Source organism: Monodelphis domestica, chromosome 4, assembly GCF_027887165.1.
Source record: "Monodelphis domestica isolate mMonDom1 chromosome 4, mMonDom1.pri, whole genome shotgun sequence".
In the NCBI taxonomy this organism is placed as follows: Eukaryota; Metazoa; Chordata; class Mammalia; order Didelphimorphia; family Didelphidae; genus Monodelphis; species Monodelphis domestica.
In genome coordinates, this window is record NC_077230.1 from 196,168,686 (window position 1) to 196,457,043 (window position 288,358).

General features: G+C 35.5%; 2 protein-coding genes across 7 annotated transcripts in view; one reads left to right on the top strand and one right to left on the bottom strand.

Annotated features, from left to right (window-relative positions):
- The first annotated feature begins 7,828 nt into the window (after window positions 1–7,828).
- Window positions 7,829–237,447, top strand: PPP1R1C (protein phosphatase 1 regulatory inhibitor subunit 1C). Of its 2 annotated transcripts, none has more exons than XM_007494469.3 (5): window positions 7,829–8,176; window positions 10,078–10,138; window positions 116,466–116,503; window positions 119,870–119,941; window positions 236,967–237,447. In XM_007494469.3, the coding sequence occupies exons 1-5, from the start codon at window positions 8,096–8,098 to the stop codon at window positions 236,979–236,981; spliced, it is 267 nt and encodes an 88-aa protein (XP_007494531.1). In that variant the 5' UTR covers window positions 7,829–8,095; the 3' UTR covers window positions 236,982–237,447. The 2 variants fall into 2 exon arrangements, with proteins under 2 accessions (XP_007494531.1, XP_001369023.1); XM_001368986.4 differs by having other exon boundaries at window positions 7,831–8,176; window positions 119,870–119,930.
- Window positions 237,448–262,407: 24,960 nt separating this feature from the next.
- Window positions 262,408–288,358, bottom strand: part of PDE1A (phosphodiesterase 1A) — a 455,171-nt gene continuing 429,220 nt past the window's right edge. For 3 of the 5 annotated variants that reach the window (XM_016433729.2, XM_007494474.3, XM_007494475.3), the window contains one exon: window positions 280,322–280,808. In XM_016433729.2, the coding sequence (XP_016289215.1) occupies window positions 280,435–280,808 (374 nt within the window). In that variant the 3' untranslated portion in view covers window positions 280,322–280,434. Of the gene's footprint in view, window positions 266,007–267,870; window positions 267,994–280,321; window positions 280,809–288,358 lie in introns of those variants that run through there. The other 2 variants (XM_007494476.3, XM_007494477.3) reach the window with 2 other exon arrangements.

Genomic DNA, 288,358 nt, shown 5'->3' on the forward strand with positions numbered 1-288,358 from the left:
AGGGAGACATGTTTAAACTTGCTCTTTAGAAATATCTCTTTGGCAGCTAAGGAGAGAATGAAGTGGGGAGAAGCTTGTGACAGGGAGCCCAACCAGAAGACTTTTGTAATCATCGAGAAGTGAGGCTACCTGAGTATAGTAGAATATTGTTTTCTTGAACTCAGGACACATGAATTCAGTTATAAGGGATTGGTGATAGAAAAAAATACAAAAAATAAAAACATTTTTAATCATGTGCTAAATCTACACTATTTCCTCAAGCATTAGTATGACTGATTACACTATTTTGTACCAAACATAAGCATTCTAGTAACATCATGTCCATGGCAGAGCTATGCTTTTCTTTGTTTCATTATAGTAGTTACCAATAATGGCCCCAGATTACAAGAAGAGTGATTCTGGTAGCTCTGATAAGCCTCAGAAAAGCTGTGAAGGGCCTCGGTATATTTGTGTAAAAATTACATATTTAACAATGGGATTCAATATTATGTATAATTTTCAACTTACTCAAAGGGTCTGGGAACATGCTGGAGTAAAATAAGGCCCTACTGTATAGGGAGGAGAGAATTCAAGACAAAAGCTGTGAAGTTACAAAAATAAAGAGTTTAGACTCAATCATGGTGGAAGAGTAATACACTTATGCCAGGTTGACTATGTTTTAAAAATGGAATTAAAATCGATCTCAATTTTAGAACAAGGAGATGGAAGTGATCCGATGTCTTGCCCTTGCCATGAGGTTTCCTCCTCCTTCTTCCAACATCTCTTTCTCACAATGCTTTATTATGGCCTACTGGGAGAGACATAGGTTCTAGAAGGAAAGTTCTACAATTAACTAGATATATGATCTTGGACAAGTCCTTGAGATTCTCTATACCTCAGTTGCTTCCTCTCTAAAAATGAGGATAATAATCTCATTTTTTGCTAACTTCAAAAGGTTATTATGAGAAAAATATTGTAAAAATGCTCTAAAAAGCAAAAAAGAACTATGTAAATCTAAAATACTATCATCATCATTATTATCATGTGAAGCTTTCCACAGAACTGGTTGTGTAAAGAGTTATAAGAAAGACAAAGAAATATGTACCTTCTTACGCTATGACATAATATTTTTGATGTTAGCTTTTGGCTTAAAATAGAATGCATATAATGACTGAAGATTTCTATAATCCATGTTGTAGTATATCCTGGCCAACTTGCCTCCAGTTTCCATATATAATCTAATTACTTATCCTAATAAGTATTATCTAACTTACTTATTCAATTCCTTTTTTAAAAACCCTTCTCTCTCATCCTAGAATCAATACTGTGCATTGGTTCCAAGGCAGAGGGAGAGGTCAGGTCTTGATGATGACTTAAATGACTTTCTAGAGTCACAGCTAGGAAGTGTCTGAGGCCAGATTTGAGCCAATGACCTTGTGTCTCTGGGCCTGCTTCCCAATCCACTGAGCTACCTAGCTGCCTCTTTTAATCCCTTTAAAATAAAGGTATTCTAAATACCTCTCTTCTGAATCTCTGACCCTGTTGTTCGGTTATTTTAATTGTATCTGACTCTTCTTGACCTCCTTTGGGGTTTTCTTAGCAAAGAAACTGAAGTGGTTTGCCATGTCCTTCTCCAGTGGATTAAGAAGGCAAACAGAAGTTAAATGACTTGCCCAGGGTCACATATAGTAAGTTTCTGAGGCCAAATTTGAACTCAGGTCTTTCTGACTCCAGGTCCAGTGCTCCATCCATTGAGGCATTAGCTGCCTCTTGGCATATTGCATAATGATTCAACTAATAAATACTCTCTAAAAGTCTGTGCTAGATGGTGGGAATATACATCTAGGTGTAATGCAGACTTTCTCTCCAGAAGTTTATAATCAAATGGGGACACAAATTTACCAATAAAAATGACTATGAAATAAGAAGTAAAATAAAAAAGAGACAAAATTAAAAAAAAAAAGTCCAGGCACTTTTTCTAGAGGAGGGGAATAAGAATTTATTAAGCATCTGCTACGTACAGGCAACAAGCCAAATTCTTTCCAAATATGATTTCAGTTGATCCTTACTATGGTCTTGGAAGGTAGCTGCTATTATTATCCAAGTTTTGCTGAAGAGAAACCTGAGGCAGGCATTGGCTTGTCCAGGGTAACACAACTGGTAAGCATCTGAAGTTGGAATCAGGAGTCAGGTTTTCACAGCTCTAGGCCCATTCTTCTACTCATGGTTCCACCTAGCTGCCTCTAGGGTGTCAGGGAAGAATGTATGGATTTGGGAGAACTTGATTTGGACCTTAAAAAAGTAAAGAGGATTTAAAAAAATATGAAGATAATATGCAGCTGTGGGGAATCAGAACCTATTCAAGCATTAGGTCCTTTGTGAGCAAAAGTACAGAACCTGAGGAAGAAAGAATGAGAATGAGAATGAGGGATGGAATGATAGAGTCCAAATTTGCTGGAATGTAACTTATATGAAAGCCCAAGATAAGGCTGAAAAGTGCAATTGGAGCCAGGTTGTAGGGCTTTGAATGCTAGGGACAAGAATTTATCATTCAGTTCATAGATGATTGGGAGACCACTGAAAGTTTCTGAATGGAGAGATGTGATAATTCTGAGTCCTTTTGATGTCTTTTGTGCTTAAGATTGGAGTATAAATTGAAGATGGGAAAGAGTAGAGGCAGAAAAAGTTAAAAGATTATTACAGTGATTTAGCTGGGACGAGATGAAGAAAGAATTAGAGTAGAATAGTAGAAACTAACTAATAAAGTAATAGTTTCTTTTAAGGAAGCATAAATTATGTCACAGCTTGTTTAGGGTCAAAATATGTGACATCACTGATAGAATAAAGCTAAAGGACAACTACCTATTTTTTTAAGTTTTGAAATTTTTAATTTAATTAATTAATTTAGAATATTTTTCCATGGTTAAAAGATTCTTGTTCTTTTTCTCCCCTACCCCCACCTCCCTTCCATAGCCGATGCACAATTCTTCTGGGTTTTATGTGTGTCATTGATCAAGAACTATTTCTATATTATTGATATTTGCATTAGTGTGATCATTTAGAGGCTATATCCCCAATCATATCCCCATCAAGCCATGTGATTGAGCAGTTGTTTTTCTTCTCTGAATGTGGATGGTAGGTTTCTCACAATTGTCCTGGATCATTGCAGTGCTGCTGCATTCGATTGTACCACACTGTATTGGTCTCTGTGTATAATTTTTTCCTGGTTCTGCTCCTTTCACTCTGTATCAATTCCTGGAGTTTGTTCCAGTTCGCAAGGAATTTCTCCAGTTCATTATTCCTTTGAGCATAATAGTATTCCATCACCAACATCTACCACAATTTGTTCAGCCATTTCCCAATTGAAGGGCATCCCCTCATTTTCCAATTTTTTGCCACCACAAAGAACACAGCTATGAATATTCTTGTACAAGTTTTTTCCTTATTATCTCTTTGGTGTACAAACCCAGCAGTGCTATGGCTGGATCAAAGGGTAGGCAGTCTTTTAGTGCCCTTTGGGCATAGTTCCAAATTGCCATCCAGAATGGTTAGATCAATTCACAACTCTACCAGTTAATGTCCCAATTTTGCCACACCCCCTCCAGCATTCATAACTTTCCTTTGATGTCATGTTGGCCAATCTACTAGGTGCGAGGTGGTACCTCAGAGTTGTTTTGATTTACATCTCTCTGATTATAAGAGATTTAGAACACTTTTTCATGTGCTTATTAATAGTTTTGACTTCTTTATCTGAAAATTGACTATTCATGTCCCTTGCTCATTTATCAATTGGGGAATGACTTGATTTTTTTGTAAAATTGATTTAGCTCCTTTTAAATTTGAGTGATTAGACCTTTGTCAGAATTTTTTGTTATAAAGATTTCCCTCCCCAATTTGTTGCTTCCCTTCTAATTTTGGTTGTATTGATTTTGTTTGTACAAAAGCTTTTTAATTTGATGTAGTCAAAATTATTTATTTTACATTTTGTAATTTTTTTCTAACTCTTGCTTGGTTTTAAAATCTTTCCTTTCCCAAAGATCTGACATGTATTATCCTATGTTCACCCAATTTACTTATAGTTTCCTTCTTTATATTTAAGTCTTTCACCCATTCTGAGTTTATCTTGGTGTAGGGTGTGAGATGGTGATCTAAACCTAATTTCTCAACTACTTATTTTTTGTTTGTACATAATACAATAAAGGAAGAAGTTGACAAACATTTTATAGTGAAAATTACCATCACCACCAATGAACAAATGTATAGAGAGTAATTCACTAAATTCTTTTGGTTACAAACCATTCTTTTACACTCATATTTTTTAAATAAACAAAATCAATGGTGTTTATAATCAATTTAATAATACATAACATGAAATGTTAGTATCTATCTCCTCTTTGTTTTCTGATATTAGAAACACTTAATTTTTTTTGTCTTCCTGAAGCCTCCATTTTTACATCATTCTTTCATTATTCTCCAGACTCCACTCCTGACTCTGATCTTTTTCCCTCACCATCTCCCAACAGCCTCCTCACTGAGGAAGTTATTCTTTCCACCATTCTTCACCAGTCTCCCTTGAACTTCCTTTTCTGTGTGGAATTTTCTCCCACTGGAATATAAATTCCTTGAGGGCAGGATTTGTATTTTTATTCCCAGGCTTAGTATTGTACCTGACTCATAGTAAGCACTTAATAAATGTTTGCTGACTTGATTTAAGTTGTTAATTTTGTCCAGTCTATGCCAATGTGTTCAAAAGTCAACAAAAGGAACTGGTGACTCAGGGTGGAAAAAGATATATAGCTGAAGTTACAAATAGCTTCTTTTTGAATTGGCCAGATCTCTAGGTTGGTTGTTACACAGAACCAGTGACCTCTGGTTCACTGCTCAGTGAATGCAGCTCCAGAAAGCTGTGCCAGTACCTGACTTGGGCCTTTCAAATGTTCCTTTAGTGATTTATTGCCACAGTTTCATGCCCAGTCTATGAAAAATCTTTTAAAGTCAATTCTAAGCTCTGCTGAATGAAATTCTATGACTAAACCCCAGCCTGTGATGGGACTATGAGGGGGTGTATGTGTGTGTGTGTGTGTGTATGTAAATTCCTGAGTGGAATTTCCCATTAACTGAATTAAATATCTGAATGTTTCAATTATAACCATATTGGAATATATGTGAAATCAGTGAGTGTCACAAACAAATTTATCTGTGCAATACAGGGAAGAGATTATAAATACAAATATTTCATTTGATCCTCATAACCACACTGGAAGATGGGTGCCATTATTATCTCCATTTCACATTGGAGGAAACTAAGGCAAACTGAGGTTAAGAGGCTTTCCCAAGATTTCCTAGCTAGTGTCTGAGGTTGGATTTGAATTCAGGTCTTTCTGATTCCAGGTTCAGATCTTTATCCACTATATCACTTAGCTGTTTCTAGTTAAATGATTAGATTCAAAGAGTAGTCATTAATGGTTCCTCACAAACTTGGCAGAAGGTCTCCAGTGGAGTGCCCTAGGGATCCATCCCTGATGGTGATTTAAAATCTTTATCAATGTCTGATAAAGGTATAGATAGCATGCTAATCGAATTTTTTAGCTAATACAAACCTTGGAAAGATAGTTAGCAAACTGTATCCCACAGATCTCTATAGTCTAGAACTTCAGGCTAAATTTAATAAAATAAAACTCAATAGGAATAAATATACATTCTTACATGTTTTCAAAAAATTCAATTTTGAAATTTTCTGCAAAATATCCTGAAGTTTTCATGGAAGGCAAGCTCAAAAGGAGTCAATGAATAGATGTGGCACTTAGGAAGGCAGACAAGGCAAAGAGACCAACACCTCTGATGTAAGGGTTTGCCAAGCCTTTTCCAGGGCTGCTCATACACTTTTGGTGTCCACCTTTCCCCCAACTTTCATTTGTGACTCTAAGAAACTTTAGCTTGAGCAGTAACCACACCCCAATAAGCCCTTCTTGACAGATGGACTAAACCAGAATGAGGATAACCAACAGGTCTCAGACTCATCAGTGACTTCAGGGGGTACCTAGTCTCACATGTGAAGGTTCTGCCTTTGGAATGTGCAGATGAGATTAATTTGTTCCAGTGGCCATGAAGGCAGTTGAAGCATGGCCGGTGGGGAGCTGAGAGCTTGGTCAGACAAGAGTTATGCCAAGGTCATCCGCTGGGTGCTGGGCCATCACCATTTGCCCTGACTTTAGTCTCACCAGTGGACTTAGATGAATCTGGAAGAGAGAGTAAGACTGAGGACTCTGTGCTACTCTGCCTCACTTAAATCCAAATCACGGGCAAGGCAAGACATCACCCAGTGAGGTCACTGGCTCTCTTCAAAATGAAGGAAGAAAAACTATGTGTCAGGCATTGTGGTAAGTGCTAGAGATACAAACACAAGCAAAAAGAAAGTCCCTGCCCCAAAGTTGCTTCTATTCTAAAAGGGGAAGACAAGACCCAGAAGCTTGCTAAGAAATGTGGGCAGAGGCTCTTAGGCTCAGTTGTCATTTAGATTTCTTCCTCCAAGACTGGAGGACCAGCCTCAGTCTTGGTCTGGGGTACAAGAAGCCTGCCTCCTGGGCCTTAAGATGCTTCTTTGCTGGTCAGCATTCCTCTCTACAGATAGTGCTTTCAACTACTATCTACTTTTGCCTCATGGGCATTGAAAACTTTCAATAATGCATGTTGCTTTCCATATTCTTAGAACAGAACAGCACATATTGAAATAGATGAGATGGATTGCTGGTCTGAGATCAAAGTAAATCAGATAAATTTTCAACCCCTACAATCACCCTCCTCACCAACCCTCCAGCATCCTTTCAATGTCTTGTGTTCCAGGAACACACAAAGAGAATTCATAGTGATGTAGGGTGTATGCCCCAACATAAAGATCAAACATCCCTTAACTGACATCAATTTTCAGATCAGGAAGCAAAAGACCACAGCTTTTCCTTTCTTGATAAAGGCTTCATTTTCTTTTCCCAGGTCTAGATTTTGTGGATCATTGCTCTGGAGAAGGTCCCTTTCATGCCTTCTCTCTCTCATTTGTCCTTCCTTTCTCTCTTTTCCTGTTGGTGGCAACATCCCCTAGGCATCCACTAATCTTTGCCAGGGGTTTCACCCCTTCCTTTAGTTGAGCCAGAGTCCAGAGAAAATAACTTGTGTTAGCTAGAACCCCCCCCCCCCCACTAGGAGATGCATTGTGATTTGAAATCAGAGGATATTGATTACCTGATTTTTTTTTTTTGAGATTACCTGATTACCTGCCTTTCATTTTAGAAGGGAAGAAAAGGAAGCTTGGATCTCTGGGACTCAGTTTCTTTCTCTGCAAAATGAGAGGTTCCAGGATCTCAGGAAAAGAATTACCCAAGGGAATTTTTGGGAAGCACAGAACTCTTGACTTCTAATCGAGTGAGCCCCTCCACATTGCCTCCTCTGTTGAGGCTTAGTTAACTATGTACCTGGAATGAAAAGGCGGCAAAGATGATCGATTGCATGTTAGCCTCTGCCACCATTTGTCTTCATGGGGGTAGGCAGCAAAAAACCAAACTGGTGAAGGTGTCTGACTTAGCAGGAGAACTGAAATGATTGCAAACCCAACCCCTGCCCTCATCTCTGAAAACTTCCTGGTTTGGCATCATCAATAATGAATGGCCCATCACTGCAATACTCAGAGGGAGCTTACGTTGCACATCTGAGCAGCCGGTTAGTAATGTACACTGGATAGATCTTTTTCAAATCCCAGGGCAGCAGGCCATTCAGGGCTAGTATTGCATTTTCAATGAGCTGCTGAGTGAATGCTTGGCATGTGTATTAGTGAGCAGGCACACAATTAGCTTATTGTTCCTTTCAGCATTGTGCTGAGAGGATCTAAGGGATTGGGGGTGGGGGTAGGGGAGGCAAGGGAGGCATCACTGTGGATATTGAAGAAAAGAGTTACTCAGCCCAGCCCGCTTCACTTGCTTACTCTGGAGTCATTGCAGCTGGGTATTAAGAAGCTGTCTGTGTGGCTCGGAGGGGTGGCTGTGCCTAAGGAAAGTCAGGATCCCAGACATCACTCTGATTAAGCCCTTCTGAACTCTGTGCACTTCCGATCACCCCCATCGCTATTATGGAGCCCAACAGTCCCAAAAAGATCCAGTTTGCTGTGCCCTTATTTCAGAGTCAGATAGCACCTGAGGCAGCCGAGCAGGTAAGGGAAGGGGGGCACTAACTGGGGACAGAGGCATGCAGGAGCCTTGCTAAAATTGTTAATAGACATGCCTTCTCCTCCAAAACCAAACAGACCATGCCGAGCCACTTAAGTGCCTTTCTGTCTATGTGACTTTCAGGATCTGGGCACCTGAACTCCCAGATTTCTGGCTTCTCAGATTTAGGTTGCATGGGGGGAGAAACAGAGTTTGTTAAAATGGAATACTTCATTTGTTATTAAAATAGAATCGCACTTGAAAAAATAGACCTTCATTGAAGCTGAAGTATTTGTGTACCTGTGTGTATGTGCCTTTGTGTGTGTGTGCTTAGGGATGGAACAGGTGCAACTCTTGGGGCACAATTTCTGAAGCAATCTCTAAATTAGAGAATAGTCACAATGATTTTGGGAACAAAGGAGATTTTTAATACATTCTGGAAAAATGCACAATTTATTATTTCTATATGTGTATCACATTTTAATTTGTGTTTAGCATAGAAAAACATTAGTGGATGTGGAGTGATATAATTGTAAACTGAGGCAATGCAAATGTAATTACTGATTCACTTAGTAATTCAAAGAAAAGAGTTTAAATCTCACCGTCTTTTTCTTGATTCTCTTCAGTGCCTATATATAGGCGAACATACCAATTTAAAGAAAACAAGTGAGTGTGTGTATAGAATTCACTGACATCTACATCATTCAGAGTTTATATATCACCTTTAATGGGCAGTATTATTTACTCTACTGATACAAATGTTTGTCCAGTTAAAGGAAGATTTTAAAGCTATAATTAGGATTGAAGTAAAAGCAAAGAATTAGATAGGGACTCTTACTCAATCTATTTCCTTATAAAGGTTTAAAACTGAATTTACTCTAAACTGCTTCCCCAAAGCTTAACATACAACATTATGTCATTTACTTTACAATAGTAAGTGATTTAAGCAGGCTCACTGACCTTGGAATTCAGTTTCCCCTCAAACTTGAAAAATCTTGAGTAGATCACTCAGACTAGATGAAATACATCCATGGATTTGCATGTGTGTTGAATCAGACAGGAACCCTGCCCAGATCAAATGTCATTGGTTAAGCTTTCTGTCTGTGTTCTTTTGACATATCTACACAAAATTTACCTGGATAAGCTAAATATTTAATTGTAAGGGAAGATGCAATGAATAATATAAAAAATTCTACCTTAAGGATCCCTAGGAACCCTTGATTTGCCAAACCACTGAGAAAAAATGATAATTTTGACTGGAGTCTATATTCACTGAAGGACTAGTCTTTTAAAGTCATTTCTGTTAAGTATAGTGTTATATAGGGGAAGCTTAAGAATGTCAATTAAAAAACGATTATTTCTAGCAAACTATAGAAATCTGATTTTAACAAGCTCAGTCATAGCATTTCTTAGCTGTAAAGAGAGTAGGTCTTGAGAATAACAATCAGAATTGTGTCTTACAAAAGAATGCACAACCTCCATATTTGGATTTTTTTCAGTTGGAGTTATTGATACATTCACCATTTTTATTTTAGAGCAAGGATGCTTAACTTTTTTGTACAAGTGTGTGTGTGTGTGTGTGTGTGTGTGCCACAGACACATGTATCAGTCTTGTGAAGCCTACAGATCTCTTCTCAGAAGAATATTTTAAAATGCATAAAAATATACGTAATAATAAGGAAATGATAAAGAAATTAATAATAAGGGAAAATCTGTGCATTAGAGACATAGTGGTATGCTATGGCATGTGACTTTTCAGGGGGAGAATCTGCTGTTAAAGACATCTTAAGCCTGACCTCCTTTGCAAGAAGACTTATGTATGAAATTATAACAATTATTTGGACTGTAGTAAACAGGGGCAGAAGTCTCTTTTCATTGACCTTGCTTTGGTCTTTGCTGTTCTCAGATCAGGAAAAGAAGACCCACACCAGCATCTCTTGTGATTCTCAATGAGCACAACTCACCAGGTAAAACAAATCCAGCATCTCTTATACTCAAGAAACTTAGTGAAATTGTTTCTGGGCAACTGAAAACATTCCACTGTCAAAAGCTTTAACTTATAGAAATGGAACTCGTGTTTCACATAAAATTGAGAAATAATTTTGATCCATCAAGTAGATTATAAAGAGAACTAATGGGAAAAAGACTCATTTGGATTGTATCTGAAATGATATGCTGGCGACTCTTGGCTGTGAATTATTGTGTCAATCAGTATTTTTCCGGGTGTCTCTGTGGCATTTGGTTCAGTACTCATTAACTAGGTTGGTGGAAAATTGTTTAATTAGGTTTTAAAGCTCAGATTTCAGCCCTAGAGATGCGTCTATCTTTACAGAGTAGGCTCTTTACTTATCCACGCCTTATTGGAAGGGTGGGCTGTGAGCCAAGTTTAGATGCAGTTAGCCTATTGCTGATGTCACATCTACACATAATGCAATTGACAAGTAACCAGATCAATTTGTAGCCCTGCTCCTTTGAATGCCATTTCCAAGAACTGTATCCATTGGTGAGGTTTTATTTTCCATTTCCTGTACAAAAGTAAAGCATTATTCTTTCTGATAAATCATTGGGCTCTGTAGGATGGTGCAAAATGTTCTTTTTGTGTGTATGTATTGAATAGGAGTGAATTTATGCTCTCATTGAACTGAGATGTAAAGGCCCATTTTCTCCTGGAAACTCTAATTTAAAAAATGAAACCATGCTTTTTAGAGATCAGAATATGATGGGAAAAAAATACTCCAGTGCTATGGTAGGATCAATGCTGAAAAAAAATATAGCTGAAAAGAAAGCATGAAAAACATCAGAATTTAATTCCATACAAATGGTGTGTCTAAAAGAGGTTGTCAAATGGCATTTGTAGACGCAGCATCAAGGGTTACCTAAGATGTGGCATCAATTAGGTAACTTGGCAAAGATGGGCGGTGGAGTTGTTCAATTTGAAATATTGAGGAGCAGAGTCAATGGGGAGTTTGAATAGTGAAGAAAGCAAAGAATGTAGACACACTACTAGAGCATTGAAAGTTCTCTTGAAACCTCTTTTCCATCTTCACTGAAATAATAAAAAAAGAAAAATGAGGATGATGTTCTTATTTCTATTGTGCTTCTTCATTATAAAAAGTGATTAAGATGATTTAGGAAAATAAAAGTAAAATCTTTATTTCTACTAAAAGAAAATAACCTGCGTTCTTTCCAGAGGTTAGCTATTTCAGGCAATATCTCTAGGGATCCAGGGTCTGGTGATTTTTGCTTTTGTGTGTTGAACATTGGGTCTCATAGATACACGTAGCAAGATTCTAGTTGTTATGGCTGATAGGCTTCTAGAATCAAAGAATCTTAGAGCTGAAAAAGACCTCAGACATCATTTAGTTTAACTTCTCATCTGAAACATGAATCTCTTTTTACCACATTTCTAAAGAGTGGCTGGATATTACTAGTTTCCACTTGAATAATGCTAATGCTTCATTTTCCACATACCTTTAAGAAGTTGTTTTAAAAATGGATAAAATTCATTCTGCTTCTCTGTAGTTTCTATTCATTTATTAAAGTTTTCCTGATGGTACCAGAGTATTTCTCTAAGGCGTTTCCAGTTCTAATCCTTTGATTCCAACATTATTCATAGGAACACTACTTCATCTTTCATATTCCACAAATATAATTGTCCAAGCCAAATCTCAAGTTATTCAACATCCTATATGAAGAAAAACCACTTAAATGGGCCAGTTGGCTCAATAGATTAGAATTTATGACAACAGGGTCAGAGGATTTGGGCTTGAATCTCTGACTCTGCCACTTTCATACCTGTGTGGTTTTGATTAAATCACTTAATATCTTTGGGCCTCACTCCACTCATTTAAAAAATGAAAGGGTTAGGCTAGTGCCTCTGAAATTCTGTCAGGTTCTAAATCTAAAAATCTCAGGTTACTGCTTTGTTTTTAATTTTAAAAGTTCTGCATTTAATTATCAATAAGCATGAAGATTTCTATATACAACAGGAGAATTAAATATGACATTATGAGTGTATTCTGGTTGGCACATAAAAAGTTCTTAATAAAATTCTGTTAATGATGATTTTTGGAACAGTTTGTTGGTGAAAAAAAGTGTACAGCAAATTATATAACAGAATAATAACAAAATTACCCTATTTGTGTCTCTGAAATTTTTGTTTTCTTCTGGGTTTTAAAAAATGCTTATTGATGCTATTTTCTTTCTTTTAAAAATATCTCTATTATTACTTATTCTTAAGCCCTTTCCTGTCTCCCACAAAACAAAATTCCTCCTAGGTAACAAATAAACGTTATCAAGCAATGCAAATCAACACAATGCCTATCTCTGAAACTCTGTGCTTCATTCCTTATTCATTGTGCTTTGGCAAGAGGCAAGTGGCATGTTTCAGCAACCATTTTTTAAAGATGTGATTGGTTGCTGTATTATGCAGTTCTATAGTCTTTCAAAGTTGTATTCCTTTAATTAAAAAAAAAATCCTTTACTTTCTGCCCTAGTAACAACTCAAAGACAGAAGAGCTAGGGCTAGCCAAATGGGGTTAAATGATTTGCCCAGGATCACAACCATTAAGTGTCTGAGGTTAAATTTGAACCTAGGTCCTCCCAAATCCAATCTTGGTGCTCTATCCACTGTATCACTTCATTGCCCCTTTTCACTAAATTATTGTGGTCATAGTTTAAGTCATACTACTGATCCAATTGATTTGAATCTGTGTCAGTTTATACAAATCATAATAAGTTTCTTTTAATCTCTTGCATTTGTGTCCAGTCATTCCCCAAATGATGGGCACTTGCTTTGTTTTCAAGTCTTTGCTACAACACAAAGTGCTACTATAAATATTTTTGTACGAATGAATCTTTAACCTTTTTGGTCCTCTATAATTATTTATTTTAAAAGATATTTTATTTTCCCAATTACATGTAATAACAATTTCCCACATATATTTACCAAAGTTATAAGATCCAAATTGTCTCCCTCTCTGTCTTCCCTCATCCCTCCCAGAGATGGGAAGGTATTTGATCTGGGTTATATATGTGTTATCCTGCAAAACTCTAATTTTTTGATTCTAGAACCCCTGTGCCCAGTAGTTCCATTGCTGGATCAAAAAACAGATAGTTTATAGACTTTCAGGATTTAGTTCCATTTTGCTTTCTAGTTTATAGATCCACCAATATATTTTCATATTTCATCATCAATCTGATATATATGACATATAATTTCAGAATTATTTTAATTTTCATTTCCCTTATTATTAATGACTTGGAATCTTTCCCCCTATCATTGTTGATGGTTTACCTTTTTCATTTTAGAATGGCCTGTTTATGTTCTTTGACTCTTCCACTGGGGGAATGTTTCTTATTCTTATATATTGGATCAGTTCCCTTTACATCTTGAATATTAGATTTTCATCAGAGAAATTTGCTACAAAAACTTTTCTCCAATTAGTTTTCTTATTTAATTCTAACTATACTATGTTTGTATTTCACTTTTCCAGTAGGGAAATTAGGTATTTAATTCCAATCTCTGGGTGGCATAGGGACATTTCCCTAATTTTTGACAATTCTGTTTTTTTCTGTTTTTAAGCACCATTTAAAATATTTAAATAACATTTCTGAAGGACATTTTATTGTCCAAAAAGCTCAGTGATTACTGAGTTTCCAGTGCTTCCTTTGTGGGAAGAGAAAAGCAGAGAATGTAAAGACCATTGACCATCAGCTATGCTAAATTCTTGCATTGCCATTAAGTAGGAGATGATGGATTTTGTAGCCTTCCATGCTATAAATCTGTTATATTCTAAGGTAAGATTTATTTACACACTGTGCTTTAAGTGTTCAGAAATTACAAGGCAAGAAAGGAAGTTGAAATTCTCCAGTGCAGCATCTTTTGTGGTAGGAAGAACTTTGAATTGTTTATCACAACATCTGTTTCTCAACCAGCTAGCTGACCTTGGGAAAACCCTTTTATGTTATTGGGGTCCACTTGTATTCCTCATTTATAAAATAAGGGGCTAGGTTAATTTTTGCTAACCATGAACTGAAAATCTCTGAATATCTTCCCCTGTACCTTAAATAAATTCTCCCTAAAATAGTCCCTCCTTTATAGTCCCAGGGAACTATGTGATCTATGGTGTGCACAGAATAATCCATCTTACATAAATCTTTCTTTATTGACAATGAATGTCAAAGAAAATAAAAATTTCTACTGTAGACAAGTAATTATTGAACTTTTTCAAATTTGTCTTAGATATCATTGGCTGGTAAATCATTCATTTTTTTATGCCTCAGCAATATGAAGAACTAAGTTCAATTTTTTAAAGCTTGTAAATGATTAACTTGAAGTTACACTTATAAAATATGCAACTTTCATTTGGATATTTACTCTATAAACATAAAAACCATTTTAAATAGGAAGTAGCATGATACAATATAGTGGAAACAGCAATGGATTTGGAGTCACAGAGCCCAAGGTCAGATCCTGGCTCTTGCATATAATACCTTTTTGAACATAAGTAAGGATCTCTCCAGATTTGGTTGATTTATATGAAAAAAAATGAGGATATTTGATTAGGCCACTTCTGAGGTTCCTTCTACCCCTGAATCTGTGGTTCTGCCTAATTTCTGATTCTGCTCCTGGCCATATAACCAGAGCTAACTAGGGCTGAGACCACACATGGCAAGAGGTAGCCACCTGTATGCATGATTCCACAAGTTCCCCACAAGAATTACTCCTAATGTTCTGCTGCAGGCCTGAAATCCCTCAAATTGGAATGACTACACTGGGGAGAAGGTTTGGTCTCTAAAGGATATTATACAGTGCAAATATTGCCAGAAAGGATGAAATATTAGCCCATGTATACTTGCTGCCAAAAGAGATCCAAAAGAGATCAGAGTTCAGAGAATAAGAAAAATCTGAGATATTTTATAAGGAAGAAACATGGTTCAGAAAATTCTGGAATTTGAGGATAGCAAACCAAGTTAGAGGGAAATGTACCACAGACAATGATCTGAGATAGTTAGTGTCAGCATGAAGATGCTAGCTATCATCTTTTTTTTTTAGGGCTTGTCCTGTGTCTGACTTAGTACAAAACACTTACCTTTTAGCACATCAAGGTTTTCTTCCAAAGAGATCATTTAATGATAATAAATATTTTGAAAATATTTTGTTATGTATTTACATGTGTATGCAGTAAAGAAAATAGGATTTATTATGGTAAAGAAAATATAATATAGTCCTCATCCTTGAGCATATTTTTGATCCAATGTTATCTATGGAGTAGTTCTATACTTGCATGTAGAAGGAAAATCACATATCAACTAAGGCCAGAAACACATGTTAAAAATAAAATAATGATCTCTTCTCATGATCTACTGAAATGAATTAAAGATTTAACAATAAAAAGGACTTGTTTCTAAGAAGAAATATGAGAAGACAGTGTACATCTGGAACTGATGATAGAATCATAGGTCTGGAAAAGAAATTGAGAAATCATCCAGCACATCCCTTTATCTTTGAAGCAGGACCACACCTACACCAATCAAGACAGCTGAGGATTTATTTTGTTTTTAAAGCCCTGCATAGCAGACGATTCCATAACTTTCATCAGGCTCCTCTTCCAGTATTAAACAATCTTCATTGTTGAAAAATCCTTTGCTATTATTCCACCTAAAGCCTTTTCTTCTCTTCTCCGCAGCAACTAGCATCTTTCTTTTTAAGATTACTTTGAATTTTCTTGGAATGTGTTTTGTAATTAACTATCCATAGGTATGTTGTTGCCCCTATTAGAATATATACTTCTTGAGGACAGGGACTATTTTGCTTGTCTTTGTAATAGTGGATCTGAGCATAGTGCCTATATAAGTACAAAGAGGTACATGAAAGATGCTTAATAAATGCTTTTTTGATTAATTGATTATTTGTAATCCTTTATGATGTTCAAAAATAGCTGTCTTTGTTCTGTCCTCCAAAGAAAAAAGGATAAAATCAGAACCATAAAATGTTAGAGCAAAAAAGTACCTATACGATCACTTGCTCTAAGCTCTTCCTTTCATTATAAGAGGAGGCAGCTGAGACTCAGAGAGGTGTAGTGACTTGCTCAATGTTTCATAGCTCTGCAGTGACAGAACAAGGCTGCATCCCAGTTTGTCTGACCATCAGGCAGGACTGGGACTGGAATTTAGGTCTCTTGGCTCAGCATTCAGTGGTTTTCCCAGTACACCACACCGTCTATATTTGTGAGTCTTAAAATATTTGAAAACAACAAGAAATCATTCTTAAATCTTCTCTTTTGGGGGGCTAAACAGCCAGCTTTTCTGCTAAGTATAATTCTTCTTCAAGCCATCAGATGACCATTAGGGGTCCTTGCTAAGCACTCTCCAAATTCTGCTGCCTGTCTTTGTGGCTCTCAGAGCTGGCCATCATGCTTCAGTGAGGAGCCAGCCTCCGCAATGTCTTCTGAATAATAAAGTTTGTGGCATCCATTCTTTTCTACTTACTACTGAGCAAAGACAGTCTGGTTTCAATTAAATTTAATGGGTCTGAGACCTATTAAAGATAAGTGAACAGTAAGAGGCCTGGAGCTAATTGAAGGTTAGGATATGCGTCCAGAACACTGGGAGCCTTCTTAATAGTTCATCATATATCTGTGGGGGAAATGAGCTCTGGAAATTAATGTGCAAAGTTTTCTTGTGATCTTTACTGGAGTCCTTTTCATGTATGAATTTTCTATGACACTGACTTTCCCTTTGACCCTTTTAGCACCATCCTGGACCATAGGGGTGAAAGCCAAGGCAATTCTCACTCAGATCCTTAAATGGAACCAATGATAAAACACATGCTTATCTCCCAGTCATTTTAGACTTGGCAGGAAGTGATCCTGAACCCAGTCAGAGCTTTCCAAAGCATGGGATTGCTCTAGAAATCCTTGGCGATGTTTTTACTGTCCTGAGATTCTATAGTTTCCCTGAAGAGCTATGTAAGATCTGTAAAGGCAGAGATTTGTATGTGTCATGATTAGTACATTTCAAATTCCTCACCGAATTATCCCTGAGATATTCAATGATCTTGATGATATCAAGAGATGCCGCTGTTGAGGACTGGATGATTGGATTGAGATGGAATGGCATAGAAGATGGAGACAGGATGTATGGGGAGGGGTGGGGAGATTACATGGAAGATTTGTTTAGTTCTCCTGTGAGGTGTCTAGGAAAGGACTCTGGGTAAGCAGCCAATGGTTCCTACTCTTAGGGATTCCTGATTGGGGACTTCAGTCCTTGGAGTAGAAGACACACAGGACACCTTTCTTGTATTTAAGTTTGTTTATGACTATACTATTGTTCAGAGGGCAGATATAGATTTTTTTCTGTCCCATTTCAATTTTTACAGATTATCCAGCCTTTTATTTCTAAGATTCATAACCCGTAGTCTATAATACTGCACCCTCCCTAACCCTCCCAGTCAAAGAATTTGGTTGGGGGAAAATTTACACTTTTTTTGTTTTCCTTTGTAATTCCATCTATTTTCTTTCTTTCTTTCTTTTAAAAATATTATTTTAAGGAGTTTGTAGCTTTCAGTAGGCTGCCAAAGGGTTCTGTAACAGGAACAGAGAGGATTCATGTACGAAAGTATTAACACTGACTTTGGCATTAGAGGACTTGAGTTTAAATCTTTCCTCTGTCACTAACTACCAGTGTGAACCGAAATAAGTTATTTAACCTCACTGGTGACTCAGTTTCCTAAACTGTTAAAAATTGGATTTGGAGATTGGACTGGATATCTTTTTTAGCACCCTTTCAGCTCTAAAACTATGATCTCTTAAGAAATGTATTTCATATTTTATTAATGATATGTTTCTGAGAAATTGTGAGAAAGGCCTATTTCCTTAGTTTTCATTTCCAATGAGACAAAGGATGCCAAACCACACTGAAAATTGATTTAAAGACCAGACAATGCAAATGCATTGCAGAAATGCTTCATATATTTTAGAATAGATCTGCTCACTTTCCCCCCATAACTCTTTAGTTTGTGCAGCTAATAGCTACTTTCTGCATCTCCATCTTCTGGCTTCTTCTCTGACTTCCTTTAAGTTCTAGCTAAAGTCCCATGTCTTATGGGATTTTACTGGGGGAAAAAAAGTACGCAGTAGCTAGGGAGAGTGGGCACTAGCAGATGGAGGGAGTTTTCAGGAGGAGATGCTTCCTTTATGCATTCTTCATCTGCATTCTTGAAAAACCCTTACCTTCTGTGTTAGAATCAGTACTATGTATTAGTTCCAAGGTAGAGGAGCAGTAAGGGTTAAGCAATGGGGATTAAATGACTCGGCCAGGGTTACACAGTGGGAAGTGACTGAGGTCACATTTGAATCCAGAACCTCCTGTTTCTGAGCCTCATTCTTAATCCACTGAGCCACCTATCTGCCCTCTGGAACTGCATTCTCAAGAGATTTCTATGACCTGCAGGGATAGAGGAAAGATTTCAGGATTGGTGAATGGTCAAGGCAAAGATATTGAAATGGGACGAGCAGTGCCATGCTTGAAGAGCAAGGAAAAGGCTTGGTGAGACTGTGGAATATAGAAAATGGAGTAATATACAATGAGGCTGAACATGAAGTTTGACCAGATCATGAAGGTCTTTGAAAATCAGAGAAATTTGTATTTAATTCTAGAAGCAACTGGGAACCATTGCAGTTTATTGAATAGGGGAGTGACTTAGTCATATTTCATATGATGGATACAGTTCAAAACACCTCTACTATTCAGGTATTGGCATTGCTAGAGCTTGCTCAAAAGGCTTCTACTCCCATAGTACACAATCTCTGTTTAAGGTAAATTATGAGTCCAAAGCAGCTTATTTATTTTCTGTGGTTTAGGAATATCAAACTTTTTGAATTACCAGTTTTCCTTATTTAAAAAAAATCACTGAGGCAGCTACACAGGTGAATTAGGCTGGGGAGACATTTTGGATGGGAAGATTAATTAGAAGGTGATTGCAAAGTTAAAATGCTGGGAAAGTGCAGGTTATGTTTTCAAGCCTGAGTAGACTGCTCTGGCTGAAGTACAGGGTTCATGGAAGGAAGTATCAGGCAAGAAGACTAGCAGCTTTATCGAGGATCAAATAGTGGGTGTGCTTGTGTATCTTGGAGGTAGGAGATTTTGAATACTGGAATTAAAAATTTAGGCTTTACCTTGTAAATAGCAAAATGCCATTGAAGATTTTTCCTTCAGGACAGTGACAGTCTGAATCATATTATAGGGAGGACTTTCTAATCACAAAGATTATCAGGTACTAGAATACAATATCTAGAGAAGAAATAAATATTTCAGCATTTTATTTTAAAAAGGACTAGTTAGCTATTATAGGGGTCTTTGTTGTGTTACCCTAAAATAACTTTAGCTAATTATTTTTATAGACATTAATACTTTTGTGAATAATTGGGAGGCATTATTGTAAAATGGATAGACAGCCTTGGAGTCAGGAAGTCCTGGGTGTAAGTCCAACCACTGATTCATACAGGTATCCTATCCACATCTCGGAGGTTAGGGGCATGGTGCCCCTCGCAATTTGGAAAATAAACATGGAAATTTTTTTGCCTTCCCTTCCTACCAGAAAAAAATCTGATTTTCTTTTTCTTTTATGAGATGTTTACAGTACCTTATTATAAATTTTGCATTAAGTATTTGGTCATATATGTAGGGCAATTTTAATATTTCTAGCCTTTGTGTATCCTTTGCTGGCTTTCATCCTTTTGTTTTGTTTTGTTTTGTTTTTTGTAAACTTTTAACTTTTTAACTTATTTTCACTTTAAAAGAACAAATTGTATATATTTGTGGTCTTAAAAAATAAAACAATTGATATTTTATAATACCTTACATATATTTTCTGCATTTCTGAGTTTCTAGACTGTTGTCAGTGACGTCTGCAAAACTGGTCAAAAATTCCCTTTTAATTTCTTACACTGACCAACAATATATTGAAACTGTGATTGGGAAAGTCATGATTTGAAAGGAAAACCTGTATATGTAACTGAGTTAATACAGGAAAGTAAATTAAATTTTCAGTAACACAGACATGTTCCCCGAATTAATGAAACCACAGGTCCAGACCCCCCAAAAGGGGATATATTATAATATCCAAAATTACATAATTTAATTCTAATGAATTTTAAGTAGTTTTGTTCTTTTGATAACATTGCATTTCTTCTATACCATATTAGTTATTTGATATCACACCTTTTCATATTATTTTATATTATTGTTCTTATCCCTTTCTTGCATTCTTCCCCCTACCCCATCCCACCCCACCCCACTCTGCAATGGATGGGATTCATAGCCATTCAAGTGAAAGTGAGAACATGGCTAAAGCTACATCAAATTTAATTGATGCCATTTCCTGGAAAACTGTATATCAGAATTACTTGCAAATTTCTCCCAAATTGTTTTCCTAAGATATTTATACTTGCCAACATAATACCCCGTCTTCATTTTATGTCCTCCTAAGGAAAACATCTTAGTAGACTCAAAAGCATCTAGCAGTCTAGACCTGTGATTTGATCAGATCGGTCAACTCTTTGGAAGTATTGAAAGATACTGACTTTACTATGCAATAGCAGTATCTGTACATAAGTCTTCATGACTCCAAAGCTGACTCTCTATGTACTATATACCATTATCTCTCATTTTTTACTAAGTATAAAAACATTATCATAGTGTATATTAAGACAAATTATTATGATATATTTTGAAAATATTTAACAAAAAAATTGACAACAAAACAAAGAACCCCCTCAAATAGTTAGCTATTTTTTTCTTATTAAATCTCCAAAGAAAAATAATTCTTACTGTAAAGGAGACAAAAGACAAAAATGAGCCAATTCCTGCTCTCAAGGAGCTTTCAAATTTATGGGGGAGGGGAGAAAGAGAAACAACATGTGACTCATAACTAAATTATGCAGAATGTTTTTCTTTCTTGCATTCCTTCCTTCCTTCCTTCCTTCCTTCCTTCCTTCCTTCCTTCCTTCCTTCCTTCCTTCCTTCCTTCCTTCCTTCCTTCTTCCCTTCCTCCCTTCCTCCCTTCCTTCCTTCCTTCCTCCCTTCCTCCCTTTCCATGCATTTCCATGCATTATTCATTAAAGACAAAGATCATTTTCTTTTCCTCCCTCCCCCCCCCCCCCCCCCCGTAGCCGACGCGTGATTCCACTGGGTATCACATGTGTTCTTGATTCGAACCCATTGCCATGTTGTTAGTATTTGCATTAGAGTGTTTGTTTAGAGTCTCTCCTCTGTCATGTCCCCTCAGCCATTGTAGTCAGGCAGTTGCTTTTCCTCGGTGTTTCTACTCCCTCAGTTTGTCCTCTGCTTATGGATAGCGTTCTTTCTCCTAGATCCCTGCAGATTGTTCAGGGACATTACACTGCCACTAATGGAGACGTCCATTACGTTGGATTATACCACAGTGTATTAGTTTCTGTGTACAATGTTCTCCTGGTTCTGCTCCTCTCACTCTGCATCACTTCCTGGAGGTCGTTCCAGTCTCCATGGAATTCCTTCACTTTATTATTCCTTTTTGCACAATAATATTCCATCACCAACATATACCACAATTTGTTCAGCCATTCCCCAATTGATGGGCATCCCCTCGTTTTCCAATTTTTGGCCACCACAAAGAGCGCAGCTATGAATATTTTTGTACAAGTCTTTTTGTCCATTATCTCTTTGGGGTACAGACCCAGCAGTGCTATGGCTGGATCAAAGGGTAGACATTCTTTTATCGCCCTTTGTGCATAGTTCCAAATTGCCCTCCAGAATGGCTGGATCAGTTCACAACTCCACCAGCAATGAATTAATGTCCCTACTTTGCCACATCCCCTCCAGCATTCATTACTTTCCATAACTGTCATGTTAGGCAATCTGCTAGGTGTGAGGTGATACCTCAGAGTTGTTTTGATTTGCATCTCTCTGATTATGAGAGATTTAGAACACTTCTTCATGTGCTTATTAATAGTTTTGATTTCTTTTTCTGAAAACTGCCTATCCATGTCCCTTGCCCATTTATCAATTGGGGAATGGCTTGATTTTTTGTACAATTGATTTAGCTCTTTATAAATTTGAGTAATTAAACCTTTGTCAGAGGTTTTTATGAAGATTTTTTCCCAATTTGTTGTTTTCCTTCTGATTTTAGTTACATTGGTTTTGTTTGTACAAAAGCTTTTTAATTTGATGTAGTCGAAATTATTTATTTTACATTTTGTGATTCTTTCTATGTCTTGCTTGGTTTTAATGTCTTTCCCCTCCCAAAGCTCTGACATGTATACTATTCTGTGTTTACCCAATTTACTTATGGTTTCCTTCTTTATGTTTAAGTCTTTCACCCATTTTGAATTTATCTTGGTGTAGGGTGTCAGGTGTTGATCAATTCCTAATCTCTCCCACACTGTCTTCCAATTTTCCCAGCAGTTCTTATCGAATAGTGGATTTTTGTCCCAAGACCTGGGATCTTTGGGTTTATCGTATACTGTCTGGCTGAGGTCACTTGCCCCCAGTCTATTCCACTGATCCTCCTTTCTGTATCTTAGCCAGTACCAAATTGTTTTGATGACTGCTGCTTTGTAATATAGTTTGAGGTCTGGGACTGCTAGGCCCCCCCTCATTTGTGTTTTTTTTCATTATTTCCCTGGATATCCTTGATCTTTTGTTATTCCAAATGAACTTTGTTATGGTTTTTTCCAAATCAGCAAAGAAATTTTTTGGGAGTTCCATGGGTATGGCACTAAATAGATAAATAAGTTTGGGTAGGATGGTCATTTTTATTATATTGTCTCGTCCTACCCATGAGCAGTTAATGTTTTTCCAATTGCTCAAGTCTAGTTTTAGTTGTGTGGCGAGTGTTTTGTAGTTATGTTCATATAGTTCCTGTGTTTGTCTCAGGAGGTAGATTCCTAGGTATTTTATTTTGTCTAAGGTGATTTTGAATGGGATTTCTCTTTCTAGTTTTTGCTGCTGAGCTGTGTTGGAGATATATAGAAAAGCTGATGACTTATGTGGGTTTATTTTGTATCCTGCAACTTTGCTAAAGTTGTTGATTATTTCAATTAGCTTTTTGGTTGAATCTCAGGATTCTTTAAGTAGACCATCATGTCATCCGCAAAGAGTGATAACTTGGTCTCCTCCTTGCCTATTTTTATGCCTTCAATTTCTTTTTCTTCTCTAATTGCTACTGCTAGTGTTTCTAGTACAATGTCAAATAATAGAGGTGATAATGGGCATCCTTGTTTCACTCCTGATCTTATTGGGAATGCATCTAGTTTATCCCCATTGCAAATGATATTAGCTGATGGTTTTAGATATATACTGTTTATTATTTTTAGGAATGACCCTCCTATTCCTATGCTTTCTAGTGTTTTTATTAGGAATGGGTGTTGTATTTTATCAAAGGTTTTTTCTGCATCTATTGAGATAATCATGTGGTTCTTGCTAGTTTGCTTGTTGATGTGGTCAATTATGTGGATCGTTTTCCTAATATTGAACCAGCCCTGCATCCCTGGTATAAATCCTACTTGATCATGGTGGATGACCCTTCTGATCACTTGCTGGAGTCTTTTTGCTAGTATCCTATTTAAGATTTTTGCATCTATATTCATTAGGGAGATTGGTCTATAGTTTTCTTTCTCTGTTTTTGACCTGCCTGGTTTTGGAATCAGTACCATATTTGTGTCATAAAACGAGTTTGGTAGAACTCCCTCTTTGCTTATTATGTCAAATAGTTTATATAGTATTGGGATTAACTGTTTTCTGAATGTTTGATAGAATTCACTGGTGAATCCATCAGGCCCTGGGGATTTTTTCTTAGGAAGTTCTTTGATGGCCTGTTGGATTTCATTTTCTGATATGGGATTATTTAAGAATTCTATTTCCTCTTCTGTTAGTCTAGGCAGTTTGTATTTTTGTATATATTCATCCATATCACTTAAATTGGTATATTTATTGCCATATAATTGGGCAAAGTAATTTTTAATGATTGCCTTAATTTCCTCTTCCTCAGAGGTGATGTCCCCCTTTTCATCTTTGATGCTGTTAATTTGCTTTTCTTCCTTCCTTTTTTAAATTAGATTGACCAGTACTTTGTCTATTTTGTTTGTTTTTTCAAAGTACCAGCTTCTTGTCTTATTTATTAAATCAATAGTTCTATCACTTTCTTTCGATTTTATTAATTTCTCCCTTAATTTTTAGGAAAATATCTTTAATTTTTAAAGGAAATTTAAACATTTATATCTAAACATTGTTGGTTACAGGAATGAGTTCAGTGATGAGGGCCATAGGTTCAATCAATTAATCAATGTTTATTAAGCAACTACTCTGTTCCAGCCCTGTTTTGAGGTATGGGTTTACATGACTTCATTAGGTCAATCAATAATCACGTATTTATTTAGCAACTTCTTTGTTAGGTGCTATATGAGATCCTCAAAATGTCCATTATCACCAATATTATTTAACAGAATATTAGAAATGCTGGCAATAGAAATAAGAGAAGAGAGAGAAATTAAAGGAATCACAACGGGCAAAGAAATAACAAAACTATTTCTGTTTGCAGATGATATGATGGTTTATGTGGAAAACCCTACAGATTCAATTAAAAGGTTACTTGACACTGTCAACAATTTTAGTAAAGTAGCATGATATAAAATAAACTCATATAATTCATTGGCATTTTTATATCTTACTAGCAAAGTTCTGCACAAAGAGATAGAAAGAGATACTCCATTTCAAATAGCAAAAAATAGAATAAAATAACTAGTAGTATACCTGCCAAAACAAACCCAGGAACTATAGGAATATAATTATAAAACACTTTTTATTCAAATAAAGTCAGATCTAAATAATAGGAGAAATATTGTTTATGGATGGGCAGGTGCCAATCTTCATAAGAAGAGAAAAATGATATGGCATATTTACTTCAAAGATTGAATTTTTAGGAACAAATACACATTAGTCTATATAGCTAGAAAAGAACCAAATGATTATAAGCATCTTGAGGACTAGGACCAACTATTTAATTTTTTTTCTTCATATCCCTTTAAAAAAAAAGTGTACCCACATGTGTTCCAGTCCCTCCTGACCCTACACATCACTAATGGAATCATCTGGGAAATAGACCCGTTCATACAAATTAAGTCTATGAGTGTGGGTGTTAAACTAAGTGTCTAAGACTTAGATCCTTTCATCTCTAAGTCTATGCAAAGGTGTTAAATATTTTCCTTTAATATGCTCATTCAGTGTTAGGATATTGAAGTGAAAAATTCAACAATAGCTATTGCCAATGGTTCTTATTTCCAATCATAGTCAAGAAAACAATAAGTCAATAGTGCTCATCTGAAGACTTCCAAGAAAGGAATCTATATAGTATGGGCACTTGCAATGGTGCTCATATTTCTCTCTTCCAAGATCTCTTTTAGTTCAAGTGTCTTGGGCAATTTTACTTCTTTTTTTTGTTCACTAAAAAAAAAAAACACCACCACCAACAACAAAAAAACCATTAACCAACTAATATACAAAACCCTACCCCAGTTTTACCAACCATTGGTCTGAAGCTCTGCTCTTTACCTCCAGCCTCCCCATTCACCCAACACCCTCCCTCCTCATTTCAACATTAATGATTCTATGAGTGTGATGAATAATACAAAGGGGGTGATTTATGAAGGTCAGACAACCTTATCCTTATCCTTAGCCTTGTTAAGGCTAGTGATAGGAAGATGTTCCTTATCTTAAATGCCTCCCCTCCCCTAGAAGCCATAGTAAATCAGATACTGCCCTTTTTATTCAGTACTTTTGCTTTTGAAATCTTTTGTAAAGAATATTTATTTTAAAAATCTTTTCTTTTAATCATTTTATTAAACATTTACTTCTCAGAATTTTCTAAAACTGATCTAATACTCTTCTTGGAAATGGAAGTGTCGGTCCAGTTGCTATTGCAAATATCCTTTCTTATAGATCTTCTGGAAATTATTCTAAATCTTCTTTTACCCTAAAACACAGGTTCTTAATCTTTTTACGTGTTACTTTGATGGTACCCTTAGAGGAAGCTAAATGACTTCCTAGATAGAGTACTGGACATGGAGTTAGGAAGCTCTGCATTGAATTGAATTGAAATATTCCCTCAAACAATTGCTGTGTGACCCTGGATAAATAACCTTTCAAACTCAATTTCCTTATTTGCAAAATAGGGATAATAATAGTCCTTGCCTTCCTAAGTTATGATGAGGAGCAAATGATATATACATTTGTATGTATATAAAGGGATTTTCACATCTTAAAGTGTTATATAAATGCTAACTATTGTTATCAGTCTGGGAAAGCCTATGGATCCATTCTTAGAATAATATTTTAAATGCATAAAATAAAAGAATATGATTACAAAGCAAGCTTATTATATGGAAATACATTTATGGAAAACATAAAAAAACCCACAGGTTCACTTAACAAAGGTAAAGTTCCTGTCAAGTGGTCTTAGTCAAAAGTATTATAGTCATTTCTTTGGTTTGTTCATGTCTTCAGGTTCTTTGCTGATTTTTCCTATTTTGGATTTCTTCAATTTCTCTTCTTTTTGTTTTGTTTTTTTTTTACTTTATTCTTCAAATGCCTTGTTTTTTTTTTAAAAGTAATATTATTTTAAGGTAATAATATTATCATTATGACTCATTTAGTACTACTACTTATTAGTCATCTTGCTAGAAATCTCTTTTTTTTAAATAAAAAGCAAATTATTTTGAGAGGTATATTGTAGTACAGTAACCAGATCCTTAGTATAAATTATCTTATTGATCAGTTTCTTTCTACATAGGATAGGTGGGAGATGAAATAGAGTGAGCGTGTATCTTAATTTGTCTGCCTGGCTTCTGGGTCTGATCTTTCAATTTAATTTGCTTTCCATTGAAGCAGGGAAGAAATACAACTCTCAGTCTTTAGGGATTCAGAGGTCCTTGCAAGACAGCTAGGTCAGGCTTTGCCAGAAAGACTGTAGCATTAATATTCTCAAAAGTATTATAATGGCAAAGAATGAAAAATTGATAGTGTATAGAATCTATTTGGAATCCAATTGCTTGAAAAGTTTGCTTCAATGGAGTTAAAGTCATTTTGATCCTGTCCTTCTGCCTGATGATGGCAAAGAGGTTATTAGGAAAACCAAGAACGAGACATATGTATGAGCTTACTTTTCAGTTACTTGACTATTTGAGGAGGGATATACAAGATATATTCACATGTCTTCATGATAATATTTACATACAGAAAGGTTTATAAGATAACTTTAAAATGAGTAAATTTTCTCAAATAATAGCAATGAATTAAACATATTTAAAATATTATAAGCTAAAATTATGTTGAGGAAATAAACTTTCACTGAGCTTGAATTGTGAGACTTCTCTTACCTTTATTTTGAAACTCATGGTCTTTTGTTTTGAAACTTCTTTAAAAAATTTTTTTTGTTTTCCTTAATTTTTCATAAGGGTTCTATCAATAATTTTTCACATTTAACCATTTAAATATATGTAATACATGTCATAATATTAGATATAGGAATTTATCATGCAGGACTTTTGCCAAGGGCAAAATAAGGGGGATTAATAACATTTTCATGTGTTGTAAAACCATGCCTAACCATATGAAGACCGTGGGTAGTACTTAGTGGCTGTATTCCATGCTGCTGGTGGAAGTTGATCTTTGCAAATTGTATTGTGTTCATTTCACTCTAATTGAAGTAGAAACAGCCTGGAAAGTCTTGCCAGCACCCCAAGAGGCAAGGAAAAATAGTAGTGGCATCTGACTCATGATCAAAGGCTGTTATTGCAGGAAGGATGATTTCTCGTTTAGGGCTGACCTCTGGTTTACTTCAGTTTCAAACAAAATGAATTCATTGCTCTCCATAAATAGATTTACTGCACAGTGTTGGATTATAACTTTGTCCTTCCTCTAAAATGTTTGTCACTGGCCTTTATGCCAAATGGATAGTTTCAATTATTACATCTCTATGGATGATTTCCATACTTAAAGCTCTTGACATGACCTCCCGTTTTAGTTCCAGTTCTATATTTACAACTGCCTGCTAGGCATTTTTACCTGGATGTTTGGCTAGCATCTCAAATTCAACATGGTAAAAACCAAACATCATTTCCCACCAAAACATCTCCTCCTCCTGACTTCCTAATTTCTATAAATGGAACCATTATTTTTCCAGTGCAGTGGATCAATTTTTATTTCTATTTTTTCCATCTGTTACAAAATTCTACTGATGCTTATTTTGAAATTTCAAATACATTCCTTCTTTTCTGTTCCTATGGCTACTACTCTAATTCAAGCCTTTATAATTTAAAATGTTGATTTTTTTGATAACTTTCTAACTGTTACCCATCTCTTCCTTCTCTAATCCATCACTACCTGATTAATTTTTCTTAAACTACCACTAGGATCATATAATTTCCCTGACCCAAAGCTTCTATTAGTTTCCTACTGCCTAGAGAATAACTCTCACATTATTAAGCTTGGCACTTAAAATCCTCCATCATTTGGCCTCAACTTCCCTTTTCTGATTTGGTTTTCACTCCTTATAAAAACCTTTTGCATCCCATTGTCCCATTAAAAACTCTTTGTAGATGCTTCCCCTTGTCCCATTAAATGCCCTTCCAATTTTCATTTCATCTCCCATTCCACTTAGTTCCATTTATGAAACACTACTCGTCCTTTAATGCCCTTTCCAAGTGTCATTTAGTCCATAAAATCTTTCCTAATGGTCCCAAGAAGAAAGGATGTGCCCCTTCACTGAGTTCTTTATAGCACTTATTGCCCATTTCTCTGGCTTGACCTTCATAATTTATTACTTTTTATTGTTATTTGTGGTCATTTCTTAGTCCCTTTTGGGCTATAACTTTTATAGAGCAAGGGTCATGCCTCATGTGTATTTATATAACTCATTATGTCTGGCACGTTGCTGCACATAGACCAGTCATTTAATAAAGTATTGAATGTATGAGTTCAGTTTGGGAATGAGAAGAGGAAGTGGGACCAATGGGTTGTACACTTCTAGCTACTCTTGTGCTTTGCCTTGTCTTGCTACATATGGTTTTGCAATAGGCAAAGATAAGTGGATGATTGAATGTGGCAGATATATTGCATCTAATTGATTTATCTTGAGTCCAAATTTGCTTCCTATAATTTGTTTGCCCTATTTTTTATTAAGATAAGATAAATTAATAGGAAGTCTCCCTCTAAAGACGTCATCAGCTGGGTCATAAGATGCATATCCACAAGATCCATCATTTCAGGGTCTATCAGAAAACAAGTTAGTAATTTCCTGGTTAACCTCAATACAGTGAAAGAGTATTGTAATTGCTCTAAAGTCAGAATGGGAGTAAAAGAAGTAAAAGAGGAAGAGAAAAAAATATCTAAAATAAGATAGAATCAAAATGACCATTGCCCTTCTCCTTTGCATTAGGAGCTCATATGATTTGATAATGATAACAATAATAATAACTATAGTTAGCATTCATATAATGTGAATTTTTGCTCCATTAATATAAATTGGAATCCGTTCAGGAGTGTGATTATAAATATTTAGGAACTGGTTCTCCACAGGCAAAAAAAAAAGCGCAACACAATTTAAAGTTTAATTTACATAGTTTATATTTTCTCCATTATTTCCTTAAGTTTAGCTAATTAACAAAGCCGTAATCTAATCCCTAATTTGTATGTAGCACTTGCAGTTTGCTGAGGTATAAATGCTCACACTCAAAATTTATCTATTGGTTCTTCCTAGCCTCTTCCACCTTAGTTCTAATGCTCTCTCCTGAACTCTGTCTTATCAAATAGATGTCTTACAACATCCTCTTCTGAATCCTCCACAGGGGTTGCTTGAGCTCTTTTGCTATTCTGTGGATACTAATAAGGCATGTGAGCTATCTATTGACATAATGATACTCAAATCAGTGCATGTTTAATTCTTATAGGCTGACAGAAAAAATACATTATTTTCATATTAAAATATCTCTAGTTTTTGAGAAATGTAAGGTATGTTAAATTGGACTTAAACACAAATGTCCTCTGGGGCAGCGAGGTAGCACAGTGAATAAAATTCTAGGTTTAGAGTCAGGAAGATTCATTTTTCCTGAGTTCAAATCTGGCCTCAGATACTAACTGTGTGACCCTGGGTAAGTCATTTAGTCTTACTGCCACATTTTCTCACCTATAAAATGAGCTGGAGAAGAAAATGGCAAACCACAAACACCCCAAAAGGGATCATGAAGAGTCAGACAAAACTGAAAAACTACTGAACAACAAATGACACAAATATTCTACTCCCAATGTCTCATTCTGCCATGGAAATGATCCAAGGATTTTAGGATGACATTAATAATTAGAAGGGTCCTTATAGATTTTCTGGTTCAACTCCCTCATTTTATAGATAAAGAAACTAAGTGTAAGGCATGCTTAGTCATTCAATAAATCAATCAACAATAATTTATTAAGCACCTACTATGTACTGGACACTAATAGGCACAAAGAAAGAAAATGTGATCATCTCTATTTGCAAGGACTTTACATTTTAATGGGGCATAGGAGGAACAAGCACATACAGAAGTATGTACAGGACAGCCTAAAAAAGAATCAACATAAATAAATTTTAAGTAGAAAGCTATAAGATCAGAAAAAAATTGACTAGCAGTTGAGAGGATCAGGAAAAACTTTATGAAGAAGGTCATTCTCATGGGTCAGCTTGAAATCAGAGAAGGGGGATGGACAATGAGAAATCAGAGAAGGGAGATAGGATATGGAGCACCATGTGTGAGGAATAGAGGAAAGGTCAGTTTGGTTAGGTCACAGAAGACAGAATGCACAAAGATACTGGAAAGATAGTTGAAACCAGGTTGAGAAGGACTTTAAAAGTCAAACAGAATTTATATTTTATTCTAGAGGAAATAGAAACCCACTGGTATTTACTGAGAAGGAGCATGATATAATTACATCCACTTTTAAGGAAAATCCCTTTGGCAGCTTTGTGGAGGATGTATTAAATAGAGAGAGACTAAGGGTAGGGAGATCTATTAAGAAGTCATTAGCATAATGTAATTGAGAAGTGATGAAAGTATAAACAAAGGTAGTATTTGTGGGGAAAGAGCCATCCATTTTGCCTAGATAATAGAAGTCCAAGAGGGGCAGAATGTGAGAGAAGACTAGATAGATAGCTATAAGGTAACAACAAATTAAGGAGCCTCTTGAATGACAAGAAAAGGATTTTTTTAACCTGAGTTTTACCTGAGAATCAATAGGCAGTGGAAGTCTAGATTGATGATGATTAGATCTACATACTAGAAAGATTAGCCTGGTAGCAGTATGTAGGACAGCAAAGTAAGGAAAGAGGCAGGACTATTAGAAGACAAAACAGTATCCTAATACACCTGCCAGTAGCTAGGTGAGTAGTTAGGTAGGTAATAATGAGAGCTTATTTTCTGATGGTGACAGTGAAAATATGAAGGAAAGGAAAAATGTAAGAGATGTTACAAAGGTAGAATTAAAAAGACTTGACAACTGATTTGATATGAGAGTTCAGGGAAAGAAGATCCAGAGGTCACTTTAAGATTTTAAGCACAGGAAACTAGCAGAAATAGTGAAGTCAAAGGAAGGAGTAGGTGTAGGGAAAACACAGAAAGATCCATTTTAGACATGCTGGTTTTAAAGTTCTGGTGAATTTGAAGTGATGAAGGGTGTTTTTTTTTTTTAAATCCTAATGACAGTAGTTGAAATAACCAAAGGAGGGAGGGGAGAAATGAAAGGAGGTCAAAGGACAGAATTTTGGGGAATATGTTTTTTGTGGGTCCAGGGGAGGATGAGGACATGGTAAAGGAGATGGAGAAGGATTAATTAGAATTAGGAGAAAAATCAGGGGAGAGGAATGTCTCTGAAGTCAAGGAAGAAATGGATAACAAATATTAAATGCTAATGGAGGAGAGGTCAATGAGAATGAGGATAAAAATACTTTTGGATATGGTCATTGGTAACTATTGAGATAATTTTGCTAAAGTGGAGAGGGGAGTAGATAATAAATTTCACACAATTGAGAATATGTAGTTAGAAAGTGAAAGTCTGTTGTAGATGACTTTTTCAAGAAGTTTGGTGGAGAAAAGGACAAGTTAGCTAGAAAGGGAGTTTGACAAAATAAAAGTCAATGGAATATATTTATCTATGAAATGTATTAAATTTTTTGAAGATGGACATATGTATATCCACTTCCAGAGAGAGAACTGATGAATAGAAATAGGTAAGACATAGTTTTAAATATATAAATGTATCTTTTAAATGATGCCCTTTCTAATGGAAAGGAGGAAAAAGAGGGAATTAACTGGGTATTTTAATGTAACAAACAAATTAATTTAAAGTTTAAAAAAGTCAATGAAAGTTTTTTTTTAATTTTTAAGAATTGGAATAATATATTTGCAGGTGGATAAGAGGCTGTCAATAAAGGAGAGACTGAAGATGGACAAGGTGAAAAAGATTGATAAAATTGCACTTGAACAAACTCAGTTGGTAGAGCACCAGACCATTAGGGGTACCTAGGGGAGAGTGCTGGGCTTGGAGTAAAAAAAATCTGAGTTAAAATCCTGATTTAGATATTTACTGTGTCATCCTGAGCAAGTGACTTCATCTGTCTGTGCCTCAATTTACTTATTTGAAAATAAGGGGGTTGGTCTTGATGACCCTAAAATTCCTTTCAATTCAAAATTCATGTTCCTATGAATTCTGTAGGATTAGCAAATTGGGAATGGTTGTAGAATTCATGAAGGTGAGGGATTTTAGAGTGGTGGTTAGTGAAATATTCAAGTGGCAGATAATTGGATGAGTAAGAAGGTAAGTGATGCAAGTGAGAAGTGGCCAATTGTGTTGAAGGGCAAAGACTGTTGGTTTATTCTTTAAGGAGAACTGAGCTTGTATCTCGCCTTTGATGCTTGCTATGTAAACCTGGGCAAACTATTCTCCTTGAGCTCCATTTCCTCATCTGTAAGATCATTATACCTGTAGTATTTTTGTCATGGGATCAAATAAGATAACATAAGTAAAGTGTTTTACAAATTTTTAAAGTACTATACAAATGTCAGCTATTATTCTCCTCTTAGCTCTTCCAGTCTGGAGAAGGAAATAGCTTCCTCTCTAGCTCTAAGTAAGCTGCCTTATTAACTTTCTGCAAGCAAAGTAATTATTTTTCTTGAAGGAAGGGAATTTACTTAGATATAGTCTCTGAAGTAGTTTTGACATTCAGAAATCTTTGGTTTCTTTCCTCGCCCACTTTAATGAAATCATTTTTTTGCTCATTCCCTACTTTTCTTTGCCTTGACATTTGAAGGTGAATGGGGTCATATTTTTTTGTGTTTTCTTTTGACATTTTTTTGCTTCTCTGGAGCTGTTTTTGACTTTTTTTTTTCTTTTGGGGCAAACAGGAACTAGAAAGATGCCTCTACCTCTGCATCTCAAAATCCTACTCGTTCTTTGAGGCTCTGCTTTAATGCTGTCCCCTCCTCTGAGATGTTCACTGATTCCCATTTCTTCTTCCTTTTCTACATTTTCATCTCTACCATAAACCTTTTTTTGATCTTATAAAGTTATTATTATTATTGATATTCAAGTTTTGTCTCCTCTTCCACATAGCTATCAATTGTTCATTTTTAAATTCAGACCTTCAGTTTTATTGGTTTAGAGGTTTTGCAAGTGAGAGAAATTAAAGCCTGCAACTTATTTTTTAATGATCCTAGTCCTTTCTGATTCTTTAATTAAAAAAATGAAGATCCAAAAAGTGTTCTAAATCTCTTATAATCAGAGAGATGCAAATCAAAACAACTCTGAGGTATTACCTCACACCTAGTAGATCGTTCAACATGACAGCAAAGGAAAATAATGAATGCTGGAGGGGATGTGGCAAAGTGGGGACATTAATGCATTGCTGGTGGAGTTGTGAATTGATCCAGCCATTCTGGAGGTCAATTTGGAACTAAAAGACTGTCTGCCCTTTGATCCAGCTATAGCACTGCTGGGTTTGTACCCCAAAGAGATAATAAGGAAAAAGACTTGTACGAGAACATTCATAGCTGCACTCTTTGGGGTAGCAAAAAATGGAAAATGAGGGGATGACCATCAATTGGAGAATGGCTGGACAAATTGTGGTATATGTTGGTGATGGAATACTATTGTGCTAAAAGGAATAATACAGTGGAGGAATTCCATGGAGACTGGAACAACCTCCAGGAAGTGATGTAGAGCGAGAGGAGCAGAACCAGGAAAACATTGTACACAGAGACTGACACATTGTGGTACAAGAGAACGTAATGGACTTCTCCAGTAATGGCTTTACAATGTTCCTGAACAACCTGCAGTGATCTACGTGGAAAAAAAAACAACAAAAAAAAAAACCTATCCTCAAGCAGAGGACAAACCGAGGGAGTAAAAACACCGAGGAAAAGCAACTGCTTGACTACAGGGGTTGAGGGGACATGATCGAGGAGAGATGCTAAAAGAGCGCCCTAATGCAAATACCAACAACAAGGAAATGGGTTCTGAGCAAGGACACATGTGATACCCAGACGAATCGCCCGTCTGCTAGGGAAGGGGTGGGGGATGGGGGGAGGAAAAGAAAATGATCTGTTTCCAATGAACAGTGTATGAAAATGACCAAATAAAATAATGTTTTAAAAACTAAAAAAAAAAAGAAGATCCAGTTAATACCCACGTAGCCTTTTGTTTCTTAGTCTTGTTGTTTTAAATTACATAAAGAGATACAGCTAAGTGAGAGACTGCAACTTCTATGCAGTGTAGTTTTGGGGAAGTTGCCTGTGCAATGAGAAGTTAAAGGTCATCCTGTCACTCAATGAATATGTGTCAGTGACATAATTTGAATCCAAGTGATTTCAGAGTCAAATCTCTCTCTGTCTCCATCACTTGGGCCATGTTGCTTCTATAATATCTTTTGAGAATGAGGATACTATCTCATGCATCTTTTTATTCCCTATCATATACCTGGATGCTCTAGATGGTATAGAAGAGTCTGGAGTCAAGAAAACCTGAATTCAAATTTAGCCTTGGATACTTGCTAATTGTATGGCCCTGGGCAAATCACTTACCCTTTCTTTACCTCAGTTTTCCTAACTGCAAAATGGAGATAATAATTGCATCTACCTCCCAGTGTTATTGTAAGGATCAAATGAGATAATGTTTGTAAAGTACTTTGCACAGCCCTTGGCAAAAAGTAAGTACTTAACAAATGCTGGATTCCTTTCTTTCTTTAGTCGCTTGACCATACAATACAGGTAGAATAAGGTTTGTAAAATGAATAAATGGGGACAAATTACAGACTTGAAACTTCCTTCCCTGACAAAAATTAATCCCTGACTCACCTGGTAGAATCATCAGGTTCCCATTTGGATTAAGGGGCTTAAAATGTTCAGATATAAATGTGCTATTCTACAAAGATTGTAATGAAAAGAATCCTGAATTTGGAGTCAAGACCTGAGTTTGAATCTCTATTTTGATACTAATGAGCTCTGAGACCAGTAGTAACTTAAAATCTCTCTGGGTCTTAGCTCTTTGTCTTTAAAGTGGGGCTTAATGGTGTTTTCACCAGGTCTCTCAAAGGTTGTTATGGGAGAAAGTGCTTTATAAATCTTAGAACTCTGGGGACCTGAACCTCCTGACTTCATGGTTTCTGTCCATTGTGCCAATGTTCACATATTCTCCCATGTCTGAAATATTGGCAAAACGTTTGATTTTTTTCTCTTCCTTAACCATCACATCTGGTCAGTTACCAAATTCTATTTACAGCTAGACCTTTGCATGTCTTTCTTACTCCTCATTTCCCTTGCCACTACTCAGGAATAAGTTCCCACCACCAAACATCTGGACTATTATAATATCATCCTAAAGGTCTTTCTACACCCAAATTTTCCTTTCTCCTGGTAATAGTACATAGTGATACCAGATTATCTGATCATCTTTAAGACCACTCGTTTAGACAATAGGTGCAGTAGAGAGAACATTGGGCTTGGGATAAGGAAGATTTATCTTCATGAGCTCAAATCCAGCTTTAGACACTTATGAATTATGTGACCTTAGGCAAGTCACTAAACCCTGTTTGTCTGTTTCCTCATTTCTTAAATGAGCTGGAAAATGAAATGGCAAACCATTCTAGTACCTTTGCCAAGAAAACTCCAAATGGGATCAGAGACTTGGACTTGGCTGAAAAACAACTAAATAACAACAATCCAACCATATCATTTTATAGAGGAAGAAACTGAAGTTCCATGATTTGTCCATAGTCATTGAGGCAATAAGTAGCAGGACTAGGCTTTGAACCCATTTCTTCTTACTCCAAATCCAGTTGCCATTTGCCTTCATGTTACTACCATATGTCATTCCTGTTTTCAAAAATATATCTAAATGTATTGCAAGGTCATTTGGCCTGTCATTTGAAGTCTTTAGCAATCTAGTACTTAACTTTCTAGCCTTACCTCATCTTACTTTCATCCTTGAGCTCTACTATATTTCTAAAATGCAAATGGTACCACCACAAGGTCCACTCTCCCTGAATGGCAATAACGTCTCTAGTCCCTTTGTTGCTCTGAAGTTCTAGACCCAGAATTTTTTGTAATTTCTCCCTGTTTAGTGACTTCGTTCACATTCCCCTTTGCACAGAATGGCCTTTTTCTTCTCATCTTTATTAAAATCCTATCCATTCTTCAAAGCCAAGTTCAGATGATGTCTTCTCCAGAAGTCTGTTCTAATTTCTACCCTCACAAATGGCCTCCTCCTAGGCTTCACCAGTACTTTATTCTGAAATTTGCTAATGTGCTTGGATTATCACAAATTACTGTTTGTTATAATGATAGTATATGTGTCTTATTATGGCATTATGGAAAGATCACTAGATTTGGAGTCAAACAAATTCAATGTTCAAATCCTCTTTCTGACACTTCCTACTTATATGACCACAGATAAGTCACAACTTATCTGAACCTCAGTTTTCTCATCTATAAAATGGCAACAATACTTAAGAGTGCCTACTTCCTAAGGTTGCTGAATGGGATAATGTGTATTAAGTGCTAAATAAATATCAGCAATTACTCTTGACTGTGAATACCACAATAGCTGGGACCACTTTTTAACTAAATGTTATATTTTCTCCAGGGATTAAAAGTGCTATTTGCATAGTAAATACTAAATGCATGGATCTTGAATTAATGAACATGTTAATCAATGAAGAATTTATCTAAGTTTATTGAATTAGCTTTTGCGATATAACAAGACCTTAACAGAATTGGAAGAAAAAATGGGGAAATTTCATTATCATTTTTACTTTATTTCCAATAACAAAAACGCACATTGCTAGACTCTCTATAGTTTACAAAATGCCTTGCTCATATCAAGACTATGAGGTAGGCTAATATTACCAGTATTATTATCACTGTTTTAACTGATTATTCCAAATCCACTTTGCCATTTGACTCTCTTCCACTGGAACATGTCATTCCTGCCCTCAAAAATATAACTAAATATAATGCAAGATCTTTTGGTCTGTCATTTGAGGCCTTCAACAATCTAGTACTTTACCTTTCTAGCCTCAGCTGAGTTTACTTTCCTCCAGGAATTCTACTATATATCTAAAGTGCAAATGGTACCACTACCAGATTCAACCCCCCTCAAAGGTAATTGATGATGAAATTAAGGGGCAGAGAATTAAATGATTTGCCTAAGGTTAGAAAAATTGTTATGAATTGTTATGATATTTATCATAGCTGACATTTATGTAGCACTTTAAAAAACCAATGTGAAATTTCTTTGGCATAGATAAGGTATTTGTTTTTGATGTAGACTGGTACCTTCTCTGCAATGTATTAAGATTTGCCTGAGGCTAGAAGGTGTGGGGCCAAAAGGTTTGGTGAATGGCTCAGCCAGTAGGTACTGGAGCATGGACCTGGACCCCCAAATCTTACTCCCACACCTGCTCCTTATCCATTGCTCCAAATGACCTCTAGAGCCCTTTAAGGATGATATAGTGATTACTTTTGCTGTTTCACTGGTGTTTTGCTCAAACTCTATGAATTATTAGCCTCATTTTACAATATGAGGAAATAGAGTCAGTGAGTTAAGTAACTCGCCTAGAGTCACAGAGCTAGTAAAAATGCCTAATGTAGGATATAAACTCATGTCTTCATGACCCCGAGTCCAATATTCTTTCTATGTGCCACTGTTTACACACTTTTGAGGGATAGAGAGAAGGAAAAGTCTAGACCTGACTAAGATGCTACAAAAAAAAATTGAGGAAGCACTGTGAGTCTTGAAGGACTGAATATGTCCCTTAAAACAGAAGAGTGGGAATGCCAATGGAGTGGTAAAATTCATTCCATCATAAGAATTTTGCTGTTGTTCAGTCATTTCAGTCATGTCCAACTCTTCATGACCCCATCAAAAGAAAAGTTGGAGTGGTTTGCCATTTCCTTCTCCAGTTCATTTTACAGATGAGGAAACTGAGGTAAATAGGATTAAGTGACTTGCCCAGGATCACACAACTAATAAGTGTCTGAGGCCAGATTTGAACTCAGGAATATGAGTCTTCCTGACTTCAAGTCCAGCACTCTATCCAGTATACCACTTAGCTTCTGATGATCAGAATGGGAACACAGATTCACCTGTTTCACAATTTTATTGAGAACCATCAGCTTACATGTGCATATTCCAATAGAGAATGCTTTATGACTTCCATGGATCTCCCATATCACAGACCAAGCCCCTACAGGGACTATTCTTGAATCTGGTTGAAGATGAAGATTGCTGAGTACTAGGGAAAAAGAGGCAGAATTCTGTTTTCTTCCTGAACCTCTCAGTAGTAGACTTTAGCACCAGAGATTTTGATCCAAAAATTTCATTATTTTAATATGGAAATGCTCTGAATACATCTGTGAATCAATTTTTTTCAATTGGAGTTGCAATTTGGGATTGAAATCTTAAAGTTATTTTTGTTTAACTGGGTTGAACTTGAGTCATTCCATATTCTAGATGACATACAGTCTGGACTTTGTCTGGTAGGTAATATTTTGGGCTAATTTGACTTGTTTTCTTTTTTCAATTACCCTAATCTAGTTGTAAAATATCAGGAAATTGGACTTGATAAGAAGAAGAACTAGATGATGGGAAGCAGCATTGGTATAATGAGGAAAAAAAAAAACTAGTTTCAGAACCAGAGGACTTGGTCTTTAAAGGCTGGATGTGCTGTTTAATACTTATGTGACCTTGGGCAAGTCTCTTTATTCTTTGGATCTCAGTTTCCTTCTTTGCAAAATGAGGGTGTTATAGAAAATGTCCTCCATAGTCCCTTCCAGCCCTAAATTTATGATCCTTTGCATTTAGTTTCATTTTTATTGCAGAATAAAGATTTAATACTTCCATTCAGGATTATAAAGCAATAACTCTATGTCACATGTGAATACTAAGATTTCTTTAAGATCTCATTATGGAAGTGTGTATGTGACTGTGTGTGCCTCTTTGAGCACATGAATACACATGCTGAGGCATACAATGGTAATCATCATAGTAGGCAAACAGGAGCTCAGGTTTATTTTAATTTCTTCACATTTTTAAAGAATCTTTTCCAGAGTAACTAACTCTTTTGAACTTCTATTATCGTCAAAACTCTTGAATCAAGTAATTTACCAGGTACCCCAAACATTTACTGATTGCCAAGGCTTTCCTTCCTCTGAAAGCTCGGATTGGATTGACTGGTATAAATGCACGATCAATGTCAACAAAACAAAATGAGCCTAAGGAAAGTAATTTCCAATGTAGACCTTGCACTTTCCCCCTTCCTTGCCTCACTCTTTACACAGGAACACCATAGAAACAACTGACTTTGACCCCAGTGGATTATTTGCAGGCCATTTAAAAACTACAGATCTGGCTTCACATTACAACACTCCAGCTGCTTTATTATTTTGGGACAGAGTCAGATAAAGTCCTCGTTCTATTTATTTTTCATTTTTTTAATCATCTGGGTGATTATTAACACAAAGAATGTCTTTTCATTGTGGGCCGATAACAACATCCTGAATGCCTACTGTAGTTGTATAATAATTCAAGCGTGACCATGGGATTAGATTCTCAGTTGAATAACTTAGTTTTTGACTTCAATTCTACTTTCAGGTCTTTATTCCATGGCTAGAACTCTTGTTTCATATTATACTGGGCAGAATCTAGAATTTAGAATTGATTTTATAGCTTGGAAGTCTTTTACATTTATATATTACTTTATTTACATGCACAAGAAATCATGAATATTTCAATGATGATGGAATTACCTCCTCAAAAAGCATCTTCTACCATTGCTGGAAGGCTCCAATAGATGGAAAGATCTTTCTTATACTAATTAAGATCTACCTTCCTAGAAATTGCTATGGATTGGCCCATATTCAAGGGTTTATTGAGAATATCCACAAGTACCACATAGAGAAGTCATATATATAGTTCAACACATAATTTGCAATTAATTTCATTATTTTCCCTGGAAGTTACATGATGGTTGACATCTATAGTTGGGGAAGAGTAATTGTAAATACATTTTCATACTCATTTCTACAAGACAATTATTTAAATATCTGAAGATGGTGATTATGTCACAATCTTGTCTCCCAGAAGCCTTTTCTTTTTCAGGATATAAAATATATATATATATATATATATATATATATATATATATATATATATCCCAAGTTTCTTCAACTATTCTTTTTGCAGTATGGTTTCCAGATCCTCATCATGTTGATCATTTTCTTCTGTGGATACCCTATTTTGCCAGGGGTGACTTTTTCAAAGGGTAGCACTCAGAATTAATTGATAAGAAGTGGTATGACCAGCTCTGAATGCAATGTGATGATTATTTCCAAGATTAGGACATTATAGTTCTATTAATGTAGAGACAAAGAATTCAAATTTTTATGTAAATGTGTTGATTGAGTGAGGTCCAAGGCAAAGAGAAGAATCAGAAGATCTGGTTTCAAACTTTGTCCCTGACGTTTACTAACCTAATAGATCCTGGGCAAGTCATTTAATCTCCCTGAGCCTCAATATTTTCAGTTAAAAAAATAAAGGATTAGACTACATGACCACTGAGGTTCCCTTCAGCTCTGGAGCCATTATTTGAATTCTCAAGCTACAGTATCCCTAATGTTTCTGGAAGTAAATCATCTCTCATGAAAATTAATTTGCCAGTGCTTATCTGTGGACAAACATAATTTGTTAATAAATGATGAGTTGGTTACCTGGTAATTATTACTTTAATTGCATTGCTGTTTGTTTCTACACAATTCAAGACTGCCAAATGAATATCCATTACTGTTGCTAATCTTTGTTTCCTTAAACCCTTACCTTCCATCTTAGAATCAATGCCATGTATTGGTTCTAAGGCCATAGAGCAATAAAGACTAGGCAATGGGAGTTAAATGACTAGTCTAGGGTACCATAGCTAGGAGGTAACTGAGGCTAGATTTGAACCCATGGTCTCTTGTCTCTAGTCCTGGCTCTTTACCCATTGAAACACTTACCTGCCCCTACTGACTCAATAAATTGCCTCTGTTGCATGGGTTGGTTCTCTGAAATAACTGGTAATAATGAGTTTAAAACAGCATATATAAATGAAATGTAGAAAGAAAGGAGGTTGAATTGGATCATTGAAAAAGAACTGTAGGGCCTGAGTTTGGATCATTATTCTGTCAGTTACTACCTACATGGCCTCAGTCAAATAACTTCTCTAGACTTCAATTTCCTCAATTGTAAAATGAAAGTATTGGACTAGATGACCTCTAAGGGTCTTTAGACCTCTAGTTCAATATATATATATGTATGTATGTATATATAAATATAAATATATATATATATATATATATATATATATATAAATTTTCCTGCATCAATCTTCCAAACTTTTGATGTCATCCTTATTTTCTCTTTGGAATAAAGAAATGCTAATGAGGTTGAGCAACTTGCCTGAGGATAAGAACTTGGCACACTTGAATGAATAAGCAGGTATCATGTATTTCTCTGTGCTTTAATGGAAATGAATAGGAAAAAAAGGATAGATTTTGAGAGAATTGTATAAATACTTAAGAGCTAGGAATAATGAGTTCTGTCCCCAGCTGACAGTTCCTACAGACCACAGCATACTTCTTAAATCATTTATTTATTGTTTGTTCCATCATTTTCAGTTATGTTCAACTTTTTGTGATCCCAATTCTTCATGACCCCATTTATAGTTTTCTTGGCATAGATATCAAAATGATTTCCCCTTTCCTTTTTCTAGTTCATTTTACAGATGAAGAAACTGAAGTCAACAGGGTTAAGTGACTTGCTCAGGATTACACAGCTGGTTAGTGTCTGAGGTTGGATTTGAACTCAGGAAAATTAGTTTTCCTGGTTCCCAAGCTACCTATATCATTTATGATATCATTTTTCTGTCTGTCTCTGTCTCTGTCTGACTGCCTGTCTGTCTGTCTCTCATTGAGATTTGAACCCAAGTCCTCTGATTCTAGAATCAATGCTATTTCCTGTGTATTGTGCTGTCAACATATATAGAAGGGAGGAGAAGAAAGGGCATTTTGTGAAGTAGAAAGAAGACTGTGAGCAATGCAAAAAGGACTGAAGAATGTGAAGCCTGTTTAGTGGATAAGATTCAAATGGAATACATAGAATATGAGAGGGGGTAGTGTGAAACAAGTTTGAAATACATGGTTAGAGTCAGACTGAGGAGCATTGAAGGCTTTGCTAAGGAATTGGTCAGTCTTCAGTCAGGAGTTTTCGTGAAGGGTGTAGGTCAAGAATTTGGCACTTTTCCATGATGTCTCTCCATCTAGCTGTCTAAAGGAAAAAGGCTTACCTTTCCTCACCATCTAGCAGATATTCTAGATCAAATTTGTCAAATTCAAATGAAATGTGAGCCACAAATCAGTGCACAAGCAGCTTATGTGTCTTTGTGGATAAATCACTAGGCTTAGAGTACAGAAGATTCATCTTGCTGAATTCAAAAAATGGTCTCAGACACTGACTGTAGGCAAGTCGCTCAACCCTGCTTGCCTCAGTTTCCTAATCTGTAAAACTATCTGGAGAAGGAAATGATAAACAACTCTAGTATCTTTGCCAAGGAAACACTAAATGAGCTCATGAAGATGATTAAAAATGCCTGAACAACAACAATTTGTACATAAGCGTTCCTTCAAGAGCTCATAGTGACAGTTTTAAAATGTAATATGATCTATGTTTTATTGCATTTTTCCTTATTTTATTAAATACTTCCCAATTACGGTTAAATATGATTCTAACTCATTTTCTATTATTGTTGGACATGCAGCCCTCTAATACCTCTGTTTTCAACAACTGTTACTGTAATGATTGAAATTCTTGAAAGACAGTATTTCTTAATTTTAAATTAATTCATTAATTAACCACTCAAGATAATCTAAACTGGCTAATTGACTCCTTTCAAAATTTAAACTGGTGCCAAAGAAAGGGAGCAGGACAAAAGAATGGGGCGAGAGAGAGAGAGAGAGAGAGAGAGAGAGAGAGAGAGAGAGAGAGAGAGAGAGAGAGAGAGAGAGCATTCTTCTCAAGAAGACCAAAATATTCTTCTTGTGACCTTACCTAGGACATTCCAAGAAGTCTGATCCCTAAATAGTCACTAAGGAGGTAGAGTTAGAGACCCCAACTCCTCCCTCATCATTTCATCACAGAAAGAGGCTCCCCTTTGTTCCTAGGAGGAAGGACATTGATACACCCTTTCCTTCTTTAAAATGAGGCTGTGTCACTGTGGTCCATCATGGCTAGAACTTGCTGACTTTTCCTAACTGAGACAGTTCTTACTTACAGATAAATGAGGAGCAGGTCTCCATCCTGCCTGTAATAAAAGTCAACCCAGAGATGCCTTGAATCCTGGAAAGAAATGATTTTATCTTGGAAATTGGCTGACCTTCAAAACCTGAGGTTAAAGAAGGGTTTCATAGAAACATGATTATAATTTGATATTAATGTCCCACATCACCTTCTTCATTAAAGGGACTCGGTGGTGTCAGATATTAATACTCATATTCTAGGATTTTTAAATACCAAATATAACTGGTCGTTGACCTTTAACAGACTTGCAATGATGAAGTAGATAGGATACAATGCCACTTTAAACTGTTACCCCTTCATTATCTTGAAAAAATAGTTTTCAAATAAAAAGATGTTTGAGATGAAAATCATAGTGAGTGGGTGAAAATTGTTGAATAATAAAGATAAGGAAGTGAGAACTGACAACTTCAGAGAAAAGTTGTGCTTTCAGGCAGCTAAGCTAAGCTGGATGTCCAGGGAACATCATTCCTGTTGCTGAATAGAGGCAGTTATATATGTAATATTTGGAAAATAAAAAGCTACTCCCAGATGACTTACTTTCTTTGCCTTTTTCTTTGCACTCTATGTAGATGTGCACTTTGAAACATGCAACAAACATCAAAAAATATTTTGGGTGGAATAGCACACAGTAGTTGGAAAAATGTTACCTTTGTTACGATAGAATTGAAGTAGCCAAGGGCCATTTTCATTACACTTTTTATAGTACTTCTGGACTAGTAGTTATAACTTCTGAAATATAATTTTCCTGTGGCTTAGGGCCAAAATGAAAATGTTGTGCCTATCTAGCTCAAGATTTAAGAAAGAAATTCCCACAGTAGTTCCATTTTTTCATGTGCAAAGTGTTGATCTCTCTAAAAACAAGTGCCTCAAAGTAACAACTTCTAGTCATAGTTTGCTTCTTGAATCTGCAAAATGAGAAGGAAGCTGGCAGGCCATCTGGGCATTATAAATTGCTGGCACAAATGTGTGGGGGCCAAATGTGTATGGACAATCAAAAAGGCAATGTTAAAAATTTGACTCAACGCTTAGAAATTTCATGAAAGACCTCCTACTTTTTTTCTTTTTCTTTGATTACCAGTGTCTTTAAACTTAGAGTGGATTACTAGTTTTAGCCAAATGTGTTGAAACATGCATGTAAGGCCATGTGCCATAAAAAGTGAGACATAAGCTGGCAAGGAGCTCGAAGCCCCACCCTGCACATGAGCTCTTCCTGAAATATTTGAAGTATTATAAGAAGGAAAGAAACTTAATGATTTGAGCAAAGAACAAAGCCCAAAACATAGGTAAAAAAAAAAAAGTGGTAATGTCAGAATTTCTTCAGGATTCTGATGTTCATTGGGGCATACCTATTTCACTTTAATAATTTGTATCCTTTGTAAGCCTGAATTTGGACAGCTAGGTAATACAATCGATAAAATGCTGGTCCTAGAGTAGAAAAGACCCAAGTTTAAGTCCAGTCTCAGGTATTTAATCAACATATGACTATGGGCAAGTAAATTTCCTCATCTGAAAAATGGGGATAATAATAGCATTTACCTTCCCAAAATTGTGGTGAGGTTCAAATATGTTATTTGTAAAGCACTTAGCATAGTATCTGGCACATAGTAGGTGCTTAATAAATGGCTATTCCTTTTTCATCCCTCTTCTGAACTTGAAAAACACCAATCAGCACAGAAGTTCCCACATACAAAAACAGAAAAAGAGGCTTATATAGGAAACCATAAGTATCTATTGGGTACAGCCTGAATAAAATATATGTTGTTGTTGATGAAAATAGTAATGATAATAGCACTACCCTATGCCAGGCACTGTGCTAAGAAGGGTTTTACATGTATTATTTAATTCGATCTTCACAACATCCCTGGAAAGCAGGTGCATATCCTCATTTTATAGTTGAGGGAACTTCTGAAGCAAATGGTTTGAGTCTTGCCCAAAATCACATAACTAGTAAATCTCTGAGACCAAATTTGAACTCATTTTCCTGATTATATCTATTATACCAATTAGCTGCCTCCTTGTTATGTATCTATACAATGCAACATATATTTACAATATTATACATAAAAATAATGTCCAATATGTGCACATACATGTATGCATATGCATATTCAATACATTGGTTTCAGATGTCTTGCTAATATCTGCCTCTGAACTTTCCTCTGTTATTACCTATGTATTTAAAAAAATTCAATATTCCTTTATGCCATTACCTGGCTTACCTTAGTTTAACAAATTGAACTCTCTTTTGAGGCATCAGGAACATAAGGATATGGACTAGCTGATCTTGATGGTACCATTTTGTTTTTCTATTATTTTATAACGTGAATTTTGTGAGTACTTTTATGTTTGAGAGTCTTTGGTGAGAAAGAGAGAGAGAGACATTGGATTTAAAAACATAGGTTGGTATATTAATTGAGATTTCTCTTCTATTATTGGATGGACTTTATTGTCTGTTTAACATGTAAGGATCATCCTTTTTGGGAAGTATAGCAAATCAGGTTCATACTGTAGCAGGATGATAAGATTCTTATTTACTTAAACTTCACAGGTGACTAAAATAATTAATACTAAATATTTCATTTCATTTTTGTGATTCTTTCATCTTATTGCATTGGTTTTGGCAATGTGTGGAAGGGATTGATATCTTGAGTCTAAGGAGAAAAAGAAAAGCTTAGAAAGATTCATTACCAGAAGGGTTGGTTACTAGATGATCTATCTGTCTTATGAGTCTGTGCATGTATCCCTTTATTTATGCTTCATATGTATATATATATATATATGTATATATATATGTATGTATTTATTTATCTGTCTCCTCTACGATGATATGCAAGAGTATCCTGTATGTTTGAAAAGAAGATGCCCTGCTCTCTTTCCATCATGCCATCTGACAAAATTATAGATCCTTGAAGTTGAAATCAGAGTTGTGAGATTTTATAATATTCTTTTGTACCATAACAGGATGAATGCTGGATGCTGAAAACAGAGTTCAGATTCCAGTTGTGACATTTACTAGCTTTCTGATCTTAAGCAAAGCTTGAATTTTCTAGGTCTATTTGCTTATTTGTAAAAAAGGAGAATAATAATACTTCTACTAACCCATCTTGCTGTATTGTTGAAGTGAATGTTATAGTAAAATGAGTTGTTATTCTTGCCTTATTAGGGTCTGTTAATTTTTATCTCATCATTATTTAGGGTTAGGCTGTCATACAAGAAAACTCTGTGATTCATAGCCAAGCTTCCCATTTCAGAACTACCATTCTAATCCTACTTTCATCCCTCCTACAAACAGAGTCATCTCTTTGAATCAAAGAAGAATCCAGGAGAATTGGAGGCTTAGCCATCTTTGAAATCTTTGCCAATGACTCGATAGGCCAACTGGTTTTTTTAAGCTTCCATTGAAGTTAGCTATTCCAAAGAGATTAACTAAAGTCTTAAGAATTATTTTCCTTTTTGTAATGAAGGAAGTTAGAAGCAATTCAAGGGAGAAAAACCCAAATGATCTTAAACTTTGGAAAGAACGTAAATGAACCACATGAGCAAGCAGATGAGAATTAATTTCTGGAGTAAGTTTTTATAAAATGTGATAACAATAGATTGAAGGAAAAGCTGTGATTCAAGGAGATTTAAAAGTCTACCCTATTGCTTTTTGTTCTTTATGCTTTTATGACTTGAATCAACAGTGCATTAAATTGATTTAAAGGATCAATTTGGGGCATTGTTAAAGTTTCTCTAGGATATTTTACTTGGGAACAGTAACAAATTGTGAGAAATTAATACACTAGAATATTGATATTATTATCAGAAACCAGGGTCCTTTGGATCATAACCCTGAAAAGATCTGATGATAGGTATCACAAAGGGCCTGTCTCTAAAAGGCAATGGTTAATAACCAAAAAAATTATATTCATATAATGCCTCAAATTTTGCAAAATACTTTCTATTTCTTACCTTGTTTGAGTCTCATAATTACCCTGTGAGTTTGGCACTATATATATATATATATTCATACATACATACATATTATTATCACATATTACAGATGAGTAAAATGAGTCAGAGAAGATAAATGACATGGCCACAATTAGTGCCCCCCCCCAGTACACACACAAACACATGAACACACAAACATACAGAGTCTGGGGGTCAGAAAAAAGGATCAGGTGACTGCATGACAGGATGCTAAAATAGAGAAGACTCGTTTATCCCACTGGAAAATGAAACACATGATAAACTTCATAGTTTCCTTTAGGCTGGCCTTGACTGTTAGTCTATTTATCAGTCGGTTGAGACAGAGGTTCAACAATTGAACTAATTGTGAACTAAGTGTGAAGCACTGTATTAGGCACTGAGGACAGAAAATATGAAATAAAATAGTCCACTTATTTAAGGAATAGGCAACATATTTGAAAAAAGTGCAGTGTAAATTCTATTATTCCTAGAAGCTTTTATTTCCAGATAAAATCGGCGATTCCTTGTTACTTGTGACTCTGTTGTCTTTTGGCAATCGATGCTGCTGCTAGCATTATGCTGTAGCTTAATGAATGAATTAATAAACTTAGAATTGGGTACAAAATCAGGGTTACACAGGGAAAATCTTTGAGCAGGACCATTTAGCAAACAGATGTAACCGGTGTGGAATTTCCTCACAATAACTATTATTAGCATCTCTTCAATTCTCTAAGGCTACAAAGTTCTTTCAACAATCTTTTCACAGAGGTAGCACAAGTATTATTACCCACCACTTTATAGATGAAGAAACTGAGGCTGAGACTATTTCTATAACATACTCAGTATAAGTAACAGTAGATAGTATCAGAAAGATGATTCAGGCTTAAGTCTCCAGATTCCAAGTCCATTGCTCTTTTCAATACAACATGATGCCCTCAATGTATATGGATGATGGTCAGGGCAGAGAGGGAAAAGGCATTAGATTCAGGTCAGGAGCAGGCTGATTTAGGCCCATAGATGCATCTAGCTCTAGTCTTGAGGTAGAAGGAATCCCAGAAGTCATCTAGTCCAGGCACCTCAATCAGTCAGTCAGCAGGCATTTATTAAGCCATTATTTAATGAAAAGCAAGGTTCTGATGAATTAAATGGATTTGCCCAAGGTCATTGAGTAAATATCAGAGGGAGCATTTGGATTTTGGTCTTAGGATCTTAAAACCATAGAACACAGAGCTAGAGAGGGAATTTAGAAGCCTCGGAAAACAAACATTTCGATTTGTAGAAGAAGAATCAAGAGTGTAGAGAGGGACTTGCCCTAGTTCATAAAGTAGCAACTATCAGGAGTGGGATTAGAACTTGGGTACTCTGATTCGAGTGCCAGTGCCAGTGCTCCAGTTCCTTGTGACCACAATTGGGGTTTTCTTGACAAATACACTAGAATGGTTTGCCATTTTCTTCTCCACCTCATTTAATAGATGAGGAAACTGAGGCAAATACAGTTAAGTGACTTGCCCATGGTCATGCAACTAATAAGTCTCTGACCAGATTTGAAACCCATGAAGGTGAGTCCTCTTAACTCCAGGACTGGCACTATCCACTGCACCTCCTAGCTACCCCATTTTCATAATGTTAAATTATAACTTGATTGGAGTAAACAGCTCAAGGAATATAGTTCTACACTGAAAGAAATTCTTATGTCGGAAGTAATATTTCATCTGTATCTGATTCATCACCATCGAAGATCATTTGGATTTTGAGGTCTAAGGGTAATGAAAGCAAAATATATATAGTCTTACAGGTTTGAAGATCATTAACCTAAGATCATATTTGAAGTGGGAATTAGAAACTTTGATTTGTGCCACTTTTGAGCAGCTATAGAGCCCTTCCTAACATTCTTCTGACCATTTCTTCCCACCTCTCCTTTCCTTTCTCTTTTTCTCATAACTGCTTTCTAGGGTCTTAAGTGGCAAATAAAGTTGTAGTTTGTGATCTGCCAATTTGGGCTCTGTATGCGAATGTGCATATGTGTGCTTATGGTGGTTAGGGAGATATTAGGGTTCAACAGTGAAGGTGGAATACCAGTCCTGACTATGTCACAGTAAGCAACATACCAGAAATTCCATTTCAATTTAATAGTTTTGAATTATTATAAGCTATTATAAAAGCAAAGTTTTATTATTTACCAGAGCCATGTTTATATACAAATTCTATGATATCATTCATTGGCTGTCAACCTCAACACAGAAAAAAAATTCTAGAACTAAGCATAGTTCTTCATACCCAGTAAGAGATCAATAAATATTTGTTGACTTAATATTATTAAAATCTTCTTCAATTCTTTCATCAAACCAAGCAGAAAAGGACTAAGTTCTGTGTAAAAGAGAGAGCAAACTTTATAATTAATGTCTTCAGTGGTACATTAATCTTAGAACAGCCAGTTTGACATGTTATCCATTTTAAGTAGAGTCTCATGTAATAAAAACACTATCCTGAGACTCAGCTCTTGTAGTCTGTTGGATCAAGTGCTAAATCTAGAGATAGTGACTAGGTTTGAAGGCCTTCACCACCATCTACTTAACTTGTGTGATCTAAGGCAAGATTTATCATCTGCCTCATTTAGCTCTTCATTAAAAGAAGTTTCTTTCTAGCTCTAAATCTATGACCAAGATCTCTAACGTTCTTTCTAGCTCCAAATCTATGGCTTATGTAGAATCCCAGCTCTACTATTTATTCTTGGTAAGAGAGAAGTCAAAACAATTAACCTCACAGAATTCAGTTTCCTGATCTTGTAAAATGGGAGTGGCAATACTTAAATTGACTATTTTAAAGGTTTGTTTTGAGGGAAGTGATTTTTATTTTTTATTTTGTTTTTTTTTTAACTTAGTAACCATTGTCACCAACTAAAATATTGAAATAAATATATGCATAAAAAGATTATGTGCAAAATCACAGACTCCATTTTTAAATAATTTCTTTAAAAATGTACAAATTCTCTATGTATACTTAAACAAACATCCTCTGTTTTTGAGTTCTCTTTGGATTTGTTTTATTTCGCTACTTTTTTTCTCTTGACTTTGTGACTATTATTTTTATTTTTAATTTTTTTAAAACCCTTACCTCCTGTCTTGGAATCAATACTGTGTACTGGTTCCAAGGCAGAAGAGTGGTAAGGGCTAGGCAAGGGGGGTCAAGTGACCTGCCCAGGATCACACAGCTGGGAAGTGTCTGAGGCCAAATTTGAATCCAGGACCTCCCATCTCTAGGCCTAACTCTCAATCCACTGAGATACCCAGCTTCCCCCTATTATTTTTAAATATAATAATGGTATATTTTATTTTTATTCTCTTTTTTTCATCTATTTCCCTTAGTTTATTTATATTTCCAATATTCATCATTTCAATAACATAATACAATCCATTACATTCAAATATCACAATCTATTCAACCATTTCTCTCATTCATTGCATTTGTATTATTTCCAGTTATTTTGTCATAATGAACAAAGCTTTCATGAATATTTTTATACTTACACAGCTTTTTACCCTCTCAACAATGCCCTTAGGACCTAACCTTAGTAATGAGATCTCTAGATCAATGAGCAAGAACAGCTTTATAGCTCTTCATGTACATTTCCATTTTGTTTTCTTTAAAAAAATGATCAGCTGCTCTAAAGTGCTTTGTATTTGTAAAATATTATAAAAATTATTTAAATCTCTACCATGTACTTTACCTGATTGAAATGGGTGATTGAAAATTTTAACATTGCTATTTTGGTGCTGCCTGAAATTAATCATTCATTCACATCTAGAATTTAAGACAATGGAATCAACAAGAGACCAAAAAGATAGAAATATACTATTAAAGATGAAGCACAACTTTATTCTAGAGATCTCTATTTCCTAGGCACATAGCAGAGCAGCTAAATGGTTCAGTTAGAAAGTATGGGGAGTTACTGACCATTTCTGTAAATGTCAAGTGATGAAATTATGGGACAGCTAGACTGACCATTCTCACAATTTTATCAAGGATGCCTCTTAAACAACACAACTCCCAAATGACACTGACTATCAAGATGACTCATCATTTGGATTGAGATGTTTCATTCATTAAAAAAAAATTTTAGATCATTGTTTGCTCAGAGTAGCTATTTCTTTTATAGTTGATTATCCTTACAATGTTGCTGTTACTATGTATGCTTTTTTCTGGTTCTGCTCACTTCACTTTGAATCAGTTTGTATTTCTTCCCAGGTTTTTCTGACATCATTCTGATTTTCATTTATATTCACAATTATATTGCATCACAATAATATGCCAAAACTTATTCATTCATTGATTAATTGGTGGGCATCCTCTTGATTTTAATTATTTGCTACCACAAAAAGATCTGCTATAATATTTTTGTACATAGAGATCCTTTTCCTTGATCTCTTTGGGATACAGATGTAGCATTAATATGGCTCCATCAAAGAGCATGCATAATTTTTAACCATTTGCACAAAGTTTTTAATTTCACCAGCAGTGTATTAATATAACTATTTTTCCATATCATCTTAAGCATTGTAATTTTTTTCTGTTATGTTATCAATTTAATAAATGTTAGGTGAAAGCTATAGTTCATTTAATTTGCATTTCTCTATTAGTGACTGAGAGCACTTTTTATATCACTGTTGAGAATCTTATTTTTCTGAAAACTGTTCATTGAATTTTGATCCTTCCATGTGACTAGTTTCAGGGATAATATAATACATGGCTGGTGTCCATATTTCAGGTCAGCTGATCCAATAAACTCTCTCTTTCCAAATACATATGCATACACATACACATACACATAAACAACCATATACATATGTATATATATATGCATATATATATATATATATATGCTACTATTCTTTCCTGTGGAGTTCATCAGAAAGTGATTTTTAGTCTCAAAGAATATGTTGATTTTTAAATGAGAATTTCCATTTTTTTTTTACTTGGAATGACTCCACACTATAGAGTGCTTACATAGGGCCTTCTTCAAAACAGCTAAGAGACAGAGAGCCAAAGAGAGAAGGAGTATAAGTACTATTTTCTCCAGTTTTCCATAGAGGAAATTGAGGCTGAGTATGTAAGCAACTTGCTCAAGGTTATACTTCTAACAAATCTCAGAACTGAGGTTCAGACCCAGGTGTTCTGAGTTTATGTCTCGTGTTCTTTCCATCACACTATGCTATCTCAGAAAAGACAAATGGGCGTCCTTTTCTGTCAACAACTAAGGAAATTGGTTAAAAATTTAGAAACACTGACTCTACTTAGCAAAAGACATTCTTCCACCTCCATGTATTATGTAGTATTTGGGCTTACTATAGAAACTTTATTTGTTTTTTTTAATAAGAATCAAATTATTGTAAAAAACAACAACAAACTCCAACAAAGCCCTTTTGTGCACTCAGAATAGAGCTATGAATCTGATGTTCTAGATTTCCAGAAGAGGACAAACAACACTATAAAATTAAGTTTCCTTACTTCACTTTACAATATATTGTGTCCTTTGAAGCTAAGGAATCTTCATTATCCTAAATTAGTGCCTGTGAAAAGAATAGAGGAGGTCAGAGTGTCATAGTATGAATTATAGGACTTTGTATGCCCTACACAGCCTGGGAAATGGGATATAAACTAATTGATGAGAGTAATTTTTTATAAAATTCTTAACTGAAAATTTTATTTGTAATTTATTCTCAAAACCTTTATTTTTAAGATTCAATTAAGTTCAACAAGCATTTACTAGCTACTTCCAAAGTACAGAATGATGTGCTAAAGGCTTAGGAGGTAGGGAGGACTGGTATACAACCTTTATCTCTGACTAGTCTGGTCCTTATGGAGCTTATAGTCCAATAGGGAGAGAGGACACAGAAATAACCCATCCTGCAAAATGAGAGATAATTCAGTGCTTTATTAGAGAAATTAGAAACAAAGTGCTTTGTGTCATCTAAAGGTAATGATTTCATCTGAACACCTTATAACCTTGAAAAAATTTACTGAAATTAGCCTTAATGTGAAAAAATCTTGTTTTTGCGTTATTATTTTCATTTTAATGAAATATTAAAAATCAAGTCAATAGATGTTTATTAAACACCTACTCCAGTAATGTATTATGAGAGATGCTAAGAAAAATAAAGTTTTTGCCTTAATGTAGCTTATAACCAACCGGAGGGGATTAGATAGATAAATGGAAAAGCATTTCTAAGCATTATATGCTAAGTACTGTGCTAAGCTATGGGTATACATATAGGGAACTGAAACCATCCATTTTCTCATTGAGGTCATATACTAAGTGGGTAAGACAACATATGTTAAGAGTGTTCTGCTACAAGCCAGATGGAATGACCTGGTGTTCCTAATGGCCAGATATAGAGTTCCATTGATAAGGTTCAGTGATCTTCAGGGTGCTTTGGCAGATGAGAATTCCTCCTGACTTGATACTTAACCCTCTTTCCCTTCCCCCAAGATCCTACTCATTGTGGGAGGGAAGCTCGAGTCCTAAATTAGCAAGAAGGTTAGTGGGAAGAAGAGTCCACAGGTGAATTGGACCACTGGACAGCAGCCTCAGTGGTTGCTTCCCTCTGAACCTGACAGGATAGAGATCTGGGTTTGTCAACTGGGCAGATATTCTGGGAAAGGGGAAGGTGAAAAAGAGGGGGAAGAAGAAAGGAATGGGATTGGAAAGGGGAATGGGAATGGGAAAAGGAAGGGGAATGGGAAGGGAAATGAAATTGGGAAAGGGAAGGGGAATGGGAATAGGAAAGGAGAAGGGAAAGGAGAAAAAAAAGTAGCTCATGGGACTTAATTTCTTTTTTTTCCTTTTTTTTTTAAACCCTTACCTTCCGTCTTGGAGTCAATACTGTGTATTGGCTCCAAGGCAGAAGAGTGGTAAGGGCTAGGCAATGGGGGTCAAGTGACTTGCCCAGGGTGACAACAGCTGGGAAGTGTCTGAGGCCAGATTTGAACCTAGGACCTCCCGTCTCTAGGCCTGGTTCTCAATCCACTGAGCTACCCAGCTGCCCCCATGGGACTTAATTTCTAATGAGCCCTTGAAATCTATCTTCTGGGTAAGCTAGGGCAGGGGAGGTAGAGACTTTGGACATAAAAATGAAGAATAAAAATCAGAGATAATAATAGCAGTGCATATTCATATAATTTTCCCCTGTCCTCAAAGCAACCTCTGTAAAAAATCGTTCAATTGCAATGTTCATTTGACCAGTTTGGAAGTCAAAAGTAAAGAGAAGTTAAATGACTTGTTCAAGGTCATGCTTCTTAAACCATGCTGACCCAGCACTTGAAATGTGGTTGCTTGGCTTTATAGCCAGTGCAATTTCCAGGAGATTATGCTTCCTGTCCCCATGAAGGATACCTGATTTCATCACTTTTCAGGAGTCTCTCTTTGTGGGAACTCCTTTTACCACTAAAAACCATCCTGTATATGACTTAATGGACAGTAAACAGATAAATTAATAGAGGACTGAGGTCCTCTCAGCTGAAGTCCTTTACCTCATTCTCTACCAAGAAAAACAAGCTCATTCATTCACTTCCAACTACTTCTTTTCTCCTGCTCATATCACAACCCAAAAGAACAATGTCACTGTCTCCTTTTCTTCCCAATAAAAATTCTTAGTTCCCTCAGCTGATTATCATTGGTGGACTTTCTAGGCATTTCCCACCCTGACACCCCAACATCCAAGCACATCAATGACAGTTTCCAATTCATGGTACGATGAAGGGATGGAATCTGAAGGTATAAGGCAGGATCAGCAAACCATGAGGATCTACTGAAGGACAGCAGAAAGGATTAAGGTGAGTTAGTGAGGGAAGTAGGTAAATCAGCCAGGACATATTCATGAGAAAGAGTTAGGAAGTTTATGGTTAATCCAGAGGCAGATACATCTCTAAGAAAGTAAAAGAGTCAGAGAAAGGAACCAAAGCCAATTGCAAAAGTCAGACTAAATACTAGACTTAGATTCCTGTTTCAGGACAAAAATGTTGGAAAGTTACTTTGACAAGATATGCATGACTTTGACCTCTTTTTGAAGAGGTGCCATGCTTACTTAAATGGCCATGGACAGCCAGCAGTTAGAGGATCTTTCATTGGGAGCAATGCAAAGTATGATGGGGGTATATATTTAGAGGACTTGAAGGACAGATAGGATTTAGAAAAGTAGAGAGGACAAGGGAAGAGATCTTATTCAAGTATAATAGCATGGGCTAAATAATGGAGGTGGGAAAATGAATGGTAAAGACCAAATAGATTTCCCAAAGTACAGAAGAGTCTTTAAGTAGAAGTTGGATATGTGGGTTCTGCAATCCCTTTCACATTAGAGCATAAAGGGCAGTTAGACTGAAGTGTATAGTTGTATATCAGAAAGCCATGAATGCCAAGCTAAAGAATTTGGACTTTTAAATCATGGGAGGTCACTGAAAGTTTTTGAGAGGAGTTTAATGAACAAAGTTTAAGGAAAATAGATCTATTAGTTGTGTGGAAGATAAACTGGAGGAGAGAAACACTTTGGGGTAGGAGACTGTGCAGAAATCAAACAAAATTCAAGATAATAAGACCTCATGAAGACCTGGTGTCTATGAGAATATATTGGAAGGGATTTGACATTTAGAAGGATGAATATGCAGAACTGACTCATTTATTAAATGGGGGACAAGTGGGTATCAACAATGGCTCTAAGAATTCAAACTTGGGTCTCTAAGAAAATGTTGTACCATTTATACAAATAGAAAAATTTAATTAATTTATTATAATTGTGGGTTCTGTATTTCAAAACTTCATTGTTCTGTGATTTCTTTGGTAGGGGTATTCCTTTTAGCTACCCAGACCTTTGCAGTTTGTTAGACGGTATCTGAGAGTAACTACAGCCAAAAAAAAAGACTTGTTAGCCTTCTCCCAACAGTTCACTCTTTTAAACTCAAGTAGACTGGTCTTGTGATGACTGATGGACCATTTAGTCTCTAGGACTGATTCTTTTCCAACTTTGTTGAACTTGACAGAGCTTATACTTTGCTGACAAAGAATTTTAGTCCTTTATCACCATATGTCTTTTTAGCATTTATATAGTGCTTTAAGATTTGCAAAATGCTTAATAAAAATGATCTCATTTTCTTTTTCAAGCAAACCTGGAAAGCAGAAACTATTATTATCCCCATTCTACATAAGAGGATATTGAGGCAGATAGAGGTTGCCCAGTTACAAAGCTAGTAAGCAAATTGGAGGCTGGATTTGAATTTAGGTGTCCCTGGCTAGAAGTCTAGTTCTCTATCCACTGTTCTGGTAGCTACCTCTAGGATTTTGGTAGGAGACATTTCTCTGAAGTATCATTAGATATACTATTATTGTTATATGTTATCAATGTAGTTACATGCAGACATGTAAATTTTTTAATATTCTTCTTAATCCACTATTTTGGGCAGTTAGGTAGCACAGTGGATAGAGTGCCTAATCTGGAGTCAGGAAGACCTGAGATCAAATCCAGCATCAGACACTTAAAGGCTGCATGATCCTGGGAAAGTCACTCATCTCTGTTTGCCTCAGTTTCCTCATTTGTAAAATGAGCTGGAGAAGGAAATAGCAAACCACTCCAGTATCTTTGTCAAGAAAACCCTGAAAATATATCACGAAGAGTCAGATAAAACTAAAAAATGACTGAATAACACATGCACTGTTTTAGCCTATCTTGACTATTTTGTGTTCCCTAAATACTTACTATGTTCCTCTCTCTCCATGCTGGATTGGGCTCCCCATCATCATTTTTGTCAAAGTCCTTTCTTTTAATGGTATTTCAATGTATCTATACTCATATTGATGTGAGTATTCCTTCCTATGTATATGTATATGTACATATACATAAATGTATCCTGATACATTTATGCCTTATCAGTCTATGAGACTCATGGTCCATATTCTCTCAAAATTTGCCACAGGGCTTTGTGGTGGTAAAAAATTGGAAAATGAGGGGATGCCCTTCAATTGGGGAATGGCTGAACAAATTGTGGTATATGTTGGTGATGGAATATTATTGTGCTAAAAGGAATAATAAAGTGGAGAAATTCCATGGAGACTGGAACAACCTCCAGGAAGTGATGCAGAGTGAGAGGAGCAAAACCAGTAGAACATTGTACACAGAGACTGATACACTGTGATACAATTGAATATAATGGACTTCTCTATTAGCAGCAATGCAACGATCCAGGACAATCCAGAGGAACTTGGGAGAAAGAATGCTATCCACATCCAGAGAAAGAATTGTGGGATTAGAAACACAGAAGGAAAACAACTGCTTGATCACATGGTTCAATAGGGATATGGTTGGGGATGTAGACTGTAAACAATCACCCTAGTGCAAATATCAATAACATGGAAATGGGTCTTAGTCATTGACATATGTAAAATCCAGTGGAATTGCATGTTGGCTATTGGAAGGGGGGTGGGAGGAGGGGAGGGAAAGAACAGGAATCATATAACCTAGAAAATATTCTAAATTAATTAATTAAATAAATAAATTTTAAGACTAAAAAAAATTTGCCACATGGGATTGGTCCCTCAAGTGTGCTGGGGACCTTCCCCTGTGTGGTCCTCACAAGGTGTCCTGATGTCAATTGACTTTTTCCCTTAAAACCCAACTCAAATGTCATTTCTTCCAGGATATCTTTCCTGATCTCCTGGGAGGTCAAACTTTATTTTTAAATGTTCTAATAAGCTCATGCCAGGCAGTAGGTGGGTGGCACAGTGGGTGCCCTACCAAGGGTCAGGAAGACCTGAGTTCCAAACTGGCTTTAGGCACTTATTAGCTATGTGACTGTGAGTGAGTCACTTTCTCTCTGCTTTCGTTTTCTCATCTGTACAGAGGATAATAACGGCATCTACTTCTCATGGTTATTGTGAGGACAAAGAGAGATATTTATTAAGTACTTTACAGCCTTTAAAATATGATCATAGTGGTACATCACAACTACTTTCTGTGAACCCTGTGCTGAAATGAGAGTTCTATGAAGATAGAGACCTTGTCATGCCTAAAATCTGTCTCCCTTAACATCTATCTTGATAGTTTTTTGTGTCTTTAAATTTAAATTTGTCTTGATTTTTTAAAAAAAAAGTGTCTTCAACTTTAAATCATAATGAAAACTATATTTTTAAATTTGGTCATTATAAGTAATAGAAAAGTATGAGGGTAGTATATACAGAGCAAAGGCTGTAAGGATTTATTACTAAGAGAGAGAAGCTGAGTTCAGATTCTACGTTCGATGCTTATTGACAGTATGGCCCTGGACAAGGCACTTCTCTGGTTCTCAGTTTGCTGACCCATATGATGGGAATAATAGTAGCAGCTGCCTCAGAAAATTCTTCTGAGAGTCAGAGATAATATCCGTAAAGCAATTTTATAAAGTTGTAAAAGTGCCCTCTCCTCTTAAGACTCTACAGTCAAGCACTGGCTGCTAGTGCAGCAGCATCTCATCATGCCCTGTTACACAAGGCAGTTTTGCAATGGCTTGGCTCAGGCAAAGGGAGAGCCTTGCCCTTTCAGATGAATCTATGCATAGATGTCTCTGCATCTGAAGCCAAGCTTATTAGCTTCTTTAGAATAATTTTCTTCAGAGAAGACTGTGGCATAAAAATCTCTCTGGTGGCCAGGTGAGATCACCTGATAGAAATGTCATTAATTGGAATGTTTAAGAAATCAGTTCCCTGAAAATCGGGACAAGCTGAAACTAGCTTAAATGAGTTAGATGCTTGTTTGACATTTCATGTTGAAACCTCATTAGAAGCCTGATGAGTTGTCAAACTATAATATGCTTGTGAAAAGAAACAGAGAGCAGATTTAAAAGCAATAAAGGAAAATGCCCAAGAATGATTTAAAGTAATAGCACATGGCTTTGAGGTCTGAGAATTATCTTAAAGAACCTTGAAATGCTTACATGAAATCTCTGAGGTAAGTGGAAGAAAATATTTATAGTGAGGTGAAATTAGAGAAAAGAGAGAGAAATGGCATAAGCAACCAAAGGTACACGTTGACGCTTTCTCAAATCCTGAGCTTTAGAGATTTGGAAAAGCAACATTACAAGGAAGTAGTTGTACACTCTGGAAAGAGTGAGCTGAAATTTAAAGGGCATCAACAAATTTCTTCTCTTCTGCATCCCTTTCAGCGACCATATCTAAAGAATTCCTTTCTGCCTGCTTTCAACCCTGATCATAGCAATCTTGACTTAGCGCATCTGCCCCAGGCACAACCTGATCCCTTCCCAGGCCCAACTCTTCAATAGTGACCAGTCCTCAGCAGCCTAAAAGCCTCAAAGATCTTGGATCTACTCCCCTGCACCTCCCTCTCCATTATAAAAAAAATACTCAGGCAAGTCCTCTTTCCTTTTCTTCCTTTTCCTTCTTCTCTCACAATACAAAAAATCCTGATTATGACCTTCAGAGGAGTGGAGGAAAGGAAATAATGTCCAGTGAGGCTACAAAGGTAGCTTAGGGCGATGTTTAGAGGACTTTAAAAGATAAACCAAGGAGTTAACAGTAAGGCACTGGCACCAGTGGAGTGGAATAGGGGAGTGACATGATCAGATCTGCATTTAAGGAGAAAAGACTTTGGCAGAGTGTGCAGGATGGAGTAATGGGAGACTTGAGGCTGGAAAACCATTGGGGAGTCTGTTGCAAAAGTCTAGATGAGACAAGATGAACTCTTAGGTTTCCTACTTGGAATTTATCCCCTTTCTTTCAAAAGGAGGAACTCATGCTTCAGTATTTTTTCTCTAAAGTCAAGATGGAGGGGCAGCTGGGTGGCTCAGTGGATTGAGAACCAGGCCCAGACACTAGAGATCCTGGGTTCAAATGTGACCTCAGATTCTTACCAGCTGTGTGACCCTGGGCAAATCACTTAACCCCCATTGGCTAGCACTTAGCATTCTTCTGCCTTAGAACTAATACCCAGTATTGATTCTAAGATGGAAGGTAAGGGTTTAAAAAAAAAAAGAATGGCCATTGTGTTGATTTGTCTTCTCCCATTCCATTGGCATATTTTCTTCTCATTAGTGTTTGCACATGAAATTTTATTGTTCTGGTCAACTCTCAGTGTGGGAACACTGTCCACCTATGCAGATCTTTTTTTGTTCAAAATGAAGTCATAAAGAATTATCCAGAACTCTGAAGGGTTGAATGATACATGAGTAGAGGCAGGGCTTGAACCTAGATTTTTTTTTTTACTAGGGTCAGTTTTCTCTGTAATATATGTACTGCCTCTCCTCTTTCTCTTTCAAACATACTTAGTTCTCCTTTATGTTGAGAACTTGAATCATTGATCATACATTCCTTCCATCTATGGTACAAAGTCTTATTTAGATCTTTCTTATAATTTAATAATAATAACTAATATTTGCATAGCATTTACTATGTACCGTGTATTATTCTGTGTGCTTTATAAATATTATCTCATTTGATCCTTGTATCATTTATATTATGAATTTACATTATCAATAACGTAATTTACATTAGAAATGTTAGCTCATTTGATCCCCACCTGTGAGATAGGTATTATTCTTATTCCCATTTTAAAGTTGAGGGAACTGAGGCAAACAGAAGTTAATGACTTGCCCAGGGACACATAGCTAGTAAGTGATAGGACAGGTTTCAGTTTTTGACTCAGGGTCCAGAACTCAATTCACTGCCTCACCTAGCTGCCTCCCCCCCTACCCCCAATCCTTGCCTCCTTACTTTGATTTTTCTCAAAAATAGTCATCAAGGTTATTACTGGTCTCCTCTTAAAATAATGCTCATATCCTCCTTTAATGTGCCTCCTTTTGTTTCTTATCTTTCAGCCTCACATGATACTTAGGATAATTCCTTTCTCCTTGAAATTGTTTTCCTGTCTTGGCAACAATAATTCTGTTGTCCTTTTCTCCTGGTGGATTTGTGGCCTCCTGTGCTGGCTCATTAGACAATTCTCCTTCCAACTGCCCTCAAAATGTGGCTCTCTTCCAAGACTCATTTACTGAAACTCAGCTCTTTTCTTCATTGACAAGTATTTTAACTATTGTCAAGAAACAGATCCTAGGTTCCTAGATTGAGGCCAGAAGGGATCTTAGTAGTTATTCAGTCTAGGCTCTTCATTTTCACATGAGGGAACAGAAACCCAGGGAGGTTCAGTGACCCTCGGGTTCTTCAAAATTAGAACCCAGGGAAGCTAACTCCAGACCCAGTGGTCTTTCTTCTGCATCATAAGATCATATATCTAGTCTTCTATAGTGACAGATGCATATGGTTCTGTACTGTTTGGTGGCTAGAATGTTTCCAATACTGGTGCAAGCACAGTAAGAGCAGAACAAAGCTCAGTCATTTCCTATCCATCCAAGTTTACATCTGCTTGAACTGCATGATATTCCCAGAATTTTACATCTTTAACATCAGCATCAGCTTTTACACTGCTATTATTGGTCCTTATATTCTCTACCTTGGTATCATTGCTCTCATTTACAATGACTTCATCATTATCCAGTTTATATTCTTCACAGTTTTCTATTATTTTACAATCATTTGAATTTTCTACTAATATTACATTACAATTTCCTTTTTCCTTACAATTATGAACACTAATTACATTATCCTTTGATTCAATCACATCTATATCTTCCTTAACTTATTACCATTACAATCACTTTCATTTAATCTCAATTAATTTTCCCTTGATTCAAATACAGAAGAACATTGGGTAAACCTTCATAAGGAACAAGCTCCTTTATTCTGATCACCCTTAACAACTTGACTGTATTTAGGCCTTGCTCCAGACTTAATCCAGTCCTGCATAGTGTCTAGATCTGGTGCTTGAGCTCCCTGAGAACAAACATTCTGACATATATTTATATTATTCCTTCTTTGGTAGTTATTCCAGCTAGTATTGTTATTCATTATTGTTCCAATTATTATTTTTGCTATTCTAATAATTATTGTTATAATCATTTTGTCCAATAAATCCTCAATTTCTGTTCAATTGTCTGGAAAAGTGACATCTATATCTGCATTCCCTGACAAAATGACCAACCCTATTGCTTAAAAAGCACCTTTGAGGACCAGATCTTCTGTTCCTAGATGTGTAATAGCTGTTATTAAATTTAATGAATCTTAATGCTGCTACTGCCTTAATTTCTTTGCCCTCTGCTTCCTTCAATTTTCTTTTTAGATATTCTATAACTGTATCCCTTTCCTCATATTTGTCCTCAGTATCTGTAAACAGGTATGTTGCCTCTCTTCTCAGATCCTCTAATTCTGTCTCCTCCCAATCTGGATAATAATTTTTTTAAATAGTTTTATTTTAGGGATAGCATTTTTCACAAAGATTCTTTTATATATGCAGTTGTTCCCTCTTCCAGAACATCCATGTTTAGATATATTTCAGCAGCTTCAGTAATGTGATCAAGGAATGTAGTAGGTGTTTCATTAGCCTTTTGTTTAATTCCCTCAAACTTAGACCAAGCATTTGGCCTTTTTGTGTATCTACCCAGATGTACAGTCCTTAGAAGCTCCAGAGAGAGAAATCTTCCAAATCACTCTGTCCACCAGAATGAAATGGGCAACTTCCTCTTCACCATGTAACAGTTAAAATTTAGGAATATGAGGAGACTGAGGCATCTGAGGCAGGTAGAAATTAGTTTCTCTCTGCAAGAAATATTATATTTTTTAGAGGTTTATTAAAGGTTAAAGATTAAAGAATATACAAGTAAGAAACATGTGCCTAGGCCAGAGGCCTAGACAAAATAACCTCACATCACGCAAGAGACGCGCCTGCTCCAAAACGGAAGTCCAAAAGAGCCAAGAGCCCCTCAAAAGCCTTTGAATCAGCTTAAATACCCTCTCGATCTCGGCCCAGGTGAGATTACAAGGCATTCTGGGGAAGTGGAGCAAAGGCTCATGGGGATTGTAGTCCTGTATTCGAGTCTATTTTTTTACAACCATTGCTTGAAATTAATATAAGGCAGAAAGCTTGATAGAGGAGTTTGTCCAGGAAGAGTCCAGAGCCACACCTTCAGGCTTGAACTCCAGGTCCAACCTGACTGAGAGTCTGTTGAAAAACTGCTTTCTCTAAGTCCTTAGAACTTGAACCCAATCAACTCTTGTAGAATCCTTGGCTTGAGGGCTGTCAATCAATCCTTTGCAACTTCCTTTGCTACAGTTCCAAGGCTGAAGAGTAATAAGGGTTAGTAATAAAGGTTAACCCCAAATGGGCTTAAATGTCTTGCCCAGTGTCACACAGTTAGGAAGTATCTGAGGCCAGATTTGAACTTGAGACCTCCAGACCTGGCTCTCTGTCCCTTGAGCCACCTAGTTGCCCCCTTTTTATTCTTTACCTCCTAAGAATTACCTCATCCTACTCTGATTATTCATCTTTCTTCCTATCCTCAGTACATACCACAGTGCCTCCTGGCATATTTATTAAGTGTTTGATAAATATTTATTAATTGATTACTTATAAACACTGAAAGGACATAGGAGGCAGTATGTGAGAATGAAGAGGGCCCAAGATCTGAAGGCAGAAGGCTTTGATTTGAATGCTGGCTTAACTGTTTAATTACTATATCTAAGGCCCTAGATAAATTGGTTTATCTCTTGGGGGTATATTTCCCCATAGGAAAAGGAAGTTAGATTATGTTATCTCTAACGGTTTTCCAGATCTGGAGTCTATGATATTATATTACTCATATTATTTCATCTCTTTTTTTGCCTACATAATGAGATTGAAAAGTTCAAGGCAAAATCTAAGTTTTCTATTCCTCTACAATATTCAGTATGATGCTTAAGTAAAACATCAATTTACTTTTTGCTTAAAAATGTTTTAAGTCATTAGAAATCATCGAGAAATCTAAATTCTACAAAAAATTCAAGAATATTCTGATGTATTTATAATTCAAAGATCACTTAACTTGAGTAGAGCATAAAGAAACTCTGAACTAACCTTTGAAACTCTGAATTAAGCTTTACTAATTAATGAGCCAACATATCCTTAGTTCCTTTTGGGGATAAGATATGAAGAGATATTAACCCACACCAAGGGATTGAAGTTATAGGGAATTTCATTTTTACCCAGAATAAAGAAGAACTTTATTACTACATTCATCAAATCATGGTTTGGATTGCTTAAAGAAGCAGTGAGCTCCTTGTCACTGAAAGAGTATAAATAGAAATTGCTTGACCATCTGTCAGGGAAGTTAAAAAGGGAATTGCATTCATTGGCTAGGAATTTATGCTAGATTACTGGTACTAAAGTAATTTCTAGTTCTAAGATTCTATGAATATTATTCTAATCTACTAATGATTTGCAAAACTGTTCAGTTTCTAACTTCCTCACAATATTTTAAGATGACCACCACTTTCCATTATCTCTTCTCAACTTATTCCCTAATGTTTATTGTAGATGCATCACTTGACAAAGACAAGCAGATACATAATTTGAAAAAGAAGACCAGTATTGAATGTTACCCTGGACAGGCCTGTAATTTTCTGACTTGGATTGGTAAAAAAAGCTTCAACACTATTAGAATTCTGAATTTGAACAAAAGGCAGAAAGGACAAATATTTATTAAATACTTGCTATGTGTCAGGTACTATGCTAAACTCTTTAAAAATCATATTCTGTTTAATTACTACAATATACCTATGAGATTGTTGCTATCATTTTCCCCATTTTACAGTTGAGGAAACAAATAGAAAGTAAGTGATTTGTCCAAGGTCATACAGCTAGTAAATAAATATCTGGGGCTGAATTTGAACTTAGTTCTTCTTTTCTCCAGACTCGGTACTTTTATCATTGTACCACTTGGCTGCCTCAAGAATTTATTGTATGCAAGGTACAGGGCTAGATGCTAAGCACAGAAAGATGAAAACCAATATATTCCTTGTCTTCAATGCTATCAATGGGGTTGACATGTTCAAAGAGAGGCATAATACAAAGGAGAGTTTTATAAGAGCATAGGAAGCATCCCAGTGATATGCAAAATAGCCAGTGGAAGATCATAATCACTTTCAATTGGGGGAATTCTGATAAGGGTTCATGAAGGAGTAGGAACCAGAGTAGGATCTTAAAGGAAGGGAAAGATTTCAACAGATGGTGATAAGAAGGGAGTATGATCCAGTGAGCAGGAATGGTTTGAATGAATTCATATGGCTGTGAGAAGAAAAGAAAAGCCCGGGGAATCATTCTGTGTAATGAGATTGCAAAATGCAGGAAAAGGGGTAGACTTAAAAAGTCCTGGAAAGAGTAAACTGGAGCTGGATTATGGGCAGTTTTAACATCGACAGACTAAGGAAGTTGTATTTATCTCTTACAAGTATAGGGATCACTGATCATTTTTGAGGAGGGGAGTGATAAGGCTGGAATACTGCTGTAGGAAGATTACCATGACTAATGTGGATAGAATGGAATGGAGATTATAGAGATGGAAGGCAGGGAGACAAGTGTGTAATGGAAGAAATCCAGGAAAAGATAACTTCAGTTTTAAACCCAAATCATTAGGAAATGGTAACCAACCAACATGAACCAAGACAGGAATTTTTGAAAGAGGAGCAGGGTTTTATTCATCATTCATTTATTTGTGGGGAGGCTTAGATAAGAAGTTTATTTTTAGATATGTTGAATTTGAGATGCTGGCATGATATCTAGGCAAAAATGACTGGCAGACAGTTGCATATAGAGTCCTGCAGTTCAGAGTCTGGGGTGTATGTTTGGAAGTCTTCTGAATAGAGAGAATGAGTGGAGGCATGGGAGAGGATGAGATCACCAAGGGAAAGACTTTTTAGAGAAAAGAAGGCTAAGGCAGACCTTGGGGATTACCCATACTTAGAGGGTGGAAGATGAGCCAGAAATGGTTATAGTAAAAGTTGTTACACATATAGGGGGAGAACCAGGAAAGAACAGAGCCACAGGAACTAAGCTATCCCGTAACATTGTTTAGCACCCCCCCCCCAGATATCAAATCTTTTTTATTGTTTGTCTATATTGACAATAGAAAGGGAAGAATTACATAACCCTAGAAAATTTACTATATTCGGAAAAGGATTAGTAGGCATGGGAATAGTCATTGTCCTTTATAGGTTTTACTTTAAAGCAAAATTTAGTTTTTAGAAAATATTATAATAACTCAGTGGATAAGCCAAACAACTTTCTGTGGTCTTATTTCATGTGCATGGGTGTTGCTGTTTTTCTTGTTTTCATGCTAATTATATGTTATTTAGTCCTTTGCCAACACATAGACAATGATGACTACAAAAACTAAGGATCTCAGGACATTGGTAGCAAGAAATTAAAAGTTTATTCATTTCTCTCTAATCTGCTGACCCACTTTCCCTAGGAGGCATAAAAAAGCACTTGTGTATCCTTGCAAAGCTTGACTGTGAAGCACATTAGGCTGCTTAATTGTCCCAGAATCTTCACTGATAATTGCTCCAGTTGGAAATTGGAAATTCCAGTTAACACACTTGATGAAAACCCTCCAGTGACAAGAAAGACTATATGACAAGTTTGAGAAAGGACTTTTTTTTTTTCATTCCAGTAAAAACCATTTGGACACACTTGCATAGTCACAACAGTAATAATAAATGAAAAGTTCTATTTAGTAATACATGCTCATTCCATGAAAGATCAAACAAATGTGAAAGAAATAAGCATATTTATTAGAACAGCCAAAGGAAACAGAGATAGAATGCCTCCCCCACCAAACAGAAAGAAAATCATGTGGTTTAGAATTTATAAGATTATATATAGATATCTAAAGATGGCTATATAAATCTTTCTCAGTCTCTCTCTGTCTTCCTCTCTCTCTCTCTCCACCTCCCCCCTCCCCCACCCCCCACTCCCACTTCTCCATCATATAGGTATGATGCTTTGCAAAGAGCACTGGATAACTTTTAGGCTGAGACTCAATTTCACTGTTAACTTTCTGTATCTGAAACAAATGATTTTAATTACTTTGGGCCTCAGTTTTTTCATTACATAATGAGTGACTGGTCTTTAGTTCTAAATATTCTACTCTATATATCTTTAATAATGGATATGAAGAGGGACAGCTGGATAGCTCAATGGATTGAGAGCCAGGCCTAGAAATGAGAGGTCCTAGGTTCAAATGTGGCTTCAGACACTTCCCAGCTGTGTGACCCTGGTCAAGTCACTTAACCCCCATTGCCTAGCCCTTACCACTCTTCTGCCTTAGAACCAATACACAGTATTGATTCCAAGATGGAAGGTAAGGGTTTATAAAATAGTGGATATGAAGATATCTGTATTTATGTTATGTAGTGATTTATATTGAAACAGATATCTAGATATCTATGTCTATATCTATATACAGAGATATACGAATAAATATTTATTAAAAACCTACCATACCAGGCACCATGCCAGGCTAAGTCTTAGGGATAAAAAGAAGAGTCAGATGGTCCTAATTCTCAAAAAGATAATGGTGGAGACAACATGCAAACCACTATTTTCAACCAAAAAAATCCATGTTTGATCCAAGATAAATTGGATTCAATCTCAAAGAGAAAGCACTGATATTAAGATTTCCTGAAGAAAATGGGATTCTGTCTGAGACTTGAAGAGAGCCAGAGAAGTTAGGGAACACAGGATGAGTACAAATGGCTGGAGTCAGGAAATAGTATGTCTAAAGTGAGGAACAGGAAGGAGATCAATGTCATTGAATCACAGAGTATGAGTGAAGGGGTGTAAGGATCAAGAAGACTGGAAAGATAGCAAGGGACTAAGTTATGAAAGACTTTAGAAATCAGAGGATTTTATGTTTTCTTCTCTTCCTCCAGATAATTTACAACTAAATTCTCTCTCTCTCTCTCTCTCTCTCTCTCTCTCTCTCTCTCTCTCTCTCTCTCTCTCTCTCTCTCTCTCTCTCTCTTTCTCTCACTCTCTCTTTCTCTCTCTCTTCTATCTCTCTGTCTCTCTCCCCTCCTCCCTCTCTCCCATCCCCCTCTATTCCCTCCTCCCCCTGCCCCCCTCTGTTCCTCTCCCCTTCTCTTTTTCTCCCCTTTTCTTTCTCCCCTCCCCCTCTATTCTCCCCACCTCCATCAATATAGATAAATTTACAGGTATATGGAGAGGGATTTTAGAGCCAGAAAGTATTTTAGTGATCAACCACTCATTCAATAAATGAGGCAACTGAAATTCAGAGAAGTCCAGTTATTTCCTTGAATTATAAAGCTCAAATAATGAACCCTGAAGGAGGATTCAGGCATCTATTTATTTATTTGCTATATTATGCCATCTTTAGGTAACAAAATTATGGTTGAAAATTTCAATTTCATCACTTTTGATTCACATATTCACTGCTAGTTAGCTTAGTTCTTAAGAGGTCCTAGTGTGAATGGGAAAAACATATCAACTTCATAAAAATGAGATTGTGGTGGAGTGGAAAGAACACTCCATTAGCAATCAAGATATTTGCTTTTTAATGATGGCACTGTTATTAACTTGTGAGCCATTAAGTCAGCCACTGTCATTTTTCTATGCTGCTCCACTGGCTGCAGCCAGATGATGTTCTTATTGATGCTCTCCCTAGGTACTTAACTGTATCTAGCTTCTGGCTTTGTAGAAATGCTTTGCCTCACTTTGTGTTCCAATGAAGATACGATATAAGAGCCTTGAGGACTGTTATCTGCCTTGTCTGAGAAGCAAGACAATTTGGGCAATAAATCTCTCTAGAAGATCCTGTGACTGAGAACAACTCTTTAAACCCTTTCCTTCCACCTTAGAATTAATGCCGTGTATTGGATCCAAGGCTAAAGAACAGTAAGGGCTAGGTAATGGGGAATAAGTGACTTGCCCAGGGTCACATAGCTGAATCCAGATTTGAACCCAGGACCTTCTTCTGTCCCTGCATGACTCTCAAACCACTTAGCCACCTAGCTGCCCCAACATATCAACTCTTGAACCTGGAATTACCCTCAAGAAAGTTCTTAAAATTAGGATTTCCCCAGAAATCTCCTTTTTTTCTATTAGGAGGCTAGCAGTATGAGGATACTGTTTGAGGAATTTATAATCCACTCTCCTATACCCTAGTAGGTTGAGGTTTAGGAAATAATGTTTGCAAATCCCTCTCCCAGTCTGCATGCAAATACATATCTTCCAAGGCATGTGTATGGGCCACCAATAATAGCAGCATTCAACCTTCCCCTAGTTGCCTCCTTGGAAGAGTTGCAAGGGGAACCATGAAGAGTGAGTTCTGATGGTACCCTCAAGAGATTGGTTCCTGCTCCAGAGCTGATTGAACGAGTAGGGCCAGCTTGCTTTTTAAAGGCCAATAGACATATGTTTGATCCCTAATTAGTTCATCACTAATGATTCCTTTTGTGGAAATAGAACTTACAAGACTTTATAATTGGTTACCATAGAGTGTAAAGGAGGGAACCAAGGAAAAGATTACTTCAGTTTGAAATCTGGGTCACTGGGGCAATGGTGATCAACCAAGATCAGCCAAGATAGGCATGTCTGGAGGAGGGACAGGATTTTTTTTTTGGAAGAGTGGGAGTGAAGGAGAGATTATAGGCTAAACTGTTTTTTTTTAGATATATAGCTGTTCATAGAATGTTTAGATGAAATCTCCAGCCAGCAATTGGATAGGGGTTACTAGAGCTCAGAGAAAGGAAATTTTGTAAGGATCAGTGCCCTGCTACATTACAGGGAGCTCATTTTTATCCTGCCATCAGGTTGTTTAGGAAAACTTTCCAGTTTGATAAAAAAAAAAATTTCCCTGATTAATTTCCTTTACTGATTTGTGAAGCTGATAATTTATGAGTGGATAATTATCTGTTGTCTATACCGAGTAAGACATTCATGAATATGGGTCAACAGTTTCTTCTTTTTCCAATACTAAGATGCCATGACTGGGTGACCATTGAAATTTCACATTTCTACAGTTATATATTTTTTATCATGATGAATGATATTTCTGTCTTATTCCTAATTAATAAGAATTAACATGAAATTAAATTAAAGCCGATTATTGTTATTGAGAGCAAACATTTATTAAGTTCATGTCTCCATGCTGGACACTGGGCTATATGACCTGGAAATGTTAAACTACTACTGGCTTACCTGGGACTTTGGTTTTGGTTGGACACTGCTATTTATTACATAATTTGATGGGGAATAGGAGTAGGGAGAGACTGAATAAAACAGCAAAGTTGGTTCAACATTGAGATGAGATGATAAAAGGATTTTGCCAATATCACCTTTTGGTCAGAGATTTCTCTTGAGGATCTGATTAATCCAAAACTTTCGTAACATTTGTAGAGCTCATTACTTTTCAAATAATTAGATATAGGTCTATTGTAGAAATTTTTGTAGCAACTGCAATTATTTCCAGATGAAAGAAATAATGACATATTGACAACTTGAAAAAGAAATGAGCAATTCATTTTTTCCTCAGCAAAGTAATTACTAGTCTACTGAAAAAATTGTTCCCTTCTCCATTATTTACAAAAGCAACAATAATATGAAGTAATAGTGAATAAACACTTTCTGCAAAAGTTATTTTTATTTATTAATTTTTAAAACCTTTATTTTCCATCTCAGAATCAATACTGTGTATTAGTTCCAAGGCAGAAGAGTGGGAGGGACTAGACAATGGGGGTTAAGTAACTTGCCCAAGATAGGAAGTGTCTGAGGCTAGATTAGAACCTAATACTTCCCCATATCTAGGCCTGGCTCTCAGTCCATTGAGACACCAACTGCCCCTTTTCATATTATTTTCTTTTTTTTCATATTATTTTCTATAAAAGAAACTAGTTCTGCCCACTTAAAAAAAACCCTCCTCTTTTAGAAAATTGTGTCTAATTATGCAATTTTAAAACAAAGATCCATGGACAAATAAAGACAATATATAGGGGAATGAATTCTGCAGACAAAACAGACATAATGAGAGTATGAAAGCAAAGATGGAAATAAAACTATAGACATGTATATGGTGGAAGGCACACTTGTAGGTTTACTATTCACACATGACTAAGTGCTGGACCACAGTAATTGGATATGTTAAACTCTTTCTCATCTATAAGTGTATATATAAAATTATATGTTAGAGATAATGGGCTACAACTGCTGATCTGCCTCAACAGAGGGAATTTCCAAGCTGAGTTTCCTATATTGATAAAATCAAACTAAAAATGGCAATGACATTGTGTGTGTGTGCGCGTGTGTGTGATGTGCATGTCTCTGATTATTTGTTCCCTCTTCACCTTCTCTTTTACTCCATGATTTCCCTTACTTCAAAAACCAGGTGAAAAGTGAATACATCCAAGAAGCCCTGCAGGACTGGTTGTTATAGTTACTTCTCTTCATTACTGTACAACTCCTCAGTCTTTGAAGATTTCAGTTATATTAGCAGATTGAACTTGATAGATGAGCTTTGTTTTAAAAACAAACAAACTCCTTCAACTGTTTCATATGTTCCTCTGCTGTTTCCTCAATTATGTTGTCATAATTTTAAAGGCGAGGCCTCTGATAACCTTTCCTTTCCCATCTTTTTCTCAGTTCCAGTTTCTAAACATACACAATAAAAGTGTAGAACAGCACACATATTAGAATCTTTGCTTAACGTTGATAGTGCTTTAGGGTAAGAAATTGTTACTCCCTTATTTCAATCAGTTTTGTGAAAACAGTTCATAAATGGGCATGTTTTAGTCTTGGTTCAATTACTGAACCTCTAATTAAACACTATTTGCCATGACGTAGTTAATATAAGTCCAAATTCAAGAGAGACAAATTCAGGAGTATATATAAGAGAAGCTGCTATTTTTCCAAGTTAAAAAAAAATCCAAAGCAACCATCCAGTAGTAAAATAGCATAAAAACTTTTTGAATATTCAGGAATGACTCTCCTTTTGCTAGTAATCATCTCTGCTTAGTTCTAATCTGCTCCGGGATAATATCCAGTTAATAGAAAAGGAAAACAATGTGTAAATCAGCACTTTCAAATCTATGATACATTTCAAATCTGTTTTCAGAAGTTTGTATTTGGCCATTTATAAGAAGTACTTGCTCAACCACTTCATGTTCAAAGTCATCTTTGGAAGAGAAACAATCTCTATTTGATTCTAAAATATTTACTCAAACCACTGTTTTATCTTATAAGAATCAATTTCCAAGAAGTATTATGATGTGCTCTCCTCATTCTTCCTGCCTATTGTACAAAAATATCTCAGAAAAGGAGCTAATATTCAATAAGTTATGAAATTGTAGTTTAATTTTAAATGGAATAAAAAAATTTTTACAAATTGAAATAAGTCAGCAGAAGGGGTATAAAAACACCAGTGCAAAAAAGAGTAACACTTGCACCCACAATGTGTTATTCCAATATTCTTCATGGCAATGTATCTGGACCTTCTCTTCTCACAAAAAAGTGTGCCATTGGCTATTGGTGAAGACGTTTTGGAAAACAATTTTGAATTATGTGAGAAATGCCACTAAACTCTTAAAGATAATGATACCCATATTTAGGATATGTTACAAGGAAGGCAAAGACAAAAAAGATTCAATATATGCAAAAATATTCATATGCAGATTTTTTGGAAACAAAAAATAACAAAAACAAAGCAAACATCCATTGCTGAGGAATGATTGAACAAAATTGTGGTATATAACATAATGGAATATTTTTAGATCATAACAAAAGAAGATGAAGAATTCTGAGAAATAAGAAAAGATATGTATTAACTGGTAGAGTGAAATAAGTAGATATAATAGAAAAATATACACAATTTATTAACAAGCATTTATTAAGCATCTACAATGTTCCAAAAACTGCAGGGACTGTGGATGAAATAAAAAACTCCAAGCCAAGGAAAATTGTTGTTATTGTTGTTAAGTCATTTTTCTGTCATTTCTGACTCTTTGTGACTCCATTTGTAGGTTTTTGTTGTTGTTTTTTGGCAAAGATACTGGAGTGGTTTTCCATTTCCTTCTTAAGACAATTTTACAGATGAAGAAACTGAGGCAAATAGGATTCAGTGACTTGCCTAGGGTCACACAGCTATTACATGTCTAAGGCTGGATTTGAAAGAAGATAAGTCCCTCTGACTCCAGGCTCAGTACTTTATTCACTGTGCCACCTAGAGGCTCACCTCAGGGAGCTTAAACTCCAAAGAGCTGATACCCTATCACAGTGACAAAAGTAAGATACATAATGACTATAATAATCTAGATAAAAAGATTTATATGGAGCCAAATTCAGATTACCTGCAATGATAAATCTTAGACTTGGATAAGAAATAATTAATAATTATTATTTATATAATATTATATATCATTAAATTAATGATTATTTATTAAGTGGCTAGAGTGTATTAGATGTTCAGGGAGGACTAGCACCTGCGATGTGAAGGCTTCTTTAAGGTCTGTTCATCTACCTTTGATATATACCTTTCTTCTAGCTCTTGTCTGTGTCTCTAAGAAGCTGTCCATTGCCCAGCAACCACTCCCTGAAAAATGATCTTGGTAAGCAAGCTAAATGGGGTTGAGGGTAACTGACCTCCAACCCATGAGTGATTTAGGCAGAGGTCTATCCCAAGCATGTGAAGACCCCTTGGGGGAAGGGGTGGGTGAGGGTAATTTGTTGCAGTAGCCAGGAAGGAAGCTAAAGCAGGCACTGTGGAGTGCCTAGAGCTTGGTCAGATGTTAAAGATGTCAATGTCATCCATTGGATCTGGGGCCATTGGCAGTCATCCTGACTTCTGTCTTACCACCAGATTTCAGTGATTCTAGAAGGCAGAGTGTGGTTGAGGACTTAGTGCAATTCTGCCTTTAAATCCAATTCACTTGCAAGTAAATACATCACCCCAGAATGCCATCTTCAAAATGAAGGATAAACAGCCTTATGTGGCTACTATGTGCCATCCAGTAATGCTAATCAATGCCAAAATTGCAAAGACAATGATGAAACAATCCCTACTCACAAAGAACCTACTTTCTAAAAATGGAGATAAGTACATTTGCAAATATATACAGAATTATTATAAAGACAATAAATACAATTAAATATAATGAAGTTAAGAAACTGGAAATTGCAGGAAATCAGGAAAGACTTCTTGCAGAAGAAAGGGATTCTCTGAGTCAGAGGCAGGGGGGCATAAGAAAGCCCAATGAGGTTAGAGGTTAGAGTCAGGATGTTAAGGGGTTTAAAATGGAAAAGGAACTGATATTTGATAGAGTTCCCTGAGTTATTTGAAGGGAGTTGGATGGTCAGAATCATGTTTAAGAAAAATTACTGTGACAGGAGTGCAGAGGATGCTCTGAAGTGAGGATAGACTTCATTTAGGGAGAACAATCAGGAGACCGTTGCAATAATCTAGGCAAGAAGTGATGAGGTCCAGAACTAAAGTGGTAACCGAGTGGAGAGAGAGAGTTGATTTTCAACTGATGTAGACTCAGTGTTGAGCTTGTTTCTCATAGTAATGCTTTGTTCTTAAATGGCACTTATCTAAAGCACTATAAATAGCAGAGACCTTTTAGAACACTGTGTGCCATAGACAGGGATTGACAGATTGTATTTGTAGACAAGACAATTGAGAAACTACATAATGGCTAACACACTAAAGCTATCAAGGGCTTGGAAAAGAACCCAATTACTCTGATATTTAATGCTGGATTTATCTTTATCTTTATCTTTTGATATTCTTGTACAAGAACCATCATTTAGATTGCATGTGTTTGTTTTAAATTATTAATCGTTAATAACGATGAAATAAAATTGAATAGCTTTTGAGATCATGGTTCGGTTGACCTTTTCTTTCTGGTAAGTATAGGAAAAATATTTTGATTGCAAATGATAGGATAACAAGAGTCAGCGGTAGCAATAAAACAATTACCACCTTTCCACAGCCAGCAAGTATATTTACTGCAGAGGGTGACACCTTGTGGTTTTTATGTATTCTCATCCCTTTTCCAATTAGTGGGCAGAGGGACTCACACTCCGTTTGAGAGGAACTTGAAAGGCAATTTTTGCTTTATTGTTTCTATTATCACAATGATTTACTCACAATGTGCAATTCAAATAAGAAGACTATGAAATCCACAGTGGTTGTTGATTTCTATAAGAATAATGCTAGAAGCTATAAGAATAATGAATTCATAATGATCTAATTAATTTATTCAATGAGGTGAGCCAAACAGGCTGAAACAGAAGTATAGCACGAACTGTGCATCATGCAAATTGGCAATTAGATCAAAGTGCGGCAACCTAATATTTGTCAAGTGACTACTGCACTTTGGGCTATGTCTACATCACATATATTCCTGACTGTGGTTCCTAGCCAGAAGTGGGGAGGGAGAAAGGATCAGCTTCTTATTTTTGAAACAGCCCCTTTCTTTTGGCAGCATTCCTAACAGATTTTCCCCTGTATTGGGTCAAAATTTGTAGATGTGCAACTTATCAGTAAAAATAATGATAATTTCTACTTATATAAGATTTTAATTTTGTAAAATGCTTTATGAATATCTCATTTGAGCCTTTAAAAAGTCTTCTGAGGTAGTTACCACTGGTATTATTATCCCCATGTTATAGATAAGAAAACTGAAGTTCATTAAAGTTAATCAAGGTTTGACTTTTTGATTCTTCCTATTTTTTTCTTCCCCTTTTTTACAACTTTGATTTTTTTTCTCTCATCCTGGCTTCTTTTCATATGGTTCCTGTGTGGGAGAATATGAATTTCTACATCTCCCTTGTTGTACTATTTCTGAAATAAATATACTCATTTTTTCAGTAGTTTAAAAAAATTTATGTTGTTAATCATCACAGAGAAGTCAAATCATAGAATCATGGAATTTCAGAGTTTGTAGGTGATATAGTTCAATGAGGGTATTCTGCCTCTACCTAAAGACTTTCAGTGATGGGAAACTCACTACTCCCTGAAATATCCTACACCGTTTTTTTCTCCAGTACCCTAAAAGTGCTTATACTGAATCAAAATATACATAATGGAATTTAGGCAAAACAGAAATTCAAAAAGAGAGATCTGTGATAGGGGGTGGAGAATGGCCTAGAGCCCATGTAGATATATCAGTTGAGGGACTAAGTAGTGGTAACAGAAGCAGCAGCTTAAGGAACTCCAAGCCAGAGATGGTAAAAGGACTTGACAATTGGTTAGAAAAAGACTACAGGGCACCCCTGTATTAGCACTGGCTATAGGACCAGATAGAGTCTGGCAGCTCCCTTGTATCTAACAAATTCTGGGTCATAGTTCAAAGATAGGAGCATCTTTGTTGAGAGAGATTGGGAGCCCTGAAGGATGTTTGGCAACTCTATTGCTAATAGATCTGGGAAGGAAGGATCTCAAGTAGCATTGATGGTAATCTCATGGAATGAGGGTCACTTCTCAGGTAAGGACAAGAGTGCAGACCAGGGAGCAGTGACCACACCTCTCCCTAGATCATGGCACCTAAGAAGCATTGAAAATTTCCAAAATTCTAGAACTAGCTCTAAAAACAGTAATGTGAAAAAGTTAGAAGTCTGAGACAGAGCAGTCCCCCAAACCCCAATCCAGAACAATGCCCAACATTAGCATAAAGTTCCAAATCAAGAAATAAAGTAGAAAAATGATCAAACAATTAGAAAAAGAACCTGACTATAAAAAGTACTTTGGTGACAAAGAATATCAAGTCACAAAGACAGAAAAAGAAAATGAAGTCAAAACAGCAATAATCAAAGCTTCAAAGGAAAAATGTGAATTGGATACAAATCCAATAAGAATTCCCAAAAATGCTAAAATATTCAAAATCAAACAAAAGTAGTAGAGGAAAAATATATATAAAGAAATGAAAATAAAGGAAAAATTATGAAAAGACAATGAAAAGTCAAAGAGACAAAAAAAAACCTGAAGAAAATGAAACCTTAGAAAACAAAATTGGTCAAGTTAAGAGGTATAAAAATTCATTGATGAAAATAATTTTCTAAAAAGCAGAATTGGCCAAATGGAAAAAAAAAGATGCACAAAAGCTCACTGAAGAATATAATGCCTAAATTATTATGATCAGGAGAAGTTAGGTGACTCAGTGGATGGGAAGTCCTTCATTCAGATCTGGCCTCAGATACTTCCTAGCTGTGTGACCCTGGCTAAGTCACTTAATTTCAATTGTCTAGCCCTCATTGCCTTAGAATTGATGCACAATATTGATTCTAAGATGGAAAATAAGAATTAAAAAAAAATTACTATGTTCACCACTCTAGAGCAACTGGAACTGTGCTCAAAAGATTCTAAAACTGTGCATACCTTCTGATGCACCAATTCTCTCATTGGATCTGTATCCCAAAGACAAAAAGAAGTGGGAGTGGGAAGGATCTATTTGTACAAAAATATTTACTGTAGCTCTTCTTGTGTTAGCTAGGATTTGGGCATTGAGAAATTGTCTAGCAATTGAGGAATGGCTAAACAAGTTGTGGTGTATGATTGTGTTAGGATACTATTGTGCTATGAGAAATGACAAGGGGAATGATTTTGGAAAAATGTTGGAAGGCTTAAGTGAATTGATGTAAAATGAAATGAGCAAAACTAGAGGAACATGACACTCAGAGACAGCAGTACTTTTTGATGAACTACTGTGAATTATCTAGTTAGTCTCAGCAATGCAGTGATCTAAAATGATCTCAGAGACTAATGATGAAAAAGGCATCTGCCTTCTGAGAAAGGAATGATGGAGTCTAAATACAATCTGAAAGATACCATGTTTTACTTTCTTTCTCCTTTTTTCCCTTTGAGGTCTATTTCAAAAAAATAAGTAATTTGGAAAAAAAAACATTTTGCATAATTGCACATGTAAAATCTATATCAGATTGATTACCATCTCAGGGATGGAGGAAGGGTGGGAGACAGTGAGGGAGGAAAGTGGGAAGCAAGGAGAGATTTTGAATCTCAAAACTTGAAAAAAGAGTATAAAATTATTTTAACATGTAATTGGGGAAAAATAAAATATTATTTCTAACAAGGAAGATCATTCCTTAAAAATAAGAATTGGGCAAGTGGAAGCTAATGGCTCTATAAAACAGCAAGAAACAATCAATGTCAAAAGAGTGAAAAATATAGAATAATTTTGTGAAATATCTTATTTCTCACTGGAAAAGCTCACCTGGAAAATGATTGAGGGGAAATAATTTGATAATTATGGACTATCTAAAAACTGTGGTCAAAGAAAAAGCCTGGAAATCACATTTCAAGAAGTTATCAAGGAAAATTGCCCAAAGGCCTTAATAAATTTCAATTATATACCTTTCAACTATGTACATTTTCTATGTAAAGATGATTTATATATCTTCTTAGTACTTTATCATTATGAGGGCAATTATAAGGATTCTACATAAAAAAGAGGATACAGGAGTGGATTGATTATATTGGGATGATGCAAAATAATTGATATGAAAGAAATAGGGATGGAAGAGGAAGAATGGGGGAAATTATTTCACATAAAAGTGATGAACAAGGAAAAACTTTTACAGTGGAGGGGAGGAAATATAAATCTAAATTGGCAATAGAAATCTGTGTTACCAAACAGACAAGTAGGAGGCAGAGAGGAAAAGAGAAGGTGAGGGATGATAAAAGAGAGGACAAATAAAAGAAGACATTAGTCAGAAGCAAAACAGATTTTAGAGGAGGGATATGATAAAAAGAGGGAGAGAAGGATAATTAGAAGAAAATAGGATGGTAGGAAATAAATAGTTAAGTGATTATAACTTTAAATGTAAATAAGATGAATTCACCCATAAAACAGAAGCAGATCACAGAATGGATTATCAGCAATATGTGGTTTACAAGAAACACTTGAAACAGACACACACACACACACACACACACACACATACACACAGACTAGAGCAGAATCTATTATACTTCAGCTAAAGTAAAAAAAAAGGCAGGGGCAAAAATTATGATTTTAGATGAAGGAAAAGAAAAAATAGACCTAATTAAAAGGGATAAACAGGGAAATTACATCTTGCTAAAAGGAACCATAGACAATGAAGTGCAATCAATACTAATATGTATGTACCAGATGCTATATCATGCAAATTCTTAAAGGAAATATTAAATTAATTAAAGGAGGAAATAGTAAAACTACATTCATAGGGTGTCTCAACTTTCCCTTCTCAGAACTAGATAAATTTAGCTACGAAATAAATAATGAAGAAATCAAGATGAATAGAATCTTAGAAAAATTGGATATGACAGATCTTTGGAGAACTTTAAATGGGAATAGAAAGAAATATAACTTTTTTTTTAACTGCACATGACTCCTTCACAAAAACTGACCATATTATAAAGCACAAAAATTCACAACCAACTGCAGAAAAGTAAAAATATTAAATGGATTCTTTTTGGACTATACTGTTATACAAAATACATTTAATAAAGGCCCTTTGTCAATATTTCATTAAAGAGAATGACAATGAGACAAAATGTCAACATCTGTGGGATATAGCCAAAGTAGTACTTAAAAGAAAATTTATATCTCTAAATGCTTAAAATAGAGAAAGATGGGGACAGCTGGGTAGCTCAGTGGATTGAGAGCTAGGCCTAGAGACGGGAGGTCCTAGGTTCAAATCTGACCTCAGACACTTCCCAGCTGTATGACCCTGGTCAAGCCACTTGACCCCCATTGCCTAGCCCTTACCACTCTTCTGCCTTGGAACCAATACACAGTATTGATTCCAAGATGGAAGGTAAGGGTTTAAAAAAAATAGAGAAAGATAAAAAAACTAAAACTAAAAAAAGAACCAATTAAAAATTTCCAATTAAACAACCAGTTGGAATCTTAAAAATCAAAGAGAGATCAATAAAATTGAAAGTAAGAAAGCCATTGAACTAATAAATAAAATTAGAATCTAGTTTTTATGAAAAAAGCAATAAAATAGATATTGCAGTGGTTTTTGGTTAAAAAAGAAAGATGAAAATCAAAGGACCAGTTTAAAAAATGAAAATGATACATCATAAATGAAGATGAAGATAAAGCAATTATTAGGACTTCTTTTGCCCAATTATATGAGAGAAAAATTGACTATCCAAGTGAAATTAATAAATATTTATGAAAATATAGACTACCCAGATAAACAAAGTAGGAAATAGAATACTTAACCCTACCCTAGAAAAAGAAATTGAACAAGCCTTCAATGACCCCCCTAAGAAAAACCTTAAAAGAAACCTAAGAACCCCCTTAGAAGTGAATGGATTCAAAATAAATTCTACCAAACACTTAAGGAACAATTAATCCCAGTACTTTATAAACTATTTGAAAAAAAGGTAAAAATGGGTCCCATAAACTTTATTTTATAATACAAATATGTTTTTATACCTAATTCAGGGAGAGCAAAAACAGAGAAAAATATATATATACACACAAATACCCTTAATTAATATTAGTGTAAAACATTTAAATAAAATCCTAGCAAAGAGATTACAACAATATATCACAAAGCTCAAACCCTATGTTCAAGTAAGATTTATGTCAGAAATGCAGAGCTGGCTGAGTATTAGGAAAACTATTAATTTAATTGACCATATCAATAAAAATAACAAAAACTATGTGATTATATCCAAAGATTCAGAAAAAGTCTTTGATAAATGTGATATTCATTACCATTAAAAACACTTGAAAGCATAGGAATCAATGGAATATTTTCTAAAAAAGTAGTTTTTATCTAAAATGAAACCATGGGCAAGAATTATCTCTAATAGAAATAAATTTGAAGCCTTTCCAGTAAGATCAGGAGTGAACCAAGGATGTCAATTATTACCATTTCTTTGCAAATGATCTGATGGTATACTTAGAGAACCCTAAAGAATGAACTAAAAAACTAGTGAAACAAACAAAAAAGTTCAGAAAAGTTGCAGCATATGAAATAAACCAACATAAATAATCAGCATTTCTATATACTAACAATAAAACACAGCAGGAAGAGATAGAAATACAAATTCTGTTTAAAGTAACTGCAGACAATTTAAGCTGCCTAGATAAACCAAAGGACTACATGAAAATAATTATAATACATTTCCATGCAAATAATGACAGTTCTAAACAACTGGAATCAATATTAATTGTTCATGGTTAGGCCAAGCAAATATAATAAAATGATGATTCTGCTTAACTTAATTTATTTACTAAGTGTCATACAAATCAAACTACCAAAGGATTAGTTTATCATAGTAGAAAAAATTATTAACACAATTCATCTAAAAGAACAAAAGGTCAAGAGTATCAAAGAATTTTTTTTTAAGTTAAAAAAAGCAGTTGCAGATTTCAAACTATATTACAAAGCGCTAATCATGAACATGATCTGGTACTACTTAAGAAATAAATTAGTGAAGCAGTGGAATAAATTCGGCACAGAATACATGTTAATAAGTAATCTTAATAATCTGATATTTGATAAATCCAAAGATCTAAGACTTTGAGGTAAGAACTCAATATTTGAAAACAATTGCTGGGAAAATGGAAAAGCAGATTGGCAGAAACTAGGTATAGCCCAACATCTCATAACATATACCAAGATAAGGTCAAAATGTACAAATGATTTAGACAGAAATGGCGCTATCATAAGTAAATTAGGGGAGCCTGGAAAAATGTACATATCAGATCTATGCATAAGAGAAGAGTTTATTAAAAAAAGATAAAATAGACCACTGATTACATGACATTTAAAAAAATATTTGCATAAACAAAATCAATGCAGCCAAACTTAAAAGGAATATTAGGAAATGTGGGGAAATTTTTGCAACAAGTTTCTCTGATAATAGCCTTATTTCTCAAATATGTAAGGTACTAAGCAAAATTTGTAAAACTCAGAGTCATTCTCTAGTTGATAAATGGTCACAGGATATGAACAGATAGTTGTCAGAAGAAGAAATCAAAGGTATCGATAGTAACATAAAAAGTTATAAATCACTATTGTTTAGAGAAATGAAAACTAAAAGGACTCTGAGATACTGTCTCACACCTATTAGATTGGCTAAAATGACAAAGCAGGAAAATCACAAATGCCAGAGGAGAAGTGGAAAAATGGAGATAAATAAACTGTTGGTAGAGTTGTAAACTTGTCCAATCATTCAGGAGAACAATTCAGAACTATGTCCAAAGGGCTACAAAAATGTGTGGACCCCTTTGCCCAAAAAATCATTACAAGGTCTGTCTGTATCCCAAAAAGAACAAAGAAAGGGGGAAAAAATTATTTACACAAACATATTTTAGTAGTTCTCTTTGTGGTGGCAAAGAATTGGTAGTTGAAGAGCCCATCAATTGGGGAATGGCTGCTCAAGTTGTGGTATATGATTATGATGGAATACTCATAACTATAAGTGATGTTTTTTTTGGGGGGGAAACCTGAAAGGGCTTATATGAACTCATGCAAAGTGAAGTGAGCAGAACTAGCAGAATATTGTACACCATTACAGTAATATTATAAGAATGATCAACTGTGAAAGACTTAGGTATTCTGATCAGGAAGACAATAAGGATCCAAGACAATTCCAAAAGATCTATGTTAAAAAATGCTGTTCACTTTCAGAAAGAGAACTGATTATTCTGGCTGTTAATTGAAGTGTACTTTTTACAATTTCTTCATTTTTATTGTTTTATTTTGTTTGTGTTTTCTTTTTCAACATGGTTAGTATGGAAATGTTTGACATGATTATATCTATCTATCTATATATATAAAATTGAAATCAAAGTGCTTTCTCATTGAGGGGAAAGAGGCAGGTAGATTTAGAGAATTTGGATTAAAAATTTTTTTAAATGATTGCTAATATTATTTTACATGTAATTAAAAATATATATAATGAAATCTAAAAGAAAAGAAAAAAGAAAGGCCTATATAGCCACCAAGATATTTATAGAAGCATTTTTTTGTAGCAGCATCTAGAAATAATATCCATCAATGGAGGAATGGCTCAACAAATTGTGATGATCAATATGATGGAATATTACAGTTTTGTAAGTATTGATGAAAATGATTAATATAGAGAAACTTGATATATATATATGTTGATAGGAAGTAAGAATATTTAGGAAAAATAATGTGCACAATGATAATATCAACATAAAAAGGAAGAACAATAACAGAACAACTGGAAATCAATATAGAGAAAGCATAATGACAAAGCTTGACCTCAAAAAAGTGATATAAAAAGACAACTTCTCCTGCTCCTTTGCAGAGGAGGAAACCTATGTGGGTGAAATACTGACTATAGCATTTGGCTATTTTGATAGATTTATTAGTTTTACTGAACTTTTTTCTCTACCTCTTTTTAATTTTTTTTTAAAGTAAGGAATATCTCTCTGGGAGGGATGGGGAGAGGAGCTATAGAGAAATATAGACGATGTAAAAGCAAAGGATGCTATAAAAATATATTAAAGAGCAAATTACTGTCATGTCTTGCCACTTTCTCCAAAGACCTTCCTCCCCACCCTCAAACTTCCCACAAATTCTTCTCTCTCCTTGGATAAATATACTCAGTTCTTTTAGCCATCCTAAATTGGCATGGTCTCATCTTCCTTGATATTCTGGTCTGTTATTCTTCTAAATTGTGACCTCTAGTTCTAGACATAGCAGAGTACAATAGGACTATCATATCCCTCATTTTGGACACTATTATTAATGCATCCAAAAATAACATTAGATGAACTTTGTAATAATTAAAATGGTTGATGTTATAAACTGTAGTGAGTTTAAATGGTGGAAGATATAAATTGTGATAGATATAAGAGAAGGTGAGTAAATTGTGACCACAGAAAATATGTTTCTCTACAGTGTATTGGTTTTAAATCAAATATAAGGTGGTCTCCAGGGAAATATTCCCAATTATTCAATATGCCCAAGTCAACTGGGTTTTATAGAGAATTTAATTAATAATACAATGAGTAATCAAAGAAAGAGAGAGAGAGAGAGAAAGGAAATAAGTATGAAGGGCCTTAAGCCAACATGGCCTAGACCTGAGTCTTAAGAGAGAGATCAGTCAGTTAGTCTTTTATCACTCACCACAAGGTCTGTCTAAGCAAGGATTCTAGGGACACCAGGCCAGCTCCATCTCAGCTGATTTCACCAGAGAGAGTTCCAGCCAGAGTCCCCTCAAAGAGAGATCCAGCCAGAGACTGTTTCAAAGGGCCTCTCTCCAGAGCCTCCAGAGGGACAGAGTCCCCTCAGGGGAGCTCCAGCGAGACCTCCTTAGAGATTGTCCTCCAAGAGCTTCCCTTCTCCAGAGCCTCTCTCAAGAGATTCTTCCCAAGCAATCCTCATAAGAGCTTTCTCCAAAAGGATTGTCTCCCTCAAGAGATTCTGCTTTTTCTTATATAGGGGTTTTAATCCCATGTCACCTCCCCTAAGTCCTTACATCTACCAATCACTGTAGACGTTTTCCAAAGGACTGCCCATCTGAATTCCTGCTAAGTCGACTAATCTCCTCATTAAGTCTGAAGCAGAGAAAACACAGCTGAGTCGACTAATCTCATTAAGAGAAAACCTGCCCGACCTTTATAGGTACCTAGCATCCCATTGTATCAATTCTAAAAAACAGGCATGGCTCAAAGAACTCCCTGCCTCATCATAAGCATGGATCCAAGTACTTTCATTGTTTAGCAAGGAGTTTTCTCCCCTAAAGCAGTCTTAAGTACAGGTGGAGTAGAAGTCCTCCCATAGCAAGGATTTTTCTCCCCTAAAGCAATCTTAAGTACGGGTGGAGTAGAGGTCCTCCCATTTCTGATCCTGGGGAGTTCTCACATCAAAATGGGGAATGTTTCCAGTAGGGAATTTGTTCCAATGGAGGATTTCTCAATGTGGAAATTTTTAACATTCACAAGTCTGAGAAATTTCAAGATTTACAACTTGCAGTGCACTGAAATAACTAGGCTTTTTTTTTTCTTTGCATGAATAACTTTTAGATAAGTCTTTTCTACCTTGTGTCTTTATAATTGTCTTTTTTTAACCCTTACCTTCCATACTGTGTATTGGTTTCAAGGCAGAAGAGTGGTAAGGGCTAGGCAATGGAGGTTAAGTGACTTGCCCAGGGTCACACAGCTGGGATGTGTCTGAATTTACATTTGAAACTAGGATCTCCCATCTCTAGGTCTGGTTCTCAATCCACTGATTCACATAGTTGTCCCAAATTGTTTTTTTGTTTTTTTAAGCCAAAGGCACAGCTTCATGTTTGTCCCTTTTAAGTTTCATCTTTTAGCTTTGGTACTCATATAGATGCCAAGATCTTTATGGATTCTGAATTTCTCACCTAGCATGTTAGCTATTCCCTCTACCTTTATGTCATCTACAGATTGAAAACATGCCTTTTAATGACTTCACTCATCCATATCACATAAGAATGTAGACTAGAACAGTGGCTTACAATTATCAATGGAAAAGGAAAATTAGAGTTATTGATATCTTACTTTGATGCTAGTGAAGAAGAAGACATTTACTTGATTTTGATTTTTTTTCACTTCAACTAATGCTCTTTCTATTGTCATGCTTGATCTTATCTAATAGTAAAGAAAAACTCAATCTCTCCTTTGGCATTGCTTGATATTTAGTTTGGGGTAATCAGGAGTGTGCTGGTAAATGTTTAACAACCAGGCCTCTGGAAAAAAAATGTATACACAACATATTTTTACATTGAAACTACATTGTGAACATTTTTCCCCATTCCTTTTTTGCCTAGACAATCATCAAAACAACCAATCAAACCTTGATTGTAGTATTGGTCAATTTCCAAGGTATAAATACTCTCATTGAAAATTTAACAATTGGCTCTTTTAAGTTTTTGTGAACTGACCTTGGCACACCCCTAATATCCTTTCAGTTCCCTGTTAGGACTACACCCTTGCAGATAAGCCTAGAATTTCACTCAGTATTATTTTAGATATTGTATAGAGCTAGAGACATTTGTCCTGTTTTCTTATATGTTTACCCAAATTACATTTCCTCTTACAAAAAACTTATAATCATAGATTTGGGAGGAATTTTAGAGGTTACTTCAACAAAATTCTACCTGGAAAAGGAATAGCTCCTTTCATTTTTCTGATAAGTGGTTTTCCCACCACTCGATTGATAAACAACTATTTGATGAATTCAATAATGTGGATTGGTTAACTTTAGAAAACTTAAAAAATATATAGTTCCATTTTCATTTCTGAACTAGATTCAGGTCAATAAAAAGGCAGCTTAGGCTCCTTGGTTTGAAATAATTGGAATTGTTGACAACTTAGATGTCACCCAAGAGAAAAAACCAAAATATGCATTTTAAAAAGTATTTATTCTCCAGGAGGAAAAGTGACAAATTCAGACAAATTCAGCAGAAAAAGTATTACAATAAAAATCAAAACTGATTTAGGAACATGGCATTTTCATTTAAACCCAAATAAACTAGAGCTGCTCATAAGATGGTAGAAAGGAAGGAATAAAATAAATAATAGATGAGCCATTAAGAAAAATGAGAAACAACCAAAACATCATTTCCCAACTTTTAAAATACAAATGTTAGGCTGACTTTGAAGCACAATCTGCTTTTCTTTTGCAACCTTTGGAAGAAGAAGCAAAAGTAATGATATTGCATCTGAATCATAGACAGTGATTGGGTGGGAATTTCTATTTAATAGGCAAATATCTGTCTTGAGAAAGTAAGGTCACCTTTTTAATTATTTCCACATAGGTTGTCTCAAACCGGGCATCAGTTGACTTTAAGATCAACAATTTTTAATTAAGTAAGGAGGATAATGTCATCCAAATTTATCCACTGAAAATCTAAGCCTTTAAACATACAGTTATTCAAGTTTCTGACAATCAAATGATACGTTTTTCTCTTTCTTTGGTTATATAAATTCACCACTTTTCTTTTGGCCTTGAGTTTTGACTGAATATAAAAGTCCAAAATAAAATACAACTAAAATCACTGTCTGTTGGCCACATCTCTAGCCTAGTATTACAGGCTAATAACAAAACCTGGCAGGGTTTTACCTACAAGGCATTTAATGAAACTCTTTTGTGGAATGACAGAGCTTTTGTATTTGAAACAAAGAGACTTGACCGAAACTCTGCTTTCCTAGGAGCATTTACATGGCTATATATAAGTAAATACAAAATATGTAAGGAGTAAATCACAGTAATTTCAATACTCTGGGAAGGAGAATAAGGAAAAGCTTCATGTAAAAGGTTTCACGTGACTTTGATGCTTTAAGGGAAGCTAGGGATACTGTAAGGTAGAGAGTACATTCCAGAAAAATTAATTCACTTGATAGGGAAGTAGATAAATTGATTACAGTGTATCAGGACTAGCTAAAAGACCAACAGCAAGTTTAAGAAACATTTTTTTAAATGCCCATTAAGTACAGAACATAATACTAAGAAGGGGGGGAGAAAGGAACTTTAGATAAGTTAAATCTCTTCCCACATAGCAGGCATTTAAGCACTTAATGTTGTCATTGTTGTTCATCCTTTTTTCTTCCCAAAGAAGACCAATGACAACATGATGAAATTACTTGACTTGCTTGTGAATTGGATTTAATGAGACAGAAGTTAGCTAGATTGTGCAGTGGATGGAGTATTGGACTGGAAGTCAGGAAAATCTAAGTTCAAATCTGGTGTCAGACACTTAACTAGTGTAAGAAATTAAATTTAGGTTTTATGCTAAATATGTGAATTCTAAAATAATATTGTGGTTGCTGATTTAAAAATATTACAGCTTAAGTCAAAATGACTTTTAGCAGCTTTATTTACAAAGAGGTAGAAAAGAATGGAACTGGAAAAATGTAGATAAAGAGATGGATTCTGAGAAGCCTCTCCTGAGAAGCCAGGCTCAGGCCCAGCAGGGCTTCCCCAAGACTGTCTTTGTATGGATTTTCCTGGTAATCTTCAGCCAGAAGTCCCGGTGGTATCTTCAGCCATGGTTCTACCAATGCAGCCTCCTCCAAAGCCAAGGCAGGAATCTCCAGAACCAATCTCCTCAGAAGCCAGGAAGAAAGACCAGTTACTTACCCAGCAAGCCAACACAGGATCTAGGGAAAGTATCTCCTCCTTCAGTCCAGCTCAACAATGCAGAGTCCCCAAAGACAAACTCCAAAGGAGAAGAAGTTCAAAGGAGAAGTCCCTTGGACAGGAGGTTCAGGACTTTTTATAGTCCCTTTTCCACATCACTTCCTGTCCCTTCCCTACTTTATGGGAGCCAGTCTCATTCTTTCAATTTGCCTAGCACTACGCAGGGGCAGGGCAGTAGCCTCTGGAATTGTCACTCACTCTAGCAAGTGACTTGTGAACTCTTATACCTAGTGACTGGTAAGGTACTAAGTAGGGGTTCTTAAGTTTTTGATTGATTGACTTAAAAGTAGATGATTGATAGACAAAAAGAGTTTAATTCACTCTTCACACTAGATATGTGACTTTGGGCAAGTCACTTAACTCTGGTCCAGTTTTCTCATCAGCTAAATTTGGAGAAGGAAATGACAAACCAATTTAGGATTTTTGCCAAGAAAACCCAAAATGAAGAATCAGACGTGAGTGAACAACAAAAAAACCTGAGAATGATCTCCGGAGAATTGGATAAAATGAGTCTTAGAGGCTCATTTATGACACTCTTTCCCCATGTAGATATGAAGTCTTACATTTCACCTAATGTATAATAAAAAATGGAGGTCCTTGGTATGGTGGTGAATCTGGAACCCATGGCAAATACTAAGGAAAGAATTCTGGTATAGGGGTGAGATGGTTAAAAGAATATTGAATTTGAAATGTAAGATCTAGATTTGAATTCCAGCTCCATCACTTTCTACCAGTATGATCTTAAGGGATCAAATCAATTAAACTTTACTGGCCTCAGGTTTCTGATTTGTTAAGTGAGCAAGTTGAATTAGATGAATTCTAAAGTCTATCTTTAAATCACTGATCTTATGACCCTAAGATGCAAACTGTTTGGGCTTATTTTCCTCATCTGTAAAATGAGTTTGAACTAGGAGACTTCTGAGACCATTTCTAACTCTTAACCAACCTATTATCTTTTCATCTTAAACCATTTAGATAGGCCATTTCTGGGTCTATAAAATGATAAATTTGGATTAAATGACCTCTAAACTCCCTTTTATAAATTTATGATTCCATAAAGAGACATAGTCATTGCCATGTCTGAAGAATTAAAGCAACAATGGAAATCTGGATAGTTCTTGTTTTTATTTCTATAAGGGTTTTTCTCTGAGTGAATTTTTTGATCAGAAGAAAAAGAAAACAGAATCTGTTTCTGATATGAGATTTGGATTAGATTCTGATCATGTTAATGAAGGTCACAGAGAAAGAGCCTACTAACCTATTATCTTCTGAAGGAAAGATTTTTTGACTCTGCTATGGAAACTAGTCTTTGCAAAGGATAACCCCTATTCTATTTTCCACTTCTTTTCCTAAAGGAGCAGAGCATCAGGTTCTGCAGGCCTATATTTTAAGTAGCTGTGAAAAGAGTATAAATAATTCATATTTTGTCAAGAACTGCTTGACTTCTATAAACTTCACCTCTGGTAAAGTATACCCATGTGCCCAACCTGAGACTCAGGACGAATTATGTACAATATTATAACTCTCTCTAGTCCTTAGCAGGAAACACATGATTTCCTTCAGCTCAGAAATAAGGTCAGTCTTACTATTTGTCCTCCCTACTCATCACTTAGTACCTTAGAGCTTAATTTCTACAACCCCCATTCTTTAACTTCAGTGGCCAGTTCCTGGATGGCCATGAAGTCTCTCTGTGTCTCGACTTCTTTATTTCATTCCTGATGAGCCTCGCACCTGGATGCCAGATTCTACTGACTTATCACTTATCACCCTGTCTGCCTATGTTGTACATTAAATTATTATTCTCAGTCATAGATGTAGGTAAAGGTACCTTGGTGATTATTCAGTCCTTCTGACCTCCTTCTTTTAGCAAGAAACAAAATCAATCCTAGGAAAGTTAAAAGACTTGCCCCAAGTGCCACAGTAGGAAGTGGAAAAATCAGTATTTGAAGCCAGGTAGGTTGGTTACTCATTTTAGTATGTTACTGTGTTCCTGGTACTATATACTATATTCCTGGGTCTTGTACTATGTAGTTATAGAAATTTATATTCCCTTCCTCCACCTCTCTCATTATATTTGTCTCAGGTAGGAACTCTAGTTTTAGACTCTTGGTTCATGCATGTTGATCGTGCCTCTATTTGTGTCTCTTGCCTAGATTATAGATGTGGTTCAGAGGTATACCTGCAGCTAGTCTATTCATGCTCCAAACCACCATATTTCCTAATTCTTCAGAATCTGTCCTTTGATTGATAAAATCCCACAATTTTAGACTAAGAAGATCTAATATTGAAGAAGCAGAGGCCCAGAAGTGTTTGCAAAGTGACCCAGAAATATTAACTCCCAAGTAACCTAAGTCTTTTGACTCTTCTCTGTTTGTCCTCTCTGTTGTGTTCCCTTGCTTAGAGTCTTACTTTGCTTCTGACTTCATTTTTGTAAGTCCTCATTGGCTTAATTTAATGACTAGCCCGAGTTTCTTCATACACTTCTGGTTTTTCTGCTACCAGTGACTGAATCCTGACAGATGATTTCAAAAGATCGATGGTTTTTATCAGTGTGGATATTGTCTCTACCAGTGCAAGGAGTAGGCTTCCCTCCAAGGCCAAGTTCCTTGAGTTGCTATGGCTACCAGATGAAATCAACCTTCTGGTGACAAGCTTGTTCACATTTCGCTAGGCTGGTCCTCTGTTAACAGGCATGCAGCTGATTATCCAGGCTGTAGCTGAAGCCTTTCCAGCTCAGTAGGGTCTGTCTGAGCCTGTGTTCTGCTGGCTAGCCACGGTGACCTCTGGGCCATGATGAAACACGCACACCAAATGAAACATGAAGGATGAGTACGTACCTAAAAGGCGCCTGGGAATATTTTAATGGGCGAATATTTAAAGGAGGAGATGCTTCGCTTGATTTTTGGACTTTGGAGAGTCTAATCATTCAGCCCAGACTAGGTCGTTTTGTGTTGCTCACACATTTTCCACTGCCTGGAGACCACAAGCAGTCACTTGATATGTTTTAGAGAAGCTTCCTGGAGAGAGAAAAGTACATTCTTCTCTCACAAAATGCAGAAAACAACAGCAACTTAGCTATTTATGTGGGCTGGGCAATGAAATGATCTATTCCAGGCCCCACATTCAGAACTTTCCTGGGGAAGTAGCTCCTGAAGGTTTTGCCCTAAAAGTGCAGGAGAGGAGGAAGTGCCCAGACTAGATCACTAAACCACTTTTTTTCTTTTTTAAAGGAACTATTTCCCATATCAAGCCTTCTATTTAGGGAGCCCTATAGGATGGAGCAATAATTTAGATGCTGATTAATACATGAGATTCCACAGAACTGCAAAGCATTTACTTTCATCTCAATGCTAAGGCCATTGGAGAAGGAGGAGCCTCAAGCCATCCTCAGCATGGCAGCTGGAACATAGTTTAATGAGCTACTTTTTCAGTGAAATGGAATATTGGCAGACCTATGAATAATGCCCAACAGGATTTACCGCAATATCTCTTGGTAATTAAACATAATTACATACACGTCAGTAGTAGGGTTTTCACTGCTGGATGTAAAAAAGTAACAACCAGACAAGGACGTATTTTTGTCAGTGTGTTTTGTATCCTTGCTTGGTTTCTGGAGCCTTTCCCGCGATTGCCTCCATGCAGGGAACGCTGCTGCTCCTCATCTCAATCCCCCGGTTCTTCTCCCTGCCTTTAGGCCAGCTTAAATTCTCCCTTGCACAGGAGGTTTATTCGATCCCCTCAACTGCCTTTCCTCAATTTGAGATGACCTTCCATTCATCCTATACATATAGAAACACACACACACATACATGCATATATAAAAGTAAAATATGTACAATATCTGTCCTATATATCTAGAAACACACACATACATATGTATATATACAAATCATACATACAATTTGTCACATATGATTAGAAACACACACATGTACACAATGCAAAAATATAACTACATTTGTCATATATGTCTAAACATGCATACACACATCTATACATAATGTAAAACACATGCATGTTTCCATGTATGTATGTATAGAAACATACATACATGGAAAAATATGTGTATATATAATGCTAAATATATAGACATACTTGTCCTATATGTATAGAAACACATATATACACCTATATTTTCATGATGCAAAATATATGAATATAAATACATAAACAAATTTATAAAATGAAATTTATGTGTATTTGTCCTATAAGTATCACCCTATGTGTATATCTAATACAAATATATGCATATATTTTTCTATATGTATAAAACTACACACACATGTATATGTTTATATAAAATGGAAAATATAGACATATTTAAATGAAAACTATATATGTATCTATCTTTACATATGCAGGTGGGTACATATCTGTGTATACTCTTCATTGTTCTTTTATTTTTAAAAAACAACTCTTCTGTCTTAGAACTTATACTTTAAGTTCCAAGGCAGAAGAATGATGAGGACTAGGCAGCTGTGGTAAAGTGACTTGCCCATGGTCGCACAGCTAGGCAGTGTCTGAGGTCAGATCAAAAATCACAGCCTCCTCTCTACCAGCCTGGTTCTCTATCCCTGGAGCCACCCAGCTTCCCCTGAAGTTATTATTATTATTATTATTTTTTATTATGGCTATCCTATTGGGATGTGAAGTTCTTGAGAGCAGGGATCTTCTATCAGCATTTTATCAGAGCTTTTTGGCTGATGACTGCTATATTTTTTCCTCTTTTGATCATTTTCAACTTTACTATGGAAACATTGAAATTGATTAGGAGAGGGGCAGTTAGTTGACTCAGTGGCTACAGATGGGAGATCCTGGGTTCAAATTTGACCTCAGATACTTCCTAATTCTGTGACTCTGGGCAAGTTTCTTATCCCCAGTTACCTCACCCTTGCCACTCTTCTGCCTTAGAACCAATAGTTGGTATCAATTCTGACACATAAGATAAAGGTTTGGTAAAAAAAAAAGAAGAAATTGATAAGGAGGGTAAAAATAATTTTCACCACATAAAATCATATATTTAGAGCTTGAAGTGACCATAAAAGCCATTCAGCTCCTTGATATTACAGACAATCAAACAAAAGTCCCAAGTTTTTATGTGATTTGACTAAGGTTGCACATATTTAATCCTATCTGAGGCAGGATTCCAATTATTCAATGACAAATTTCAGTGAAGTAAGGGACCTAAGAGGCAACCAAAGGTAAACCTCTAATTTTAAAAATAAGGAAACAGAAACACAGAAAAGCTAAGTTCTTTGCCCCTAGTTATATAGCTAATAAGTGTGGAAAACCAGGATTCAGACTCAGGCATTCCTGTTTTCAAGTTGACTTCTCTATCCAGTAAGCCACAGTGCCCCTTTGGGAGCTCTTGAGAGCATGCTAGAGCCAATAGCATGCTGGATTTGTTGGTAGGAAGATCATGTTCAAATGCAGTATCTTGGATTTATTTGTCATGTGACCATGAGCAAGTTAATCTGTCTAAGTCTCAGCTTCCCCATTTTATAAAAGGGGATGATAATAGGTAACAATATTTAATGGGGTATGGGAAACAGACAAAATAATATAGAGAACGTGCTTTCAATCACTATATAAATGTTAACCACAATTAGAACAAGAATTAAGGCAAAACTAGGCAGTAATGGGAGAGATGCGAAATGTAGGTGACTAGGAAACCGAATATATGCTTTTGAGCTCTTTTTAAGCGTGGATTTGGAATCTGCATAAATTATTGGAAATTTTACATGGATCAGTAAATACTATGTGGGGATAGAGAAAGCTCAAATTTGATCAAGAATATGATAAAACCCGCATCTTTTCACCACCAAGATACGAACCTTACCCATTGAGAAAATGAAAAATATTCACTTGGAGATTGTTGATAAGAGTTTTAAATGTTAAACAATGTGCTTAACATAGAAACATTTATCATTTTTATTTAATAAAAGGCACTATCAACTAAAGTAAGTAAACAATTGGTACTATCAACTTCCCCTTTTAGACATTATTCTTCTTATATGAATAAACTTGGCATGATTTTTATAGTAATTTTCCTAGGATAGCTTTTTTGAAATGGTATTTTAAAATTTGGGATGGTTTCAGTATAAAAACACCATCTCTCTTCATGTGGCTCTTGGGGAAAGGAGTCAACAACTGGTATCCAGAAAAGACTTTGGGATGCTTATTTCCTTATAATACATTCATGATCACAGGATCAATCAATCAATTTTTTTTTAACCCTTGCCTTCTGTCTTAGAATCAAAACTGTGTATTGATTCCAGGGCAGAAGAGTGATGAGGGCTAGGCAATGGGTGTTAAGTGACTTGCCCAGGGTCACACAGCTAGTAAGTGTCTGAGGCCAGATTTGAACCTAAGATCTCTCTTCTCTAGGCCCAGCTCTCAATCCACTGAGCCAACCAGCTGCTTCCAATCAATCTTTCTTTAAAACATTTTTTATTAAAATAATTTTTAAGTATCTCAGCCCTTCTCTCCCCTCTCTACCTCATAGAAATCATTTTCTGGCAAACATAAGCATACATAGTTTGATTTTTCATATATATATATATACATATATATACACACAATATCTTTCATATTTCCATTTTTCAGTTCATGAATGAATCATTCTTTCAATGAGTATATATTAAATATATACTATTTACCAGGAATTGGGAATAAAAATACAGACGTGAGACAGTCTTTGCCATTGTGGAATGTAGTACTGTGGAAAGAGCTTTGGCTTTTGCAGTTAAGGGATATAGGTTCAAATTATGCCTTAGTTACACTTAAACTTTCCCTGTGTGACTTTGGGCAAGTCATTTAACATCTCTTGTCCTCCATATATTTGTTCAACTGTAAAATGAGAAAGTTGGACTAGATGACCTCTAAGATCCCCTGTTTCTAAATTTATTAGTCAGCTAGCTAAAAAGGAGAATGATTTTTGGAATTAGGAAAAAAAAATTAAATACTCAAAGGTATCTAAAGATTCCAGAATTACCCCCAATAATATAGCTTCCAACTCATCCATACTTACTCATCTTATGCAATAATTATCCTTATTTTCCTAAACATTTTGCTCAGGAGGACTATTCAGTATTTTGAAGGAGGCCTTCTTTGCTTTCTCCCAATATCAAGAAGGTATTAATGGAACATTCTGGGGATCCACCTGTCATCCCTTATTCTTGCCAAATGACTAGCCCTTTATCCTGTCATAATTTCCTTGATAATACAATTTCTTCCTGTTATTTTTTGAAATTCCTTATTGTTTATGACTTGTAACCTGTTCATATCTACCATGAACTTTTCAATATCCTCTGTATGATAGTTATCTTTAGATCTTCAAAGGACATGTTCTTTATCTCGCTGCCATATAGCAAAAAAACCAGTAAAATATTAATATCTAAAAGAGGACTCTGCTCTTTTTGAGATATAGCAGGTCATTAAAAGACCTTTGCAATTTCCTGAAAGCTATTCAACTCTCCTTCCTTCTCCTTTCCCTATTCTGGACTCAATTTATTGTCATTATATTATCTGTCCAGTTTATATTCTGTTGACAGTTCTCTATAGGGTATCCATTCAGATGCAAGTATAAACTTGGGAAATTTCAGGAAATTTATATGACCCCCCCAAAAAAGCTTAGCCATTAGTCAAGCCACTTCAGACAAGCAATCAACAAGCATTTCAAAACCATCCATTATAGTGGGACTGATTAGGCACTGGAGACACAGTGTCAAAAGTGAAGCATCCCCTGCCCTCCAGGAGCTTATATTCTGAGACAATAAGTACAAATATGTCTACAAAATACATAAAGGTAACTAGGGTTGGGACATTAAGCAACTGGGAGGATTACAAAAGGTGTACATAATTTATTGTGTTTTTTAGTATGTTTATAAGGTGCAAACAAAAATCATGAGAGGAAGCAGGGCAGATTGGATTTTGAACTGGGCTTTGCAGTTAGCCCCACCTCTGGCTGGCCCAGTTTCCTTCAAGCCTGAGCTAAGGTCCAGCCTTCTTCAAGAAGCCTTTCCCAGACCTCTTTACTCTTAGTGCGGCCCCTCTGAGACTCTCCCTGATTCATCCTGTAAACATCTTGTTTGTCTTCTTATGATTATAATCCTCAGGGGACTGTATCTTAATTTATAAATTTTTATTAAATTATAAAAAGTGAGCCAGGCTGGCTGTTCCTTTAGCAGGCTCCTCAGAGAGCCAGGCTGAAAAGAAAACCTACTCACTCTAGATTCCCAGGACAAAGGCCCCCACTTCCTCCTTGGGTTCTAATTTCTGCTCTTCTTCAAGTCTTTTTTCCAAAGTCCCTCCTCCTGGAGAACTCTGACTTCCCTCTAGGCTAGAGGCAGGTCTGTCATACACACCAGGGAGTCACAGCAGCATCCAGGGTCTTCCCCATCCCAGCCAGAAGTCACTAGGCAGTTAGAATGGCTGCATATTGCCCTGCCTACTCTTTCCCATTATCTGAAAGAGCTTGTTAACAGATAAACAAAAGCCTCTGTCTGCCTTCTTATTCCATCAGAGGGTGAGGTAGAAGCAGAATTTTAACTTCAATCAATATTAAACCATCCTCCCTTTTTAAAATCTACTTTGTCAGGGGCAGCTGGGTGGCTCAGTGGATGGAGAGCCAGGCCTAGAGACAGGAGGTTCTTCCAGGTTCAAATCTGGCCTCAGACACTTGCTAGCTGTGTGACCCTGGGCCGGTTACTTAGCCCCCATGCCTAGGCCTTACCACTCTTCTGCCTTGGAACCAGTACACAATATTGATTCCAAGATGGAAGATAAGGGTTTAAAAAAAGAAAGAAAGAAAATCTAGTTTGTCTTGGGGTGCCAAAGAAAGGAGTACAAGTTAGTGAAGTTTTCAAATTATATAGGTGTTTGTATATTATCTCTCCCCATTAGAATGTGAGCTCATATTATATATTTTTCCACATATATATATATATATATATATATATATATATATATATTTCCCCTTTCTTATATCCCCAGCACTTAGCACAGTGCCTGGCACATAGTAGGGGCTTAATAAATGATAGCTGACTGACTAGCATACACTGATTGATTGATTGATCTTGGGTAACTCTCTAAGACAAAATTTTGCAAAACAGGTGCCAGTCACACACACACACACACACACACACACACACACACACACATCAAACACACACAAAAACCAACGGAACTACTCCCATTTCTGTCTCTTTCTGTTTCTCAGCCCCTACATTTTACTTGATATACCATTGTTAACGGTTGCTTCATGCTTACTGAAAAGGCTTTAAAATGTGCCTGTCAGAGGGTGAGGCCGGTGGATGACAAACTCATGGAATTTATTTGTGGAGAGTGTTTCTGTGAAAGGTCCCATCAGTGATGTCAGGGCTGAAGTCCTTTTGAAAGTCCCATCCCACTGCCAATGCATGAACTCCCGCCCATGGGTGGTGATAGTGTGGCTAAGCCACTGTTATATTTCCTACTCTGACAAAAACCACATGACAGTGAGCAGAATGATATCATGTTTCTTTATCAGCCACCACAGGGAAGACGTTCTGGGAAAACTGGGAAAGCTTCTGGCTGTTACAGTCACCCTAGGAAAGGACAAGCCAATTCATGCGAGGGCTCCAGATCAGGAAAGCAATAAAGAATGTTACTTGGAGATAAAGATAACACCCACAGAGCATATGCACACGAAGTGCAATTTTTGTTTTTATATCTTTGGGTGGTCAGGTCAGGAACTCCAAAGCAAAGGGAGCAGTTAAGGCAAAATCCCCATCTGTCTTTCAGGCACAGACATAATTCTGAGAAGAGATAAATACCTGATTTCTTCCTTCTGCTTTGGATATAGACACCTGGCTGATGTTAGCCTAACTGCTAACATTCTAGTAATCATTAAAAACTGGCAGACTTTATGCTTTTCTCTATACACTTTTGTGGTTCAAAAATGTCCACAGTTGAAAACAAATGAGCCTGAACATGCCATGTTCTCAATTTTTCTTCCCTAAGTTACGAGGGTCTCAGGAAGACCTAAATTTAAGTCCTGCCTCTCATTTATTCTGGCTTTGTGGTCACAGTCATGCCTCAGCTCCTTCAGGCCATTGCCTAAGGTTCTAAATTATAGACAAGTGGCTGACCTGTACAGAGGAAGGTGTTTCCGCAAAAATGAAATCATAGCTACAGATCATAAAGAAGGAAAAAAGAGCAAGGAAGGAAGGAAGGAAGGAAGGAAGGAAGGACGGAAGGGAGTCAGAGAAGCAAAAAGGGTTATTGAAGGTCTTTGTTTGAAACTTGCCTTAACTCCTAGATTAATGGCTACTCTCACATAGAATGCTAAAGCAATTGACTGAAAAATTAAATATTCAGTGAAACTGAGTTCTTAGGGTCATATAAACATAGTTGTTTTTTTTATCCAGAGTTATTATTTCATAAAAATTCTTTTGAGGAAATATTTTACCAATGCAAGACAGCTACTACTAGGCAATTTAAAATCTTAGAAAGCTGCCTAGGGCTCTAAGAAATTAAGCAACTTTCCTAGGATTGTACAGCCATTCCAAGTCAAAGGCATGATTTGAACACAAACATTTAAAAAAAAAATTCCAGACACACTTGCCTCTTATATTCATTTGTATTTAGACATCACCAGTATCTACCCTGACAACCTTTATGTGAATTTCACTGACTTTTTGAATCACTAAGATACCAGTATTTCATATGATAAGGATAAGATACTTTCTGGCTTCCATTTAGGCAGTTATAGGAATAAATTCTGAGGGAAGCAAGTTGGTGGGGGTGGGATAGTGTGAGTAGTTGGCAAGAATTTTTAATATGAGTTGTTCTTAGTATAGAATTATTTGAATTTTCTTTTTTATACAGTTTTTCTCACTATGCTGCACATGTTCACTGTCATTTTCAGGGCATTATAATGATCACAATTTCTTGATAGATTACCAAAATTGACACAGAATCCTAAGGTAGAGGTCAGCTGAATCATTCAATCCATAACCCTATCTGACTTAAGAAAGCATCACATTCTGATACCTTAACTTTGTGAGAATATTTAATCAAATCAGTAATAGATTTTAGACTAAATATTTTGAAAAAGTCCCTGGCTAGTCTAGATGTCTTAGAAATTTATTGGATGACCTAGAGTGATATTGCACTGCAATTGTGTTCAGACTGGTAGAGAACACTTGTTCATGACCTTTTTTGATCTGTAAGTCACCAAGGTAGTTTAGAACCAGAGATTTAAACACTTGGGAGTTAGTGTTGGGAGCCACTAGTCAAGCCTCTGAGAAGGAATTGCTTGGGGTATGTGGGGTAATATGTCAGCCTCCTCTTTTCCCTTGACCATTGGAGGAACTGGTAAACTTTAGAGGACTAGACTATTTGGTCTTTTCATCATCCTACTTGCAGCTTCACCAGAACAGATATGATTGGTAAGAATGTTTGCATTAGGAGCCAAAGACAGACCAGAGTTGAAGGGGAAAGACCCTGCAATGTTCTATAAAGAACTCAACAGAATAGCCAGACTATACCTAAGGGAAACTTCATGAGTATATTTCATAAGGGGCATAAAAGTCCTTCTCCCATCCATCAACCAGAATCTCTTGCCTCCTTTATTACATGTGCATTCAGCTTGAGTTTATTGTCCCCGGACTCTATATAATTTATGGGAGACTGTCGCCTATCTATCAAAAGTGACTCAGAAGAAAAAAAATAGCTTCTTAGGGGGCATAGTATCAACTAAACTACCAAAGTAAATACCCATTTTTTGTCTCCTTGACAATTTCTTCTTCTAAGCAAATTGATTTATTAAGCAATACATAACAATTGTCCAGTGAATCAGCTTAAGACTGGACCATTTTTATTGCTCTCTTGAATTTTGTATTTGAACATAAAATTTTCTAAGTCTAGTCTTTTCTTTAGGGGTGCTTGGAAATCTGTTTTATTAAATGACCATATTTTTCCCTAAGAGAATCATCATTTTTGATAGGTAGATGATTCGTGGATATAAACCCAGCTCCTTTCTCTTCTGGAATATCATATTCTAAGACTTCTGTTCCTTCAGTATGGAAGTTGCCAGATCCTGTGTAATCCTGATTGGGACTCCATGATATTTGAATTGTTTCTTGCTGGCTGCTTACAGCAGTAAATATTCATTTATAAATGTTGGTTAAGTCTGGCTAACTTAATGAGCATTGGAGAAGTACACTGGTCAGGTTGTGAAAAAAGAACACTAGAAAAACTATCCCAACTCCACAGGACTAATTCTGGAACCCAAAGGGGGAGGTGAAAGGTAATGGCTTCTCTCTGTGGGCTCACCTTGTTAGTGTGAATGTGAGTTGGGAGAATAGCTGTACAGAGTATGATATTATGATTTCTTACCAGCAAACTAAGATACTTCCAAAATAAGTTAACTGGAAAAATGGCATTTGCTTGGATCCCAAATAAAGTTTAACAAAATGCTTTTCTTTGTTAAGAAACAATAACAGATGATATCATGAAAATACACATTAATTGGGGCCAAAAAGAGAGATTTCATGATACTGTAACATAATATAAAATAAATTTAACCACTTGAGTGATTTGGGAAATTCAAGAAAACTGTTCACTCAGCTATAACAAAATGCTTATTTTTTTAAATCTCTCTCAAGGTAAGAAAAGAGAAAGCAGAATTTTATAAAAACTTATCTGAATGTTTGCCTCATTTCTTCTCTCCACTGTGTTGTCTATAGAGCTGTTTATAATGTAAGAAATTATAGGATTCATCTATATACCATAGTGAGTGGAGCACTAGATTTAGAGTTAGGGCAACCTATGTGCAAATCCCACCTCAGAAGCTTACTAAGCTATATGACCCTGGAAAAATCACTTAACTTCTTTATGCTGTAGTTTTCTCATCTGTAAAATGAGAGGGTTGGACTTGATAATCTTAATGTTCTCTGAATTCTCTTTTATGAAAGTCAAAGTCTCTAAAAGTATTTAACAACTGGCTTTTTGGAAATATACAACAGGTTTTGAAGGTTCATTTGCAATATTAACAATTTCTCCATCACTTTTTTTTTGATGTCTAGACAATCAACAAAAAAATAAAGCATATCTTGATTAGTAGTATTTGTTGATTTCTGATGTATAAATATTCACATTAAAATTTAATCATTGGTTTTTGTGAAATCATAGGAACTGATTTTAGTGAATTCCTGGTCTCCAATGACCTTCTAGCAGGTTATTCAAAAGTTTTGTCTCCATGGTGTAAAGGGTGAAATTATGGCTGAGACTGAATGTGTAATTAATTTAGGTCACCAAGAATTTTATTTATAAAAATCCTAATGAAAAACCCAAATAATAAAATACCCAAGTCAGCTGCCAAATTTTATGGTGATTTAATTGATATAGTGGAGAAGATTAAGAAGAAGGGAGAAGGAAAGGGTGAAGGATTTCTCCCCCGACTTGACTGATATGTAAAGATCTAGAAGATCTAGAAAGTAAGAATTTAGAGTGTAAAGGAGGAAGGAATCAACCTGAACTCCAAAAGGGGCTCAGCTGAGATGACTGAACCTGAATCAGGTCAAGGACAAAATTCACCACCAAAACCCAGACAAATAACTGCCACCATTCCCAAGATGTCAGAATGCCTAGCACACTGCCAGCCAGAGCCGCCTCTCCAGGGAAAGAGGAAGGGACAGGAAGTGATACTCTTTATATGGACGTTTCTACATCACTTTTCTGCATCTCATCTATACCAATGAGGACTTAGCTTGTATTAGGACAGCCCAGAGGTCTGCCCTTTTTTCTGCACATGTCTGTTGAAGGCCATTTCCTCAGATACTTAAATCTTGAGTTTGATGCAGACCTTCAAAATCTTGTTAAACTAAGAAGGGAGGAGAAATGTAGAGTTTCCAAGATCTGATTCTGGTGTTCCATGTATCTCTGTTGCTATTGATCAGGAAATAGCTAAATCAAATCTTCTAAAGAATGGTTTGATTAGGGTGGAATAGTTTTAAAATTCACAATGGTAACATTTTTTTTTTTAGTTCATCATAGTATACAAAATTGACAGTCTTTCCTCAAAGACTTGTATCTTTCAGTTTTTAGTCCCAACTAAGTAGATTACTCCTTCTTATCAATCTGCTGTGTCTGTTCATCCTAGATAACAGCTCTGTGCCTACATCCATCAATGAAACCTGTCTTTCACTTTCATACTTTACCAGTATCTGTCTGTCAGAGCTATTTCTCTACTGTTGAGGAATCAGCAGACTGTTGAACCTTTATTCAGAGTCTGTCATGAACATTTGTCTACCTCTATACAGGATTCATGTATTTGAATACTTTATCACCATCTAAAACTTAATAAGATAAGGACATAATTTTTTTCCTCCAAAATTCTTTATCTCACCCAATGAGGGTACTGAGAGCTAGAAGGAACATTAGACTTTTTATTACCATCTCAGCAAATGGAAGCTCTAGAAACTGAGGCACAGAACAATGAAAATAAGTAGCAGAGATGAGATGGTGCTATGTTTATTCCAACATGTCATTGATAATCAAAAATAGCTTAATTTTATTGCCTATAATCTTGAGGTAGGCTCAATGGGGAGATATAAAAGAAATAAAAATCAGGACTATAAAATGAAGGTGTTGGGCTTATTTAACTTACAAGGACTCTTCCAGCACTATAGCTATGATTCTGAGAGTCTTAGAAACATACTTTACATCCAGAGAGTTTGGTTGAGGAGATAAAAGAGAAATCTATATTATACCTAGAGAAAAACATTAAATGTGAAATCAGAGAGTATAAATTAGATATGTAAATACTGAAGCAGCAAGAAGAAGGGAATTATCAAGGTATTTTAGGATAAGCCAATACAGTAAGGTATAGGAGGTCAGTTGTGAACTGAAATTTGAGGAAAGGGATAGAAAAATACTGGGAAAAAAAAGCAGGCCTAGGATTCCACAAAAGAGGGAATAATAATAATATGTTTACAGAAAAATATATTCTTAAGAATTATTTTAATATAAATTACTCATGTGATTCTCTGAGACAAACAGTGCCAATATTATTCCCATTGTACAATGAGGAAACTAGAAAAGTTGTTTGACTTGTCCAAGATCCTACAGCTCATAAATGACAGAACTTGATTCAAATCTTTTGACTTCAAATCTAATATTCTTTCCACAACTCTAAGGTCAGTGTCTAATAATGAAAAATAACACAAGCAAAGATTGAAGTAGATACTGAAGTGTTAGGAAGTAGTAAAAACAGAATTTGAAAAGAATTGGTGGGAGAAGTTGGTATCAAAATTTTGATTTCAAATTTGAGTTTCTAATTAGAAAATAGAAAAATGGGAGCTATTGTGTGATTTAAACTATGTTTGAAAAATTGTATTCTGATAGCACTATCTAGGGCAGATTGGAATGGGAAGGATGTTGAATGGGAGATATGCTTAGGAAGCTTCTGGGCTAATATGGATTTAAAGGGATCACTTCCTTAAGTGATTTGTTGTTGCTTGTCCTTTGTTTTCAAAGAAGACCAGTGACATGATGGATTGATGTCCTTACTTGCTTGTGAATTGGATTTAAGTGAGGCTAGGTTACACAAAGTCCTCAGCCTCATGCTGCCTTCCAGAGTCATCAAAGTCCAGTGACAGACAATGGCCCAGGATGCAGTGGATGACCTTGTGAGCTTCAGTCCAACTGCTGGTGCAAAGTGCCTGTTTCAGCTACCTTTATAGTTGTTTATTGTTCTCATCCTCCAATTCCACTGGGGGAAGCCTTCACATGCTTGGGGTAGACTATTCTCTAACTCACTGATGGGTTTGAGGCTTCTCTGTTAACCTTCAGACTGGTTTAGTCTATCTGCTGAGATGGTTTTACTGAGATGAAGCCACTGCAAATGCTAAAGTTTCTAAGAGCAACAGTTGAGAGTTTGGAGAAAGGTGGACACGAAAGGTGGAGAATCTACCCTGAATAGGGTTCAGCAAGTTCCCTCTGGAAACCCATGGCACTGGAAAGATTTCTGGAAAGGTTAGTTATACTGCTGATGGCTCCAAAATTGTTTCAGTTCTGAAACACAAGTGGTTTTTTAAATTGTTGTTGCATTTTGTTATTCTTTCCCCCATATCTAGACAGTTATTTATTAATTCTGAATTATTTAAGAGTTAAAGCTTTCTTGGCTAGCCAATCTTTATCTTCACTATGAAACCACTTCAAAAATTGTGTCATATATTTAGAAATGAGTCTATAGAGATCAAGAGAAACATCTTATTTTATAGATGAGGAAATTGAGGCTCAGAAGCATTATATAACTTGCTCAAAACCACACAAATAAGTTTATTGCAGATATGGAACTTGAACTCAAGTTGTTGCTTTAAACTCTTACCTTCCATCTTAGACATAATACTGTGTATTTGTTTCAAGGCAGAAAAGTGGTAAGGACTAGTGACTTAAAAGTGACCTAGCTAGGAAGTGTCTGAAGTCAGATTTAAACCTAGGACCTGCTGTTTCTTGGCCTGGGTCTCAGTCCACTGAGCCACCTCGCTGTATCTGTGTTGTTGCTTTTTAACTACAAATCCAGTATTTTCTTTATCATGTCTTTTACTCCACCACTCTCACCCCCATTTATGCAGACTTTACACAGTCTCACCCTACATAAATCAAGCTTCTCCCTATGAGCCCCTCTTTCCATAAACTGGTTTCATATATTATTTATAGAATTATTTTCCATGTCTATAGATTCAATTACATTATCCTGCAGGTCGCCTGTTTCTCTACATAAATCTTAATTGATGCTAAAAGTCACCACAAGAGACTACAGGATGACTCTTGAACCACATGAACTCCCTGGGGCCATGCTACTTTCCTCTCTCCCACACAATAGTTAATTCCACTCCCAGATGATGGAGAGAGGGGCTCATGGGAGAAGCTTGATTTTGTATAGGGTGAGGCTATGTAAAACCTGTTTTCAAATGTGGCGTGGGGACAATATGGCAGAGCAGAAGGAGGAAAATAGAAAGAAAAGAATTTTGAATGAGAAACAGAGAGTGGAAATCAAACATTGACTGCTTTATCCCAATTTGGAGTTGTCAAGAATTGATCACAAACACATCCTGAGGAAACTGCCTGGCCAACTCTGTTCTAGGACAAATGATTTCATCATATTTTGATTTTAAATCATATTGTCATTTAGTAGAGAAACAACTGCTGATTCAAGTTCAGCTCAGCCTTCCCAACATTCCATGATAACTAATCCCTCTAGGAATGACCCTTGGATCACCATCTGTGACTTTTCTGAGTTTTCACAAGGGTTTTTGTATAGAATGTAATAACTCAGAAAAAGAAGACTGTGTGTTGCCCATTTTTTACAGAATTACAAAATAGCTGAGAGGCCATCCAGACCTCTAAATTTAGACCATAGAGGCCATTCAAATATGCCAGTATCTGGACAGACATCCTTTCTTCAGTTTGCCTGATAAGTGGTCATCTATCCTTTCCTTAAATAACTCTTGTGATGGGGAATCCACTGATGATGGAGGCAGACTTTCTCCTTTTGGCCACCTTTCTTTATTAATCGGAATTTCTTTACATTAAGCCTGTTTTCTATTTTGTAACTTTTACTTACTGTTCCAAGTTCTGATTTCTGGCAACATGTAAAATAATTGGATTCTTTCTTCCATTTAATTCTTCAAATATTTGAAGATATTTATCATATCCTCCATAAGTCTTCTCTCCTCTATTCTAAACATCTATAGTTTCTTCCACTGACAATAATAATCATAGTAGTAGTAGTTAACATTTATACAGTGTGTACTCTATGTCAGGTCATGTGTTAAGTGCTTTACAATTATTAGCTTCTCTTCCTCATACCAACGCTGGGAAGTAAGTGCTGTTATTATCCCTATTTTACAGATGAGGAAATTGAAATAGAGATTAAGTGATTTGCCCAGAGCTAGGAAGCATGTCTGATGTCGGATTTGAACTCAAGCCTTCCTGTTTACAGGCCCAGGACTTAGTCAATTGCCCCAACTTGGCTGCCTGCCACACCAGCTAATCTTTCTAGGGCATCTCAAGATCATCCTGGTTTTTCCATTTGATGATCTCCTGGCCTTCTGACAATGTGGTGCCCAGAAATGAAAATAAGACTTCAGTTATAGGTAGAATAGGGCATAATACAATGGGACTACCAGTTTCCTCATTCTGGTCTAATATCAGTTTTTGTGGCTGTGATATTACACTGTTAATTTATATGAACCTTGAAGTTCATTGATGCCCAACACTTTATGCAGAGGAACTTTTGTCTAACGTAGTCTCATATAACTTGCATTTCTCATTTTTTAACCTGTTAGATTTTATATTTATCCTTGCTAAATTTAATTTTCCAGAATTTGACTCAATGAATACAGCATTTCAAAATATTTTTGCACCCTGTCTGTATATCTTACCCTGATTTGTGTCACCTGCAAATTTACTCCATATACCAGGGAGCAATGTGTGTGTGTGCATGTGTGTGTACATGTGTATGAGAGAGACAGGGAGAGAGAGAGAGAGAGACAGAAAGAGAGACAGCAAGACACAGAGAGAGTGAGACAGACAGAGACAGAGAAAGAGAGAGACAGACAGACATACACAGAGAGCAGAGAGACAGAAAGAGAGAGGCAGAGAGAGACAAAGAGAGGAAAAAACAGAGAAAGAAAATGGAGTAGAGAGAGGGAGATAGAAAAGATGAAAATAGTTATTAGAGTGGTTAAGAGGTATGTGTGGGAGTGGGATGGATGTTGCGAAGACCAGTTTCTACCTTAAATCACAATACTTTGTTCTATTGACTTGATTTTGTAAATCATTAGCTCCCTTACCTCAAATCCAAAAAGATAATCCGGAAACCATCCCTTTAGTCTGTATCTATATGAGACTCAAGCTGATTTGGCCAATTTAGTCATAAGGCTATTCCATTAGTGGAGGAAAAAAATCAAATTAACTAGTTAAAATTGATTTAAGTGATTAAGTGAGTATTGGTGCTAATAGTTGATTCCCCTCCATAACCCTAGGCCTCTCATATGTAACTCAAACTCTCTTATAGTATAACTATTTCTCCACAATAGACCATAAAGTTCCATGAGAACAAAGTCTGTGTCATACCTGTCTTTGGATTCTCTGAACCGTCTAGGGTCCAATTGTCTTAAGGATGGAGTTTATATAGGAGACATTTAAATGATGTCTGTTAAATTTGCTGAATTTTCCCCTTTTTTTATTGCAAAATTGTAGCTGTGACTCAACATAGTATCCATGTGTATTGACTAAGCAGTGGGAAAAACTCTAATATACCTGGATGATTGGATCCTATTTTATTTCTATAACAATATGTTCTGACTTCTACATAGATTTCCGAAACTTCCTTGAACAGAAATAGGAACTTTAAGACAACCCATTGACATTTAAGAAGTGCACAGGTCACAATGCAGCTATTGTTAAAATTGCTCCTATGTGATAATTCAGAGGTGATGAAAGGATTTTCATTGAAAGAGTGAAATGCTGATAATGTTATCAGTAATTATGAGATTTTTTACTGGGATTACATCAAGTACAAGGCATTATTTTTCTAAACTGATAATTCTATTCTTTCTCTTGCAAAAGGAGAGCATGCAGAATTTGCCAGAATTGTCCAGAACTTTCCATCCAAACATTAGGTACTATTCTTTTCTAGAGGGCAAAACAAGGTTAGAGCAAACCACAGTTCTAAATACTATCCATTCCACTACTAAATAAATTAACCAGTACTTTCTACCTAAAACTATTTTAGGTTGCTAAATTGGATACGGTGATTACAGTTACAACATTAAGGCATAGAACAATTTATGTAATGATTTGATCATTATACATCAGACTCTTATACGGTGGCTCACAGCAGCTGGGTAGCAAAGTGGAGTGAGTGCCAATATTGGAGTCTGGAAGACTCATCTTCATGAGTGAAAATCTGGCCTCAGATACGTATTAGTTGAATGACACAGGATAAGTCATTTAACCCTGTTTGCCTCAGTTCCTCATACATAAAATGTACTGGAGAAGGAAATGGCAAACCAATCCACTCCAGAATCTTTGCCAAGAAAACCTCTACTCCCTCAATATGGGCACAATGAGTCAGACCTGACTGAAATGACTGAACAACAACAATGGGTCCAATTGTCTTAAGGATGGAGACTGACCTAAAGGATGTGAAGCAGCAAAATTATTATACTCATATATTCTATAAGCCAAGCAACCTGTAGAATACCCCAGAAACTCTTCATCTTGGAAGATAATTTTAATCCTGATAATTCATACCCAGAAAATGCTCTCTGTAACTGAGGACCTGATTATATGACTCTTCCCAGAACCTCTGTTTAAGGAGAATACGAGGCCAGCAATCTCTTTATTCTCACCAGGCTACATTCTGGACTTTTCCATAATGCTCCAACCTAGGTATCTTCTCTTTGCCCCCTTTACCTCCCTGTAAGTGGTATTTTTCCCCTTTAGAAAGTAAGTTCCTTGAGGGCAGATACTGTCTTTTTGCTTGCATTTTTAACACACTAGTTGGCATGTGATAATATTAAATGATAATTCATAAAAACTTGTTGAAAAAGCACTCATAGTAGAGTGAAAAGAGCCTACTTGGGGCATAACATATTCTACTATGCAATTGTTATACTTTAGTTCAATTCAAAGTTAAAATTGGCATAACTATCTTCTTTATAGTACTAGTCTGTGTTAAATATATATGTGTATATATATATATATATATATATATATATATATATATATATATATAGTGAGGTTAGGGAATCAGAGATGAGGAAACATGACAGAAAGCACATGGGATATAGTCAACAGGAGAGCAACAGAAGTGATTTTATTGCCAAAGTTTACTGAATAGAAAGAGGAAACAGATGATGAGCTTGGGAAACAGATCACAGGTTTCTCCTTGAGAAAGGATCTAGTCCTTCTGGATAACATGTATATTATTCAGACATTTCCTGAAACTTTCTCTTCCAAAAGGGAAGCTAATCACTTTGAAATTGACTTAGTGACAATTTCATCCTTAAAAAATTAGAAAAATCAACAGACAGAATTTCCATTTCTGAATAAAGAAGTGGTTTATGGGATGAAACTTTATAGAAAAATGAACATTTCACCTTAAAAGTTTGTGAAAGAGGAAAGGAAAATCAGGCAGGGGCTTATTAGTTCCCTAGATTTTAGAGAGTATATTTTCAATGGCTTCATTAAGAAAATCTCATGGCTCAAGATGTTATATAAGAAGTCAGCTCAGGAGGGATGCAATTAGGTTTTGAAGGTATGAAGATATAATAGTTCCATGGAGGAAAAGGAGGAATTTTAAAAAGAAAGTGACATTTTAAAGAGTCACATAAGTGAGTCAGTCAAGAAGTATTTATTTTATTTTATTTTTAAAATTTTATTTAATTAGTCAATTTAGAACATTATTCCTTGGTTGCAAGAATCATATTCTTTCCCTCCCCTCCCCGCACCCCTTCCCGTAACTGATACACAATTCCACTGGGTTTTACATATGCCTTTGGTTAAAAACTTTTTTCATGTTGTTGATGTTTACACTAGGATGATCATTTGGAGTCTATGTCCCCAATATTATCCCCCTCGACCTATATAATCAAGCAGTTGTTTTTCTTCTGTGTTTCTGCTTCCATAATTTTTCCTCTGAATGTGGATAGTGTTCTTTCTCATAAATCCCTCTGAGTTGTTTAGGATCAACACTGCCACTAATGGAGAAGTCCATTACATTCAATTGTGCCACAGTGTATCAGTCTCTGTGTATGATCTTCTCCTGGTCCTGCTCCTTTCACTCTGCGTCAATTCCTGGAGTTTGTTCCAGTTCACATAGAATCCCTCCACTTTATTATTCCTTTGAGCACAATAGTATTCCATCACCAACATATACTACAGTTTGTTCAGCCATTCCCCAATTGAAGGGCATCCCTTCATTTTCCAATTTTTTGCTACCACAAAGAGCACAGCGATGAAGAAGTATTCATCATATGGTGAAATTTTGAGTTTTGGGAATACAAAGAAAGGCAAAAACACTATCCCTGATATCATGGAGCTCATACTTTAAAGGGGGAGAAAAATTGCAAATACCTCTGTACATACAATATACAGCATGAATGGGAATTAATCTAAGTGGAAGGCACTAGTAATGAGAACTGGAGAGGGAAAGGAAAGAGAACAGGAAAGACTTCTTTCAAAAGGTGAATTTTAACTGAATCTTGAAGGGAGCCAGAGTCACAAGGGGGCAGAGCTGAGGGAAAGTAATCAACAAAAAGGGAACAATCATTGAATGAGCACAAAGTAGGCAGCTGAAGTTTCATGGATGAGGAAAAGCAGAGAGGTCTGTATAGTTATATCACAGAATGAATGGAAGGGGATAAATTGTAAGAAGAATGGAAAGGTAGGAAGAGTACTGGCTGTAAAGGACTTTAAAAGCCAAATGGAAGAGGATAGATAATAGAGAATAAATATAAAATTATATAATAATCAGTTTCAGTCTGTATGCATTTATTTTGCTTTGGCTTTATCAGATATCATGATTACCACTCCTGCCTTCTTTCTATCAGTTGAGGCCCAGAAGGTCTTACTCCATCCTTTAATTCTGACCTTGTGGGTGTCAACCCGCCTCATGTGTGTTTCTTGAAGACAACATATGGTAGGGTTTTGGATTCTAATCCATTCTGCTATTCATCTACGTTTTATGGGTGAGTTCATCCCATTCACATTCAAAGTTATGATTGTCATTTGTGGACTCCCTGGCATTTTGATATCCTTCCCTAATTCTAACCTTTTCTTCTTGGGCTCTACCTTTTAGTCCAGTGATTTACTTTGAATCAGTCCCCCTTGTCCCCTCCCTTGATGTTTCCCTTTTTAGTCCCTCCCTTTTTGTTCCCTCCGCCTCCTCCCTCTCTTTCCCTCCCTTTTTGTTCTCCCTCTCCCCCTCCCCCCCTTGGTTTTCCCTTCTCCCTACCCTTGTTGGGTAAGATAGAATTCAAGATCCCAATGGATCTGGATGTTTTTCCCTCTCAGAGTTGATTTCCCTGAGATTAAGGTTTAAGTAAAAAATAACCCTCTCTTCCTCTCCTTCTTATAGGAGTTTTCTTCCCCTCCCCTTCCCATGTGAATTTACCCCCTATTTATACATTACATTTTCCCCACATATTAGTATACATAGATTGATATAAATGTAGTCCTTATAGAAGAGAGTTTGAGTAAAAGAAGAAGATAACATTTTTCCCCTTTCCTTAATATTTACCTTTTCAGGTATTCCTTGCTCTTTGATTTTCGGTATCAAACTTTCCACAGAGCTCTGGTCTTTTCTTTGCAAAAAGTTGGAAGTCTTCTATTTTGTTGAATGCCCATACTTTCCCTTGGAAGTATATAGTCAGTTTTGCTGGGTAGCTGATTCTTGGTTGAAGACCCAGCTCTCTTGCCTTTCTGAAGATCATGTTCCATGCCTTACGATCATTCAGAGTAGAACTTGCAAGGTCTTGTGTGACCCTGATTGGCATTCCTTTATATCTAAATTGTCTTTTTCTGGCTTCCTGTAGGATTTTTTCTTTTGTTTGATAGCTTTGGAATTTGGCAATTACATTCCTGGGAGTTGTCTTTTGGGGGTTTAGTGTAGAAGGTGTTCTGTGAGCTCTGTCAGTGGCTGTATTGCCCCCTTGTTCTAGAATCTCTGGGCAATTTTCTTTGATTATATCTTGTATCACCATGTCCAGTTTGGTGTTTATTTCTGGCTTTTCTGGAAGTCCAATTATTCTTAAATTATCTCTTCTCCCTCTATTTTCCAGATCTGTCACCTTGTTGGTGAGATATTTTATGTTCTCTTCTAATTTCTTGGTATTTTGGCTTTGCTTTATTAATTCTTGCTCTTTTACACGATCGTTGTCTTCCAGCTGCCTGATTCTGGCCTTTAAAGCCTGGTTTTCCTTTTCAGTTTCATCACACCGGTTTTGTAGATGCGTGAATTTCTTTTGCATTATTTCCCACTTTTCCTCCCAGAAGGCTTCCATCTTTTTGGTCATTTCTGATTCAAATTCTTCATGGGTTTGTGGAGAGTTTCCATTTCCTTTGGAAGGTTTCGGAGCATTTTCTTGTGTATCGTCTTCTATCTCCTCTGTATGTTGTATTTTGGCTCCATAGAATGTGTCCAAAGTCGCCCCTTTCTTCTTATTTTTCTTGGTATTTTGGGGCTTCTGTGCTTCTGTGGAGTTTGCCATCTCTGAATGTGGAGGATTAGTTTTTCTTATCTCTGTCTGGTGTTCAGAGGCTTTAGTCCTGGGCAGATTGTTGGTTCTATGAGCTTTCCCTGGGTTAAATTGAGTATGCCTTCTGGCAATGACTTTCACTGGAACTGGAATGGAAGGGTCGGACCAGGAGGCCATACTCTCCCCTGGCTCTCTGGGTCGGGTTGCTTTCCGGAAGTTGCCTTCAGAATAGCTGGTCGTGAGGCTGTTTCGTTGGCCCTGAGGGTTGCTGTTGTTTCAGAGGACCCTGCTCTCTGTGGGAGGATGGGCTGCGGCTTCCCGGAGCTCCGAGGGCAGTGACTTTCACTGAGACTTGGATAGCAGGATCCAGCCCCTGAGGCTGTCTTGCCCGCCCTGAGGGTTGCTGTTGTTTCAGAGGGCAGTGACTTTCACTGGGATTCGGATAGAAGGCCCTGAGGGTTGTTGTTGTTTCAGAGGACCCTGCTCTCTGAGCGGGGCGGGGCCGAGGCTTCCCAGAGCCTTGGACTCTGCGCTCCTACCCCTTAGGTCCGAGTGATCTCGGGTTCTGGCTTTTGAGTGGGGCCGTACCTTTTGATCCAGGTCCAGGTCCAGGAGGACGATTCCCAGGGTCTATGCTGTTGATCGTTTTGAATTTCAGTGCCTTAGGAGCTTATAGTTTGAGATTGGTCGGGAAGGGTTTTCCAGAGATCTGAACTTTAGCTTTCTCTAAGCCGCCATCTTGACCGGAAGTCTGTATGCATTTATGAAGCACATACTATGTGCCAGGAAAATTGGGACTGTAATAAAAAGCAAAGTTATTTCTCTGAAGAAGTTCACAATCGAATGGGAGAGACAACATGCAAATAACTATGGACAAACAATATACAGGATAAAATGGAGATAATTGGTAAAGGAAAGGCATGAATAATAAGAAGGATCGAGAAAGGTTTCCTATAGAAGGAAGGATTTTTACCATACTTGAAGGATACTAAGGAAGCCCAGAAGCTGGAGATTAGGAGGGAGTGTATTCCAGGCATGGGGGACAGTGAAAGAAAATGTCTGGAGTCAAAAAGAATGAGTTTGTTGGAGGAACAGGAAGGAAGGCAAAGTCACTGATTTGCTGAGGTGAGGAATAATAATGAGAATATTAAAAGACTGGAAGTGGGAGGGGCAGGTCATGAAGGACTTCAAATGTCAAATTGAGAATGATATATTTAATCCTAGAGGTGATAGGGAACACTTGGAGTTTATTGAGTAATAGTTCTTTATTTTAGGAATATCACTTTGGCCACGAAGTAGGGAAGGGATTAGAAGAGGGAGAGACTTGAGGTCAGGAAATCAACTAACAAGTTAATACAATAGTGTAAGTGTGAAGTAAAGAACATAGTGACAGTGTCAGAAGAGAAAAGGGGTCATGTGTGAGAGATGTTATGAAAATATCAACAAATCTTAACCACACATTGGTTATGGGGACTAAGAGAGAGGGAGAAATTGAATAGGACACAGGTTGCTCAGGAAAAGAATTTTAAAACTAAGAATAAATTTAGATTGACAAGGAAAGTAAGCAAAAAGGACTTTCTGGAAATTTTGGTGAAAGGAAGAGAATCACAGAAGAGATAGGACAACTGCTAGTGTTCTATGATAGACAACAGAGAGAAGTTTCAAATCAAATACCTCCAGCATACCTCTTCCTCCTCTCAGAGAGCTATCCCACTTAACAAGTAATAGAAATATTTTTAAAGAAAAAGCAACAGGAGATAAAAAAAATCAGAAAAATTAATAAATACATAAAAATATTAAAAAATATATGCATCGCTTCATAATCTGAGGTGTCTTCTCATAATTTGAGATCCTACTTGCTTTTTGTAAATTTGCAACAATCACTTTTGATTGTTTTGTGTTCGTTATTTTTCTAATTGATATTGTTAAAACCCTTGAATATATACTGTTTTGACTGTTTATTTCACTCTCCATCAGTTCATAGAAGTCTTTTTACCTGTATTAATCCAATTAATAATTTATTACAGCATAGTAACATTTCTTTCATTCATGTTCCATAGTTTATTTAGAAATTTTCCCATGGCTTTCCACCCTACTTCCCCCTTCTTCATTACTCTCAAAAGTGCTGGTATAAATATTTTGATGTAGATTAGAGTTTTCTTCTTATCTATCCTCCTTTGAAGTCTATGCTTGATAGTGGTTACTCTCTGGATCCAAGGATATGAATATTTTAGTCCCTTTTGTGGATAATTCCAAACTGCTTTTGGAATTAGTTGTACTTATTTGCAGCTTCACCAATAAGGCAACAATGTGCCCATCTTACCACAACCCCTTCAAAATTGACTATTGCCATCATCTTTTATCATCTTTAACAATTTTCTGATTGTCAAGGGAAATTTCAGTGATATTTTGATTTGTAATTTATTTGTTATCAATGGTTCAGAGCATTTTTTCATCTAGTTATTAATAGTCAGTAAAAAAAAAAAGCAGTTATTAACCACCTCCTGTGTCATTCACTGTGCTAAAAGCTGGAGATCCAAAGAAAGGCAAAAGAGAGTTCCAGTTCTCAAGAAGCTCATAGTCTAATGGGGGAGACAATACAAAAGCAACTCTAAATTTTATTTGCTATATGTAGAATTATAATTTTTCCCTAGATAAAGTTAAGCTGATTTTTATTGCATCTTGAATGAGTGTTTTCTATAAAGAAGTATACTGCATGAAGAAGAAGGTGAATAGGCAACCCTTGTACTAATAGCCCTAGACTTAACTGCAAGTCTAAATTAAAGCTCTTTGACTTTGTCTCTCTGTTTCTCTGTTTTTGTCTCTCTCTGTCTCTGTCTCTGTCTCTCTTTTTCTCCTCTCCTTTTCCCTGTCTTTTATGTCTTTCTCTATATCTTTGTCTTTCTCTGGTCTGCCTCCCCCCCCCCCGCCCCCTTTCCTGTTACATAAATAAAAGGACTTTGCATTTGTAATATTGCAACATTCACTTTTGAGTGCTTTGTGGTTATTCTTTTAATTTTCATTATTTTTTGAAATTCCCTAAGTTGTCATATCTTCTTTTTTCATAGAAATTGATGAGAAGAAGGTGACCAACTCACAAGGAGAAGTAAGTTAATTTACACCTTCTTTTATATACACATTTGAGGTCTTTAAAATATACTTAACTATAATCTTTTAATATTTAAGACATTCAACTTTGTTCAAAATGCCACAAGCTTTGTCAGGTAGGATTATGTGAGATTTCCCCCTAGAAATCCTTTCAAGCAATCTAGCTTTGCTTGACAAGATTAACCTGTGATTTCATTGGTATGGAGAAGAGGAAGCAAACACAGGGTCCACAATGCTCCAAAGTACACCTGAACCAGCACTGCTTGAACCCCTGACTTCCTGGCCTAGGCTGAGCCTCTATTCAGGGAAGTAGCCTTCAAAATGATCACTGTGAAATTCTCATAAAATCCTGTAATTATTTGCTCCAAACACAACCACAGATATCTTAAAAGAAAGTAGAAAACATTCTAGCATATCTAAATCCTTCCTCTAACTGAATGCCTTTTAAAGGCAGGTAGGGGACACAATAGGCAGTGTTAGATTTGGAGTCAACAAGTCCTGTGTTCAAATCTAGCTTTAGACACTTAGGTGACCCTGGATAAGATTGTAAATTGGGAATGGTAACACCTCCTAGGGTTGTTGTGAGGATCAAATGAGATAATATTTATAAAGCACTTGCCATAGAGCCTGGTGAATAATAATGCTTAGCAAAATTTCCCCTTCCTTTTTCCTTGGAAAATGCAATATGAACTTGCAAAAGTCAGTGTAGGCTTTTTTCTCACTTTCAGACACATTCTCTTTATCATAAAGAAAAAAGAATTGTTATGGTAATTATAACATTCACAGTAAAATCATTGTAATGGTAATGCATGGTATTGATTATTTCAGTTTTGGAACCTGACATACTGGGGAATCTTTTCCAGCATATGTCATTTCCAAGGGGAAATTTTCTGGAGAATTCAACTTTTATTTAAGCTTTTGGACACATTTATGGAGAAAAAATGCAATTCCTATGATAAACTAGGAGGAATGGAGCATTTGGCTTTTCATGTTGGTCAGATGTGGTTGAAACTATAGAATTAATTCCAGAGATCTCTGCCCACCCATCAGATGTGTTAGCAGGCCAAAGAGTATGTACCATGTTTTCCTTTGCTTAACTGTGACTTAGGTCTGCTGCCAAAGTAAATATTCAAATCAGTGGGGAAAAAAATGAGTCAGGCTACTTGCTAGTCTCAAATAGACTAAATAACTTGTTGACTTAACAGCAATTTTCACTTTTTCAAAGAGTTGCTTTACCATCATGTAAATACAGCCATCCGGATGCTCCCTGTGATATTCTAAAGAAAGCATAGTCAAGAAAGCCGAGGATCACATATTAAAGTTTAAAGGAAAAGAATATATGTACAGCATGATTGTTTTGGCTCGCTTACTCTCTTTCAGACTTCAGGTTTTGGGTGCCCCAAAAAACCACATACAGAATTGGGATTTGTCAGACAAAAAATAAATAAACACTTTGGAAATACACCTCATTTATAAAACCTACCTCCTGGACCTGGAAAAATCATTACAGAGCGGGGGGAGAAAAACAGTGATAGGTAGACAAAATTTTCTTTTCTTATCTGGAGAGGAAGAGGGAGAGAGAAAGAGACAGAGACAGAGACACACACACACACACACAGAGAGAGAGAGAGAGAGAGAGAGAGAGAGAGAGAGAGAGAGAGAGAGAGAGAGAGAGAGAGAGAGAGAGAAGGGGGGTGGAGGAAGGGAGGGAGAGAGAGAGACTATTTTTTTCTTATCTGAAAAAAATCACCAGAGAACTTTTTTTCTGGTTTTTGACTCTAAAGTGAGTTCCTGTTTTTGCCTAAGTCCTTCTTCTGTAACCTAAGCCTGACCCTGTATCCCATGGAAGGGGATTGTTAAATGTAAATTTTGTCAGGAAAAGGAAAGCACACATTTGGAGACCAGAACAAAGAATGATCCCTTGACTGAGTCATTTCAGTTAAATGAGGAGATCAGACTGCTCATGTAGTTTCAGGTTGGTTATAGATAGGGATTACCTCATTGTTCCTGGGAAGCCCCATAAGTAGAGGCCTTTTCTGAGGTCTTTTATTTTGCTATTCTTTATCCCCCCCCCAATTTTTTTCTGTTATAACTTTTTTCCTTTCTTCTGTTTTCTGTAAACATAAGAGGTAGAAGCAAAAGAAGGACAATATTTTTAGCTCTTATGTTTACTAAGGGAACAAGTTTTGAAAACTGACCTTCCAGGCTGCCTTTCCATGAGAAATACACCTTATCACCTTTGGGATAATCTCTCAAGCTTTTCAAGTCACTGACACACATTTAAGAGTGATTATAAAGAACTGAGTGTTTGAGTGGCCTGTGAGCTCAGTGTGAGTCAATAGTGTAAGTACTGATTAGAAAGCTAATGCGGTCTTAGGTTGCATAAAGTGGGGTGTACACAGAGGCCTCAAGAGGAGATCAGTCTGCTGGACTCTGCCCTCATCAAACCACAGCTGAAATACTATCTTCAATTCCGGATGACACATTTTTTGAAGAATAAACTAGAAAACATTTATAGGAGTTTGCAGATCTTTCAGATTATGCCATGAGAGATGAGACTATTTAGTTTAGAGAAGAGAGCAGGATTAGAATCATTCTGTTCTTTTCAGACGACAGAACTAGAAGTTGGTTCTAGAAGGGCAGAAATTAAAGGAAGTCAGATTTTTGTTTGATATAATGAGATGGCACAACAGATAAAGTGAAGACCTGAGCTCAAGATCTGGCCCCAGACATTTGCTAGTTGTATGACCACTGCCTCAATTTCCTGTAAAATGAGCTGGAGAAGGAAATGGTAAACCACTCCTTTTATCTTTGCCAAGAAAACCCCAGATAGAGTCATGAAGAATTGGACAAGACTGAACAACAACAAACAGCCCTATTCAAAAAGTAGAATAAGTGATTTCTGTAGGTAATCATGATAATAATAGCTAGCATTTATGTCACACTTTAAGATTTGTGAAGCACTTTGTAGTTATCTTATTTGGTTCCCACAATACCCTATGCCATAGGTTCTATTATTATTTTCATTGTATAGATGAGAAAAATGAGACAAAGGGAGTTGGAAAGACTTACCCAAATTCATACAGCCTAGGCTAGATTTAAATTCAGATCTTTCTGACTCGAGGTACAGGGCTGTATACACTATGCTGCCTAGCTGCTTCCATGGCCTCCTTTCAGACTACTTTTGTCTAAAACTCTACCAAGTGGCAAAGGGACACCAGGCAAGTGCTTAGAAGCATGCCACAGATAATTTCCTCACAGGTCTGCTGGGGTGAGTTTCTGTAGATTTGTTAAGCTTTCTCTCTCTCTCTTTCTCTCTCTCTCTCTCTTTCTCTCCCTCTCTCTCTTTCTCTTTTGTCCTCAGTCACAGAATGCATCTCCTAAGCAGAGGAAGCAGAGTGTGTATACGCCTCCTGCTATGAAAGGTACTGTGCAGGTACTGTTTCCTGTTGTGCTGACACGTGCCTAGCTGTAGACCCTCATAATACTGTATCTGCTTTTAAGAACAGCAGCGATAACAAAAGGAACCAAAATCACAAATGTGGTCAAGGGTTCTATGCTCAGGTGTGTAATTAATCTCCGTCAATACCCATTTATTAAGCACCTGCTATGAGTCAGGTATTGTGCCAAGTTCTGTGCATACAAAGGCAAAAGACAGTTTCTGCCCTGAAGGGGCTCACAATCTAACGGGGGAGATTACATGCAAACAATTATTTCCATATACAGGATAAATCAATAAATTGAGAGTAAACCATAGAAGGAAGGCTTTCGAATTAAGTGGGGTTGGGAAAAGACTTCTCCTGTGGAAGGAGGGAAGGAGGGAGAGCATTCCAGGCTTGGGGGGCAGTCAGTGAAAGTGCTCTGAGCTGAGTGCTTGGGTGTCTTGTGGGAAGAACAGCAAGGAAGTCAATGCCCCCCAATTAAAAAGTACTGGGTAGGGAATCCACTATAAGAAGACTAGTTGGAAAGGAGGGGCTTCAGTTTTGAAGAGCTTTGAATGCCAAACAGAGGATCTTCTTTTTGGTCTGTAGCGTTGGTTCAAATTCAGCCTCAGATACTTCCTAGATGTGTGACCCATGGCAAATCACTTAACCCTGCTTGCCTCAGTTTCCTCATCTGTCAAATGAACTGGTGAAAGAAATTGCAAACAATTCCAGGATCTTTGCCAAGAAAATCCCAAATGAGGTCATGAAGAATCAGACCAGCCTGAAAGGACTAAACAATGACAAAGGTGATAAGAAGCCATTGAAATTTATTCAGCATGAGTATGTTTGTATGGGATGGGAGAGACGATTGACATGGTTGGATGGTCACTTTGAAAGGAAGATGGCTGTAGCAGGGAGAGAATTGTGATATATAGACCAACCAGCAGGTTATTGCAATGGTTAGGTATGAGGAAATGAGACCCCACACCTGGGAAGTATCAGTGTCAAAGAATTAATATAAACTATTAAGTAGCTGATTGAGTTTGAGTAAGTAATTTAATTTCTCTGGGTGTCAACTTTGTCATTTGCAAAATGAAAGGCGTGAACCAAACAGTGTCCCTTTGGGTTCTAACTTTTCCTGACTCTCACTCAGTTTGAAGAGAAGCTAACGTGGAGGAATGCTAAGAAGCATGTTTTTTTCAATTCTATTTTTTATTGTACTTTTTTCTTCTCTTTTAAAATCTTTGAACAAAATTAATCAAAAATCTAGACTACCCTTTTCATTGTCTATGGCTTTTTGGCATTCCTTCCCAATTTTGAGGGACCCACATTGGCTGGCAATTGGGACTTCCATAAAAAGTATTACTTTTGTCTGGAGCAACTTCTCCAAGAAGTCCTGTCAAAGCTGCTGTTGAGCATAAAAGTAACAGCTGTTGAAATAATGAGTAAGTATCCTTATTCAGACTCTGGCAGAGTCACAAAACCTAGCCCCTAAATAGGTCCTATAAAGGGAATAGTACTGATATTTGACTGAGCACAGCTGGTTTAGGGGTGCAGTGGGAGAAAGTGTCCTACATTTTGTACAAAATCATTCCAAGGCATGGGGAGAAACGGAACAAGTCTGGCACATAATTTGTCGCCTACTGCTTGGAGAGGTACACATGCTGTAAAAGTGAGGGCTTTTGGAGAGGTTTTCCACCCCACAGATGCCCTTCCCTGCTCCAGCGGCACAGGGGCCAGCTGAGGAGCCTCTGCAGTAAGTCTGGAGAGGAACCTGAATGAGGACAGAAATATTTTACCCTGCGTTCTCTCCAGGAACTGGGGGAAGGGGCCATGAGCAAAAGAAAAAAAAATTCCTGCTTCTACTAGTAAACTTCCTTCCTCTAAGAGCAATAAAACACAGTTTGTTCTTTCATGAGAGTGTAATAAATAATCCAGATCACTGGCCTCATGGTCTGTTCTCATGTAACCTGTGTGGAGGTAAAAATGCTGGTGGATGAATGTCATTTCTAGGAAGGTATCTTCTTGAGTATGTGTGACTCAGTATTTTAAAGACTTAATCATACAATGATCCAGAACAATTCTGAGATTTATAAAAGAGAATACTATTCACCTCCAGAGAAAGAACTGTTGGAGTAGGAATGCAGATGGAAGCATATGATTTATCATGTTTATTTGGATATATGTTTGGGAGTTTGGGTTTTATAAGACTAATCACTTACAAAAATGAATAATATGGAAATATGTGTTGTGTGATAATATATTTATATTATATATATAACTCAGATTGAATGGTTTTCCAGCTCTGGGAGCAGGGAGGGAAGAAGGGAAGGAGACAATTTGGATTATATAACTTCAGAAAACTTTCTTGGACTTTTTTACTAAAATAAAAATAAATAACAAAAATAACAACAAAATAATAGCCGTAGTAGTAGTAGTAGACTCAGTGGATAGAGCGCCAGACCAGGAATCAGAAGAATATGGGTTCAAATTTGGCCTCAGATACTTCTTACCTGTGTAACCCTGGGCAAGTCACATATCCCTATTTGCTTAGCCCTTGCCCTTCTATCATAGAGTTGTTATTAAGACACAAAGTAAGAGTTTAAATAATAATAACAACAACAACAACAATAATAATAATACCCATGGTATCTGCTTCAGGTTTTTTTTTATGTGTCAAAATTAGTCAATCAATTGATTACCATTTATTAAGTACCTACTATGTGTCAGGCACTGAGATAAGGGCTTGATCATGCTTGTAAGGTCTATAAAGTTTACAGACTATAGGTAGAGCACTAGGTCAGCAGTAGGAGAAGTGGGGAGGTAATTAGATGGAGAGCAAGGTCTGATCCCAGGGACGTAGGTCAGGCTCAGGGTCTGGCAAAGTCAGAGGTCCTTGGCCCCAGTTGTGGAGTCAAAGGATTTATTGGGGGTTTGAATTCTAAGTCTAGATGCTCACTCCCTATGTGACCATGGGCAAGCCATATCTTCCTAGGTCTTAGTTTCCTTGACTGTAAAATGAGAGTGTATAAGATTTCTTTAGCATTAAATCTGACTTTGTTTTCTTATCTGAGGAATGGGAATCATATAATGGCTCAGGATCTTAGAAGAGAGGGCTTTGTAAGCCTGAAAGTATTATAGGTAGGAATCAGACTCATTGCAATAAAAATGGTAACAATTAATTACAAAAAAAAAAAGAGTTAATCAGCCTTATCATGAACAGACAGATAGCAGGGAGATATTTCTCTTATTCTTCCCAAATTCTATTAGGTTAGTCTATCTAAATAAAGATGGGGCAGCTAGGTGGTGGGGAAGATAGAATGCTGGGCATGGAGTCAGGAAGATTTGTCTTCCTGAGTTCAAATCACACACTTACTATGTAACACTGACCAAGTCATTTAACCATGTGTGCCTTTATTTCCTCATCTGTCAAATCATATAGAGAAGGAAATGACAAGCCACTCCAGTTTTGCCAGGAAATCTCCAAAAGGGGTCATGATGAGTTGGACACAACTGAAAAAAATAGAGCATCAAAAACAGAAATGCACATAAATGAGTATGTGCAAAATGAATATAAGCACTAACTAGGGTGAGGATGCATTAATCTCTCCTTTCCTCTGTTTTACCACAAAAACTCAGAGAAATTTACAGCATTTTTTTTTTCTGTTCTTTCTTTACTATCCCTTCTCATTGCCTTCTTTCCCCCTTTTCTGTCAGGGTGGTATAATCAGCCTTACCTTGTATGGTCATGTTCCTGTTCAGATTTTTCTTTGATATATGCTTTACAGTATGCATGAAAGTGACAGAAGTAAATCCCTGCAAAGAAAACAGGCTTACTTTTCCATAATCCCATATATGTTCAACTTATTCTATAAACAAGGAGATCTGAAGTTTGTCAGAAAAGGACAGCTTTCTAACTAATCACCCAAAACATTCCTTTGCAGTATGTATGGGAGTCAGTCCTCTAATTTGCCAAATGACCAACTAAATTCTTAATTCTTATTGTATAGCTTGTACTATATCTCAGAAGAGAAAAATCTTGAGAGAAAATTGGCTGACATCTTCACTCTTGCTTTTTTTTTTTTTACTGGAATGCATTTGACTGAGGACATCAGAGTGAGTGCTTTTGATTCAAAATGAGAATCTGCATATTAACTAGCTGATCAAGTAACTGCTGCTTTGTGTGCATAGATCCCCTTTGGGCTCATTTTATCATCTTTAATGCATGGATGGTCAGATGATCCATTTTACTTCTATAAAAGTATTTGTATGTTTAAAAAAAGTCTCTTCATGCTTGTAAATTTATTGTAAGACAGTATTGCAGGTGTCTCAAAGACCAGTGATTACAGTTGTGATGTGCCTAACAATTTCTCTTGGAACTCTTGTAGAACACTGCAGCTAAAATTTTCTCCAATGATCATATCAATTTTTATATCTAATTTGTAACTCAGAACAACCTTTTGACATCAATATTATTACTACCTTACCATACAGATGAGAGTATTCAAAATTAGAGATTGAGTGATTAGTATAGTTTTGAGGAGGAATTCTTTGTTCTATTTTTCCTTCAGAGGGATAAAGGGTTCTGATGTGGTATCATTACCAAGGCTGATTTCACCTTACAGAATGATTAGATTCTGCTGGGTTTTCCTTGGAAGATGGAAGGTTGGAAGTCAAGATTCAAACCCAGATCTTCCTGAATCTAAGACCACAGGCACTCTATGTGCCATGCCACAGTGCTTCTCATAAAAATGGTAGCCCTTCATCCCAAATCAATCCTATTTTTTTTTAAAGCATGCATGCAAATAAGAACTTGCCCATGAAAGGGAAAAAAAAAGTAAAATGGCTGTTTTCATGCAAGTTCCCTTTGAGTTATATTAGTTTTTAATGAATGAATACAGGTTCTACATCTCTTTGAATTTTTAATTTTTTTGAGTTCCATCTATCATATCAACAAGTTATTTTCTTTGAAGTAAAATAACAGTAAGATATTTAAAAATTTCTCACCCTTTCTAAACTTGTAATATATTAGCAAAAACTATTACCATAGTATGTGGCACTGACCCATAGCTGTAATTCCTTAAGCCATTTTTCTTGAGATCTAGTGACTTAAAGAATATTGATAATAAAAATAGATAACATTTGTAAAGCACTTTTAGGTTTACAAAAACACTTTACTGAAATTATCATATTTAATGAATTTCAATAAACATGGTTATGTATATCAAGTACAGTAGCTTCCCATAAGCTATATGCCATGTGACGATTGATCTATGGTACTGGGGGTGCTTAGCCAGGAGAAAAGAAGACATTTGAAAGTTTTATAGCTGCCTTCAACTTTGAAGAACTGACAGCTGTTAAATATTTATTAACCACCTACTATGTGCCAGCCACTTTGCTAAGCACTAGAGATTTAAAAAACAACAACAAAGACAATACCTGCTTTCAAGAAACTCACAATCTAATGGAAGAAGAAAACACACAAAAGAAAATTAGAAATGGGTGGTGCTTTCAGTGTGGCAGAGAAGAAGACTATTCTCCATGAGTTCAAATATGGTCCCAGGTTACTAGCTTTATGAACCTGGGCAAGTCACTTAACTGTTTGCCTCAGTTTCCTCATCTGTAAAGTGAGCTGGAGAAGGAAATGGCAAACCACTTCAGTATCTCTGCTAAGAAAACCCCAAATAGGGTGAGTAAGGAGTTGGACAGGCCTGAAAAAAACAAAACAAAAACAGAACAACAGGAAAGCAAAGATAGTTGGCACAGCAGCATTATGCAGTCCAGAGCAGTGCAGACAGATGGGAAATGATGGAATGGCTGCCCTGGGTCACCTCATTAAATGGAATTTTGAGGAGGAAGCCTTTGCTCTATTCTTCATTCAGAGGGGTAGAAGGTACTGATGAGGCATGAGTACCTAGGCTGATTTGATCTTGCACAATGATGAAGTTCATCTGGATTTTCCCTTGGAAGAGGGGATTTTTTTTCTCTTCTTGGCCCCATGAGCAAAACTTCAACAAAAACTGAAAGTTACCAAGAGGGAAATGAAGGTTTTAGGCAAGCAAAAGAATCCCAATTATTAGAACTCTCAGAAATGAAATGGGATGCTCCCTGGAGGTAGTGGCTTTTCACTTGATACAGCTTAAATAATCAGTTTATTGGGTTTGTAGTTGAGCAGATTCTAGTTAGGGATTGATCACTTGTAACCAGAGATTCTATGATTTTCTTCAGAGAGCTAGGCAACAAATATGTTCTCCTCTAGACTTCTCTGACTCTGATCATACCACTTAAAAATCTTAGTATGGGGTTTGTGCAAATGAGTATATGCCCAGGAGACCCCCAGATTGTGAATCTATGATAGTATAGACAAGAACTCTGCTAGAAGTAGAACAATGTTTCTCAAAGTGTGCCCCAGAGAGCCCTAAATCATCCCAATTTTTTTTGCTTCAATTTTAAATTAAATTCAATATTTTTAATTAAAATAATTTAAACCCTTACCTTCTATTTTGGAATCAATACTTATTGTATTGGTTCCAAGGTAGAAGAGTGGTAAGGGCTAGGCAATGGGGGTCAAGTGACTTGCCCAGGATCACACAGCTAGGAAGTTGCTGAGGCCAGATTTGAACTTAGGACATCCCATCTCTAGGCCTGGCTCTCAATCCACTGAGCCACCCAGCTGCCCCCTTAAATTTTATTTTTAACATTATTTTTTTTAAATGTTGGACTCCAAATTCTCTCTCTCCCACCCCTTCTCATCCTTGAGAAGGCAAGGGATGTATTGATTATATCTTTAAAGTCATGCTGCAAAAACAAAAACAAAGCAAGAAAAATAAAGTGAAGAAAGTATTTATTTCTCTGGAGGTGAATACCATTTTTCATCATAGGTCCTATATGATTGTCTGAGATCACTTTCATGATCAGAGTTGCTAAGTTTCATAAGTGAGCACATTGCTATTACTGTGTACACTGTACTCTTGGTTCAGCTCATTTCACTTTGCATGAATGCATATGCATCTTCCTGGGTTTTTCTGACACTATCCTGCTCATCTCTTCTCTTATTACTATAGTATTCCATCACAATTATAAAGCAAATCTTGTTTATCCAATCCCTAATTGACGAGAACCTCCTTAATTGAATTAAAAAATGAAATTTGTGCTCTATGTTAATAAATACTAATTAATAATAATAATAATAATAATAATAGATGTTTTTACTATAAGGGTTCTACCAAAATTTTGCTTAAGCCAAAGGGATCTCCATCTCTGGAAAAGTTTGAGAAACAGTATGCTCGAAGGAATAGACTTGGAAGTCAAGAGATGTGGGTACTAGTCCTGGTTGTACTACTAAATAGTCTTGAGATCTTGGGCAAGTCATGCCATTTCTTTTGGCCCAAGTCTCCTCAATTGTAAAAGAAAGGAATTGGATTAGATTCCTTCTTAATTTCCGTGTAGTTATGCTCTTCTATGATTTTGATTATAATTCTAGTCTACATCATAGAATAAGACATGGGGATTGGAGATGGAGTGGGAGGAGAAAAAAATGCCATGTCTAAGGAACTGTTTCTGACAACAATTTTCTCTTTGAATAATACATATGCTGCCATTCAACAGTGACCATGCATATTGAGTCAGAGCAAGTGAGTAGATGCAATAAAGAAGGTGGTCATTAACCTCTGATCCTAAAGCTTGAAAGAAATTAAGGTCAATTTAGTAGAAATCAGAGAGCGAGAGTTTGCAAGACTAGTAATATCTTTAGAATCTCCTTCTTATATTTCTTTTATTTGATTTTCCTAAGAATTCAAATTTACAAAGAAATGCATATAGTATAGACACATCTGGCAAATTCAGGAGGTATCATTGGTCTAAGTATCATACATACAGTCAGATGCCTAATTGAAACTTCCATATGGAGGAGAAGGGAGTAAACACTGGTCATGTTGTAGTTTAGCCAAAGAGATGCTTAATAGAATTACTCTTCCACCCTTCTGCACCCTCTCTCCACCCCCTAGCTCAATAATGCCTTGATTTCTCTGACTCAAAATCTAGGCTCTATAAAACTAAATGATCTCAACAGCTGTGGGAGCTTGGGAGAGGGTAAGGAATGAGAAGTGACAAAACATTTTTCAACACACCAACTTTTACTATATTACTTATCTTTCTAATCTTCCAATATTTAAAATTCATGTTTTTGGAGAATATCAATATTTATTAATATTAATATTTATTAATTTGAAAGAATTCATTAAGTTTCAATTCTGTGCAAGGCACAAGAGATATGAAAACACCTAAAATCCTAATGCTCATAGTTTATATTCTTCTGAGTAAGCGAGGTACATATAATGTCCTACTTGATCGGGGGTGGGGGTGGGGTTTATAGTTTAACAGGTTGGAGGGAAGCATATATAATATTCTCCTGGTCTGGGTGAATTTACATTCTAATGGGTTGATGGGAATATGACAAATTCAATGAACACAAATAGGGCATGATGGGGAAGAGAAGAAATGCAAAAGGAACTATTTGTCAAAATAATAATAGAATAATTTGTCAAAATAATGTGTTAAAATTTTGGAATTTGACAAAAAAAGTTATAGAAGTAGGTTGGAGGCAGATTGTGAGGAACGTAAATGTAGGATAAAAAAGGTTTGTATCTAATCCATGCAGCATAAGGAAGACACTGAAGGTAAGTAACATTCAGATTTTGTTGGTATGTAAAGAATGAGAAAGAGGAGAGAATATGAGTCATGAGAGAGTGTGAAAGAATAGAGAATGGAAGCAGGGTGAGTAGTAAGGAAACTATTATGATACTCCAGGCAAGAAGTGCCTTCACTAGGGCTATGGCAGTGTGAGTGAAATGGTCGTTGTTACAGATAGCTAGGAATTGATACGTTTTAGGTAAATGAATATAAGTAGGGCTAAAATAAATGTGGCAGGCTCAATAATTTTCATAACTTAGTTTTTCAGGATTAATGAATTTCATTGTTTTGAAATACTAAGGACTTAGGAAATAGTCAATATTTTAGAAGGGAATACTCACTCCATATTTCCTGCACTTATTGGAACCAAGCAGGCTAACCTAGTGAATTTCTTGAATGAACAATCCCCTTAGAATTCAAGAAACACTATGGGAAGAAGAAAAAATAAGACTGTCCAGGTTCTTCTGAGATACTCTAAATATAATCAAAAATCCTTCATGATTTTTGAGGAAAAAAATGAAACAGCTTCTCTTATGGGATTCAGCAACTATTTTAGTGCCTATCTATGACAATGGTAATTTTTTTAAAAAATCCTATAATTGACAATAACTTCAAAAATCAATGAAGAGATCGATTGTTTACCACTGTGCCTTTAAGTCATTTATAATCTAACTGGGGAGTTATTTTATTTTATTTTTTAAATTTATTTATTTATTTAGAAAATTTTTCCATGGTAACACAGTTTTTCCCTTTTTCCAGAATTTTTTCAAGCTTTCTTTTTATATTCTATATTACACTCAGAGGTTATTTTAAAAATTTCTTTGGACTCCTTGATGTTTTTGATACTTGATTCATATGCCTTATGACTCAACCATGTATCCCTTTGTAATTCCTACATATATACCCCTGTATCCTCCTAAGGGGTGGGGGGAATGTATGTTATTTTCCTCAGGGGAGACTATGTTATTGTTGTGAACTCTAACTTGAATTTGAGCCTATACAAGAGACTACCTCCCAGAATCTAGAAGGCGCCATGAAGATGCCTGCAGAGATCATACGCTGCACCAAAACATACAGATTGAACTTTGAGATATGACAAGTTTGAACATTAGGGGGGTTGAAATGCTTTTGTTTTGAATGCACACTCTTATGCCAAAGGGGACTGGCCCCAATTGGTTTTTTGTCAATGTACCTATTATTGGTTTTGTTCCTTTTCCTTTTTATTTTCCTCTTATCCCCAAATTATTATAATTTCCCATTAAAAACTATAATATTTGTATATATCTCTAGTTCAAATTATGTTAGTTATGTTTTCATGATCCATTGAGGAGATGATCCAGAGGATCACAGTGGAGAGTGTATTGTTTTGGAATCTTGAACCCTAGAGACTACATTTCCCACACTCCTCTTTTCCCTTTCCTGTCTTGCATCATGGGTTAATTTTGTATTCAGTTTCAGTTTTGAACATGCTACACAGTGCACTCTCACAGAATCTCTCTCTGGCTGGACTGGCATAGAGGAAGGAAGTTGCTGGCTAGGTTTCTCTGTTTTTTTTTAAATTTTCTCTTTGCTCTAAGCTAAGCATTTAGGATTAAGTAACTTTCCCTTGGTCACATAGCTAGGAAGTATCTGAGACTAAATTTTAACCCAGGACCTCCCATCTCTAGGCCTGGCTCTTAATCCATGGAACCACCTCACTGCCCCTTATCAAACTATTTTTTTTAAGTTCATGCACTCCAGTTTAAAAATTCCTGGATTAGAAAGAAGGAAGGAATTTTCAACATGTAGTGAAAACTGAGTCTTTGGAGTCAAAGGACCAGGATTTAATTTCTAGATTGCAATTCCACTTACTTCCTTTGTGGATGCATGACCAATTTGTCTTTGAAGCTATTATTTCCCATCCTTCCCTGTGCACTCCCCCCATCTATAATGAGAATCTTGGATTCGTTGATCTCCAGTTCTCCTGCTAGCTCTAACTCTGTATTCCTGTGACTTGATATAGTTAACTCCCAAAAGTTGAACTAGAAACAATCACCCTATGAACAAGCATTTATTAAGCACCTATTATGAAAAGTGGCAGTTAAGAGGCATAGAAGATAGAATGCTGGATTTTGAATCAGGAAGATTCATCTTCATGAGTTCAGATCTGACCTTAGACACTTACTAGCTGTGTAACCCAGGGCAAGTCACTTAACTTGTTTGCCTAGATTTCCCCATCTATAAAATAAAATGAGTTGGAGAAGGAAATGGAAAAAACACTTTACTATCTTTGAAAAAAACAAATAAACCCAAATGGGGTCACCAAGAGTCAGGTAGGACTGATACAACTGAATGACAATAACAAAATGAAAAGTAGAAATTGAAGAGATCAGATTGTTGATTCGACAACAACAAATTCTGACTAACACATAGAGCAAGCTCAAAGGAGAATGGATTAGTTTAAGAAGCAGTGAATTCTGAGCACAAGAAGTCTTCTACAAAAGGATTATTTATCATTTGTTTTTCAGGAAGCATCCTTTTTCTCATGCAAGTTGAAATAAATGAACTCTGGGAGCAGTTTTAGAATCTTATATTGATATGTGACAAGGAAATTTACTCTTCCTCCCTCTCATGGGATCACACACTTTACCTCATCACCTGAGGACTATTTGACCTGGAGGCCAGGACTGTATGAAGGAAATCATTGGATGAATTGAGTCAGGAAGATAGAATGACAGCTAGAAAAAAAATGTAGTAATAGAGTCCAGAGATCTTCTCTGAACTGCCCCCTGGACTGTGCCCCTGGATAGCACAGGCAAAATAGAAAACCATAGTTGACTCCGAAGATGTGATGAATAAGAGTTAGTGAGCAGAGAGAAGGTTTGAAAGTTTGATAAACCAAGGCAAGAACAGATTTCTCTCTCTGTTCTGTTCTGTTCTGTTCTGTTCTGTTCTGTTCTGTTCTGTTCTGTTCTGTTCTCTTCTCTTCTCTTCTCTTCTCTTCTCTTCTCTTCTCTTCTCTTCACTTTTCTTTTTCTGATATGGGATTATTTAAGAATTCTATTTCTTCTTCTGTTAATCTAGGCAATTTATATTTTTGTAAATATTCATCCATATCACCTAAATTGGCATATTTATTGCCATATAATTGGGCAAAGTAGGTTTTAATGATTGTCTTAATTTCCTCTTCATTGGAGGTGAAGTCCCCCTTTTCATCTATGATGCTGTTAATTTGCTTTTCTTCTTTCCTTTTTTTAATTAGATTGACCAGTACTTTGTCTATTTTGTTTGTTTTTTCAAAATACCACCTTCTAGTCTTATTTATTAGTTCAATAACTCTATCACTTTCAATTTTATTAATTTCTCCCTTAATTTTTAGGATCTCTAATTTGGTTTTCTTCTGGGGGTTTTTAATTTGTTCGCTTTCAAGTTTTTTGATTTGTATGTCCAAATCATTGACCTCTGCCCTCCTTAATTTGTTAATATATGAACTCAAGGATATAAAATTTCCCCTGAGTACTGCTTTGGCTGCAACCCATAGATTTTGAAAGGATGTCTCATCATTGTCATTTTCTTCAATGAAATTATTAATAGTTTCTATGATTTGTTCTCTAACTAACAGATTTTGGAGAATCATATTATTTAATTTCCAATTAATTTTTGATTTGGCTCTCCCTGTACCCTTACTGATCATTATTTTTATTGTCTTATGATCTGAAAAGGTTGCATTTATCATTTCTGCTTTTATGCATTTGTATGCCATGTTTTTATGACCTAGTATATGGTCAATCTTTGTGAATGTACCATGTGCTGCTGAAAAGAAGGTGTATTACTTTTTGTCCCTATTATTCTCCATATGTCTACTAACTCTGATTTTTCTAAGATTTCATTCATCTCTTTTACCTCTTTCTTATTTATTTTTTTTATTTGATTTATCTAAATTTGATAGTGGTAGGTTCAGGTCTCCCACTAGTATAGTTTTACTATCTATTTCCTCCTTCAATTCTACTAGTTTTTCCATTAGAAATTTGGGTGCTATACCATTTGGTGCATAAATATTGATTAGTGATATTTCCTGTATTTACCTTCCCTATCCCATTTGATCATGTCTATTTTTACTTTGGCTTTGTCAGATATCATGATTGCAACACCTTCCTTCTTTCTATCAGTTGAAGCCTAATAGGTCCAACCTTTAATTCTGACCTTGTGAGTATCTACCCACCTCATGTATGTTTCTTGTAGACAACATATGGTAGGATTTTGGATTCTAATCCACTCTCCTATTTGTCTTATGTTTTATGGGTGAGTTCATCCCATTCATGTTCAAAGTTATGATTGTCACTTGTGAATTCCCTAGCATTTTGATATCCTCCCCTAGTTCTGGTCTTTCTACTTTTGCTTTATCCTTTTAAACCAGTGGTTTACTTTTAATCAATCCCCCTAATCCCCTCCCTTGATATGTTTCCCTTTCTGATCCCTCCCTTTTTGTTTCCTTCTTTTTTTAGGGTCTGTTAATATCCCCCCCCCTTTCCCTCCCTTTTTGTATTCCCTCCACCCTATCCCCCTTAGTTTTCTCTTCTCCCTTATCTTGTAGGATAAGATAGAATTCAAGATTCCAATGGATCTAGATGCTCTTCCCTCTCAGAGTTGATTTCACTGAGAGTAAGGTTTAAGTATTACCTATTAGCACTTTCTTCCTCTCCTTCTTATAAGAGTATTCTTCACCTCCCCTTCCCATATGTATCTTTGTGTGAAAAAGATTATTCTATTTATGTTATTTCTTCAAATATCTCTTGGTACCATCCTTGATTCCCCCCCCCACCCTTTTCTTTTTTTTTTTTAATATTATCTCATAGAGCTTAATGCCCTAATCTTTTCCTATGAGTGATTCTTCTGATTACTATAATAATCAATACAATTTTTGAGAGTTACAAATAACACGTCCCCATATATATATATATATATATATATATATATATATATATATATATATATATACTTTGATCTAATTATAGCCCTTAAAGAAGAGAGTTTGAATAAAAAAACATTTTTCTCTTTTCCCTCTCTTTATTATTTACCTTTTCATGTTTCTCTTGATCCTTGTGTTTTGATATCAACCTTTCCACTTAGTTCTGGCCTTTTCTTTACATATACTTAGAAATCTTCTATTTTGTTGAATGCCCATATTTCCCCCTGGAAGTATATAGTCAGTTTTGATGAATAGGTGATTCTTGGTTGAAGACCCAGTTCTCTTGCCTTTTTGAATATTGTGTTCCAGGCCTTGTGGTTCTTTAGTGTAGAAGCTGCCAGGTCTTGTGTGATCCTGATTGGTGCTCCTTGGTATCTTAATTATCTCTTTTTGGCTTCTTGTAGAATTTTCTCCTTAGCTTGAAAGCTCTGGAATTTGGCAATTATGTTCCTGGGAGTTGTCTTTTGGGGAGATAGTATAGATGGTGTTCTATGAACTCTTTCATTGTCTTTTTTTACCCCATTGTTCAAGAACATCAGGGCAGTTTTCTTGGATGATTTCTTGTAGTATGATGTCAAGATTTCTGTTTATTTCTGGCCTTTCAGGTAGTCCAATGATTCTCAAATTGTCTCTCCTTCCTCTGTTTACCTGATCTGTCACCTTGTTAGTGAGATATTTTATGTTTTCTTCTATTTTGTCAGTCTTTTGACTTTGCTTTATTAATTCTTGCTGTTTTGCAAGATCATTGGTTTCCAATTGTTCAATTCTTGTCCTTAAGGCCTGGTTTTCTTCTTTAACCTTTTAGTTTTCTGCTATAATTTTTTTTATTTTCTTTTTGAACTATTTCCCTCTTCTCTTGCCAGAAGGCTTCCACCTTTTTGGTAACCTCCAATTTAAATGCTTCCAGAGCTTGTGAACAATTTCCATTTTTTTAGAAGATTTTGTCTTTGTCTGAATTTTCTCCTTTATTTTCTCTGTAGCCTGGCCTTTTCCTCCATAAAAATTTTTGAGTTTCACTGCCTTTTTTTTTTCTTGGAGGGTGTTTGTTGGTCCTGTGTGCAATTAGCCATCATTGTGGTTTTATCTTCCCTTTTTAGTGAGAAATCTGAGTGAGCTGGGCAGGTTCTCTGTGTATGGAGTTAAGGAGCAAGGATTTTGTTTGAGGCAAGCTCTAGAGTCTTGGCAGCGATTTACAGCTCTTCTCTATGCTACCCTACCTTCCTGGGGGCACCCACAGTCTGCGCTCCCACACCTGCCAGGGTTTCAGGTGTAGCTGCTGTCAGGGGTAGGCTTTTTGTGGTCTTAGTGAGCTCCCAAGGACCTAGAGGTGCCCCTCACTCACTCTAGAGGTGACCCTTGCTCACTCACTGATTCTGGAGCATGCTGGCTCTGAGCACCCAAGGTCTGTGCTCCCCTGCCTGCCACAGTTTCAGGTGTTGTTACTCTCTGGGGTAGTTCTTTGGTGGTCTTATTCACCTCCAAAGGACCTAAGGGTGCCCCTTGCTCACTTGCTGATTCTTGTGTGTGCTGGCTCTGACTCTGGCTCCATAGGTGGGAGGTGGGGAAGGCTAAATTGGCTCATGTTTGGGTGGGAGCTTTTTCACCCTCTTATAATGTGGAGATGCCCAAATCCCACATACCTTCAATGCTGCACCGTACTGTAGGGTCCCTCAGTTCTTATAAAAGTGTTTTTTATGGTCTTTTGAGGTAGTTTATATTGGTGGGTACTGGGAAGAGGAAGTGTCCCATGTCTAGACTGCCGCCATGCTTACCCAGAAGTCTAATCCCCCTATTACTTTTGATTAATAAAATTATTGTCATTACGAGTCATAATTTTCACTCTTGATATATATACATATCAAAATCTACTATTTTATGAAATTATATCATCCAGATCAGGTTAACCTTTTGCATGAAGCTAAAACAATGAAGGTAACAGTCTACTGAAATGTAATAAGTCAATTATTCCTCTCTCATTTTATTAAAATATGATTTGAGATATTCAAAAAGGAAAAGAAATCAAAAGTGTATCAGCAGTGTCCAGTCAATCAGTCAATCAAGGATCTATCACCTAGCGTTTTTAAAGTTTCTATGTGCCAGATACTAAGCTAAGCCTGGGTATACAAAGAAAGACTTAAAAAATGGTCTTTGCCTTCAAGGAGCTTACATTCTAATGGGGGGGGGGGATAGGATATAAAGTAGGTTCCATATCTAAATGGTCAAAGTCTTTTTTATCCTCCCCATCACCAAATCCCTGAATTACAGAATTTAGAGTTGGAGAGAACTTTGTATACTCTCCAATCCTTTTTTTTTTTAGCCTGGTCCATTCTTTTCTGTAACTTCCTTTCTCCACTGGGTACTTTACATGTTATTCATCATACCTGTTTTCTTGGGCAAGGCTCTGTTTTGGCTCAGTTATTCAGGGTAAGAGCTGGGATTAATTTTTCAACTCAAGAAACATTTAGCTTTCCAGATTAATAACCCTATAAATTCAGTTTAATATGGTGGAAATATATGTAAATATAGTTGCTAATGTAGAAATCTGTTAAGTGTTTCTCAGATTATAAATATCAACAAATCTTTACTTTTTTTTAAGTACGAATATATTTGTATTTCCCTATTTTGATTCTTCTTAACGCTTTATTTCCTACCCATTCCCTTGCAGTCTTCCTCTCTCTCTCTGTAAGGAAGTTGGGAACAATGTGGATAGGTGATCTCAGCTTCACTTTTGTTTGATTCAATAAGAACTTAGTCCTGAGGTCTGTACAGGGGAGCTTTGGAGCAAAAAAAATATTTAGCATAGATTGATTTCCTATTTGATAGCTTGGTTATCTCCTATTAGGTTCAAGATTGCAAAATACTTTTCCCCCACATATTTGTTTTGTAGATTCAAGGAATAATTAAATCTCAAATTAAAAAAAAAAACAAAACTTGAAGCAAGACCCAATTTTGACCATGTGATATTCAGAAATACTGAAATGAGATTACCATTTGGAAACCTCTTTCAAGTTATTTTGTTATTGTTTTATTGTACCATTTCCAGGTGCAGTGACAAAGGAAGGCATAAGTTTTGCTGGATATAGTCTGAAAGATTTGGGTTTAAATCCAACCTCAGACTCTTATTTGTTGCTTGCCCTTGGGCAATCCTCTTCATCTATCTAATCCTTAGACAACTTAATAGATATATCCAGGCATTGACTTACGAATTCCCTAGTAAATCACAAATCCTTGTTATTTCTGTTGGGTTATCCAGAGAAAAATAAAAAGCCTTTTATATATATGTGTATGTGAAAGAAAATAAAGGCACCCCTTTCCAAAATGATTTAAGTCATAGAAAAAAGACTCAGGAAAAAGAAAGGGTGGAGTTTTCCATTTTATTGAACAGGGAATATCCCTAATGACTATAACTCTTTAGAAGATTAAAAAATAGCAAACTTAAGAATATAGTTAAGAGTACAGACACAGGTCATATTATTTTCCACTTCCCCAAGGAACTGGCAACATTTAAATGTTGTTAGTTAGCAAAAGAGATTCTATTAGGGGAAACAAATGATCCCTTTGATTAGTGTTAATTTACATGGTGGGTTTGTATCACCCCAACAACATTGAAAAGCATCCCTTATTTTCATTTTTACAAGTATCACCAAAAATAACAATTTCCCTATCCAAAGGTGAACAAAAAATTGAGCCATTATATATGTAGCTATGAATCTCAGATAAGTAGAACTTGTTTTTTTAAATTCAATTTAATATAATCACTCCAACTGTGTTCGTAATGCTCATATGATATACAATAATTTTTTGTCAGACTGTAATTTATTTTTCCTTTTTGCATATAGTTGTTCATTCATTTTTCAGTTGTCTGACTCTTTGTGACCTGATTTGGGGTTTTCTTGGTAATGACACTGGAGTGGTTTGCCATTTTCTTCTCCAGCTCATTTTAAAGATGAGGAAACTAGGGTAAACAGGGTTAAATGGCTTGCCCACGGTGGCATAACTAGTGTCTAAGGTCAGATTAAAACTCAGGAAGATACATCTTCCAGACACTAAGCCCAGCACTCTATAAACTGTGCCATCCAGCTGACCATATAAATGAAGCTATATTAGGAATTAGGCAGTTGGACCTGGGGTCAGGAAGAACAGAATTCAAATCTGACCTCAGATATAACTGTGAGCTCCTAGGCAGATCACTTAATCCTGCTTGCCTCTGCTTTCTCATTTGTAAAATGAACTGTAAAGGGAAATAAATAGCAAACCACTTTAGTGTCTTTCTCTAGAAAACTCTAAATGTGATCCTACAGAATTAGACACAATTGAAAATGATTGAACAACAACTGTAAATAATAAAAAATAGGAATTCCAGTACATAGGACAAATTCAGCTGGATGTGAGAAAGGAGGAATATAAATTATAACTACTCCTACTTAAGGTCTAAGTAGACTGGTGACAGAATCCAAAGGAGCTGAGAAATTAGAGGAATTGAGAGACCAAGATGCTTCATGACTGTGATGGAGAAGTAAACTGAGTCAAGGATTAATGTTATTAGGGAAAAGAGAGATTGCACTGGAGGTTCAAACGGGAACTAAGAGGCCCATTCCCGTCTGAAAATAGATTTAAACCTAGGTTTTTCAGATTATGTCTGCAATACTTAATGCTTTCCTTTGTCACTACACCTGGTGTTGGTACAATAAGTCCTTATTTTAAGGACTATAATGTTTTTGTGACTTACTCAAGGTCATAAAAGTAGTAAAAATCAGAGCTGGGATTTGAACCCAGGTTTTCTGACCCCAAAATCTAGTACAATTTCCATTGTACTATGCTGCCATCCAAAGAATTTGTATAGGATAGAGTGAAGTTTAAAGAAAGGAAGGTGATTTCTGATGGTGTTAGAGGTAGAGTCCAAAAGTAAAATAAGGAATATGACATTTTTTCCTACTGTGAGGGCAATTTTAGGGTTGTGACTTAATCTAAATTAATTTGGTTGCCAGGGAATATCCCAAATAAAATACCCAAGTCAGTTTGGAAATTTTATGGTGGTTTCATTAATATAGAGGGAAAGAATTAAGGAGAAGAGAGAGAGGGAAAGGGTATAGGATTTCTCCCAACTGGCCTGTGCCAGGGGAAGTTCAAAGACCTCCTCCATGAGGTTTTTTCAGAAGATTAGAGGCTTTCCTAAGAAGATAGTGTTTGGAAGGTAAAAGAGAAAAGAATCAGCCTAAACTCTGAGAGAGCTCAGTGAAGATGCCTCATCTGAACTAGGCTACTAAGCTTCTCCCAGTATCAAGGAAACTCACCGCCAAACTTGGACAATAGCTGCTGCCACGCCAAGATGCCAAGATGCTCAGCACACTCCCGCCAGAGCCACCTCTCCACGAAAAGAAACTGAGAAAGGAAGTGACGCGAAATATACAGACCATTTTTACATCACTTTCCTGTGTCTCACATGTACCAATGGTAGCTTAAGCTTGACTTAGGACAGTCCAGGGGTCTATCAGTTGTTTCTGATTTGTCATTTGCTAGCACATGTCTGTCATAAGCCATCCTTCTCAATACTTAATCCTTAAGTAGGGGTGTAGACATTTCTCTTTTGTTAGACTAAGCAGGGTGGAGTAAATCTAAAATTCACAATACTGATCCTATGATATTGGGGTTTGGGGAGAAGGAGCCATCAGCCTTGGAGAGGATGTCAAACTATGTATTATCCTCAAGAAGGATTAAGATTTTAGCAATATAATAGGATGTGAGAATTAAAAATTAATATCCAATACTCGAAGTATATTTATAAGATTTATTAATAATAAAACTTGAAGCAAAGGAAAATAAAAGGTGTAATGGAGGGGGAGAAATGGAGTCACCCACTACTTAATTCAGGACTAGAGTGTGGTAGAGATGGAATGAAGCTAACTAGTTGATTTCAGAGCCACAAACTATATTTCTCTAGAGACTGGGTTGAAGTAAATCCAGGTCTGAACTCTTTCTCCCTTCCTGAGAAGGTATAGTTTTCCTCCCCAAGTTTTAGGTCTCTCTTCTTAGATATTATAAAGCAGGCACTTGATATGATAAAACAGCTATTTATATTTGAGGAACATCCATAAGGTAGGATAAGTAAGATTGTGGGATAAGGAAATGGGAAAGTGGGAGTAGGAAGTCCCTAATAATTAACAACTGAACCCCTTCTTCCCAAATCCTGAAGGGTCAGGCTGACTTCCTGACCCCCCCGCCTTTAGGTCAGTTGTGAGAGCTGTCCTGACTTCTAACTGTCCTAGTTATGATATGAAGTTCAAGGACTGCTTTAGAGGGATGGAGAGGAAATCTTCCTGCGATGGATAGCTTTATGACAAAGTGTTATTCACTCCTGTTGTCTTCCACTATATTCAGGGGGTCTGGATTCATGGAAGGATGATCAACTCTCAGAGGTTCTCTCATACCTCTCTGGAGGGCTCCCCAAAGAGAAGTGAGTTAACTGCTTGGATTCTCTCAGTTCTTCAGTTCCTTCTCTGGATTTCTCTGTCCTTGTCCTTTCCCTGCTTGATTTTATTCTTCTGGCAGATTGAGTCTGGGGTTCTCCTCTTACAAAGGCTAGAGGAACAGAGAAAGCTCAACAGCCTCACCCATAAAAAAGAGAGTGAGGTATCACCCATAGCTTAAAAACTATAACACAAAAGATGCACATAAACAGAAAGGGAAAAGGATTCTTGGGACGAGGGAAGATTCTGGGAGAATAAGTCCAAAGGATACACAATTTCCACTTATTCAAGGAAAATGGGATGGGGGAAGGGGGGCTCAGTGAATTGAGAGCCAGACCTAGAGATGGGAGATTCTGGGTTCAAATCTGACTTTAGATAGTTACCTTGGGCAGGTCACAATCCTAATTACCTAGCCCCTACCACTCTTGGATCCAATATGTTGTATTGATTCTAAGATGGAAAGCAAGAGTTTAAAAAAAAAGATGAAAAGTGAGATGAGGAGAACTAGAAAAATAAGATCATTAAGCTAGACCTAGAAGTTTCTTTAGAGATCTAGTCCAACTACTTCTTTCATAATTGAGGACATCACAAAGAGAGCTAAAGTGATTTATCTAATGTCATACATGCAGTTGAAGGCTTGGGGAGGTTTTGAACTCAGGTCTTTCTCTAAATCCATCATCTTTTCATATACCATACTAGAAAAGGATTCCAAAGAGGAAGTAGAGAAGGCAAGAGAGGATAAAAACTAGGATGGGAGGGCTAGGACTACTGTGGGAATGGATCACTCTAAATTAGTGATTAATCACTCCTGATCTTAGGTGTTCCATTTGGCATGGGCTTGGCATATTGGGAAAAGGGCATCCCATTGGGAAAGTAGGCCAGAGGAAAGAGGAATGCTGGCTACTGTCTTGATAGAGAGAAGGGAGGAATCTCCTAAACTCCCAGGTCAGCACTTGGGCTAAAGCCCCTATTTCCCTCTGCTAGTTTTACTTCTAATATTAGGTTATAGATCTACAGATTTAGGTAGATATCTTCTTCCAAAGAGTCTATTGTGTGGGAAGGTTTGCTTTCATTATTAATTTAGTTCTGACTCAAGTATTTACCCTTTATTCTATTCTTATTGATCCCAAAGGCTATGGTTAGTGTTAAAAACAGATTCAATTCTTCCTCAAATTGCAGTTCATTCTTACTTGAGTCAATGTACTGTAAAGTATGTAAGGCAATCAGTATATAGATACTAAAAATAGAGTGATCTATGCCTTCCTTTCTCACTAGGCTGCAACTGATGCATATCATATCCATTAGCATTAATGAGGGTTAATGCTCCACTCTCAGTCTGCTAAGATTTACAAACAGCAACTCTTGTTAATGATTATGGCAAGTTCCAGTAATACACTTTAATATATAGCAAGAAGAGTGACCAGATGATTTCCTTTAATGTTTTCCATTAGTGTCCCATAATTTTAGGGGTATTGTAAATCAGAAATTTCTTTTTAGTTTTGAGGAAAGTACTAGGTAGATGCTATTGACTCTACCGTTTCGAGCAAAAATATGCCTGGTCTTTCCCTTGTCCCTTACTTTTTTCTGTTACTACTACATATCAAGGTAGTTTGATTATCGTGTGATTCCCTTTTGCAAAGCTAATTGCACTAAGAGACTTTTACATGATATTCTTAAATATCCTACTAGAACCAGCAATAAGGGATCTTTTTCCTTTTTTATATCTTGTCAACTTAATGATATAGCAATGAGGTCCTGCACCAGTACAGACCCAGAACTCTTCTGTAGATGGCTACTAGGAGAGGAGGGACCTCTCAGGGAGTAAAGCTGCTTTCCTGATTTTAAGGAGTTGGACCCTCTTACTATATGGAAGGAAGATCCTCTGATTGCTTTCATTCAGAGTTACTGCACAGGTCTTAGGATGGCCATGTTCAGCAGAAGTAACTATTGTTTAAAAAGACAATTTAATCTCATGTTCCATTTGTGTAGGATTAGAACAAGTCAAAAAACTCCTCCTAAAAGATTTGGGTTAGTAGTCAGGACAGGATGCAATGGCCTCTTGATTTAGAAAAGACTGAGAGAACAAGGGAATCATAACGTACCTGTGGGCAGCAATATAAGTGACACTATCACTATGGCTCCCAAATATGAGTGTATTAGGGCATCATTAGCATGTGTATATTTGGGTATGTATTAGCTAGGCTACCCAGAACAGGAAGAAATGCATGCAACAGAGTGGGCAAGAATGTAGGCTTAACATCTGTTAGTGGAAGTGGTAAACTAGGGCTTGGGGGTTAGTATGATTGGATACCTTGGATATCCCAATTATTGGGGATCAGACCCAAAATAGATTGTGGTAGGTTATGGAGAAACATCACACAAATGGTATTAACTTGTAGGAAACTGCCACTGAGTGGGTGATCCAAGGCAAAAGCTATGGTCTCATGGCTTCATGTTGAGTAGTTACATGGAAAGACTTCTTTAAGGACCACTTAGGGGCTGCCCCTAAAGGAACCCCTCAGAACTAATAGGATGACTATTACCCTTATCACCTGGGGTTAGTAAGTGGGCCTTTGGGAGGCTACATGGAACCTCACTTAATGAAAGAAATTGATTTAAGTACTGAAATTTCAATTGTTCCATTTAACTCAAATCAGAAAGAACGTCAAAATCTTTCTATAGCAAATTTTGTATTTCTCATTTTCAAGATCTATATTCTTTTATCATTTGTAGTTATCCATATTACCAGTGCAACAGAAATCTGTTGAGTTTTATTCAATGCAACTTTAGCCATATCATTATTATTATTATTTAAACCCTTACCTTCTGTCTTAGTAGCAATTCTGTCAGAACAGCAAAGACTAGACAATTGGAATTGGCCTATTTCCATATTATTAATATTTGCATTAGGGTGATCATTTAAAATCTATATCTTCAATCATATCCCCATCGACCCATGTGATCAAGCAGTTATTTTTCTTCTGTGTTTCTGCTCCCACAGTTCTTTCTCTGAATGTGGATATCGTTTTTTCTCATAAGTTCCTCAGAATTATCCTGTATCATTGCATTGCTGCTAGTAGAGAAGTCCCTTACATTTGATTGTAGCACAGTGTATCCATCTATGTGTATTAGGTTCTCCTTTTAAATCAAAAGATTGTTTTGGGGGCCAAAAAGGAGTACAGAGTACTATTAACTTTCTACAATGCAAAGTGAAGTGAGGAAAACCGGGAGAACAGTGTTTACAGCTACAGAAATATTGTACAATGATCAATTGTGAAAGACTAAATTATCATCAGCAAAATAAAGTTCCAACATAACCCCAAGGGGCTCATCATTAAAAACAAATGCTATCTATAGCCATTGAAGGAACTGATGGAATCCGACTTCAGAACAAAGCACTTCATCTTATGTTCTTCCTGTGTCTTTTATTGTATTGTGAAATATATCTTCTGTGATGTCATGTGGAATATGAACATAGGTATTACATGACAACACTGGAATAACCTATAGCAGAATATTTACTACATGGGGGTCAGGGTGGAGGGAGAGAATCTGAATCTCAAAATGTCAGAAAACAATTGTCAAAAATGGATTCTACATGCAATTAAAAAAAAGTAAAAAAAAACAATTAAATTTGCTTGCTTGGAATAAGAATGTGAAGCACTTTAAATACTGGTGAGAAATGTTTTTATTTTATCCTAGAAGTAATGAGGGATACCGAAAACTTCTTGAGAAGGTTATCAAAGGCAGACTTGTAGATTACTAACATATAATTCAACAGATGAAGTAAAGCTAAGAGAAAAGAGATACTGTAGGTAATAAGTCCAATTTTCTTTTCCCCTTGAAAGAGGGAAAAGAGAAAATAATTGAATTTGGAAAACTGATGAAAATGAGGTTACATCATCAGTCCTTTGCCTCAGTTCTTTTGCCAGGCTCCACTGCCTTTATTTGTTTCAAGTGGGCCAATTGTTGTAGCTTGTTTAATTCTGTTAGTCAGCAGCTGAGACTTAATTTCATTTAATGTGATTGGTAGAAACTATCCAGAATGACTCTGGCTAAAAAGTTGATACAAATGTCAAGTTATCTTCCCAAAAGGTTAGATTTCCAAAATGGGAATTAAATTTATAAGAAAAGCATGATAGGAAAATTGACTAAGAATGGGGCTCTGCTTATTTACACAGATTAAGTAGTACTCCCCACTCTATAAGCTTGTGCCAGTCAAAACTTTTCTTAGGGCTTTTCTCCTTAGCTATTATATTATTGTTTGTAAGCTCTTATATTATTGTTTGTAAGCATCAACTAATAGCTGATTTTTAACTCTGAATTTGTTATTTTAATTTTTAAAAATGATATTGGGAAAGAGGAATCCTGTTAATCTCAATTATATTATATGAGCTTTATATTGGCCATTTAATGTTTTTTAAAGTATAATGGCCAGGGTTAGTTTTAATTAATCAATTAGCTAATATTATCAACTACTTATGGTAGATAAGTTGTGGACCTATGTGGTATATAAGATGGATCAATGCTTTTCTCAATGTGGGAGATTCATATTGTGGGATTTCTCTATCCCGATGTAGATTACAGCCTATCTCTGGCATATGAGATAAGACCTTGGGAATAAGAGTATAGTAACTTGCCCAAGATTGTACACATGTCAAAGGTAGGTTTTGACATCCAAGTCCAGTGGTTGTATGCTAGTGTTGCTCAAAGTATTATCTAAGGACCCCTAGATGTTCCTGAGAACTTTACAAGGGGTTCTTGAGTTCAAAACTATTTTCATAATAATTCTGACATTATTTGCCTGCTAATTGACTCCTCCTCCTTTTGACTACATATCTATATAAAGCCAGATTTTCTTTAAGGGCTTCAACCAAAATAATATCAAAAAAGTTGAATAGAGTTAACATCTAGTTGTCTTCTATTAAACCAGATATTAATGAGATTTACAAAAAATTTATAAAATAATGTGATGACTTCATAGTTTTCATTTTGGAAAATATAGTTATTTTTTCATAAAAATATTAACATCTAATGGATTTATTATTGTAATTTTAAATTGGATTAATAAATATTTAAAAATTCTAATAGTTTTAATTTATAATTAGTAAATATTAATAGATATAACCCATATTAATAAAAGGTTTTTTTTAAGAGAATAATAAATGGTTCCTGAGTCAAAGAACTTTGAGAACTATTGATGTACACCACACTAATTTAGGTACTGGGCCTGTATTTGTCTCATCAAAGAATTCTAGCAGGTACCTTTCTCCTTAATTTTTGAAGTGTGAATAAAAATTTTACTTTAAAATATTGATAAAATTCTCTTTTTCTTTTTTTTTAGAAAACTCTTTTCTTCATTGAATTTTTGTGCCTCTTTCCCTAGCTGACCAATTTTGCTTTTTATGCTAGTATTTTCTTTTTTCATTACTTTAATTTCTTTCCTCCATTTTTCTATGATCTGTCTTATTTGTTTTTTGAATTCCTTTTTGAGTTCTTTCAGTGCTTGAGACCAATTCCCATTTTTATTTGTAGCTTTGTGTGTTTTGTTTGGATCCTACTGTTCCCTGTTGATTCTGTGCTTTGCTCTTTGTTGCCTTAGAAGTTTTAAGAGTTAGGAGTTTCTTGTGTTGCTTGCTCATGTTCCTGGTCTTTTTTGGCTGTAGACTGGCAATTCTGAAAGCTGATCATTCTGTCTCCTCTGCTGTCAGCTTGTAGGGCTCTGCACTGTGAGTAGTGCAGGCTTGAAAGGTCCCAGTACTATGGACTTCCAGGCCTCACTGCAGGCTGGTGCCAGGGCCTGGGATTTCAAGGGGGGTGGGGTGGGTCTGATTTATTCTTTTGTTGGTGTATCCCCTATCCAGGGATCCCAAAGTTAGCCTGTTCCCAGTTGTAGAACTTGACTTAGTAGATGGGGGGGGTCACCTAGTAATCATCTGTGTGTAGTTTTGCTTCTGGTTTCCCATTATCCCATGAAAATCAACTCTTTCAGCCTTTCAAATTGTGTTCAGTGGGAGAGCAACCTCACTGTATTTGGAGATTGGATTTTGACTTGTCATTTTGGGGCACTTTTTATTTAAAGATTGGTTTGAAAGGATTGACAGTAGTTTCAGCTTTTGTTGCTACTGAGCTGCCATCTTAGTTCCTCTCATCTCAACTGGATTCAATAAACTTCTCATCAGGAATAGGAATTTTTTTCCTTTGTAGTTCCTTTTGTAGCTAGAAATTTCCTTTTTTAAGACTGAGTTATTTAGGATTTCCATTGAGCTATTTGATAGTCTGGATGTTTTATATTTTTTGAAGAGATTTCTCTCTTTCTTTTGGTTTGTAGTTTTATTAAGTTATCATTGTGAATAATATTTTCTGATTATTCTTTTTTTCTTCTAGTTTTGTTGTGATTTCACCTTGCTCATTTACTAATCTATTGACTTAATTTTCTGCTTCAGATTAGCTAAGTATTTATCAATTGTATCACTCCTTTTAAAGATCAAGTTTCTAGATTTATTTATTGTTCCTATAGCTTTTTTCCTGAATTATCTGTTTCTTTTCTTATTTCTAAGATTTCCTTCATTATTTTTACATCAGGGTTATTGTTGGCTTTCTATTTTTTAATGTAATGCATGTTTGGAGAGATACAAGTTTTCCTCTGATGCGGTCTTTTATCCCATAAGTTTTGGCATGTAGTTTCACTGTTATAATTTTCTTTCACATAATTATTAATTGTTTCTATGATTTGTTCTTTGACTCACTAGTTATTTAGAATTTAATTATTAAATATCCATTTGGGTGTTTTTTGCTTGTTTTAGTGATTGTATATGTGACTATTTTTATTGTGTTGTGGTCTGTAAAGATATATTTAAAATTTCTGTCTTTTTACATTTATTTGCAATATTTCTGTGCCATAATACATCAACAAGTTTTATGAAAGTTGTGCTGAGAAATATGCCTATTCTTTTTACAGTTCCATTTAGAAGATGTCATGCCTTTTAACTCTTAATTTCTCCATCAATTGTTCATTTCAGATTTCATTTTCACTTACCTTTCTTTTAAACATTTCTGAAACTGAGAGAAGGACCTTAAAGTCTTCTGCCACTATCGCATTATTGTCTATGTTTTCTTGCTTAGATAATGTTCCTTTTATGAATTTTAATGCCAAGGCATTTGTGGCACATGAGTTTATTATTGATGTTGGTTCATTATTTATCATTTCTTTCAATATAATATAATTACCCTGCTTGTAATTTTAATTTTTTTCAGTATTTGCTTTTGCATTATTAATTAGCATGATTGCAATTCCTACTTCTTGGATTCACTTTATGCATTTAAAATTTTTTTCTATCCTCTCAGTTTTATTTTGTGCCTTTGTTTTTAAACTGTGTTTATTATGAGCAACAGATTATAGTTTGTTGTTTTCTTACCTAGTATTTATTTGATTGGATTTTTAATTCATTTACATTTGAGTTATGATAGTTTTAAATCTGTTCTCCATTTGTCTCAATATGTTTTTCAAATTATGATTTTTTTTCTTCTGCTATAAATACAATACTATGATTTTCAATTACTTTAGCTTATTTTTTTAAGGTTGCCTTTTCCCCACTTATTCTCTTACCCTCATCCATAATTTCCTATTCCCATTTGTTATCCCTTTTCCTTTTTTGTACATTCCCTATTCCTTTCCTGCTTTTAGCTGGTTATTAATTTTTTCCTCCTCACCATTTCCCCACTTAGTGTAATATATTCCTCTTTCTTCTTTTCTTCTTCAACTAATTTTGTTCATTATTTTATATGTATATATATATATATATTTATTTTTATGCTTCTTTTTGTCACAATCCCTTTAATTATTTTGTGTCCCTCTAGTCTTCATCTGTTTCATGGAATCAAATCTTCTAAGATACCTTCATACTTGGAAGCATTCGTAATTAGAAAGCCTTCCAACTACAAAAGCAAGACCTGCTTCATGATCTCCACTCCCTTTCCAATTCACTCCCTCTTGCGTTGCAGGTTCTTCTATTCCTGAGAGCCTAGAAGTTACAGTCCCCTCATTGCTAGACCTCTTCATTGCTAGCCCTCAATTTGTTCTGGGCTCATCACACTGCCCTCTATTTATTCACTCCTCTTACTATTATGTACATTTCTTTTTGTAGTACACAAAACCCACCAGTAGGCAAGGTTTCAGGTTCTATCTATTATGCCTTAGGCCCACCTCATTACTCTAACATCCCCTTGACTTTTCTGCCTTTATCCCACATCTTCTTGTTTATATTTAGAAAAATAACTCTTATTGGTATTTGCTATCACTCTTTCGCTATCCTCAACTGCTGCATCCTTTTAAATCTTTTGCAATTCTGTTTTCCAGGGTATTTGAGAAAAAAAAATTTAAGGTATGATTTTCTTTTAAAGAATACTTCAAATACCTCTTTATTAATGGAGTCCAACTTTTTTTTTCAGTTGTGTTATGTTAAACTTTGCAGGATAGGTTATTGAATGCATACAGAATTTCATTGCTCTTGTGAGAACTAATCTCTTCTCAGTTTTCTGGTGGGTGCAAAATAGTCTTGTTATTTGAATTCCTTTTCCTTTGTATTTGAAAATATTTCTCCTGATCCCTTGAAGAACTTGTTGTTTCTGAATAGAATTTTTAAATTTAATACAATGTGTCTTGAAAGTTGAAGCTTTGTTTTTTAACTTTTTTTTTTTCTGGAGGCACACACTATTTAAAAGAGATTTGTGATTTGATATGTAATATTTTTCTGTCCTATATTATATATAGAAATGCTCTTTTTGTTTTTTTAAGTTCAGAATAAGGAAATATTAAGAAAAAAGAAATCTAAAGAATAAAGCAAGGCTATAATGATTTTATCTATAAGAAAGATGGTGAGGACCTAAATTAGGGTAGTGGCTATTATGAGGGAAGGGGAACAAAAACCCAACATGATTGCAACAGATTGTATATGTGTCATAAACAAGAATGAGGAATCCAGAATGATCTTGAGATTTCTGTGAATCAGTAGATGGCAATATCCTGGACAGTGATAAGTAACTTTTGGAAAGGAGGAGGATTTTGAGAGTACAATAATTACTTTTTTTAAAATCCTAAGTTTGAAATATCAATAGAATATTCAATTTGAGATACAAGTTTGTGATACAAGTCTGTAGATCAAGAGAGAGATTAGTGTTAAATATATAAATTTGGGAATTGTCTTCATAGAGTTGATAATTGAACCCATGGGAGCTGATGAGAAATTAAAAAAAAAAAAACAATGAGACCAGGATAGAGAATTGAAGGACACCCACATTTAGTCAGATAGTTTGGAGTAGAACTAGGAGAAGACAGTGACATGAAAATCTAGAAAACAGCCAATATCCAGAAAGAAGGTGTAGACAGAAGTATCGAATATGATAGGAATATCAAGGAGAATAAAGTTTGAGAAGGGATTATTAAATTTGGCAACTGAGAGGTAACTTTGGAAGTTAATAGTTTCTGTTGAATTATGTGGTTGGAAGCCCTAATACAGAGGGTTTATAAATGAGTGAGAGGAGAGGAAGTGGAGACACCTAGTGTAAATGGATTTCTGAAACATTTTTTTTTAATGCAAGGGGAGATAGGAGAGAATAGCTTTCTGTATGGTAGTATCAATTTTCATTCTCAAGCTTTTGCTTTATTCTTATGATATATAACTGTATGCCTGTTGTTTTTTTAATACACTAATTTATATATGTATTATATGCCTTATTGGGAAACTCTACTGGATCTTCTGTTTTGAAAGGCATGTAAAACCAAAAGTATGGGATAAAATCAGTACTGTAAATATGGTATAAGGAGTATTAAAGTACAGCGAGAATGAGATAAGGCTGGTGATAATGCTAAGAACAATAAAATGGGTGTTTTAAAAAAATTCTTTTCTTTTTTTTGATTAAAAGATATTTTATTTTCCCAATTACATGTAATAATAATTTTCAACATGTTTTCCAAAATTATAATAGCCAAACCATTTCCCTCTCTCTTTTCCCTCCCACACCTCAAAGATGGTAAATAATTTTATTTAGGCCATACATATATTATGATGCAAAACACTTCCATATTGGTCATCATTGTAAAAGCACCAAAACCAAAACCCCAAAATAAAATCATAAATAAACTTATGTCAAAGATAATATGCTTTGATCTGCATCCATATGACTCTAACAATTCTTTCTCTGGAGGTGAATAGCATTCTCCCTTGTAAGTCCTTCAGAATTGCCCCAGACCATTGCATTGGTGAAAGTAGCCAAATTTTCACAGTTGTTCATCATATAATAATGTTGCTAACTGTATACAATATTCTACTGGTTCAGTTTATTTTGCTCTGCATTGGCTCAGGTAGATTTTTCCATTTTTTTCCTGAAATTATCCTACTTATTTTTTACAAAACAATCATATAATACATGTATATACCACAATTTCTTTAGCCAATCCTAAATTAAAGGACATATCTTAATTTCCAATTCTTTGCCAGCACAAAAGAGTTGCTATTAATGTTTTTGTACAAGTAGGTCCTTCCTATTTTTTCATTTTCTCTTTAGGATACAGATTCAGTATTGGTAGTACAAGATCAAGGGGTATATGTTAGCTTCTTTTTATTTGTGTTGAGGAAAAGATGAAATGAGGGGCAGAATGCTACTAAGAGTAGATGGGAAAATGATAATAGAGGGCAGGGAGAATGCAATGCAGATCTTAATTCTTATCTGACTAGTGTTTACCCTGCCAATAGAGAATGATCTTTCGACAGGAAAAGACACAATAAAAATGGTAACTGGGGACTTGAAACCCAAGGAAAACGTGGAGGAAATTTAAAAATCCAGCTCTCATAAGTTAGTGTAAATCAACAGTTCTCAGTAAACTACACCTTAGCCTGTGTTATAATGAATTTAGGAAGGGGGAAAGGTTTATACAACGGGGAAAACACACTTAAATAAATGAGTTTATTAACAAAGAAAGGGATAATGGCAAAGGAAAGGGGGAAAGGTTTGCATCTGACTATTTGCCCCAAGATATTTAACCTACTATAGTTAATTTCCTAAGCATAGCTTATCTAACTAACTAAACTAAAGATTACTAAGGATAAGTCTAACAGGAACCCAAAATCTCACATACAGAGTCCTTGGTGGGTCAGGTAGCGGAATCCAGCTGTTGAGTTCTCAGATGTTCCAGGAAAGAGAGAGAAGGGCTCCTCCAAAATCACTCTGTACATCAGAATTTATGGGAATCTTCTTCTTAGTCCTTATGATCTTGTTCTAAGGCAAGCAGCTTACAAGATGAGGTTGTCCAGGGAGAGTCCAGATTCATACCCTTCAGGCTTGACCTTCTGCTCCAGTCAGAGAGTTGGAAACCTGTCCCTTCAACAGCTTAGAACTCTAACCTAGCCAACTCTTGGAGAATTCTGAGGCTTGAGGGCTGTCAATCAATTCTTTGCAGATTCTGTGCACTTTTAACTTCCCTTGCTACAGTCCTCCCTTTGCACAAAGGCTAAATTGTGTTGAAAACAGTATTTTGGCATTTGTGCACTACTAAGTTTTTTATATATTAATTAAACTAAAATATCTACCCAAAATAACAAACAACCTACACTCAACTATCTTAACCTATCTAATGCTATTGTATTCTAGGGATTTGTGATTTGATATGTAATCTTTTTTTTTTCTGTTCTATGTTATATATAGAATCAAGGAAAGGAAAAAAGGAATTAAATAATGAACACTTACAAATTTCAAACACAGATAAAAATATGCAAAAGCACAACAAGCAAATATCAAAAGCAAAAGATAAACACAACTTACATGCAAAACATTAAAATCATAAATTGCTACTCTTATCAACTAATACAGAACATTCTACTACTATTGTAATGCATTAACAGCAAACTTAGAGAAAATTTTTGAAAATTACAATAAACAAAACATTGTATAAGTTTTACAAAGACAATTAAACCAAAACATCAAACTCACTTTGCAAAATACATATAACAATAGATAAAATTAAACACAAGTGATCTATTTACATAAATTATATATACATATAATACATACAAATAACATATATACACATGCTGTACATATACTTCATACTTACACATATGTCATACATTTGCATATACATACACTAGAATACAATTAATTTACACTCCTAAATATTATACACTATTTCCATATATTTCCATATATTCATAATTTTACATATGTGATGTTATATGTCATTTTGTGTTATATAATATATGTTGTGTTGTTGTAATGCATTTTTGTAGTATGTCACTATCTCACCTCATCTTATCTACTATAATCCTATCTAACTAAATCCCTATCTTCAAAATTCTTCCTGTCTGCCAATATTCTTATACTAAACTAAATATCTAACTGTTTTTGTTAGTAACTAATTTATAGCTAATTATAACATTGTTAGTACCCTAACTATATATTGTTTTACTCATTCAACTTGTTAATCAATGTAACCTAACTATGATTATGTATTTGTGTTTATGTGTCTGTTATATTGTTACTTTTGCAAAGTTATGTTGTTTTGCTAGTGTTATGTCAGTGTTATTACTATTTTAGTGTTATGTCACTGTTGCATGTAATATACTTACTACTACTTCAGACTTTTCTTTTCTTCTCATCTCATCTTGATTGAAAAATTATTCCTCTCCAAATCCATGGTAGTAAATGTAATTATGAATGTTTGTGTGAGTATGTGTTATGTTGTTTTTATATTATTACACACATTATTCAAATTTTTTTTAATCCATTAGTCCATTATTTTATCCTCTTCATTGCATATTTCCTCAAAGTCTTTGTCTAAATATTTATAAATCCATACAGTCTTTTAACAATATACATTAATTTCTGAATTCTCTTCATCTGCATTATTCTCTTCCATACAAATGTCCTCTTCCACTGGGATGGTCCTCTCCTTACTGATCTTTCTGACTGTAGACTCAATTTGACTGATGATTCTCATTTTCTACAATCTCTTCTTCTTCATTTTCTTCTTCAATGATTTGTACATTTTCATTATAAATACCATGTGCTAATTTTATATGTGAACAATGATACCATGAATCTCTACCTAAAACTTTTACCGAAGATGGAGAAACTAACACAATAGTATAAGGTGCTACCCAACTTTCTTGTGTTGCTGATATTTTAGCAAAATTTCTGACATATACCATATCTCCACATTGGAAATCATGGAGAGAATAATTCAATGGACCAGATTGCATCAATACTTCCATTTCATGTAGTTCTTTAAGATGTTGTTGTAAAGCACTTAAGTATGAAGTAAGTTGCCAATCTTCTCCTAAGAGAGATGTATACGCTGTTACAAATTTTAGCCTGCAGTGGATCATGTCCAAAGAGTATTTCATAAGATGATATATGTAAATCTTCTCTTGGTCTTGTATGTAGGTAAAACAAAGCTATGGGAAGAATATCTGGCTATTTTAGATGAATTTCAGTACAGATTTTCCTGATCATAGTCTTGAGCTCCCTATTTACACACTCCACTTGGCCTGAATTTTGTGAGTGATAAGGAACATGATATTTAGGTGTTATTCCTAGATTCTCATAGATTCTTTTCAGGATATCCTGGGTGAAATGAGATCCCTTATCAGAGTCTATGGTAAGTTGTACTCCAAATCTAGGAATAATTTCCTTAATCAACACTTTTACCACAAAACTAGCTATATTTGTAGTTGATGGAAATGCTTCAGGCTATTTAGTTAATGTGTCCATGATTACCAGACAAAAGTTGTATCATCCAGCTTTTGGCATGCTGATGTAATCAATTTGCACTCTCAAATGAATGATATGCTAAAGCAACCACCTAAACCTTTCTGTCTGAATGCCCCTTTATTGAATTTTTGGCAAACAGAATAACTTGTACAGATCTCATTTGCTACAGTACTTATTCTTGGTGCTACCCATTGTCTTTTTACAGAGTCTACTACAGCTTGAGTACCAAAATGACCTTTTGTGTGGCTTACTTGACACAAATAGGTATATGAATCTTTTGGTAACAGTGGTTTTCCAGTGTCTGCAACCCATATTCCATGTTCTTTTCTTGCTCCAAATTTCTCCTTCCACTTCTGAATTTTGGAGTCTACATGAGCTTTTTCTAGATCATCAGATTCAAAAGTTGACAAATTCATTACATACACTGGAACATTCCTGGCAGCAAATTTTGCAGTTATATCTGCTCTATGATTTCCTTTAGAGACTAAATCTCTGCCATAAGTATGACTTCTACAATGGATAGCATCAAACAACAGTTATTATTTCTGCATGAGCAATTGGCTTTTCTGATGCAGAATAAAACCTCATTGTTTCCATATCTTTCCTGTAGCATACAGAAAATGCATATTGAGAGTCTGTATAAATATTCACACTTTTACTATGAACTAGAAGACATGCTTGCTTCAAAACAGCCAACTCTGCCCCTTGATCACTAAGGTTACTAGGTAATGAGTCATACTACAGTGTCTCAAATTCTGTGACCACTGGAGCACCTGTACATCTAATTCTATTACACAAATATTAAGATCCATCAATGAATAACACCAAGTCTGGATTTTCAATTAGAGTATATTTTGAATCCATCCTAGGCATATCCACTAGATCTACTATTTCTACACACTCATGTAATGGTTCACCATTCTTTGGCAAATCAGGAAGAAATGTAGTTGGATTTAATAAACTATATCTGCTCAACTGAATGTTCTCACTCCCTAGGAGAATAATTTCATACTTAGAAATTCATTAATTTGAATAAGCTTGAGTATGAAATTTCCTCATTAGTGCTTCTATTTGCTGTGATCAATATACAGTCAATGGACATCCCAAAACTAAGTCTGCTGACTTCTGGACTAACACAGATGAAGCCACTACATCCCTTTGATAAGCAACTGTACCAGCAGCTATTGGATCAAGCTGACAACTATAATATCCAATTGGATGATAACTTTGTCATAAAGTCTGTGTCAGCACACAGAAGCAATACTCTTATGTTCAGTTACAAATAGTTGATATAGCTTTGTATAGTTTGGGATACCTAAACCTGGAGCAGATAAAATGGCTTCTTTAAGCTTACTTAAGGCTTGCAGATGTCCAGGCTTTAGTCTGTTAGATACTTTGTTAATTCACTATATCCAGGTATCCATTGCCTATAGAATCCAGTTGTCCCAAGAACAGCTCTGAGTTTCTTTTTGGTCTTAGGAACATTTAGTTTCTGCATATCTGCTATTCTTTTCTGTGTGGTACTTCTGGGATCCTCTGATAACACAAATCCAAGATATTGCACTCTAGGCAAAACCCATTGTAATTTTTCCTGGGAGATTTTATGTCCACAATTATATAATTCTATCAAAATAATCTTGCTGTCTCTGAGACACACTTTAGCATTTGGTGATGCAAGGAGAATGTCATCTACAAAATGCACTATTTTACTTTCTTTGAATGTTATAGTTTTTAGATCTCTAAAATTTGTGAAAATTGGCTCATGGAATTGGTATACCCCTGGAGAAGACCACAATCACTGGGTTTTTTTCCCCAGGAAAAAGCAAAGATCTTTTGAGAATCCTCATGGATTGGTATTGAGAAAAATGCTGTGCATAAATCAACCATGGTGAAATATCTTGCCTGACTTGGAATGGAAGAAATTATAACAGTTGGACTTGGTACCATAGAATGTGTCTTTATCACATAATAATTTTCATCTCTTAAATCCTGTATGAATCTATATACCATGTTGCCATTCTGATCTAGCTTTGGCTTTTTGATTGGAAGAATAGGTATATTATATTCTGAGAAGCAAGGTATTATGATTCCTTATTGGATTAGGGATTCAATGATTTGTCTGATATACTCCATTGTTTCTTTAGTTAAGGAATATTGAAGTACACAAGGAACTGGTCCTTCCTTAGTCCTCATCCTTACTGGAGTGGCTGATTTCAGTAGACCTACATCTGTGGAAGACTTTGAACATAAACCTTCAGGGACATCCTCAGGTATTGGATAGATTGAATCCAAGTCACCCTCTGTACTGACTGAAACTAAGATCAGCAATGAAAAAGCTTTCAGAGATTTTTCTGATAGATGAAATGGTATATCATTGATATCAGTACATTAGATTGTTGCCTGTAATTTACATAATAAATCTCTACCTAAAAGATTCATAGGACAATCGGGCATATAAAGAAATGCATGCTCCGCAGATAAAGGACCTAAAGTAATCATTTTAGGTTGTAATTTTGCTACTCTCTCTGGTTTACCAGTAGCTCCTATTACTTCCATTGTACCAATAGCTCTACAATTCTAAGGAAGACTTTATAAAACTGAGTTACTGGCTCCAGTATCAACCAGAAGATCATAAATCTGATCTTCTATAGTGACAAATACATATAGTTCTATACTCTTTGGAGGCTAAAATGTTTCCAATATTGGTGCAAGCACAGTAACATTAGAATAAAGCTCAGTCATTTCCTGTCCATCCAAGTTTACATATGCTTGAACTGCATGATATTCCCAGGATTTAACATCTGTAACACTATCTTCAGCTTTTTCACCATTCTCCTTTGTCCTTATACTCTACCTTGGTATCATTTTTCTTATTTATAATCACATTATCACTATCTAATTTATAGTCTTCATGATTTTCCATTATTTTACCATCATTAGATTTTTCTACTAATTTTACATTACAATATTTTTTCCTTACAATTATTAACACTAATTACATCAACCATTGATTCAATCACATCATCTATATCTTAATTAATCTTATTACCATGACACTCACTTCCATTTAATATCAATCCATTTTTCCTTGATTCAAATACAGAAGAACACTGGGTAAACCTTCATAAGGAACATGCTCCTTTGTTCTGATAACCCTTAACAACCTGACTGTATTTAGGCCTCACTCCAGATTTAAACCAGTTCTGCATGGTGTTTAGATCTAGTGTTTGAGCTCCCTGACAACAGATATTCTGACATGTATTTCTATTATTCCTTCTTGAGTAGTTATTCCAGTTATTATTATTCCAATTATTATTGTTGCTATTTTAATTATTATTGTTATAATTATTCTATCTAATAAATCTTCCATTTTTGTTCAATTGTCTAGAAAACTGACCTCTGTATCTGCATTCCCTGACAAAATGGACACTCTTATTGCATAAAAAGAACGTTTAGAGACCTGATCTTCTGACCTTGGGCTTGTAATAGTTGTTATTAGATTGCATGGATCTTAATGCAGCCCCTGTCTTAACTTCTTTAATCTCACTATCTTTTGCTTTGCCCTCTGCTTCCTTCAATTTTCTTTTTAAATCTTCTATAACTACATCCCTTTCCTTATATTTATCCTCAGTATCTGTGGATCAGTATGTTGTCTTCTTTCTAATATCCTCTAGTTCCATCTCTTCCCAATTTGGATAAGTATTTTTTTAAAATTGTGTTATTTAGGGACAGCATTTTTCACAAAGATTCTTTTTATATGTGTAATTATTCCCTCTTCCAGAAAATCAATGTTTAAGTATGTTTCAAGAGGTTCAGTAATTTGGTTAAGGAATGTTATAAGTATTTCCTTAGCCTTTTGTTTTATTCCTTCAAACTTAGACCATGTATTTGGCCTTTTTGTGTATCTTCCCATAACCTCTAGTATTGCTTGTCTGGCTTCTTTCATCATATCATACTGTTCCTTGTTATTCATATCTATATTTTGATAATTTTGTGGCCATGGTGTTAATATGGGATCCTGCCTAGTTTCATTTATGAACTTGTTCCTTTTTCTTTTTGTCAAAAGTCCTTTCATTTGTAGGGCAAAATCATTATCATCTGAATCAAACAGATCAATGTCTCTCTTCATTTCTTGGATCTCTTATTTGGTTTATCCATAAAGGCAGGAGTTCTCTTTTTTATGAATTCTAAGTCTTCAGGTTTAGATCTCTTATCCATTTTTACTTGACAGATCTCATTGCTAGAAACCACTGGGAGATCTCTAAGAGGGAATAAGGTAACCTTCCCTTCTGCCTCTTCCTTCTGCAGTCTATTAAAATTTTAGTTGTACCATCTTTTTCTTTTACTTCAATTCCTGATTCATTATTTATAAACCTTTTGTCTTTCAAGTATATTTCCATTTTGTCCAGTTGTTACTTCATCAATATTACCATTTGTTTTAGTTCTGAATCCTTTGTTACCCATACCATTGCAGACTTAAAGTCATTACCAATAATAAATAACATACTTCTACACTTGTACACAATACACATACAAATATACAGTATGGGAGCATAGGACAATACAGTTTGTATAGTCAACATACATGCAGGGTTTCATCCATTGGTAGTCTAATAACACGTAACACACTTTAGGAAAAAGGGCGAAAACAGTGTATGTGATGTGTACAACACACTCCCAAAGTACAAAGAAAATATCCTTTAACATGTCCCCAGACATGTTTACATTCAATAGTAATCTATTATATATAATAGAATTAGTCTTATTGTAATCCACCTATGATGCCTTTGTAGCTATACACAATTAAAGAAAGGAAAACATTTAAAAAAAAATTCAACAAAAAATTTCCAAGATGGTCACTTACTTTATGTGCCAGGTGATTTAAATGGTTTACCTTTCTCTCTCAGTTCAGTTAGAGTCCCAGAGTTCTGTTTCCCCCACCTTTGGAGTGTTTCACCTGCTGAGAGCAAAATGGAGTCTTTCCAGCCTGTAATGACTTTGGCTTTCTAACTACTATATGCTTATACCACATCTATATTCCTAAGTCCTATCGTATCCTGACTCTGCAAAAACTGTCATAATGAATTTAGGAAGGGGAAAAGGTTTATACAAAGGGAAAATCACACTTAAATAAATGAGTTTTATTAACAAAGAAAGGATAATGAGAAAGGAAAAGGGGAAAGGTTTGCATCTGACTATTTGCCCCAAGATATTTAACCCACTATAGTTAATTTCCTAAGCATAATCTGTCTAACTAACTAAACTAAAGATTACTAAGGACAAGTCCAATAGGGGACCCAAAATCTCACACACCGAGTCCTTGGTGGGTCAGGTAGCAGGAATCCAGTTGTTGAGTCCTTAGATGTTCCAGGAAAAAGAGAGAAAGGCTCCTCCAAAATCACTCTGTCCACCAGAATGTATGGGGATCTTCTCAGTCCTTATGATCTTGTTCTAAGGCAAGCAGTTTACAAGATGAGGTTGTCCAAGGAGAGTCCAGATCCACACCCTTCAGGCTTGACCTCCAGACAGACAATTGGAAACCTGTCCCTTCAACAGCTTAGAACTCTAACCCAGCCGGCTCTTGGAGAATTCTGAGGCTTGAGGGCTGTCAATCAATTCTCTGCAGATTCTGTGCACTTTGTAAGTTCCTTCGCTATACCTGTAGGAAGAACTACTAGATATAACTATTAAGCCATTATTAATGAGCTTTGACAAACTTTAGAAAATGTGAAAAGCATTTCTGGAATGGAAAATATTGCACCAATTTTCCAAAATAAGAAGGTTCAGTCCCCAAACTATAGATTCATGAGCCTGGCTTTGATTTTAGGCAAAATTCTATAATGTATAATTTAAAGGCATAGATAATGAATATTTAAAATGAGAAGTGGCAATAACTGAAGTCAGCATGGCTTCATCAAAAACAGACTGAGATAAAGGAAGCTTCTTTTTTAATAGGGTTAATTCAGGGATAACTGTAGGTAATAAAACCTAGATTTTAAGAAATCATTTCAAACTCTTTTATTTTTTCCTTATAGACAACATGAAGAAAATAGACTTGTTGATAACAGGATATTTGGAACTGGTTGAATGACTGGTCACATATTGTCAGTGGGTTGATATCAGGTAAAATGTAATGACTTAGGGATTTGTCTTTGGCCCTGTGCTATTTAACATTTCATGACTTGAAAGATGGTAGGTATATGCATGTGAATATCAAAATTGTAGATGTTACAATGCTAGAAGAGAAATACATTTAATGAGACAGGCTCCAAGGAAATTTCAGCAGAATAGAACATTGAGTAAGATATAATAAGATGGAATTTAATAGAGATAAATGTAAAATCCTAGCTATTATTTAAAAATTATCAGCTTAACAAATAGAAGATAGGATTTGTTCCTGTGAAACTTTGGAAGTTTTATTTACTTTAACATCAATTAATATAAAGCAACAGCATGGCATACATGACATCCAGGAAAAAATAAATAATACAATATGAAGTCACAGTTAATAAATCGTGTGTAGCTCCAGAGAAAGAACTGTTGAGTCAGATAGATATAGATCAAAGCATGCAATCTTTTACATCAATGTAGTTCTCTTTTTTGGGAGGGTGTTTGTATGACTGCTTTTACAACAGAGACCAATATGGAAGCTTGATTTGCATGATATATAATATATGTATAGCTCAGATCAAATTGCTTATGATCTTCAAGTAGGGAGAGGGAATGGAGGGAAGGAGATGATTTGGATCTTATAAATTTGGAAAAAGTATGCTGAAAATTATTATTACATGAACTGGGAAACTAAAATATCTTTGAATTAAAAAATAAAGTTGTTTAGGGAAACATTGAAATGTTATGTAACTTGCCCAAGGCCATAAAGCCATGATGTGTAAGAGGCAGTACTTAAAGCTAGGACTTCCTAGCCCTAATGCTGGCTCTCCATGTGACTTTCCAATTCATTTGATTTAAAAATAGAAATTGTAAATAACATCTACACACTTAAAATTTTTTAAAAAGAAAATTAATTTTTAGATCAAAAAATAAAAAGTATACAGAAAGGTTCTATGATTTAAGTGGGATTGTAGTAGGGTAGAGAGTGATGACTTTCGGAGGATCTTCACCAAGTGTGTGACTAAGTAGATACTTTTTATTTTTTTAATAATTTTTAAAAGCTTACTTTCTGTTTTAGTAACAAGTCTTAGGCGGAAGGGTAAGGGCTAGGCAAAAAGAATTAAGTGACTTGCCCAGAGATACACAGTCCAGGAATTGACTGAGGCAAGATTTGAACCCAGGACCCCCTGATTCCAGGTGTGGCACTCTATCCACTATGCCACTTAGCTGTCCCAGAAGAAGTTTTTAGAGAAATTTATTATACACATCAAATTAAATTACTTGCCAAGGTTATAAATCTAGTAATTGTCAAAGGTAGGATTTGAACTCATCTCCCTGTCTTCAAATGCAGCACTATACTGATGACATAAAAATTAAAAAAAAATCATAAAAGAGGCTTAGTGTTCAGAAAAAAGAAATGATATTTTCCTTTGGACTCTTTCTTGTTCATACCACATCTGGAGTATGATGTTCAGTTCTATACATCACATTCTAAAAAGGATATTGGAAATCTGGGGAAGGTCTAGATAAGGGCAATCTGGATCATGAAACATCATGAGATCATACCAAAAAGAAACTAAGAATGTTTAATATAGAGGAGATATAGGGAGGAATGACAGCTTTCTTTTAAGTATTTGAAGAGTGATCATGTGGAAGAGAGATTAGATTCATTATGCTTGTCTTCAGAGAATAGAACCAGGGGAAATGGTTGGAAGGTACAGAAGCAAATGTGGGTTTTATAGTTGGAAATTTTGCCTACAGTTAAAGTTGTCCAAAATGTCCAGAATGGCTCTTTTGTGAGGCAGCAGTTCCCCTTTGCTAGAGGCCTTTTGGCAAAGGCAGAGATTGCTTGCTAGTAAGAATAAAAAAGGAATTCAGGAATCGGTCTGGGTAGGACTAGTTGGTCTTTAAGTTGCCTTTCATTACCTTGTATAATTATAGAATCTTTTTTTGTAGTTTTTTTAGGGTTTTAGTTAACTACATTACAATAATTAGCTCATTTTAAGCCTAGGTCTAATATATTTCTCCCAACATACTTGTCCTTTCTCTTTATAAACTTCATTTGACATGAAATAAACCAGCATATCCCACTCCCCACCAAAAAATAAAAAATAAAACAGATGCACATGACTATCTCTTTGCTGCTTTAAAGAGTTTATTTTAAATGAAAACCATTCACTCAGCAAGATTTATAAAGTGCTTACTACATGCCAGGCACTAAAGCTAAGACTAGCAGTACAAATACAAGCAAAAAAAAAAAAAGCCAGTCTTCAAGGCATTTAAATTCTAATAAGGAAGACAATGCAAGAAAGGAGGATGAAAAGGTGCTGGTACTTGGGTTGGAGGAGGCCAGTACTCTATGTAGTGGCATGATGGAGGGGTCCAGAGGTGTGCAGCAGGATAGGAAATTAAGAGATGGCTAGTCTGGACCATCTCCTTAAATGGAGGTTTGGTGAGGAGCCCTCCATCCTCCAATTAGAGGGAGAGGGTCCATGGGCAGAGGATATTTCCTATGTGTAAAATTCAAGGCTGACCTAATCTTTCTAGATGAATTTCTCTGAGCCACCAGTTGGATAAACTCTTTATATTCAGGCAGATTTTTGGCTCTCTGCCTTAATTTACATTTATTTATCTCTTGCTTACCTCTGGCCTCTTTGTGGTTGAAGCAAATCTCTGGTTACCATAAACATTTGAGTTAAAAAGGAGAGCATATTACAGTATCTATTAACAGACAGGCACTAGGATGGTAAGTCAGGGGGAAATTTGGTCTTGGATTTTCAGTTCTTTAGAAGATCTAATTCTTAGAAGTCTAACTAGAAGCCTAATGCTACTGTTTCAAAGTGGGTATAATGCCAATGGCTCTCCTCATCTTTCCGACTTCTGCCAATTCTCCCCTAATGCCTTTTTCTCCTTTCACTAATTGTCCCTGTGCTGCTCAAGCTTTCTGGTTTTCCCTCTCAGAATCCCTACTCCTCTCCTCAGACCTCTTATCTTCTTAATCTCTCTTAACTTCTGAATATGCCTCCTCAGGGCATGACCAAGTCTTTTACCCAAACAAAATAGACTTCCTGGATTCAAGGTGGTTCTTAGATCTACTTTACAGCTCAGTGAAAAGCTGAAGTGTAGGCTCTCTAAGAGTTGTATCAGGACTTATAAATACTGACATTTACTTTTAATGGAGTAGGTGATTTGGAGAGGTGATACAATCTCAACTTTGTACTAGTACCAATATAAAGACTTGAGGTTCAGCGCAAAACACCTGAAACCTCTAGCTCTAAGGAATTTGATGGAGATTTACTTGCCAAATTTTTTTAGTGCTGCTGGTAATGCTCAACCTGTAGTCCAGCTCCCATTTAGACTCTTCAAAGACATTATGCAGTGATAATAATAATTAGACTTATTTGGGAGTCCACTGGAATAAAGGAACTACGCGCTTTTAAAAAAAGGACATATGTTATTATTTGATTACCTTTAGTTTAGGCTGGAATGAGGTGGGCAAGTCTCACAACTACTGTAATTAAGGGATCTAGTCTCCCTCTGAATTGTAGACTAAAACTCTAATTCTTTTTCATATCAAATATTCATATCTCTTTAGTACTTCATAGTTCATAAGACACATTTGTCCCAATTGCCCAATATGAGATAGGTAGTATAGGCATTATTGACCCTGTTTTACAAAGGAGGAAACTATGGTTGAGGAGTAATGAAATGACTTGCCCCTCTTCACAGGACAAGGAAGTATTAAAGGCCAGACTGGACTAAGTACATATACTCTTTAACTATAATGTGACCATCTCACCCAGATTTACTAGAACAGTCCCAATATCAAATATTCTATCCCATAATTCCAATAAAAACATTAAAATCTTCAAATTATGATAGTTCAGCAAAGAATAATTAACTTAAAAAAAGTTAGTGAATGCATCAGACTATGTGTAGCAAAAAATAATATTTCTTTTGGAGTTAGAAGATTTAAACTTCAGCTCTGCTGAGATTCTTATCCATATGAATATAGGTCATTTCCCTTCTTGGGTCTCAGTTTTCCCATCTGTAAAATGGCAGTGTTAGACTAGGTGATCTATGAAGTCCTTTCTAGCTGGAAGTTCAAGATCTTTAAGTCCATTATACTAAAAGAATGCATGTCATAGAACCGAAAGTTAAAGACACCTCCTGGGTCTTCCATTTTGTAGAAGGGCCCGAGCTACCTTTCCTTCATTTCTCCTCAGGCTCTGGATTTTTAAATCATTCCTCTTCCACTGTTTGTGCATCTGGAAACTTCCCTCAGTTGGCAACTAGGACTTCCTTCTCCTGTAACAATTTACAACCTTATGGTCTCCTCACTGTGGAATATGCCTTTAGAAAGCCTATTTCTCCTCTCCCACTGGTGAATCACACCATTTTGTAGAGGGGGCCAGGCTTCCTTTACTCCTTTCCCAGCTCTGTTCTAGACTTTAAAATCATACCCCCTCACCAGGAATCTTCATGTATACTTTCCTGCTGGTCCCTCTCCTTTACTCCAACTTTTCAGCTCTTTTAATGTTTCTTAGTTAGACTGTAAATTTCATGAGGCCAGAAGCTGTCTTTCTTTTTGCTTGTATTAACACAAATAAAGAAATTACAATAAGTTTATTTGTTGTGTTTATGCACTTTCTTCCTATAAGTAAAAAACAAACAAACTTATTTCAGTTTATATTACCAGAGTTCAAACACCAGATTTGTAGCTAAATAGACAAAATGGAGAAAAAAAAATCACCTTAACATATCTTATACTTGAGGGACAGCTGTGGAGAAAGGAATTGAAGTGATTAAAAATCCTCTTTTCCTTCCTTCCTTCCTTCCTTCCTTCCTTCCTTCCTTCCTTCCTTCCTTCCTTCCTTCCTTCCTTCCTTCCTTCCTTCCTTCCTTCCTTCCTTCGTTCCATCCATCCATCCATCCTTCCATTCATCCATCCTTCCTTCCCATCTTTTTCCCTTCTTTCCTTCGTGGAGAATCACAGACTGAGAAACATAATTACTCATAAAATATGGTGATGTGATACATTGGAAACTGACTCTAGGGTCTGAGAAGCTTGGTTCCAAGTCCACCTTTCGTGTTTATTCCCTGTGCCACTATAGGCAATTATTTAACCTCCCTGGACATCAACTTCTGCATCTATAAAAAAGCTACCATTGGCCTGGATGGCCTTTGAGGTTTCTGATCCATCTCTAGCACTATGATTCTCTTTGCCCAGTAGCATGTTTTTGTAATTGTCTAGTTTCACATACTCAGCATCCCAGGCCATTCTTTAAAAATAAAGGTGGTAGAATTATTACTGTCTGTATTGGAAAGTTTCTTTACTGGATGCTACCTATCCTGACTAATTCATAGATTCAGACCAAAAAAGAAAAAAAAAAGTAAAATGAGCTACTGAGTTTCATGCATCACATATTTAAAGATGAATACATTGAATAATTTATTTATCAGCATCATATAAAATTGCTAGAGTATTTAAACCACTTCCTTGAATAAGTTAAAAAAGGGTTATAATGACAGATAAGAAAAAATACTTTTATTTTTACTATGACGAATACATCTTATGTAATATGTATTTAGTACTATTTACATGTTTTAAAATAATGATAATGAAAAGCTTTAAAAGCAAAAATTCCAGTGCCTCTCTCAATAACAAATCTGGGGCTTTGCCAACAACCTACTTAGCTGGAGCAATACCGGCTCCATCTTTTATAATCAAGATCAATCCTTTTCATTTTTAGCAGGCTTCCTAGTTTTCCAGTCAAGTATTTTAATCTCTTCTGATCTCTAAGATAAATATGCCTTTTTTCTCCATAATTATATAATTGTTCAATAGACCAGAACAGAGCCTATCAAGCCACTGTAGTAAGTACTATGTAAATAAAATTTCAACATTCTCCTGGTACTTGGCCAATAGATTACACCCTAATTGTCATTTTGATCCTTGAATAAATACTATGGGGTAGATGGAATGAGGTGGATGATTTCAGTAGCTTTCTCATTATCAGAGAAATACAATGTAGTTTTACAAACTTTTTGTTTATTCCTTACCTTTTCTTTTCTTTTCTTTTCTTTTCTTTTCTTTTCTTTTCTTTTCTTTTCTTTTCTTTTCTTTTCTTTTCTTTTCTTTTCTTTCTTTTTTTTTTAATTAAGGAAAACAAATGTTTGTGGCATCAAAGCTCCCTCTACTGGCTTCCAGACTTCATTTTCATCCATAATAGACACATAAAATGCAGAAACAGAGGGAAAAACATATAAATGAGTGTTTTAAAATATGAAAAGAGAGATAAATTGAATTAATAATTAAAAAAAGGGAAATTTATTTTGAATTTTAATGCTTCTAAATTTTTTAGGGTAGGCAGTTAGGTGGGATAGAGTGCTAAGTCTGTAGCCAAGAAGACCTGAGTTCAAATTGAGCTTCAGGCATTTACTAGTTGTGTGATCATGGGCAAGTCACTTAATCTCTGCCTTAATCCACTTGAGAAGGAAATGACAAACCACTCCAGTATCTTTGCTAAGAAAACTACATGGACATCACTGACACAGGATGGTCCACAAGATCACAGAGTTGAACATAACTGAATAATAATTGAAGAACAACAAAGTTTTTAGGAATTTATCTCTTTTATACACACATACATATATATACAAAATACTAAGAGTGAGTCTTGTTCATTAGATTATAACTCCTTGTAAGGAATGATATAAGTACTAGAAATCTGCATAGACAGTTTCCTAAATAACTGAGACAGATATGAATTACATGTATTTTAAAGGTATACTCTGGAAGCCTTTCTGCCATGCTTAAAGTCACTTGCATAAAGGATCTGTAGGACATCACCAGGATTGTGGGAGTAAGGGCAGAGAATGTGGATTAAGAGGATGAAGGTTCTTTTATACTCTATTTTGATAAAAAATTCTATATGAAATTCCATGAAACTTCTTGCCTTACCTTGTACTCAATTTTCACAAAAATGTCAACAATGCCTTAGCCAACTAAACAGATTTAAATTACCTTCTCAAAAAAAAAGATCAAGAAAAATTTTACCAACATACTGTTTTACTGTAAACATTTCTTTAAGAGTTTTAGAGCCCCATATGATGCAATGTTATTCAGGATAATGTCGCTTTAAAACAGTAGCATACTCTAGAATAGAATACAGGTAATTTTCCCATCTAATGACAATAGCAAATTTTGCATGCACCCCAAAACAGTTCTTACCAGAAGCCCTTAAATAAGTACAGAAGAGATGTTGAATAAATACCTTATATTGATTAATAAGATTCAGAAAAGGGAAATGAAATAATATATTAATGACCACAACTTAAAATGTTTATTCATCATGTTTATCCACTTTCTTCCTACTAGTAAAACACATCTCATTTGAGTTTCTTACCAACATTCAATCACCAGATTTATAGTCAAATATACTAAATTTAAAAAATCACCTGAATAAATCTTATAATTGAGAGATGGTTGTGGAATAGGAAACTGCTAGATTTGAAATAAGGAAGGTCTGAATTTAACCATAGATACTTACTGGATGTGTGACTGAGCAAGTCACTTAACTGCTTTTTCTCTCAGTTTCCTCATCTCTAAAACAGTAATAAAAGTTCCTCCTTCACAGCATTGTTATAAGGTTCAAATGATATATATGCACATGTATATTTATGTATGTATATATGCATACATACATATGTACCCATAAATCTACCTATATGTACTTATAGAATGGTTTTTAAAGCCAAAAGTGATATCTAAATATAAACAAGTATTACTATTACATATTCTATGATTTCTTTTGTCTGCAGTATAATACTCAGCTCCTATAACTGCTTCTAATTATACAGATTAATTATTATTCTCCACACAACACACAATTCCACACTTGCATATACATTAGACAAAGAAGTTATAAAATAGTGGAAAATGCTGTGAATTAGGAAGTCTATTCTCTAATCCTCATTTTACCAGAGGTAAATCCTAGAAACATAGCAGGTTAGAATTGAAAAGAATCTTAGAGATTACTTATTTCAGGCTTCTGAAACTATTTTTGTTCATAAACAACATTAATCTTTGCAATGGAGAATCTTGCCATGTTATGCTAATTGAGAGACTCTGGAATTCATAGGAGATTGTAGTCTCAATTGCACACAATTCATGGAGAAACTATTAAAACTGATGTTACACCCTTTGAGAAACACTGATCTAATCTCTCCTCACTTCACAAATTAAAACAAAAAAGATCCATAAAAAGGTTTGAAGAGGCTTATTCTAGTTCTCTTCACTAGTTAGTGGTTGATTTGGGATGGTAATTAACCCCATAGTAACATCCCAACATAAATATATGTACACACATACATATAGAAACACATATATATTCATATACTTACATTAATAGTTTGTTTTGCTTAGGAATGATCCCTTCCTTAATCTACCTTTCTTTCTCTTCTTGCTTCTTGTTTAATTTTTCTTTCTATTTCCTCTATTGACTGACATGTATTCTTCCTTCCCAATTGTATGTGTGCATGTGTATGTGTATGTGTGTTATGTGTGCATTCTTACCCACTTTGACCAGTTTGAATCATAATGAAATTTTAAGTTTCAGCTTTAAGGGTTAAATTAGGAGTTCTGCCTCCTAACTTTCCCTTTAAGCCAGAGAAAAGAAAATTTCTAGCAGCTTTTAACAATTAACAATTTAGTTTAATTAAACTAGTGAGTATAAAGAATATAGTAAAATGAATATAGTAAAGGAGAGAAATAGAGGAAAGAGGTAGAGAAAGAAAATTTCCTAATGCTTATACTAGTTATCCTAAAGCTACCTATAATTACTACCTAAACTCCCTATATCTACCTATAACTGCCTATAGCTACTGCTAATAACAACCACTCCCCAAAGTTCTAACCCAATCCAGCCCAATCAAAACCAAATCAATCAGTATTTAATCCAACCCCAATTATGTCTGTCAGTGAAGACCAATCACTTTCCAAAATGTTCAAGAAAGGGAAAAAAACCAAAAACCAAAACAAATTAACAGCCCAAACCAAAAGCCCCAAACACAAAAAAGCCAAAAAGCTCTCTAAAGGCTAATGCCAAAAGCTCTCTTAGGAAATTCAGGCCTGCCTTTATATTCCAGCAACTAAATGCCAACCACCAACCCAACTCACTCCTAGCAGTCAAATTCTCAGCAACTGCCAACCTTAACTGTCAGCAACTGACCCCCTTGTCAGCAACTGACAGACAGACCAACTCATGCTGGCCCCTTTTTATCCCCTTTTCCTAACTCACTTCCTGTCTCTATGGTTCCTCCTTCTTGTCTCTATGGTTTCTACTTCCTCTCACTGTGGGATGGTTTAATTCCTACACATCTCTTTGGTAAGAAGACCTCCAAGTCCTCCATTAAATTAAAAAAAGGAACATAGAATTACTTTTTACAAGCTGCCCTTTACCTTCTCCCTTTTTCTTGTTTGTATGGATATCTGCCTGTATTTCATGATTATTATTCCCTAACCTTCCTTTCTTTTCATCCCCAACCCAGTATATTCCTCTTTTTAAAACTTTTCTTTTAAGGCCACCAAGACATAACAGAACCATTCTTAGGTTTTTGTCCAGGTAGACTTCTCATATGACCCTTGATATGGTTTTAATGGCATGTAACATTTCCCCATATTAGAAGGTAAGCATTTTATTCTTCTTTTGTCCATTATGGTTATTCATTTATGTTTATTTTTTATGTTTCTCATAAATCCGTTGTTTGAACTTGAAAATTTCTTCACAACTTTGGTCTTTTCATTAGAAATACTTGAGGGGGAAGCTGGGGGGCTCAGTGGATTGAGAGCCAGGCCTAGAGACAGGAGGTCCTAGCTGTGTGAGCCTGGTGAAGTCTCTTAACCCCCCATTGCCTAACTCTTACCACTTTTCTGTCCTAGAACCCATACACAAAATAGTTCTAAGATGAAAGGGAAGGAGAGAGAGAGAGAGAGAAAGAGAGAGAGAGAGAGAGAGAGAGAGAGAGAGAGAGAGAGAGAGAGAGAGAGAGAGAGAGAGAGAGAGAGAGAGGAGGAAGGAAGGAAGGAAGGAAGGAAGGAAGGAAGGAAGGAAGGAAGGAAGGAAGGAAGGAAGGAAGGAAGGAAGGAAGGAAGAAAGAAAGAGGGTAGGAAGGAAGGAAAGACTTAAATATTATAACTTTTATATAAGGTACTTTTTTGTGCTTAAGATTGTAATTTATTTGTTTGGTAAGTGATTCTTAATTGTAAGCTTTCAGAAATATCAGATCATAAACTGTCTTCTTTTTAATAGCAACCCTGAAACCATCTATAATTTTAACTGTGGTACCTTACTATTTAAATTCTTTTTTTACTAGATTCTTGTAGAATTCTCCCCCCTTAAAATTGAAGCTATCAATTTAAGTTATAATATTCCTGGAAGTTTTCATTTTAGGGTTTCTTTAAGGAGGTGATCAGTATATTCTGTGTTGTCCTCTGATTCTCAGAGATCTAGGCAGGTTTTTTAAAAAAAAGATTTCTTGAAAAATGATGTTTATGTTTTTTTCTTTCTTTTCTTTTTTAATTTCTAAATTATTTTCTGCCTAATTTGTTTTTCCTCCTGGATCTATTTTTCAGTTTAGTTGTTTTTGTCATGATATGTCTTACATTCCCTTCTATTTTTTTTTTAGTCTTTTTTGTCTCTCTTAATATTTATTGTTGTTTCATGGAGTTATTGATTTTAATTTAATTAAAATTTTTAATTTTCAGGGAATCTGTTTCTTGGCTAACGTTTTGTATCTCTTGTGCTAAGTTGTCACTTACTTTTATCATTCCTTTTCCCATAGTTCTCATTCTTTTCCATTTCTCCCCTAGAATGAACTCATTTCATTAAAAAATGTTAAACTCTACCATAAGAAATGGCAAATAAGATGATTACAAAAGATCTACAAAGACTTATATGAAATGATGCAAAGTGAAGTGAGAAAAACCAAGAGAAGATTGTACACAGTAAAAATAATATATGATGATCAACTGTGAATAACTTAAATATTATTATCAAGCAAGGATCCAGGACAACTCCAATGGACTCATGATAAAAAAGTATACATAATATGATAGAAAGAACAGATGAAATATGCAGATTGAAATGTACCATTCTTTACTTCCTCTACAAATTTTTCTCTACTTTAAGCTATATATATATATATATATATATATATATATATATATATATATATCTATATCATTTCACAAAATGACAATCATGAAAATTTATATTATATGATAATATAGTTATAAACTATATCATATTATCAACCTATTTGGGGAGGGGGGAGTGGTAGGAAGGAGAGAAGATGGATTATAAAATGTAAAAAAACCCCAAATATTAAAAACTATCAGCATGTAATCTGAAAAAAAATTAAAAATTTTAATGTTAAACTATTTTATAAAGAAAATCTTACTTCATATCTCTTAAGAATTCTAGTTGGTATAATGCCATAATTATATTTTTGCTTTGAAGTGCTGCTTGCACATGTCTTGAAGCCATTATTCTCTTCCAGGTTTTTTTCTTAAACATGTATCCCTGTCACCATGTTTTTTTTTTAAACAGTGGGTTTTTCCTTCCTTCCTTCCTTCCTTCCTTCCTTCCTTCCTTCCTTCCTTCCTTCCTTCCTTCCTTCCTTCCTTCCTTCCTTCCTTCCTTCCTTCGTTCCTTCCTTCCTTCCTTCCTTCCTTCCTTCCTTCCTTCCTTCCTTCCTTCCTTCCTTCCTTCTTCCCTTCCTCCTCTCTCCTCCACCCCTTCTCTCTCCTCTCTCCTTTTCATTTTCCTGTCTACAAAATTTATGTTAGGTCTAGTTCTGTATATTTCTGGAGAAAAGTTTTATGATGGTCTTATTACTGCTTCTTTGGAATATTGAATAATATGTTATTCTAGGCACCCATTGATAGCTCAGGTTGAGGATCTGCAAGCTTTAAGTGTCCTAGTAGCAAAGATACTTGATTCTGATTCAGAACATAGTCCAATGGCTGACCCTTTCTCTGAGCCCTGCAAGTTCCTGACCTGATTTTGGGTCTGCATAACAGCAGACTTGATGGGATCGCAGGCTTTACTTTGGTCTGGAATTCCTGATATGGTTATTTCTCTACAGGCTTCATAGTGGACTGGTTGTTAGTGGGTTTCATGCTATCTGTTTGTAACCTGCTCCTCTATCATTGTACTTCCTAACACCTGTGATGGTTACCTATTCTAGAATGCTAATATTAGGCAGTTTACCCTGCATCTAACCCAGAACTAGATGGTGTAACAAAGCTGTCTATATGTACCTCTTCTTCTCTCAGAAAGTTGGTACAGATCTGGAGCCTCCTTTCATTTTGATATACAGCTTTTATCTGGGTGCTGGAATATTGCCTGCTAACTTTCCTGACCAGATACAATTGCCAGTGTCTACAAACTGTTCCATGTTTGTATGCTGACTTGAACTGGAAAAAAAATTATTCAATGTGACTTTTTTTCCCCATGGATTTCTGGATTAAGATTTGTTTTGGTGTGTTTTTTCAATGTCTGGAAGAGTTTTAAGGGTGGATGATAGACAATTGTTGACCTTCTTCCTATGACTCTACCATGTTGCCTCCTCTTCACTAAACAATATTCTTTCTGCTAGATCATGATGCTTCTCATTTAATTTCTCTGAAAAGTCTCCATTTCCTAAAATGTAAATAATTCTTATGCTGTTTACATTATAGAGTTGTTAAGAGGACTATAATAAGATAATTTATATGAAATTGATTTAGGAATTATAATGCTATGTACATTATATGTTTCAGTGAATCTATCTTCTTATCAATGTAGCTAATTCTTCCAATGGTACACAGAAGAATTTGTCCACACATTTTTGTGATGTACTACTCTTGCTAATATACTTTCATAAAAAGTATAATTTGAATTTATTCAGTCTATGTTGAGTGACTTCCTTTTGGTCTTTTTATGATTTTCTGGTGTTGTACTTATGCTGCCCATTCATCATCTTCCACTTTGTCTACATGACTAACCTCCTTTTCTGATTATATATTTCCTAGATGATATGTTTATGCGACATCAATTATAAGCTACTGTTGATAATCTGTTCTGAACTCTTTGAACCCACCATAATGGCAATGCAAAACAATTATGACTATCTCAGTGCCATGCCCTAAAATAGTGCTGGGGTCATAAGATCATAGTGATGTCAACAACCATTCAGAAATCAGACTCAAAGAGTTGCCCCTTCTGAGTCGGAGAATGTTAATAAGTATCTGGAAATGCTACTAATAAGAGATATTCCTGAGTCTTGATTCTTTATGTATCACCTACATTATTGATACAAATGTGGTTATAAAATAAGTAATATAAACTATTATGTCTCTTCTATAGGAGAGAATTTAGGGGTTAAATATTTTCAAGGAGCTTACATAATTATTTTTAAATTAATTAATGAATTAGTTTGCTTGTTACATCAAAATTCCCAGGTAGGTTCCATCTTTTCTCCCCTCCCTACACATTTAACAAAAAGATACATGTGTGTGTTTTATATATATATATATATATATATATATACATACATACATATATATATATAGCTATGTCTTATTTGTTTCTATTTATCATTGTAATGTAGGTTGACATACATATCATTCTTAAAACATTATTTCTTTTGTTGTATATGATGGTCTCTTGTTTCTGCTCAAATTCTTATAAATTTGACAAAGTTCTATGTTTTAGATATGAAACCTCTTTCCAAGAGGCCATCTATACAAATTTTTCTCCAATTTTTTGCTTTCCTTCTAATCTTGACTACATTAGTTTTATTTGTACAAGACCTTTATAATTTAATGTATTCAAAATTGTACATTTAAAATCTCACTAAGTTTTTTTTTGTTTATTCACAAATTCTTCTCCTATCCATAAATACTACAGGTCATGTTCCCTGATCTTCTGATTATTTATGACATCTCCCTTTATGCCTATGTCATAACTTAGGCATAAAAGGAATTAGAGTTTTAACTGTCATTCCATGAGGTATTTCTTAGATGGAGTCAGAAAGACTGTATGAGTTTAACACTGATCCATAAAGATCTATGAAATGTTATGAAGAAGACAGAGAGAATAAAGATGAGAAACTTCCTTTGAGTTATAACTGTCATAACTGTTTTTTATAAAGAAATATTATAATAAGAGTCTTATGAGAGATTCTGGAGAGAAACTGTTGTGAATGATGACTTGGAATAATCTGAAGAAATTGTTTTCATATCAAAGTTATAGAGAAGCTAAAAAAAAAAGGATTTTCTTTTTCTGTGAAACTTAAAACTTTTCTCTTACAAAGAGGATAAAGAAGATTTGCTATCCTGAGTAAGCTAAGTATGAAACTGTTCTCAGAAGTAATTTACAGTCATATTAACAGTATGAAGTGATACTGGAGAGAAAGTTTCTCACAGTTCAAATGTAGCACATCTGTCATTTTTATTATTTTTTGTTAATAAATTATATACTATGCAATTAATATTTAATTTTAGGGAATTACCAGACTTAGTTTATAGGCACATATCTATAAATGGGGGATAGAGTAATTATTATTGTAAAAGGAGATTTATTCAGTGTATCAAATAAATAATATTCAGTAACTTGGTTCGGGGGGCCCTAGCTTAGTATATTAAATAAAAGATATGTTTAGATTTTATTAGTGAATTAGAAATATAAACACTCTTCGATAATTCCAGAGCTTGGAGTGCTAAGATTAAATATGTTAATAAATTATGTAGTCTGTTAAAAGAGTAACTAAAAAGTAAGAGTAGAGACCCCACATCATTTACTACTCTATTATATGTAGAATTCATGCTCCTAATGTTTGCTAGAGTGGTATAAAGGAAGACTGGGAAAATTAAGATGAATATGGACCCATTAGCCTTGTAAGCTAAATTGTATCAATACATCCTGCCAACTCAGCAGACTTTACTGTGATAGGCATTTAGTCATTTTCAGCAACTGACCTTCATACTAGGTTTTATTATACTTTCATGTTAGGAGGGAAAAACCCTTTTCCTCCAATAAAGACAATATAAAGACACATATTTGGTTGGTGGTATTTTATCAGTTTGGTCATATACCACAAAAATTTCTAAGGTACCAGCCACTCATCAGTAACTTGTGGCTAAAAGGATAAATCATGAACTATTTTAAGATTTTGGTCTACTTTTATTATTTCATTATGTTTGTAAAGAAATTGTAGAGTAGAAGGAGAAGTGGTTGAAAGTGTTTAGGCTGGAGGCTGTTGGTCAAAAGCTGTCCATCTAGTGGCAATTCTCAGTTACAGTAAACATGTATTAAATATATAGGATACATAAAATCTCAACAGGGGAGGTATATTGGCTTTTAAAAGATAATAACTCTTAATTTTTGTTTACCTGACTTTTGTGATCTGAAGATATTTCTAAGCTTTGGTGTTTATTGTCAGAGACTCCACTTTGTCCCCAGTGTTGCCATGAATTTTTGGCCCCAAAAGGAATTGCCATCAAAAACTTTATTTTTTTTTGTCTTTGAATATGGTTCAGACACTATATCTTACCTGATTGACTAATATCTTAACAGCCAGATAGAAAATTCTGCATTCAGTATTTAATATAAGCTAGGGAATAAAGGCTTTGATAGAACTTCTCTGTCCCATAGGTCTCCAGCATCAACAATAATTATGATGTCTACAGGCTGAATAAAAGGAAAGTGTGATTCAAAGAGATGACATATGAAACAGACAAATAACAGCCTGGCAAAGACTTAGGGAGTTAACCAGCATAATCATAAAAAGCCACATAGCTTTGATCCAACTCTCTAATACTGAGAGTCCACAAGTTAAACTAGCAAAAGGCCAAAGGCAGAATGATCCATGAATTGAAATATTGGCTAAAAGGAGATGGAATAGAATCAAAGGGTCATAAAGACATTTAGAGCTAAAAGGGTCTTCAGATGAAAACTGAGGCATTAATATAATAACATAGCACATAATATGTGATATGACAGTGATACAATATAATTTAATCTTTTATAATGTAATATAATTATAAAACGTAATAGAATGTATGAAATTCATAAAACATAGCATATCATTGTATGACATATCATGACTTACTAGGGTTTATACAAATAGTAAATATCTTTGGCCATATTTGAAAGTTTCTACTAAATAGTAGTCAGAGTTATTGAAGAAATCTCTTACTATATAGCTTACTTGCTATCATCAATTGATCTGTGACAAGAATTTGAGAGGAGATTGCTTAGATAATTACCTACCTGACAGCTATTAGACTGAAACCAAATGCCATACCAATCCTAGGAGAATCCTGGGTCTGGACAATTTAATTTTACCCAATTTGATGAGCCAGGAGCTTCCAGGCCAGAGCAGAAGGTTCAATAGAACCATCATTTTGCCTTTTTAGACTTGCATTTATTTTTATAGAATTTATTCTATATTTGTTAATATTTAGAAAAGATCCTGAGCTGCACATTGACTTCTGCTTGGAATTATAAGATAAAGAGGATTCACAATTGTTATTTCTGAGATAAAAAGCTAAATGACATGTTGCCTAGTGTAATAGATGATATTTGGAGGGTATATTTGATGGATACTAAATAACTAATGGATCAGGTAGTTATCTTCTTTTGCCTACACTCCTCCCTTTTATACCTCTCTTCCTCACTCTTCCAATCTCCCTTCTTCCCCTCTTCCTCCCTTCAGTTTCCCTTTTCCCCTTCTTCTTCAGCCTCCTTCTAAGTCACTCAGGGTGAGCTATGATGTTTCAGAGGAAATACTCTTTCCTCTTCTTTATCTCAGGTAAAGGCTTATTGAGGGAAAACAGGAAAGATAGAGGATGGAGGTAAGAGGGATGGCATTTCCCTATTATTTATAGGAAGTCTTAGGTTGCAGGATATTGAGAGAAATGGCAATTCAGTCACTAGCATGAAACAGAGAGAGTCAGAGAGAGATATATGGACTATTGTCCTTCTTCTTCTGCCTTCAAATCAGCCAGGCCACCTCCAACTTGATTATCCCCAATCCCAGAAATAAACCAACTTTCTTCCTTCAGGGTCACCACCATCAGCCCAAAGACCTCAGAACAGTCACCATTGGCTTGGCTCCAAACTACTTTTCCTGGTAACATTCCAAATGGAATTTTCCTTTGATTGACAGCTGACACATCTCCAGCTTCTGTCCTTTGCATTCATTTTCTTATAATTTCTCTCTTCTCCACACTAGCTATGGCTCCAGCTAGAACAATGAAAGAAAGAAGCATATAGTGTTCCGATACTCATTATAATGACTTCCAAGTTGGATGGATATTGTAGAGAAGATATCACTACTATTGCTATTACTGTAACTGCTACTATTACTACACCTCCACCACCACCACCACTACCACCACCACCACCACTACCACCACCATTATTATTTCTATTTAACATTTACATGGCATTTTAAAGTTTGCAAAAACTCTTTTCAGATATTATCCAGTTTGATCTTGCAACAATTTCTGAGAGACTGTTGCTATATTACCTCCATTTTACAGATGAGAAAACAGGCAAATATAGACTAAAATAACTTGACCAGGTCACAAAGCTAAGTGTCTTAAGCTGAATTTGAACTCAGATCTTCCAGACCTTTGTCCATTGTTCCACCTAGTTGCTAGGTCATATTGCAAATTTATACTTAGCTTGTATTCCACAAAAGCCCCAGGTGTTTTCCAGATAACTTCTGTCTAACCATGTCTCTTCCTTCATATATAAAGGAAATTGATTTTTTAAACTTCAATTATGAGACAACATGCATTCCTATTGAGTTTCTTTTATTCAGAACCATTTTCTAATCTATAAAGATCTTATTGCATTTTCTATGCAGTTTATTAGCTTTTTGTCATCTTCAAATTTGTTGATCATATTATTTATTCCTTTATACAAATCATTGATAAACATTTTTAACGGCACAGGACCAAGTGTAAAAACATAGGATACTCCACTGGAGACTACTGCTAAGTTGTCATTGAACCATTAATGACTAGTCTTTGAGTTGCATCATTCAACCAATTCAGAATCTATGAAATTTTATTACCTTCTAGAGTTATAGAGCACTTAGAAACAGTAGGAGGCCACTTCAGAAGTCTAGAGTTTCTTCAGATATTGACTAGGGCATGAAGTGATGCCCTTGGGGGTGATGAGTGAAGATTTTATCTACAGAATTTGTAGGCATCTGATGACACAGAACAGCCTAATGTACATAAGAGATTTAGTAGAGTGCCTGTGGAAATTTTTGCATCTTTATTTATTGTCTATGAGAATTAGATATCATAAATTGTTTTCTGAATGCAAAGGCACTATGTATGAATTTTGTATAAGGTATCTCATAATTTTCAGTGGCTGCAAATTTTGACTTGCTAAAATAAATATAGGCTTTACTAGAACAGTAGTGGCTTGAAGGCATTATGCCTTAGGAAAGGGAGGAATATAGTGATGAAGCAGGGTGAAAACAGAAACTGGAGAGAGAGTTGGAAAGAAAAAGGAGACTTCCTAAGGGGGGTAGTGTCTGGAGAGCAAGAGATGCCTTAGGGTAGAGAGTTTCCTCTAAGAAAAGGTGAATTCTTCAGGATGATGCACAGCAGAGATAAAGAACCAAGTAGCTTTTCCCTCATCTTGCTTTAGAAATTAAGTCAACAGGGGTGTTGTTTCTGCTAGTTTACTCAGTCTGGGAGAGCAAGGTCAGGGGATATGGGAAGAGAGGAAGGGCAAAGGAAAGTCAGGAAGTGGGAGAGTCAATCTTTCATTCCTGAAATTACCAGCATAACAGCAAAGACTGAATTTATAGGGGGTCTTCCAACTAAGCAATTCTCATGTTTCTGATTGTCAGTAACTCTGGAAAACTCTGCTGTGGAATGCCAGGGTTTAGTGGGTGTCATTCACCCATTATTTTTCTTCTTCATATTTTCTTCTTTTCTGTTCTTGTTTTCAGTGTTTTCTTTTGGGGGGAGCAGTTATGTGATAGTCTCTGAACGTACAGTCAGAAAGATCTGAGTTCAAATGTGCCTCAAATACTTCCCAGTTCTGACCATAGACAAGTCACTTAAACTTTGTTTTCCTCAGTTTCTTTTTCTGTAAAATAAGGATAAGAATAGTACCTACATTCCAGGATTGTTGTGAGGATCAAATAAGATAATAATTGTAAAGTGCTTAGCAGAGTGCTGGCACATAGTACATGCTGTAAAATGTTAAGCTATAATTATGTTAGCTCTTTTCTTAGTGTTTCCATAAAACTTCTGTAATATTGTGAACTATATGCTTGCAACTGGGCAGCTAATTTTAGCAAACAAAAAAAGTTTGCAGGCCTCCCAGGCAACAGCAGGAGCCAGGGCCCTTAATGCCATGAAAGGGTCTAATATAACAATATAATGTATTCTGGATTCAGGGAGTCCACTGGCAGTTTAATTCACTATTAAAATAAAATTAGGCACTATTGGTGATTCAATAAATAGCAATATTATATAACATTATTAAAGATTCCTTATAGCTTACAGCTATACTTATATCTTATAGCAATACTTATAGGAGGATATTAAAAAGGAATATAAATTTCAGATACCTATTATTGATTCATTTGTTCAAAAGCCCCTTCCCTGGATTATCCACTGTGGTCTTCTAGTTGAACATGTCTAAAGAATCCTATACACCAACAATCAGGAAATGAGGTCAGACACTGAAGCTTGAGTATCCTGGATCAATCAAATTTTGAGGATGGTTTCAACATCTCTTATTTATTTATTCCCAATTACATGCACTAACATTTCCAAATAATTTTTCTGAAGTTATATGATACAAATCACCTTCCTTCCTTCCTCCCTTCCCACTCCCAGGGCCAGCAAACAATTCAATCTGGATTTGGTTTCAATACCTCTTAAGGAAAAACATGTAATTTCAAGGGGGAAAGGATTAGGATTACTTCTATCACAACATGTATAAGACAAGATAAAGGAGAAAGCCTCCAAGAATGGAGACCAAAAAATGTTTCTACTACCTAAGGAATAAACAAATATATGAGATCTGGATTGATTCTATTTTGAGGCATTTTAATACTTTGGGCTTTCATTTCAATGGTGAAATGAGACTTTAAGTCCCTTTCTTGAGTGCTGATTAGGAATGTTAAAGTATTAGGAAAAAACTATTAAAACATTTTGAAAACTTTAAAACCCTATTTAAGATTAGCTATTATTAAACAACAAATCAAGGTGAGGTAACAATAGCAGCAACTGAGAATACTCACTATGTTCTACTATGAATTGTAGGTGTTGCCCGGTGCAATATAGAATTATTTTTAGTTAGTAGATTTAGAGCTGGAAGGGACCTCAAAAATCATCTAATTCCAGGCTTTTATCTTACAGCTAAGAAAAACGAATCATAATATTAAATGACTTGCTCAAGTTCAGATTGGTAGTAAATAGCAGAGTTCAGATCCTAACTCTGCTATTTACTCCTAATATGATCTTGGGGAAATCAAACCAAGAAAGCATTAGGTTGATTCTCCTCCCTTAAGCATAGCTCATTTATGGTATAATACATAAGTGTAAGGGCAGCTAGGTTGTGCAATGGATAGAGTACTGGGCCTAGAGTCAGGAAGACTCATCTTCCCTGAGTTCAAATCTAGTTTCAGACGTTTACTAGCTATGTGACTCTGGGCAAGTCACTTAAGTCTCATTTCCTCCTCTATAAAATGAGCTAGAGAAGGAAATTGCTTATTACCCCAGTGTCTTTGCCAAAAAAAATCCCCAAAGAGTCACAAGGTATTGGAAAGTACTGAAACAACAAAAACATAGGTGTAAAGATTCAATAAGTGGTACAATGAAGTATGAGGACATGATGAAATGGCCTTTGCTATATAACAGGAATGCTTTGCTTCAAAGTAGCTTGAATGGGTCAGTAAGAAGGCAATTTATTTACTTACTCTTTAGGATATTAATTCATAGATACAGAGGTATCAAACTGGTGGTCCATAGACTTCAAATGGAATTCCCAAGTATCTTCAACTAGATAATATAATATGGAAATTTTTAGAAATAAAAAATTACAATAAAATATGGATAATTTTAATTTATAATTTTCTAACTATATGTGTAATTGGGCAGGTTTCTTTTGAACAATATATAGGATTCAAATGGTATAGAGAAATTCTGTTGTCATATCAAATTCAGAGAATAGGAGAAGGTCCAAAGTGACTTAAATTTTTTCAGTAACTGTCTTAGACATAAATTCAGAGTGTTAGAGATATGAGAGGCCTTAGAGATCACTTAGTGCTAGTCCCTTTATTTTATCCATAAACTGGATTTAAGAACAGTGAAATAACTTTAAAATAGGTTTCATGTCTCATAGTCTCACATATACAAATGCATTGACTTTAATATGTTCAATGATAAGCTAGTTCTTACTTGAAATTTTCAATAAAAACAAATTTAGGCTACTTAACATAATGGTGCCCACCATGCTCATATAAGTTTTGAGTGACTCAAATGGCATTTATACACAGGTCCTTCAATAATAAATTGGTTTTCTTTTTACTCTATTTACCACAATAGAGTTGTTCACACCGAGGGAATTAAGGTTCATGGGATAATGTATTTTTAGGGCCATGAGAAGTACTTGAGACAACCAATCATTTTTATATGATTTCATTTTCATTTTGTGATAGCAATGATCATAGATATAGGATTCTACTGACTAGGCACAATCAGAAAGTTTTACCTTCACCAAATGAATTTGGCTTGACCTAGTTCTCTCATTGGGAGTTCATTTTCTTTCAGCTACCTGCTGGATTTTGTGTTATAGATATGTTTTATTATTTTTTTCTATTGCTTTTGTTTTATAACCTGTAATCAAGTATAATTTAGGCCAACAACCAAAGCTATGCATAATCCCTAATGTAGAAATTTAAATACAAATAGCATTTACCTATTATCACCTTAAGATATCTAATCAATAATAATGTCCTGGACATTTACTGTGCTCTAATACGGGTAAATATAAAAATACGTGTGATTACAATTTCATTGGATCCAGAGCTGCAAAGAATCATCCAGATCATTCATTCAATCTTTTCATATCATAGGTGAAGAAACAAAAACTCAGAAGGGGTAAGTGTTTTATTCAAAGTAACACAGGTAATAAATAACAGATCTGTGATTTGAATGCAGGTCAGAAGATTCCAAATTCAGGGAATTTTTTTTTTTACCAAGCATAAACTATAGAAAGTAAGTAGTAGGAAAATATTGAAATCCTTGTCCATGCTTCCAGACCTGCAAATACTTTCACTAGGACATTATATATCATTAAGAAAGAAAATAAATAAATAAATAAACAAACAAACAAACAAACAAAAACAAATAAATAAATAAAAGAAATCTTACTTCATTCAAATTAAGGCAGTGCAGTATTTAATAATAGTTTTTTGGTCTATTTTGTTTCCTCTAGATAAGCCACAAAATGAAAGTGACAAGCTATAAACCAAATGATTGTGCTGAATATGTAGGCTTAGAATACAGTTTTTTAACAGGTGAATAGTGTCTTGACTTGTCTCACATGAGTTCAGAACTATAAACATATGCTTTTTAAGTCTTTCATAAGTTGGAATCTGTATAAAGCTACTGTTCAGTAAGCTATGGCTGTGTTAGTCTATATTGACGGAGGTTTCAAATAGGGTAATACTTTATAAAATGAGAGAGAGAGTTAGTAACCATGTGGTATTCTGAAAGATAAATTGAAAACAATCTCCCCTAAAAAACAGCATGTATTCCTAATGAAGAAATTTTAACCTGGTCAGTATATAGTTTGACATTTTATTTTTATGTATGTCTAACTTGTTCATTAGAAGAAAAGTGGTAAAATTTCTGAGAATGTGGGGAGGGAAAAGCTAAGAGAGAGGGATGTGGCTCCTACAATTCTATGCTTAAGGTAGCAGCTAGGTGGTACTATTTATTAGAGCACAGGTCTTAAGAGTAATGATGGTGAACCTTTTAGAGACAGATTACAAGGCCCTGCCCCTACCACATGCCAGGTGTGCCCTGTCTCCTCTCCCTTTACCCCACAGAGGGGAAGGAGAAAGCGCTCTATTGGGCTACTAGGCAGAGATGTGGGTAATGTGAGGAATGTCCTCAGGGAGTTTAGAGAGGGGAAGGAGAGTGGCCCAAGCTCTCTGCTCCCCTCCAGCTCTGCTGCCTGTGAACCTCCTACCTTATACTCTGTGCACTCCCATTCAGTTGCTGGGCAGAGGGGCAGGGTATGTGAAAAAAAATGTCATCAGGCAAAGATGGGGAGGGGAATAGCTCCTCCTGAGTCCCTCTGGCTTTCTAGTAACAAACTCTGGAGGGGAGGGGAACCATGTGCCCACAGAGAGCACTCTGCATGTCATCTGCATGCCCCAGCACCTGTGCCATAGGTTCACCATCACTGTCTTAGAGTCTTGGAGAAAAATTCAAATTTGAAGTCAGACACTAACTAGTTTGGTAACTCTAGGCAAGCCACTTAATGTTTGTTTCACCATCTATAAAATAGTACCTAATTTCCAGCAGTTTTTTGTGAGGATCAAATGAGATAACATTCACAAAATGCTTGGCATGGTGCCAGACACATAGTGGGCACTTCAGAAATGCTTATTCCCTTTCCATCTTTTTTCATTCTTTCTCTGGCCAGCTTCTCTAGTTAGTAGAAACTCATTTCTGTATTAGCTTTAAATCACAAAGGTATTTAATTCACTCTATCCCCTAGCAGTGAAAAAATCTGGAAGTTCTTAGAAATCATTTAAGGACTTTCCCTTTTACCTCCATTTTTAAGACCAGTATATTTGGGGCTCAGCCAAAACATCTTGAGAGTGAGGTAAATCTGAGTTAGAGGGATGAATGGAGTAAGAGGAAGAGAAGGAGGGAGGCTACTGATAAGTTATAATTCATTGTCCCCAGGAATCCTGGAGTCACTTTTAGGGATCCCAGTGAAATAGGTGGATTATTTGACCCTTAAAGATGGTAGATGGTCAAGTAATATTCTCTGGTAGTATCAGGCTATAGGCCTGGTAGGCCTCAGACCTGATCTAGTGACAAGATGTAATGTGACTGCTATCTTTTCCAGACAAAAAGGGTTTATTTGGATGTTTTCACACAGGAAAAGGAAGGAGGGCCAAAAGTGGATTCCCTAATCTATAATTTCCTAGATCTCCTCCCCCAAGCTATGAGAACCTCGCAGATTTGCATTCTGGTCTTTAAACTGCCTATCTCTAATTTATCTCTGAACCCCCAAAATCCTATCTAGATTTACTGTTTATTGCCCCCCTCCCCAAATAGTATTGGTAGGCAAAAGATAGTTCAGGTAGCTCAGATAAGGTAGAGGTGAATGGCAAAGTCCCCACAAGGTTCAGCCAAGAGGATGCAGACTTCAGTTGACAACAAACAGATCTTTCTGGCTCAGTTTGGCTCTTCTCAACAGATCATATAATAAATAGGGAACAGGAACTTAGGAACACAACCATCAGGAACAGCTGTAACTCAGGTAGATATATCTCTATTCAGACTGAATAGAAGATGAGAGAACCTTCAAGTGCAGGGTAAATGGCTTCCAACCAAAAGTACATTATTTACCCTGGCAGGAAGTGAAGTCTCCAAGTTCCCTGAGAGACAGGAACCAAAGGCCCCCTCCAGGGCTCTGGTCCTCATTTTATATCTTCCTGACATTCTTTGGAACTTAGTCTCTAGTGTGTGAGCTCCCCTGGATTGTAAAGTTGCACACCTTCTTTCTACCAGTTTCAGAATGCGGTCTGGACTGAAAGACACTAAAAGATGTCTTTGAAACCTTGTTTCAAAGCCTGACATCAAAATCTATTGTTTCTTGGACTTTTGAAAGATTTTCCTTGAAATGGTCATTGTTACAACTAAGTTGGCTTCCAGGAGTGGGGTTAGATTCTTTTTGCCCCTTGGAAACCTTCACCTTGTCTAATGCCTCAGGATTTGATCTTCCCATTGCCTCATTTCTTGGGAGTGGAAACCACAACTAGAATCCAGCAACTCTGGTGTAGTCTTGTGGGACTGGCAGATTCTTAATATTGGAAACTTCAGTGTAACTATGACAGGATCAAGCAATGTGGTGAAACTTTAGATCCCATCATAACATTTTCATGGCACATTTTGGCTTTGCTATGTGCCAGTAATCAGAAACATTTCTGGACTTGGGAAGTACATTGGGAAAAGGCTTAATGAAGTCAGAAACTTGAGGCCTCATGGGGAGCAAGGTTTTGCTCTTAATGGATGCTGTCAGAAATAATTACATTGGAAAGACAGAAGATGTTGAACTTAGAATCAGGAGAGAACTGTGGTGGATCCTGCTTCCAAAACTTAGTAGGCATGGGCAAGTCACATCTCTCAGACCCAGAAACTAAGAGCATGAGAGCTATGTTTAAGCATTTGAAGATGTGTCATAGGGATTAGGGATTTGACTTGTTCTGTTTGGTCCCAGAAAGTATAACTAGGGGCAATGAGTGGAAGTTATAAAGGGGAAAATTTAAGATTTGTATGAGGAAAAATGTCTTAGCAATTAGAATTGCCCATAGGAGGAATGGGCTGACTCAGGGGGTGCTGGGTTGCCCTTCATCACAGTGGAAAATCACTTATTGGGCATTCTTTAATGATGAATCCTCTTCAGTACGAGTTGGATTAGATAACCAGTAAGCTCTGTTCAGATCTGGCCTCAGATATTCACCAGCTGTGAGAACCTTAGAGAGTCATTTAACCCTGTTTATCTCTGTTTGCTCATCTGTAAAATATGATGGTGAAGGAAATGATAAACCATTCCAATATCTTTCCCAAGAAAATCTCAAATAGGGTTATGAAGAATCAGATATAACTGAAATGACTAAATAGCAACAAGGTATTTTCCAATACTTAAAAATTCTATGATTCTGGATTTAGTTAAACACTTATCCCCTCTCCCCACCTCAACAAACTTCCTCTACATGATCAGCTAACCTCCATTTTAAGACCTCTAATAATGGGGGGTCCATTGACTCCAGACACACTTCAGGTAGCCCTTATGGTCAAGGAAATTCTCCAGATATAAAGTCAAAATTATCTTCTTTATGATTTCTGTTCAATACTCCTACATCTTCTGGGACCACAAAGAACCAACCGATTCCTCTCACTCATGGCAGGCCTTCATACACAGGAAGAAAGCTGTGACACCCTACCCTACTCCTCTTCTCTAGTTCTTTTAATATATTTTTATATTACACAGCCTAAATACCCTTCACCATCTTGGTTTTCCCCCCACTCCCCCCATAGAATACTCTCTGGATTATCCATATTTTTCTTAACTGATGGAACACAAAACTGAAACACACTAGCTCAGATGCTGTTTGAATAGTAAAAAAGGACTCTGGTGTCCTTATTCTTAGCAGCCATGTCTTCCTTAATATTTATTATCTTAAATTAATTAGTTTTATTGGATATCCTCAAGCCAGTGTTAATTTATAATGAGCTTTCAGACCATTAAAATACCCAGATCCTGTTCAGAAAACCATTTCTAACTATGCTCCCCACATCCCACCTGAGTGAAGTTGTTTTTTTACTCCAAACAAAAGGCTTTTCATTTGTCCCACTGAATTCCATCTTCTTGGACTCAGTTCAGTCCTGGCCAGCACTTTTGTCATCAGCTATCCATAGATTGGAAAGATAATTTCTTTCTTTCCCTTCTAATTTGTGATGTGATCTTTTGCTGATCACATATTTACTTGAAGCTTATTTTAGTGTATGGTGTGAAGCATTGGTCTAAATTTATTCCAAAGATACCCTTAGATCACAGAATACAACTATTGAGTCTATGTCCCAAAGAAATGATTAATAAGAGGAAAATACCTACTTGTACAAAAATATTTAGAACAGCCTTTTTTGTGGTGGCACCAATGGGGAATGACTGAATAAATTGTGGCACATATTGGTGATAGAATACTATTGTGCTATAAGAAATGATAAGCAAGATCATTTCAGAAAACACTAGAAAGGTCTGCATGAACTGATGAAGAATGAAATAAGCAGAACTGGGAGAATACTGTACACAATAACAGTAATATTGTATGATGATCCACTGTAAAAACTTGGCTATTCTGAGCAATGCAATGATCTGGGACAATCTTGAAAGACATATGACAAAAAATGCTCTCTATCTCCAGAGACACAACTTTTGGAGTCAGATGGATGTGGATCAGAGCATACTATCTTTCACATTAATGTATTTAGGATGTTACTTTGGGGTTTTGGTTTTGTATGAGTGGGCTCCTCCAACCAATATGGAAGTATGTTTTGCATGATAAAAAAATTATGCCAAACTTTTATTTTATCCAACTTTCCCAATAATCCTTGTCAAATAATCTTTATACCAGTAGTTGAGTATTAGCTATTAGGCTGCTGGGTGTTTTACTATTTTATGTTGTATTTTTCAATGGTCAATCACTCTTTTTTAACCAGTTCTAAATCGTTTTGATAATTACTACTTTAAAGTGTAGTTTGAGATCCGATAGGGGTAGGTCCCTTTACTTCCCATTTTTTACTTCCCATTTTTTCCCTTGAGGTTCTTGACATTTTAACCCTCTAGGTAAATTTTTATAATTTTTCTAGTTCTTTTAATTAACTCTTACATAGTTTTGATTGTCATGGTACTATATGACTAAATTAGTTTAGAAAGTATTGCCAGTTTATTATATTGTCTGCTGTAATCAATACTTTCCCAATTATTTATGTCTATTCTGTAAATAATGGATTTTTCCTTATATCCTTCCTTTCTGTCTTAGAATTAATATGTGTTGGTTCCAAGGCAGAAGAGTGGTAAGAGCTAGGCAATGGGGGTTACATTACTTACCTGAGGTCACAGAGCTAGTGTTTTACAGTCAAATTTGAACCCCAAACCTCCTCTCTAGGTCTTGCTCTCAATCTGTTGAGCCATCTAGATGCTCCCTATAAATAGTATTTCATAATGTATTCATATAGCTCTTTTAAGTGTTATCAATATTATATAGAAATGCTGATCATTTGTGTGTTTATCATATATCTTATAACTTTTCTGAGATGATTAACTGCTTCAGTTAATTTTAGTTGACTTTCTATGCTTCTCTAAGTATAACATCATATCATCTATAAAAGTGATCATCTGGTTTCTTTGCTTGTGCTTAATTCTTCAATTTCTTTTTCTTATTGCTTTAGCTAACTTTTCTAGGGCTATGTCAAATAGAAGTGGTAACAGCTTACAAAATTTAATAACCTTGCTTCACCTCTAATCTTATTAGAAAGTATTCCAATTTATCTCTGTTACATAAAATGAGGGTTTTTCATTATAGATCAATACTCTGTAAGACAATATCCATTTGTTTCCATATTTCCTAACGTAATTTTGTTTCTTAACAGAAATATGGGCATATCTTGTCAAAATCTCTGTCTATAATATAATCATATCATTTTTGTTCTTTTTGTTAATATGATCAATAATGTTATACTTTTCCTAATATGAAACCAATCCTGTATTCCTGGCAAAAAGCTAATCTGGTCATAGTATATTATCTTTGTGATATGTTGCTATAGCCTCTTTGTTAATATTTTATTAAAACTTTTTGCATTAATGTTCATTAGGGATATTGATTCATTGATTTCTTCCTCCATTTTGAAGATAGCTGAATGGTACAGTGGATAGAGTGCTATTCCTGTACTAAGGCATCTACTAGCAAATAGCAGCTTTTGGGCGACATATAACTAAAAACTAAAGGCAGAGCTATCAGTTGGGAATGGCTGAATAAATTATGGGAAGCATGTATTATTATATTTTTGTGTGGTAAGAAATAAAGAGATAATTTCAGAGAAACCTGGGGGACCTCTTATGAATGTATGCAAAGTAAAATGAGCAAAATTCAGCAGAACTCTAAATTGTAACAATTGTTTAAGAATGAACTCTTTTAAAATGTTATATTCTGAAATAGCTATTAAATACTCTGATCAATGCAATAATTTAGCATGATTCCAAAGGATTCATAGTGAAAAATGTTGTCTACTTCAAATAGAGAGGTGACTAATATGTAGAATGGGAAACACATTTTTGGATGTGCCCAATGTGGAAAAATTGCTTTGCCTAACTGCTTATATTATGGCACAGTACCTAAAGCACTTAACTTAAAGTCAGGAAGATGTCAGTTCAAATTAGACCTCAGACACTTACAAGCTGTGTGCTCCTGGGTGAGACATCTAACTTCTGGCTGCCTCAGTTTTTTTTTTTAATATGTAAAATTGGGATGATGATTGTACCTACCTCCCAAGTTTCTTGTAACAATAAAATATATAGTGTTTGCAGACCTTAAAGTATTATGTAAATATAGCCACAACTATTACCAGAAAAGTTTTGTATTTTTTCCCCAAAAGTTATGTGAGAAAAAAGTGTGTGGCAATTGAAAACAAAAATGGACCCTCCCCCCCCTTCTGGGACTGAAAGAAAAGAGTAGAAGCTTCTATGGTTCTCCAACTAGCTCTTTCATCTCAATACCTACTGTTGTGTGTTAGTGGTAAGGCTAGAGCACTCTGGTTCTCTCCTAGGAATTAGAATTCAAAGCTATACTTGGTGGAACTGGGGTCTTCCCTCAGGTTTACCCTCCCTGTGCATTCCCAAGGTGCTCAGTATGATTCATGATGATTTTTCCAGATGCTACTCTTTTTTTTTTTGCCTTCTATGTAAAATGCTAACAGATTTCCTCACAGCTGCATGCTTATTTCAAAATAATCCAGAATGAGCCAAACAGTTGTTACAAGCTCATTGTAAACATATTTAACTTAGAAGTATTTCACTAATTCCCTTGTGAACAAAACAGTCTTAATTTAACTCTCCTAAAATTAACCTCTTTTGTCCTAATGATAACTTAATTGCACACTCCCTAGGCTTTGTGGTTTTAGAAGAAGGAGGCTGGTGCTCTGAGAGAGGGTAACAGCTCAACGGTTTGAAGCCTTAAGTTCAAATCTTGCCTTTGAAGCTTCCCACTCCACTTGTGTGACTTTAGCCAAGTCACTGAATTTCTTGCACCTACTTTTGTCATCAGAAAAATGAGAAGACTGAATTAAATTACAAACCTGAAGCCCCTTCAAGCTCTAGATCTCCAAATAGATCTCATTGCCAGAGCTAAAGAGTTAAATAACAGCTGGGTTTTGTTCTTACTGAAGCAACCTGGTTAAACTGCTATCTAAGTTTTATAAATGGAATGCACTGGATACAGTGAAAAACCAGTCTTGGAAGAACATATTATTCAAACACTTGTCCAGCTGGAGCCAGATAATTCTAAGATGAATCCCAGCTGTTTAGATTAACTGAAACCAAGAACAACTAAACACAGCCACTGAAAGCATTAGCCCTAATAAATTAGTCATTGGAATTGCAGGTAGAGGGAAACTTTATTTTGGCTTCAATTAAATGAGGACCACCCACCCCGAAGTAGCTGAGGATGCATTATAGGGAGTCAAAGTTGATTCCAGCACATGGTTTAAACTGGCTCAACCACTACAACTCTGTTGGTGCTCCAAGTTTTTCCAAGTATGAATTCAAATTGTGCTTTTTGTGAAATTCTCATTTCTAGTTCAGGAAAACTAGACCTTCTTTAATACGTGTTTGCTCTGTGTGTGTGTGTGTGTGTGTGTGTGTGTGTGTGTGTGTGTGCTCCTATCACTGCATTGGTACTGGAGGTACCAATTAAAAAATACTAAAAAACCAGACAAAAGTATTATAAGGAAATATTGTCATACAAATTATTTATTTAGCAGTGAATGCCATTGCAAAGAAAAACAAAACCCAAACAAACAAACCTAGGTTTCAGGCTCTTGGTAGCCAAGAACCCCAAACTTTGGTCCTTACCCAGTTACTATACAGTTTGGATGGAGTGATAAACAGGAGGAAAGGGTTAAGACACTTGGATTTTTATTGGATGAGGGGATCAGAAGACAATGAGATGAGGATGAGGGTTGGCTGGAGCAAATTGGGAGATAATCAAGAAACACCAAAGAGAGAAGGAAAAAGAGGTGGTTTTGCAACATTGTTTAAGTTGGGTGACTTGGGAAAGGGGAGTAATTTGTGACTTCTTCAAAGTTAGGTCACTTTGAGACTTAACTTCACTAAATGGCAGATAAAGGCAAAATGAAGTTACTATTGCTATTTCAATATCATAAAGAAGAGCCATCCTTAAGGAGATTCTATTTTATGGGGGCTTGTGATAGTGGTTGGAGGTAGAGATGAGATTAACAAGTACATGCAGTTCTATACAATGTCAATACAAGGTAATTTCTAAGGATGAAGAGAACATGGATTTATCAAGAAAGACCTTCTGTAGCAGGTGGCAATTAAGTTGTACCCAAATGAGGTGCTGGATTTTGTTAAGTGGTAGTGATGAGTGAAAACATTATAAACATAGTGGTCTTTGTATAGACATAAAGGTGAAAATTAGAATTCTCAGTATAAGATAAAAGGCAATATGACTGGTGATGGCTTCAGATGCAGTGGCTGACCTTAGCTTCTTTGATATCTAGCCAGACTCTTAGCATTCGACAACTCTTGTTTCTATGGACTCAATGGCCATTGGAACAAATTGTTCTTAACTGCTTCTTCTGGCAGGAGAAGTCTTCTCATATTTGGGACAGATAACCCCTTATTCATCAATGAGTTTGAGTCCTATTGATTACCCTAAAATTGGTTTAGCCCATCTGCTGAGATAACTTGCTAGAGTGTGACTGCTATACATGTTCTAGTTTCTTGGAGCTACAGGTAAGAGCTAAACCACTCTATATTAGAAATAGAAAAACAGGGTAATTTGTCTAGTATAGAAAGTGTATAAGGAAGTATAATGTAACAATTCTGGAAATGTAAGTTGGTGCTAGACTATGTAAGGGTTAAAATGCCAAACAATGGAATTTGTATTTTATCTTAGAGGCAATGGGATATCATTAGAAATTCTTGAGTACAACTTTGAGGACTAATTTCTATTTCTCAATAACTGTAATAAGTCAGGAGATATCTAGTATGCTTCACTTAGCCATTTAAGCTTCTTATTAGCAAAATCACAGCATCTTAAAACTTGAAGGAATTTTAGAGATCATTCTATTCATTTTACAGATGAGGAAACTCAGATGCAAAGATAGGCAGTGTGTTAATTCTTTGTATTATTCAATTCAGGGCTCAAACCCAGGACCTAGGACTCACTCACCAACAGTCTTTCCACTAGAAAATGCTACTTCTACGAAGTAGCTGCTGCTTTTTCCTAAGCAAATTTCTTTGAATTTCATTCAATACTTTGGTGAATTTGTAATTTTATCCCCATGTGCATATCTTCTAGCAGCAATTATTGGAATTTATGCATGCATTTTCATATTTTTGCTTATTTTGGGGGCTTCTATGGCCAAAAAATTCATCACCAGATGGCCATCCTCCTAATGATGAAGCGTTCTGAACTTTGCTAAATTGGGCCTTGGAATACAGATACAGTCTGCCTGAAGCATATTCAAAGCCTTTCCTTCTTGGTAGAACCTGCCAGAGTATATAGTCTTCCACTGGTATAATCTTCAAATCCCCAGGGGTACCTGAACATATAAGATATTTGAAAAAAAACACAAACATTTTAAAGCATGACATTGTAGATCAAGTCACCATATACTGCAATGTTTTAGAGACTGTGCAGCTAGATTGTTTAGAGTTGGATAAGCTTATTTATTATAATTTATTATATATTTATAACAAATCATGTGTATTATATCATATATGTTACATATTATATTATGTTATACAAAATGCATAAATGAAAACTGAAAAAGAAAGTTATTAACAAAGATAAACCAAATAACGAGACTAACTTTTTATTTTACATTTTTTTCAGATTATACATAGATACAATTTTAATAATTGTTTTCTACATTTTGTAATTCGAGTTTTCTCCTTTCCTTCCGACCTTCCCTTCCCTATTATGGCAGGTAATATGATATTGATTTTACATGTGCTATCACACAACATATATCTATCTCCATGTTTGTCACGTTGTAAAAGACATTTATCACTTATACTAGAGAAAAATCCATGAAAGAAATGAAGTGAAGAATGTTATTCTCAATCAATTCCTTCTATGGTATTGGAAGCAACAACTTTTAAAATAAAAATAACTGAAAGTCATTCCCTAATGACTATCCTGTCACACATGAAATAAGTTAGATCCCTTAAGCAATATCAATTGACAGTTTTCCTTGTGAATATGTCATTAAGAATGATGAACTTTTGTTAATCCTCTTATCACAAATTAAAGTCTTGGTAATATGATTCCTTACCACTAGGACATATGGTAGATAATATCAGGTGCTATAAAATAGGTTTAAAAGTATCTTTCTGAAGTAAATAATGATAACTTTTCACTTATGAATTACAATCCCCTTATTCCCCTTCTTTGGTTCAAAATAGTTTAATAAAATTGCTTCCTTCAAAGGATATTGAATTTTCTTGTTTAATAAATCTTCTTGTCAATATTATTCTAATTTATTTCACAATTTCCAATACCACTAATTCTCTAATTTTGGCTTCTGGAGCTACTTCTTGCCTGAACTTACTTGTAATAGGGAGCAGTAGATTTGAAGTTAAATGATCAAGGTACAATTTCTGGCTACACTTCATCATTTAACCTGTGTGACTTTGGGAAATTACTATCTGAACTTCACTTATCTCAATTCTAAAATGAAGTCTTTTGGTTTCATATGATCTCTAAGTTTTCTTCCAGCTTTAAATCTAAAATGTTCTGATTCTAATGGTCACTTAGCTGGTCTTCTACACTCTCGGTTAATGCATTTCTAATCCATCCTTCTCAATACTGATTGGGTAAAATTTCAAATGCACAGCACAAATTATATCATTCTTCTATTCAATAATCTTCAGGTTCACCATTTCCTATTGATTTCAGGTACAACTAGAAAGATCATTGGATTTGAGGTCAGAAATCCTGAGTTTGCTTAAATGAGTCAGTGCTGAGCCACTGAAAGTGATAATTGAAGAATTATGGAAACAGGTAAAGTACTGTGGAATTGGAAATAGCAAATGTGACACTCTTCAAGGGAGGGAAGAGCATGAAGTCTGCATAGTAAATTGGACTTTAGTTATTGGCAAAATTCTAGACTGAAAATGCTAGTTAGTGTATATCTAGAAAATGAAGCAAAGGTTATAGAGTGATCATAGCTTCATCCAAAATAGATGATCTGTCCAACCTCATTTCCTTCTTTGAGAAGATCACTAGAGTAGTAAATCAGAAGAATTGTATACATATAATATACCTCAGTTTTATGAAAGCATTTGAGAAAGCCTTTTATGATGTCATTTTTGGGAAATAGAGATCAAAGAGGGCTGAGAAGCAGTACTGTTAGGGAGATTCAAAACTGCTTTAAATGGCAAGACTTAAAGAGTAGTAATTAATGTTTCACTATCAGCTTGGAAGCTTGTTTCTAGTCTTTTCCCGTGGATTGTTTAACACTTTTTATCAGTGACTTGGAGAAAGTTACACTTGAAATTGGTATAAAATTTTCATAATATACAAAACTGGAAAATATGGGCAAGGTGATAGTTGAGCCAGGAATCTAAAAATATTGATAGGCTACAATCTTTGACAAAATCTAAGAAAATAAACTTAATTGGCATAAATGTTGTTTTACAATTCTGCTAAAAATCAGATAAACAAATAGAGGCTGTTCAAGGATGATTTGATAATAGTTTATCTGAAAAAATATTTGAGTATTGTTATGGATCATTAGGTCAGTATAAGTCAGTATATTTATATGTCAGTCAAGAAAGGAAGGAAATAAAAATTTATTCAGTGCCAACTGTGTGCTAAGCACTGGGCTAAGACTTTTACAAGGATCTCACTTGATCCTCAAAACAACCATGGGAAGTAGGTGCCATTATTATCCCAATTTTACAGTTGAGAAAACTCAGACAGAGTTTAGTAATTGTCTAAGGTTAGATTTGAGTTCATGTCTTTCTGATACCAGGTTCAGCTCTCTATTCACTGCACTCTAGTTGCTTCTGAAAGCTAACAAAACCATAGACTTCTCTAATAAAAGCCTGGTGTTCTGGATGTGGAGATAAAAGGATACCAATGTTTTTGTCAATCATTCAAAAAACTTTTATTAAGTTTCTTGCTAGACTTTTTAAATTTATCTACTTTATGTTAGACATTATACTAGAAGCTGAAGATTCAAGGTCAAAAATGAAATAATATTCAACTTTAAGGAATTCATATTTTCCTTGGGGGGACAACATCCATACAAATAAGTTTATACAAATTGCATAAAAATAATGCAAAGGAAAAATATCCACTAGCTGCTACAAAAGATCTATGCAAAAGATGTTATTTGAACAGAATTTTGAAGGAGAAATAGACTTCTAAGAAGTAGAAGTCAAGTACAAGTGTGTTTCATACATAGAAGATAGACTGTATGAAAACAAGGAGAGAAGAGATGGAGTATAATTTGTGAAGAAGCTCATTAATGACTGCTTAATTAGACTACAGAATATTGAATGGAGAGGAATATGTAATAAAGTTAGAAAACTATATTTGGACAAAGATTTTTTTTTTTATGAAACTCTTACCTTTCATCTTAGAATCAATACTGTATATTGGTTCCAAAGCAGAAATGTGGTAAGGGCTAGGCAATTGGGGTTAAGTGACTTGCCCAGGGTCATACAGCTGGCAAGTGTCTGAGGTCAAATTTGAACCCAGGACCTCCCATCTATAGACCTTGCTCTCAATCCACTGAGCTACCCAGTTGCCCCCTGGACAAGGTTTTACAGGTCTTTAAAAACTGAACAGAATCATTACTAGATCTTTATCCCTAAGAGATCAAAGACAAGAGGAAAAGGACCTACTTATACAAAAGTATGTTTCACAGATATTTTTGTGATGGCAAAGAACTGGAAACTGAAGGAATGACCATTATTTAGGGAATAGCTGAACAAATTGTGATATGTGACTCTAATGGCACTATTGTGCCATAAGAAATGATGAATAAGACGATCACAAGAAAACTTGGAAAGACTTATATGAAGTGATGCAAAGTAAAGTGAGAAGAACCAGAAGGTTGTACATAGTAACAAGAATAATGTATGATGATAAATTGTGAATGACTTGACTATTATCAGTACTGCAAGATCCAAGGCAACTCCAAGAGACTCATGATGAAAACTGTTATCTAGTATTATAGAAGGAACTGACAGAGTCTAGTGCCGATTAAAGTATGTTCTTATTCATTTTATTTCCTCTGTGAATTTTCTCCAGTTTCTTCTTTCACAATATGATAAATGTGGAAATATGTGTTGTATGATAATAGATGTATAACCCATATAATATTACCTGCCATCTTTTGGTGAGGGGGAGGGATAAGAGTAAGGGAGAGAGCATGTATCACAAAATGTCAGAAAACAATTATTAAAAATTGTATTGACATGTAACCTGAAAATATGTAGTATGAAAATTTACATTATGTTATATGTGTCTATATAACATAGAGAGACAGACAGATAGATAAATGATAGATAGGTAGATTCAAAATATGATCCTAGAGACAATAGGGTACCTATTGAATTTATTGAGTAGAGAGTGACATGGCTGATGCATAGAATTTATGGGAGGGAAGTTTTAAAAGAGAGGGCATAAAAGACATATGGGTGAAGAAATGTGCAAGTCCTTGAATACTCAGTAAAATAGAAGAGCTCCAATTTTGAGGCAATAGGGAGCAACTCAGAATTTTAGAGCAGATGTATGATAGTATGAGGAAATTGTGCTGAGATGGATACAATGAAGTAAGAAGAGAGTGAAAGAAAATAAAAACCCAAGAGACATTAATGTTGGTATCATAACATGATGCCATTCAATTCATTTAAACTAAGTTATTTTTAACAAATAATATTGGGTCAGCTACATGGCTCAGTGGGATAGAAAGCCAGATCTGGAGGTGGGAGGTCCTGGGTTCAAATTTGGCATTAGACATTTCCTTCCTGTGTGATCCTAGGCAAATCAACTCACCCCAATTTTCTAGCCTTTCCCTCTCTTCTGCCTTGGAATTGAAAGTTGATATCAACTCTAAGATAAGATAATGGTAAGGCTTTCTTTTTTAATTAATAACTTCTATTTCTTTTTTGTTGCTGTAATTTTATTATTTTAAAATCTTATTTTTCTAATTACATGTAAAAACAATGTTTATCCATTTTAAATAATTTTGAGCTCTAAATTCTCTTCTTTGTTTCCTCTTGTCCAAGGTAAGCAATTTGATAGACTATACATGTGTAATCATGAAAAACACATATTCATATTAGTGATATTGTGAAAGAAAATATAGCCATGAAAAAAGAAGAAAAACAAAGAACCTAAAAAAAGTATGTTTCAGTAAGCATTAAGACTCTCAGTTCTTTCTCAGAGGTGGATACCATTTTTTATCATAAGTCTTTCAAAACTGTCTTGGAACATTGTATTGCTGAGTACAGCCAAGTCATTCACAGTTGATAACATTGTCTAAGGCTGGATTTGAAGTCACAAAGATAAGTCTTCCAGACTTTAGGCCTGGCACTCTAAATACCTCGCCACCTAGCTGTCGTATAGTGATGAACAATTTCTTGGCAAATCTCTGTAGTGTAGTCTGTTTCATGGGACTTTGTATAAATTTTTGAGTCAATGTTCATTAACAATATTGGCCTCTACATTTTCTTTTTGTGTTTTATACTTCTGTGCTTTAAGTATAAATACTCCATCTCTTAAGAAGATTCTGATAGGATACTTTTCTTTCTCAACATTTGAAAATAATTTGTCAGGTATAGTTACTAATTTTTCTTTAAAAGTTTGAAAAATTTCTCTTATCAGGACCATTAGGATTTTTTTTTCTTTTGTAATATCCTTACCCCTAGATAATTTTCCTTTTGGAATTATTCTCTCTAGTCTAGTAGTTTTATATTTGCATTTTCAGAGATGTTCCTCACTTTCTTTTCTGTTCTCTCTCTGTTAGTATGTAATTGTGCATAATGTTCTGATTGTTCCTTTTATTTTTCTGGTTTTGTCAAAATTTCACTTTGATATTTGTTATTTTATTAAATTAATATTCTATTCTTTTATTTTTTAATCAAACTAAGTAAAATGATTTATCAATTTTAAATGTTTTTTAAAGAACTATCATTATACATTATATTTCTCATTTCTATCTTATATCAATTTATCTGTTTTCCCTCAAAATTTTAGTATCTGCTTTTAATGCTTACTTATTTATTTGTTAGATTTCTAATTTTTAAAAATGCATATTCAGTTCATTATTCTTTTTTGTTGTTGTTAAAGTGTTTCTGTTAGGATGTGATTTTCCCCCCTGAGGATTTCTTTTATTGTATCCTAGAAATTCTGGTTTGTTATTTCACTATATTCCTTTATATAGTTATTAATTATTTCTATGATTTGTTCTTTGATACATTTTGTAGTTTTTGGTTTTCTTTATTAAGTGTGTTTGTCTCTGTTCTTTTGTTTGTGGTCCCTGGATTGATGACTATCTTTATTATATTATTTATTTATTAAACTTTTAAGTTTAATAATAACTTCTGTCTCAGAATGAATACTAAGCATTTGTTCCAAGGCAGAAGAGCAGTAAAAGCTAGGCAATGGGGGTTAAGTGACTTGCTTAGGGTCACATAGCTAGGAAGTGTCTGAGACCAGATTTGAACCCAGAATTGCCTGCCTCTGGGCCTAGATCTCAATTCACAGAGCCACCCCATCATATTATTTTATATAAAAGACGCATTAACTAGTTCTGCCACCTAAATATGCTTGAATTATATTTGTACCATAGTAAATCAATTTTTAAGTCCAATTTGATGTTAAGAATGTGTATATTCTTTTGAAGTACCATTTAAAATATACCATTAGTTTTATGTCCTGTTTCTCTATGTAATTTCTCTAATTCTTTATTTTCCCTTGTGTTTATCTTTCTGTTAGGCTTATCTTAAAATTCAGATGTTTCCTTAATGAATTTAGATTCTAAGGCATTTGAACCATAAGTTTATTATTAGGGTTGGGTATTATCTGTGTTTCCGTTCAGCAAAATGTAGTTTCCTTGATTGTCCCCTTTTATTTTTTCAATGTTTGCTTTTTCTTTTTCAGATAGAATCATTATAATTCCTACATTTTTCAATTCACTTTTTAATAATGATTTTTCCATCACCTCAGTTTTATTTATATGTCTTTGTTTTTAAAAAGATTTTTCTTATAAAATACTGGAATGTGACTGTTTCTTATTTAATTTGATGCATTTTATTTCATTGCATTGTTTATTCCATTTATATTTAAAATTTAGATAGCTAGGTTTGTATTTTCTTCCAAATGCCTCTAATATTGTTTTGTTTATTTGTGATTTTTCCTCTCTTCTGCTATAAATATAGTACTATATTCCTTAAGCTACGTTAGCTCAACTTTAAAAAAATGATGGCCTTATTTCTATTGGCTCTTACTCCTGCTCCATTCCTCTTATTTGTTTCTCTTTTCCCTTTTGGGTTTTGGATTTTGTCTTTCAGTTCATTCATTTCCTTTTTTCTGTTTATACAATTCTTCCCTTCCTTCCCTCTCAGTTGAGTAGATTGCTCCTTTTTTCCCCTTCAATTAATCATTTTAATTAGTTTTTTTCATCCTTTTCTAAAAATCATTTCTATCATCACTCCATTCTTTCCTTTCTTCCTCTCTACTCTAGACCCTGATTTATGACTCTTATATTTATCTTGGGTCTATTCTTACTCCTCATGTATTCAAACTTTCAAAGTATTTTTTTCCACTTCTAGATGTGTTCTGCCATTGCTTTGTAGGGATTGCCCCATGGATTCTTTTCCATTGTGCCTCACTCACAAAACAATATCATTTATTGCAGGTATCAGAGATGACACTTTCCCAACATAAGGTCCACTCCCTCACCATTTCCATTGTTATGCAGACCACCATTTGCCTATCCCTGTACCTTTGGTTGCCTTTTTTCCCCATTTGCCATAAAATCTTCTCTATTATTACTGATCTCCCATTTCTTTTAGTCCTGATAGTCCCTAGGAATTTTAATGAGTAGAATGAGGAGACTTTAAACACCATGTCCCCCAAGCCTCACTCAATATAAGGTCCCCATTTCCTTTCACATACTCTCTCCACTCAATGGAGCATTCATTTGTGGAACCTCAACCTACTATCAGAGCAAGGTCTCCTTCACCCTCCTTTATTTCATTTTCCCTTCTTGCTCACCAATTTGCCTGCAGATTCTCCTATTCCTGAGTCCAGGGGAGTCACTTTCTCCTCATTACTAGCCCTTTATTTGACCCTAGCATATCTCACTTTCCTTTATGTTATGTCTTCTTGCTCCCCTATCTCCCTCCATGCACCCACCCATATTGTAATGTGGTCCCAAAAATATTGATTCACCTGTAAGCAGGGTATCACAGGTTCTGACCATAGTACTTAGGGCTCCTTTTCAGTGTTACCTATTCTAGACTTTAGCCTTCATCCCTATCTAATTGTGTACATTTAGAAAGATGTCTCTTACTGGACTATTTGCTGTTACACTGTTGCTGTTGCTGTCCTTGGCTGTTATATATTTATTTACTCCTGTATTTCTATTGTTTGGGAGTGTTCAAGAATCAAATAATCTCTTTAATTCTGGTTTTCTTTCTAAAAATGTTTCAAATACATTTTTAATGGAACATACATATTTTATTTTTTATAGTTAAGCTCAGATTTATAGGGTAGTTTACCTTCTGTTTTATACCTAACTCCCATTACCTTTCAGAACACATTATCCAATGCCATACTATATTTTCTAATGGGTGCAGAATAGTTTTGTATTATTTGAAAACATTTTCCTTTGTATTAGAAGGTCTTTTTTCTTGATTGTTTATAGAACTTGCTCTACCTGAATTGAATTGTTAAATTTGGCTGCTATGTGTCTTGGAGTTTGTAGCTTAGTGTTTTTTTCCCCTGAAGTTGAAATATGAATTCTTACAAATGATATTTCCTTTTCTATGTTCAGGAATTCTGGGAAGTTCTCTTCTATTTTTTTTCTGCCTCATGATGTTAAGGCATTTTTGCCCTATCATGATCTGGGAGATATTTAAATTGTCTATACCTCCTGTCTTCAATACTAATGTCTTGCTTTTATGAGCATTTTTTCTTTTAATTTTATTTTTTCTCCCTTACTCGAGATTATCCTTCATATCATTTTTATCTGCATTTACTTATTGTTCTCTCCTTGTTTCTTTGGTGAAATTTGCCATTATAGATTCTAATTCTTAAATTTTGTCCACTATTTTTATTGTATGTAACATGAATTCTGCTTTCATAATTCCCATTTTTCTTTTAAGCCACTCAGGAACACCATGTTGTATTTCCGTGCTCCCCTCATATTCTACCCTGAAGTATTGTATCATTTTCCTTTGTTTTCCTGCATTTCTCTATAGATGCCTGAACATGTTTCATATATCTGGAAGCCATATTTCCTTCTATTGTTAATATTTTCCCTATTGATTTATCTGTTCATGTTCAAGACCTCTGTGTTTTCTACTTTCTGAGATGTTTGGTAATTTCATCCCCTGCCCCAATTTTCCCCTATTACTCACTTTATGAGTCAGTCCCTTTTAATGGTGGTTACCTTGGAGGCTGGATCTCAAAGCACCTCAGCCTTCCCCCACATGGGCAATTCATGGCTAACCCACCAAAGTCTTTGCCTCAGGTGATTTTTAGGGGGACAGAATTGGCCCTAGCTGGATATCGAGCTATTTACCTCAGACTTTGTGAACTGCCACATGACCCAACAGCCCTTTCCCCCACCCCAGTAATGTACTGACCTGGTGTCCTGCCCACTCCCTCTATTATCCAGTTCTTTGGCCTTGCACTGGCAGTCCAGAGAGTCCATGCTGATATTTAGGGGTGGTGGTTATAGTTATAGTAGTAATTGTTGTTATTTTTGTTGCAGCAGCTGGTAATTATACAGTATTTGAAAGTTGGCAAAATGTTTTACAAATATCTTTTTTGATCCTCACAAAAACTCCGGAAGGCGGCTGTTATTCTTCTCATTTTATAAATAAGGAAACTGAGGCATTCAGTGGTCAAATGACATGCCTAAAATCATACAGATAATAATTTTTAAGTTTTGTCTGTTCTCATTCCCTTCTCACCCTGTTGTATTCCTCCCTATGCCTTAATCCTTATATGCAAATATTATTTTTCTATGAAGCTTTCAGGATTCATAAGTCAACAATGGCCTTTTCTGCCTTGGATCTCACATGAATAATTTCTCTGATATACTTTTTATCATGCATCTTATTTTATATTATACTTATCCATGTTTGTAAAATTTCCTTCTTGGACCATATCAGGGACTTTTTCAATGTTTAATTAGTCCCCCTAATATTATTGGATCATCAACATTTTCCTTCAGTATGACCTCTTTAGCCTGTTTCCTACTGGTGTTCACACAAGTACATATTCACAAGAACCCATGAATATTTGAAGTTCCTTTCCACTTGGAAGCGTAACCAAAGCTAAATATTTTTAGTATAAATATTTAGTCTGACAAAAAGAAGTGGAATTTCTCTCTTTTTATTTATATTCTATACATTTTGTTTGTATAATAGTATCTTTTCCTTAAAAAGAATCATGGGCAGTAGTAATTATTTATTTTTCTTAAAGTAGCCAATCTTTATTTTTATCACGTTATTGCAGCAATTCATTTGATTTATAATTTTATTCAAATGTAGTTTACAATGAAACAGTAATGTTCCACACTGAAGTTTCTTAAATTTAATGTTGAGATTATTTACTCCATCTGGGTTTAGTAAGTTTGATTCAGGGATGGGGAGAGAAGAGGAAGGTAGGGCTGTTTGTTTTCTCTAGTCAGTGTGTTCTAGAGAATAATTTCTTCCTTAGTGAGCTTCCTTAGCAATCCCCTTCAAAATAGAACTTCTAAAAATTTGATCAGAGCAATTGGAGAGTCAGGAAATGAAGAAGGAAATTGAATTTTATTTGGGAAATGTAGGGAGGATGAGACTCAGAAAAAATAGACAAATAAATATTTATTTCACTTGTAACTTTCAAGCTATGCCAAATTAGTCAGGCTTAAACTACCAAAGAAAATAGGCAGGATAATTTGACATGTTTAGAATGTTAAAGGGATTTTCTGATTATAGATAGTAATTTTTGCATTATATCTAGAGTACCAAAGTAAATTCTATCGCTCCAATCACTCCTTTACACATATGATAAATCCCTAGAATATCATGGACAAATCAGGCTTACTCTATAAATTAACATTGAAATTTGAAAATAAAAGCAGATTGACTATTTCTCAGGAACGAAATACCTGTCTAAAAAAGTTGTGATACTGAACAGGATTTCTAAGAGTATTGGTATCATATAACTACTCCCTTCAAGTCCATAACAGGTAGAAAGCAAGAGATGATGAGAGTAGCCTACCTTACCTAACTACTTTGATATGCCTTATATCCTAATTTTTCTCTCTTGATTTTTTCTTCCCATTTTCCTTTTTTTTTTTCCTGGATACCAAACCACACTGGATGATTTAAAGACCAGAGGCCACTAAACCAATTCCGCTATCCATGGTGCTGTAGTGCCACAATATATACCTATAGTAATTCCTAGTTGTTTGCAAATTACCACCTCCAAAAAAGATTATCCTCCCAGAGCACAAGGAACCTCTAAACACACCGCCCCCTCTTCCTTCTTTTTCCCACAAAAGAACATGTCCTATTTATAGTTGGTCAGTTGATATTCCCAACCTATATACTAGAGAAGTTGGGGCTGCTAAAATCTTATTTTGTTCTGTTTTCTTTGCCAAGGAAAATGATCTTTGGCCTGGAAAAATGTACATAAAAATGGCTAATAAGGAATCTACTTGTCCTGGATCAGTCTAACTAATCATGCCTGGATGAATAGCATCCAAAGATACTACAGGTCCAGGTAGGTGTGATTGTTGAGCCACTGTTATTGTTCTCTGAGAAAGAGTAGAAAATATTTTGCAGATGAGGAAAGTGAAGCTCAGAAAAGTTTGATGACTCACCCTGTTATATCTTGGCTCTCAAAATATATTCCTGGGGTAATGAGTTGGTATTTCAATATGAATTTGGAATGAGAAATGATACCAAAATTGCTATTGAAAGGTCTCTAATCACAAATTAGCCTTTATTGGAACACTAATCCTTTTCCACCATGTTAATATGATGCACTGCCAGAGAAAGAACATGTAGATACAAATTTCTCTCCAAGCTCTTTCATTACTTATTTTCACACAGGAGAAGAAGCAAAGAGGCACATCCAAACCAGGTAAATATCTTCTTGGAAAATCCTGACAATGTATGGTACCCTCCCCATCTCCCAAAGGATCACCTAGCTGTTATTCTTGCTCTATGAGTTATCCAAACCACCCAACAACTCAGAATTAGGCTAGTTAAATCCATTTGTGCCAAAAGCAACCTTTTCCCCATTTTGAACATTTACGCACATGTCCCCACAACCATTTCATGTATTATAAGGGAGTGCAGCTATGGTCATATCTATTTGCTCCCTCAGTAGGCATCCCTAAGTGGCTACTTATCACCTTTGTTACAACTAATGTTTATGAAAAGCAGCATGGTGGGAAGAACAGAGTGCTAGACTTAGAGGCAGAAAGATCTGAGTTTTCAATATTGCTGTAGACACTAACTCAATAATAATGTATCCCCAGGTTTTAGTTTCCTCATCTGTAAAAGGAAGGGTTAGAACTTGATAACCTCTAAAGTCTCTTCCAACTTTAAATTCATGATATTCTCTTTCTCCCTAATTTTATGGTTCTAATACACCCAAGATCACTTTTTATTAGAAGTGATGATTAAGCTTAAACCCAGGTCTTGGATCTCCTGAGCATTATTCTTTCCACTTAAAACGATGCCCCTCATTTTGGTTAATAATGTAGAACATTCCATTGTGAACATAGATTTAGAAAATGTCATGAATTAGAATGAAGTTATAATAATCCTAGAATAGTGATGGCAAACCAAATGCCCAAACTGCAATCTTCACATGCCATGTGACAATACCCACTCCTTACCCCAGACAGGGGAGGGAGGAAGTGCTCCCATTGGGTTGCTGGGTCAATGATGGGAGAAATGTCCTCAGGCTTGAGTGGAGAGGGGGAAGGGAGCAGCCCACTCTAGCATGCTCCGGCACACATTCCATAAGTTCTTCAACACAGTCCTAGAACTTACACCAAACTTGCTTTCGGAAAAAATTCCATCACATAAAGGGACATTGTTTCATTTGTTTTTCTCTCAAATGAATTTTGACTGGGGAATTCCATGGTATCTATCCAAGGCACTTTGATACTTATGCCTTGGTGCAGTCTAAAATCACCATCTACATATTCTTGGTCAGTGTCCTTTGGCTTTCAGAGAAGTCTCTTAAAGACACATATGACCTTTAGTAAGCCACTTGAGCTCTCTTGCCTCAATATCCCCATCTGGAAAATAAATTGAATAGACTCTTTCCAAAAGAGGGAACAGAGGAGTGTTTGCAAAATATAGGCTTAGTGAGCTGGACTTTGATTCTTGTCAAAGTTCCAAAGTATATTATTAAAAGAATGACTAGTGATCATTGAGAAAAAGAAGCTATATTCAGAGCTAGTCTAGCATTGTGATAATGATGATAATGCCAAATGCTATGATAGACACCGGAGATAAAAATAAAAAAAGCAAATGAAGTCATCCCAGACCTCAGAGGATTTGCCTTCTAATGGGAGACGATGGTACATTAAGGATAACTAGGATAGGTCTAGGTTTGCATGTGTTGACACTTTGTAAACATCCAGGAAGTTATGTAGAATCCTGATTCAGGGCAAGATTAGTTTAAAAAACACCCCATGGGAGGGGTACAGAGTCCAGGTTGTGATGGGAGAGAGAACTAGAGGCTGAAGATGACTGGTTGATGAACATGAGATAAGCATGGTTTGGAAATAGGCAGGCATCAAGAAGAAATGCCAGACTGAGTATATTATTTTTTTTACAAGATTACTCAATAGATATATAGGAATATGTTATAGATACAGTTCACTTAATTTTTTAACAAAACATTTTGCCAAATTTTTTAAGCTTTTTTTTTTTGAGGAGCATCTTTATCAAAAAGACCCAAAAATGAGGTAAAAAAGTAGAACATGACTGAAATGACTGATCAATAACAGAGATGTGGGAGAAAGGATGTTTAATTAGAAGGAACCAGAAATTGTTCAGTGATAAAAGAATAGTGTTAGATGAATTAATGTCAGTTTGGAAGAAGGAGTCTAATGGAGTTCATTCCCAATAATCTTTCCATGACCATATGTTGTTTAACATTTTCTTTAGTGACACTGTTTATATAAAGCTAGATGGGGAATTTGATGACAGAGTCAGGGTACACAAGATCTGAAAAGTTTAGAGCTTTGGACTTATAATAAAATAAAATTTAATTGTGATAAATGTGAAATCTTACATCTTAATTTAAAAAAAAATAGTATAATAAGAACAAAATGAGAGAGACACAGCTAGATAGCTTATATAGATCTCATGGACTTATTGGCCTAAGTAAAAGGTTAATAAACGAATAATGTGATCTGACAGCCAAAAATTAATACTGTCTTAAGCTTTATTAAGAGAGGCATTTCCTCAGAATAAAGGAGGTCATTCTCTTAGGTAATGTGTATTGTTTCTTGGTTAGGGTGCATCTGGAGAACTGTGTTTCAGGCACCACATTTAAAAAAACAGAGAAGTGAGTTAAAATTTTTAGGTAATGGTGTTATGGGAAGAATCAGGATAGTGAGGGTCCTGGAGACAATGTTATTCCAGATTCAACTGAAGAAACTGAGAATGATTAGCTTAAAGATGACAAGATTTGGGATAGGAGGAGAGGCATATAACAGCCTTCAAATTTTTTTCAATCTGCTGTGACACCTCCCTTCCCCAGAAAGCATTAAAAAATGATAGCAATTCTTGGAAACATGAGTCATGTACATGAAATTTTAACATCATATTATTTTAAGAACAGATTTAGTCAGTAAATTTAAAAAGAAGGAAGAGAAGAAAAATATAGAAATGATCATACAAAAGCTAATTTATCTTTCTGGGAGTAAGAAGTAATTTTTATTTTACTCCACCTAGCTAGAAACCATCAAAGATTACTATTTAACGTAGTATGATATAATGTTTTTCTCTGATCCTAGACAGGTCTTTTGCTTAGTTTACTAAAGTAATTACAGAAGACACTGGCAAAACCAATCCACAAATTGCTTCTATTTTACAAGTACCCTGAAGCCATTATAGCATATGACATTAGTTTAAAGAGTTTAGCATTGTTATCATGAATAAAGATTTAGTACATTCCTCTTCTCCCAACAAAATATATTTTCTTAAAGTAGACATTGTTCTAATATTTCCCTTATTTTCATACACATTCCCTCATTCTTATATTTCTATTAACTTCTCTAAAGTTTATTTGTTCCTTGATGATGCTCATACTATAATAGAAATTATCATTTAAAGGAGGTATTATTTTTTCTTTGGTCTTAATAATATAGAACTCCTCTCTTTCTCTCCCTTCCTCTCTCTCTCTCTCTCTCTCTCTCTCTCTCTCTCTCTCTCTCTCTCTCTCTCTCTCTCTCTCTCTCTCTCTCTCTCTCTCTCTCTCTCTCTCTCTCTCTCTCTCTCTCTCTCTGTCTTTCCATATATATGTCATATAGCTAGTTTTTAAAAAAAACTTGTGTTCCAATATTTTCAATACATGTGTAGTATGGTGTAAGCATGAGTATGACAGTGTGATGTGGAATACTATCCCTTTTTTCTCTCCTTGAGGTGGATCATTCACTATATCTACACTCATGCCTGGGGAGTTTACATAGAGGGCTACATCATGAATAGCTTTGAATGCCTAAAAAAGCATTTTGTACTTATTCCAGGAGGCAATAGGAAGCCACTGAAGTTTATTGAGTAGGGGTGTGACATGATCAGACCTGCATTTTAGGAAAATTACTTTAGTGACTGAATGGAGAATAGATTGGACTGGGGAGAGATTTGAAGAAGACTGAGCAACTACACAAGATTATTAGAAGTGTCAGAGGAGAAAAGGCGGATATATCCAGGAGATGTTGCAAAGATAAATCAGCATGTCTTAACAGTAGTTTAGATATAAATGATTGTGAAAAATCAAGGATAATTACAAGATTGTGAGCATGGAGGACTACAAGGATGGTAGTGCTCTTTATAGTAAAAGGGAAGTAGGGAAGATGATTTTGGGGGAAAGATAATGAGTTTCATTTTAGATATGTCAAATTTAGGAGCCCCATTTTCCCCTCCATTATATAAGCTCTTCCTTGTGTGATTCTTTTATGTTAGAAAATTTTCTCCATTCTACCTCTCTTTCCCCTTCTTATAAGAACATCCCTCGTTTTTATCCTTCCATTTTTTAAGACCATCCCAACACAATTGACTCACACCTATTCCATTTGTCTACATGGACTCCTTCTAACTTGTCTAATAGTGATAAATTCTTAGGAATTACATATATTATCTTCCCATAGTACTCTTTCATGTTTAACTTTTTATGTGTCTTAAGTCTTCTATTTAAATGACAGATATTTAAAAAAAAATTTTTAAACTTACCTTCCTCCTTGGAATCAATATTGTGTACTGGTTCCAAGGCAGAAGAGTACCTAGGGCTAGGCAATGGGGGTTAAGTGACTTGCCCAGGGTCACACAGCTGGGAAGGGTCTGAGGCCAGATTTGAACCTAGGACGTCCCATCTCTAAATCTGTCCCTCAATCCACCCAGCTGACCCTAAGTGACAGATATTTTTAATTAAAAATATTTAGAATATTTTCCTATGTTTACATGATTCATTAGCCCTCCACCTTACCACTTTCTTCTTAACCTTCCCAAAGATGACAAGCAGTTCCACCGAGTTATACATGTATCATTGTTCAAAACCTATTTTCATGTTATTCATATTTGCAATAGAGTGGTACTTTAACTTTAAAACCCTAATCAGATCCCTATCACACTACATGGTTGACCACATATTTTTTCTAATGCATTTCTGGTTCCACAGTTCTTTCTCTGGATGTGGATAGTGTTCTTTCTAGTTCCTCTGGATTGTCCTGGGTCATTGCATTGCTACTGGTAGAAAAGTTCATTCCATTCAATTGTGCCATAATGTATCATAATGTATCAGTCTCTATATACAATGTTCTCTTAATTCTGCTCCTTATACTCTGCATCAATCCCAGAGGTTGTTCCAGTTCACATGAAATCCCTCCATTTCTTTATTCTTTTCAGCACAATAATATTCTATCACCAATATATACCACAGTTTGTTCAGCCATTCCCCAATCGAGGAATACCCCCTCATTTTCTATTTTTTTTACCACCACAAAGAGCACAGCTATGAATAGTTTTGTACAAGTCTTTTTCCTTATTATTTATTTGGGGTACAAACTCAGCAGTGGTATGACTGGATCAAAGGTCAGGCAGTCATTTAAATCCCTTTGTGCATAGTTCCAAATTGCCCTCCAGAATGGTTGGACCAATTCACAACTCCACCAGCACTATATTAGTGTCCCAATTTTGCAACATCCTCTCCAACATTTATCACTTTCCTTTTCTGTCATATTGGCCAATCTGCTAGGTGTGAGATGGTACCTCAGAATTGTTTTAATTTGCATTTTTCTAATCAGGAGGGATTTAGAAGACTTTTTTCATGTGCTTATTGATAGTTTTTATTTTACCCTGTGAAAACTGCCTATTCATATCCCTTGACCATTTGTCGATTGTAGATTTTTTGTAGATTTGACTTAGTTCCCTTATGTATTTGGGAAATGAAAGCTTTGTCAGAGAGTTTTGTTATAAAAATGTTCTCCCGGTTTGTTGCTTTCCTTGTAATTTTGGTTGTATTGGTTTTGTTTGTACAAAAACATTTTAATTTGATATCAAAGTCACTCATTTTACATTTTTCAATGTTCTCTATCTCTTGCTTCGTCTTAAATTCTTTCCTTTCCCATTGATCTGACAGGTATACTATTCTATGTTCACCTAATTTACTTATGATTTCACTCTATATTTAAGTCAGTTACCCATTTTGAATTTATCTTGGTATAGGGTGTAAGATGCTGATCTAAACCTAATTTTCCCCACACTTTTCCAATTATCCCAGCAGTTTTTGTCAAATAATGAGTTCTTGTCCCAAAAGCTGGGATCTTTGGATTTATCAAACATTAGCTTGCTGAGGGTATTTATCTCTAGTCTATTCCATTGATCCATCCTTCTGTCTCTTATATAATATATATCCATATCTATATAATATATGTATATATAATATTGTTTTGATAACTATTAGATTTAAAATAGTTTTTAGTGTTAAATAGTTGTAGATAAGAGAGTGGGAGCCATAAACTGTGATAATTAAAATGTTTTGGGAGCAAGGGAAATATATAACAATTATGACCACTGAAATATGTTTTCTACTGTGTCTTGGTTTTATATAAATATAAGATAGTCGCCAGGGAATATATTCCCAATTTATAAATATGCCCAAGCCAACTGGGTTTATAGAGAAATTTAATTTATAATACACTGATTAATCAATAGAAAAAGAGAGAAAGTAAGAAAGGAATAAGAATGAATAAATCAGTCAGTTGGTTTTATCACTCACCCAAGATCTCTCTAGGTAAGGCTTCTCATGCCAACCTCAGGCTCCACCTTCAAGAGAGCCTCCTTTCAAGAAATGTTTTCAGAGAATTCTCCTCCTGACTCCTCCAGAGCCAAACCTCTCAGAGCAAAAAAAACTCCTCCCTCTCTCCTCAGACCCCACTATCTTTAAGGAGACCATCTAAGTTACCTCCCCTTAGTTCTCACATCTACCAATCACTGTCGATGTCTCCTTTGTGCCAATGGTGGCTCTAGTTTAACCCAGGACCGCCCAGAGGTCTGTGGCTTTGCACATGTCTGTTGAAGGTCATATTCTCAAATAATTAAATTTTGATCTTTGCTGCAGCCCTTCCTAAATCCTGTTACTCTAAGTAGGGTGGAGATTGTATTTTCCAAGACCTGGTTCTGTCATTCCAAGTATCTCTACTGTATCAATTCTAAAATCAATCATGACTCAAAGAACTTCCTGTTCTATGCTTAAGCATAGGTCAAAGCCCTTTCCATTGTTTAGCAAAAGGTTTCTGTCCTAAAGTAGTCTTAAGTAGGGAGGAGAAAGATCCTCCCATGCCAAGGAGTTTCACATTCCAATAGAGTTCTTACTATCAGTAGGAAATTTTTTTCCAGTATGAATTTCCCAATGGGGAAATTTCCAACATTCATAAGTCTAAGAAATTTTAAGGTTTACATAACCAGTACTTTATAGTACAGTTTAAGATGTGGTACTGCTAGTCCCCCATTCTTCACATTTTTTATTAGTTCCCTTGATATTCTTGATCTTTTGTTCTTCTAGATGAACTTTGTAATACTTTTTTTCTAATTCTATAAAAAAGTTTTTTGGAAGTTTGATAGGTATGGCTCTGAATAAGTAGTTTAATTTGGGTAAGTTCATGAATGATAGATTTTTCTATTTAGCTCTTGTCTTTTCATCAGGAATACTCAAAAGTCCCCTAATTTCTAGTTTTCAGAGCTAGTTCTGGAGTTCGGAAAGTTTTTGGTGCTTCTAAGGTGGTGTTATCCCTATAGAGGTGTGATCACTGCTATCCTGGTCTACACTTAACCCAGGAAGACCACTTCTCCCCTGCTGACACAAGTAATACCATTCCTCTTGCACTGAGACTGTGACTAGGACCCTAGCTGCTCTGTGACTAATCACAAGCACTCCTCTTTGCCCTGGAACTGCAACTCAGAACTGTGTATGGGCAACAGTTGCCTCTCAATGCCAACTACATCCAGGTCCATTAAAGGATGCCTGTAATTTCTTTCTGAACACTTGTCTGATTCCCTTACCTTCTCTGGGCTGAGAGCTCCCAAAGCTGCTGCTGCTGCTGCTCCTGTCATAAATGATATAAATAATCAATATGTAAGTTGTATAATCTCTATCTACCTCAGTTTTTCTCATCTGTAAAATGGGAATAATAATAGCACCTTACCTGCATAGGTTGTTGTGGATATAAAAATATAAATATATAAAATATTAAAAAAATATAAAAATATTTGTAGAGCATTTTGCAAATTTTAAGGTATTATGTAATTACTGGATATATTTCTATTCCTGCAGCACTCATAGGACTATGCCCACCCTGATGTTACAGACTTCTCCTGTGGACTTCCCAAGTTGGCTTAGGCAAGAAAAATGTTTCCCTCATCTTTCATTGGCTCTGCTGCTCCAAAATTAGATTTGAGATGCTATTTTAAAGTTTTTTGGAGGCAAATGTTGGGAGAGTTCAACTGTGTCTTGGCCTGTTCTCTATTATCTTGGCTTCTTCATCGTTTCTCAGTGATTCTCTTGCTGAAGTCAATTATTTCTTATATGTAGCACCCCATATTTATCTCAGGTTGAGAAATTCAAGTTTTATATCTGTCATATATGACATGAATGATCAATATGCAATTTTCCCAGAGTCCCTGAATCATTCTTTAATTCCATTTCAGATAGGAATAACCTGCAATTTCTTGAAAATGGTCATATTCAAACTAGCTCCTGGGAAGCAGTTTAATGTAGTCATCAATATGTACCTATAGTCAGTCAGCACTTCTGCTTTTGAAAAGTTTGCTTTCATTCTGGTGCTTTTGGAACTTTACCTATCTTTTCGCAAGAACTTTTATCTGAGGGACTTTTTTTCTCTCATATTTTCTCAGAATTGTTTCAAATTGTTTCCCTTTTTTACCTTTTTTCAGTATAAAAGTGTCCACATGAAGAAGGAATAATACCTTTCCTTTCGTTCATTTTTGCTTTTTGTATCTATCAGCTCTCTTGGTCTAGACCTGTAATTTCATTAATTATAGGGAGTTCACAGTTTGGCATCACCTACGCAACTATGTGGGGCAGTTGATAGAGCACGAAACTGAAGGCAGGAATACATATGTTGAAATCCAGTCTTAAACACTTACTAGTCAGGTGATCCTGAGTGTTACCTCTATTTCAGTTTTCTTATCTGTAAAATGGGAATAATAATTGTACCTACCTGCAAAGGTTTTTGTAAATATAAAATGAGGAAATATTTGTAAAACTCTTTGTAAATTTTAAAGCATTATGTAATTACTAGCTATATGCTTTCTCATAATTTGTAATTATTTTGAAACTTTAATCTTAGAGAGCTGCTTGGGGGCAATGAGTGCTTAAATGGCTTGCAAGATTAACAAACAGACTATTTATCAAAAATGATTCTTGAAACCTGGTCATCAAGATTTAGATTAAATTTATGTCCATTTCTCAAAACCCCAATGTTATTTTTCTTTCTATTTCTGAAGTAGCCTAATGTTTTTGTTGGGGGGAAAGCTATCAAAATAGGTAAACTTCCATAATCATAGATTTGTTAAAGATGAAGTTAGTTGATACCAATGTGATTTCTTGGTCTCAATGAAACTAAATTTTTAGAAAATCATTTTCCATCTGAAGAGGGAGAGGTCATATAAAATTCAGGAACTGATCAATCAATTAAGCACTTATTAGATACAAAGACAAAAAGAGGCTCCATGAATTTCAATCATTCTCAATGCTTTATATGAAATGAGTAATGTGGGTTGTCTTTTTGTTTGATTTTTGCTATTTACTCCACCTAGAATTTACTGTATAGCAATAATAAGATAATAGTAACCACAGTAGTAATAGCTAGTATTATATTTTTCTTTAAGGTTGGCAAAACACTCTGTATATGTTCTCATTCTATCTTCCCAACAACTCTGCATACCAGAATATCATGTGAGGTTATTATTAAGTTTATACACTGAGAAGTACATCTACAGTATTTTTAAAACTGACCCTTCCCATTTTGGCAACATGTGTTTTGTTATATTTTATATATCATATCAGTTAGAAGAAGGTACAGAGAACTTTAACCATTCTTCAAGTGTAGTAGGGACTTGGATATTCTTAATAGAGACAGAAGAAATGTTCCTAGGCAAGCTAAAGAGATTTTATTTAAGGTTTTTGACATGAAATTGGAAATAAGGATTGTATGAGTAGGATAAGAATAAGCCAAAGCAAATTTATTAATTCAATAAACATTTATTAAGATCCTACTAAGTGACAGGCACTATGCTAAGTGCTTAGGATGCAAAAAAGAGACAAAAGACAATTTTTGGCCTCAAGGACTTTACAAACTAATGGGGTAAGTAACATATAAAAATATTTACAAAGCAAATTGTATATAGGATAAATAAAAATAATTAAGAAAAGAGAAAGTGCTAGAATTAAAAGGGAAAGGAAAAGACTTCCTGTAGAAAGTGAGGTTTATGTTAGGATGTAAAGGAAGGCAGGGAAGTTAATAGTTGGAGTGGAGGAGGGGAAAGTGTTCTAGGCAGGGGAAACAGACAGAGAAAATTCCTGGAACTGAGAAATGGGAGTGTCTTTTTCACAAAACAATAAGAAGAGCAAATGAAACCACGATCTGAACAAAACACTTTGAGCCTCAAGCATGAAACATACTGTGCCTCTTGAACAAAATGAGCATCATCTAAGTGAGGGTCACAGGAAGCTAGCATTCTTTGAGCTGAGCAGCTTCAGGGCAGAATGCCAACAGAGTACAGATACATTGGAGAGATGCTATCAGAAAGGAAGATCTCAGAGGAGGATAAGAAGGGAAATAGTTCTTCTCTCCTGGTAGTCATATCCCCATCAATGGGGCTTAATTAACTGCATTTTTTGAGCAAAGGATCATCACATGATGGGTAAAGACAAAAACTCCATTCACTTGAGAAACCTTTGACCACATCTTGTCTTGCTGGCCAGAATTTAAGCATCTAAATTTGTGCATCCTTCTTGACAAACTGAAATGATGTGTTGGTACCCATAAAACAAAGATGGCAAATGTTTGTCTTCTCTGTTCACCTTGGAGAGAGGAATATAGGTTTAAGAACTAGAGAGGATATTGGAGTTCATCTAATCTAACACCACCATTTTACCAGTGCAGGAAAGGAGGCACACAAGGTTAATTGTCTTGCCTAATAACATATATGCATTAAGTGGGAGTGCCAGTATTAAAAATCAGGATTTTTAACCTCTATGCTTTGGGGCAGTTAGGTGGTTCAGCGGATAAAACCCCAGGCATTGAGTCAGGAAGACATGAGTTTGAGTTCAGCCTCAAACTTACTAGTTATGTGACCATGGGCAAGGCATATACCCTGATTGCTTCAGTTTCCTAATCTGCAAAAAGAGTTGGACAAAGAAATGGCAAAACCAGTTCATTATCTTTACCAAGAAAATCCCAAATGGGGTCACATACAGTTGGATACAACTAAAACAAATGAACAATAATAAGAAATCCAGCTTCCTCTGGATATATGGGAGGGAAAAAATTCTTTTCTAATTTATTTCCTCCTTTGTCCTACATAACATATTTGTCTGGCTTTGTGTTTCCACCCAGTATCTAGGATAAATTTGAAATTTAATAAGGAGTTGTTTGTTGATTGAGTGATTGATTAATTGATTAACTATTCTCCTCTTTTAACTAAAATAAAAAGTACCAGAAGGCTGTGCTTTCTGATATGGTAACAATAATAGCTGATGTAACAGAGGTGTGGACCATGCTCAGATTTTCCCTTCCTAGGCTCATACTGAATATTGGCTATTTCCTGCCTCACATGTCACTTTAAGGTCTTGTGGATAGCTTTGCATGGGTGAAGGACCAGTACTTTGTGTGGCAGAGAAGAACTCCTTAATTGTCCACTGAGCTTGAAATAGGTGGCTATTCACAAGGGATGATGACCTGGCCCTGTGTAGTTTCCCTGGTAACTCTGAGATATAGTATAATTGCTCACATTTAAATGCCATTTTTAAGATCTTTGAAACACTTTATATATAGTTGATCCTCATAATAACTCTCCAGGGGGCAGCTAGGTAGCTCAGTGGATTGAGAGCCAGGCCTAAAGATGGGAGGTCCTAGGTTCAAATCTGGCCTCAGACACTTCCCAGCTGTGTGACCCTGGGCAAGTCACTTGAGCCCCATTGCCTAGCCCTTACCCCTCTTCTGCCTCAGAGCCAATACACAGTATTGACTCCAAGACAGAAGGTAAGTTGTTTTTTTTTTTTAAGTAATAACTTTCCAGAAAGATTCTATAAGTATAATCATGATTTTATGGATGAAAAAAAAAACCTCCACTTCAAATAGAATAAGTAATTGCCTATCAGTGGTCTTGCAAATAGTTACTGTCAGAGATGGGATTTCCATTCATTTCTTCCTGACCTTAAATCCAGTACTCTAATCATGAAAATGAGGCTTCCACAAGTGAGCCAATCACTATTCACACATCATTACCATCATGCTCCACTTAAGGACAGGTGGTGGCTTTATCTATAGAAGGAATTATCCTCCGAAGGGTATTGCTCATGTGCTTTGTAGCAGCAAAGGAAAGAAAGGTAGATGGAAAACAGAGTAATGTCACTCCTGAATAATTAAAAATATGTATTTATATAATTTATATGTTATATTGTGATAGAATAGTAACAATTTAATGCAACAGAATAGCAACATATTGATGATAATATATAAAATAATTTTATTAGACATTTAATATAATGCCTTAATAGAGTGAATAAAATATGATTTAATAAAACTAGTTTAATAATAATAAATCAAGCACAATAATATTAATATATTTATAAATAATATAAACATATAACAATATATAATTAAATACATGTATAATTGCATTTGAAACTTGGCATTTTGATCATAAGTTATACTGATACCGGTAATAAGTATAATAAAAGTGAAATAAAGTTGAATGACTGATAGAAGTCTTTCCAGTGGTCTTTTAAGGATGTTTTATATGGATTATATTTCAGTTTCAAAGTGCTACTGACTCAACACCCATCTCAGAATAAGTAATAGAGAAAGATCTATGAATTGAACAAAGTAGTCCAAAAAAAGCAAACATGATAAAAAAATAGAAAAGATCAAAATAAATTTGTGCTAAGTTGGAACCTTTAGCATGAAGTAAAGAGTTATGGTGTTGTCTTCATCATGTACAGAAAAGTGTGACCTTTGGGCTTGAGATTCAAAATGGAAATAGAACTAAAGAGTATTTGTAAGAGCTGGAAGGGGTCCCTAAGCAACAATCTGGTCTCATTTTCACATTTTATGGATCAGTGTATGAAAGGATAATGGAATTCAAAGGCAGATAAAACCTTAGGGATCATCCAAACATCTTTATATGAGGAGTCTGGGGTAATGAGAGAGAAAGGACTTTTAAAGAGACATTGCTTTTACAGCTCTTAATCAAATCGTTTATTCACCTGGGTCAACAAAACTTAAGGGTTTGGAAGCCCAACTACCTATAAACTAATACAGATAGAGGAGGGTGATCTGGCCTTTTACCCAGTGGGGTTGAAGAAGGAAAGAAGGCCTGGAAAAGCAGTGCCCAGCCATGAAATTCTGAATACTCTCACTAGACAAATCCTACAGGAATGAGGGCTGAAAGTATTCTATTGACTTAACAGATGGCTTACTTAGTTACAGCAGTGGCTAGAAATCTTCTTGTTTAACAAGAATAGGCTAACTTTTTAATTGAATTGGTGGGACTATAAGCTCTTCTATTTTTATTGTTAATTGATTAAAAAAACTTATCTTCTATCTTAAAATCCATACAAAGTATTGGTTCCAAGGCAGAAATGGTAAGGACTAGGCAATTGGGGTTAAGTGACATGATTTGTCTAGGGCCACACAGCTAAGAAGTGTCTGAGGCCACATTTGAACTCAGGACTTCTGTCTGCAGGACTGGAATTCCAGTCACTGAGCTACCTAGCTGCTCCTGTTTCTTGTTTTAAAAAAAAAAAAAGTATCCAATAAAAAAAGGGTAGCCTTGAAGACCCCTCTCAGAGCAGATGTTGCTCATATGTACTGACTTTAATACATGAGACAAAAAGGTTAATTTTATTCAGTTATCCATTAAAACTAAAAAATATGGACCTATAATCTTTCCTTCCATTGGTATAAATTGTGACCCATCTGTGTCTTCTTATCATTTTCCCATGCCTTTCAGATTCTTTACATATAGCAAGTTTACACAAAATGAGAACAGTCTATTGCCTTTAAAGCTGTTTCAAAATATAATTAGTAAATGCCTTATAACTACATCACATAAACTTCTTTATAATTTAAAGAATTTGATATCGATGTCCTGCTCTCAGCTCTATAATAATATGCCACTTATTATGGGGGAACTTAAGCAGTACATTTTTTTAACCTGGGAGAAATTAAGATCATAATCTAATGTGTTTAAGAGTGATTTCACCTGGAAAATTATGCCTAAAGAAATTTGCTTCATGCTTGAAAATATTTCAATGAATATTACACTCACAAAATAATTAACTAGTATAAAAATTAGACAATTTAGTTAAGTCAGAAAGACTAAACTTAATAGTTATATGTGTGGATGTATAAGTTGATTTTGATATATTTGTGGAATTTGCCTAAAGAAAAAATTTAATATTTAATTCCTACATGTTGCCATATTATTACTGATCTATAATTTTAAAAACAATTACATGGACATTACCAATACACATGAGATAAATTTTGACCAATTGTAGTTTCATTATTACACAATTTGCTGGTCTGTAAGTCCTAGACTGAATGTAACATAGGTCGTAGCTTAGAAATAAGATGGCTGCTTAAATGAGTCTCTCAAACAACTGCTTTTAATTACCTTAGTTGGAATCTTCTGGGAATCTCAGGATATTAGGAGTAGGTTTTCTGAGAATTATTAATCATATTTCTATGACAAATATAAGAAAAGCAAGAAACTATGCATATGATGTCAAGATAGCTAAGCCCTAGATTGAGGCTGGAATTCCTAAAAATATTCATGAAAACAACAAAAATAGTTCTTTTAGAAGTGATACTGGTAGGGGGAGCCAACATGAAAGGGAAACAAAAGTACTTTAAGTTCTTATTCCTACTCTACACCTCTAACACACACATGCACACATGTGTACATACATGTGCACACACATATCTCCAAAGAATTCAGAAAACTTACCAGTCAAAATCCTGATTGGGAAAGCCAAAAAAAAATCATAGTAAGTCATTTTTCTCATTCAGGTTGCCATAGAAAGACAGAGTTCTATGGTCATTGAGAAGGGGTCTGACCAGGAGCTCACCTGCAGGGAATTCTAAAGCAGGGAAAGACTATGACCAGGGCAAGGAGAAGCTCCTTATCCATCATAGGAAACTTAAAACTAGGGTAAGGGAACTGGTGCCAACTGGAAACTCTATGGTGTAGTGACTACCATCTAGGATTGATGGTTTAGAAAAAGCAGTCATCATAAACCACACCCTGTCTACTAAGCAAGGAAAAAATCCAGAAACAAGCAATAGTTATGTGACTTATTCCTAAGAACTCTCCAATTGAGACATTAGATTTTTAATTCTGGTTTCTAGCCAAATCTGAAGACTATAGAGGAATAACCAGCTCAGGAATCTTCTACTAAAGGGAACTCCTACTTCTGTCACTGTGAACCAGAAGAGATTTCCAGGTGATTGATAATGACTGAATTCAGCAGCAGTTTATTAGGACTCCAAATGGGGCAAACCCAAAGATCTGTCACTCAAACTCAAACCCAGGTCAGGAACTTGAAGAGCTTGGAAAAGGGGGGGGGGCAGAAATCAGACCTTATGCTGAATTAGGCTACTCTGGGAATACTAATGCTTGTAGGTGCTCAGTCTTCAATGTCCCTGAGAGCCTTAAATAACATAACACTCAATATCTCAAGAAAACAATAGCAAAACTAGCCTTGGAATTCCATTCAACTGTGTGCAGAGCCAGGCCCTAACATAAAATCTGAAGTCAGGAAAAGAGTTGTAAAATGGAACAAACAAAAAATAATTCCATTATAAAAAGCAATTAAGATGATAGGCCTGCTGATGATACCAATCCAAAAGAAGAAAATACTCCAAAACATCAATAAGTCAAACTAGAATTCCTGGAAGAGATAAAACAAAAATTGAGTTTTAACATAGGGGAAGGAAAGCTGTATAGGAAAACATTGGGAAAGGAATGAATTATTGAAGAAAGAGTTAGAAAGAGAATCAATAAGTTGTCATAAAATCTTACCCAAGTAACAATCTCCCTGAAAATTAGAATGGGACAAATGGAATCTAATGGCTCCACAAAACAACAAGGCATATTAAAACAAAGTCAAAAGGTTGGGGAAAAATCATTAGAAAATAAAATGTAACTATCTCAGCAAAAATATCTGACAAGGAAAACACATCAAGGAGAGAACTTAAAATGCAGTGAACTTGGTAGGGAATGTGAGAAGATGGAAGAATAGTATGTGACACTACCTATTTCTCCAGATTTCCCCAAATAATAAAAATAACTCCACAGAATTAATGCTAAAACTGACAAAATAGAAAAGATTCAGAAGTGAAGCAGAGAAGTCGAGGATAACTTGGGATAAAGATTTCTGAACTCGCTGGTCTCATTATCACCTGATGATGCAAACATCCCTGAGTAAATACTGAGGAATCAATAGCTATAAGCCCGGGGAGTAGGACAGACAGCCTCATCTCATCTGTTTGGCCATGGAGTTTATATCCCAGTGCCAGATAACAGTAGAGTTAATAGGCAGAAATCCCTGGAAGCCCCTGTGCGGGCTGTAGTCTGGGATCCCGAGATCCCTATTCACTCACCACTGAGGGTTGACTACTGAACAGAGAAGGACTTAGGGGATCCAGGTGCTCTGACTAGACACTGGCTCCGTCCCAGCCTGTGGTTTTGGAAGAGTAGGAGTGAAGCTGGAGCACATACCAGTAAGTGCAGTTACTGAGGGTCCGGGGCCTTGCTGGCTGTGGTCACCCACAGGAGAATGAAGTCCTTAGTTTCTAGACGAAGTGGAAGACAAGCTATTTGCTTGGAGTGGCAGAACTATGAGAATTCTAATTAGAGCACTTGAGGTCAACCCCAGACTGGGATTTGAGCCTGGGGGAGCAGGGACTACACCTGGCCCTGGATTATAGAAACTGGAAGAACTAAGCAAGGTTAAGGAAATAATAAGCACAAAAAACCCTGAAGATCATCCTCCCTATCCTGGAACCATAGCTTGACTTCAGCAAAAAAGCTAACAATTAAACCTATTGCTGTGGCTGCTAAAAAATTTTTTTAATGAATAAGCAAAAGAAAAAGAATTCAACTGTAGATAGCTTTTACCAGAATAGTGAAGATCTTGATTCAAATTCAGAAGATACCGAAGTTAAAACATCTGCTTCTAAAACAGCAGGAAAAAAATGTCAAATAGACACAAGTCAAAAAAGTTTTTCAGAAAGCTTTAAAAGGGCTTTAAAAACCACATTAGAGAGGCTGGGTAAAATAAGGAGAAAAAAATAAGAGCAAGAAATGCAAGAAAATCAAGAAAATTAGGAAAGAAAGTTTACCTAATTAGAAAAAGAGATCCAGAAACTCTCAGAAGAACAAAACTCATTAAAATGAGGATTGGATAAAAGAAAGCTAATGGCTTTCTAAGATAACAAAAAATCACAAAGTAAAACCAAAAAAATGAAATAATAGAAGAGAATATGGAACATTTGATTACAAAATAGACTAGAAGAGCAAGAAATAGATTATCTAATAAACCTGGTTTAGACAAAGAAATTGAATGGTTCATAATTGAACTTCCTAAAGAAAGCATCAGGACCAGATGGATTAATGAGTGAATTCTACCAAAAATTTTATGATACACTAATTACAATGTTAAATAAATTATTTGAAATAATAGATAAAAGAGTTTTTATACTTTTTTACACAAATAAAGCCAGATCTAAATAATTGAAGAAATATTGTTTGTGGAAGAACAAGAGTTAATATAGTTAAAGGGACAATCCTACTTAATTTACTAATTCAATATCATCCTAATAAAATTATCAAAAATTATTGAGCTAGAAAAAGATAACAAAACTCATTTTGAAGAACAAAAGATCAATTATATAAAAAAGAGCTAATAAAAATTATAAATAAAGGCAGTCTAACAATACCAAATTTTAAACTTTATTATAAAGCAATAATTCTCAAAACTATTTGATATTAAGAAGTAGAAAGGTATATCAGCGGAAGAAAACAGATATACAATAAACAGTAGTCCAAGATTATAATAATCTTGCATTTGATAAAAGCATTGATCCATGCTTTTAGGATAAGAAAACAAAATTTGGTATAAATTGCTGGGACAAGGAAAAGAGTTTGTCAGAAACTAGGTATAGACCAATATCATACAGTATTCACTAAGATGAGGTCAGAATGTATACATGATTTAGACATAAAAGGAGATATAATTAGCAAATTAGAAGAATTAGAAACACATTACTTATCAGATTTATGGATAAGAGAGGAGTTCATTAGTCAAAAAGAGATGGAGAGAACTGAAAGATGTAAAATGAATATTTTCCTGTACATTAAAATGAAAAGATTTTGTACAAATAATAACAAATGTTGTCAAGATTAGAAGGAAAGCAGAAATTAGAGGGGCAATTTCATGGAAAGTTCTTTGGAAAGAAATCTTCTATCTAAAATATATGGAGGACTTTGTCAAAATTATAAGAATGGGAGCCAAACATCAATTTATAAATGGGCAAAAGATATGGACAGCTTTTGATTGAAGAAATCAAAGCCATATAGGTATATGGAAAAAGGCTCTAAATCACTTTTGCTAAAAGAAATGCAAACCAAATAATTCTGAGGTATTTCACACCACCAGATTGATTAAAATTACAAAAGGGTAAAAGGACAAATGTTGGAAGGGATGTAGAAAAATGGGGATACTAATAATCTGTTGGTGGAACTGTGAAATGATCTAATCATTTTGGAGAAAAACTTCAAATTATTTCCAGAGTTACAAAACTACATATACATTGCTGAGTCTGTTTCCCAAAGAGATCAAGGGAAAAGAAAAAAGAACTTATATGTTCCAAGACACTTATGGTAACTTTCTTTATGATGATAAAGAACTTGAAATTGAGGAGCACATGAATCAATTGGAGAAAAATGGCTAAAAAATTGTGGTACCTGATTATAATGGAATATTATTGTGCTATAAGAAACAGTAAGCAGGTTAATTTCTTAAAAAAAAACTTAGAAAGAACTACATGAGATAATGAAAAGCTAAATCAGTAGAACAAAGAACATTTTATACAGCTAGAGATTTAATATTAGAAAAATAACTTGTGATTGTTCACCTCAGAGAATGAACTAAAAAATGAAAACAGGAAAGTCATAATATATATATATATATGTATATATATATACATATCTGTTTGCTGGATGATTCCTTCTTTAGTACAAGGAGGGGAATGAAGGGTTATTGTAATAAAATAAAATAAAAAAATTTCAGAAAGCATTTAATTATCTGAAGCCATGACCTACCTCCAAGAACCTACATATAATATTTTAAGAAATCATAAAATAAAACCTCCCCAGTGTTTTTTGAACAAAAGGAAATAGAACACACTAGTCACCTCCTGAAGGAAATCCCCAAATGTAAAACTTCCAGAAACATTATAGCCAAAATCCATAGATCAGATCAATCAAGATTCATTTCCAGATCAATTAATAAATACTGAAAACAGCCAGAAAGAAAATACTAAGAAAACACATTTAGGAGAGTTGACTATTTAGCAGCTACCACTGTCAAAGAGTAGAATGCTTGTAATACTATTTTACAGAAGGCTTACAAAAAGAATAAATTACCCAGCAAAATTGAATAAAATCACATTAGTAAAAAATTAATTTTTGAGAAACAAAGGATTTCTAAGCATTCTTTATGGAAAGATCAGAGCCATGTAAAAATTTTTTTACATATAAACATAGGAGTTAAGAGCATAGAAAGGTAAATATAAAAAAGCAATAATATAGATTTTAGGAGGACAAACTAAACAGTTTACATTCTAATTCTAAAATGGGGAGATGATTTATGTGTACCCTCTGAAGTCTATCATTATCAGGGATCAAAGAGGGAGCCACAGAATGCCTGGGAGTGTTTGCTATGTCCTAATGATCTTAAGAGTGGAAAAGAAAAGGAAGAAGAATGTTCTAGGCATGCAATACACAATTATCTCACATAATTGAATGATGCAAGTAGAAGTCTATACCCAAGGAAAGGAAGAGTGACTGACTCTTAAACCTTACAATCTCCTGAACTGGTCAAATGAGGGAAGAACACAGATATGCACAGAGAGAAACACATTAACTAAAACACAGTTGGGTATAGAAATATATTTAACAGGGAAAGAGGTGAAAGATAAATAATAATAATAATTGGCAATTATTATTATTATTATATTTACATAGTTCCTACTATGAGCCAGACAGTATGGTTAAGCTCTTTGTATTATCTCATTTGATCCTCACAACAACCTTTTGAGGTAGTTCCTGTTATTATCCCAATTTTTTTTTTATAGTTGAGGAAACAGAGTCAGGCACAGGTTAGGTGACTTGCCCAAGGTTACATAGCTAGTTAGAATGTGAGGCAGATTTAAACTGTAGTCTTTCTGACTCCAAATCCTCTTTTATATCCAGTGTATCACCTAGCTGTCTGAGAAGTGAATAAAGGGAAGAATTAGTCCTAAAAAAATAAAGTTATGTGAAAAAATTATATCTCTTTTTTGGTAGCAAAGGATGGGGATCTAAAGGAATGCCTGTTAATTGGGAATGTCTGGACAAGTTATATTATATAAATGTGTTTGAGTGCCACTGTGTTGTAAGAAACAATAAAAAATGGTTTCTGTGAAATATGGGAAAAGCTTATGAACTTATGTAGAATGAATGGAGCAGAAGCAGGAGAACAATTTATACAGGACAATATGATAAAAATAAACAACTTTAAAAGGCTTAGCAACCATGGATAACATAACTCCCAACAACTGTTCTAAAAGACTGACAGTAAAATATGCTACCACATCCTTGACAGACATTAAAGAACGGGATACTTGTGCACATACACACGTTTTTCTTTCTCAGTTGAGGAAAGTTCTGGGAGGGAGAGAAGACAGATATTGTTAGGTTGAAATATTTATGTTCAATTAACATTTTTAAAAGTTAACCTTGGAGCTAGGAAATAATAGCCCTCATTACTTAGGGAAAGTGCAACGATGTTAATACATGACAGAAAAAGCAAAAGTACTCAACTATTTTGTTTTGGTTTTCTTCAATAAAGAGAATAATGTTCAAACCCCAAAGTACAACAGATAGTAGTAATCCATTCAACATGAGTGAAATACTTCTGCTGAGTGTGATTGTTGAACCAGCTGCAAAACCCCTTGATAATAGTCTGTATCTCATCCTCAGCACCTATCTGTTGCTCAATCTAAGGCACAGGGGAATAAAATCAGCGATCAAGTGCTGAACCACCTGGGGAAAACTGGTGCCAAAACCACATTAATATATTCAATATAGTTGCTGACCTCATTCTACACCTTTTAGCAAAGTATGTGGTTTCAGAAAAGGAAATTTAAATACTCATCTCTCATAACAGGGTTTTAGTCCAAATCCTGATTGATCAGCAAATTGAAATAAATGAAATCAAATGACTATGTTACTGAAACTGAAAGGAAGCCAAGAATGGGTCCTGACCTGCAAAAACCTATTGTGTTTGTGTGACTAGTTAGTTTGCTAATGCAGAAGCCTCTGGACTTTGATCAAGTTAAAAGCAATTGGATGCAACGTATCATAAAATTTAGGTATGGGAGGGACCTTTCAAAATCATGGATTTCAAACTTCTCAGTTTTACAGATGAAGGAATTATGGCTCCTTGAAATGAAATCATTTGTTCAACGTACTAAGTGTAGCATCAAGAATTGAACTTAGGTTCTCTGATTAAATAACCTTTTCCTCTACTGTACCAGATTCTTTCATTTTCTGTTTTATTTGAACTATTTTTGAGAGTTGTTCAAACTTGTCTGTTTTTCTATCCTGTCTGGTAATTTAGTACAGGAGATTTTCAATGAAGTACAGATTGCACTACATAGGCTCTGAGGTCGCTCCATCTCTGAGATTCTGTCATTCTCTTTAGAGTGGATAAGAGAAGATTAAGAGGAACCATAGTGGTTTTCTTAAAATATCATATAATAACTTATTTACTTATTCGAGGTTTAAAAGCACTTTCCCTGTAAAAATTGCGAGGCAGTTGGTGGAAGTTTTACCCTCCTTTAAAAAGTTGAAGAATATGAAAGGGGTCCAGTTGCACCACAGGGTCACAGAACTTCTGACTCCAATTCCAGTCCTTTTGTCCTTCTTTTTAGCTATAGGAAGGGAAATAGATTTGTTGCTCTGGATGCCATGTCTAGCACCAAACAGTAGAAATTAAAGTCAGATATTTAATTCAGTAAAAAGAAGAGCATTTTGAAGAACACAGATGTCCAATTGTGGAGTAGCTTATTCCAGTTGTCTAGAAAACTTTTCTTTACCAGAGATATCTGGAGGTTGAGTAGTTATTTGTCAGGCACTCTATTGTTTGAGTAGGAGTTTGGATTATATAATTTCCCATTATCAAATTTAATGATTTTATGTGCACTCTTGGAAACTGGGTTCAAGTTTGGAATGTAGCTTTAAAGGGTAGGGTTCTTTACATTCCAATGCTAATGAAGAAGGGTGACCCCCTTTCCTCCCTAGATTAAAGATGATGTAATGACCTGTCAGCCAGAACAGGAAACTTGGCCTTCAAAGTCCACTAATGGAAAGTCTCCTAAGAAATCAGTGGTCCTGCTAGTGGTGTTGTTGTTGTTGTTTGTCATTGTCACTTAGATGGTGGTGTTTTTATTCTAAAATTCACGTTCTTTCCAGTGCCTTAAGTAAAATAATTTCCACTATTGTGAAGCCAATTTTCTTTCTTAATATCAAATATAGCTTTCAGCCAACAAGAATTCTAACCCAAAAAGTGGGTATCCCCTCAGGGCTCTGTTGAGGACCTTCTTCTCTTTCCACTTTATACAATTTTACTTGCAGATTTCATTAACAGCCACGTTTTTAATAATTATGTGTTGATGATTGTAAAATATAATTATCTTTCTATAACCTTCGTGACATCTCCAGTTGACTATTGAACATCTCAGACTGAATGTCCTATAGTATCTGAAACTAAACGTGTACCAAATGGAACCCATTTTTTTTGCCCCCAAGTCTTCCTACTTTCAAAACTTCCATATTACTGTCAAGAATGCCACCGCTGAGGGCAGGAAGGTGACTCAGTGAATTGAGAGCCAGGCCTAGAGAGGGGAGTTCCTGGGTTCAAATATGGCCTCAGATACTTCCTAGCTGTGTGACTCTGGATAATTCACTAAACCCCACATTGCCTAGCCCTTACCTTCTGTCTTAGAACCAATATGTACAGTATTGAATGTAAGACAGAAAGTAAGAGTTAGTTAGTTAGTTAGTTTGTTTTTTAGTATCATTAGCCTCCAAGTTTCTCAGAACTATAATCTAGATCATTTTTTAATCGTCATTTTCTATGACACTCACCCTCAGGTTCATTCTTTTGCCAAGTCCTGTCAATTTTCCCCTGGAAACATCTCTTGCATTCATCATTTTATCTCCTTGGATACTGCTACCACTCTGGTACAAACTGTATCACCTAATATCTATTTTTTATTTAAGTTTATTTAATTAATCAATTAACTTATAATATTTTCCATGGTTACATGATCCATTTTCTTTCCCTCTGCTCCTCCCACTCCCTCTCATAGCCAATGAGCAATTACAATGGGTTTTACATATATCATTGATCAAAACCTATTTCCATATTATTAATATTTGTACTAGGGTGATCATTTAGAGTCTACATCCCCAATCATATCCCCATCGAATTATGTGATCAAGCAGTTGTTTTTCTTCTGTGTTTCTACTCCCAGAGATCTTTCTCTGGGTATTGATAATGTTCTTTATCATAAGTCCCTCAGAATTGTCCTGGATCATGGCATTGCTGCTAGTAGAGAAGTCTATTATATTCTATTGTGGTACAGTGTATGTCTCTGTGTATTATGTTCTCCTGGTTCTGCTCCTTTCACTCTGCATCACTTCCTGGAGGTTGTTCCAGTTCACATGGAATTCCGTAGTTTATCATTCCTTTTAGCATAGTATTCCATCACCAATGGATACCCCAACTTGTTAAGCCATTTCCTAATTGAGGGGCATCCTTCATTTTCCAATATTTTGCCACCATAACAAGCGTGGCCATAAATACTTTTGTAGATGTATTTTTCCCCATTATCTCTTTGAGGTACAAACCCAACAGTCATGGCTAGATCAAAGGGAAAGCAGTCTTTAAAAGCCATTTGGACATAGTTCCAAATTGCTATCCAGAATGGTTAGATAAATTCACAAGTCCACCAAAAGAGCATTAGTGTTCCAATTTTGCCACATCCCCTCCAACATTTATTACTTTCCTTTGCTTTCATATTAGCCAATCTGTTAAGTGTGAGTGGTACCTCAGAGTTGTTTTGAGTTGCATTTCTCTAATTATAAGAGATTTAGAAGACTTTTTCATGTGCTTATTGATAGTTTTGATTTATTTATCTGAAAATTGCCTATTCATGTCCCTTGCCCATTTATCACTTGAGGGATGGCTTGATTTTTTATACAACTGATTTAGCTCCTTGTAAATTTGTGTAATTAGACTTTTGTCAGAGTTTTTTCTTATGAAGATTTTTTTTCCAACTTGTTGCTTCCCTTCTAATTTTGTTTACATTGGTTTTGTTTGTACAAAACCTTTTTAATTTAATGTAATCAAAATTATTTATTTTACATTTTGTAATTTTTTCTAATTCTTGCATGGTCTTAAAATCTTTCTTTTCCCATAGTTCTGACAGGTATGCTATTCTATATTCACCTAATTTACTTATTGTTTTCTTCTTTATATTTATCACTCACCCATTCTGAATTTATCTTGGGATAGAGTGTGAGATGTTGATCTGAACCTAATCTCTCCCTTAATATTTTCCAATTTTCCCAGCAGTTTTTGTCAAATACCGGGTTTTTGTCCCCAAAGCTGGGCTCTTTGGGTTTATCATAGACTGTCTTGCTGAGATCACTTATCCCAAGTCTATTCCAATGATCCACCCTTCTGTCTCTTAACCAGTACCATATGATTTTGATGACTACTGCTTTATAGTACAGTTTAAGGTCTGGTACACCTAGGCCCCCTTGCTTCACTTTTTTTTCATTACTTCCCTTGATATTCTTGATCTTTTGTTCTTCCAAATAAACTTTGTTATAATTTTTTCTAATTCAGCAAAAAAAAGTTTTTGGTAGTTGATTGCCATTTTTATTATATTAACTCATCCTGTCCATGAGCAATTAATGTTTTTCCAATTATTTTGATCTAGTTTTAATTGTGTGGAAAGTGTTTTGTAGTGTATTCATATAGTTCCTGTGTTTGTCTTGGTAAATTGATTCCTAAATATTTTATATTGTCTAGTGTGATTTTAAATAGAATTTCTCTTTCTAACTATTGCTGCTGGATTGTGTTGGAAATATATAGAAATGCCGATGATTTGTGTGGGTTTATTTTGTATCCTGCAACCTTGCTAAAGTTGTTGATTATTTCCACTAGCTTCTTAGTTGATTCTCTAGAATTCTTTAAGTAGACCATCATATCATTTGCAAAGAGTGAGAGAATAGTCTCCTCACTGCCTACCTTAATCTCCATAATTCCTTTTTCTTCTTTAATTACTACTGTTAGTGTTTCTAGTTCAATGTTAAATAATAGAGGTGATAATGGACATTCTTGTTTCACTTCTAATCTTATTGGGAAGACTTCTAATTCATCCCCATTGAAGATGATGCTTGCTAATGGTTTTAAATATATATTGTTTGTTATTTTTAGGAAAGACCCTTCTATTCCTATACTTTCTAGTGTTTTCAACAAGAATGACATATTTTGTCAAAGGTTTTTTTCTACATCTATTGAGATAATCATGTTTTTTCTGTTGGTTTGGTTGTTGATATGGTCAATTATGCAGATAGTTTTACTAATGTTGAACCATCCTTGAATTCCTGGTACAAATCCTACCTGGTCATAGTGAATAACCCTTGTGATGACTTCCTGGAGTCTTTTTTCTATTATTATATTTAAGATTTTTGCATCTATGTTCATTAAGGAGATTGGTCTGTAGTTTTCTTTCTTTTTTTTTTTAGTCTACCTGGCTTTGGAATTATATTATTTACTTTGCAATTTGTTTTAAATCTGCCTTTCCAGGAGCCCTTTTTGATTATAATTTTTATTGTATTATAGTCCAAAATTTTGCATTTATTATTTCTGCTTTCCTACATTTGCTTGCAATGTTTTTATGACATAGTACATGATCAATTTTTGTGTATGTGCTATGTGCTGCTGAAAAGAAGGTATATTCCTTTTTATCCCTATTTATTTTTCTTCACATATCTGTTAGCTATAATTTTTCTATCATTTCATTCACTTCCCTTATTTTTTTAAATCATTTTTTGTTTCGATTTATCTATTTCTGATAGAGGAAGGTTAAAGTTCCCTATTAGTATGCTTTTACTATCCATTTCCTCCTTAAGCTCCTTTAGTTTCTCCTTTAGAAATCTGATTGCTGTACCATTTAGTGAATATATGTGGAGTATTGATATTTCTTTCTTATTTATACTGCCTTTCATCAAGATGTAATTAACTTCCTTATCTCTTTTAATGAAATCTATTTTTGTTTTAGCTTTGTCTGAGATCATAATTGCTACTCCTGCCTTCTTTGTCTCAGTTGCAGCCCAGTAAATTCTGCTCTACCCTCTTACTTTTACCCTTTGTTTATCTACCTGCCTAAAGTGTGTTTCTTGTAGACAACACATGTTAGGATTGTGGTTTTTAATCTATTCTGTTATCTGCTTGCTTTTTATTGGTGAGTTCATCCCATTCCCATTTAGGATTACTGTCTGTGTATTTCCCTCCATTTTGACTTCCTCCTTAGGTTCTGCCTTTTCTCTTATCCTTCTTACCCTTTCTCCAACTTTTTGCTTTTGGTCAGTTTCCCCACTTTCCCCTCCCTAATGTTACTCCCCTTCACAGCACCTCCACCTCTTATTGATTTCCCTCTTGCTATAGTGACTTTTAAACTACCTTCCCTACCCTCTCCCTCTCTTGTATTGCCTCCTTCCCCACCAGTCTGTTTACTACTCTTCTATTTCTCTGTAGGGCAGGATACAATTCTCTTCCCCATTGGGTCTGATTGTTCTTCCCTCTTTGTGCCAATTTCAATGTGTGTAAAAATTAAGTATTACCTGTCTCCAACCTCTTTCACCCTTCTATTGTATTGGTCTTCTCTCTCCCCTCCCCTCATGATCTTCTTCATGAAATATAAATTCATCCCATTTTTTCTCTTTTTCCATTTCTCTTAGTTTTATCCTCTTTTTATCTCTAGATTTATATATACAATATATATATATATATTCCATCCTATACAATTTATCAATGTTTTCTGTAAGTATACTTCTTCTAGCTACTCTGATAATAACAATTTTTAAGATTTACCAACATTATTTTTTCTAATAGGAATACAAATAATTTGAACCTATTGGTTCCCTTAACAAGTTTGTTTTCCCTTTCTTAATTACTTTTTGGTGATTCTCTTGAGTTCTGTGTTTGGGCATCAAATTTTCTCTTAAAGCCCAAATCTTTCTTTATGAATGCTTGGAAGTTTTCTATTTTATTAAATGACTATAATTTCCCCTGCAAGAATATAGTCAGTATTTCTGGGTAGTTGATTCTTGGTTATAGACCCAGTTCCCTTATTTTCTGGAATATCCTATTCCATGCCTTCTAGTCCTTAAGTGTGGATGCAGCCAGGTACTGTGTTATCCTAACTGTGGTTCCATGACATCTGAATAACTTCTTAGCAACTTGTAATATTTTTCCTTAGTCTGGTAGTTCTTGAATTTGGCTATAACATTCCTGGGCATTGTCAACTGGGAATTAAATGGAGGAGGTGATCTGTGGATTCTTTCAATCTCTACTTTTCCCTCTTGTTCAAGAATGTTGGGGCAGTTTTCTTGGATAATTTCCTGTAGAATGATGTCCAGGCTTTTTCTTTTGTTATGATCTTCTGGTAGGTTCAATAATTTTAAAAGTGTCTCTCCTTGATCTGTTATCCAGGTCTATAGTTTTGTCAATGAGGTGTTTGCTATTTTCCTCAATTTTTTCTTTCTTTTGATTTTCTTTTATAGACTCTTGCTGCCTTGTGAAGTCATTTGATTCTAGTTGTTGGATTCTAATTTTTAAATACTGAATTTCATCCCTGGCTTTTTGGTAATCCTCCTTCTGGCCTGATTTTCCTTGTAGGTCATCCTTCATCTTCTTTGCCTCATTTTCAAGCTGGTCAATTCTGGCTTTCATGACATCCTTTTCTTGTTTTATTTCATGTGCCTCTCTTTCCAGATGACTTATTTTGTTTTTTAAGTTCTTTTCCCAACTGTCTTCAGCCTCTCTTAATTGTTTTTTGAATTGTGTTTTGAGTTCTTCCAAAGCCTGTGTCCAATTCACTGAAATTTCTGCATTTTTGCTTGGTGTTCTTTGATCCTCCTGGGTTACATTTGCTCTTTTTTCATTTCCTGGATAGAAGTTGTTGATTGCAATTTCTTTTTACTTTTTCTATTGTTTACTCATATTTTTCCTTCCTCGCCCCCTGTCATTGGCTATATTTTGTTCCTCTGTTTATTTGCTGGATCTGTGGGTTTGGGCTATTCTGTCCTGAAGGGGCTTCTTCTCTGCTCTGTGGATTGACTAGATTAGGCTGATGGAATATGTAGGAGTAAAAATGAATATATGCTCCTATTATTTAAAAATATAGGATTTTCTAAAATAATAAATCAGAAGAGAAGAAAAAAGAAAAAGATTTCTTTCAGTTAAGTGAGCAGAGCAAAGATAGTCAGAGACTCACACCTGCATCACTTTACCAAAAGCACAAGCTCTCCCCAAAAAGAGCCTCACAGCATGAGTCTCAGCCAAATTTTTCTCCCAAGCATCCTTATGTAAAAAGAGGACATAACTTAAAAGGATATTGGGAATATAGCTCAGTTGTGGCATTTTTTTCCATCTGCACAAGTATTAATGAGCCCTGAGGTCAGATCTTCCTGAGCTGGAAGCAGAAGCTGAAGGTGCATATACAGGTGTGGCATCTAAAGGGAGTTGTGCTTCCCACCCTTTTATCAAGGTATTCTGTAGTGGTTGAAGTCCTGACCCTGGTAGCTTAGTCAGTAAGGTTCTCAGCACAGTCAGTGGGAAAGGGGTGTTGGAGACTCAGTCCCTGCCCTCTGAAGGCCTCTTATCTGCTCTATTAATAAGATTAGGCCAGGGTGGAGATAGATGTACCCTGAGGTCAAAACCTGGGGGGTGGGGGCAAGGTGGAGGGTTTTGGCCGAGGCTAGGCTACCCTCTCTGTCCTTCTTCTCTAGCTTACTCTCTGCTGACTGTTGTCAGAACCCTGAGCTTGGCACAGCTATGACAGCAAGGCACTCCTTCCCTCCAGGCTAGAGCCCTTGCCTCAAGATCCCAGTGATCACAGAGACTCATCATAGTAAGTTGGTGGGGGGGGGGGGGTTTCTGGGACCTTCCTTCTTCCTTCTCCTTAAACCTGAAGAATTAAAGAATTCAGGCTTTTTTATGTACCTTTTAATTTGAATCCAGCAGGGAGTTACCCAGCTCTGACTACTTGTTAGATTTGGTTTTCTGTCCTCTCTGGACTTATGCTGAGTCTCTCCACCCCTCACCTCATGTCTAGATTAGTCTCCTTGTCTCAAATGTCTCCCTATTCCAGGCCACCCTCTACTCAGTTGTCAAATTAATCTTTCTAAAACATATACCTGATCATGACACTGCCCTAGTCAATAAATTCTAGTAACTCCCTATCACTTTCAGGATCAAACATAAAATTCATTGTCCAGGTAGAAGGGAGGGCCAGGAAGAGAGAGTCAGGAGACCAACTGTCACTCTCCCCATTGCCTCTCCCCCCAATAACTGTCATTGCTGTCAATCAATTTCACTGCTGTTTGCTCCAACTCAGTGGCAGAAGGGCCTGAACTTGCCTCAGTTTTCCTTTCCACAATATGTGTACATATGTATATGTATATAGATAGAGAGTAAGAGAGAAAGAGAACATTATATATATATATATATATATAATAGCTTGTTTGTATAAAGTTGTTTTGTTATCTCCCCATTAGACTACGAATCCCTTGAGATAAGGAATTATATTTTGCTTTTCTTTGTATCCACAGAATTTAGCATAGTGCCTGTCACATAGTAAGCGTTTAATAAATGCTTAGACCAACTGACTGATAACACATAAAATCAATATATCAAAATATTATGCTCTCTGAGCACTGTAAAATCCTGTGTCTCTGTTAAAATATATATCACTCAGCACAAGGAGCTCATTCTTTGATAAGTGTCCTTGTACAGTAGTCTATCATGGTACAATTCCATTCATCTGTAGATCTTCTCTTTTCTTGGGTTTCTTAATTATACACTGAACCTGGACTATGTGAAAATAAAAATGAATGAATACTCCAAGTATTTAAATTGATAGGATTTAATAACAACAAAGTGAGAAGGAAAGGGGTTCCTTCAGTGGAGTGAGCAGAGCAAGGAGCCAGAGATCCACACTTGTCAGAGCCAAAGCAAAAGCCCAAAAAGCCTCAGTGTGGGTTTCAGCAAAATTTATAACCAAACCCACAGCAGGGTACAACATGGGGACACAAGACAAGGGGACCCTCGGAAGAGTAAAGAATGCTGGGAAATGAAGTCCGGACACAATATTTTTTTTAAAACCCATGGCTTTAACATCCTTCCATTTCATGATTCCAGTTGAAGTGTTTTTCAGTAATAATTTTACAAATTTAGTCTCTTTTTTTCTTAGATTTTTAGACTTATGTCATACAACATTTTCATGGATTAATTTTTGTCATCAAATCACTGATGATTTAGCAAATTTAGATTAGCAAATTTCCATCTCTATTTCCCAAGGAATAGGTAAAAAAAAATACAAGCATTACATATATATTCTGTGTCAGGCATTGTGCTAGCCACTGAGGATAATAGGACAAATAATGAAGCAATCCTTTCTTGCAATTAGTTTACATTTTAGTGAAGAAGATAACAAGCATATATAAAATTTTTGAGGAGAGGCTTCATGCTGAAAATGATGAGATGAGATCAGTACAGTCTAGATTCATTGTTTAAAAGCTAATTTAGGTTACATATCAAAAATACTTTAGTAGAGATATGAGTATAAAGTAGTTATAGAGAAATGATGAATTATTTGTGAAATAGAGAAGGTAAACTGAGGAAATTGTTTCTTTTGCAATGACTGCTGTCCTCTGGCTGTGACTAGGGAATTGCTAGAGGGGAACCTAAAACTGCTTATTTGTAATGGAGGTAGGAATGAGAAATGCTGAGGGATGCTGGTACAGGGATGCTGTTCCAGGGGACTGCTACCACACAAAGATGCTGGTACACAGGGGACTGCTCTGGGGAATGCTCTGGGGTTTGTCTACTGATCCCTACTGATGGCTGATGGATCAGTATATCTTTCTAATCTCCTCCTCCTTTTCACTCCCTCCCTTCTCCCACCCACTTCTTCCTGCCACCCTCACCTCCCAGTTCTTCTTGAAGCCTTTGGTTTCTTCCCTCCCCCCTAGATAAACCATAAAGATACTCTTTTCTTTTCCTCTTTCAAGTCAAGGGGTTTATTGGGATAACAGGATGGGAAACTGACATGAGAGGGATGAGGATGCCCCTAATCTAAAATGAGGAAGAATTTGAGGGTTTGAGAAAGTAGTCCAGTCACAAACTGTGACTCTAAGACAGAGAAATGAAGGGTGACAGCTGTTTAAATTCTTCTCTCTTCTTCTTCACAAAGTCAACAAGGTCTCTCAGCTTAATATCTGAAGCCCCCCTCCCAAGGGTCCTTAAGTCAGAGACAACTCCCCAAGAAAGAAAAGAAAGTCCAAAAATTTCTCCCCTGGTCAGCTTCAACTGCCCCAAACCAGAGAGACTTAGATGAAATCCAAGCCCAGTTTTTGCTTCTTCTCTCTGTGTGGCCAGAAACCCCCAACTGCCACTCCTGGGAACATTGTGTTTGGAACCTTCCTCTTGATTGACAGCCAGGTCCCCAGCCTTGGTTCTTGCATCTTGGCTTAGAAGACTTCTCTCTCTCCATGCCTCTACCACATTTGCAATTCAACAGCCCAGTCTATGAATTTAGGTGCATAAAGGAGCCAACATTTATGATACTTTTGTTGCATGTGAGTTATGGGAATGGCACCTTTTCAATCATTTTATGAGGTTAGTTTCCAGGAGTTTCAAATACTCTTGTGCAAAAAGAGTACATGAATGCCAGCTGAAATCCTAAATCTGAAGTGAATAGCATTTTGGTATTACAATAGAAGTCTGTTAGCTGGGGCTACAGTTAAGAGGTTTTTAATAGGCTATGATGTTAATGGAGATGATTTAATTGAAAAAGATAGCCTGTGTCTAATGGAAACTTGGCCCTGTGCTATGCTATTGCTGAGTGAATTAAAAGGTTTACATAAGACTACATTGTTGAGGTTCTTGGGGGGAAATAAAGACAAAACAATACCCAGCACCTCGAAAACATTCCACTGACATTTCTATTTTCCCCATTTACACAAAGCAGCAGATCTCACAGGAATAAATATCACCTATTCAATTCCATTTTAAAAGCACTGAAAATGAAAATGTTCTTTCTGCTTTCAGGAGTTAAACATCTGAAAAACCAGAATGACTCAGCATTCCCAGAAGAAGAAGAAGGAGTTAATGAAAGAGAAGAACAGTGGGACCACTAGTCATGGAAACAAGGCAAGAAAGGTTGTTGTGAATAACTGAACTGCTAACCTTTCCGAATATCCCCTGGAACTCCACTGCTCAGCTTCTGGAAGTATTCTCCATCTTGGCACTCCATAATCACCCAGTAGTGTACCGTCAGGGAAGCACTCCACTGGATTTTAGAACCACGTGCATCTTCTTCCATAGCACTTATCACCCAGGAATAAACATTTATTTTACAATGAGCTTTCTTTCTAATGATTTAGAAATGCCATTTGCAAACATGTACGTAATATAACTTTAATATTGCCAGTGCTTAATTCCCAATGTCTTTCTGTTATGATTTGCATTAAAGGTCACCTGTAAATAGTATCCTTCTAAAGCTACAAAATAAATACAAAATACCTTTAGAAATGGTCATGTGTCTGAGTCAAACCTGGAGAAAAATACTTAATGAAAGGTGAACATCTAAGACAGTCACTGCATCGATCACATTTAAGTATACAACACAGGATTTAGAATGTGCTTCAAAATGATCATGTTGGCTTTGGTGAATCATAAGACCAAACTATATTAAGCTCCTGGCATTCTGCTTCTTCCTCTATGACTGGATTTTATTCGTAATTAAAATGAACCCTGAGTTTTGCTCTTTTCCTAAGCTCAGAAAATTTCTATTTCCCAGCTTCTTCCATTCCAGTTCAAAATGAAATACCATGAGAAAAAAGTCTCTGGATCCAAAAAAGACATGTCTTTATGTTTTGCTGAAAATATATCACCACTGTACTTGTTTCTATTTTGTCAGGATCGTCAATGTTTTATACATATTTCCTTAACCATGTTCAAATCCCATACATTCATTGACTTGAAATCACTACAGTATGCACTATGTATACAAATATAAAAGCATACAAGTTTCTGCCCTCAATGAGGTCACATTCTCTCTCTCTCTCTCTCTCTCTCTCTCTCTCTCTCTCTCTCTCTCTCTCTCTCTCTCTCTCTCTCTCTCTCTCTCTCTCTCCCCCCCTCTCTCTCTGTCGTCTCTGTCTCTGTCTCTCTCTCATACAACATGACTTTAAGTATAATAAAAAGTAATTTGAGGAGAGAGAGCCTCAAAGGTGCCAGGAATATCCTATGCAGTTATAGAGGCAAGAGATGAAATTAAGTTAGAGAATAATATCTGATAGATTAGCTCATTTGGAATGTGGAATTCTTTAAAAGGCTCAGAGAGTTTACTTGGATAACTTTAAATATCAAGTTGAGAAATCTCTATTTTTCTGCTATATAATAACCATTGACAATTTTTGAACAGAGGAGTTATATGGTCAAATCTTTGTTTTAGGAATATTGTTTTAGTAACTATGTGAACAGGTAGCTAGGTGGCATGGTGGAGAGAGAGCCTAGCTTGAAATTAGGAAGACTCATTTTCATGTACTTGAATCCTCAGACACTTGTTTGCTGTGTGACCCTGGAAAGGTCACCTATCCCAGTTTACCTCAGTTTCCTCATCTGTAAAATGAGCCAGAGAAGGAAATGACAAAAATGCCAGTGTCTTTGGCAAGAAAACTCCAAATAGGGTCATGAAGAATTGAACATGGTTGAAAACAAGTTCAATGAAAAAAGTTATGTGAAGCACAGATTTATAAAGAGTGAGTTTTGAATTGATGAGACTATTAGTAGACAATTGGAATAATTTAGAACAATAGTGTCAAACTCAAATAGAAAGAAGGACCACTAAATCATACATAAGGATTCCTACAATTTGAATATTGATTAGAAAACCACATATTATCTGTTATTTTGCATTTTTATTTATTTTCTCAAATATTTCTCGATTGCATTTTAATCTTGTTTCTATAAAATTCATGCCTGACACCTCTGATTTAGATGGTAAAGGATTGAATGAAATGATGAGTGACCATGTAAGCAAGCAATATTGTGAAGATAGAATTAATTAATAAGACTTGGCTACTGATCTGATATAGGAAGCATGAGGGGAAAAAGTCAAAGGCAATTTAAAGGTTGTGAATATGAATAGTCAAAGATGGTGACACTTTCAACATAAATAGAAATGTTTGAAGATGGATTGGCTTAGGAAGGGGTCAGAGAAATGATATATTTCATTTTGAACATGTTGAATTTTAAATGTTGATGAGACATCCAGGTAAACATGTTTATCAGGCAGTTGGTAATATAGACTAGACTTCAGGAGAAAAATTAAAAAAAAAAGTATTTATATTTGGGAGTTATCTGCACAGGGATCTAATCAGAATTCATGGAAGAAGAGTATATCACCTGAGAAAGAGTGTGTCCAGAACTGAATTTTCGGAGACAACCAAGGGCTAGAAGATAGCTGTTGATTAAGCAAAGAAGAATAAGGGGAAGTCATCCAAGTAGGAAGAGCATTAAGACAGAACATTGTCACAGAAGTCAAGGGAGAAAATATCCAGGCAGAATTTAAGACTTCATAAAGTCCAAATGGAAGAAAGACCAAGAAAAGGTACTTGGACTTAGCAGTTAAGAGATTGCTGGTCACCTTTTAGAGAGAATTTCAGTCAAGTGGTAGGATCAAAAGGGTTAAGAATTAGATGTAAGGTGAGAAAATGAAGAGAATTGGTGCAATCAACTTAGGGAATTTGGGTACAAATTCCTGGAGAGATGAGAGGATATAGGACAATAGCTTGAAGAAATGGTAAATTGAAGTTTCCTTTTTTAAATTTTTTTCAAGATAGGAGAACTTAGTATGTTTGTAGGCAGGAAAAGGAGATCCCAGAGAAGATGTGCAGACATATCTAGAGATTTGTGACCCTCCCTGTGAGCGATTGACTTGGAATGAAGATGTACATAATAAGAGTTAGGAAAGTTAATGAATTTAGAGGCTAGGGAGTTCCAGAGGATCTCATGGTGAATATTAAAGTACCCCAGAGGGAGGGCAGTGGTTTGGGGGAAAGGTGAGAGTATGAGACAAGAATCAAACTCTTTGATAAAGGAAGAACAATGATATGAGGCTTGGCTGTGACTACTCAAGGATTTGGGAAATGTGATGAACACAGAATGAACACAAAACATAGAATGAACACAAAAGGGAAAGATTTTGTTGAGTGATAATGGCAAAGGCACACTTCAAAAGGGTAGTGAAGAATAAGGAAAATGCCTTCTTTTCTTGGTACAGTCTTAAGAAACTTTAGAGAACTGGCATCTAGTACTGGAGATGGAGATCAGGGATAGATTATCTTTCAGAGGAAGTCAAGTTACTATTAGCACCAAAATATGGAAAGAATATGAGGAAAAGAGAGTAAGGATGAAAAGGAGGTTTTACTATACTTTTGATTCTGAAGGAAGAGGGTTAAGGTTAATAGGGATGAGAATATAGTCTTCTTCTACTAAGAAAGGGTTATGATCGTTTTTATCCTTCAAAGGATAGCAAGTCTGAGACTCAGGCTTTTTAATTCCTTAGTTAGGAAGCTTTCACTGCAATGCCCATTCCACATTTCTCGGAGAGGTATTGAATGATAACTGCTCTAGTCATTATTTTCATAGGCTGTCAGAAACCATTCTCTTTCCTACAATATTTTTCCTTACTGACTACCATTAAATTAGTATATAGTAACGTCAAAACAAATAGTCAAGAATGATTTTTCATTGCATAATTTTGAAAAAAAAAGGCACTCATCTTATCCTTGATCCACATGTACAAACAATTCAGGTTAATTACATACTGGGGAATAGAAAATCCTGTCTAATCACATCAAAGGTTTTGAAACCCCCATGCAACATATTTTATTTTACTTGCCCGGAGGAAAATCTTGGGGGAGTGTGTGGAGTAGTTGAGTATTAGGGAAGTTTAACAGAGGGAGAATTTACCAGAATCTTTTACTTGCTTTCTAAATCATTGGCTCTAGGTACCCAAATTTCAAAGCTTGAGTAACTATCTCAGAGCAAAAAAACAAAACAAGAAATTTTATATTTCTCAGACTTTAAAAAGTAATTTTTATTTTGACATTTGGATATGTTAGGGTTGGGGCAGGGGATAGACATTTTACAAATCAAGAAATTTCTAGAAACTTGAATAAAAAGGCTTTAAGTCTTAGATCTTTGGAACTTTAGCCTGGGATACATTAACTTGTTTAAAGCTGCTTGTTTTTTTCACACTCTCACGTTACAAAAATGCTGTCTGGCTTGAAGAGTGTGCAGCCTAGAGGTCTACTTCTGGTCTTGAAAATGAGCTGGACAAAAGATATACTTATGACAATAATATGGCAAAAACTGGAAATGGCACTCTGGCCAAGCCTTTACTTGTAAACATTTAGGAAGCTCTTAGCATGTTCCAGCCACTATGATAAATGTTGGGTCTCTAAAGAAAGCCCCAAACATGGTCTTTGCCCTCAAGTCTTTCACACTTTAAAAAAAATCACATGTATTTTTTTATGTTTTTTTGTTTGTTACAAATACCTATATTCCTCAAACTTGAAATCTGGCTGAATACTGTCCCAAATGGCAACTGGTGAAACCACTCACCACAGTTAAAATTAGGGTAATATTACAAGGACTTTTCCTCAGGACCTAGCATTTAGAAGTCACTGATAGCACTTACAAAGCTTAAGCAATGTGAAATCTATTGAGATTAGAACCTAGTTATAACATAGTTAATCAGCTAAAATCAGAAGTTATCAGATGGCATTAAACTCCCCAATGACCCCACTCTGTCCCATTCTTCCCACATTTCTTCATAATGATGAGCTTGCTGACCTGAAGTTCCTAAGGGGAGGGCCATTGCTTCCTGCTGTTTGTCCCTAGCAAGATTTGGGCCCTGAGTACAAGATATCCTATGCACAGGCTCTGCCACTTGAAATGTTGGTGTTAAACAAAATAGACAAAAACCTCATGGAAACAAAGGATTGCTCAATATTCCCTATAAGATATAATTTGAAAGTCATTTGAAATAGTTCTTCATGAATACAATTCTTCCTAGCACTCAACTTTCTAAATAGATTAAAATATAATCTTAACTACCATTTTGCTCCCACCTCTATAATTAGATGAAGTTCATATCAGTAAGAGGAATTTCAATTCCACACAAGGCTTTGCAATGGGGCTACCATCTTGAGCAAATGTCTCAACATTGCCACTGAGAGCTCTATTGGGGATGCTGCTTAGTTAGTCATTCACACTGGAATCGTGTGGTTTCAAATTTCTCCAAAGTATTCACTTTATTATTTTTTTAAATCCTTACCCTCTGTCTTAGACTCAGTACTAAGTGTCAGCTCCAAGCAGAAGGGCAGTAAGGACTGGCAATCAGAGTTAATTGACTTGCCCAGGGCCACACAGCTAGGAAGTGTCTAAGTTCATATTCAAACCCAGGACCTCCTATTTCCATGCCTGGCTCTCTATCCACTGAGCAATCTGTCTGCCCCTCAAGTATCCACTTTATACTCATAATACACAGTACTCTGTACTGTATAGTAATCAAGAATTGCAAGGGTCAGTAAGAAGTGGTTTTCCCATGGTCACTATTATATATATATATATATATATATATATATGCAATATCAGCTACTGCTACTATATGTCAGGGAGAGATTTGAGTTTAGGTTTTGTAAGATTAAAATTAAAAAGGAAATAGAAGTAAAAAAAAAACCCTAATTATCTAACAAAATTAAAACCATGTGAGCAAATTCTCCTACCTCTCGCCTCACCTCACTCCCACAGCACACTATCGCCAAAAGAACACAAGAGGCAGGGGTGCACCAAATTTATATCCTCCCTACACCAGTACATAACATGAGAAGGAACATGGGATTCTGGGAATTGGAGTTCTAGGGTACAGAAATTAATTACACAGTTTCTTGACTCCAGGGCTAGCACACCACTCACTGCTACTGTTTTCAACCTTTCAACATAGAGAAGGATAACTACATTTTATGGCCTGGGAAAACAAGTGAAAATATAAGCAAAACATGAAATTCATCATCATGTTACATTATTAGAAAATGCTAACTGAACTGTTTTGAGGTTTTCCAAAATCTCAAATCTGCAACTTCCAAAGTCAGGGCACGGAGTTAAATGTACCAGTGACAATTACTATATTAATATTTTTAAGAAATGGAAAAAAATGGAGAGAAGAAAAGAAGGAAAGAAGCCATGAAGGGAGAAGGAAATAATAATAACAGCAATAATAATAATGTCACACTTATATAGCACTTTAAAGTTTGCAATTTAGAAAAGAAAGCTGGAAGAAGAAAAAAGAATTAAAGAAAAGAAGGAGGAAAGAGTTGGGCATCTTCAGTCCTATGGCATTGAGAGATCAGGTAAATGTTCCTGCTTCTACAAAAAATAGTGCCATTTATTATGATGGGGGAAATATTGTCACAGAGTGCAAGGCTTATATTCAGGATGATCCAGTCTCCAAACCCACCTCTGACACATTTGAGTTGCATGACCTTGGGCAAGTCAACAGGGCAAGTCTCCTTGACAAAGACATGTTTCTAGGGTTATCTACTAAGTCATTGATGAATTACAATCTGCTTGGATGAAAGGGATTTCCCAGAGTTCCCTACATTGTCCAAATGATAGGTCTGCTGATTATTCCTCTATCTGAAATAGATCATAGATTCACTGTTTTACATCTCTATTTACTTTGTTCTTGCATGTATGTGAATCATTTATAATAAGCCCAAGTTATAAAAAAAAGTGAAGAATATAATAAATTATCCAGTAAAATGTGGCAATTTACTTAAGGTAAGACAAAAAGCAGGAGATAGTGGAAAGAATGCTAGATTTGGCATCTAAGGAGTTGAGTTCAAAACCTGACAGAGGAGCTATATAGGTGTCATGGGTGAGTCATTTCCTTTCTCTAGGCTAGATTTCCTCAACTGCAAAATAAAGGACTTAGACTAGATGACTTTTACAGTCTCTTCCAGCTCTGAAATAGTAATCTTATGGTCTCAATAAAAGATAAGCACTTTAGTGTTTACACAAATTAAGAAGTTTAGAAGAACCACTTAAAAAGAGAAATTCTTAATTTTATAAAGTTTTTCAAGAATGTATATTAATATGAATAGTTCTTCCATTTGATAAAACTCCATATTCTAGGAGAAAAAAAGTATTGTGTGCAGAAAAGCAGAAAATCTAAGTTACCTCACTCCTACTTTAAACCACTCCAGATTTACTACAAATGTCAAAACAAAACCAGCACTAAGGTGATGCTACTTGTACAATATCAACACTACAGTTACCCAGCATTGTCCAAGGACAAACTTCCACCCCTTCCATTGGAAAAAATAGCTTTTTTTTCCAGGGGACACTTCTTCCTTCCAGCAGAGGCATTCCTCTCTTCCAATTTACCCCTGCTCTTGCCCAACCTTGATCATCACCCAGTCCTTCCATAGGAGAGAAACCTTGTGGTCTTCTCCCTTAAATTATGTCTCACATGGTGCCCTTTCTGTCCAACTTGTCCCAGGCACTACAATTGCTCTACAGCTCCAGGCAAAAAAATAATAGACACTGAGCATGTTTCCCATGGCACCTAAGCTGTCCTCCAAATCTGTTTTAACGAGGCATATATGCTTCCAGTGGAACAAATTGCTAATTACTTTCATATTTACACTTAAAAAAATCTGCAGGTGAATTATGTCTTTTTTTGAAGCTGTTTGAGAAACTTGTGCTTTTACAACAGAGGGTAATTTAAAACTTCACTATAATGTTCTATTTTATCTCTTTAATCTAGTGGTCTGCCTCTCACCTGAGGCCACAGGGGCTTACAACCTTTGCACAGCAAGTCTTCATCTGTCTTTTCATTATGCCCCAAATTTTTTGCTCTGGAGTTGCTTGTCTTGTTGATCAGTAACCTAGGCTCTCCAATGCTTTAATTTCTACTTCAGATTTCTTAACACAAAACTCGTTTGGATATTAGTTTATGTGGTTTTTCCCTAGCAGAAGAGGAGGTAAAAAAGTATCCATAAACATAAATCAAGTATAAAACAGGCAGTTCTTAGGTAACTAGTACATGCACAGATTATTCCTATGACAGAGTTGGAGTTGGAGTCCATGGTTTTGTAGCTAGCCTAGCATCAGTGCTTCAAGGAGTGAGGATATTTGAGACTCAGCCCAGGGGAAGCTCAGGCAAGATCCTATCAGGCATGATTTAGTCACAACCTTTGTGGAATTAAGATCATGTAGAAAATTATGCAAGGATTGAGCCTAAAATTTTCCCTTCCTAGACTGGGCATATTTGTTGGAGAGTATGTTTCTTTTGCTTGAGGAAAATATTTTATGACTTCAACCCTTATAATTCTATTTGAGTAAATGCCTCTGCTAACGAAATTAGTCTAGTGAGTGATTAAATGGAAGTACACTGGTGGGGGCTCATGAGCTAATTTAGAAGGAAAAATACCCCCAAACTCTGAGGACCTGGGAAACAATAATTAATAGTCTCTCCTATGAGGATTCAACCCGTCAGTAACAATATGAGTTGAATGAATATCTTCCTAGGGATTTTATTATACTCAGACAAGGAAAGCTAAAAAATAAAAAAAAATTATAAAATGATTACAAATCATTTGAGAAGTAGTTTCAAACCCCAGTGTGACATTTGCAAATAGCTTCTTTCTGAGAGCTACTTATTAGCTCTTTTACATTTCATCTTCACTGAAAACAGCCCATTTAATAGCAAGTAGAATCTTATTTCCCTGAGATATTCTTTTTTACTATTGCTGGTGCTCTTGCACTGGTAGCCAAAGGGTCACTGCTACGGGCTGCTGAGGAAAGCAGAAATGAGGAGACCTTGTACCAAAAGAAAAAAGAAATAAATGGGAAGTGGTTAGATCCTAGACACAGTCTTACTTATGCAACCTTGATCTCAAATCTTATAGCCTAGGAGAATGGCCATCATCAGTTCTTTGGGAACATGAGTTCAGGTCTCCTAGGGTGGTGAAGCAATTAAGACTAGCATTTTGATTAATTATTTGTATTTGTATCCCTAGTGCCTAGCACAGAGCTTGGTTCATAAAAATGCTTAGTAAATATTTACTGACCAACTTGCTGACCTGCACGAATTGCTTGTTGACTGACTGATTAATAGTATCTATTGCCATCAGTTATATGCTGGCCTCTGATTGTCTGACTCTATTAAAAATAGCCTAATAAAGCAATGGGGAATTGGAAGAAAACAATAAGAAATAAAGGAAGAAGAAATCAGTGGAATTGTAGAGGGTGCTTCACATCTGGAACTGTTCTGATTATTGATGTTGGGGAGGAGGGAACAATATTCCTAGAGCCATCATTCAAAAATGATTAAAGTTATTTATACAAAGAAGACACTTTAATTTATGTGGTTATTCTTTTCCTCTATATTCTATAAAGTTTGGGATTTTTTGCTTTTGCTTTTACAAATTCCTTTTAGAAAAATGCTCTAGAGATATTCTTTTTTTCATTTTGCTTGTTTTTTTTTTAGTTTAAAAATCAATAGGTACTTCAACTTCCAGGAATAGCTCCATTTCACAACCTCCTAATTGGATAATTTACTCTGTTGTGGCTTATGGGCTGTGTTGCTAATTTGCTCAGCTTTGCAGATTTTTCTCTTTAGAGCAATTTACTGTGACATGATTGGAAATGCTTTGGAAGTTTTCCACTTTTTCATTGTGCAGGTATAAGAATAAGTCAATAATACCTAAAGACAGATTTGTCAGTGGATGTTTTTACATCTTGGGGGTATGTTAGGAGGCAACCTTAAAAGAAATGACCATTATAATACCAAGGATGCTCACTCAACTTCCTTAGCTACTTTGTACATGTGTTTAAGCTCATTTTCCATAGTTTTCAGTCTCATTCTAAATCTGTAAAACATTTGTACAATGTTATTTATAAAATTCTTGGTCTCAATTTTTCTTTATTTTCAACAAGTCACTGGAAAAGTCATTGCCTTAAATGTTTCCCCTCTCTCCTTTTACTCCTGCCTTCCTTCAAGATTCATCCTCAATCCTACCTTCTTCTGAAGATTTTTTTTCCCTAATATTCCATCTCCTAGGAGTATCTTCACCTTGAGAATACCTTCCATATACTCCATATGCATAATCTAGGTACAAAGTTATTGATATGTTGTTTCCTCTGTAAGAATGGAATCTCATGGAGGGTAAGGACATATTTTGTTGTTGTTGTTGTTGTTGTTATTTTATTTTGTTTCATTTTCTTTGTATCCCCAGCACTAAGTACAGTGCCCCACTCATAGTAAATGATTAATAAATGCTTGTTGGCTAACTGGCTGTAGTCTAAAAAATATTGATTAATCAATTCTGATTTCTGTCCCCTGAATATGAGACATATTCATTATTCTGGGAAATTGAGAAAGATGCCTTTTCTTTTAGCTATCTTAGATTTATAGATTCAAAATCAGAGGGGACCTAAGATGCCACTGAGTTCAACCTCCTCATTTGAGGCAATGTGGGTTAGTAGAAAGAGTACTTACTCAGCTTTGGAGATAGAAGACCTCAGTTCAAATCTACCTTGCTACTTGTGAAATTTGGGCAAGTAACTTTTTGACTCCTTTGAGGTCAGGAGTAGTTAATTGGTCCAAGATGACAAAATTAGTGAAAGCCAAGATTCAAAACAGATTTTCTGATTCCAAAGCAAATTCTTTTCATTGATGTCATACTATTTCGTCATTTCATTGTTCCACTGGATAGATTTTCTGAGCTTTGAAAGAGTTTAAGAACATAGGAGGGAACACAATTCCTTGGAGTTCTGGGAAGATGGCAGGGGAAAGCGTGATGCTTCCTTGCCTTCCTAACCCCCACCCCCAAATAAAAACCAATAAAATAGTTCTATAGAATCAATTTTAAGAACCAAAAAATAGACAGGAGTTGGGAGTGAAAATTGAATGGCAAAGGACAACTAGGGAGGAAGATTTCTGACTTTCCTGGTCTCAGTCCCATAGCTACAGGACCTGGAGTCAGGACCAGAGCAAACACCATAGAATCAACAGGGCAGCCTCAAGGGGCAAGTCTAGCAACTTCACCTTATCTGCTAAACTCATAGCTTGCTTCTTTGAGGATGCCACTGGAACCCACAGGCAGAGAACCCTCAGCTCTAGAAATGTCCTCCCACCCCTGCTGGCCCACAGTTTGGGATTGAAGGAAAAGCTACCATGCTGTCTATGGACAGCAGACCCTGAAAACAGAACCTCAAGCCTTATTGCAAACCAATGAGGGACTTTGGGTGTCAGAGGTGTGGGTTAGACACCTGCTCTATCCTGGGATGCATCAATGGGAGATAGAGAGTGGTGGGGGAGGAACACACACTGGTGATTCATGGTTGCTGGCAAACTAGGGTCCCATCAGTGGTGTTCATTCCCAGGAGAGTGGAGTCCCTACTTGTTGCTGGAGGGAGATGGGCTGTCAACTTGTAGTTGTAGTAGTAAAACTGCCTGTAGAGCCCCTAGAATCAATCATGGACTGAGACTAGGAAATAACACACACACACACACACACACACACACACACACAATCCTGAAACCTCAGGTGTCACCCTCAGAAACCTAGGAATCCTGGGACTTTAGCATGAAGCTAATAATTAAATCTAATGAGTTGGCCACATAAAAATTTGAAAAATTGAGCAAGCAAAAGTGAAAGAACTTGACTATTGATAGCTGTCACAGGAATAGAAAAGACCTGGATTCAAACTCAGAGGACAGTGAAGTAAAAAACAAAACAAAACCTTACTTCAAAAAAAGAAAAAAACAAAATAAAAACAAGTCTGTCCAGTCCAAATTAAATTACCATGAGGAAAAAAATATTTTATTTGGTTAGAAAAAATAATAACAAAATTCATTTGTAAGAGTAAAAGGTAAAGAATATCAAAATAAATAGGGGAAAATATAAAGGAAAGGGGTCTAGCCGCATTAGATTTCAAAATATATTATAAAGTAATGATTATCAAATCTATCTGGTACTTGCTAATAAATAGAACAGAACATTCACATAACAAATAATAGTAAAAGATTTTAGTCATCTTGTTTATGGAAAAAAAACAAATCTAGGCTTTGGTGACAAGAAATCACTATTTTGTGAACATTGCTGGGATGGATAACTGGTAGCTAAGTTGGCAGAATGTACAGACCCATATCTTACACCATTTACTAAGATAAGATACAAATGGATAAATGATTTAGACAAAAAAGGAGAAATCCTGAGTAAATTAATAGAACAGGGAACATAATATCTATCAGATGTATGAACAGATTTATTTAGGAAATAAAAAGAGATGGAGAATATTATGAAATGTAACATGTATAATTTTGAATACATTAAATTAAAAAGTTTTTATACAAATAAAAGAAATGTTGCCAAAATTAGAAAGAAAGCAGAAAATAGGGAAAACATTTTATAGATAACCTCTCAGGTAAAACTTTGCCAAATTTATAAGGAGTCATCCTCTAAGCAAGAAGTGGGCAAAAGATATGAACAGATAATTTTTAGATGAACAAATCAAAGCCATATGTATATTTATTTAAAAAAAAGGTTCTAAATCACTACTGAGTATAGAAACATAAACCAAAACAGCTCTGAGGTGTTGCTTCACAGCCATCAGATTGTTTAAAATGACAAAAAGACAAAATGACAAATGTTGGAAGGATGACCACTAATACTGTTTGTTGGTCTATAAACTGATCCAACTATTTTGGTGAGCAATTAGAAGTTATACCCAGAGAATTATGAAACTATATATACCCTTATACCCAGTAATACCATTTCTGGATCTATTTCCCAAGGAGATCAGGGAAAACAAAAACAACCCATATGTTCCAAAATATATATAGCAGCTCTCTCTATTGTGTCCAAGGTTTGAATATTGAAGGTATAGCCTATCACAGTTATGGTGAACTTATGGCATGGGTACCAAAGATAGCACAGAGAGTGCTTTCTGTGGGTGGGTATAATACCCTATTTACCCCAACCTTCACACCAGTTTATTACTAGAATGGCTGAAGGACTCAGGCAAGAGCTGCCACCTTCCCCTTCTCCAAGTGTCTGAGGACATTTTTTCTCATCCCCCACCCCTCTGCCCAGCAGCCCAATGGGAACACATCGGAGATAAGATGGACTTCTCACAGGCAGCAGAGGTGGAGGGGAACAGAGCAATTGGAGCACTACTCTCCCCCTCTCTACACTCACAGGCTACATTCCTCACTTCAACCACCCCTAGGTCCAGCATCCCAATGGGAGCACTTCCTCCTTCCCCTATGTGGGGTAAGGAGGGGAGGGACACACTCAGCACCTGAGGGGGGGGGCAAGGTGAGGTAATCTGTCTTTAAAAGGTTCACCATCACCGGCCTATCAATTGGGGAATAGTTAAACAAATTATGGTATATGATTGTGATGTAATATTCCTTCACCAAAAGGTTGATTAAAAAAATAACTTGGAAAGATTTACAAGAGAAAGTGAACATTGAAATGAATAGAACCAGGAGAACATTATACACAGCCATAGAACTAATGCTGGAAGAATAAACTGAATGCTACCTCCAGAAAGTGAATTGAAATGTAAAACATTAAAGACGTATTTTTATATGAACATATTCATCTCCTGGATGATATCTTCTGTGACTGAGGGATGATGGGGAGAGGCTGGGACACACTTGTGGATGGGATTTATTATGTAGATATAAAGAAAATAAAAGCAAGCTAAACATATAAGAGATTTGTGATTTTATTTATGTACATCTTTTACTTTGATGTGGACATGCTTGTTTTATTTGGTTTTGTAAATTTTGGAGGAATAAAAGAAAATAGGAGGTAATAGAGAGTGAATTTGAGTTTTACTTTTTTTTCTTCTTGGTGGAATGTGGGGAGCACTGAAGTCTTCAATGTAGTATAATAAACAAAAAACCTAACCTTGAGTCTTGACTTCAACACTAGTTATATAATTGTAGATAACCACTCATTTATGAAATAAGAATAGTAATATCTTTACTATGTAAAAAATAGACTCGAATACAGGACTACAATCCCCACGAGCCTTTGCTCCACTTCCCCAGAATGCCTTGTAATCTCACCTGGGCTGAGATGGAGAAGGTATTTAAGATGATTCAAAGGCTTTTGAGAGGGCTCTCTCTTGGTTTTTTTTGGACTTCCATTTTGGAGCAGGCGCATCTCTTGTGTGATGTGAGGTTATTTTGTCTAGGCCTCTGGCCTAGGCACATGTTTCTTACTTGTATATTCTTTAATCTTTAACCTTTAATAAACCTCTAAAAAATATAATACTTCTTGCAGAGAGAAACTAATTTCTACCTGCCTCAGATGCCTCAGTCTCCCCTAAATTTTAACTGTTACAAACTACCTAATTCATATGTTGTTGTAATGAAAACTTCTTTTAGGTGGTATAGAAGAAAACAATTTAGGCAGGGATAAGGAAGTGTTATTGGCTGCTTGGCCTCTTCAGCCCCACTTTATACCACCACCCTATCATCTCCTCCTGCCAGCCCAAGAGTTTTGCCCTCTGCCTCCCCCTACAGGGTTTTTGGGGTTGCTACTTACCTCTGAGATCGTTTCTTCTCCAGTTCAGATAAGGCAGGTGAGGTGGGAACGGTCTCCTCTTTTTTCTTGACAGGAGAACCAGACAATCCTTAGATTTTATGATATTTGTACTCATTGTGGAAGTTGTTTTCCCCCTGTGGGCTTACCTCAGGGGGCTTTACCCCCAATAAACTAGAATGTCTATTTCAAACTGATCTTCTAGTAAGATAAATGGTAGTCTTAACCCCTCATCTCTAAGGTCTTTCTTTGTGTACCAATCAAGGAAGGAAGGACTTGGACTACAGTCCAAGGAATTTTGCTTTTTCCTTCTACCTGTAGGACAATTGGCATTTTTGTTTCTAGTGCACCTCATTGGACTATGATGGAATTATTTTTCTAGAGGGTCAAAGGGATATAAATGGGATACAAATCTATGATCTGATTATATGATTGTAAATTTCTTGAAGGCATGCACTAGGCAGTTTTTCATCTTTGAATCTCCTGTGTCTGATACAGTCTCAAATATAATTGATGCTTAATTAATGTTTAGGTTGAAAAAAACTGATATTTAATTAGTCCTTACAAATTAGACCTTTGATCTTGTACTAAATATTATGTGTAAATCATGAGGCCAAAAAACCCAAAACAAACCATCTTTAGGATTATTCCACAAAGCAGTTGGCCTTATCTTCAATAGCATATATGCATATCCATGAGAATCTCCATAGATATAAATATATACTTATAAATACATATATATATATCATATATACACACATATACATACATATATATATATAACATATATTTATATATGGTACCTTCTTAAGTGATTTTACTTATACATCCTAGAAGCCTTAGACAATTGGAAGTGTGTGTGTATGTGTGTATTGTGTGTGTGAAAGGGCAAAGTCTGAGGATGCGAAGAGAAGAGATCAATACAGTAATGTGTCCAATGTGATTTTTTTAAGGGAAAAAGGATCAAGTTTCTGAATTTCTTTGTTTTTCCAAGATGGGAGTCAATGAATGGTATCTGTCCCACATTGTTTTGTTTTGTTTTGTTTTGTTTTTTGCTATCTTGCTATAGAAATCAAAATACTGTATATTGGTTCCATAGCAGAAGAATGGAAAGGTTAAGCAATGGAGAATAAGTGACTTGCCCAGGGTCACACAGCTAGGAAGTATCTTAGGGCAGATTTGAACCCAGGACCTCCCATCTCTAGGTTTGGCTTTCAAACCACTGAGCCACCTATCTGCCCCTGAAATTATAATTTCTAAACCACTATCCTAACTCTTTTATTTCCCACTGCCAGAATGTAATAATAATACAAATAAGCATAATTATCCCAGATTTCAAGTGTATAATTTGGGAATATATTATAAAAATTGTGAGAAGAGGAGCAATATCTCATCAAATAAGAGAAGAAGAGATCTTTGAACATGGCACCAACCAATCAGCCTGAGGAAGGAATTTAATTGAACTTCCAAAATAGCATTTTCACTAAAAAACAGCAGAGGTGTAATACATTTCTTTATCAATCAAATCAATGGAATAATATGAACCTAGGAGAAAATACATGGCTTGTAGATGGCTGAATATCACTTTAATAATTAGAGGGGATTAGCTTTCTTTTTTGTTTCTACCTTCTGCCCCCCCTTTCATCTTTAATTTTTTTTTAATACTTGCTGTTTTGGGGACCTTGTAGCAGATTGGCTGGTTTGCTATTACATTTCCCCTGCAGCATGAATCCTGTGGATATGCTTCCCTAATTGTGTTAATTATATTGCCATATGTTGCTCTTATCTTTCTTTTCTTTTTTCCCTAATGGGACATAGATTTCCTATTTTGAATATGTCATTTGTCTATTTCATTTAAGTTTTCCCCCCTTAATTTTCTATGTGTTTTTAATTGCTATTTAAAACACAAAGTATTCTAAATGGTAAAATTTGACATAAAGAGCTATTATGAATAATATTGGAAACATACTATGAAACCCCAGATTTCTCTATAATGACCACTTCAAAAATTATGTTCTGATTTAGGTTTCTTGTGAAATTAAAAATGACTTTAGAGAATGAATTTAAAAACTTGAAAAAATAAGAATATTATAAATTATGTAATATTACTCAAAAAGCATTCTTTTGTTTGAAATGTATCTATATAACAAAGTTATAGATTAATATTTAGAAAAACAATAATTTTATAATTCATAATCATATTACATAGCCCAGGATAGATGGAACTCATTGGTCAAAGAAGGACCCTACAAAAGAAACCACATCATGTCTAATGAAAATTTCACATGAACCCTACAAATGGGAGAAAAGGACTTGCAACTAGGAGTTGTGAGCCAGACCTTTGCAATATGCATTTTCTAAATTTGAGCCCATTTCTCCTTGGACTTTGTGAATTCTTGAGGAAGAATATGTGTAATAGTGATGAGTACTTAATAAAAGAATGGGACCAGTGTAATATTTATTGGGAAAGGAAATGGAGGATTGGAAAAATGGGGGATAAATGGGAGGTTTGTATGGGGGTAATGAGGAGTTGAGGGGAGAGAGGGAATATTGCTCAGTGAAGCAAAGGAGAGAGATGCCCCCTGCTGAGAGGAAGCAGCAGGGGTCCAATAAGGACTGTTTGTCCTGGAATGACTGAACTGAAGTTCAGCTCCCTCTATGACCAGAAAAGATAGTCCACTTATCTGACTGCGAAGTCAAATAATATAGAGTTTAATAACCAGTTGAGATTGGAATTTTTTCCTTAGCTTCAGAGTTGAGGCCAGGCCCCAGAGGCTGGCGGAGGGTTTCTCCCACTCCTGTCTACTCTATATCAGTCCTGCTTAGTCCAATTCAGAATCTTAGCAGTAGACAGAAAGCAAGCAAGAACAGTTCTGACCTTCAGAAGTAATTGAGCCTGAATCTTTGGGCTGAACCAAGAAGAGGCACACCACACCAGACTGGGCTAAACAAGGTCCTCTCTCCTCCCACACCAGGAAGGAAGTCCACCCTGGCAGGAAGGAAGTGCTAGTCACAAGATCCAATTGCCACTCCCAGTTGCCCCTTCCTCCACCAACTATCAGTCTTGTTTCCTTTCCACACCAGAGAGCAGCTGTTTGGGGACCGAATTCTGTCTGACACTTCCTCTTTTTCCCACTAAGTTGAGCAGCTTTAACGGAATCAGTCAGTCAGACCTGAAGGTGTCTACTCTCCACAGCTTCCTTCTTTTGATGAATTGAAATTCACCTCCTATTACATAGACTCTGAATCAATTTCTGTTGTGATTCAAAGTATCTAATTTATTTGATACAAGGTTATAGAAGGAATGAGGAAGTAAAGGGAAGGGAAAAGAAAGAAGGGACAGAGGGAAAAAAGGAAGGTCCTTACTACTTCTTTCCTATGACAATTTTTAAGGGCTTGACCAAAGAAATCTCTCCAGGGAGTATGCTCTAAGCTCCACTAAGGGAAAAATAGAGTCTCTATTCCAAATGTTGGCTTCAGTTGGGCACTGAAATCTTCATTCAGTTCAAATAGAAAGGATTTGGAGATGAATACTTTCTTCCACCCAGGTCCCCACAGAGTCCCAGATAAAAAGAAAAAAGTCTTTCTGGCTCCAACAGCTTTTTGAATCTTCATGGAACTCTCCCATTCCCCTGAAAGTCGTGAAGGTATCATTTGCCCTTCTTTTGAAGCATTCCTTCAAATTTCAGGTTTCTCTTGCTTTTAGCCATTCCCTTATTCACATAATGTCAGAGACTACTTTTTGGGGAAAGATTTTTACCAATTATTTTTATTTTGCCACTTTAACAAGTAAGTAATTCTAAAAGCTACTTAACTGCCATCCAGAATGGTTGGATCAATTCACAATTCCACCAACAATGCATTGATGTCCCAATTTTGCCACATCCCCTCCAACATTTATTACTTTCCTTGGATATCATGTTAGTCAATCTGCTTGATGTGAGGTGGTACCTCAGAGTTGTTTTGATTTGCAGTTCTCTAAATATAAGAGATTTAGAACCCTTTTTCATGTGGCTATTGATAGTTTTTATTTCTTTATCTGACAATTGCCTATTCATGTCCCTTGCACATTTAACAATTAGGGAATGGCTTGCTTTTTTGTACAATTGATTTAACTCTTTATAAATTTGAGTAATTAGACCTTTGTCAGAGGTTTTTGTTAAAAATATTTTTTCCAATTTTGTTGCTCCACTTCTAATTTTGATTACATTGTTTTTGTTTTACGGAAACTTTTAAATTTAATGTAATTAAAATTATTTATTTTACATTTTGTAATATTTTCCAACTCTTGCTTGGTCTTAAAATCTTTCCTTTTCCATAGATCTTATAGGTATGCTATTCTATGTTCACCTAATTTACTTATAGTTTCCTTCTTTATATGCAAGTCATTCACCAATTATGAATTTATTTTGGTGTAGTGTGTAAAATGTTGATCTAAACTCAATCTCTCCCATGCCATTTTCCAATTTTCCCAGGAGTTTTTGTCAAAAAGTGGGTTTTTGTCCCAAAACATGGGCTCTTTGGATTTATCATACACTGTCTTGCTGAGGTCATTTACCCCAATTTTATTCCACTAATCCTTCCTTCTCTCTCTTAACCAGTACCATATTGTTTTGATGACCACTGTTTTATAGTATAGTTAAGATCTGGTATTGCTAGGCTCCCCTCCACATTTTTTTCATTATTTCCCTTGATATTCTTGATCTTTTGTTCTTCCAAATGAACTTTGTTTCAGTTTTTTTTTTTCTAATTCAGTAAGAAAGTTTCTTGGTAGTTTGATAGGTATGGCAGAAAATAAACAGATTATTTTAGGTAGGATTGTCATTTTTATTATATTAGCTTGTCCTACCCATGAGCAGTTAATGTTTTTTCGATTATTTAGATCTAATTTTAATTGTGTGGAAAGTGTTTTATAGTTGTGTTTGTATAGTTCTTGTGTTTGTCTCAGCAGATAGATTCCTAAGCATTTTATATTGTATAGGGTGTTTTGAAATGGCATTTCTCTTTCTTCCTCTCACTGCCAGGATGTGTTGGAAATATATAGAAATGCTGATGATTTATATGGGTTTATTTTGTATACTGCAACTTTGCTAAAGTTGTTGATTATTTCCGCTAGAGTTTTAGTTGATTCTCTAGGATTCTTTAAGTAGACCATCATATCATTCACAAAGAGTGATAGCTTGGTCTCCTCATTGCCTATTTTAATACCTTCAATTTCTTTTTCTTCTCTAATTGCTGCTGCTAGTATTTCTAGTACAATGTTAAATAATAGAAGTGATAATGGGCATCCTTGTTTCACTCCTGATCTTATTGGGAAGGTTTTCAATTTATCCCCATTGAAGATGATGCTTGCTGATGCTTTTAAATACATACTGCTTATTGTTTTTAGGAAAGGCCCTTCTATTCCTATACTTTCTAGTGTTTTCAATAGGGATGAGTGTTATATTTTACCAAAGGCTTTTTTCTGCATCTATTGAGATAATCATGTGATTTTGGGTTGGACAGAAATTTGGAACAATACCCAAAGGACTTTAAAAGACTGCCTGCCCTTTGGTCTAGCCATAGCACTGCTGGGCTTATACCCCAAAGTGATAATAGGGAAAAAGACTCGTACAAGAATATTCATAGCTAAGCTCTTTGTGGTAGCAAAAAACTGGAAAATGAGGGGCTGCTCTTTGATTGGGGAATGGCTGAACAAATTGTGGTATATATTTGTAATGGGATACTATTGCACCAAAAGAAAAAATGAACTGGAGGAATTCCATGTGAACTGGAATGACTTCCAGGAATTGATGCAGAATGAAAGGAGCAGAACCAGGAGAACATTGTACACAGAAACTGATACACTGTGGCACAATTGAATGTAATGGACTTCTCTAGTAGCAGCAATGCAATGATCCAGGACAATTCTGAGGGACTTATGAGAAAGAACCCTATCCACATCCAGAGAAAGAACTGTGGGAGTAGAAACACAGAAGAAAAACAACTGTTTGATCACATGGTTCAATGAAGATATTATTGGGGATGTGGACTCTAAATGATCACCTTAATGCAAATATTAATTATATGGAAATAGGTCTTGATCAATGACTTATGTAAAACCCAGTGGAATTGCATGTTGGCTACAGGAGGGGATTGGGAGGAGGGGAGGGAAAGAACATGATTCATATACCCATGGAAAAATATTCTAAATTAATTAATTAAAATTTTTAAAAACTAAGACAAAAAATACTTAAGACTGTTTACTTTTGTCCTTGGTTCATAATCTTTGAGGGTAGTTCACTAATGGGAACTGAGTCCAATCTAATCCTTTAGCTGGTAATCATAGAACCATAAGAGACAGATGTCTACCAACAGTTCTATGGTAGCTCTGGAAATTCTACTGATGACTGAAAGTTCTAGATAAAGATAAAGATAAAGATCAAAGCCTAGCACTATGGTACCATACTATAATTTCTTGAACTTTGGATTCTGACAAGATTGCTAAATACTATTTGCACTAAATTGCTGAGTATTTTTCTATAGCTCGTGAATCCATTCGATATTGTGAACCCACACAGTAAGGATAATGGAAGCTTTTGATGATTAATTCACCCAACTTTGGCTCATTTGCCTTCCATGAAGCTGGACAATTTGAAACATCCTAAGTTAAGCAGGTCCAGATTATCAGTTGCTCAGAGAGCCAGGCATGCAACAGCATTGAAGCTGTAGACATTTAATTAGGATAGAAATTAATAATGAAGAAAAAATATGAACTATATTCCTGAGTGTGTATATGCAAACATTTTCTTCCAGAGTAATTTGTGATTTATTCTGTGTTGGAAAGATATGGATCAAACTTCCCTTTTAGGAAACCAGAAATACCTGTGGGGGGTGAGTTGGGTAAAGGGGAGCTGAAAGGCTTCTATGAAGGACTGAGTCTATGTGTAGGATTTCCTACTTCTCCATGTCTCTCTTCTATGTACTTGATCTACAGGTTTTCCATGATATTCCCAGTGTGGTTTGATTCAGGAACTACTCACAGAGCTTCTGACAGAGCTTTCTTCATCTTTCTCTGCTCCGGAGACCCCGAGAAGTATCCATCTTGGTTGGCCTTGGCATTGCTCATTACTATTCTTCTTAGTGCCCTTTCATGCATGATCATCAACATGGCAATAACCTTCAATTCCCTTATGCTACTTGGCAAGGGAAAACAAATAGAACTGCTCTTTTTCCCGACAAGTATTGCAGATCTCTCTGGGATAAAATGGGGTAGACTGGAGGGAGGGTTAGGGTAAAGGAGAGGAGAGGAAGCTTACTACAGCTCTTTGCTGGCCCCTCTCTGTAGAGTGTGTTCATTACATTGCTAAACTCCAACATGTAAATCTAAGGCATGTCAAACATGTAAATCTAATTCAGTTTAACACCTGTCAGAATTAATGTGTGTGAGAATGGATAAATGTTAGGTTCGACTTTGAAACAGTAATTTAGAAATAATAAACTGGCTTATCAAAAGGTAAAAGTCGTCTTCTCGAAAGTTAAGAAGTTTGAGAAGAAAGATTTGCACAGCTCTCTAAGTCGTTTTCTGTAAAATATGTTTGAAATGTTTTTCATAGGAAAAGAAAATAATTTGAGAAAATTGGATTCATCTTGTTTGCATAAAATCTCATCAACAGCAAGTCTGAATGCTAAAATCCCGATCACAATTTCTGTGCTCTTTCCTCGCTTACTGCCTCAGGTAGTTTTTAGCTGAGATTGTGCCATCTAGTGGCCATAAGAATTTCTTCTCCTGAAGAGTTTATAGAGCTTTTTATTCAACTTTTCTTAGTCATTCTAGGACTTAAAAGTGTTCTGCCTTGGCTTTTTGTTTGTTCCTATAGAGTTGATTCACAAAAAAGCCATCAGTTCCAAAAAGGTGGGGGCATCCATTTGACCTACACTCTGATGAGGGGAAAGGTGACTTAATTGGGTCTATCTGTCTCCAGTTTTGTCTAAGGGGAAATCCTGAAGCCTATCGGAATTCACTAGTCAGAATAGGATTTTTGCATCTCTGCAAAGTTGAAAAAAACATTTTTTTTTTTGTGGAGGGAGGTGAAGCTACATTCTACCAACATGAGAATTCTCTGACTAGGAAAAAGTGCCCATTCCATTTGTTTGTTACTGAGCATTCTTTAAGGACACTTTTTTTTTTCAATGATCTACTTTTCCCTGAACTGGTAGCATTATGCTCAGAGTACTGCTTTGTTGAACTATATCCTATAGCACATACTTGCTGTGTTGGTTCAGCTGAAGACTGCCTTCCAAGACTGTTATACAAAGCGTGTCTCTGAATTACTTGTTATATTTATATTGTTGTATGATATGAGATACTGATCTATGCCTAGTTTCTGCCATATTGTTTTCCAAATTTCCTAGTAGTTTTGCCACATAGTGAATTCTTCCCCCAGGAGCTTGGATCTTTGGGTTTATTGAACACTAGGTTTCTATAGTCATTAACTACTATGCCTTTATTTCTTACCCAATGCCATCTTGTTTTCATGATTACTTCTTTGTAGCATAGTTTATGATATAATACTGCTAAGACCTCTTCCTTTATATATTTTTATTGATCATCTTGATATTTTTACCTTTTGTTCATCCAGATGAATTTTGTAATTATGTTGTTAGTTCTATAAAATAGTTCTTTGGTAGTTTGACTGGTATAGCAGTGAATCAGTAAATTAATTTAAATAATATTTTAATTTTTATTATATTGTCTCAGCCTACTTCTGAGCAACGAACATTTCTCAGAATTGTTTAGATCTGTCTTTTTCTATGTAAAAAAAGTGTTTTATAATTATGTTCATATAAATCCTATATACCTCATCAAAGACTTCTATGTATTTTATGTTGCCTGCAGTTATTCTAAATGGAATTTCACTATCTTTTTTTTTTCCTGCTGGATTTATTTCAGTGATATATAGAAATCCTGATGACTTATATAGGTTTGTTTTATATCCTGCAACTATTATAAAGTTGTTTATTATTATGACTATTTTTAGGTGATTCTATAGGCTTCCCTACGAAGACCATTATATTATCTGCAAAAAAATTATAGTTTTGTTTTCTTATGTTTAGTCCTTCAATTTCTATTTCTTGCTTTATTTCTATAATCATAATTTCTAGTAGAATATGAAATAACAATAGTGATAATGAAGATCTTTGCTTCACCCCTGATCTTATTAGAAAGGCTTTTAGTTATCCCCACTACAAATAATGCTTACTCTTGATTTTACAAAGATACTACTTAATAGCTTAAGAAAAACTCTACTTCTTCCTATGCTTTCTTATATTTTTTTAATAGGGAGGTATGTTATATTTTGTCAAAAAAGTAGTCCTTTTTTTGGTGGCAAAGAACTGGAAATGGAGGGGATGCCCATTAATTGGGGAATGACTAAACAAATTGTGGTATATGATTGTCATGAAAGATTATTGTGAAGGTTGAAGAATATGGTTTCAGATTAACCTAGGAAGATTTAAGTACTGTTGCAAAGTGAAGTAAGAAGAACCAGGAAAACAATGTACATAGTTATAGCAATGTAGTAAAGAAACCAACCGTTAAAATCTTAGCAACTCTGATGAATATGATGATCCAAGTCATTTCCAATAAACTCATTCTATCCATCTTCACAGATAAGTGTTGGACTCTGATTATAGACTGAAGCATTTCCCCCTGCTTATTATTTTTTCTCCTTTTTTCACATGACTAATGTAAAATTGTGTTTTGCATAACTTATATGTATAATTGATATAATATTTACTTTTTCAGTGGATAAGGGAGAGAATAGATAGAATCTGGAATTGAAAATAAAGTAGGAAATATGTTCATTTTGCCAGCAAATCATTTTGCTCTTGAAGATAACTGTGTAGAGACAAGCTAAGGAATAAAAGAACACGACACAACAAAAATACTTAACACTATAACAAAGGAAATAATAGAAGACAACTCCTCAAAATTCTGAATATAGAAAATGAAATCCTAATTGAAAGAATTCAGAGATTGCCTACAGAAAAACAAGCAAACAAACAAGACTACAAATTCTGAGCCCCTTTGTAGTGGTTTCAATTCAGAAAGAAGTTCTGTAAACCAGAATGAAATAGCTTCAAGTCTCTTACCCACACCAGATATTGTCTAGTGTAAAAATAAATACAATAAAATACCATTACAAAACTAGGTGTCTTTCTATCACTTCCTGCTCCCCAGACTTTGGTCTAGAGAGGAAGACTGTCTAAAACATCTCTCCAGTGTTTCCCCATTTCTTCCCCCCCACCCCCCAGTGACAGAAATACTAGTTAATGCTATGATTTGGCCAACATAGAGATAATGCCTGTGTGATTAAATATAAATACATATGCTGTAGATATATTTTCATATATATATTTATATTTATGGATGTATATACACAGATATAAAATATGTATTTATATTATATAATCATGAGATGTCACTGTGGAAAATGAAGATAGCTGGCTGACAATCAAGATTCACACAGAGATGGAGGTTGAGATTTTAATCCAGGATTTTGAAAGATATAGAATTTCTTGCAGACCCTACTCGTACCCTATACCCTCAATTATTTTAAATAGCTATAAAATGGGATTATAATAGACGACCTCTATTATCACCTATACATTGAATACTTCTCTGAATCTGTGGCTCAATGCTTTAGCCAAAACCCATGAACATTTACCATTTTATACTCCTTACCTCTGCCGATCATAATACTTTAGAATACATATGTATGGACAGTTGGTTGTGTTTTCTGCCAACTTCCATTTCCAACTATGGGCCACAAAACTTAACTAGATTGGACAACAAATAGTTCACAATATTTCTCCTCAAATATGATTTATTTAGCAATACTATAATAGGAAATACAGACGAGTACAGATAGTAAAATCACAATTGTAGGTTGTCATGATAAAATTAAGTTAAAGTATTATTAGCTAGATCCCAAAGCATACTATTTTTACAGAAGAGTTCTGTTAAACTGAAACATTTGAGACCAAGATACAACAGCATGGTGCAGCCTGAATTATATCTCCTTCAATATTTTAAGGGAGGATGGAAATGGGACTACATATCTGTATGAATAATAGAGAGAACACAGGGAATAGGTAGTTTTGCTTTCATGCTATATTTGATTGTATTCTTGTCCTTCACTCCTGGGAGAGTCTGTGTTGAATGGATCTCTTAAATTGTCTCAAGCAGCAATAGAAAAAGAATTTTTTTTTTAAACGGACGTCAAGGGGTCCAAAAGAGATGACAGGTGAGAAAAGAATAATCACTCTTCTATGGGATACTACTTCAGGACAATTTTTAACAGTGCCTAGAAAGGTAACATCGAAGCAGGGACTATTTTTTTTTATTTTTCTAATTTTATTTTATTTTTATTTTTTGAATTTTATTTTATTTGTGAATATCAAAGTAATATTTAAATATTATTTTCTGAATTTTATTCATGTAGAGAATTCTTGGGTAAGGAAACTCCTCCTATTAATGAAGGTTGGCACTTTTTCTTCCACTAATAGCCTTACAGAATTGCCTAGAGAGGTTACGTACCCAGAGTCACACAGCCAGAGATAGGTCTTAAACACAAATCTCTCCAGTTTAGAGATTAACTCTCTATCCACTATGCAACACTGCCTCTTAGAAAGGTAACATTATTAAACAATTTTGTTTAAAGGTAAGACAGAGGAATTGATGAATTCTGTACACATGTATTTATTTTTGTTTTGTTTTGGTAATAAGAGCCAGTAGTGCTTAAATTCTTCATAGAGAAACAGAGTGGTCAGACTCCCTATAATATTTCAGACTCAGTGTTTTCACTTCTTATTTAGAGAGACTTTAAAGCTTAATTAAAAGGCCACTTAGAACACTTTAGGCTTAAAAATTAGGCTTTACAAATAGTAAAATGTTGTTTTAAATGAGTTTAGTATCGACATAGTCTCTTTCTGCCTGGTAAATAGCTTAAAAATAATACCAATAAACAGTCATAATATTTTTCTTCCTATATAGGAAAATGGAAAAGAATAAAAGAGGGAAAGAAAAAGAAAAATAGAAACAAAAATAATAAATAAAAACTTGGATTTTTTTTTTTTTTGCTGATGCAAAGTGGCCATGATATACATATGGAATTGTTCTCTTTGACCCTATCAGTATAGATCAATCTTTATTCTTAAAATAAAAATATCAAGTGCATTATAACACCTATGGTACAATTTCTTATTCAGCAGTGCTGTGTCAGAGGCTTAGGCTAAACAAAAACTAATAGCCTCATTCACAAGACATGGAAATGCACTTTGTACACTTCTTAGGCAAATATATTTCATACATTAAATTATGCATACTAAATATGCATATTGAATATGGCTTACACATTAAAAGTGAGCTAAGTTGTAAATGGCATAGTCCCTCTATCTTGATTTGCAAACTTAGAGTTTTGACCATTAAAAAAAAATATTGCTTAACATTGCACAAATCAGAAAGGAAGCCGACCCAAAGACAGACAGAGCTCCTTTGATTTAATGAGACAATTGGCTCATTTCTTAATCTATGGTGAGTCTGATGATGTTTTCAACAGATTTTTGGGTATTGCAAAATACATGGACAATTCAAACTTGTGAAGTCCTTGTCCATCCAAACTCTCAATTAAAATTCACAACATCTGACTCATGCTGATCATTTTATCAGTTCTCAGCAAAAGTATTCTTCATCTCGGAGCAGCCTGGAAGTTCTTGTACATGCACACAGCCTTACACTACTGGGAGCAAACTGAGGGAGATGAATTAGAGACAATGAGGCTGGAAGTTCTTCTCTTATTAATGCATTAGGGGAAATATATATTATATATATGTATATTATATACATACATATTTATTTAGAGAATATATGGAATTTCACATAGTACATTTCAACTAGCATTTGTTGAATATACATTTTATCATACATACATACATAAATCTTTTATTTTGACCTCCAATAATGTTCAATATTTTTTTTCTACTTTTTTCTGCTGGACCCAATACTCCAGCTGGTAAGTTCATGATTCAGTTCCAAAGGTTCCCATTAGCAAAGATTGTAGACTCTTCTCTGAGACTGGATTCATGTTGCACATCAGCAAACAATGCTACATAGTCTTTAGATTTTGATGATGACAATGCAGATGATGATAATGATCTACAAGCTGATTAGTTAGTTTCAGATAAATGTTCTACTGACTTTATCACAAGTTCTTAATCATGATGAGGTCTCCTCTACTTTGGAACCCCAATTTAATTGTAGATTCATTGCTCACTTAAGTGTCCGGTTTCAGTTTTAGGGCTTTCCAACTCTGTTCCCAAATATTGACAGAAATGTTTTAAGAATGATCTAGATGGTCTGCTGTCCAAGACTGCAGAAATAATTTTTTTCCATCAGGTTTAAAAAAGAAAATTGCCCGCTATATCACTTTTCATAAAACAGTACATCAGAGAATGGCTGAATGAATAAATGAATGCATTATATATTTATACACATTTCACAGTCAGCTAAGTTAGAACAGCTTTCAATAATGCAAATTTTAAAAGTGGTCCAATAATTGACTGAAAAGTTGTTGAGTTTTTTCTAGCTTGATTGAAGATGGCCCAACAGTGGAAGAAACACAATGATGATGACACTATGACAGTAACAACAATGAGAAAACTCTACTGAAATCTTGAGAAAATCGAAATGGTCTGAGTTATGAACTCAGGATTCCATGTTTTTAACATTATTTTCTTCCATTATCATCCATTAAAAAGAGCAGGGTTCATGAATATGCTTAGAGTCGAGTCTCCTGGCCATTTGAGGATTTAGGACATTTATGCAACATTCTGATTTTCCTGAAAGAAACCAGGAATCATAATTTCATCATTCCATAAATATCTCTCATTTCCAGTGAAGCCAATATTCATTTTTTACAAACAGATTTAATATAAGACATCAGTGGTTTAGCTTTACAAATGGCCAAATGAACAAAAATTATGATATAAACTTCAACAATTTCATTTAATAAGAGAGCACTGGATTTAGAGAGAAGATTTGAATCCTGGTTTTGACTGTTTTTTTCTACCTTAGGAACTTGTAAAAGTTGGTCTGGTTTTCCCAGGTCATTCTCTCACTGACAAAATTAGAGTGAGGTAAAATATGTAGTCTCTATATTCTTCTTCTATAGTCTTCTATATTCTCCTCTATAGTCTTCTAGCTCTAAATCCCGAGTCTTGTTAAAGTAAGAACAATTGTATCTCTATTATCTCTCTCACACGGTTGCTCTGATGTTCAAAGAAGACAACAGCAGCCATGACAACCACCATAATTTGTCACCACAGCAATTATTTGAGGCCATAGCCTAGGGTTGATATAGGGAACTACATACTGATGGAAATTCTTCAGGCTATTTTCAGGTTTTTCCTGGGGGAGAAGTATAACACTTAGATCTATACAGTTTTCACGTTGAAAGTTTGATGAGGACAATTTCTAAGTACTTGAAACAACAATAATCCTTGAGAGACTTTCATTAAACTTAGTAAAGAAGTGCTTATGTCCCAATACTTTTGTTCAGTGCTTATAATGGTGTCTTATATAGACTGGTTGCATAATAAATGCTAGTGGCTAGTCATATCATTCACCAGTACAATAGTTTGCAAAACCTTAAGTACTAAGTGTCCTCAAAATCTTACTGCAATTAAGTTTCAATAGCTTCAGAAGTATAAATGCTATAGAATTTTAAAAGAAACATTTTAAAGTCTAATTATTTAAAACATTGAAAATATCCATCGTCTTGGGCCATATTTTGCTCTAGTTTATTTTCAGGCTTTAGAAATTAAGATCATACTTAAGAGGAATCTTCTTTTTGAGGACATTCAAGCATTCATATATAATTGTTTTCTCTCTTCTTCCATTATTCACTGAAATCATATGAGGATATTATGAATTCTACAATACTACCCTGTTCTATTGTATCACTTAATGAAAAAAGGAGTATTCATATTTTTCTATTAATATGGAGAAAGAAAATGGAGATAGGGTTCTGTATGTTGAAGATTAATATATTTTTAAACAATTTTTAAATGAAAAATTAAGTCCATTTTGTGGAAGAAGGTATATTTTCTAGTGTGAAATTTTATAGCACTATGAAAAAAGTATAGTATGATTGGAGGAGGGAAAAATAATGCTGGATTGAAAGTTAGAAGACTTGGGATTAAATTCCTATGCAAATACTTATTCCCTATGTGCCCTTATACATGATACTTCTACTCTGGACTCAAACTCCTTTAAACATAAAATGAAGGAGTTGGAATATAAGAGTTTTAATATCCCTTTTAGCTCTAAAATCCAATGATCCTATGGTGAAAAATCAAAATGTCATGCCTGATCCAGAAGGAAACCAATGATCATTAACCCCATTAGTATATTTGAAGCTGGTTATAACTATTTAGAAGTAAAATGAGAAACAGGAATGTTATTGAATTGAAGGGACATAGAGACTGGAAGTGTGAACTAGATGAGGGATTGTATCAGAACACTTGATTTTGTTGTGTATCCTAAACACTCTCAAAGTGATCCTATGGGATACAATAATTTTCTATTAAACGTATATTTTATATGTACTTATTAACATGTTATCTCCCCCATTAGAATAGATATTTTTACCTTTGAATCCTCAGCATTTAGCACAGATATATGTCTGGTACAGACTAAGAGATGAATAAATTCTTGCTTGCTTGGTCTGTGAAACTAACTGCCATGATCAGGTTCAAATAGAAAGACTAAAGTTTCCAGCTAAATTCTGCCAACGTAACAGTACTTTAAGAAAACTTTAACGTTACTTAAAGAAGGGGAGGATTTTACCTGCCAAAAATTGAGTGGTGTTCTTTAGAAAAGATCACACTATATGCAGGATGCCTCTATATGGTCATTATAATTTGTGGCATTGAATTATGGAAAAAGTCATAGCTCTTTATTTTAATTCTAATTTAATATTTCTCCAAGGTGCATTTTTAAACTCTTGTCCTTCACTATTTTCTCTCCAATATTTATTTGTTTTTTTTTTAATTTAGATTCTTAAACATTGGCCTTTGATTTCAGGTATGAATAGATTATCAGTAACTCAGAAGAGGTTTGCCATTAGAAATGTTCTCTCTTTTGTAAGATTACTAATAAAAGTGACGTAAGAACATTTAAAAAGGAGAATATTCAAATAAAACGGCATAAAACTACCATATTAAAATCCTCTTTGGGAATTATATTTCAAGAATAGTAAAGATGGAATTACCTCTCATTTCTAATACTCCAGAGGCCTTTAAGATGTCTCAAACCTACTGGTGGTGAATCACATCACATTTTTCTTCTGTGGTATTTATTACCTCCTCTGAATTCTTATGGAGCTGGGCCTCACCTGAGGGAAAAAGACAAGTTATCTGGGGAGACCAATTAAGTGGGTTAAGAGGTAACAATCTAATTTGGCAGATTAAATTTTATTCTTACTGGACTTTGTAGCACATTTCTCCAAGATCATCAGGCATTTAACTTTCAATGAGTAAAGTAAAACTTAAAAAGTTATATTTTGGTAATTCTATGGTACTTCTAAAACTATAAAAATATGAACTATGAACACAAAGCGGAAAAAGGCAAGACAGATTTAAACACATATTGAATATCACAGGCAAATTATGTCTTCAATTCTTTTCCTGAAGGAAAAAAAAAAAGCTAAAACTGAAAAGACATAGGTAAATCCCAGGATTACTTGTCTTTCTCTATGTTCCATTGACATTCCTGTGGATTAAAGAAAAAAGGAATTTAAGAGATCAGCTTATGTTTAAAGAATTGTGCATCTGGCTATACAAAAATTGAATGGTTTTAAATTGTTTACCGTTAGTATAATTTTTCAAGGTCATAAAATTTTTAAATGGGCTTGAAGATCTGTGACCTAAAAAAGATGGTATAGATTCATGACAGATGGGGAGATCTAGGTTTAATAATAAAGACAGAGAAACAGAGTAACAAAGAAACAATTGTGACATTTAGCAAATCTCAGAGCTATATTACTTACCTTATAATACTCTGTTTTCTAGACCAGAGTTTATGCTTGGTTTGAAATGAATTAGCAAACAAAAGTCCATTGACTGAAAGAAAAAGACTTAGAAATGGATCCCGATTCCACTATATACCAGAATGATCTCAGATCAGTTATTTTACCTATATATGATGTGGGCTAAAAAGTCTCGCAAGCCCTGCCAAATAACTGTAAACAATTAAAAGAACATAGAAACAGTAATTAGTCGATTCGTATGCCACCTTTCTGATAAGACATATGGGTTGCTTAGATCTGCAAGTATGAGAAAATTCCTCACATCAGTCTTTAGACATAACTTAGATTGGGGCTCTCTGAACAGCAAGTATAGGTGGTTCAAGGGACTAGGTTCAAACACTGCTCAATTTCCACAACCACTGCCTCAGAGTCTATGCAGAAAAAAAAACAAAATTTGGCCGAAGGTTGCCCTGGAGATTTAATATATCATTAGCATTCTATTTATGTTGCAGTTTGCTCCCCTCAATGGATAAACAGAAATGAATCATGGATAAAGTCTCACAGACCAAAGTGGACCCTGGCTAAAGTGACATCAGTTCCAGGGCAAAAACCACCCAAACAAATGGCCTTTTCCTTAATAACCAATCAAGATAAAAAGCATTCCTGAAAACCCTCTACCAGCCCATCCCTTGCTTACCTTACTTACTTACTTACTTACTACATTACCATACTTATTATACTAGCTAGCTAACTGTCTATAGCTACCCTGGTACTAAATTTTCTTATAACAAAGCTTGTTCTCTCACAATGGGATTGGTTTGAGCTGTCAATTAATTCTTGGGACAAGACCCAATTAGCACTGCCCACATCATATGGATGTTGTGTTTCAACTAAAAGGAGGAGTTTGAATTCTATGGTTTTAAAGTTGACTTCTAGCCCCAAACCTATGATTTTCTGAATGATCTTATGTCAATATGTAAACTAAGGAAATCAGAAGCACCAAGCATTCCTCCCATGATAAGATAAATTGTGAATAAATGTCAGATAAGATAAGTTCTGTGGAGGAATCCCATATACTATTGGGGTTTACTATTCTTAGGAAAACCAGAAAGTGGTCCAGAAAAAAGTTTATGAAAACAAAGAGATCTTGGAATTTCTGTTGTGTTCCAAAAGTCATTCAGAGATAGGAGAGATGATATCAATGGACTGCCCTTTAACACCCCTCATCTTTCCTGTGACTTTCCAGACCAAAATAATGCCCCAGCCATTCTTTCCCTAAATGTTTTGTATGAGAATGTCATCTTTTTCAGGGCAGTAACTGCCTTCCTTTTTTCTATTTGCATCCATCAGCCTCAACATAGCACTTGGCACATGATAGATAAATGCTTATAAATATTGTCATTCAACAAAATTAGTTTAAAAAGTACTATCTTGAGGAATAGTATTACTGACACTGTTGATCTTTGGTCTTGCTTCACAAATTAATCCTAATATTTGTATGGTACCACAAGGTTAGGATGATGAAAAGTAAATAGAATTTCATTATTTTAATTATTAAAGCCTTTTAGAACCAGAATTAAAGGAAGATCATATTATATCAGACTACTTTTATGATTATTTCTTTATTTCTCTCTACATGTGAATATCTATATCAAAAGAAACACATAGATATAAATATAGATACATCTGCTTATCTAATTTAATATAATGTTCAAACCTCTGGTTACATTGCTAAAAAAAAAAATTCAGCCCTATGTAGCACAATAGTAATTCTGAGACTCTATAAACCTCCATATTGGCATGGTAGTGTGGATGGAGCCTTAGATTTGGAATCAGAGACTGACTATATGAACCTTCATTATCTGCCTTCTTCAAGTAAAAAAATGACAAATTAAATGAATTTCATGATTGTCCAAGCAGAGGATTAAGCATTGAGAACTGTGAACCCCTGTCTGGACAGGAAGATGTAGCCTCATTTGGTGTGTTGCAAGCACATATACTATTAGTCTCACCTTTAAGGCACCATTGACTATCACCACTAAAAGAAGCAGATGTCTGTCTTAGACAAGATAGTAGGGAAGAGGAGAAAGATATCCTGCATTAAAAAAAAAAATAAAACTACTGTTCCCATGATCCTACTTTCTGACCATCTCTATCCCTCTGGAAATTTGAACTCTGCTCCTAGGTCCACCTCCCAAAACCCCATGCCTCATCCTGATAGGTGAATCCTTTGCCTTATATTGCCTGGAAGATGGCTACTAACATACTTCTTACAGTCTCTTTGACATGCACCCTCAATTCCTGCTCCTCTATCTGTATCTTCCCCCAGTAGAAAAATAATCTATTTGGCCATAAGGACTACCTCATTCTCTTGTATTTATATCCCCATAACTTTACCTCAGAGCCTAGCATGTTGTGGTTAATTTGTTCAGATGTGTGACTCTTCTTGACTTTATGGACCAGAGCATGTCGGGCCCTTCTTCCCTCCATTATCTTTCAAAGTCTGTCCAAGCTCATTTTCATTACTTCCATGACACTCTATGTTTATCTTATCCTCTGCTGTCTTCTCTTTTTGCCTTCCATCTTTCTCATTATGAGGCCAAAATGTTTAAGCTTCACTTTCCACATTTGTCCTTCCAATGTTTAGTCAGATTTGACTTCTTTAAGTATAGCTTGATTTGATGTCCTGGCTGTTCAAAAGTCTTCTCTAGCACCATGATTAGAAAATGTTGATTCTTTGCCACTCAGCTTTCCTTCAAGTGCAACTCTCCCAGCCACACATTACTCCTGATAAAACCATAGCTTTGACTATACAGACCTCTGTCAGCAAGGTGATATCTCTGGTTTTTTGCATGCAATCGACCTTTGCAATAGCTCCCTTCTAAGAAACAAGCCCCTTTTGATTTTATGGTTGCAAGTCATTGTCTGCACTCATCTTTGTTCCCAAGAATATGAAATTTGACACTGTTTCCATTTCTTCTCTCTTTATTAGCCAGGAAGTGATGGAACAAGTTGCCAAGATTTTAGGTGTGTTTTTTTAAATGTTGAGTTTCAGGTCAGATTTTATACTTACTAGGTATATATTATATGCCAAACTGGATGAAGCAGAAACCAGAATTAAGCTTGCCAAGAGAAATGTCAATAATTGAAGATATGCAGATGATACTATTCTAATAGCAAAACTTCTTAATTATTCTTCACTTTTGGTATATTTTAATATATTTGATATATATTAGTATATACTTAATAAATTTTACTATTTATTTTTCTATATTTCTCTCTTTCATTTATCATGATATCTCTGTTGGGAAATGTATCTCCCAACATGGGGGAATGGGAAGATCAATGGGCTTGGAGTCAAAGGACTTGAGTTCAAGCCCTTCCTATGTCACTTGCTAGCTGGCTGACACTGGTCAAATCACTTTATCTCTATTACACAAAGCTATTACAAAGACCAAATGAGGTAATGGAAATAATAGCTCTTTAAAATTACTATGTAGATATTAGCAATTAGTCTCTAATGGCATACAGATGGTCCAAAGCAATAATAGCAAAGGGCACTCTAGCTAAGAATGACATCAAATATTCATTAGGGGGAAAAAGGATGGCAATCCTTTGGGAATTATTTTTTAATGAGAATAATGTGCATATACATAAAAAGATAATTTTATACATGCATATGTGCATATATAAAAAACTATGATACTTCCTATTTATACCTATATATCAATTCTTGCCTATGTGTTTGTATATGTATCTTCTCATTTATATATGATGATATATTTATGAGAACTTAATTCATTCTAGAATATTATTGTTGTTATTTCAAATGCTACTATATTACTGCTCCAAAAATCACTGGTGGACCACTATGGCATATAGATCTTCTGTCTAGCCAGACTTTTCCTATGAATTTCCTCATTTATACTTTAAAATTCTTCTTTCTAGATTCATTGCTTTTCAGAAACCAGAAAATCAGTTGATTTCAACCATTATTTTTGTACTGAAAATTTCCATATCTGTAGCTAAAACCTGAATTCAAAACCCATATTTGCAACTCCTAGATAAACATGTTTATTAGAATATAGAGATGTAGACTAAAACACATCATTTTCTTTTCATTTCAAACTCTATCTTTCTTCAAATGCAAAGGTATTTTTCTCATTATCTAGACTTGAAATCTTGGAGTGGCCTTTGACTCACCTGAGTTCTTTAGTACCTATGTTCAATCTGTCACCTTATTTTCAGTTCATCACAGAAAGACCCTGGAACTATGTTCTATCAATCAATTAACCAACAATATATAACTAACAAATATATATAAAAACTGTGGGAGTAGAAACACAGAAGAAAAACAACTGCTTGATTACATGGGTTGAGGGGGTATGATTGGGGATATAAACTCTAAATGAATATCCTAATGCAAACATCAACAGCATGGAAGTAGGTTCTGATCAAGGACACATGTAATACCCAGTGGAATTGCACTTCGGCAATGGGAAGGGTGGGGGGAAGGAATAGAATATGGTTTTTGTAACCAAGGAATAATGTTTGAAATTGACCAAATAAAATTAAAAAAATAAATATTATACACACACACACACACACACACACACACATATATATTAAGCATCTTCTATGTGCTGGCTGCTGTTAGTTGCTAAAGATACAAAGAAAAAGATGAAAAGTCCCTGACCTCAATAAGCTTTGATTCTATCAGGAGAAATGATCTATATATGTATAAACAGATATTAAATAAACACAGATAAGTACAAGTTAATTTTAAAGGGAAAAAGGAAGGCATTAGTAGCTGGAAGAATCAGGGAAGGTCTTATATAGGAGTTCACACTGGCCTGATCTTTGAATGAAGCTGGAGATTCTAGGAGGCAGAGGTAAAGAGGCACTTCATTCCAGATATAAGGGGTAGCTTATGAAGAGGCACAGGAATGGATGATTGAATAATATGCATGAGGAATAGCAAGGTAATTTTGGCTAGGCTGTTGACAGCAGTAAAAAGAATAACGTACTGTAAATCGTAAAAAGGTAGGTTAAAGTCATGTTTTAAAGTATTTTTAATGCCAAACGAGAGCATATTTGATCCTGGAGGAAATAGCTACTAGAATTTATTAAAAAGAGGAGGAGGATGGTCAAAGCCATGTTTGCAGAACATCACTTTGGTAACCATATAGAGAGGAGAGGTGAAGCTGGCAGACTATTATAGCAATCTAGGCAAGAAATGATGATGAGGGCCTGAACTATGTTAGGAGCCAGAGGGTCATAATCATGTAAATAGAGTGAAGGGAACAGATATGAGAGATGTCAAGAAGATAGTCCCAAGAAGAATCGGAAGCTGAATGGATATGAGGATGAGGGAGAATGAAGAGTTGAGAATGACTCAAAGGTTATGAAGCTGGGTAAATGGAGGAATGGTTGTAGTTTTTATACATAAACAAGGAAACTCAAAAAATGGACGAGGGCATGATAATGACATGTCATAATGATCAATTAAAGACGCTGGGAACGTTTAGCCTCAAAAAGAAAAGACTGGGGATGGTCATGATAGCTGTCAAGTATTTGAAATCTGTCAAGTGGCAAAGGGATTAACACAAGAAGCATTTCCTAAGGTCTTCCAGGAACTATTAACTTCTGAGGATTCAAAGAAAGACACAATCATAGTTCCTGCTCTCAAGGAGATCACATTTTAATAGGGGATATTAGACATTTGTTTTCACCTCTGAGGGAAAACCAGATGCAATGAGTAGAAATTATAAATTGGCAAATTTAGATTTGATGTCAGGTAAACAAACTAAACAAAATTCCAAACAAATAGACTTATCCATGAGAATAATGGACGGCCTCAGGAGGTAGAGAACCTCCCTTTCCAAGCCTTAGATTAGAAGCCAAATATGACCTAACAAGTCGATCTTCTAGTTCAACCTGTCCTTGAACAATAATCCATTATAAAACAGCTGACAACTCATTATTTGCCCTCTTCTTGAAGAACCACTACCTCGTATGGCAGCCCTTTCTACTTTTTTGAGAATTCCTATCAAGTTTTTCCATGAAACAAGTGTAAAGTTAGCTCTTTTTTACATCCTCTCCTTGTCTCTACTGATGTGGTGTTTGGCCAAATGTAAACAATGAATTCCTCTTCTGTATGCCTCTGAATAGCTGACAAAGTTATCGTGTTGACCCATCATCATGTTCAATTCTAAAGGGTAAACAACCCTAGATTCTTCAACCAGTCTCTGTAGAGAATGATTCCAAGTCCTTCTCCATCCTAATTGTCCTTCTCTGGATAACTTCCATTTTTTTTTCTCTTTCCTATATGGGGTGCTCTGGATTGAACACAGTATTTCAGATATTGTTATTCCAGGGTAAAGTACAGTACAGTGGTCATCTCCTGAAATCTGTAATTAGGTATCACTTCAAATGCTTTAATGCTTTACTGGCTTCAAATGGTTTTCTGGCTATGTTATTTGCACACTTAATAACTGTGGAACTTGAAATCCACTAAAAAAATTCCACAAGTTTTTCAGATGATTTTTTTAGCTAGACATCTCTACCACATCTATAATTATGGAGTTGATTTTTGGAAACTCCCTGTATTCGTTATATCTCTATTAAATTTTATCTTATTATATTTAGTCTGACATTTAGAATCCTTTGAGATATTTTTACCTTGGCTTTGTAATCCAACTAATTAGCTATCCATTTCAGCTTTTTCCATTTCATGTGAAATTGATGAATATGTCATCTGTGCATATGTCCAAGTCATTTTCAAAAAAATAAAAGCAGAAACCAATCCAGGATAGACACCTGGGAGCACTCTTCGGGAGCTCAGCTTCCCCAAATGATGTCATTAAGCTCTTTGGGCAGAATAATTTTTTCAGTTCTAAAACCACCTATTAATTCTATCAGTTTCTAGTCCACATATTATCCCTCATGTATCTCTTTCTGCAATTCTCACAAAATAATAAGAATAATAAAGCTCAATATTTTGCAAAGATTTAACTAAATTTTGTCTACTTCATTCCTTGGACCTACCAGTCAGCTACCCTGCAAAATAAAAAAAAATCTATGATCATTGCTTCTTATTCTACATGATCACAATATATTCATTTACTAATGTTTGCTAGAATTTTAACAATAATCTAATTTAAACTCTTGGCTATAATTTTCAGAGTCTACTCTTCTCTCTTTTGCTTATTAAGAACAATCACTTACAGGTTTATAGGGGCCACAGGGTCTCCCTTTCCACTCCATCAAAACTGCACAATATGTCCCTGTTTGACTGCATATGAAATTGTTGAGAGTCGACTATTATATGCTTTCAATAGTGATGCTAAAAATTCAGTTACTGCACAGACAGGTGTGTAGTTTAATTGGATCATCTTCTTTACAAAAAAAGTTGGCTAATTTTAAAGATACTGTTCAGAGTGACTGAATTATGGAAAGAAAAACTGGCCCTTGTTCTAGGAACATTTTAAAAGGTGACCCAAATACTGGCTTAATTATTGAAGTTATCTTTTGGTCTATCTGTAAATCTGATTGTGTGTGACCAAAAGGAACAGCAGACAAGGAAAAGAAACAGGATGTGTGGTCCTTGAGAAATATTTTGGATTTTTTAGACTAGACTCATGATCTTATGATTTAGGGAGCATCGTATGTGGAAACTCATCCTAGTGATACAAAGGCAAAACTGAAATTGTCCCCACATCCTCAGGGTGCTGACTGAAATTCTGCTGGGGTGAGAAATCTTCTGGGCTGCGTTCAGAATGTACTCCTTTACTTTATATATGAGGGAAGTCTCTAATCACTCTAATTGACAACCTGTTTAGCAACATAACAGGTTGAAAAGAATTCCAGTCAGAGGATATGAGTTCAAATACCACTTCAAATGCTTGCTGACAATGTGACCTTGTACAAATCAGGGAATTTCCATGAGTTCATTACATCATCTGTAAAATAACGGTGTTGAACTGGGTAAATTCTGAGGGTCCTTGTACCTCTAGCTCTGATCTTCCAAGGTAGTCTAATCCACTTTGAATTAATTCTAATTGTCAAGAAGTTCTTCTTTACAAGAAATCTAAATTTTGCCCTTTTCAGCTTCTTTACATTAACATTGTTCCTAGTTATACCCTATGGGCCAAACAGAGTGAATCTAAATCTTCTTTCATAGAACTACTATTCAAATAATTAAATATTGCTATATTGATCTCCTCAATGCATTCTCTTCAGGCTAAACATTGCCAGGGTACTTTAATTGATCTTGGATGCATGCTCTTTTTCCTACTACCCCAAAAATCTTGAAATATATCCTATTTTCCCTTAAGATAATGCAACTACGATTAATTATTTCTGATCTTGGAACTAGATTTCATTTCTATAGTGCTTTAAGGTTTATAAAATTCTTTCCTCAAATTCTTTTCTATTAAAGAGGGACTTCAAATATAAAGATCTCAATTTTATAGAGGTACCCGGCTTCCAGTTCTGCTTCTGACATCTCTCTGTATTGTGACCTCAGGTGTTTTAGGCAAGTCTCTAAGACTTTAAACTGCAAAGAATATACTGGAATTCCCTCTCTTGGCATTCTCTTGAAAATACAGGTTTAGTATCTCTCCCTATGTCCTACATATGAGGAAACAAAATTACAGAGCATAGGAATTCAGAAGCTTCAAAGGGTGTTCAATGATCTGGCATGGTTACAAAACTCTTAAATGAAGAGTTTTTATGAAGAATTAATCTTAAATGAAGAATTCTTAAAAGAATTAGGATTTGGACCCATGTTGTGACTCCAAGTTAAATTCTTTCCCCTTATACCAGATGTAGAATTTGGATTAACTAGAATACTTAAAGAATGAGATGTTCTTGTGAACTGAATTTTCTGGTTCTTTCATGGTAAAAAAGAATAGTTCTTTCCACATTTGTTTAAAAAATCTTTGTATTGATTTACTGATCCATGGAAACCATAGTGAACATAAGATTTTTTTTTTATTACAAAGAGTATTTTACCCAAAATGGGGGTTATTATCTGAGAAAAAGTCCTCCAATAGTATTTATTTAGATGGTCATAAGGAAAATAAATGTCAAATTATGAAACCTATCTTAAATATAAGGTTTAGAAAATCAGCTAGCTTCCAAACTGAAGTAATTTACTGCCAGGCCTCTAGACATGTGTCTGAGATGGCTTTTGTTAGTAGGTTGAAGTTTTGCTCTTTATCTGTAATTAAGAATTCTCTTAGGTAAGGGAAGTGTGGTAAGCTCTAGCTCCATATTAGGGCTAGAGAAAGAACATGCTGGCATCTTCCCCTCGTAGCAGAGATCCAATCCTCATCTAATGAGGGAGAAGATGAGGTTTCCGAGTCCACCTCCTCTCTCAAAATATCCACCCATGGGGACTGGCAGAGGAGGTTCCAAGGTTGAGCTGTCAAGTCAATCAGAGAGAGGACACAACTCACTTTATAAGCAAGAGACGTGACTTCCTTGCCCTCTCTTTTCCCTTAGGAGGTTGGTGAGAGAGCCAGTCTTTGTTAGTAGATGCATGCATCTGTTAAAAAATGTTATTCCCAGAGAAATGGTCTCAATAGTCTTTATTGGGTAAAAGTCTGAAGGTTACACTTGGTACTTGAGAGATTGGTTTTTTAATCTCAAAGATCTAAAATTGTAGAGAGCCTTGATATGTCAGTAGTCTCACTTTCTTTTTTGGAACAAAAGGAACTGATAGTCCAAGGAGTGAAATGACTGCATGTGTTCATATAGGAAGGAAATAATGACCTGGAATCTAAACTCAAGTCCTCTCTTTATATACTCAAGTTGGGATTTTGGCTTTAAAAATAGTAAACCCTTCTTGTTGGCCAACTTATTGTGTCATAATTTGTTTTTCTTTTCTAAGGCAAGTCAATAAAAGTATTCATTTAAGGTTTTATTGGATAATGAATTAATTCAAAATATCTCAGCATAAATGCTGGATTTGTGTACAATATACAGGGGAAGATGATTCACCTTGGATGTAGTGATAGGTTTTTTTCCCTTATCCTGCCCCTATTCAGCCAAGTGAGAGTGTAACTGCCAATTTCTTAATAATTTAATCAGTTAAAAATTACAACTGCCATAAATAATTAAACTGGTTTTCCCCACAGATTAAAATAAAAATTTGCTTTCTATATCACATCAGATTGGGCCATTTTATTCACTCACACTTTCTAAGCTTTGGTATTATTACTAAGAAATCTTTCTGAGAGTATTACCATATGCAATACCACTTATTCATGATATTAAGACCTGTTCAGGCTGCTGCTTTTGGGTGGGAGGTGGGAAAAGGAAAGGGTGGGATGTTAAGAGCTTGAGTTGATTTGGCCATCTGAAATGGCAGGGAAGAAGATAGGAGAAAAATTCTGTGTAAAAGAAAGGAGTAGGGGAAGTCACCAACATCATCCTACTTAAGGATTCAATCTAAACAATGAGGAAAGTAGGAACAGTTTGTTGTTCAATTGTTTCAGTTGTGTCTGACTCTTCATGACTCTGTTTAGAGTTTTTTTGGCAAAAACACTGGAGTGTTTTGCCATTTCCCAAAACTGAGGCAAACAGGGCTAAATGTCTTGCCAAGGGTTACATAGCTAATAAGTGTCTGAGGCCAGATTTGATTTTAGGAAGATGTTTATCCTGACCCCAGGTTCAGTGTTCTTATCTACTGTGCTACTTAGCTATGTGGAGGAATATTAGCACAAAATAAGAAGCAATGGTTTAGGAATACCAGCTAAGGAACTAAGCAAAGATCTGGAAAACATGAGAAACTCAGAGGGTCTTCAATGGCATCTGTGAAATGCTGAAGTAGCAGAATGGTATTTTGATAGCTCAGTGGCCTCTAGGTGCCTTCTCTCATTCAAGCTTGTCTCAGGATAGTGATTATATTAGCAGGCATCAACACTAATAACTAACCCTATTTAAAAATAGTTAGGAGCCTTTTCAGGAAAAGAAATCTTGTAATAAAATTCATAAGATGCATAATAAATAGTAAAAGAAAAATAATGCAGAAAAAAGGAAAAAGGAAGAAATTCCCAACACTCTTTTTTTTTTTTGTTCAGTTGAGACCTGTGATTTTATCAATAAAAGGAATTTCCAATGTGGAAAATATCCTTTATCAATGCAAATAGACAATTTGTTTGTAATTTTTGGTTTTAGAGGGTTGATGGGGCACTGAACAGTTAAGTGACATACCCATGATCATATTATTAGTATCAGAAGATATCAGAAGCATGAGTAGAACTTAGGTCTTCCTGACTCCATACTGACCCTTTATCCAGTACACTATACTGCCTTTCTGCTACAGCTATTATTCCCCAGGTTGAATCATTCTGGGAAAATCTGACAGAAATATATGATAGATAGATAGATAGATAGACATTGTCTATAAAGCCATTACCTGGGCATTCATCTCTAATTTATTCACTTTCTCTATTTGACAACATTTATTTTTTGAGGGATAAATTGAATTTTTTAAACATAATTACAGGTCCCACCCAATGAAATATCCATAAATTAAGAGCTCATTGTTCTAATGGAGACAACTCCACCAACATCTACTGTAGAATGATCTTTAGACTCAGGAAATGATGTGCTAAGTTTGTACAGGTTATTAACTGAGTACATTCTTCATAATGGCAGGACTTATTTAACATTGTTGTGCCTCATATATGTCTAATATCAAGAGTATTTTATTTATGCTGAATTATTTTTATTTGATGAGATTTCCATTTTTGCAGCTTTCAGTGTTTCTTTCTTATTTAGCATCTTTCTACTTTTCTTTTAACTGGCTAGTTTGTATAAACCTACTCCTATGAGATATGAGATAGCCAAGAATACAGTTCTTGACCAACCTAGTTGTTTGGCCAGAAATGAGTATACTAGTGATTTTTTTGGAGGAACCTTAGGCTTCCTTCTTTTCCCTCTCTGAATAACACCTTTTCCATCTTCATTAGAAATAGCCATTGAATTCCCAGAAGACGCACTACAAGAAGGCCTAGCATGAACTGGTTTGAGGATGGATCGAGCGGATGATGTTCTTGAGCAACGCTGGTCATAAGCATGCTGAGAACTTTTACCAGCTGGGCATATCCTGGATGACAGGACCTTACTGTCTGTTCTATCAGTGGTGTGCCCTTGATGAATGCTATGAAGTTCTGTGGAGAGGGAACAAAATATGGAAATTAAACATATGCTAGAAAATTAAGATTTATGTCGTATCTTTCTTGCTTTGATTTCCAAAAACAATTCAAAGCCATGAGTAATTTTTTTCTTCCTTTGTAGCCAAGGAATATTAGACAAATAACCAGGAAAAAAAGAAACTAAGAGGTTATATGCAAACACACATGTAACTCAACATTTTCACTGAAATCCTAAGGTGGCTTTAGGTACTAAAGGTTATGCCAGAAGAATACAAGCCCTGTCAGGTTGTGCTCAAATCAAAAGGGCTTCAAGTATGTGTGACGGTTGCCAGGTTCAAAAAAACAAAAAAACAGCAAAAGGTTGATTAAGAGGTAATAAATGTTGATAGCCATGGCAACTCAGGAAGGGATTATTATCTCTGTCATTGGAAAAACCACTCATCCTCATAGAAAAATGTGGCACTTTTGAAGCATGGTAGTAATAAAAACTAAAGGTAAGCACACCTCACAGTATTAAAAATGCAGGTGTAATCTCTACCCTTTAGTTCCTACCTATGCCTTATTGCTAATTATACCTTACTTAGCCCCAGTCAACAGTGGCTTACTCTGTTACACTGTTTGTTGCCTTACTCCCAATTCATGTGCTACTGAACATTACAAATCCTTAATGATTGGGTCCACTAAATATGTATTTTTCATTAATAAAAGTAATAATAGCTAGGACTCACATAATGTTTTAAGGTTTGTAAGAGACTTCACAAAATACCTCATTTGATCCTCACAACCACCTTAGGAGTCAAATGGTTATTATTGCCTCCATTTTAAAGATGAGAAAACTGAGTCAAACAGAGGTTAAGTGACTACCTTAAGATCAAATTGCCAGTAAGTGTCTGAGGCTGAATATGAACCTGGCACTTTCTGATTCCATGTCAACATTTTATCTATTTTGCCATGTAGCTAGTTGCTTTTCTATTGGACTTTCTGTTTGGTATTCAATTAACAATTCAAGTTTTTTTTTGTTTTTTACTTCATTAGCAGATTTACTTCTCACTCAGCACAGTGACTATTTCCGAATTTTCCTGAAGCCAACTTATCTTTCTTCATACTTAACCAAAAATATAAGGTCATTTGTCAGGAACTTTCTCTTCTTCCTCTTCCTCATCTCCCTCCATTCAAACATCTTTCCCTACTATCTTTTCCTTTTGTCTCATAGAGAAGTGGCTTTTCTCCTTGCCAAGGTAAGTTTCTTCACTTTCACAACTAATCCTTTTATCTGCCAGTCAATAAGTATTTATTAAGAACATTCCACGTGTCAGGCACTCAAGTGCTATGGGTACGAAGAATGGTCAAAATGGTCAAAGACCATTCTTCCTCTCTAGGAGTTCATAGACTTGTGTGTGTGTGTGTGTGTGTGTGTGTGTGTGTGGTGTGTGTGTGTGTGTAAATAAAATGCAAAATGCTACATATAAGCATACTATATACAGGAAAAATTGGAAATAATTAACAGAAGAAAGGCATTAGAATGAAGGAAGATAATGAAAATATTCCTATAGAAGGTGAGATTTTAGCTAGAGCTTAAAGAAAATTAAAGAAGGCAGGAGGCACATACAAGAAGGGTATGCCTTTCAGGCATGGAGTATAGTCTGCAAAATGACTAGAATTTGGAGATGATGTATTTCAAGCTCCAGGAAGAGCAAGAAGACCAATGTCATTGATGGATCAAAGAGAACATGGGGAGTATAAGGCATGAGAAGATTTGAAAGGTAAAAAGGGGGCCTGGTTAAAAAGGGATTTGAATAATAAGCAAAAATTTCATATTTTATCCTAGAGGTATTAGGGATCCACTGGAATCTATTGAGTAGGGTGGGTGACATGGTCAGAATTACTTTTTAGAAAGACCACTTTGACAATAGAATGGAGGATGGGATGGCATTAGGGAGAAACTTGTGGCAGAGATAACAAACATGAAAGGAATTGGAGGGCAGAGCCAAGATGGTGGAATACAGCATAGAAACTTAGAGTTTCCACAGGAATCCTCTCCAAGAAATATTAAAATAATGCCACAAAATGAATTCAGGAGAGAAAGAACCAACAAGGAGACAGAGTGAAACAACATTAAAAAAAAACTCAAAAGGTAGGCAGAGAACATCTGGGGCACAGGGGTGAGAGAGTAACACAGTTCAGCTGGAGACTTTAGCAAGGAGTGAAGAGCAAGCCACATATTCCCACACTACAATTGCTGTCCCAGGTTCGGAACCTAAACTCAAGCCAAACATCCAGACCTTGAGACCCTGCCTGGACAAATAGAGGCCCAATAAATCCACACCCCTTGAAATTCTAAACCTGTGGAGAAGTCTGGAATACCAGCCCAGGGCAGTCTGTGCTTAAGAGGGCTGATCTGCATGGGCTCAGAGTAAAGCCAGGAGTCCAAGTTTGGACCTGGGGTAAGGTTATAAATCCCAATTTGGGGTGGTTGGTGGACTGAAAATGGATTTGGATATTTTGCAGAGGGCTTAGGGTGGAGTTCTTGGACAGTGCTATTAATTGCATGACTGATTGTATCAAGTACACAGTGAGAGCAAAAAAAAAAAAAACTTACATCTAAACCTGAGGCTAGCATTTGAGTAGTTCCTGACCTGACCAAGCTCAGAGTAAGGCCAAAAGCTTATGCACAAACCTGAGGCAAGCCTTTAAAGCTATCAGCATTTCAAGGGTTAATTGAATCTGCAGTGGGAAGAGCCTACCTATAAAAAGCTAGGGGAAATGAGCAAACAACAAAAAAAGCGCCTTACTGTAAAGAATTTTTATGGAGACAAAGAACAAAGTACATACACAGAAGGAATCAATGAAAGCAAAACAAACACATGAAAAGTCCAAATGAAAAATATGGATTGGACACAGATTATAGAACAGCTCAAAATAGACTTTATAAACCAATTAAGAGGGGCAGAGGAAAAGTGGGGAAGAGAAATGAAAGCAATGTAAGAAGAAATTGAAAAGCAGAACCAAAAGCTATTGGAAGAAAATCAGGCCTTAAGAACTAGAGACTAATAATTTAAAAATAAATCAAGAAACAATAAAACAAAACCAAAAGAATGAAAAGAAGAAAAAAAAACAGAGGAATACATGAAATATCTTATTGAACAAACAACTGACCTGAAAAACAGATCCAGGTGAGACAACTTAAGAATTATTGGACTACCTGAAAGCAATGATCAAAAAACTTTGGACATCATAATACAAGAAATTGTCAAAGAAAACTGCCCAGATATCCTCAAAAAATAAAATAAAATTGAAATTAAAGGAATTCACATCACCTCCAGAAAGAAGTCCTCAATGACAGTTTCCAGGAACATAATAGCTAAATTCAAGAATCCCCAAGCCAAGGAGAAAATAGTGCAAGCAGTTAGAAATAAACAATTCAAATGCCATGTAGCAACAGTCAGGTTCACACAGGACCTAGTGGCTTAGACATTAAAGGATCAGAAGACATGGAATATGATATTCAGGAATGTGAAAAATTTAGGTGACCCTGAGTCACCTGTCCAGCAAAACTGAGTATATTCTTTCAGGGGGGGAAATGGACATTCAATGAGATAGAACATTTCCAAGTATTCCTGAGGAATAAGCCAGACCTAAACAAAAAATTCAAAATCCAAACATGAGATCCAAGAGAAGCCTGAAAAGGTAAATAACAAAGAAAAAATTTAAGGGCTTCATTATAAGGTCAAAATGTTTGTATTTCTACATGGAAAGAGGATAATTATTATTCTCAAAAATTACTCTTAGTAGTAGAGAAGATAGGAGGAATATACTTAGAAAGTGGGTGAGAAATTAAGCTGATTATAATGACATGATGTATATGATGATATATAATGATATGATGTGTATATATGATGATATAAAATTAAATGTATGTATGATATGCTATGTTTGTATATGATAGAATATATTAAAATATCAAAGGGTGAAAAGAGAATTGCACTGAGAGAAAATGGAAGGGATATATAGAATGGGGTAAATTATATAACATAAAGAGGCATGAAAAATCAATACAGAAAAGGGAGGATAAGGTGGTGACAGGTAATGCTTTAACTTTACTCTCACTGTAATTGGCTCAGAGAGGGAAAAACAAATATACCAATTGAGGTATAGAATTCTATCTCACCCTACAGAGAAGAAAAAGGGGAATAAGAGAAGGGAAAGGGGAGGTAACTGGAGGGAAGAAGAAGGGGGAGGGGTGATAAAAAGGAAAACACTGGTTAGGAGGAACAGACTAAAGAGAATAGAGCAGCATCAAAAGGTGAAAATAAATTGGAATGCAATACACAGTTAGTAATCATAACTCTAAATGTGAATGGAATGAACTCACCCATTAAATGGAAGCAGAGAGCAGAATGTATTAAAAACCAGAATTCTACTATATGTGTTTACAAGGAACACATTTGAGACAGGGTGACATACACAGATTAAAGGTAAGAGTCTGAAATAGAATTAATAATGCATCATCTAAAGTAAAAAAAAAAAAAGCAGGAGTAACAATCAAGATACCAGGCAAAGTTAAAGTAAAAATTGAAGAGGCAGCTGGGAGGCTCAGTGAATTGAAAGCCAGGCCCAAAGACAGAAGGTCATGATTGCAAGTCTGACTTCAGCTACTTGCTAGCTGTGTGATCCTAGGAAAGTTACTTAACCCATATTGCCTTGCTAAAACTTCTCTTCTGCCTCATAACCAATGCAAAGTATTGAATCTAAGATGAAAGGTAAGGGTTTTAAATAAATAAACAAAAAAAAAACAAATAATAAAGTAAAATTGATCTGATAAAAAGAGATACGGAAGGAAATTACATTTTGCTCAAAGGAAATATAAACAATGAAGTAATATCAGTACTAAATATTTATGCATCAAATGGTAAAGCATACAGATTTTAAAAGGAGAAACTAAAGGAGTTTAAGAAAGAAAAGGATAGTAAAACCATACTTGTGGGGGACCTCAACCTTCCCCTATCAGAACTTAATAAATTGAATGAAAAAATAAATAGGGTAAAAATAAGGGATGTGAATGATATGATAGAAAAATTAGAGTTAATAAATTTCTGGAAAAATGATAAGGGAGGGATAAAAACTATATACATTCTTTTCAGCATTACTATTTTAGGTCCTAATTAGATAAAAATTATAATTATTAACGATTTATGGAGAGGCAAATTTAAGATTAACTGGAATCTAAATAATCCAATTCTTCAAAAGTTGTGGGTCAAAATACAAATTACAGAAACAATTACCGATTTCATCGAAAAGAATGACAATGCGAAGACAACTTATCAAAATGTATGGCATATAGCCAAAGCAGTAATCAGGGGAAATTTTATATCTCTAAGGGCATATTTCTATATTCTAAAAATTAAAGGAGAAACTAAGAAAATGGAAAGTAAAAGAACTACTGAAATAAGGAATAAGACTAGGACATGGTACTTTGAAAAAACTGAGAAACCAAAGATGAGACTTTGAAAAAACTGAGAAACCAAAGATGAGACTATTATAATATTCCAGGCATGAGGAATTAAGGTAGAGTTATATTTGAGAGATGTTTTATATCTATAAGACTTCCTAAGAGATTGGATATGTGGGAAGGGGTAAGAGAAAGTGAAGAGTTCAGAATGAGGCTACAAGAATGGGTGATGGAGATGATGCTGGCTTCCTTAAAAGGAACAGGAAAGTAAAAAAAATAGGGGCTGTTGGAGGAGAAATATAAAGAGTTAGTTTTGGATATGCTGTAATCTTATTTTCTAATCAGATTATCCTGTCTGCCACTTCCATTCTCACTAATCTTGAAGCTCTCCCTATCTAATAGCTTCTGGCATATCATTTTTTAACCATGGTATTTTCTCCCTCACCTTCAGAAAAGTTCCCTTGCTCTTCATATATCTTCAATGGCTTTCACCCCAAATACTTCCTTCCATTCATTTCTAAACTTAAGAAATTAATTTACAATCAATGCCTCTACATTCTCTCCTGTAACTCAGTTCAAAAACCTCTACAGTCTGTTTCCTGACATCATCATTCTCTCCAAAGGTTCCCAATGGCCGGATTCAATTGTCTCTTTTGGATACTCATCTTTCTTGACCTCTTTGTAACTTCTGACATTCTGAATTTCCCTCTCATGTTAGATTCTTTATCCTCTTGAGGTTTTCATGACACTGATCTGTCCTGCCTCTCTTCTTAAACATCTAACCACACTTTCTCAATCTTCTTTCCTACATCTTCCTCCAGATCATGACCATTAACCTTGGGTGTATCCCAAGACTCTATTTTGGGATTTCTCTTCCTCTTTTATATTGTCTTGGTTAGTGGTCTCATCAGTTCTCATGTATTCATTGATCATCTCTATGCAGATGTCTAGGCAGCTATGTGATATAGTGGATAAAATGCTGGGCCTGGAGTTAGGACAAAGGATATGTCACAGAAAGTTAGGAAGGCATCAGTTTAAACTCAGCCTTAGACATTTACTAGATGTGTGACACTGGGCAAGTCACTTAAGCCCTGATTGTCTCAGTTTCTTCATCTGTAAAATGGAGATTATAATAGCATCTAGCTAATAATGAAGAGTTTTTCAAAGATATTCATAGCTGCCCACTTTGTGTTGAGAAAATTAGGGGGTATCCATCTGTTGAGAAATGGCTAAACAAAGTGTTGTATATGATGGTGATGGGATACTATTGTGCTACAAGGAATGATGAATTGCTTGAATGCTATATGAACTAGAAAGCCTTCCATGAACTGATGCAGAGTGAAATGAGTAGAACCAGGAGAACATTGTACAGAAATTTACACATTGTGGAATGCTCAAATGTAATGAATTTTACTACTAGTATCATTACAATGATCCAGGACAAGCTATAGGGACTTATGAGAGGGAATGATATTCACATCAAGGGAAAGCACTGTGGCAGTAGAAATCCAGAAGAAAGCACATGATTTATCCTTGTTTGTAAAGGGTATATGATTGAGGGTTTTGGTTTTAAAATATTATTCTATTACAAATGTGAAAAATATGGAAATAGGTAGCAGATGTTTAGCACATGTATAACCCAGTGGAATTGCTTGTTGGCTCTGGTAGTGGGGAGAGAATAGGAGATGGAGAGAAGATGACTCATGTAACCATGTCTTCTATGACTCCTCATTTACCCTTAATCAACATATCAGATATGTTTCCAAGTCTTTTTCCTCACTTCACAACATCTCATATATGTCACCTTTTCTCCACTCACACAACTATCTCTCTGGCACAAATACTCAACCCTTCATTCCTAGATTCTAGCCACAGCCTCTAGTTATGCTCTCTGTCTCTTCTCTCTGGACTCTAGACCATTCTCCAGGACTCTGCAAAAGTAACTTCCTGAAGCACATTTCTGATTCTCCCATCTATGTACCCAGGAAACTCCAACAGTTCCCCCAACATTAAAAGGCCATTTGTATTTTAAAGCCCTTGACAACCTCTTCCCTTCTGACCTTTCCTGTATTTCTGTACTTTTTCTCCCCTTCACAGATTTTATGATCCAAGAACA

Excerpts from the sequence above, each read along its gene's own strand:
- PPP1R1C (XM_001368986.4), top strand. The coding sequence starts at position 8,096 with ATGGAGCCCAACAGTCCCAAAAAGATCCAGTTTGCTGTGCCCTTATTT. Across the intron at positions 8,177-10,077 it reads CACCTGAGGCAGCCGAGCAG|ATCAGGAAAAGAAGACCCAC; the intron begins GTAAGGGAAGGG and ends TGCTGTTCTCAG. Across the intron at positions 10,139-116,465 it reads CAATGAGCACAACTCACCAG|AAATTGATGAGAAGAAGGTG; the intron begins GTAAAACAAATC and ends CTTTTTTCATAG.